Here is a 288,358-nt window from a genome sequence, read left to right on the forward strand (position 1 = left end):
CCCCTAGCAAACTACTTGGTACACATTTTGGGAGCTCACATTCAAAAAAATAAAGCTCTCTTTGGAAAATAAGAGAAAAAGCAAAGAAAAATCACTTATAATATTGCTTTACAATGTGACTACCCAAGTTTAGGTATAGTCCAAAATTTGGTATGAATTCTTTAGGCTCTATCTATCTATCTATCTATTCACTCCCCATATGTTTGCAATGACCAGGACTGGACCAGGCTGAAGCAGCCTGAGCACTTGGGCCATCTTCTGCTGTTTTCACAGGTACATTAGAAGGGAGCTGGACCAGAAGTGGAGCAGCCAGGACTCGAACCGGCGCCCATATGGGATGCCAGTGTCACAGGGTGGCACCCACTGCACCATGACATGGACCCCAGATCATTAATTTTAAATCTATATTCTTTTCTGCAACAAATACTGCTGGCAATAGTTTCCTTCTAACTACTGCTTTAGTTGCATCACATAAATTGTCATACATTGTAGTTTTAGTCTTATTTTTTAAAAATATTTTCTAATTTTCCTTGTAATTTCTTCATTGACCCATAACTTTAGAAGTATATTGTTTCATTTATAAATATTTAAAGCTTTCTTGCATATCATAATGAATCTGACTTACTTCTATCGTTATCAGAGAATATACCCTGAAAACGTTCCATCTTTTAAAACATATTGGCTTTTATTTTGTGGCCCAGCAAGTTTTATCTGGGTGACTATCCTGTATACACTTGAAGAGAATATATATATTTTGTGGTTGTTGAGTGCGATGTTCTATAAATGTCAATTAGAACAATGTGGCTGATAGTGCTGTTTATCTGTTCTGTGTTCTTGTTGATCTCTGTCTCAGTATCCAACACTTACTAAAAGGGGTTCAATTGAATTTTTCATTTCTCCCTTTACTTCTGAACTGCTATATTGTTGCCTTATACACTTCGAAGGTCAGTACTTAGTTGCATACATATTTAAGGTTGTTATGTCTTCCTAGTCAGTCAATCCTTTTATCATTATGAAATGTAATATTCTTTATTCTAAACTCTACTTTGTCTATTTGTATAGGGCCACTTCAACTTTTCTTGATTATTGTTTATGTACTGTATCCTTTCCTGCACTCTCACTTTAAAGTTGTCTGTTTCCTTATGTTTAAAATATGTCTTTTGGTGAGTTGCATATAATTGGGTATTGGTTTTTTGTTAATCAACTCTTACAGCTTCTTCCTTTTAATTTCAGTGTTAAACCATACAACTTTAATCATTAATCTTACTGAATATTTACTAACATATTAGTAATTACCTACTGTTGAGCCAACTGTTTTTTAAAAATTTCTTCTTTTGAGTTGATTAAATATTGCTTGCTATTTCATTTTAATTTCTCTGTTGATTTTCAGTTATGCCCCATATTAATTTTTTAGAGATTATAGTATGAATCCTTGACTTACCAGAGATATTACAGTAAATATCATGCCATTTTCACATAGAAAATAAGAACTTTGCAACAATAGTTTCACCAAGTCCCCTTTCTCATACTCTGGCTACAATCGTCATATGGCATTCTTGTGCTAATATTGTCATGCATTGCACACATATATATGTTATAAATCCCTCGGACTGTATCTTTTTTGCCTTAATTAGTTACATGTCTTTTAGTAGCAACAAGAAAGAAAAAGTCATTGCCCATCAATTAGCTTCGAATCTCTGGGCTCTCTCCTCTCCGCAGTCAAGTTTCCCTCAGGAGGCAGCTTCCTTTCGCCCCGATTTCCCCTTTCTTACATGGAATGGTGGTTAATGATCCATCCCCAGTTCCACTGGCCTGAAACCAGCTTTAACTCTCCTTCATTTTGATGGCTGTTTCTCCTGGTGGGGAATTTGGGTTTGATATTTTACCTTGCAGCACTTTATCTTCTGGGTTCCATCCTAATATCATTCCCTCTGTGGAATATCTTTCTCCTCTTGTTGTTTTCAAGTTTTTTTTTTTTAAGTTTTCAGCAATTTTATTATGATATGATTAGATGTGTTTCTTTTTTTCTCCTCTGTATTTAGTCTGCTTGAGATTTACTGAGCATTGTGGATCTGTAAATTTGTTGTAATCAAATTTGGGAAATACTCAGCTGTTATTTGATAAAATAGATCTTTCTGTACTCTGTTTTCACAGATTACGTTCTGTGTATTTCAATGCTTGATATTGTCCTATAGATTTCTTTTTTTAAGAAAATATTACTAGGGGGTTGGTGCTGTGGTGTAGTGGGTAAAGTTGCTGGCTGTGGCACCGGCATCACATATGGGCACTGGTTCAAGTCCTGGCTGCTCCACTTCTGATCCAGCTGCCTACTAAGGAGCCTGGGAAAGCAGCAGAAGATGGCCCAAGTGCCTGGGCCCTGCACCCACATGGGAGACCCAAAAGAAGCTCCCAGTTCCTGGCTTAGGATTGGCAAAGCTCCTGCCCTTGAGGCCGTTTGGGGAGTGAACCGGTGGATGGATGATCTCTGTCTCTCTCTCCATAACTCTGCCTTTCAAATAAATAAATCTTTAAGAATATATTATTTGAAAGAGAGAAAGAGAGTCAAAGAGAGAGACACAGAGATACAGCGATACAGAGAGATCTCACGTCTGCTGATTCATCCCTTTAATGCCTTCAAGAGCTGGGCCTAGGCCAGGCTGAAGGCAGAGGCTGGAAACTCAAGCCAGGTCTCCCACATGAGTGACAGGGGCTGAACTACTTCAGCCATCAGCTGTGGGTTGTGCATCAGCAAGAAGCTGGGATTAGGAGCAGAGGCAAGACTTGAATCCAGACCCTCTGATCTAGTACACGTGTACTAATCTTTTTTTTATGTCATCTCCAACTTTCTATTAAGCCCAGCCAATGAGTTTTTGACTTTAATAATTATGTTTCTTCATTTTGGATATTCCATGTACTTCCTTTCTTCCATCCTCTTATAATCTCTGAAGTTACCAACCTTTTCATTTATTATCTGTGTATTTTCTTTTATGACCTTGTACAGATGTCTAAGAACTTATCAGTTCTCTTTCCACTGTCCTAGCAGTTGGGATCAGTTTCTGTTGCCCGCTTTTTCTATTGACCATATGTCACAATTCCTGTTCTTCACCTGTAATACTCTGGTTGTATACCAGATATTGTGGAAGACGTGTTGTAGAACGTCTAATTTGTTGTCTGCACTCTAGATTACTGAATTTTGCTGCAGCAGGCAGTTAACTAGGCTAGATTCAAATATCATCCTCTGTCTTTCCAGAAGTGGATATCAGCACTTTTTTTTTTTTTTTTTGACAGGCAGAGTGGATAGTGAGAGAGAGAGACAGAGAGAAAGGTCTTCCTTTTTGCCGTTGGTTCACCCTCCAATGGCCGCTGCGGCCAGCGCATCTCGCTGATCCGAAGCCAGGAGCCAGGTGCTTCTCCTGGTCTTCCATGCGGGTGCAGGGCCCAAGCACTTGGGCCATCCTCCACTGCACTCCCGGGCCATAGCAGAGAGCTGGCCTGGAAGAGGGGCAACCGGGATAGAATCCGGCGCCCCAACTGGGACTAGAACCCGGTGTGCTGGCACCGCAAGGCGGAGGATTAGCTTGTTAAGCCACGGCGCTGGCCAATATCAGCACTTTTTAAACCATGGAATATGCTCCACATGTGGACAATTCAGAGATAATTAAAAATGTACAAAGGATTTGTTGGGTCTCCACCCCTTGCTGCATCCCCCTTTCCAGGATTTCCCTGCTTGACTTCCATCTGATTTGGAAGGTCTAGAATCTGATGTTTGACCCAAAAGCTCGTGTGGGTTGTGGCCGGCTGAGTGACAGCCTCCTGTATTTTGTAGATCCGGCTGGGTGTGCTGTGGAGATGCTATTGGTGAAAAGCAGTATACATGGGGTGGTGCCAGTTCGAGTCCTGGCTGCTCCACTTCTGATCCAGCTCTCTGCTGTGGCCTAGGAAAGCAGTAGAAGATAGCCCAAGTGCTTGGGTCCCCGCACCCACGTGGGAGACCCGGAAGAATTTCCTGGCTTCAGATCGGCTCAGCTCTGGCCGTTGTGGCCATCTGGGGAGTGAACCAGCGGATAGAAGACTTCTATCTCTCTCTCTCTCTCTCTGCCTCTGCCTTCTGTAACTGTAACTCTGCCTTTCAAATAAATGAATAAATCTTAAAAAAAAAAAAAAAAGAAAGAAAAGCAGTATACATGGGAATCTCATCAGCACTATTTTCTTCTCCCAAAGATTAGTTCCTCTCCAGTTTCCAGCTGCTTCTAATCACTTTCAGTGCCTTCAAGTGTTTTTTTTTTTTTTGTTGTTGTTGTTGTTAGTTTCACCAGCATTTACCATTCTCCCTGCAGAATGGCTGTCTATAACAAGCTACCCAACCACTACTGCAAGCAAATAACATGGGCTTTTTTTTTTTCTCTTGTCAATGGCCTGTTGCAACTCCTCCACTCTTTGTCTATGCTTCTTTCATATGCATCTCTTCTTGTGAACTGACAAACTGTCCCATTTCTACGCCTGCTGTGACCATGACCTATCTGAAACAGCTGATGACATATTTCTACTTCACACTTGAAACAAGGGGCAGTTCAAGAGAACATTTACAAATGGAACAGGGACAAATGTTTACACGGAGTTCAAGGTCACTTTCAGGTGCTATCCACCTACACAGCATTGTGTGAGCCTCTGGATTTTGAACTCAAAGCATCCTCACTGCTGGCTACACATAACCCAGCTAGCTCTGTTCCCAGACCAATTTACCTAGGCTATTTTTTCTACTGCAATGTTTTACTCATTGTTTTAGCCCAAACAGAATTTACTCACCACGGTGCATCAGAGCACAGACCACCTAGCAGGGAGTCAGGAGGCCAAGTTTTAACCCAGGCTCCTCCACATCAGAGTTTCTCCAACTTTAGAGCAGGCACAAGGAAAACATTTCCTGGCTAGGATGATGGAAGTGAAAATGCCTAGCGCAGTAGGTGGCACACAGGAAAGATCTCAACAAAATTGATTTTTTTAAGGTTTTTCTTGAATTTCAATGAATCCTAAAGTGGAGACCAGAGGTAAAAGATGCTTGGCTGCAGCCCCTGCAGATGGTACTGGGAGAAGTGAAGGGAGGGAGGGGGCATTTGCAGTCCTGCTCAGACATGTGGCCGAGCAAAGAAAGTGGGGCACTTGGGAGTGGCTGCCTGTGGCCACTAGGGTTGCTATTGTCCTCCTGAGCAATAAGAAGTAGTTATCAACCAACGTTTGCTCCTAAACTTCAAGCAGTCTGTTGTGCAGAAATACTGTGGAAGTGGAAAGCAAATACGCGCGAGCTGCTTAGCGCAACACAACCAGTTAAGGGAGGACTTGGGTTCGACCTCTGGCCCGTCCCACCCCCGATCCACAGCACTTTCATGCACACAGATGTACCTAAGTGAGAACGTGGTTTGCAAGAGGAGCTCGAGAAATGCCGACACCTGACTCTGAAGCCAGCTTTCTTTACAGGTACCTTCCGATGGGCCACGCCGCGACGGAACAGGGCGCTCCGGAGGGCAATCTTAGCCACGAGGCTGCTGGGCTTCTCTGCACCCAGGCTGTGTTGCCACAGGTGGGGCTGGTGCCCGGGGTGCTGGGCAGTAATTCCATAGACGCCCACAACCCAGTGCACCTGCCCTCCTTCCCACCTCCCCCAGCTGTCTGACCTCTACGGCTCTGAAGAAGGCTGTGTGGGACGGGGTAAGACAGAGTCGGGAAACAACTGGTGGTGGTGAGGTCAGAGTGGGCACAGAGCACCAAAGAGCACAGTGAACGTGGCAGCCTGGCGTGCACAGGTATCCTGCCCTGGGCTAGTCCACGTGCCATGGGGATTGGATGGGCTCCAAGATACCACCTATTCCTGTTGAGTGGAGATCAGATAGTGCTGCTTCATGGACCAGAAGGAGCCCACAAACACGTGCTTGCTCAGGTAAAGAAAAACAAGTTACGGGCCGGCAGTGGGGCGCAGCGGGTTAAGCTGCTGCTTGCCACACCAGCATCCCGTATCAGAGTTCTGATCCGAGTCCCAGCTGCTCTGCTTCTGATCCAGCTCCCTGCTAACGCACCTAGGTAAGCAGCAGAAGATGGCCCAAATGTTTGGACCTCTGCGACCCATGTCAGAGGCCTGGATGGAGTTTCAGGCTCCTGGCTTCAGTCTAACCCAGACCTGGCTATTGGAGTCACTTGGGGAGACCCCCAGCAGATAGAGGACCTTGTTCCCTGCCTCTCTCTCTCTCCCCATCAAATAAATAAATAAGTCTTTTTTACAAAGAAAAAAACAAGTTGGAGCCAGAGATCACGTTGAGAATTCTCCCAAACACTCAAAGTGGGTAATGACCGTGTCCCTGGGGTCTAATGACAGCCTGTACCTTAGGACACATTACATCTGAAATCTCTGAAGGACACACACACAGAGGCGCAAGACAAACCTGACCTTGCTGACCAAAATTGAAAATGAAAAACCCACAGATCAGGAAGGGAGTAATTCTCTCTCTTCTCTCTCCAGCAATATTCTCCATTGGGTTCCATTAAGCATGAGCTTCCCTGCTGCCACTAAAATATTATTTGATTTGCAAAATTTTAATTAGATCTAACTTTTGCAGAACACATCTAATGAGAACCCGGCTCTGCCAGTTGGATGTCAGTTTCATTTTTGCCCATGTATGCGGGCATCCATGTTAGCCAGGCACCATGCTGGGTGCAAGGAGGTAGAGGAGACTGAGACTCGGGCCTGAGCCCAGGAGGCCGAGGGCACCACTACCCGAAACGCGTAACACAGACGCACACACACGCACAGCGCTCCAAGGAGGCTCAGAACGGAGCCGTGAGTCCCCTGGTGGCGACGGTGAGCCTGTGAATCCTTCCTGGAAGAGGGGACCCCTGCGCAGGAGTCCCATGCCACCACGCCATCACAGCTACGCAAGAGCACATTCCATGCGTCAAACACTGAGTCAGGGTCTGCAGAACCACCAGGTGACAGGCAAGGGCCCTGCCCCCAGGGGCTTTCATCCCAGCCGGCGAGATAACAAGCATACAAGACAGCCCTGTGAAATATGCTGTGGCAGAGCCCAGAGGGCGGAGTGGCTGCCAGCCCATGGGAAGACCTGTCTGAAATCCAGCAGGTGGCGGGGGGGGGGGGGGTGTCCTGGGAAGGCACATTCAGGATGAGACTTGAACAGTGAGAAAAATCTCTTAGGGGACCCTCTGCTGGAAGCTCCAGAAAGGCGAAGGGGCGGGGCAACAGGAGAGGCTGCCCTTGTGTGGGGAAGGAGTTTCCACCCTGGAAGGGTTTTAGGATTAGAGAGAGGTGCAGGCCCTCGAACAAGCTCAGCCCTTCCCATGCCATCAGGGGCAGCTCTTGTGATCTGCCTCCCCTGAAAACCGTGACATTTTGTGGATTTTTCACAGTAGTTCATCGAAGCATATTTCTCTGCATTACCGAGTCTTTTGGCACCTATAATACTTTGAGCCTGACACAAGCACTTCCACTGCTGCCCCCACGCCCTTATCCCAGCCCTCTCCCTCCAGCACTGGCTCCCAGGGTAGGGATTGCAGGTCCAGGACTTGAAGCATCTCCCCTGCGCCCCTAACCCTGTGCCTGGTGTCTCGTCACATGGCTCTGCCTGGCCGTCTTTATGCCTCAGGGCTACAGAGCAGCAGGGATCCACAGCCTTCTCCAGAGATCGGTGACCACGGAGGGCTCAGAGCAAAGAGTGCGCACACAGACTCTCAGGAGCTTGGGCGCCAAGCCCTGCTCTGTGGCCGCACACATTCTGGCTGAAATGCCCCTGGTTCCCACCAGGGGGCAGCAGTCTTAAAGCAGGCTGGAAGAGCTCAAGGAAGGGCAGAGAACCACGCCACGTTCAAAGCCGACTTCGATGGCTTCCTGCAAAATAACTGGTGTTCTCCTGACGCTGGGCCGAGGAAGAAGTAACTATGATCCAGGAGCCTCTGTGGACGGGTCAGGTGCAGCAGCCCAGGCCTCACGGGAGGAGCCCCTGGCTGGGTTGGGGCACTTGGGGTCTCTGTCTAGCCTCCAGGGAGCCATCCCCCACCTCTGAGCCTCTTTGATAAAATGCCCCTAGATGCTTCCTAACTCCCCAGCTCAACACACTGGCACATAGTACACCTTGGTACACCTTGGTCGAATGAGGAGCCAGAGTTTTAAAAGGCAGCAGTGGTGAAGTGAAGCCCTCGGCCAAGGGCGGGGGGCAGCCGCACTCTGGGGGCTCCTTAAATCGCCCTTCACTAATCAGCCCTTGCCTTCCAGCCCCTGCCTTCTCAACTGGATTTATTCTACCGAATAAACTCTCCCTGCCATCAGAGGCTGCATCGGAGAGCCGCTCATTGTTCTTGAGCATCTTTGAATAATGTTTCAAGTCTGTTCAATGCACTGGAGGGAAAGTGGAATTTACAGAAGATGGATTCCACGCACAACAGAGCTATGCCTGGGACTGCTTGTGGTTTTAAACAATGGCTTCTTAAGTACTACCTCATCTTTGAGTGCAAAGGATGCACGTTTGCGCAGACACTTCAAGCTCTTGCTATGTTGGCAGATGACCCCTCGGCAGGGAGTTTCGCGCCCTCCTCCTGTCCCCGTTCCCTCTGCACGACGCCGTGGCACCATGAAGGCCCCTCCTGCAGTCTGCTCCCCGCCCAGCAGCTGCGGTTATTCCTCGGAGTCTCCTTCTTTCCACCCAGGCTGCTCCGTGTTGTTCCCATCTCTGTGTCTTTTCTGTGCCCATGTCCTCTCCATGTCCCCTACACACCAGGGTTCCCTGGATACCTTCCCTCTCCCAGGATGCACCTGCTGGACACTGTCCTCTCCATCTTTCCTCTCCAGCTCTCACTTCTTCCTCAGGCTCCATGTTCAATGTCCCAAGCTGCCCGCCCACTCAGCTCTCACACGCCCATGAACTTGCACTCTGTGGCTTGGGGCTGCTTCTCAGCTGTGCCATCGCCCCGTCTCCTGTCCGAATTGCACGCCCTCCTCTGGGGAGGCACCTCCCCACGTGCCCACCGCACCTCACACTGCCTGAGCAGGGGACGTGCGAGTGGAGCCACCATCCAGGTCTAGGGGTGGCAGGAGGTGACAAGAACCCTGCCTTCGTTTTCCATCTACCACTCAGTTGGAAGCAGGAAGCCAGTTTTAGATCCAGTTTCAGAATTAAGACATTAAAAAATGTTTTGCTCAGGAAAATGTCAGATATGCCTGGTGGCAGAGCACAGTCCCGCGTCACTTAATGGTAGCAGTACGCTCCGAGGAACGCTCAGCTCACAATCTGGTCCTTGTGCCAACGTCGTAGAGGGCCCTCACAGACGGTGACAACACAGGGCACCAGAATCCCAGGGGATCCCCCGCCACACAGATGAACCATCCGCACTGACCGAGCCGTCACTGTGCAGTGCGTGTCTGTCTGACGACCCCCAGGGAATCCTCCCCCGCTCCAGCAGCTCCTAACCACAGCCAGTCTTCTTTCCTGCTCTACTCCATGCAATGCCACTCTTGCACCTGGGTTACTCTGAAGCTAATTGAAACCAGGACCTTGGGTTTTTAGTGAATGGAAGGCCCAGGGCACATCCCTCTGTGGAGTCCAGCCTTCGGGTTGAGCTCTGTCTCTCCCTGCTCCTCTCTGTCTGGCAGCCCTTGGAGTGGGCTCTATAAGGGACCTCAGCCAGTGGCTGAACAGGACTCCAGAGCCTGCCTCTCCAGTGGGGCCAGGTTCCCATCTCCTCCTCACCCCACCTCTGCAAATCCTAAGTCGCCCTCCACTGGGAGGAGCTGGGGCAGCTGGCAAAGCTCCGCCCACCAAAGCACTCCCCAAAACAGGCTGCCTCCCCATCTGGGTGCCCAATCAGAGGACCCAGTGGAACAAGAAGCCACAGCATAGCAAAAGGCAGGAAGCCCCAATCTTGAGAGTTAAAGTTGCAAACACACAGAACACCCAGGGGTCTGCTGGAGGGGTCCAGCAGTGCAGTCTGGGGCAGCCACAAGAGCACCTGGCCACAGGTGCAGAGCGAGGGCGCCTTGCTGTGTCCCAGCCTGCAGCTGGGCTCGAGATGGGTGCCAGGCCAGAGACTGCAGGGAGCCGCGCATCTATGAAGGGTCTCCGTGTAGCCTCTCCTTGTAATCAGAAACACTGGCAAGGGCTCTGGGCCTAAGATGCAAATTTGCATATTGCTTTACATAAGTCAGCATATGGAGTTCGCTCACCCCTAACACCAAGAAAGGGAAATTGAATTCAATTAGATTAATTAGTGCAACTGATTGCAAATTGTTTTCCGACCTAATATTTAGGGTGCTGCGCACAGGAAATACCAAATAGATTTTGTAATTGGAGACAGGGGAAGATGGGAGCGAGGTGGGGGTGGGCAGTCCAACCAGGTTTCCTGGAGAGGAATCGGGGTGGGGGAGGCAGGGAGAGTGGAGGAGGGCACTCACACACTTCCATGAGACCTGTTAGTCTCTCTTCCCACAGCCTGTATCCCAGGTGATCCTGGGCAGAAGCTGATCTACCTGGAAGGTGACACAGCTTAGATTCAGGACCATTCTCTGGCCTGGGTCTCTTCCAAGGCTCCATATTCAATTTTGCAAGGCCAGTGTTGTGGCACAGCAAGTAAAGCCATTGCCTACAGCACCAGCATCCCATATGGGCACTGGTTCAGGTCCCGGCTGTTCCACTTCTGATCCAGCTCCCTGCTAATGTGCCTGGGAAAAAGTAGCAGAAGATGGCTCAAGCGCTGGGGCCCCCTACCACCCATGTGGGAAACCTGGATGAAGCTCCTGGCTCCTGGCTTTCGGCTGGCCCAGCCTTGGGTGTTGAAGCCACTTGGGGAGTGAACCAGCAGATGGAAGATCTCTTTCTCCCTCCCTCCCTCCCTCCCTCCCTCCCTCTCTCTCTCTCTCTTTCTCTCTGTCTCTCCCTCTCTCTATATATGACTCTGACTTTCAAATAAATATTTAAAAAAAATTAAAATTCTGAATTTTGCTTTGACAGTTTCTAATTATTTCTAAATGATTTCTAACTTCTGCCTAAGATTCTGGGCCTGTCGCTCCCATCACCCCCTCTTCACACTGACCCTCCTTCTTTCCTCCCCTGCCTTGTCTCTTGGAATTCAGGGTTGGAGAAAAGGGCTCAGGGGCTGAGAGGTCCGGGGGGCAGGTGCTGAGGGCAGCTCCGCCTTCATCAGCTCTGCCGGTCCCAGGAACACAGGCCTGGTCGCGTCCCAGCTGAGCAGCCCTGATGCCAGTCAGGCACACATTAGAAGCCTGGAGCTTAGATGCCATGGTCAGGAGTTCACAACTCTCGCTGATCACGGCTCTGCCCTGGGCCAGAGTCTCCCTGACAAGCTGTGAGTCCCAGCCCCACCCCCTGGCCCCTAGTGTCCTTTGCTGACCTAACATGACAGCCGTTCTTGTCCCAGCCTGGCCCTGGTTCTCCGCCCTTCCTGGGTGGCTCTTGTCCTGGAAGTCTCTGCAGACCCAGGACTGCAGAGGATGAGGGTGCTCCCAAGTTGGGCAGGGGGCCTAGGCCTCCAGCCCACTTCTCTCACCTGCTTTCTGGACTGCACGGGCTTTCTGCGGGGTGGCCCACAGCTGACGGCCCGGGGACTCCCGCTGGCTCTGCAGGATCCTGAAGACCCTCCTGGCCGACTCCGACTGGAAGCAGCCATTCGCTCTTCTGCCCCTTCACTCAGCAAGCACATGTCGGGCCTGGGCTGCTGTGAGATGATTCAGAGCTGGGCCCTCGGAGCCGAGGCAGGGAGCTCAGACAGGTCCAGCGACAACCGTCACCCAGACAGAATACAGCTCTCCAGAGAGGCCCACACAGGACCTGGGTGCTTCAGGGGAGACTTGGAGGACGAGGGGCCAGCTGGCCCCTTCCAGACAGGGGGAGAGGGCAGCAGGCAGGGAGGGGCCAGGGGCGAGAGCAGGAACACGGGGTAAGGGCGGTCCAAGGTCTCTGGTTTATTTTCATAAATTCCTCTCCTGCCCTGCCTTACTCCCAGGTGATGGGGAACAGGTCAGTGGACGACCACAGCTCGCTGGCCCCCAAGGTTGCTTCTGTCCACCCGGGCTGAGGCCTCTAGGCGGGTTGCAGGCTCCACCCCTAGACCTTGCTGGCACCTGGGGTTCCCCTCAACTTGGGCCTTGGGCTTTCTGAGCCTGCCTCCCTGGGCTCGCTCAGGCAAGGGCCTGCTCCACATCGTGATCAGCGCAGGCCTGACGTTGCTAAATGACCGCCTCTTTCTAATAAGCCCCATGCTGGGGGTGCAGCTGGAGACGCAATGATCGCTCTTCCCCGGCTTGCTCAAACCCTACTCAGGATTCTAAAAGACACATGAATCAGAGACGGCAGCCTGTAACAAAAGCTTTACCTCCAGCTGTTTCGCTCATTTTCTAAACAACAACAGAACGTTCCCTCCTTCTCCGCCCCCTCCCACGTATTCCTCCGTGTTTGAGATTCATTATCAGCCGAATGCATTGGTCTAAGCCTCCAGGCTAACATAACAACTTGAGAGAAGGAGGCCACAATGGCCAGAACCACAGGCAGCCACACTGGGTTTCAGGACCCACGGAAGCCACACAGGGTCTCAGATGGAGATCACGCAGGGTCTCAGGATCAACAGATGTCACCCTGAATCTCAGGACCCACGGAGGCCACGTGGGGTCTCAGGACCCACGGAGGCCACGCTGGGTCTCAGATGGAGATCACGCAGGGTCTCAGGATCAACAGATGTCACCCTGAATCTCAGGACCCACGGAGGCCACGCTGGGTCTCAGATGGAGATCACGCGGGGTCTCAGGATCAACAGATGTCACCCTGAGTCTCAGGACCCATGGAGGCCACGTGGGGTCTCAGGACCCACGGAGGCCACACTGGGTCTCAGATGGAGATCACGCGGGGTCTCAGGATCAACAGATGTCACCCTGAGTCTCAGGACCCATGGAGGCCACGTGGGGTCTCAGGACCCACGGAGGCCACACTGGGTCTCAGATGGAGACCACGCGGGGTCTCAGGATCACTCGTTTTTCCTTCTCCTTCACCTCACATGCAGCAGCTCCTGGTAACCTCCCCCCTGGAAAGGGGGTCCCAGGCTCCTCTCTGCCCAGCTGGACACAGTCCGCCTCCCATGCAGGCTCTGACTCTGCCCTCTTCCAGGGCCAATCCTGCGGCAGGAACCCCGGCCCCTCATGCTGCAGTAGCCCCCATCCCTCTCCTGCTGAGTAGCCGTGCTGCTGCCGTGTCCCATAGACTCGGTCCCACATCATCCACGCCTCTGTGAAGTCGCTGCCTCAGTCCCCACCTGATGCCTTGGTTACCCTCAGGTTCTTTTTATTCTTTAGATTGAGGTGATTTTCATATAAAATCGACCACTGTAAGGGGAATAATTTAGTGGCCCCTATGACATTCATCACATCATCCAGCCATTCATCTAGCTCATTCCCACGCAAGCCATCACTGCAAAAGGCAACTTCGTCCTTCCCATTTCCCCTCCTTCCCGCCCCTGGCACTCGCCCATCTGCTCTCTGTTCCGTGGATTTGCCTGCTCCAGGTATTTCCCATCAATGCAATCACACATTTTGTGAGCAGCTGCTTCTGCTCATCACAGGCTCCCTCTTTGCGTCTAAATAGTATTCCAGCATATGGACGTACCACAACTGTTCTCCTGTTCATCCATGGGTGGACGTGGGGGCCGCTTCCACTTTGGGATACTGTGAATTGCAATGCTGTGAATACGCATGTGCGTGGATTTAAGTTACTCTTTTCAATTCTTTTGTGTCTATTCCTGGAGTGGAATTACTGAGTCGAATGATAACCCAAAGCTTCACTTTCTGAGAAACCACCAACGTGTTTCCCACAGCAGCTGAACAATTCAACATGGCCACCAGCAACCTAAAGGGTTCTAATTCCTCGACATTGTAGCTCCCATTTTCTTTTTCAGCTAGAATTTGGCTTACCAATGTTCTGGTGAGTGGTATCTCACTACAGTTTTCACATGTGTCTTCTAGTGACTAAAGATGCTGAGCACCCTTCCATGTGCTTCTTAGCCATTAGCATAGCTTCTTTGCAGAAACATCTATTTCATTCTGCCTGTTTTAAAATTGGATTGTCTTTGTCACTGAGTTGTGAGAGTTCTTTATATATTCTGGATACTATCAGATAGATGATTTGCAAATATTTTCTCCCATTCTGCCTTTTCGCTTTCTTGACAGTGTCCTTTGCTGCAGGCAAGTTTTTCTAACTTTGTTAATTCCAATTCCTCTCTTTCTTTCTTGTTGCCCAAGCACGTGGTGTGTAAGGCACCTCCGCTGTAGGTCCAGCCTGGGCCATGCAGCCTGCTGGCTCCTCCTCCGATGCTGGCCCTGCTGCGCGTTTCTTGTGCTTCATGGCCTTTTGGTGTGGGACACCTCTCCACCCTGTGTCAGCCGCACGATGGCTCCGTGACTTGCCTGGATCCTTCTTGCCCTGGATCGGGAACCACTGGAAAGCACCTCCTCTCTTCATCCAGCTCCAGCCCTATCCCTGCTATATTTTAACCTAAGTTTTCTCTCTCCCAAGATTCAAGGTATCCTGCTACTGTACCAGGCCATTCCACGAGTATCTTATGGCAAAAACACAGGGTCATCCAGAAGTACAGGTACTGTGGACTTGGCCTTTGTAACTGGAGACCAAATCCTTGCTCTGCCACTGACCATGTGGGTGGCTGCAGGAAGCTGTTTACTGTGCCTCAGTTTCCTCATATGTGAAAGGGGGGTAATCATCGTATCTACTTAGCAGGGTTGAAATGGCAATGAAGTGCCGGCGCCGCGGCTCACTAGGCTAATCCTCCGCCTTGCGGCACCGGCACACCGGGTTCTAGTCCCGGTCGGGGCACCAATCCTGTCCCGGTTGCCCCTCTTCCAGGCCAGCTCTCTGCTGTGGCCAGGGAGTGCAGTGGAGGATGGCCCAAGTCCTTGAGCCCTGCACCCCATGGGAGACCAGGAGAAGCACCTGGCTCCTGCCATCGGATCAGCGCAGTGCACCGGCCGCAGCGCGCCTACCGCGGCAGCCACTGGAGGGTGAACCAACGGCAAAGGAAGACCTTTCTCTCTGTCTCTCTCTCACTGTCCACTCTGCCTGTCAAAAAATAAAAAAAATAAAAAAAAAAAAGAAATGGCAATGAAGTGAGTGAGCACGCAGAAAGGGTTAAGAAGAATGGACGATACATGGTAAAAGCTCCCTGAATGTTCTTACTAACAACGTCTAAAAATACCACCGACCCCTGGGAAGGGTGTTACAACCAAAACAAGTTTAGCGTGGATGAGCTCATTTTCCTAGGTCTAGGCTTGGAAGTAGGGGTGGTGATGGTGTTACACACTAGACAAATGGAGAGCAATAAACCTACTCTTGCTGATAGCTATCAGCAAGCAAATGGGCCCAAGAGAGGAGAGGAAGAGGAGGGATGCAGGGCCCAAAACCAACCGTGCTGGTTGCAAAGTCCTGTTGGTGCCTCCCAGGTTAGATAATACACAGCAAATTCAGTTGCATGATCCTTGTGACCCAATAAAAGAGACAGAACACAGGAATCTTATTTTGCTGAATTGTCCTGAGTTGTTTTTTTCACCCTTGGTTTGCATGCTGTTGGCTTCTGGGAGAGTGCTGCTGTCTCCTGATGTCATCACTTATAGGTTTGTGTCCTGGGGCCAGAATCCTGAAGACCCCCCCGAGTGGACTGCATAGAAGCCTATCCGGAGGATCCCTCCCTGTCCCTGTACCCCTCCCACCTTGGCCCCTGCCTCTGTCCATTTCAGAGTTGCAGATGATTCATTCCCAGGCGGGCGGCTGGCCACCAGGATTTATTGTCTGTCTGAATAGGCTCTGTGCAGCACGACCCAAATAAAGGGGAAAAATAGAGCTGTCTCAGCAAAATGCGCTGAATCAGAATTAACAAGAAAATCATGTAACTAATGATCAGAAATTAAAATGTACTCAGGAGCTGCGGTGTTTAACCGAACAGCAGGGCTGCAGGGTGTTACTGCGCAGGATAATGGAACTGGGAACAGTTCATCTTCCAATTGCCATGGGGACCAAGGGTAGACAGTTCACAAGCTGGACGAGGTGGGAGCTGGCCCCCCGGGCTTCTTTCTGCACCCCAGATCCTGCTGCTCTCATCAGAATGTCTTCCCTTTCCGTAGTACCTGAGGCTAACAATGCATGTCTCATTAGATTCTCCCCACAGGTGAAACAGCTCCACCCCACGTCTCTCCATTTTACACAGAAGAATACTAAGGGGCAGGGAGATTAAGAGCTACCGTGAATGGAACATTTACCATCTCTGGCCACTCTTCTTAACCCTTTCTGCATGTTAACCCACTTCCTTGCCATTTCAGCCCTACAAAGCAGATATGATAATTATCCCCCTTTTACAGGGGAAGAAACTGAGGCACGAAGAGGTTAAACCTAAGTGACAGAATGGGAATTGGGTCTCTAGTTCCCAAGTCCATCCAAAGTGGTAGCGTTTGATCTGAGATGCAGGTATCTGACTCATTGGAATTTCCACACAGTCGTCTTTGTAAATAATAATCTCCTGCATTTAATTTTTCTGTAAACCCAAATTTTGCTGCACTGTGGACTTACAGGGCCGTGCACAGCAACAAGCTGGCAAATATTGAAGACTGAAGTGCAGAAAATGGTTGCTTTCCATATTTTAAATGTTAAAAATAGCTTTCATTAGAACAAAAGTCAAATATTTTCTTGCTTGCCTAACTGTAAAAGCACTTAACAAGTTCTACAAAATAATTCAGATCTGGGGCTGCATCGAGCCATGAGTATTTTTAGTCTCATAGCAAACGTCTCAGAAAAGCATTGGAGAATCAAAAGCGAGGTGTGGAAGCAAAAGAGCTAGCAGCCCGGCCATGCCACCTCGCCTCTCAGCTGGCTCTCCCGGGCACCACATCATCAATATCACGACTGGCTACACTTCACCTACCAGAGTGACACCGCCAGCTAGGGAGGAGCCTGCCCGTCTCTGTGCAGAGGGGGAGACACAGGATGATTCGATTTGAGTTTCATTTGCAGATGTCTCCCTGGGAAGACAGAGAGAAGACGAGGGGGTGGCCCTCCCGGGGGGGGGGGGGCTGCATTCCTCACTTTCAGGGAAGCAGTGGGAATGAGTCGACAGGAGGAAAACGAAACCTGCCAGCAGACTGGGGGGGACCGGGAGGGCTTCCTTAGTCCTTGCTCATCTTGAGATCTTGCAAACACGCATTCTCCTCTGCACCTCATTCCCCACATCTCTAAAATGGGGATAAGCATGCCTCCCTGGGAGGGTTGTTGAAAAGCCTTAAATAATACATGAACATGAACATATATGCTATGCTTATCCTATCGTAGGGACGCAATGGTGAGATATCTGATTATTAGTAGGAATAGTAATAGCAGTAGCTTTATAGTAATAGCAGGAGGCATTTGGTAAGCAGTTCCTACATTTGCCTTGCCTTCCTCTATGAATATGCAACAATACTCTTCCACTAAAACCCGACTGAAATCCTATGTCACTGAAATCCCCCTGAGATGCCAGTCTGCGGCATTCGCTTCCCCCACACTGCTCCTTGTCGGCATCTCTCGCGGGACCGAATGTTGTACCACCTGACAGCATCTTTTCTGCTTATTGGACGGACCTAGGACACAGGCAGCACCAAGATGCTCCCAACAGAGTGGGGGTCAAATATCAAAACTTGAGAGCATGGTGGAAGGGGGTCCAGGTACGATAAGCCTTGCTAAGGGCAGGTAAGCCCCCCAAGTCGGACGGAGACAAGGAGCCAGTGTGAGGATGGGAAAGATCAGGCTGGGAGCACCATGAACAGCGACAAGTTCAAGGTCTGGGGTTTGACTCCACCCAGGCAGGGCAATAGGTTGGCAGAGGTCCAAATGGGCAGGTACTTGGCACAGGGAGCATGTGGCCTAGGATATTAGAGACCCAAATACAGGCACTAGGCACAGGAGGCCTAGGTAGGTCATCAGAATTAGTTAGAGGATTTCTTCAAATGCAGATTCCCAGGATCCAGCCACTGCATTTCTGGGAGGGAGAAGAGGTCATAGGGTCTCCTGCTCTGTGAGTGCATGTACTTGCTGGCGATGGCTGAAGAAGGCCCTGGGATAGCAGCGGCCTTGAAACTCTGAGACCCCCTGAGGACTGGCCATGAGGCAGGAGGTCTTCCAGGCACACCAACCAGAGGCTCCGGAAGTGAATGCAAGACAAGCAGCACGGCGTGAAGACACATTTTAAACAGAAAGGAAAGCAACACCTTTCTTCAGGCTCAAGAAACCAAGGTCAGCTTAGATTAAAAAAAAAAAAGAAAAGAAAACAAAAAAAACTCCCTGAAGCAAAAGACTCACGAGACCCCAGCTCTGTCCTTGGGATGTCCTGTATCAGATCTGCTCTCAGAGAGCCACAGAGAACATCAATGTCCTAGTGAGAGAGCCCAGCTCGTGTGAACTGTAAGGATTGGACATTTCCAGGTGAATTCCCCCCATACTGAAAGAGGAGCCAGAGCCTCAGACTAAGACTCCCTCCCCCACCTGCCCCCCCGAGACACTGGGCTGAGAGCAGCCCACTGTGAGGACGGCAGGGCCGAGGACTTCCATGTATCAAGTGGATTTATTTCTTCTCCTTCACCAAAACGTGCTTGCTGAAATGTGGTCACCTCAGCTCTCTCCCCCAGCCCTATGCCCAGAAAGCCAAACCTGGAGTAAATCTCCCAGGAGACCAAGAGACTCTTCTGGAGAGAAACTAGGGAGGCTGCACTGTTGGGATCCCCCAACCTAAAGGCCAGGTCACCTCTGATCGCCCTGTGGTTCAGCTCACCATTTGCATGTCCTGTCCAGCCGTGCACAATTTGCAGCTGTCTCAGAGTCTCACTCTTTTTTTTGACAGGCGGAGTTAGACAGTGAGAAAGAGACAGAGAGAAAGGTCTTCCTTTTCCGTTGGTTCACCCCCCAAATGGCCACCATGGCCGGTGCGCTGCTCCGATCCGAAGCCAGGAGCCAGGTGCCTCCTCCTGGTCTCCTATGCGGGTGCAGGGCCCAAGCACTAGGGCCATCCTCCACTGCACTCCCAGGCCACAGCAGAGAGCTGGACTGGAAGAGGAACAACCAGGACAGAATCCGGTGCCCCAACCGGGACTAGAACTCGGTGTGCCGGCGCTGCAGGCGGAGAATTATCCAAGTGAGCCGTGGCGCTGGCCTCAGAGTCTCACTCTTGAATAGATATTTGCAGCCATACACGACTGGAAATTTGAGGAAAGCTTTCAGCTCAAAAGAGAACAAAGCAGACAAATGAGAGAGAGAGAGAGAGAGAGAGAGAGAGAGAGAGAGAGAGAGAGAGAACCTATTGGAAAGGTTTGACACAGCAGTTCAGCTGCTTTTAGGAACACCTGCATCTCATGTATTAGAGTGCCTGAGTGTGAGTCCCAGCCCCGCTTCCAATTCCAGTTTCCTACTAATGGGCACCATAAGAGGTGGAAGTAGGTGATGGCCGACGTATTTGGGTGCCTGTAGGAGACCCATGTGGGAGAACAAGACAGAATTCCAATTGTTTGTCTATAGCCTCAGATGGCTTTCTTACTTGTACATAGGAGCCATTCACTGAGTGTTGATTTGAGCAAATATAGAAGGATTTGGAAAGATGCTTTACAATGGAAGCAAGGACGTCTGTGATTTCGGCACTCAGCATTCTAGACTTTTCTACCATTCCATCATTGAAATGCAGAATTCAAAGCAGTACAGTTGGGCTTCTGAAATTAGAAAGTTGATGGAGATGAGGCAGACATCATTAAACTTCTTCACACAGGCGTGGCTTGTTGTGTAAGGAAGAATTCCCAGCAGATTCAGGGACTGCATCTTCAAGTCATGCTCTCAAAATTGTTGCTTCCAATCTAGAATCTGCACTGCTTCCTGTGGGTGGAACACACACCAGAGTCCACCTCGCTGGTTGTTATTCTGAAGCTGTCTTCGGCTCATTGTCCCAAATCCACCTGTGCAGGGGAAGGTGGTCAGTGGCCGTCACTGTGCACTCTTGGCCCACTGCCTGACCATTCAGCTCTGCTCAGAGAAGTGGGTGACCCTGAGTGCAGTGGGGACCTCCCTGTTGACTGCTCCCTCCAGGTAGCTTCTGAATGCCCTAAGGTTCATGTTGCGCTTGTACTGTAAAGTCCCCAGGGCAGCAGCTCAGAAGCACCTGATTGTCCATTAGCAAAGGCTAAATGTGAGAGCTTTTCATCTGGCTTCATTATCCCACAGGAAGAATTCTTGGCAGTTAAAATGAACTACAGCCTCTCCCTCCCCAGGTCAGTGCCCACAGGTGCAGGCTGTAGACCTTGCCCAGTATCATGCAGAGACCTGCACCCCAGAGACATAGACTTGTGTCAGTCTGCACCATTGTCAGCCTCACACAGGCCTAGTGTGCACCTCTAATGCTGTGCAGGGCCCTGTGCTAGAAGCCCCTGGTGTGTTCCAGCTTAGTGTCAACCTGGGATGCCAAGGACCTTCCTCTACCATCTCTCTCCCAATCTCATCAGACAACAGGAGCTAAGGTTTCAGCTGAAGGGGAGTAGGGTGGGGAATGAGCTCAGGGCTTTGCCTTGAAGCTCAGTGCCAGCCTTGATGTGGCGAGATTGAGCACTATTAGAGACCAAGGTCACTATCCCCAGGCCAGTCCTTGCAGACATTGCCTTGAGACCTGCTTTGGAATCAGGTGTAGACCTCCACCCTGGTAGGACAGGTGAGTGCTTTGGCCTGCTCCATCCTTAGTCAAGTGCAAGCTTTGCACACACCCACAGGGCCCCATGGCTGCGAGACTCAGGTGCAACCCAGCTTAGTGTCAGTTTGGGTACAAGCAACTGCCTTCACCACTCTTCCCCCCCACCATGGGCAGACAGCAAGGAACAAGAGTCCAGCAACTGGGGAGCAGGACACCAAAGTATATGCAACTGTGTTTCTAAACGTGTAAAACTACCCTGGGCTGATATTAACAGGCCCTGTCCCCCAGCTAATGCCTGCAAACAGCACCTCTAGACCTGCCCTGGTCTCAAGTGGAGACCCACAGCCCCAGTCAAGCACCTAAGTAGCCAAAGTGATCTTGAACAAGAAGGAAGAAACTGGAGGCATCACAATACCTGATTTCAAGACACATTATAGAGCTATTGTCACCAAAACATGGTACAGACATAAAAAATATAAAAAATGGTACAGACCAGTGGGACAGAATAGAAATACAAGAAATTAATCCTTGCATCTACAGCCAACTTATTCTCAAAAAAGTTGCCAAAAACATACACTGGAGAGAAGGCAGTCTCTTCAATAAATGATGCTGGGAAAACTGGATATCCTTATGCAAGAGACAGACACAAGATCCTCCCCCAATCTCTTACTCCATATAAAAATTAACTCAAAATTGAGCAAAGATCTAAGTGTAAGAACTAAAAATATGAAAATACTAGAAGAAAACTTGGGCAAAATACTTCAAGATATCATCAGGATGAGTAAGGATTTTTTGGATGAGACTCCAAAAGCACAGACAACAAAAACAAAAAACTAGTGCATGGGATCATGTAAAACTAAGAGACTTCTTCATAGTAAAGGAAATAATCAACAGTGCAAAGAGACAACTGACGGAATGGGAGAAAATATTTGCAAACTATCCATCTGACAAAGGATTTATATCCAGAATATGCAAGGAATTAAACAAACTCAAAACAAAAATAACAACCAACTCACTTAAGAAATGGACAAAGGATCTTAATAAGCACTTCTTAGAAGAAATACACATGACCCACAGATACTTGAAAAAAAAAAACTGTTCAATGTCACTAACCTTCAGGGAACCTGTAAAGTTACATCACCTCAGTCCAGTTAGAGTGACAGCTATCAAAAAGACAAGACATCACAAATGCTGGCAAGGATATGGAGAAAAGGGAGACATCGTGCATGGATGGTGGGAATGCAGTTACAGCCATCATGGAGAACAGTACAGAGATTTCTCAGAAAACTCAGCATAGACCTACCACACAGGAAATGAAGTTACCTTAAGAAATGTGTGTACTCTCATCCTGTACAGTGTGTTCACTGAAACACACTCACAAGAGCCAAGATATGGGATCAACTGAAGTGTCCACAGATGGATGAGAACATAAAGAAAATGCAGCATGTGTACACACAATGGAATAATGGAATATTAGTCAGCAAGAAAAGGAATGAAATATTGACATATGCAACCACATTGGTGGAACTGGAGGGCATTGCGTTAAGTGAAATAAGCCACAGAAAGACAAATACCACCTGCTCTGTCTCATATGTGGAGGTTTAAACAAACAGCCCATCTGAACTTGGTGATTCCCAGAGGTTGGTAAGGGTGGGGAGAAAGGGGAGAGAAGGAGGTTGGATAATGGGCATCAAAACACAGTCGGGTGGCAGACACAGATTCTAGCATTCCCTAGCACAGTGGGGTGACTGTAGTTCTCAAGAATGTGTTATATACTGTACAAAGAACTGGGAGAGAAAACCTAGCAGGCTCCAAACAGGCAGCAAAGGAAATGGGGAAGAAAAAGGAGCGATGGCCTCTTTGTGCCATTCAATTTATAAGGACTTATTTTGGATGGAGAAATTCTTTTGGTCCAGCTGGTTAGACATGGGAGCATGTTCACAATCAGCTTAACGTGGAAAATCTGGTTCGGTCCCCTTGTGGTGGTTCATTGCCACAGGCACCCTTTGAGAGCCAGACCCTAGCAGGTACCATGTGGCTTCTATCCTTTGAGGAGTGCCCATGCACAGGTGGGTGGGAACAGAGGCAGAGGGAGTACAGGTAATGAGGGCTGAGACAGGCTATGCCAAGGGTGCTGTGGGGACACAGAAGGATGTGGAGACATAGGACACCAAGAGTACCTGGACAGGACCCCAAACCCTCTGCACCCCACCTGCTGAGGGCCAGAAAGCACTTCCTTGAGGAGAGCTCAGCCTCCCTTTAGTCCCTGTTCTTCTCCATCCTCAAAACAAATAGGTTCATCAAGAGAATGCCTCCTGATATTACAGCGAGGACTAAAGATAGCACATGGGGAGAAGCACCCAGGGGTCCCTGGCTCTGGAATTCTGCTCTCTCTCCCTATTGTCCTCTCAACCTCACACTCAGCCACCCTCTTGTCTACAACTCTCCCTTTTCTATGTCCCTATACTCACAAGACCCCATAATGACAGTGAGGCCACCAAACCCACCTGCCTTCCCTCTTCCCCTTGCTTCTCTTGAAAATGCAACCCTGTTCTCTCCTGTGCTTGTTGCCCTTGAAAGCAAGGACAGGTAGCCAGCTCCTGGCATCCTGCCTGCCATCTAACAGGTGCCTAGTAAATATTTATTGCTTGGCGATTTCCGTATCCATTTGGGGGGCTGAGTTGCCATGCACTTTGGGAGGCTCGACCACTGAGAAGAGGCACACTGCTCTGCTATTTATCACTTGGGCAACCTTGACCAGCTATTTAACTTCTCTGAGGCTCAAGTTCCTCATCTGGAAAATCACGGTGCTAATGTCTACCCCAGAGGAACGTTGTTTGAATTAAATGAAATAGTCAGCCGGGAGCCCAGTTGTACAGCTTGGCCCCATCAGAAACACTCACTGGATATTACCTCCATTCTCCCTTCCCTGCTAACCAATGGCCCATTGGTGGACCCATCTGAGGGGGGCCATAGCTAACCAGTAGCTAAAGATGTAGAACGACTTGATTTCTAAAGTCAGATTCAATTTCTAAGTTTTCAACCAAGGACTTGACTTTGCAGCATTTTGTCTCTTCTGAGAACATGAGATTTCACGTAAGAAGCCATGGAGCCTCGTGGTTATGAATCCAGAAGTCAGAAGAAAGGCTGCCTGCACTTGAATCTCACTTCCACTACAAGCTGTATGACTTGGGGCAAGTTGCTTCACCTTGACCCTCAGTGTGCTCACTTGTAAGATGGAGATAACAAGAGGAGTTGTTGGCATCTACTTCCTCTTTCCAGGAGAATTGGCTCAATTCTTTGCAGCTCTTACAACGTGCTGGTCATGGACTCTGTTACATGTAAGTGGTTGCTGTTCTGTTATTCCTCTCCTGTGTGTCCATCATGTTTAGTAATTACAAAGTTAGGCCTCTAATCAGATATACAAACGCATGGTGCTGTACAGGCATTCGCTCAGCGAGCCCAGGAGGGGCTCCGTGGCAGGAAGGCCATTCTCCCGCACACCCCAGCTTCTCTCCCTGTCTTCTCCTGAACCACCCACACTCACAACCACCACGCTCTGAACCTCTCCACTCTGACACAGTTCAGACTCTAACAGGCCCTGCCTTAGTCCCTGCTCCCCAGTCTTCCTCCTCTCACACTCCGGTCAGTACCACTCCTTTGCTCTAAATCCTGCAGTGGCTCACAACTCCTCATCCTATTACGTTCAGAATGCTCTACCTGGCATTCCTCTCCTGACCTTTGCCCTCATCCATGCCTCTGACATCGCAGCCTGGCCAGCCCGACAAAGCCTTGTCCCTTCAACTTCCGAGCCATTCCCCAAGCTAGACCCATGTAGGATAGGTCCCCGCCTTCATTTGTGTGAAACGTCACTCACAGGTCAAGTTCATCCCACATGGCCTCCTTCCTTCCTTGACCCTCAGATGCTTTCTAGGGACTCTTTGTTGACCCAGGGTTTTGTCTGAGCACCTCAGGGTTCTTCACACCCTCTCCCCTTGCTCAGGACAAGCGCCCTGTGAAGTGCTCAGCCAACCCAGGGCTCCTACCCCCAATTTGATAAGATAGATTAGACCCCAGGCCTTGGGCAGGTTACCCCACAGGGAAAGCAGGTGTACCCAAGCTGGACACAGTGCTCCAGCAGCATCCAGGGGTAGCTGGCAAGGTGCAAGGGGCAGAAAAAAAGAGGCAGAATTCAGGCACAAAAGCCAAACTCATGTGTCAGCCCAGAAATCTCCCACAGGGGGTAGGCAGCAGAGCTGGAGATACTGCTAGGGTGCCGGGGCAAGCAGGAGGGAGCCTAGGGGTGTGGGTCTGGTTCACCACGTGCCTCAGAGCCCCTTCCTCACTCATCTCCATTCTCTCCTGCGGCACCTCTCATGCCATGCATGCCTTCACTTCCCCATGGGGCTCAACATAAAGGAAGCAGAGGCCTCATTCGGAGAAACAGGTGGGGAAGGGACATGAAGGGTGTGGGGGAAGGCACCAGGTAGGGAAGAGACAGAGGAATGTGTGCCACCACAGGCCACTGCCACCAGGGGCCCAATTTGCTCACTAACCCCACTGCTCTCTACTGTTAACTCCCTCCTGGGACCTGAGCCTCATCCATGCCCCCATGTCCTGGGCAACCCCACACAAGAGCTGCAAGCCCCCATCTGACCTTTAAGGGCCCTCTCAGGATTGAGGGGTATATGCTGTGTCCCCCGAGACTCATATGGAGAAATCCTGCACCCCAATGTGAGGTCGTTTGAGACTGAGGGAGGGACACTCAGGAGTGTGATTGGCATCCTTCTAAAAGGCACCCTGTGTGCTCTGTTACCCTGGTCCTGCTGGGAGAGGACACAGGGAGAAGGTGGCCACCTGGGTCCTCACCAAGCCCAAACCTGTGGGTGCTTTGATCTTGGACTTCTCAGCCCTCCACAACTGTGAGATAAACATTCTTTAAGCCACCCAGTCTGTGGCATGTTTGTTACAGCATCCCAGACAGACTGGGACCAGAATCAGCCCTCAACACTCACAGGCCCTGGCCTCTGCCCTGAGACTTGAGGTTTAATCCCCACAGCAGATGAGGACGGCAAATGTTCTGGAGGACAGAACACACACCTGGCCTTGCTGCGAAGTTCACACAAATGATGCCATTTAATCTCACAATGAAATGATGAGGCAGACATGAGGGTTGGTTTCCCTTTACAGGGGAGAAAATCGAGTTTAGCGAGGTTAAGTAATTTGCCCCTAGTCACCCAGCTAAGAACCGAAGAGCCAGGACTTGTGCCTATATCATCAGCTGGCAGAGTCCATGGGACGGACTTCTGTGTTTCAGGGGAGCATGCTGGTCAGAGCCGGAGGGGAGGTCAGGCTCATGGGCAGGGGCAGGGCTTTCCTTTAGGTCAGGGTAGGAGAGCTGTGGATGCTACCAGATGAGGGGGAGGGGGTGGCAGAGGAGGCGGCATGACGGCAGAGGTGGTGGGTAGCCATGGAGGGACTCCTGGGAGAGAAAGAGGAGATCACTCCAAATGGCCTCAAACTCCTCCGCTGTTAGTAACGAGGTCTTCAAAAAGCTCATGGAAAATGCATATTGTGCAAAATTCTTCTGCATAAAAATAATCCTTTAATTCCATTTTCCCTGAATGCTTTGAAGTCCCCTTATTTTTTCAGTAAAAGGTAGGGGAGGGATTTGGGCCCTGGAGGAAAGGAAGAGTTGGTTTGCTGTGGGGACAGGCTCCAGTTATCTATTGAAGTTGCAGAGCAGGAATAAAGGGCCCCACTGAAGTCATCAATAAGAATAGATTCTGTCTCTCAGTTGACTCCTATTTAGCCCATGGCCACCACTCACCCACACTCATGGCAAAAGGCCCCTCCAGGACAGATGAAGGCAGGGACCCACTTCCTTCCTTTCCTCTGTCCCAGGGTCAAGTGTCGCCTCCCCGGCAGAGCAGCTTTGTCTTCCTGGGGAGGAAGGTACAGCACTTCTGCACCTCATCAGCTTGCCCTGCACAACACAGCACAGCCCTTCACCGTGGCATCGTGGTGGCCAGGTGGGCTGTGCTCTCAGAGGCTGGACTTTTCAGAGGACCATCCCCAGAGGCACTGCCCGCTCCATGCTGCGTCTGGACAGTGAGTTACTGCAGCCTCTTATCTTCAGCAGCAGGTGGAGGTGTCCTGGCTCCTGGGCTGCTCCTTCCTGCAGAGCAAAGCCAGGTAATATTTACTGGCTCAAATGAATAAGGTAACCAGGCCTGTCACAGCACAGAGGATGCGTCTCTCACCCGAGCCTTTTCCTTTCTTTCTTCATTATGTTTGTAATTTTGTTTTATTATTTCCCATTGGAAAGCTGTGAAATGAAAATGATGCAATCTACTGCTGTGAAATAATGTCGTGCTCGAGTCCTTTTCCAATAAGCCCTGAGGTTTGCACTGTGACGGCTTCATTAAATTAGTCGGCTCCATGGCAAATGGAAAAGCGCTCAGAGCTTTGGAGTTGGCTAATCCGAGTTGGGCTGCCAGAGAGCATTGGCCAGGAGGGAGCTCAGACGGTTGGCTCTGCAGGGGGTAGGGGGAAGAGGCTTCTATCTACCTTGAGGGACCTGCCAGAGGCTCTCCATCTGTGCAGTTGCCAGATCTCTCATAGAACACACACACCCCTTTACAGGGTCATCAGGCGCTGTCCATGGTGCTAACAGAATGGACGCATTGAGGCAAGATGGCAGCTCAGCATGTGGAAACGGGGGAAGCAAGGCACTTCCTCCCACCTTGGGTGAGCTACAGTGGTGGGTGGCTACAACTTGAACTCTGCTCCTGAAGTTACACTGCCGAGGGCAGCAGTATCAAGGTGAAACTGTCCTTGAAAGCCAGCAGCACCCGGGTCACCAGATGCTAGGGAACATGCCTGAGACTTCTGCAGAAGAGATACACGGGTCCACACCCTCTGTTCTATCACCACCCACCCCAGAGTTTATGAGAACAGATTCTGTCTTGCCAGGCTTCTCTGCAGTATTAAAGATTTCCATTACTGATAGCTCTTTCCAGTTAGCATTTTCAGTATTAAACTCTGTCATTATCATGTAAAATATGCATGATCCCTAAATCGATGTGTGTTGTAACGAGATTTTATTGTTATAAGTTTGTCTTCTCAGTCTTCCGTTTCTGCCTTAGCTGTCTTTTTAAAACTCTACTGTCTGATAACTAGCCAGGAGGTAATTAGGAAGTGGTACTATAGAATCACAGGCTTATTCTCACACTCATTCACAGAAATTTATTGAGTGTCTACAATAAGATACGGTCCAATGGCCAGTGGGAAAGACAGTGGTGACAGCTAATTACAGCACTAAGGAATTTTGTCTGAGCTAACAGAGGAAGCCCCTTCCCCTGCACATATATAAATATTGGATAAGGCAATTTGACATCAGGCCTATATTTGAAAGCAATGGGGGATGGTTTCCAAATTTCAAAGACAGGTGGGAATTCAAAGCTAGAGTAGGGAGAAAGAGATGAAGGGTGCATGAACAGTCCAGTTAAACTCCATGCACCACCAGCTGGGAAGCAGTGATGGCATGAAAACTACTAAAATTTGAGGTGGAAATAAGCAATTGGTGAAAGATCAAAATCTGAGCTTATGCCAAGAGTTGAGATGGTGGGTCCACAGTCTCATCTCTGTGTGAAAACCACCTACAGAGAGATCAATGTAGAAATTGGCTTGCAATCAATGCAATTCCAAAGAACCCTAGCAGAGCAAATGAAAACTGAAGGATGCCTCCACAACAGTGTATTGGAGAAACCCAGAGGAAAAATCTTCTACTCAAGTTGAACTCATGGGGAGAAATCACTAAGTATGTCAGGGAAAAAATGCCAAGAGAGTAAGTCTCAGACTGAACACAGCACTGGCCAAGCTCAGATTCACCCGGAAGCTCACACTCTTCCCCATTCTTCCAAAACTGTTTCACCTCCAACCCTAATCCAGACACCAGCTAGGCAGAGGCTCCTGCCTCACCCTTGATCCACACGGGATTGGGTCTAGGACACAGTCTTTCCCTCTCCCCACTGCAGACACCCGAACCCACAGGTGCTTGGGTTCCTTATATAAAACTGCACAGTAGGGGCCAGTGTGGTGCAGTGGGTTAAGCAGTAGCCTGCATTGCTGGCATCGCATATGAGGGCCAGTGTGAGTTCCAGTTGCTTCACTTCCAATCCAGTACCCTGTGAAGTATGTGGGAAGGCAGCAGATGATGGCCCAAGCACTTGTGTCCCTGGCCACCCATGTGGGAAACCTGAGTAGAATCCTATGTTCCTGGATTTGACCTGGTAGTGCCCAATTGTCATGGCCACTGGGGAGTGAATCAGTGGATGGAAGCACTCTCTCTCTCTGTTGCGTGTGTGAACATTGAACACACACACCACACCATTGAGATACTCAGAACTCTGTGTTATTTGCGCCAGCCAGGTGAGAGGATTCTGTCACTCTAGACCAACTCCTTACTTCGTGGTATGGTATGAGACTGTGTTAGGAAGAGATTTTCCAAGCATGATTTGAGGTCTGAATCTTGTGAGTCCTTAAGATCATCAGAATAGGTCTCTCTCTCTCTGTCTCTGTCTCTGTCTCTGTCTCAGTTCTCATAGGCTGGTGTCATGGGGCAAACTTTCACTTTCACTCACAGCTACCAATGACCGACTAAGTGAGCTATTCCAGGACACTAAAATTTGGCCCTCAAACTCAATGATCAGAGTTGACTGAGGACTCTAATTCAGTATCCACCAAAAGATCTGACAGTCAGCCGGGGCCTGGCCACACCAGTTCTGCCATGCAGGTGCAGATATCGGGACCCCTGGGACTACAATGGGTCACTGTCAGCTTTGTCTTGAGTTGGTGGAGGTTGGAATTGCTTCTAAGCTTGCTTTTCAATCACCAATTCCTCTCATCTCAGCTGCATCATCACCAGGATTGTGGATAGAGGTGGCCACGTGGGTACAGTGATCCTTATTTGCATCATCAGTTTTCCACCAAGGGGGCCTCAAGACATCTGCCGTAAGCTCACCTGAGAGCCACCCACCTCTTACTGGCAGACTCCCCTCCATGCTCCTCTTCGTTATTATCCCAAGCTCTTCTGGTCTCAGGAAGTTCAGTGGGAGAGTTGAGCATCAGCTTTCTGCCACATCAAAGGAGGTTGAGATAAGACCAGGGGTCAGGAGCAGAGGCCTTCATTCCTGTTTCCCATTCCCTTGGGTGTCTGAGCGAGCTCCCCTTGCTGGCCGTGACCTCATAGGGATAGTAAAATCTGCATATGTTGCTTCACCTTGGGCAAGAAATTATTCTCCCATCATCCATTCAGACAAACCTGGTGTGCCCAGCTCAGTGCTGGGGCTAAAGAAAGGCAAGAGACACCTTTCTTGTCCCAGGGAACTCAACTACAGAGGGTAACAAACAAACAGGTAAGGACGATACCAGGCTCCGCTTTCACTGATCACAGCACAGCACCTACTCCACCTGCTTAGGGGAAGAGTTTCTGGCAAAATCTCCTGTTCTCTTTCTTCTCTGCCAAGTTAGTTTGAACTCCGTGCACATAGAGCCCAAGGAGCCACCAGTATGTCTTCTACTGATGGCTTGACCTGGCCTTGTCTCCTTTTCCCAGTGCAGAGTGAAGTGAACCTGATAAAACAGCCAAGTCCCAGGTACCAGGAGCAAATCAACAAGCACACACAACCCCCAGCGGAGATTTTGGGTCTGTCTACACTTGGCTCTTTACTCCCTGAATTTACAGTGGTCAAGGGGTTTACACCAATGAGCTTGAACCTCTTCCTATCACTGAAGGACTTTCAGATGAGGGGACAGACACTTGCTTAGAATGCAGAAGTTACAATGGTCGGTGGATTCTAAGATGGCTCCCACTGAGCCCTGCCTCCTGGCGTGTCCTCTTTCACTCTCCCTCATATAAGCCTCTTCCAAGTCTGAGCTGGACCTGGTGACAGTTCCCGCCAAACAGAATCTGGCGGAAGTGCTGCCAAATGAGATTCAGTTATCAAAGAGTGGGGCTTTCATCCTGCTGATAGCGCTCGCCTTCTTGGCTTGCTCTGCTGGAGACACCACATGGCCAGGGCCTGAGGGCATCTCTGGCCAATTGCTCCTGCCAGCAGCACTGGCTGAGTGCGGAAGAGACCCACATCCCCGGCAGCACCTTGACTGGTCCTGGTAAGGTGCCCCGAGCAGAGGACCTAGCCAGGTCTGACCCACGGAGGCTGTGAGCTAGGAAACCCGTGTTGCTTAAAGCTGCCAAGTGTTGGCCTAATTCATTATGTAGCAATAGATATGGAAGAGAGTGAACTTACCTTGGTAGAGAATGTGTGGGCCTACCTGGGAACTTTTCCAGAACACGTGTGGTTTCTTCGAGGAGATGGGCAACCACCCTAACTAATTCCCAGAGCACATCCATAAATGGGGACTTGTTAGCCTAAGAAACGCACATGCTGACGGCCACAGGGCACAGGCCCATAAGGGCCCACTGAGGCCGTCTAGGGTTGCTTTAACCCAGGAGGGGCATTGGAACCAGCTGAGGAGCCCAGACCCTCCCTGGATCCTCTGTCTCAGGATCTCCACTGAGGAATCTGGAAAGAATTTCCCCAAGTGAGAAATGTCTTGTCTGTAAAAACCACTGATCTGGTCCCATGTTGACACAACAGGAAAAGGCGTACCACAGAACATACGAGTCTTCCCGAGCTCACCCAGCTAGGCTGTGGCAGCCACAACAAGGGCACACAGGTCACCCACCTCGCTGTCCTCAAGGCACTCCACCCCTACCCCCACCCCACCACAGTGGCAAAGCTGCTTAGCCCCCGGCCAGGGGCAGAACACACAGCCTCAGAGACACCCAGAGACAACTTCGAAAAGTAACTTTATTTGTTTTGAAAACAACCTCCAGCCAGTCCTTGCCTGGTAACAGGGAAGGCTTTCTCTCTTTTGGAAGAAAGGGAGCCATGAACACTTCCCATTGCATCCGTCTCCAGGGACCAGGCAGAGGAACACGGGGCCAGGAACTCCGTGCCCCTGGGAATGTGTGAGATCGTCTCGGAGCCCCACTGGCCTCCGAGCTCCTCCTCCATCCTCCCTGAGACGGCCGCACCTGTCTTGGGGGGCTCTGCCTCCGCCTCCCAGTCCAGGGCGTGGGCAGCAGTCAGGGGCTGCCTGCAGCCTGGTTTCCAGTTTGCTGTGGCCGGGGGAAAGTGCCAACCTCACAGGCCACGCTGGCCCCGGGTAAGGGAGCTCAAGAGCTCACTATGTCCCAGTGCTGGCTCATGAGTGACGACTCACACGGGTTGATGACAACCTCTGTGCCGGCCTCCGTGCTGTCCCCAAACATGTCCATGTCGAGGCAGAGGTGGGACGCCATGTGCTCAATGTGGGAGTTTGACCTGGTCCATTGCTGAGGAGAGAGAGAGGGGAGGGGATGAGCCAGGCGGGCCTGGGCTGGGGCCACACGGGGTCCTATCTGTAACGTCGGGAGTGGTGGCGCATCAGAAAGCTGGACAGCGACTCAAGTTCAAGGTCTCAGGAGGGAAAAAAGGGAACGAGGGTTGCAGCTAACTGCTCTGCCAGGGACTGCACTTGTTTAATCGGGTTAAAAAAAAAAACTTAAAAGTAAAATCAGTGCTTGCTAGGAAATCTTAGGCAGCAACGGCTTTGCAAGTCACGGGCCAGACAATGTGAAGTGAGACAGTCGCAGGTGCACGCAGGGAGGGGCCGTGCTCTGCAAGGTTATAGAGGGCAGGGGCAGGGGAGTGATGGCAGGCGGAGCCTCGAGCAATGTTTCCCATGCTTCATTTCACACGACAAGGACAGAGCAGACAGAGGTGCATGGAAAACCACCCCAACCACGTGCTGAGCCGTCTCAGTCCATCACTCTCAACAGCTACCCCACGCCTTAGGCATCACCAACTGCGTTTCAGAGGGGGAAGAAAGGGAAAGTCAGAGAGGTCCCGGAACCTGCCGTGGGGCACACAGCCAGTGGGTCACAAAACAGGCATCTGAGTCTCAGTCCCTGACCCCAGCACACAGTGGGCAGGACACCATGTGCGGCCAGCTCTGGGCTGCTGGAGAAACCGGGCACACAGGCATCTGAGCACAAGGAACCTGGGGCCACACTGCTGGTGGCTGCTCTCTCCTCCCTCTCCTGACCGTGAGGCCCTCTGTCTTCTGGTCCCTTCCTCCTCTAACGGCTTTTCGCTGTTCTTGCACCTGAGATGTGACCTACCACAGGTACTTGTGTCCCAAGCCCCGGGACCTACTGAGCACTCACCTGTTTCTCATCCCCATTCTTGCAAACAGCAAGGATCACGGGAGCGCCAGGGAACAGAGTGACGACCGACAGGCACAACTCCTCCTGGATGATCTGCTGTGTGTAGGTAAAGGCCCAGACCTGGGGAGAGAGTAGGGAGGTGAGATCCACAGCCTGGGATGGGGGGAACAGGCAGGTGCACCCTGGCTCCAGGAGCCCCCACCTGCAGGCTGCTGCACAGTCTAGGTGTGATGATCAGTGTGGCTTGGTGAAAAGCACTGGGGCCCTAGCAGGCATGGACCAGTAATACAGTCACCTTGGGAAATGCCACTCAAGTGCCCGAGACCCAGAGGTCATAGCCCACAGGGTGTGCCAGGCCCTGGTCACAGAGGTGGCTCCTGATCTGGGCTTTGGGAGGAGCCTCATCATCAGGCCAGCCAAGCACGTGGGCCCCAGCGTGTGTCTGTCCCCCATACTTGATGCTGCAAGCTGCTACCTGGCATCCCCTCCCCAGCTGTCTTCAGAGCATTCCCTCTTCTTTCAAACCAAATCAAAGTCAGAGTCATGAGAGCACGAGTGTGATGACAAGAGCAGGATGGAGGCAGGGTCCCGAGGGCAAAGACAGAGGAAGAGCGGGGTGAACGTGGCCATGAGAAAGCAAATGATTCCCAGAGTATGCTTGCCTTCCCCAGGCCCCTGATCTCCCACGGGGAGAGAAGCAGAGAAACCAGATGGAGGGGCCGAGCTCTGGTGACGGGAAAGGGGTGTCGGGAGAGTCCTCGCCAGCATGGGGGTGCAGGTGCATCGCCCCCATCCCCGGCCCCATTACCAGGGTTCCCAGCACAGCCTCTGCTCACCAGGCCTGAGTGCTCCTCACTTCTCAAGCCAGGGAATAGGCAGTGCCAGCGTAACGGCTGTTAACAACAAGCCACAGAGAGCCTTGTTCCCAGTTATAAAGTTGGGGACATCTGCCCTTGGCCTTCATTGGGGGCCAATGACAATTCCCACACTGAGGCCCCTGTCATAGGACCAAGAGTCCCCAGAACAAGACACAGGGTGCCTAGGCCCTGGGGTGCTGCCTTGACCTCCATGGTCAGCTGAGCGCTGTTCATGCCTCTCTGGTTCTTCCTCCCCTCCCACCCACTGGCTCAGGTCCTCTGCTGCCCTGACCACGTGGCTTACCCGAGCTGGCCTGGCCTGCTGGACAACAATTCCAGTCCGGGCCCTTCCTCTGCCCGGCTCCCTTGCGTGGGGCCACCAGCCCAATAGGAGTGCTGGCCCCTAAGGATGGCTCAAGCCCCAGGGTTTTCCTGTCCCTTTTCAAATGCTGGTGTTGGGGGAAGACCCAGAGCAGAAAAGTCTCCCTGGGGAGTGAGGAGACAGAGATGGATCAAGTCCGACCACCACTGAGTTCCTGCAGCCGGAAGAAGGGTCCGTGGACATTCTTTCCACTATTTTACTTCTACACCGGCCTTGTGAGCATCACTCCACACAGACCTTTCACCTTTCCAGGATAAGAGAGGAGAAGCCGTCCGCACCCCCAGGGCTGACGCAGTAACCATGACACTGTACTAACAGCTAACACCTGCCCTGACAGCTCTAGGCAGGTCAATGTGATCTTCTTACGAATCCCATCAAGCAGGAATCAGCATTACCTCCATTTTACAGACCATGACACCGAGGCTCAAAGAGGTTATTCAAGGTCATGTACCATCAGGTGGACCCACACCAACTCTCTCCAACAGTTCTGCTTCTGCTGGGGCTGGCAGGGTCCCCACTGCTTCCGGGGCTCCTTTCAGCAAGGGTAATCACAGGAGAAGATGTCTGGCCCTGAGGTTCCTCTTGAAGGTGGTAAATATTAAAACCATGCATCAGCTTGGCTGCGACAGGACAGGACAGGGCCACTGAGACAGTCTCCTTCATGGGCAGTTTGCAAAAGAAAAGGCATGCAAAGGCCACAGTCACCCCCACCTTACCCTTTGTCAGGATCTGGGGTGGGACAGGCCACTCTCTGGCCTGCCTGGGAATGTTACCAGATGTCACTCTCTGACATCTCTAGGAATTGGGCTATGAGTGTGAGTGGAGGCCCCCATACCAAGGGTTCCACACCACAGCACCCAACAGTGCTGGCTTCTGTGTGATCTCTGGAAACCCCAGCCTGCATAGCCAGGCTCAGTCACGCCCCTCTAAATGGTCCCCCTGGGGCCCAGGGATGTGTACTAGGGACTCAGTCTACCCAGGGAGTATAGAACCAGGGATGAGATTGGCGCGGGCCCTGAAGTGAGGCCCTAGCTATCTGGGTGTAATACAGAAGAGGGACTTGGCCCTGGCTGTGGCCCCATGGTACTCCTAGAGCTGAGAGGGGCAGGAGGAAAGGAAGGAAGAGAGGGGAAGGGGAGGGGGAGACAGAGTGAAAGGGAGTAGGGGAAGGGAGAATGGGGAGGGGGAGTTGGCCCAAGGCCAAGTCCAAGGACAAGCCTGGCAGAGACATTCTTCCAGGCCTATGGCATAAAAAGTGATGCCAAATGCAGGAAGACAACACAGTTCATCTTTCCCATGCCCTTACCTGACCACACAGCCTGCAGGGAACCATGCATGAGCATCGAGAAAGTAAGTTTGCCTTTGCCACAACACAGTGAGTTGTGTTTGCCGAGTTAAAAGCACGGCTTGAGAACAGTTTCTGAAAGCCCGTTTTGGCATTTCATCTTTTTTGTTAATATCCAAGGGGCCTCCAAAACTGGCGGTGGGGGATGGAAGGAATGCCACCTGGAAGGAGCGTCCGAGGCTTCCTGCCGTGTGGGGCTGGGGTTGGAGGGAGCCGTGCCTGGGCACAGCAAGGGGGCAGCCCTGGAGCTGAGTGGACCTTCCCGGCGTTTCCCAGAGAAGGCTGCTCTCTGGCCACATCTGCAGGGGAGAGGAGGGAGGGGGAGCAGCAGCAGACAGGGGCCGGCGGAGGGGGAGACAAACAGGCAGCGGTGTCCTAATCCTGCCCCCGTCAGAGCTCCCACAACAGCCCACGATGAAGAGATTCGGCGACTCAGAAATCAGGACCCGACAAGCGGATCTGGCCTGACCGGTGAATGCTGGACCCTCTGCTGACCACTCTACCTGGGGAACTGGCAACAGCACAGCCCATGACGGATGGTCCCCCCCCACCAAGTGACACCCACAGGGGTCCCTATGGAAGGTAACCCAGGGTCTGGCAGGGCAGAGGAAGGTCCCTGACGAGTATACCCAGGCAGGGCAGCCCCAAGGCCACCTGCACTAGGGGACGCCCTGGAGAGGGCCAGTGCTGCTGGAACAGGAGTGGCCTTCTCTCTCCAGCCACTGGCCATGTGGCTACAGCACTCAGCCTCGGGCTTCCTCTAGCCTTGGATGCAGAAGCAGAGAGGAAAGCCGCACTAAAGGGAACAGACGGAAAGAGGCAGGTGTGAGGATGAGTCAGGGGCCCAGGCAGGGCTGCTGGCCTTGGAATGGCCCGGGCCCCCTCCACTGATAAGCAGGAAGAAATCTCAGCTGGGCTGACTTCGCCTTCAGCCAGCCCATTACATCGGGGTGTGGGAGTGTGACTGGCACCTAGAAGGTGGGGCCGGGGAGGCTGCCAAGCAACCTATGACACACAGGATGGGCCCCACCATGAAGGACGGTCTGGTCCTAAATCCAACAGTGTTAGGCTGAGCAGCCCCAGCCGTGTCCCAGAGCTCCAGAGGCACTGGATGTGCACCTGAGCCCTGCCCTGGCATCTCTCGGGCTCGACCTGGGTAGAGTCCTGGTAAGCCCTGCTCTGTCCAGTGGCAGGGGGATGACAGACCGTTAGCCCAGAGCCTGGCTCTGGCTCAGACTGAAGCGCTCCGTGTACTTCTAGGACACGTGGCAAGGAGAAGCGGTTGGGCAGAGCGAGAGAAATGTCAGCCGTGGAGAGAAGTTGGGTGCTGTGTTTTCAGCAAGCTAGAGGCTATGTCATGTGCTGGTGCTGCCAGGTTTCAGGCTCAAAGATTCTTCTGTGTGGGGGAACAGTGAGTGAAGGTGACAAGGCAGCAGTGCTGGTCTTGTACTGGTTAGGGACTCTTGCAAGCACCGGGCCTGGTTCCAGGTGCCTCAAATCCACTGTCCACTTAATGCTCATGGCAACCCTGGAAGGTGGGTACTGTTCCACGGAAGCAGGGGGGTCCCAGGTCAATGGCAGCACTGGGCAATGCCAGGAGCAGACCCAGCAAGATGGGACTCTAGTTGAGAGCATGCAGGGCCAACAGCTGGCCCCAGAACTCTTCTGCTCATCCATGGAGCAAGCCACAGAGCTGTCTGGAGGGAACGAGCCTTGGTTCAACCAAACTATCTGCCTACCACCCTCTGATGTATCTATGTCATTGAAGATCAGCTTCAACCCTGACCACAACCCAGCTGCATCAAGTGGCCGTGCGGGTGCTGCCTCAGCAGCTGTGCAGATCCAAACCTCAGCCTCTCCCTGCTGGACGCCTCTGAGCAGAGGTGGCTGGGGGGGCCCCAAGGTTAGGACCTTCACTGCACTCACTTTAGGGGTCTTTATTTCTGGCTGCTCCTGTCCTTTCTTCTCACTCTGTGAGAGTTCAGTAACCTATGTTGGGATGGAAACCCCACACCCGCTACATTCTTTGTGGGTCATGCTATGGGGCTCTGGGGTGACAGTCAGGGTGGGTCTGAAACCCTGGCTCACTTGCTTATCAATGTTGGGAACTTGGGTAGGTGGCCCAAACATCTGCATCTCAGCTCCCCCAGGTGCAAAATAAAGATACTATGGGTGCCAACCTCACAGGGTCACCGACAGGAATAAATGGGCTGACACGCATGCGTGCCAAGACTGGGGCTCTGTTTAGCAAACACCAATGACTGAGGATGGGGACTGGGGGCAGCCACCTGGATGCGAGACAGTAGCCCTTCAGACCTTCCTTGGGCAAACCGCCTAGGAGTGTCCATTGTGAGGGTTCCATGCCCAGGCTGTGCTGAGAAGGCACAGGGAGGAAGGTGCTACCAGGCTGGCAGTCTGTCCCTCCGTGGACTCAGATCACACAGCCAGTGGAGGAGGCGCGGGTGAGAGTCCAGGGTTGGGGAAGAATTGTCATTGTCATTCCACCTTCCGGGGCCAGGCTGTTGCCTGCACTCCTGCCCCAGGAACCAGCAGCCTAAACCACTGGGGACACGGCATGGCGGAGGCACACAAGAAGATTCTTGTAGTCCGTGCTCTCCCTCCACACCCCTGCCTGTTCCTTATATCGGGTGGAACTAAATTGTTGCACCGGCCTTCCCTTGACCTCTCACAAATATTTTCCTAGAGAATCCAATAACGTGAAGAGCAAACTTGTTAACCTGGTGACTTCTTGGGCTTCACATGTGTACAAAAGGATGCTGCATTTCTCCCGGGTTTCACCCCGAGCATCAGTTTGCGGACATCGGTGTCAGAGCTGGGGAACGAAACAGCCCCCTTACAACAATGAACACAACAGTGCCCCAGGCTCACACCCACAGAGGGAGCGGTCAGCTGGAGGCAGGGCGCATGCTCTAGATCCTGTCTCCTGGGTCCAGCACCCTACAAGCCCCGTGCGGATGGTTATTTCTCCCGGGTCCAGCACCCTACGACCTCCGTGCAGATGGTCACTTCAGGACCTGTGTGGATCTCATCCCTAGACCATCTAGAGGGGCATGACTGCACTCGGATGGACTACTCTCCTGCCTGCCCCACCCTAGACCCTGACACAGGCGCTGCTTCTGGGAGCTGCCCACGCAGGACCCGGTCTCATCGGCTCTCTCCCGTCAAGGTGGAGCTGAGCTATGCCTCTAATATTCTCAACCTCAAAGGGAAATCTCGAGGACAGGGGTCTCCTCCCATGATTCCACCTAAGAGAGTCCCAGAACCAGCCAGCATCCTGCCAGTATCCATAACAGCAGAGTGTATCCAAGGCGGGCAGGCTTTCCAAACCTGTCTTCATCACTTACAGGTAAGTGAAACCTCTTTGAGCCTTGGTTTCACCACCTGTAAGATGGGCATGATAGTACTACCTGCCTCATGGGGCTCTGCTGTCACTTCCCCGATAGGACCTTCCAGACAGAACAGGGGCCGAGGGCTGCATGGTCATGTGTGTGTATATGGGGGGTGGATGTGACTCCCTTGGGCCCAGCCAGGAGGCAGATGGAACAGACAGGACACAGTGGGGAGGTGGTGAGTGGAGCAGGGTTAAGAGGAGAGACCTCTGTCATCACCTACTGTTAGCCAAAGCTGTGGGGAGGCAGGCAGACGTGGACGAAGGTGGAGGGGACACTGGAAGGGGGTGCACGAGGCAGTGCTGCAGGGGGCGTCCCCCCCACACAAGCTGACCCCAGGTGCCTGCAGGTCACAGCTGTGTGCTGCCCTTTCTCACAGGACAGGGAGTTCACCTGCGATGGTCATGACTGCCCTGTTGCAAATGAAGGCCTGGCCACCTTTCCCCAGGGCCAGAGCCCAGGAGGACCCTCCTCGGAGGCCGCTAGAGCCCGGGGCTCCTTCCTCCCACTTCCTCAGGCAGCCAAAGACAGCAAGAGCCTGAAAAGACCGTGCATCGCTGGGCACAGGCTACGCCGACTCCTGTCCCAGGGAAGTAGGGAGACAGCACGTGGCTGCTGGGATCCCCACGGGCACTGTTCACACACAGACTCAGAAAACAGGATGAGCGTCACCAACCACAACACTTCACAAAACGCAACTGGAGCCAGCTGCACCTGGGGCAAGATCCACACCGGGGCTACCTTCCCCTTTCCCTGGCCCACTCCCAGCTCCTCTCTGTCCTGCTGTAGCCCAGAGAGGATTCCTGGAGAGCCGCAGCGAGCCAGAGCCAGGCGGCCTGGATTATGGTGGTGGACGATGGGGAGCCATGGAAGGTTGGGAGCAGTGCTTTGGAGATCACATGCAAAACGGGCTGAGAGGCGGGGGCTGAGAGGCAGGGGCTGGAGCATGGGAGGATCAGCCGCTGCCACAGCCTAAGCCAACGGTACCCAACACGGAGGTCTTGGCCGCAGAGGGAGTGTTGGGAGACATCTTTGGTTGTACGAGGTGTGGGAGGAGAGGGCAGGTGCTCCAGGTGTCCATGGGCAGAGGCCACAGTGCTGCTGGACAGCCTACAAGGTGTGGGGCAGCCCCACGGCAAAGAAGCAGCTGGCCCCACACGCCCTCAGTGCCGAGACTGAGGGACATGGATCAGACAAGAGGCGAACACAGCCAGGGCCTGCGAACAGCTCTTTGGAGGACGGATGAGACGGGACTTGCAGAGATGGGAGCGCAAGCCTAGAGGAGGTGGTCATGTGGAGGGAACAGGTGGGCTGTTGGGGGGTGAGGGGTTGGCTGCTGTCCAACCGGCACCCGCAGCCATCTGTGCAGGTGAACCATGGAGAGTCTGCCTGAGAGTGTCCAGGTGGGCAACGCGGCTGCACACCAGGGACCACCCTGCTCTGTCAGGGAGGGAAGACTTCCCTGTTCCTCGTGTGTGAGACGATGCCATCTAGGGGTGCTCCAGCAGCACCCCAGAGGAAGCTCCGCCCAGGACTCAGCTGCCATCACTGGGTCACTCACTCATTTGCGCCTGCCTCAGGCCCGGTGAGGCCCACTCCTAGCCTTTCATCTCCAATCTGCACAGCTAGCAGAGAAGTGTTTGTTGAATGACTGACTGAGTTGTGGATGGATGAAGATACAAAGTTGATGAATCAATGAACAGAGGAGGGGCCAGCGTTGTGGCACAGCAGGTCAAGACGCAACCTCTAATGCCAGCATCCCATCTGGGTGCCGGTTCAAGTCCCAGCTGCTCCACTTCTAATCCAGCTCCCTGTTAATGTGCCTGGGAAGGCAACAGAAGATGGCCCAAGCACTTAGGCCCTGCCAGCCATGTGGGAGACCTGAATGGAGTTCCAGGCTCCTGGCTTCATCCTGGGCCAGCCCTGGCAGTTGTGGTCACCTGGGGAATGAACCAAAGGATAGTTCTCTGGTTCTCTCTGTCTCTGTATTTCTCCCTTCCTCCCTCTTTCCCTCTCTCCCTCCCTCCTTCCTTCTTCTCTCTGGCTCTCTGTAACTTTGCCTTTCAAATAAATCAAATAAATCTTAAAAAGAAAGAGAGATTATCAAAGCGGGAAGCATGGAGAAAGTCTCCAGGAGACCGTTCACAGGGAAAAGAACTGCAAACCGAGGACCTTGGCAAGCAGCCACCACAGGGGACGAGAGTGACGGAAAGAACCAGAATGCAGGGGAATGGGGGCCAGGGAGCCACGGGAGCCAGGAGGAGGTCACACGGACGGACGTGCTGTGGTGCGTTCAGCAGGCCAAGGCTCCAGAGGTGGAGGCGGGCTGTGAATTTGTCAGTGACCTTGGCAAGAGCAGTTCTGGCCTCAAACCAGAGAGCAAGTGGTGGGGGGTGGAGTGGGGGAGCTCCTGCGGGCGGGTCCAGGAGAGTCTTCTCAGAAGGGGTCACAATGGTCCTGTGGACTTGGGGGAAGCAGGAGAGGCCGAGGCGGAGCCAGGGGCCTCTGGGGGAGGGGGCATGGGGCGGCGCGATGACCCTGCCCTGAGCTGGGGCTGCAGATGTTGGTGGTCTGGTCGGCCCTGGGAGGCCCACAGGGCAGGCCTTCGGACCCCAGGGCAGTACTGCCCAGCGCAGGCGTCTCTTCCCTTGCACATCACGCTGGTGGGATGTGGCTGCGCTACCGGCCCTGCCTGACCCAGCCCACACTGTTACTGCCACCAAGGACAGCTCACTGCCCTGCTGCTGACTAAATGCACAGTTCTTACACCCCCCTTTTAGAGGAATTCTGAGAACACGGAAGCCTAGGCACAGGTGGGCTCCCTCCTGCTGACCTGGGGTCAAGGGGCACGTGAGGTCATATAGAGCAGGCGACACAGACCGACCAAGTAACGCAGCCATCTCCTCCCTGCGGGGCTCACGGCTACTGTACCTGGGCCTTGCTTTCCTCGCCTTTGAACTTGACACAGGGCCTCAGCTTCAAGTTTGGGCTCCCTTGGTTGTTCTGCTTCTGAGACGCCAAGCACTTGTGCCTCTGCCGGATGCTGCCCTTCAGGATGGAGGAATCCTTGGGGATCCTGGAGGGAAGGGGTGGGGCGGTGCTGTATGAATGGCAGGGCCCAGGGTCCACGGGGGTGGGCGGAGCCAGGGTCAGTGAGCTTATGCTTTTGAGCTGCAACCTGGGACTCAGACCTGGTGGCTGAGAAACTGCCACCAGCTACACGCCACCCGTCCTGTCCCGGCTTCAGTACAATCCATCCTGTCTGGCGTCGGGGATGAGGAGGCCTCCACAGACTGCCATGCAAAGCCCTCTCCCTGTGCCATGCTGTCCCTGTAGCCAGCAGAGGCTCCAGCAGGGGGCATACCTGAGCTCCGGGTAGACGTTCTCCAGGTACCACTTGAAGTCCTGGCATTGCAGGTTGGCCCTCAGCATCACTCTGCTCCGAATGCTGGGGGGCAGCGGGAGGGGGGGGGGTGAAGACAAACAAGGCTGTCAGAGGCCAGGGAGAGAGCACAAGGCACCACCCACGCCCACATGCCTCTTCCATGTCTCCAGCAGGTGCTGGGAAATCGGACCAGGAGAAGATTCCCATGGCTCCAGACAGAGCTACAGAAACCCTCAGTGGAACCTCACAGCACAGTAGCAAAGACATCAAGGGCTGAAAATGGACTTTGGGGGTGTTTTTAACTTTTCATTAAAAGCAAAGTGGTGAGAACACTTGCTGTGTGGTTAATAATTCACCATAGGGACTCTGGGTGGGCCTCCTCCCGGTCTCTCCGCAGCTGATAAACCACGGCCCAGGCCCCAGCCTCAGAGCACTCTTCTTTAGCCGGGCCGGGGGCCTGGGCGGGGTTTGTTCTGCAAAGATCACCCCCGGGACAGCTGGCGTGTGTCAGGCCGGGTGCCCTGGAAGGGAGGTGCTGCAAAACTTCCAGATGGTGGGACAGGCAATGGAACAAACCATCCCAGCCCCCCTGGGCCACAGAGGGGTCCGTGGGGGTTGTGTGACACCAGGGGGGGGGGTGCCCTTGCATGTTGGGAGCAGGGCGTTTCACATGGTAACAGTCACACTGGCATCTGGAAGGAGGGGCCCCCTCAATCTTGACAAACCAGGGGGCAGGTGGGGCAGGGGCACAGGGGAGCAAACAGATCAGCAGGAAATGAGAAGTTGTGCCTGCAGAGCTGCACTTGGAATCCCACAATAGATGTGGTGGGCAGGGGTAGGGGAGGTGGGAGAGGGCCGGGCAGAGTAGGGGCTCTGACTGTACAGACCCTCAAGGGTCCGGAGGCACAGCGATGGATGGGGCAGGGAGAAGAGAGGGAGCAGGAGGAGTCAAGGCTGGCATCCAGTTTCTGACCTGGGCAATGGGGTACAAGGCGGTGGGGAATGTGGGATAAGAAGCAGGGTTAGGAGCAGACTCCATGAGTTCTGTTTGGGACTCGTTGAGATGGAAGCTCCTGGAGGACAGGTCGGGGTGGTCAGCTGATTCCTGAACAGAAGTCCTGGAACTCAGAGGAAGAGGTCCAGCTTAGAAACGGAGATGTTTCTATGCCAGCAGCACAGAGGTGGCCACGAGTGCCGGGGAGGACATGTGGTGAGCAGAGGGCCTCTGACAGACCACCCTGCGAGGACTGGAAGAGGAGACGCAGCCCCCAGACAGGACCCCAAAGGCGGAGCCTGGCAGGGGCAGGAAAGCCAGGGGCAGGGGCTCAGCAGAAGGGAGCAGTGGGGGAGGCATCACCTCTCCATGCTCATGGGGACAGCCGGGGGTGTCAGGGAGTCACAGCTGGGCCAGGCTGGGGCAGCTGCTGCTCATGGAATGATGCAACACACAAGAGATGGGGGGGGGGGCACCTGGGGGACTACGTGCCCATGCTCCTCTGCACAAGACAATCACTGGGGTGAGGGTCTCTTACAAATTCTACAGCCCCGGCCACTGCCTGGAGCAGGTCAATGAGCCCCCTGGGGGAAGGGCGAGGACACTCCCCGAGAGGTTCTAGAAGCTGACCAGCCGGGGGACCTTCTCGCACCAGCGTCGCATCGCCTGGGAGCTTATTAGCAACACAGACCTCTGGAGTCAGAGTTTGCATTTTGACAGGATCCCCGGGAGAGCCGTGTGTACATTAAAGTTTGAGAAGCCCCGCGCCAGGAGGAGATGAATCCAGGCAGCAGGAACTCAATAAAATGCTGATTTATGAATGAGCACAGGATTGAATGGCGCATCTGGAGTACAGGTGGAGGGCTGGCCTGGCGCACAGCAAGCACAGCCTGTCCCGGCAGACCAGGGACCGAGAAGGATGGCGCAATGCAGTGGCGTAGCTCTGGGCAGGTTGGCGCCTGCTTCATCGGAAGGCTGGGGCTGGGGTGGACTGGGGTGGGCAGCAAGGCCAGGGGGTGCCCGAGGAGGCTGATGGCCACGGGGCACTGGAAGTGGCACTACCTGGTATTTCCAGTACTGGAGAGCAGCCTGCATGCAGGAGAGGAAGAGGTGCAAAGTCAGGTTTGTCCAGGGCTCAGAAGCCTTTGTGGGGAGAGGAGAGGGTGTTAATAGATGGACAAAGAGGCGGAGGATCTGGAGAGAGCTCTGCTTTCAAGCAAGAGAGTGGAATCCCAGCTGCAGAGGGACCAGCGGGATGGAAGGAGGGAAGGGGTTTGGGGTGGGCCTGGCCAGTGGGCCAGAGGATCTGACTGACAAGGGATGGGAGGCAAGGCCCTGAGTGGGGCTGCAGGGATGGGGTGGGCTTAGGCTCTCCAAGGTGAAATCATTTTGGTTCTAATTTAAGCCTCCCACACAGGGATGGCCTCAACCTATGACGCTTAAGCTGAAAAAAAATTTTTTTTAAATCTGCTCAACAGCCTCTGTGTCACAAGCAGTGAGCGACATTGGTATGACAAAAAGCCCCCCGAAGAAACATAAATGACCCTGCACCTGCAAACTAAACCTCCATTTTTTATTTTAACTCCAATCAGCTCTAGGGTAGGGAGTGCCAGGTCATCTAGTTTAGGAATCAAACAGGTATGTTTGAGCGTGCACCTGCCTCTTGTAAAATAGTGCAATCTGGGGCAAGGGCCTCCACCTGCAGACGTCTCAACCTCCTTATCAAACAGGGGGAATCGGTCCCACTTCTCCGAGTTGGAGGAGGAGGAATGAGGTGCCTTCTGCAAAGGTATCTCCTTCTCAGTAATCACTCCTCTCCCCATCTTCTTACCCCGGGAAGCCCAAGCAGAGCTGTCCCGGGGAGAACCACAGGAGGAGGGGGCTTGGGTGACTGAGAGCAGGGGAAGGGACCCCACCCTGAGGGACTCGGGCTGCCTCACTCACACCCCATCTTTCTGTACGAAGCTGGGAAGGTGAGTGCATTGGACACAGCACAGCTCAGCGCTCCTACTGAGCTGGTGGCCCCTGTTGCCAGAAGTTTCTACGAGAGTGGCAAGAAGCCCTGCACACAGAAGTGGGCTGGAGTGCTAAGGGGCTCAAAAGAAGAAGAGATGGCCATAGCTCAGGGCCAGCAGCTCAGACCCTCGGCCTACAGCCTGGGCGCCCTTCAGTCTCCCCGCCCCACTGAACCCCAGGACGGACACTCACTTGCCAAAGGGCCTCTCCAGGGCGAAGGGCCGGGCGGCGTAGTAGTACTGTTTGTAGTCATCCATCCACACTTCCGCCGTCCGCTTGGTGTTCCTGGGGGAGGCAGGCGAAGGAGCTGTTGGCAAGGAACCGTGGCCCTTCCAGCTCCCACACACACGACTGCTTTGGGCCAGTGACACCACTGCTCCCAGGATGCCGGGTGCAGCCAGGACCCACTCTGGCTTCCAGACGGGCTTTCTCCCCTGAGACACAGGATGCTTTGAGGAGTAAGAACAAACCTTTCCCCAGAAGGCACAGACCAGAGAAATCACGCCAGAAACTGGTGGCAGGAGAAAAGAGCCAGGCGAGGCGGGCACATCCCTTGGCTGCCAGCAACCCTGCGTGCAAGGCAGCGCCTGTGCGACCACCTGCTTTTCACCCCGCTGGGGTTCCTGCCCTGGCTTCTCAGGCGCTAAGGGTCCAGCTCTCCAGGTGGAAAATCAGCACACGCATGGTCTCCCCGCAGGCTGTGCAATTAGCTCAGCACAGGTGTACAGGATTAAGTAATCAAGCCATCTCTTTCAGACCTTTGGCCGGCTCTGAGTTGTTTTAATCAAGCATTGGCTCTGAGTCTGACCCCAAAGGTTAAAGAAAAGGAGCAGACACCAAGAATGTCATCCTTGAGCAGTCAGGGGTGCAGGGGTGCCGGGAATGGCCCCTGAGCAACGAGAAAAGGTACTGGAACACAAGCAGGGGGGTGTGGCCCCAGCAGCAGCAGCACCTGGGAGGCCCATGGACGTGAACTTGGGCTCTAACTACAAGGGGCTGCTCTTGCAGATTCTAGATCTGTTTTGGAGCAGGGGTGTTCCCTGGAGCTGTGTGGTGAGCCCTCCCAAGCAGCAGGGCTGAAATGACAGGGGCAGAGGCAGCCTGGTTTGTGGGCAGGGGAGGCAGCTAACAGGGCCTCACACTGGTCTCACCATCAGCAAACTGGATCCCGCTGAGCAGGCGCTGGGCCACGTCTCTCTACCCCCCAAAGGTCCATAAGCAGCAGTCTCCAAGATTACAAGTGTCTGGAGCCCCAGGCAGGCACGCGGCTCCAGCACAGCCACTGCCCCCAGCTTACCTTTACTTTCTGAAACCCGGGGAGCTAAGGCGGCCCTGCTTTGTTTCCCCACGGCTCCCTGCCCTGCTGATTTTCGGACCACACAGCAGAGGAAAAAGGCAGAGATGAGGGGCCAGGAGGAGGAGTGAGCTATCAGACAATGAGAGGATCAGGGAGAGGGAGAGGAGCTGCAGGGAAAGAAGACGCAAAGGAGAAAGGGACGGACATGAATGGTTTTGGAAGGAGAAGAGAAGGAGTGGAGAGAACTCAAGGGAAGGAGACGGGAGCGTAAAGGGGGGGGCAGGCAGTTGCACGCCCTTGGTCACTGAGTCCTGGCTATCTGGGGTGGCGACACGCTGTCCTGCAGGCAGGAGAGCAGACCAAGGCCCCAGCACCTGTCCTGGCCTGCATCCCTCTGGGGCACTGGGCACTTGGGTAAAAACGACCACTCCCTCCCGACTTTCACAGCTGCTGGAGCCTGGCCCTGCAGGATGGCGTCGACCAGGAACTCCATACACCCTTGGCCAGTGTGGAATCCCCTGAGGCTTCGGGGTAGGGGCCACTGATGAAGCCTTGGCCTTAGCCCTAATGCTGGATACGGCAGCCTGGACCCCCAGGCAGAGACCAGTGAGCAAAAGTGCAGCTCCAATGCATCCAGACATGTGGGCCACCTCACCGAGCACCACGGATGGCTGCGAGCCCCGGGCCATGGCCACCTTGCTGTGGTCCACGCAGGCCGAGCCCCTGGCGTGCACTTACTTTATGTACGTGTTGGTGTTTCCATTGGGGAACACGTACGGGTGCTTCTTCCGAAAGACATGCCCCACTCGGCTGCACGGGATGATCTCCAGGCTGCCCCTGCACATCCACACTCGGAAGGAGATTTCTGCAAGACAGCCACACCCCTCCTGTTACTTCCCACTCCTGCCCCACCTGCTTGGAGGCACCAGGCGCCAGGGAGCCCCTTGCTCCAGGCCTAGGGTGCACTGGCTGCACACACAGCCAAAATGTGGGTGCCAAGGCTGGATGGCCTCAGTGTCTCTGTAAGTAAAATGGGCCATTCCTAACACCTTGGAGGGTGGTGTAGGCAGGGGGTGGGGGCCAGGAGAGGCAGTGTCCTGGGATGATCTGGCCTGGAAAAGAGAAGCCTTGGGGGCAAGAAGAGAGTTGCTTGTGAACATGCTGAAAGTTCCAGCGTGGAAGATGGATTACACGCATTCCCTACAACCCCAGAGGGTTAGAACCAGGACGGATGAGAAAGGAATTTCATCTGACAGCAGAAGAGGACTTTCAAAATTGTCAGGGCCCAGATGCTGGTCCTAGACCATGCGACAGGCTAGAAAACTACACAGCAAGGATTCAACCATGGCCAGCCAAGGGGGATGGGGGAGAACTCACCGCCACTGTTCAGAACTGCCTGCACCTGGCGTTATTACAAAGCAGAATGACTTCAGACCATTTTCTTACTGCTTTTAAATTCTCTACAGATGATGTACCCCCCTCCTGACTGCACCAAGGTGCACACCCCTTCCCTGCCCTCTCCCTCCTGGGTGGATCACTGGTGGGAAAGGCAGCTTCCGACCTGTGGGTGTCCCTTCCTGGCCCATGCCTGTCAAGGCAAGTGCAAGCATGAAGACAGCTGGCGCATGCGAAGTCACAGGGGTGGTGGCCTCCGTGCAGGCATGTGGAGGCAGAGCAGGTGTCCACAGGCAGGTGAGGAGGACGTGGGTACTCTGGGGCCTCCTGGCACCAGGCTGCCCTGCACCCGCCAGTGCAGGGTCTCCCTCTCATCTGCTGTCCCTTCCACTTCCTGCTCTCCCTCCCCAAGCTCCAAGCCTGTGCCTAGGCTCGGCTTCTTCAGAGCGATCCTCAGCTGCTCTCACTCACCTGTCCTCAGCCACCCTTGCCCTTCCCCTCCACCCTTGCCCTCCCCCTCTGCCCCTTTCCCCGTCTCCCTGCAAAAGCTGCTCAGTTGCTGGCCTGGGCTCTTTCCCTCCCTCCCGCTCACTCCATCACTCCCATGCACCTGCTGCAGGTTTCCTTCAGAGTGGGGGCCTCAGGGACTAGAGCAGGAAGAGAGGACTTCTCACAGTGGCAGCAAAACGATGGCCAGAAGGGAAAGAAAAGACAGGGGCCTGGCTTTGGGCTCAGTAGGCCGGAGTCTGCAGTGACCTATTGGCTACAGCCCTGGAAACCGGCTTCAGCTCATTGAGGCTCGATGCCCCGTATGTCAAACACAGATCATAAAAATACGCCACAGGACTGCTGTCAGCACCAAACGCGATGGACTTTTGAGAAAGACGGTGCAAGCCCTAACTGGGGAGGGAATCCGAAGCGGGCATCGAGACACACTCTGCAGCCAGTGTACAACCATGGACCCCAGAGTGCAGCCCCCTCCTGTGCCCTGGTGACTTCTTAACAATCCACAGCTCCTTTCTTCCCATTGTCTGCTCTACCTCCAGAGACACTTGGAATCTGTGGATGTAACATTTGAGACTGACTCTCTGTAAGGTCCCTGGAGTGGAGGGAGTAGGCCTTCAGTCATGTGTTTGCATGAGTCACTGAGCGAGGAGTGGTTCAACCAACTCCCCCCCTACACACACACACACACACACCCACACTCCCCCAGCAGTGAGCACCTAGCACCCCTCCCCCCCAACACACATACTCCCAGCAGTGAGCACCTGGAGAGAGACCTGAGGGGAAGGACTTGGAAGAGAGCCCTCTCCAGGGACTGCAAGCAGGATCCATTCTCCCACTCAAAAGGGAGCACCCTCACCCCTCGACACCGGAGATGGAGGCCTTGCTTCCCAGATACAACATACATGCACACTGTGGCCAGCTTCCTTCCAAAGTCATGCCTGCCTTTCAGCTACAGTCTTTTCCTTTCCAGGTATTCAAAGGAGACAGCTTCACCTGCTCATTTGCAAGGCAAATTCCCCAGACCTGGGACTCCGCCCTCCTCTCTACCCACTGCAAGCCATTTCTGTCCCTGGGCTCCCCTGGCCCAGCCATTTGCTTCTGTTTGGGTCCCAGGACCTCTCACCTCCGCCACAATCACATCCCAGGACCTGATTTGCGCAGCGCTGTCCCCTGGCCCCAGCTCCCTTCGCCTTCCTTCTGCTCGCCGGACATCCATCTCCAGCTTCACCTCGAGGTTCTGCCTCTGTCCTCCTGCCACGGCTTCCTCTTTAGGCCCCAGAGTTCACTCCCTGCTGAGGACTCACCTCCACCCCAGCAGTCCAGCTCTCCCCAGACATCGTCCACTCCTTTCAGCCTCAACCCACTGCCCACGGTAGCCCTGCTGCCTCTCCTCCACGGAATCCATCCTTCCTACTCCTCAGTCTTCTGTCTGCTGCTTTAGTGCAGAACTTGAGACTACGGCCAGTTCCGCCAGCGTTAGGCATGGGTGGGAAGCACCCCTGCACTGACGCCCCGGGCCCGGCGTTGTTCAGTTCTAGCTCAGGTGTTAGCTTATTAATCCTCCTAACTGCCCTGCTCAGGGGTTACTGAGGTTCTCCCCCGCCCACCCCGGTAGCCAGCAGCTGGGAACCCCTGCCCATCTCTCCACCACAAAAGGCACGCTCTTGCTCTGACACCACCCGGCCTCAACAGCCAGCATCTCCCGCTGCCCAGTGCAGCTACAGATACCGATACAGACTTCAAGGCACTCACGGATGAACAAGAGTGACACACTCTGCCCAGCTGTCACATTTCCACCTTGTCAACTCACTCACCCCATCCTGAAAAACACCCATCTTAGTTCTCCTGCGGGCCACCTGCTGCAGCCCAAACACACCTGCGGCCTGGGAAGGATGACTTCGAGGGACCTTGCCTGGGCTCGGAGGCTGTGCAGAGCAGCCCAGATGAGGCCCAGAGCTGTGGGTGGCTTCGGCTTATTCTCCTCCATCTGGGGAAGGGACGACTTGTTGGCAGACTTGGCTGCTTCTAGGATGGGGCCATCTCCCTAACACTGAGCCCCTAAGCACAGACGGGGTGAGGCCAAATGAGAAAGTGTGGGGGCTAAGCTATCCCAGCAGGTGAGACACAGTTGTCCTGTACAAATGCTGCTCACATGTTGCAGGAGAAGGCAGCCAGCTCTGGTGGGGCAGAGGCCCCTGCATCATCTAGCTGATAGATACAACTGTCCTGTGACATGTATGAATCAGTGGTGGGTGGGGGTGGGTGGGGGTGGGTGGTCCTACCCTTCAGGGCTGAAATCCAAGGGCAGCAGGCTTGCGTTGCTTTCTGGAGGCTCTGAGGAAGAATCCGTTTTCAGGCTTTGGCAGAACTCGGTTCCTTGGGGTTACTGGACTGAGGCTCCCTCCTCTTTGCTGGCTGTTGGCCTGCGGCCTCTCAGCTGCCTCCATGCCGCTCCCTCCACCTCCAAACCAGCAAAGGCTCAGGCTTCACAACCTTCTGACTTCCCCTTCCTTCTGCCTCTGGCTGAGAAAGCTCGCTGGCTGTAAGGGCCTGCTTCACTGCGCTGGATGGGCCTGGCTGATTCTGGGTAGTCTTTTAACTTCAAATCACTGATGTGGCCGTGTCACATCTGCATAGTCCCTTCCGCCACACACACACACACACACACACACCAAGCCTGGCCTAGCCTGGTGCCCCAGACTGCACGCTGCGGGTGGTGGGTGGTTGTGATTTCCCTCTGAGCCCCACCTCATCTCTCTCCTTCCATCACTGTCTGTGCACCTGCTGTGCATTGGAAATCCCTCATGCTAAATTCAGGAATCCCATATTCTCCTTTCCTGTGTGTGCCAAGGCCTCCTTGCATACTCATATCCCCACCACCTACACACACACGCACGCACACGCACGCACATTTCTTACTGGGTAACAGAATCCTTCTCTCTCTAAAGACCAAAAGCTAAAACTGAGATGCAGTTCAAAGTAAGTAGCTAGATTACATGTATCCGGTGTTAGGTAAATTGGAGTTTAAGCATCCAATTTTAATGCAAATTAACTTCTGAAAAAAATAGTCTAAGAGAAGAGCCACATTTCTCTAAAGCCTGCTCACATGCTGAACTTTAGATGTAATTAGCACGACTATTGAGCTCATCTTAGAAATACTATAAGGAAATGATCTCACCAGGGTCAGGAGTGTGAGTGTGTGAGTGTGTGTATGTGTGTGCGTGTGTGTATGTGTGTGTGTGTGTGTCTATTAAGGCCTGGCATGGCTTTCACGTGACCACTGCAGCCAATCCATCAGCAGCTGCTTCTAACAAGTAAACAAGAAGGGGCAGGGTGAGGGCAGTGTGGGACTGAGCACTGGCGAGGTTGCCCTGACCATCAATCTTGTGTTTTTGTTTAAGAGACAGACAGGGAGAGAGGGGAGAAGAAAGAGGGGAGACAGAGGTCCTTTCACCCTATCTACTGGTTCGTTTTCCAAATATCCACCAAGGCTAGGGCTGGGCTAGTCTGGAGCCAAGAATCAGGAACTCAGTCTGGGTTTCCACATGGGTGGGAGGGACCCAACTACTTGAGTCATCACTTGCTGCCTCCCAGGGTCTGCATTAGCAGGAATTTGGGCCCGGGAGTGGAGAAGAACTGGAACAGGAGCCCAGGCACTTCGATCTAAGGTACAGGAATCCCATCTGGCCTCTCAGCCACTAGGGCAAGCACCTGTGTGTAAAAATACACACGTCTAGAACACTCAGAAATTGTACCTCTCAGGAAGGGAATGATGCCTCCACCTGCTGTTACTATTATTAATCTCAAGTTTAATGAGAACCCTTAAACGTGGTCCCATTTAACGCAATGACACCTGCTGTAAACAGAGCCTCACATAAGGTTGGTCCTCTGTACCCGTGGATTCTGCATCCTGGGAGTCAACCAAGTTTGCATGGAAATAATACCCCATTCACGTAGCGCTTAGAATGTATCATAAGTAATCTAGTGATGATTTAGAGGACACGGGAGGATGCAAATGCTACACCATCTCACATAAGAGACTGGAGCAGCTGCCGCGTTGCTCTGTGTGGGGGTCCTGGACCTGATCCTCTGTGCATATCAACAGCTGCCCTTCCCAGCCTGACTCCCCTTCCTGTTCAGTCTCTTGCTTTTGAAACAGGCGTTTGGTGAGCAGTTTCTCCTGTTCTGGGCCCCCAAGAAGAAGACACTGGCTGACTGCAGTGCCTCTAAGGAGCAGGAGGCAGGGCAGGCCAGCAGGCACCGGCAGGTTACAAATACAGAAGAGGGCTCAGTGCAATGTGGGATAAGGGGCACAGAGCAAGGGAGAGGCGGGCAGGTGGGAGACTGGAAGGCATCCTAGTCCCAGAGCTGCCCTTGCCCTGGGATCAGCACAGGGCATGGAAGTGGAGTGCGGCCCTGCTGAGGGTGGGCACATCTGGGAAGGGTGGCAGGCCCCGTCAGTACACCTGTACTGAAGGCTAGAGGACCCCAGGAAGGGGGGACCCAGCTGAGGACTGGGCCTCCTGCTTAGGACAGGAGGGGGGCACTGTGGACCCAGGCGGAGGGGGGGCGGTGTTTCAGAAGGGCCTCTTGGGCAGCAATGGCAGTGGGGGTGGCAGCCTTGATGGGGTAGACCACTTAGGAGGGAATTGGGGGGGATGGAGAGAAGGCAATGGGTGTGAGTGACAGCAAGGGGACATCTTCAGGACTTGGTGACGTAAGGGGCAGCGAGACTCCACTGTTGCACCCCAGGACCCGGATTCTGCACCAACAGGCAGCTTCCTCCACTGCCCAGCACTGCCTGTCCCTTGCAGTTGAAACGTCACTTACACTCCCCAGCCACACCCATGATCATCACACGGGCCTTCTTCACCTGCTCAGGAGCCCCGGGGTCCATTCCCACCCACAGAGGAGACGCTGTCCGTGGGACAGATGCATCCACCGTGGGAAAGCCACTGCGTCTTCTGGCATGAACAATGCTTAAGAAAAGCAAATTTGGAAACAGCTTTGTAAGGCTGTATTGTGGGAGGCTGGGATGGGAGAAAAGGGAGCGCTCCCTGGGAGAGCTGCCTACCGGGCTTCCTTGTGGTTTAAAACACTATGGGGGCCGGTGCCACGGCTCAATAGGTTAATCCTCCACCTGCAGCGCCGGCACACAGTCGGGGCGCCGGATTCTGTCCCGGTTGCCCCTCTTCCAGGCCAGCTCTCTGCTGTGGCCCAGGAGTGCAGTGGAGGATGGCCGAGGTCCTTGGGCCCTGCACCCGCATGGGAGACCAGGAGAAGCACCTGGCTCCTGGCTTTGGATCAGCACAGCGCGCTGGCCGCAGCGGCCATTGGAGGGTGAACCAACGGTAAAGGAAGACCTTTCTCTCTCTGTCTCTCTCTCTCTCACTATCCACTCTGCCTGTCCAAAAAAAAAAAAAAAAAAAAAAAAAACCCACTTTGGGTTGGACCATGAAATGTCCTTCCCGTCCCACCCCAGCACCCAGTCCCAGCTTTTCTGTTCAAATCAGCGCTTGTCCCAGCAAAGAACTTGCAAGCAGCCGAGGCAGGACGAATACTTGACGTGAGCAGCTGTGTGTAACCCCTGCTCTAAGGGAAAGCTACTGGTGGGCCGGGCCAGAGAGCTCCGTGGTTGCGGCTAACATGCTGCCTCGGCTCCAATGGGAACACTACGTGGAGGCACGAGCAGGCAGAATGAGCCCCAACTGACGGACGCTGCAGGGAGTCAGCCTTTAACTTAAAGACTTCCCTACAATTCCACAAAAATGCTCTCAACGGCTAAAGTTTAAAAATAAAAATAAGAATAAGTTTTAAAAATGGCTGTGTGTGTCAGTATTGCTGCAAACACAGTTTTGTCAAACTTTGTTTCGTCTTTGTCAAACCAATGGTTAAGAATGATATACTACCCTAGTTTTCTTGATCAGCGATTATTTTAAAATTTACGTATGAGTAAAATGCGCATCTTTTCATTTGATTATTATTTATAGCCCTTGCCTATATTCCTTTTTACTGGTTGAATTCTTTATTTAGTGGACCATTGAGCCTTTGACTATAATGTAAATTAAAAATATTATCTCGAAAACTAAAAAGAGAGAGACGGAAGGAGGGAGGGAAGCATCATTATATTCTTAGAATCTTGTCTATGAACCACATTCAATCTGTTCTCTGTATTATTTTATATCACATTAGCATGAAAATTGTGTTATAGTAACTAACACACATTTGCTGTGACCCTTAGAATCTAATGTATTAATACATTCCTTCAAAGTTTTTTTTTAAAAAATACACACACAAAAATACATTATCTCTCACACACACACAAGTTCTCAACAGGTGCATTGCTGAACTGTGAAATGGCGAGCGCGTTTATCTGGGCATGGACTGGATGACAGCTGTCCATCAAAAGTGCTGCACAGAGGATCCAGCAGCCGGCCCAGAGACAGCCTGGGACTCGCTACTGGCCAGGGGGTGCCGTGATCACCAGGGCATATGTGGGCTCCGCCCAGCAAGAGAACTCCTTGTCCCATGGAGACTGCAAAGGTTTATCTGGCTCTGGGTCTACCTGCGCTGGTGCAGGCAGACACAGGCTGGAACCCCACACCAAGGGCCTCCGTTACGTCCAGTGAGGCCCCCGGGGACGGGCTCCCGGGGCAGGAACTTGGTGTGATGAGTGGGTGCTGGGGTTTCTGTTTGGTTTGCTGAACTTCCAGTCTGGGCAGAACTTTTCTGATGAATTTCTCTACAAGGCCCACTTTGGGTGAACAGATGCTGTGGGTCAGGCCAGAAGCCATAAATTTCCAGGAAATAATTCTTAGTGATTGAGGAAGAAGCCATAAAGCATGCCAGAGACAGGGAGGGGAGGAAACGCTGGCAGTGCCAGTGCCCGGGACCGCAGCCCAGTGCCCAGAGGAGCCCTGAATGTCACTGTGTTGGCCCATCCAGGGTGCAGAGAGCCCATTCTGCACACGCTCCCCAGTGCCCAGGGAAGGGGAGGCCTTGGCACCACGGGACCTTCCCTCTTGCTCCACTGTGATCTATTCACTACAAAACGCGCTACTATGGGTCTCCCACATGGCAGGCGCTACATGTGCAAAGCTCTGAGGACAACCAAGGACAACATAGACCACGCTCTCTGCCCTGGTGCAGCCTACACTCTGGGGCTCTCTGAGGTCCCACTTGCCGACAGGAGACCAGGCCTGACCACGCCCAGCATGCAGGGTCAGGCTTTTACGTACTCACTTCAACGGACTCACATGGCAACCCCCAGGAGGAGGGTTACCATCCCAAAGTGACACTTTCCCACATAAAGGGGAGGAGGGTCACTTAGTGTCACCAGCTTTCCGATGCTGCTGTTTGACCTGTGGCTGCTGACCTCAGCCCTTTGCCATGGTGGCCAGACTCAGCCACCTGCTGGCCTGGCTGGGGCCCCTGGAAGCAGCCCCTCTGCCTCACTGGAAGAAAAGAGCAAGATCCGCCCAGGGTTTCCGCAGCAATTAACCCAGATTCTGCTCGCTACTCCAGGGCTCGCTGTGCTGCCTATGGCAGCCCAGGGATGCCAGCGAGGTTACAGCTGCCATGCACCTTCCCCTGCCTCAGTCTCTCTGCAGCCTCCTTCCAGACCCAAATCCCAAAATTCGATGCTCCTGGTTCAATCACACCTGCTCTAACCCCCCAGGTTTGAAGGTCCTCCTTGGTCTCCCTGGCTTCTGCACCTGCCCCAACCCCCTGCCCTGCCCCTAACAGTGTATCTGGGCACACTCCCCAGGGCCTCAGCCCCATGCAGCCCCATGCAGAAACTGCCTTGGCTAACCCCAGCAACAACTGCCACGGCTCGGGAGCCCCACCCAGGCCTCCCCCAAAGGAGTGACTCACTCACCCCCTCCCAGGCACCTGTGACTCTCCAGCAGCTCTCTATGGGGGCCAAGGACACAGGGGGCCCTTCCCTGGCCTGCAGGGCACATGAAGAGGTCTAGGTCAGGACGCACAAGACAGGAACTCACCGAAGTTCTCACCACCCCAGATGTCCATGTCCGTGTCGTACTTCCCCAGGTAATCGAACCAGGCTTTGTCGATCACGAAGAGCCCTCCAGCTATTACTGGGGTCCTTGTATTTGGAAGGAAGGGAGGGAAGGAGAGAAGGAGGGAGTGAGAGGAAGGGAGGGAGCGATGGATCCATTAGAGGAGGGAGACCACTCTGAAACCCCACTGCCCTGGAACCCAGACCTCAGGGTCATTTCCCTCCTGTTTCTGCCTCTCCCCTCTTCAGAGGGACCAGCACACTTTCTAGCAACTTAAGACAAGACCCTGCTCCAGGGTGTTTGCTTTGATTATAAACCTCACCTTGCAGATGGGCAAACTCACTCACCACCACACCTCCCATGGGGGCCGAGACTTGCTCAGAACCCGCTTGTTCTTGGGGCCTGCAGAGTCTCCCCAGCCCCCAGCCCCACAAGCCTCTGCCCTGGGTCCTGTCATAGGCCCTCTGGATCTCACTCTGACTTAAGGGAATTCAACAAAAATGATGGAGCATGCTCTCCACGGCAGGCACCAGAGACAAGGATGCCCTTGAACCATCTTGGGCATCTTGGGCATCCCTGAGTCCCAGAACAGAGACAGCTCGGGCCAGCGGCCTCTTTGCAGTTTCTCATCTTCCTTCCATTCCTCCCTCAGCCCCACCCCCACCCCCAGAGGAAAGATGCACTTTAGCTTGGAGATTCCCAAGGGGCCTGGGGTGTTCACCTCCCAGCTTGAGATAGGACATCTCCCCACTGAGGACCACTATGCTCTCTATGCTACACCAGGCCTCAGATGGGCCTGGACCCACAGCTCGCTGTCACATGCTATGGGTCACAGTGAGAGAATGGATGAGGACAAGGCCATCCAGAGCATGGCGGCCCAGGGTTCATGCCACAGTCATGTTCTCCCACAGAGGACAGCAGGTGTGCTTAATATATAGCAGTGGCCATGCCTGCGACAGCACCGGCAGTGTCCACTCAACCTTTCTGGGCTGAATCCTGCCAGCCACGACCCAGGGGCTCCTGGCCCCAAAGGACTGTCATTTCCCTCACCAGAGGCCCAAAGGGGACCCTCTTGGACGTCCAGCGTTAGCAGGAAGCACAAGAACATCCTGGCATGTTGTGATAACAGACAAGTTGGGTTGTCTACACCTCAGCTCAAGTCTCTACCAGGCCCCCAGCCCCTTAGACAAAAGTCTCCAAGAGGGCAGAAACCTCCTAAAATAAGAGCAGGAGTGGAGATGACCTAGCACAGGGCTCTGTTCCTCTCTGCCTGATCCGTGGAGCACCAAATGTGAGATGCATCCTGTGCCACGTGACGGCAGGGAGCATCAAGGGACGCACCTGCCCACCTCACCCGTGTTCCGGCCCCTCCTCCTTACCGAATGGGCTCAGTGGGGTCCAGGCGCCGCGCCTTCTGCTCTGGGGACAGCTGCTCCCAGTGGAAGTGGAGGCTCCAGTCAAACCCTGTAACACAGCATCCCGGTTGATTTGCTTTCTCAAAGTGCCCATAAAACTTGCTCCTTCTGCACCTTTTCTAGAACCAGATCCAGGGGAAGCTGGCTCCCCAGGGACTGCAGGTGACCCCTGGGCGGATAGCAGCAGGGAGCAGAAGTTCCCTTCTTCAGCTTCCTTCTCTTTCCCTGCTGCCTCCTTGCTGGGTGGCCTTTGAGAATGAGAGGCAAAGGGTGCGGGACCCCGACACAGCAGATGGACAATTATGGAGCGGCCCCTGGCCCTGAGCCCCAGGAAGGCATAAGCAGGAGGTCTGGGACAGGCCTCCAGTTTACCTACCTCTCCAAGGGGCCTGGGGGGTGGGGCAACACTGAGCCCTGAGCAGAGAGCTGTGGTCGATCTCCATGGGAGGATGGAGCCCAACGCTGAGGGGGCAGAAACAGTTGGCCCCACATAACCAGGGGAATCCTTGTTTGCATTACATTCTCAGGCCCTGGTGAGCCCAATCTAGAACTGGAGCTTCGAGAGCTGCCCTTGGGGGGGGGGTGCCCAACCCCTCACTCATATCCACTGGCAAGGGCCAAGCTGGAGTGAATTACGTAACAGGTGAGCGGTGTGACATGGGCATCTCCAGCAAAACAAGACATTTTGCAAAAGTTTAGATCTCTTCAGCCTGCAGGCGTGAGAACCTTAACTTGGCCCTTGGACTGATCACCACTGCAGCCTGGAGCTTGGGCCATGGATGATTCACATGCCCCAAACAGCAAACACAAGACGCCACTGCTGACCCATCCCCTTTATGAGGACTTCACCGACCTCACGACCTTTGAGTTAAATTAGCCAGGGGAGCCCTCCCACCTCCCTACCTCCTCCTAAACTTCGGTTGGTCTGGAGTTGGGGTTGGGGGGGGTGGTTCACAGCCACAGGTGTTTCCCATCACTCCCAAATGAGGCTCAGGTCCCAGAAAAGCCCAGAACCCTTTGGAGCCAAGCAGAGATCTGCCTAAGAACGGGCAGCTTTCTCCTTGTAATGGCAAATACGGCCCCAAGAAAACACAGGGCTGGAAGTTCCAGAAAAAGCACTCAGAGTTTTTCTCACTCCCCTCCCTCCCCAGTGACTAAGAGGGAGAGCAAGTGCTTCCTGGGAAGAAGAGGGGGTGTGAGCCCCACTCACCACCTCTGAGCTCCGAGGCCGACTCGATGTAGTTGAAGGTGTCCAGGTTGATGATGTCGATCACGGGGCACACCACCCGCGTGTAGTCCTGGAACAGAGCGGGCCCTGGCTCAGCTGGGATGTGGAGCCTGGAGGGAACCCAGGGAGCATGCCAGGGCCTCGTCCTGGTGGTGCAGAGATGGCCTCTGTGGCCCTGACCAGGCCCCTTCGTCTCTGGTTCTGAATGTCGTCACTGCTAACAGGGGGCACAGAGTGCTGGGACTTCTCGGGTTCCAGTGTCCCAGGTGCTAGTGGCCTGTCCTGGCCTGCTGGGGCTCAGCACCATGGCCATTCAACATCGGTGGGGTCACGGTGGCTGCAGGCGGGGGCTGCTGCACACCCAGGAAGGGGAATAGAGGAGAGGGGTCAGACACCAGTGGGGCTCCAGGAGGCCGAGGAGGCAGTCAGCTGGGATGGTGACCCCAGCCTGCAGGCCCGGAAGCACAGCCACACACCCACAGTGGGAACCTCTGAGAGCTTCCAGACCCACGGTTCCTGCCCAAGCTGACAAGGGGCAGCTCTGGAGAGCTCTAACATCAGCTGCCCGCTGTGGACAGATGCACCGGTACCTCCAGCCCAACATCCTTCCTCGCTTCCAACTTCGGATCCAACACGCCAATTGCCATCTCCTCGTGGATTTCACTCAGCCCTACACATGGTGGCTCCATCATCTTCTCCCCAAACACGCTCCTTCCCCTGAGTTCCTTATTTATCAGCTCACCACATGCCCCCCCCCCCCAATCCCCAGCATTAAATTCAGAAACTCCACCCTGCCCATCAAAGGGATCTGGCTCTGCTGGTTCCACCTCTAAGACGGCCCTTTCCAATCCATCCTGCCTCTCCTGGAGCACTGCAATGGATCCATCAAACCCACCCCATCCTCTTCTCTTTTCATCCGACATGGGGCTGCCACAGCTGTCTTTCCAACACCCCAAAATGGCCCTGCCACTCAGCTGCTAAAAACTCCAACTGCCTCTAAGAAAAGGAACAAATAAACCTGGCACAGCACCCCCAAACCTTCAGAAACAGGCTCGTTCCACACAGGAGTGAGAACATGCAGTCTCTGCTCCAGCAGAGCAGCCGTTCCCAGAGGCTGGGGTGGCAAGAGGGGAGGGAGGACAGAGCGAGGTTGGATAACGGGTCCCAGAATAGCTAGAACGGATGAATGCGTCCAGGCCTTCCACGGCTCACACAGTAGGCCGAACGCAGTCCCCAACACTCTATTATATGTTTCAAAACAGCTAGAAGAGAGGATTGCAAATGCACTCAACACAAAGACATGACAAATGCTTCAGATGATGGATGTGCTAATTGCCCCGACTTGATCATTATACATTGTATGCCTGTATTGAAAGATCACACAATACCCACCAATATGCACAATCGCCACGTGCCGATTAAAAAAGCCAGCCCAAATAGGCCTGTATGTACCTTTTCCAACACTTGCTGCTTCCTCCAGGCCACCCTGGCTAAATCAAAATCATCCAGGGAACATTCTCAAAACATGTAAACCAAAGTCACCAGTTCTTGGGGGCCAGCAAACAATTGCACATACCCCCGCCTTTTTTTTTTTTTTTCCCAAATTTCCCAACCCTGGGTGAGCACCTTGTTCTTGGCATATGATAGGGAAAATCTGGCTGCCCCTGGCAGTTACATGGGAACCAGAGAGTCTTGGAGAGCCCCGTGGGAGTCCAGCAGCCAGGCCGGATGGCTCTTCCGTCCTCGGCACCAGCCACCTGCCGGCCGCATGGGCAGGCACCTCAGCTTCTCCTTGAAGCCACTCCATTTCCTGCTTCAGTCTCTCTCCCTAAATGAGGCCGCCTTCTTCTTGTAAGCTCCATATTCACCGTGTGCTGGTTTTTAGTTCACAGACGTACTGTGGCCCTCAGCCTCCCACATGTGACTCATTCTGACAGTCACAGTGCCTCTGAAGACCAACCGAGCCGCGAGGAAAGCAATGCTCATTTCCAATGCATCGCTCCTGCCGCCGAGACGTCACAGATGCTTCATTCGCTGTCAGCCCTGCACCTGCCCAGCTGCCGCAGCTCCTCTGGGGGTCCTCCCGGGCTGCTGCCATGGTGTATCTGTGCGTAGATACACACTGCAGGCACACACACACACACACACAGGACTGTTCTCGTCCCTTGAATTATGATTTGTCCTCAGAAACTCTGAGGCCTCTTCTTCGGGGAGACTTGTGGTCTTTGCTTTGCCCTGTGTGCTGAGCCGGGGGCTCCTGTGGTGGCACCAGGTCCTTTGTAGACCCTTGCACAGCTGCTGGGAGGTAATCCGTAGGCCTTTGGAAGGCCTGAAAGTGTCCTTGCTTACGTGGGAGCCTTGGCCTTCGCCAGAGGGTCTATGCTAACAACGGCCATGTGGAGTCAACTCAACTTGACCTCTAGAGGGCCATGGAGACCATGAGGGTGGTCAGCCCGGTCCGTGCGACCAGCCTCCAATAACCACCAAGGCTTGGGCAAGCCTCCACGACTGGTGATACCACCGTGTGTTGCTACACACCCTTGCTACAAGCAAGTGCTATTCACACCACACCACTGGGAGAGAGAGAGAGGGAGAGGAAGAGAGAGAGAGAGAAGGAGAGACTGCAAACTGGCGCCCAGAACTCTCCCCAGGCTCCCTTCCCATTGCAGACTTACAGCTGCATCCTCCCTCTGTAATAACTGTAACCACGCCTGTAACAGCTGGGCCGCAGTCAGAGCTTCAGCAAATGACTGAACCTGGGGGTGGGCCCGGGGATGCAATCCCCTTTTGTTTCGGTTTTTTAAAAAATCTTTCCTCCATTTAAAAACTGAAATGCAAAATAACCTGCTGACCATTTACCTCGGTGCAGACTTCCCCAGAGAGCACCCACAGGCACTGCCCCCAGGGCTGTTGTCCTTCTGCTAGTCCTGTCACATCTGCCCAGCTGGGAGTCATGGACACCAGACAATCAGTGAGGGCCCTTTGGGGTTAAGTGCTGTGCGGCACCTTGACCTTGAAAGGGAGATACAGGAGAGTTTATGCATGAGCCATTGAAGCCAGGACAGGACCTCTCTGAGCCACCTGGGGGTTGGTTTCTGTTCCATTTTGTATCCCCCAGTCTCGCCCAGAGCCTGATGGGCAGCGGGCTTTAATCCGGCATTGGGTAAAATAGAACATCTGTTAACTCGCTCTGAGGATGCTGTGTTGACGTTGGCAGCAGACACGAGAGTCAACTGCGGCTGAACTGGAGACTCAGGCGCTGAGGGATGCCCAGAGGCCCCTGCCTGCAGGTGCTGAAGGACGCATCTTTACCACCAGCGCCACACTTGGGCTCAAGGAGCAGCAGGTGGCGCTCTGTTAGGGTCTCCTGCATACATGGGTGGCAGGGGCTCAGATACTTGGGCCATCTTCCTCTGCTGCTTCTCCCAGGTCATAAGCAGGGAGCCGGATGAGAAGTGGAGCTCTTGAACCAGAGCTCTGACAATGGCTTGCCAGTGTTGTTGTGGCTTAACCCCCTGTGCCACAGCGCTGGCCCCGGATCTGCCTTGTGAATGGGGCTCCTGTGAGGAATAAGGAGAGCAGGGACGTAGGTAGGTAGGCATTGAAGAATATGTAAGCTATTATTTTTACAAATTTACTAAAAGCTACAGGGATTGAGATTTCTAAACTCTTTTTCTTACTAGAGAAATATATAGATGCGGAAGGGAAAAAAGAGAAACCTATGTTGAAAATGGCAATGCTTGTTTCAAGTATCATCCTGTAACTGGAGGAAGAAAAGACAAATCAGGGAAGCTTTCAACGCGGGAAACACCAGCTGAGGACAGCTCATGACGGCTTGAGCCCAGCCTCTCTTATCTCTTGCTATTTTTGAAAATCCCCAATTCCAATTACAGCTTAACATTTCCATTTCCACTCACAAGATCACATCATGCCGGACTCAGAGACAAGACACGTACAAAGACATGCAGAAACACGGGCTGGCACGTGCTCACGGTCCCTACCCCGAGAGGCTTGTGTCCCTGAGTGACCGGCCCACATCAGCCCAAGAGCTGGGGTCTCCATACAGGCCTCTGCAGCCCCGGGGTAAGTCTGAATAATCTCTGTGCTACGGAGTCTCTGGCTCAGACAGTGGTGAGGACTGAGGAGCTAAGCGTGGGAGGCTGAGCTCTGTCTTGGGGCCAAACGACTCCCAGAAGAGGAACTCACACGGAGGAAGGCAGGCAGGTGTGGGCAGACTCGTACTGGGGCCGGAGGAGATGAAGGCTTCACCTCACCAGCAGGCCATGGATGCAGAAATGATAGCCTTTTTCAGGAGACTGAGATGGACATGGAGTGACTGGGAAGGAAGGGGCTTCGCAGGTTCATTAAGATTGTCTAAAGAGCCAGGCTCACTCAGCACACCTCCCAGGAATCAACTCTGTCTGTGTGTGTGTGTAGGGGGGTCCCCAACATGTTGAACATGAATTGCCATATGACCCGGCAACAACACTGCTTGATGCACACACCAAAGTTTGCGAAGCAGGTACTCAAACTGGAACTTGTACATGAATCTCTATAGCAGGGTTGTCACAATAGCAAAAAAAGGGAAACATGTAGGGACAACCTACATGTCCATCAATGGATGGATAGGTAAACCAAACGGGAACGTTATTTGGCCAAGAAAAGGAATACTAATACCTGCCGTGCTGTGGATGAAGCTAAAAAATATGCCAAGTGAAGGAAGCCGGGGTCAGAGGCCACATGTCAGACCATTTCTACAAAACACAGAGAAGAGGAAAATCTGTGTCGCAGGAGGAGATGAGCGGCTGCCAGTGAGGGAACAGGAAGGGGAATGAGAGACAGCTGCTAATGGGTATGGGGGCTCCTCTTGGGGAAAAGAACTGTTTCATGAGGAGACTGTGGTGAGGGTTAGGTAGCCCTGTGCACAGATTAAAGTCTTTGGATTGCCACCTCAGATGGCTCAAATAGCACACCGGGTTAAGTTCCTTTTATAGTACATGCATACACACAGAGTTAGTCTATGGGCTGGGGCTGCTGGGGCTGCTGGGGCTGAGTCCACTGCCCCAGTGGTTGCCCCCAGAGAGGCCTGGTGTGGTCATGGGTTCAGATCTGAGCTCTGGCTGCCCCCTGGCCTGGCAGCCCCAACGAACCTCAGCTCCATGGTGCCTGGCCAGCAACCTGGGGGCCTGGAGGTGGGGTGGGCACTGAACTGTGCCTGGGACAGTGGGAGAAGAGCTGCCTGTCCATCAGGGTACACAGCAACACACCTGCCATTGTGGGCCTGGGGCAAATTGCCCTGGAAACACAGCTCAGCAAATGTCTATGACAATGACGCAAGAAGACATTTTTTGCAAAGAGCAAAAGAGCCACAGTGGTAAGGCATGTGAATGGGGCACAGACGTGCTTCCCATGGCAGCATGCTGGCACTGTTTTCATCCCACTCCTCCGTGTTTTCCACCTTGTCTGCGATGGCCTTGCCTCCACGGCCAGGGACGACTTCGGTGACAGAGAAGACAGGGCCCAGCCTCCTCTGTCCCCTGCACCCCCACCAAAAGGTCTGCCATCACACCCATCTGTGACCCCAGCGAGCAGGGAGCACCTTGTCTCTTCCACGTAAGGTCCCGGTCATCAGAGACACTGCCTCCAATGCCACCGCCTTCTGCCCAGCTAAAGACTCTCGTTTCTCTCATCTGGCTTCTGATTCTGCCGCCTCCTCCATCTCCCGCTGCTGTCTGCCCCACCACCACCACCTCGGATTTCTGTTTAATCCAGGGAGGGTGGTGGCTGCATGGCTGCTGGCGCTGGGGCTCCCAGGACTGCTCAGCCGAGGCGTTCAGTGAATGCCTGAGAGTGAACGGTGGGGCAGGGAGGGAACCTGCTTTCCTCCCCTTTCCAGCTTTATCACCTTCCCATTGCAAATGGTTGCTTCTGGTTATTCACAAACACCGAGCACCTACTCTTTATCAGGCAGAGTGGCCACCTGTTAGGGGACATAGAGAACCAAACCCAGAGGGGAAAATGGGAGGCCAAGGGAGCAATTACCAATGGGAGTGATCCTAGCTGGCAGTGCAGTCAGGAAAGGCTTCCTGGAGCAGGGGAGATTTGGGAGATGCCCTAAAGAGGAGGGGGTTTGTGGAGAGGAGGGGTGGGGCATCAGGGGCAGGGAGGGCCTGGCAGGGCACGTGCAGGGGCAAGGGGCAGCCAGCTTTGTTAGAGTGTTGGGCTGGGGAGCCGGCTGGGGCTGTGGCCCTGAGCACCGTAGGAGGGCGCAACAGGAAGTTCCATTGGCAACGGGCACAGCCCTTCCACTGATGGTCTGCTCAGAAGTGTTTCTCCAGGCAACTCCCGGCCAGGACCGCCTTAGAGATGGGGGTTTCCTAAACAATGAAAAGTGAACGAGCCCCCTCTCCCCCACCTTGGGGAAAATGGTCACTGCCGGGCTCCCATGTCTCAGCCCCCATGTGAGCACCCTGCGAACACACCCAGCCTGGAAGGGGCTCCTGGCTGCCTCCCAAGCCGCTCACACACTGGGTTCTCTCGCGCTCCCGAGCTGTTATCATCACACAGCAAGGGAAGCTACCATGAAGAGTGAGCAGGAAAGAATAGCCCCAGCTCCGGGAAGATGCCGCGGTGGCGAGGCCTAACGAATATCAGACCGAGTTCTAGAATTCTCTGGAGACTGCTGTGAAATGGGCATGTTAGAAACACCTGACTCCTGCTTCCCAGACCGGCATAGGAGTCCCCAGCTCGGGAAGACTGGCGGGCAGGACAAGTGCTAGTCGCTGGCGCTGGCATCTGCAACCCACTGTCACCCTACAGATTGGCAAGGGAGCAGCTGCGGCATATACAGTGGTGGTGGGAAAGCTGAATGATTTGTTCCTTTCCAGGGGAGAAACCGTGACACGCAGAGAGGCGGTGTGCAGAATTCCAGAGTAACTTCAGGGTAAACAGAGGCTCGCGCTCTGGGTCTCTCAGCACCCACCCTGCCTGCTTAGCGTGGGGCTTTTGGGTGAGAGTCACATGTGGGTGGAAAACACAGGCACACGGGAACTGGGTAATGAAGCCTGGTTAATCCCACAGCCTCCTTCCTGTCAAAGGCACTCATGAGGATCCCCTCTCTGGAACCTTCTGCTGCCCGGTGGAAACACACCCGAGCAGCTCTTGCTTGTCACTTGCAGGCCTGCTGTGGGTGACAGCTGAGGTTCAACAGATACTTGCAGGTCCTGCTCCACCACTGACTGCCTGCTGACCTTGGGCAGGCCTTAGCACCTTAGCTCCTTCATCCACAAAATGGGCACAGCAATCTGTCCCACCCACCCCCTCCAAAGACCTGGGGGAGCATATGTCACATCAGGAGCATGAGAGGCTCAGAATAAAGTGGGGGCAGGAAATCCTGTTCTGCTCCTTGGCCTCACTCACCTCTTTGACCCTGTGCAACAGGGGCTGGAGCCAGTCCTTGTTCACCTCACAGTGGCTGTCCAGGAAAGTCAGGGTGGCGCCCTGGGCGATATCAGCACCCCGGATCCGGGACCGGACCAGACCTGCAGCCAGGGGCAGGTGACCAAGCAAGTTACAATGCAGCGAGGCCACCCAGCACCACCCCCTACCCCCTGCTGGCCCCAAGCCCCCGGACACCCACAGCCAGGCCCACCTTGCCGCTCGTTGTTGCGTAAGCATTTCACCTTGGGCAACTTGATGAGCTGGTTGCAGTCATCAGCTGTGAAGACAGGGGGTGACGGCTCAGTGCGCTGCGGGGACGTGACCGTGGCATGCTGCATGGTAGGAAGGCAGCCCTGCCCCAGCTCCCCATGTCCAACGACCAAGCCCAGGCCCTACACCAAGGTGTTCCTGGGCTGTGGACAGGGCTGACGGGTCCCTGCTGTCACCACACGGCGACCCCATCAGGCAGGATGGCCTCAACCAGGCCTCTTCAGCAGAACGGGACAGTACGCAGTGGGACTTGAATATTGTCTGAAACCATTCTGGGTGGGAAATCTTGGTTTGGTTACCTGGGGACATTTCTCCTTGGCTGTGGGCCATTAAAAGCATGAGACCAGAGTCCAGTTCCCTTGGGTGGGCTGGTGACCAGTGCTGGGAGGCCAGGAACAGATGAGATGGACTTTGGACTTTGTGAAGTGACCTGCCCAGGGTGTCTTCATTACACAGGCAGGTCAGCCTCTACCCTTCAGGGTGAGAGACCCCGGCTGGGCACTTGCCCTGTGTGTTGTGTCCCACAGCGTGCCTGTTGCTGCATCGCTTCTTGAGCTAGTCAGGACCTTGGGCCTGGCCTGGCCTCTATCTGGGCCTGCACTTTGGTTTCACTTTCTTTAGTCTGTCAACCTTCTCGGCTTGGCTTTGGACTCCTGAGAGGAACAGAAGAGACGCACGCAGGCTTCCTTGAGGCGTGCACTGTTCTAAGTGCTCCTGATGCATTAACACAGCTAATCCTCCCGTAAGTCATATAGATATTAGCATCTCCACCCGAGAGACAAGGATTTGCTCGGGGCACACAGCTAGGATGGAAGCCTTAAGTCTAGGATTTGAACCTTAGCAGACTGGCTCCTGAGGCTACACTCTAACCACTAGGCTTTTCTGCTTCTCCGGGAGTCCAGTTGCAGTCCCTGCTGCCTCGGTGCCAGGCTACCCAAGCACGGCTAATGTCTCCCCACCGCCCAGCCCTTCCTCGCTGGGGAAGGGAGAGTAGAGGATCGAGTCCCAGATCTCAGGGTCGGCTCTGACTACCTAGGGCCTCATGCATGAGCCACAAGTGTGGAGCAGCCCTCTGTGCCCAGCTCTCAGCAGCTGTGCTAGTGAGAATGGCCTCTGGTCTCCCAAGACTTTGTGCTGTCCCTGGTGGCTACCCTGTTTCTCCAGGTACAACACCCAGGGATGCGATTCCACCAGGACGTGGTTCCTGGCATGCAGCTGCACTCAGAGGCTCTCAGAGGAGGAAGTGGGACACCACCAACGCGACAGTGCTACTGTGAGTGCCGTGCCTTTCAGACTTAACACACGGGCCTCTGGACACCTCCCTGTGATTTCTATGGGGAAAGCGGATCTGAGGTCTGGATATGACTGGCACCCAGGTGCTTTGCCAGAACAACTAGGGGCACGTGAAGTAGGAAATGGTGATGAACAGTGGGTGTGAAGGTTGGGGGCTGCTCGCTGTGTCATGGCCAGGTAATAGGATGTCCCATGGGGGATTCCCCAAGACAAGGCCTGCCCAGGTCTCTCAGGGGAATGACAGAGAGGGCGCAGCAGCCTTAGTTCAGACTGGCAGAGGAACACAGCACGCAAACCACAAGTGTCTAGTGATGGGCATTGCCTCTGGGCTTGGGGTCCCAGCACTGACTCGTTGAAGGGCTGGTGTCTTTTCTCATGTCTAGGAATCAGGTTAAGGGACAGGGACACAAGGTATGCAGCCACACAGGAATGCACACATGTTCACACATATGATGTTTACATGCACACATGCATGTACAGACATGCGCACATACCCACAACATCCCCATGTGAATACACTGTCCTCCACATGCAAATACACATACACTCCCATGTGGACATGTGCTTGCACACACGTGCTTGCCCTCACAGACACTCACACCAACCCAAAACAAAAAAAAATCTACTCAAAGGCTCACAGCTGGAGGAGCCTCAAGTGTAAGGTCGTCCTCCTTCCTGAGGCCTAGCGTGATCGCTCAGGGTCCTCCACACCCAGGGGACCAGCAGAGTCCCCTCTGCCTGTTCCCCAGGGCCTCGGGAGCCAGTGGGAGATGTTACTCACGGTCACTGCTGAAGTCATCCACTAGAATGATCTCCTGGATCAGGTGCATCGGGGTGCGGTTCAATATGCTGCGAGAAGGAGAGAGGAGAGTCATCATGACTCCTCACGGCAAAATGCACAAATTAGCCCAAGGCTTAAATATACTTTGTTGCATCTGAGAAATGAAAAGTCACAGCCACCCAGGGGCTGGTGCAGTCACACTGCTGCTCTGTCTTGTGTGTCTGAGACGACGCCACCCTCCTCTGCTTAGCCACCTAGACAGAAGTCCAGGGGACACCTTCCACACCCCCTCCCTCTCCCAGAAACCCCGCATCTAATTAGCAAAAAGATGGGCTGGCTCTGTTAGACAATGTTGCTCCAAGCACTCTCGCCCCTTGTGCCTCCCACCCAGCTGAGCTGCTTCTTTCTGGTTCATGGCAGCAGCCCAGAGCAGGTCTAGCATCCGGACCTTTGCAGTCTGGCTCCCGAGTCCACGCCGTAAGCACCAGGCTCTTCTGTGTCGACCTGAGCCCAGGAGCATTCCCTCTGCCTCAGTGCCAGGCCACCCCTCAGCAGGGCCTGGGCCCAGGCTGTCTTCCTTGTGGCCTCCAGGCTTTGGTTTCTGATGCACAGATCTGAAGGTGTGACTCTCCTCACTAGTGCAGACGGACAAACGGCCACATGTCCCATGGCGGCTGCTCACTCTCTGTACCCCAAGTCAGCAGCATGCCACTGGGGGCTCCCACTGCCTCCCATGCCTGCCGCTGTTATCTGAGCCTTTTCTGCTACTGCTTGCCACGCCCACAAGGACCAGTTCCAATGGCCCTTCTCTCTTACAGCGTCCCGTCTACTTAGTGGCAATTGCTTCCTTCTCTGAGAGCCTCGGCACTTTTCCTCCTACACTTCTCTCACTTCCCGACTGGGTTGTCCCCTCCACATGGCAATGTCCAGGACTCAGCATTCCCTGGAGGGACACTGGGTGCACAGCTACTCTGCGCTCAGCAGCTACTTACTTCTAGCTCTGTAATCGCAGGCAAGTTCCTTTACTGCTTGGTGCAGCAATCTGTCCTCATCTAGAAAATGTGGATAACAGCATCACCCTCTTCCCGGGGCTGAGAGAATTAACGGAGGAAACGCACCCGAAGCATTCTGCACAGCACATGGCAGCGATTGCGATGATTCTGTGCATTACTGGTGACTTTTTTATATTGAACTTCACTGACCCCAGTGCCGTGGATCCCTGGCCGAGGGGCATGAGCTGGGGTTCAGGGTTAATTCAGGATCTCAGATCACACGTCTCATAAACAGCCCCCAAACTCAGGAGCTGCTCAGAAACATTTCCAGGCCACCCCAGCGGCCGTGGGACACCCAGAGTCCGGCCAGTGTGGGAGAGGAGGTTCAGAAGAGGTGCAGGTGGGAGCACGGGGGCACCCTTCTGAGCCCTGTGTCCTCCGAACCCTCTCTTTCCAAGCGGGTTGCAACTCTCCTGGAAGAGCACTTTGCCTGGAGCTACCTTTATTTAGGAAGCCTTAATTCTCACCATGGCAACTGGTATAAGGTGGAGGGAGGAACCCCAGCCAAGAGCCCGGAGCCACTGCCACTGCCTGTGGGGAGCTGGGGGACCAAGAGGGCACAGAGGCTGTAGCCTCCACCAGACAGAGGTGGGAGGAGATGACTCATGTGACTGTCCCAAAGAAAACAGCAAACCCAGGCACCAGCCCTCCAATCAGGGAGGGCGGGGGAGGAGGAGGCAGGAGAGAAGGAAAGCCTGCGGGAAGAATAACCTCTAATGAGGTTTGATTACGCCCGAGCTTCTGCATTCGATCCCCCCCAAATCCCCGCCGGCTCTTTGAAATTCAAGAGTTCTCTTCTGTGAACATCAAAAGGTAAATCGTGCGCAGCTCTGCGCTGGCTGAACTGAGAGATGATTAGCGAATAAAAAATGTCCAGGATTTAAAGCAGAAAGAAAGAAAGAAAGAAAAAAATCGTCAGCAGTAAGTGCTAATTAGACCATTTCCTGGTAACACCTGGCTTGTTTTTGCTCCTCTAATCAGAGCAATTGAGACGATGGCAGGGTCTCCTCGACAGTGGCTTGGGGCTGGGTGTGCTCTCTGGGCTGCCAGGGTGACCCAAGAAGATGGTGAGGCAAATGCCCCGCCCAGGGGGTCCTCCAGGGCCCTCCCTGTGCACACCCACCTCATTCCCACCACCTGAACCCCACTGCTCCAGCCCTTGTTTGCTCCCCTCCACCTGGGATCCAGCACTCGCTCCCCTGACACAGGAGGACCACACTCTGCCAGGAGTCATTTCACAACCGAGTCTCCTGCACATAGCCCACCTTCCCCGCCAGAGGGGCAGCCGCACCTGCCGGCAGAGCTGCCACCTTCTGCCTTCTCACTGTGGGGTCCGCATGGAGCCCCCGGGAGAGGCAGCAGGGCCCCGCCACGGAGGAGCCGTGGGATCCTGCGGGAGGCCCCACTCTGCTCCCAGCCTCCCTTTCCTTCTGTAATTACATTTTCCTCGTAAAGGCGGGCGATATTAATACTTGACCTACTTCACAGGCTTTTGTGTGGATGAAATGAGGAAATGTGTTTGAAATTGCTTTGTGAACTCCGCGGCGCTATAAGCAGGCCGGTTTTATCAACGCTCCATAAATACCTGCTGAATGAAGACCTGAGGCCACCTGACAGCTGAGCGTCGCTGCTCTGGAGTGCCACTGACTTGGGTTCAAGTGCGGCACCTGCGCAGCCGCCACGCCCTGGCTGGGAGAACCTTGGTGAGTATGCAACCTCCAGCACCACGGCTCCCTCGGCTGTGTGCAAGGAGCTCAGCACTGTGCCTGGCACACAGCAGCAGTGCCGTGGGCGTGGGTGTGGGCGTGGGCGTGGCTCGTATGCTGAAGTTAATAACAGCAACAGGCATGCGCTTCCAGCCCTGTGTCTCAGAGTGAGGCCCAGAGCTGGCAGCCTCAGTGCCACCTGAGCACCTGGCAGAGAACAAATTCCTACACCTGCTGCAGACTTACGGAGTTAGAATCCCTGGGGAAGGGGCTCAAGAAACCGTGTCCTAACAAACCCTCCGGGAGAGTCTGGTGCCTGCTCTCGCTGGAGAGCCAGTGTTTTAGACGATGCTGTCTGCTCTCGCTGGAGAGCCAGTGTCTTAGATGCCGCTGTTTGCCAGGGCTGAAGGCTCCTGGATACAGCTGAGGTCACCCGGACAGGTGCCCAGCGCTGAGGGAAGCCCCACAAGCAAGGCGACTGCCCTGGCTCCATGTACACAGCACTCACAGTAATGCCGGCCACCACGGGCCTGTCTTCAGGGCCCAAATTCATCAGGGTTTCGTTCTCCCTGTCCTTCCCTCCACCACCCACCCCATCAAGCCTTTGTCTGGCTTGGACGCCTCTACCCGAGCCTTCCCAGGCCTTCACTCCCTGGTTCCCTCAAGAGCTTCGGGGGCCAGAGAGGGGAGGGCACCTTCCATTGCCTGCTCAGCTCCCCCAGCATCTCTCCCTGACAAGAGCCTGGTGGCAAAGCAACCCACCGTTCAGGGAGTTTCTGAAGACAGGTGCCATAGAGACCCTGTCCTCCATGATAAAAAGACCTGAAGTGTGCCTCCCACCTTCCCCTCTCACTGGCTACTGATATGTTGTGGGGCAGGTTAGGGAGGGACTGGAGTTAGGGAGTCTTAAGGTATGGAAATTTCTAGAAGTTTCTTCCCTGCCTTCCTCCCCAGGTCACCTCCACCCAGCCTCCTGATGATGTCAGCACCTGCTTCTTGTTCACAGTTCCTGCGAGGCGGGACCCAAGGGCACTGGCTCTCTGGGCTAAGTGGTGTGGCCCTCCGTGGGTCTTAGGGTACCAGGGGCATGAGGGGCAAAGAGGCCTCAGGGACAGCCCTCCACCAGGCCAGTGGACAGAGGGGCTGTGGCTGGACCCCAGGGATGGAGGAGAACTCCAAGGCTATTCCCCCACACGCACTCCCCACCTGCCAGGTTCAGATGAAGTGAGAGAAGGCGTGTGTTCTGTGGGCCGTAAAACCATGGTAAGGGGGCGTCTTAGTGTTATTAAGTGCACTAGTACACTGTAAGTGTGCTCATTGCCCCTGTGTACAGAGATGGAGGAGCAGCAGGGAGAGAAGAAGTATGTCCGAGGCACCCCTAGGCTCAGTGTCGGGAGGCTTGCGGGTCTGGGAGCCCCCATATTATAGTTTCATGCCCCTAGAAGGCCCACCACACCCTTTAGCAAAAAGTCTACTGTGGCAAATGTTGACAGAACTTGAAAACACAAAAGGTATTCTTATCACTGTTTCTGTAGATGGGGCCAGTCACCTGCCCGAGGTCACACAGTTAGGAAGTGGCAGGGCAGGGACTGGACCCAGGGCCTTTGATTGCAAGAGCAGTGTCTGCTGTACCCTACGGCCTCACTCCACCAGCAGTGCAGACACAGAGATGGTGGCCATAACCAGTGCTTTCTCTGGACCAGGCACAGTTCGTGGTCCGTTAGCTAAATTAACCCCTAGCAAGCCTATCCCTAAGTTTGACTAGCATGCCCTTGACCTTGATTAAGAAACTGAGCCGTGGGCAGGCCCAGTAAGAGAGGAATCAGATCAAAGGCAGCCCAATGAAGAATGCATCTGGGGAAAATGCATCAAGGGCTACAGTGGGGATGTGCAGAGGGGGGCCCTGAGGGGGGCCCTGAGGAAGCCCCTGAAGGCTCAGTGTGTGCATGCATCTGCACGTGTGCTTGTGTGTGTGCATTTCTACATGTATGCATGTGTGTATGTGTGTGCCTGTATGCGTGGGTGCATGTGTACATACATGTGTGAATGTGCATGTGTGCATGTGTTATCTGTTTGTGTGTTGGGAGTGCAGGTGCCTGGCATCAGAGAACTTCTTAAAGGACCAGGAGAGGCCAGCCTCGAACGGGGGAGCCCGTCTCAGACCCAATTGGTGTCCTCACAGAAACACTGGGCGGACAAGTGCAGATGTGACCTGTGGGGCAGCACCTTACCACGGGGAAGACAGTCTGTGGGTTCTGTTGCTCCATCAATCCACCCTGCCCAAGCAGACGCTGATGGTGCCAGGGCTGAGGCCTGACACCTCAGAACCAGACACTGGCTATGCCGTGTGCCTGCTCAGCCCACAAACTCCGTCCTCCCCGCCCCGCCCTGCCCCAGAGGAGCCTCAGGTAGACCAAAACCTCTCCTTCTCCCTGCTCCCACACCAGACCCAAGCTGGCTCACAGACCAGCAAATCTCACGGTGACACCTGACAGCGACTTGGCACATTTTCTTGTCAAGGGTTGCTGCCTTGTTGGCAGCCCGTGGGGTGACCGCAGAGGCCAGGGCGGGGCCAGTGGCTGGTGGTGGGAGCCAGCATCAGTTGCCAAGGACATCTGGGTGGCATTCACAGCTGCCTGCTGGGACAGGCGGCAGCACCAGGCTGCCACCCATGGGTCAGGGCAGGTCCCCGTGTCGCTCAGAGCCATGCTCACCCTGCACAGTGTTCGAGCACCATTAGTGCTGGGTGGAGCTGAGGCTCCGGTGCCTTCCCTCAGGGAGGGCCTACTGCTGCACTGAATTCCTGGCACCTGGAACTTTCCACAGCCCAGGCCGTGCAGGGGTGGGAAGGCGGGGGCGGCAGGGTGGATGGTTTGATGGAAATGACGAGGGCTTTGGCCAGACTTGGGACACTGACTTTGGCCCTTGTTTAACTGACTTTCGCTCTGTGGTGCAGGAGGGCCTGGCAGATTGGGATGGGCACTTAACCAGGCTGTGAGTCACAGGGACACGAAGGGGCTGTGGTTCCTTCCCTGGCTCTGCTGGAGGGCATGGCTTTGTGCACCGTTGGCTCCAACACCTCCTCTGGGATGAAGATCCTGGCCTCGCCCTGCACAGGCTGCTGAGAGGGAGGGGCTCTAAGAACAGAGGCCAAGGGTCAGCATCCCGCTTCTCTACCACCAGCCATGGGGCTGCACGGTTTAATGTCTCCCAAGTCGGGGTTTCCCCAGCAATGGCCTTCCCCCTTCTGCAGCTGCACACAGGGCACACAAGCAGGCGGAGCTCTTGCTGGCTGCCCCCACTGCCCTCCACCACACAGATGTTGCCGGAGATGTGACGAGGGCCAGGAAGCTGGCATGGACGCAGGGAGAGGAAGAGGCACAGCATGGGTGGAGGGGAGACCAAACGACCAGGACCCACAGAGAGGCTGGGCTGAGCCCCTGCATCCTGGGGGCACTTCTGCTGGTGACAGGTGACTGTGTGAATCAAAAACTGCCATGCAGACCACAAGCCACACAGAGCAAGAATACGGCCCAGACCAGGCGCTGCGGCTGGGCAGGCTGGAGGCCAAATGGTAGTGAGCACCCTGGGCTGCTGCAGTCTCTATCACCATAGTCTGTGGCAGGTTCAGAGGAAGGTATCAGGCCTGAGTTGGAATCCTAGCATCATGCCGGCATGAGGTGGCTTCCCTATCGCCTGTGACAAGGAGCACACGGCCCTGGTTGCAGCTGAGCACCGTGGCAGAGGGCAAAGGCTCAGGGCCAGTCCTCTGTTCACACTCTGCACTTCCACAAGTTACTGCAAACACTGGCCCCTGTCTTCCTCCCTGTAAAACAGGGCCATAGCCTCTCTCGCAGGAATGCAAAGGGTGGCCGAGTGGACACACGTGTTGTGTTCCATGGTGCCCAGCACACAGCAAAAGTGCCTGTACGTTCTGATGGCCGGGCCTGGCGCCCGGTGAGCATACCCCACACTGAGCACTGGGCTCGGCCAGCGAGGACCCTGTCTTACCTGCGGACGGTCCTGAGAAGGGTGGAGCGGGCCTCGTTGTGAAAGGTGATGATGATGCTGGTGGGCGGGAGGTCCTTGCAATATACCAGCAGCGCGCATCTGCGGGAGGAGAGGCAGAAGGCCAGTGAGACCTCGGCAGGTGGAATGGCTCTAGAAGGTTGGCTCCACGGCCATCCTGGTGGCCCCCTGCATGGACAGATGCTTAGCACTGGGCAAGACTCGGGCCCCCCCCTCACTCCAAGAGGGGCTGGGAGCTCCATGAATAACTGAAGCTGAATTTTTCACCGCTTTGGGGGAACATGGGCTCGGAGGCACGTTAGGTTGATAAACAGACTGAATGTGGCATTTCTCACCTGAGTGCAAAGTGGCTTCTGGGAGCTACATAAACCCAGTGCCACGTCTTGGGCTGTGCCCCCTGGTCTGAGCCCTTCTAGCCCCTCTGCCCGTGCCACAGTCCCGGGGAAGCTCCCAGCCTGCAGGGGCCTCACCCTGAGTGCACTGACCCCCAGCCCCCGGCCACACAAACACACACACACACACATACACACAAAGACACGAGAATCCGAATGCCTCAGTGGAAGCAATCAAACCCCCGTCTTGAAAAACCATTCATTTTCAACGTGTCCAGGATCACTTTGCATGACAATTACATCTGGGGTAATTTCAATTTAATACCTCGCTGCAAGTGAAAATTGTAGCCTGCAGCCCCCAAATTACTATAATAATGGAAATGAACCCGCGGAGCGAGGCTGGCGCCACCAGGGGCGATCGCTGGGTAAATGCTTCCTCCTGTTCCTTGCTGTTCCGGGGCTTGTCCAATTACGCAGGGAGGGCAACATTAAAAGAGGAAGTAAATAACAGATGCTTGGGGGGACAGACATTGGCTCCCCCCTCCCATTTCGTTCCGGGCCTGGAGCTTTTCATTTGGGGTCCAGAGACCCAGCGTCCCCCTGGGAGAGTGGTTCAGAGCCATCACTGGATCCTCAGACAAGTGTGGGGCCCTCAGTCGGAGGCCGAAGCCCTGACATCCCTCCCGGGTAACCTGACCCCCGTTTCTAGGAGCAGACACTGCTGGCGCCTGGGACAGGAGCCAAGGAGAGGAGACGGCGGACAAGAGAAGTCCTGACCCGCAGGCCTGCCCGTCCTCAGCTCCAGCCACCTAGCCCGCCCTCCCCTCCCCTGTCCCTGTGGCCTGGGTCAGGTGGTCCTTCCCCAGCCTCAGGGTTGCTTCACCGGCCTCCCGCCCTTCCTGTTGCTGGTCCTGTCCTGCCCACCACAGAGCTCTGCCAGGTCTTCCTCGGACTTGAAGGCCTCCCTCCAGCGGTTCCTGATGCACGAAGTTCAAAGCCCCTGCCACAGCCGTTGCAACCTTTCACAACCAGTCTCACGTGCAGCCCCAACTCGGCCAGTGCTCACACCGTCCCCTCTGCTTGACCCGTGTCCTTCCTCCTTCTCCACTTGAGGAGCTCCTCTACAACCCTCAAAACCCAGAGCAAACGACCCCTCTGCCCAGAAGGTGCTGGTCTGCCCTTCGCGCTCTCTTTTCTAGCATGTCCCGTGACAGTGTCTCCCCACTTGACTGTGAGATCCTCTAAGGAAGGGCCCAAGGCTTTGTCCATCTCTGCATCCCTATGTCAGGATTTAACTGTAGCTGCTACCCCTTGAAAAGCAGTAAGAGAATCAGGAAATGCAATTCCAGGGCAGCCAAAGACATAGCCTGTCCTGGTTCCTGGGGGTATGGCAGCCACCCTCCCATGGACTCCCACGGATAGGTCCTCGTGTCTTCTCTCGTCCCCTCCCTCACGGATCAGAGCAGCCAGGCCCTAAACAGCACCCAGAGACCGCGGCTTCCAAGTGAAGTCACAAAAGTACCGGGGGCTCAGTCGGCCGCCATGCCGGGAAGCCACTCGTGTAGCACTTGAGTGGACAGACATCTTCGTGGAAAGGAACCGTGGCCACGGGCCCATGGCCAGCACCAGCTCCCCAGCCACAGAAATGAGCCAGCTCAGAAGCGGGTGTGCCAGCCCCAGCCAGGCCACAGCAGCCATCCAACGGCTGCTCAGCGAGGGACCCTAAGTCTGAACCTCCAGCCCCGGCAGCCCCCAGGCTCTGGCTTCCTGAGCCACAGTGACTCCTACTGTTGGGAGCTACTGTGTTCAATCGCGGGAGACCCGTCACACATTAGGTGACGATTCTACAAGGGAAATAAAAGTGCCATGAAACTGTCTCCGGGGAGAAGGGGCCTCAGGCTTGCTTCTCTCTGGACACAGCCAAGTTCAGAGCCGGGGCAGGGAGGACGGCAGGAGGTGGGCGGAAGGGGGACTTGGGGCCCTTGGTTGGCAGGTTTTCAGGGCTCCCGATGTCATGAGAATGGACATGGGGTGGCCTGAGAGAGAGGGAGGCAGTGGGAGGATTGTCCATGCCACAAAGAACGGTCTGGCTGTCAGGGAGCCCGTGGGTACCCACACGCCTCTTTCAGAGGAAGACACCAGGGAGCTCAGCAGAATGTCCTGGTCTCCTGCAGACAGGGCAGAAGGCCGTCCACGCACAGCCACACAGAAGGCACCCCTGCTAGGACTGGGATGCATCCAGGGGCTGGGCGCTAGCTTCTCCCAGCTGCCATGGGCCCTGGCCTCCTGGGCTCAGGTTCTGGGCACTGCCTTGGAGCTAACTTCCCTCCCCACCTTCCGGGAGGCAGTGGGACGACCCCAAAGCCCAGCTTTGCTGATGTAAGTTGTCCATAGACAAGGAGTTGTTTTCTGCTTACAGAGCTTTTCCGGTCTTGAAGGATGCCAGCCAGGGAGGCAGGTGTACGGACACACAATGACACAGCAGCACACGTGTGCACACACAGAGTTTAGCGGGGCCATAACTCTTCCCGGAGTGGTGCAAGAGGAGGAGGCAGGGCTGGAACTCCCAGGTGAGGTGGAGACAGGGACACAGAGGATGGGTACGGAAGTCCACAGGGCCTGGCCTGGGAGTTCTGGACACCTCTCATCAGGGTGAGACCTCGGGCAGGTCACTTGCGTGTCCAGGCTGCTGTGTGCTGGTCTGTGAAATGGGGGACAGAGCCCCTGGCTCTCCCGCTACCAGCTCCCAAGCGGTGGGATGGGCAGGCGGCATTCAGCCGGCCCGGGCAATTTGGACAGAATGTGGTCAGTGCCCATTTGCTGCTGGGGCTCAGCTCCATCACTGGGCCTCAGACTTGACTGTGTCCAGCCTTGTTTTCTCCCGGAAAAGCGAGCTAACAGAAGGGGAGCGTGCTTTCCCTAGATCATCACTACGTTAGGCAAGAGAAGCTGCTTGACCGACCGTATTAGGATTGTCCACATCGGTCCAAATCTGCAGAGGACTACCTGATGGGGGGAGCCTGGTCTGGCATGGGCTGGGAAGGGGTGTTTGGGGAGGAGTAGTTCATCCTTGCGCCACCAGGGGGCAAGGGGCAATGAGAGCCCGGGGGAGGGGAGAGGTCCCAGGATGCAGCAGCCTGAGGGAGGGGAAGCTGGGCTCTGATGCTGTGTGCCCTTAGGCATGTGGCTTACCTTCTCTGAGCCTTCCTCCCAAGCTTGTGACACCACAGATAATGCACACAGCGCACCCAGGGCTTAAACGGCAGCTGGAATCATTGGCATGACTGGAGAGCACTCGTCCCTAGAATCACAAGCTCCCAGTTTAGGGAAGGAAGGGACCTTGGAGACGAGCCTGTTCAACCCCCTGCGCTGGGCAGGCATGGGTTGTTTTGTTTTGCCTGGGGTCCCTGAGTCCCTCCAGCCCCCTAGGACTGGGCTGGGCAGGAAGCTGTGAGCTCCTCCAGTGTGTACAAGCCAGGGGAGGGGTAGGGGTGGGTGCCACCAACCTCACCAGCTCACAGGACTTCACAGGGCCTTCCTCCGCAGAGAGCCAGGACTGACCCCCTGTCTCCTTCATCTCTTTCAACAGCCCATGAGAACCCCTACTCCACAGATGAGGGTAACTGAGGCTCAGAATCGTGCTGAGTGGGATGAGGGGAACCTGGGTCCTGTGACTCCTAACCAGTGCTCGTACCTGTCATCCCCGCAGTGAATTCGCTGTGGCTTCAGGCACCCAGAACTCTGAACCCAGGGCAACAGTCACCTGCCCTCCAAGCCCCGGGAAAGGCCAATGGGCAGAGGGCCTGGGAAAAGTCCTTACCACCGGCTGCTGAGGCGTGTGGGCTCCGACAGTGGCTGTCTGTGGGAAGGAGACCCTGCAGGGGCACGAGGGCACCAGCCAGGGCTGCCCACATCGAGGGCTGGCACCAGTGGGCAGATGGGAAACCTCATTGATAATTTATTAAAAGTGCAGAGGTTTGACTGGTGGAGAGAGCCCGCAAGCAGCAGAGCATGGTGCAGGGGTGGGGATGTGATAGCCTCCAGGGGAGCAGCAGGGAGGGCAGGGCCTTGGCCACGTGGAGAATCAGCCTGGGGCAGGCCGGAGGCTGCTATCCCGGGGCTGCAGCGTTTCCTGTCTCTCCCTTTTCTTTTTTCAAAGACAGGCTCAACCTAGACTCTGGGTTTCTCCCAGGGAGAGTGGAGCTCACAGCTTGCTTCAGGACAATCAACCCCTCAGGGGTTCAGGGTCACTTCCAGGCCAGGGAGGTGTGCAGAGAGCAGCCGCCTCTTCCCTCCCCCCACAGGCAGCCTCCTGCCCAGCCCTAGGCCCTGAATGTGGACGGCGCAGGCACATCAGGAACCCGCTCAGTGGCAGGGCTGTCAGCTATCACAGGTCACAGGGATGGGTGCCATGCCTCCTACATCATCCCTCAGCACATCCGACACTGCAGCGGCCTGGAAAAGGGCAGGGCAGGGAGCATCACGGTGGCCCCCAGGTTTTCAAAGAGCTGTAGGGGCCTGATGGTCCCAGGGCTGGCTCGCTGGGGCCAGGGCCAGGGCCCTCCGAGTCACTCTGGGCACAAGGCATCCCCCTTGCAGCATGGAAGAAAAGATAGTGGTCGTAACTGCTGGATGTTCAGGGTTTTGCATTCTGTCGTCTAAAACTGGAAGGGAGAGATGCCCAGAGGAAAGCGCACTTGTTCGCAGGATGTTGGTGTAAAGGGGAGCCGCCCCAGCCCCTCCACTGCTGGCTGTGGCTCCCAGTCTTGAATGGCAGGGATGGGGAAAAGTCATGCAAATGTGCAGCCTGATGTAGCAGACATCAGACAGGCCTGGCATGGGACGCTGTGGGTATGTGGCAGTCACTCCCCTGCTACAAGCCTTAGTGGCCTGGTTTGTGGTGCTGACACTAGCCACCCCATGGAACGTGTTGCAGCTACTATCTATGGGACCCTCAGTGCCAGGTGCAGTACAGAGCACCCCCCCACACACACACATACACACACATATTTAAATTTTCATTTCATTTGAAAGACAGAAACAGAGAGAGATTATCCAATGGCTGGTTCACTCCCCAAATGCCTGCAACAGCTAGGCCGGGGCCAGGCTGAAGTCAGGGGCCCAGAGCTCAATCCTGGTCTCCCACATGGGTGGCAGGGGTGCTGGGTAGCTGAGCCACCCGCTGCTACCTCTGCACAGAAGCAGAGCAAGGGCGGGAACCAGGCACTCTGATGTGGAAGGTGGCATCTTAACCCCTGTGCCAAAGGCCTGCCCTGCACATCACCTATTGAATACTCAAAGTCACCCTGCGAGGTGGCTGCTATTTGATGGATCTATTAATGAGGACATTGAGGATGGAGGTGCAGAAAGGCTAAGTAGCTCACTCCAGCTAGCGAAGGGGATCTGAGCCCAGAGACGCTGGCTGCCAGAGTCCTTTCACATGCTGTCCCCATACCAGGCTCTTGCTCTGGTTCCTCCGGTCTCTCCTGCACCCTGGCACAGGGAGCGCACCCAGGTACCCACCCTCAAATTGCCACCCCTAGAAGCAGTTTCTGCTGAGTGTTCGAAACCAGTCCTCACAGTGACTGCCAGGGTGGGCGGGACAGGCTGCACTCTTGGGTGAACACAGGAGGAGGGGAGACTGCTGGCTGGGCTGCAGGGGCTCCCACATTGCTGTCCATTGAGCAAGAGAGAGTGGGTGCACCTGCAACCTCCAGCCCTGGCTGGTGGGGCCAGGTATCAGGAACCGCTGTTCCTGAACAGAAAGCTAAGCTGTGCTCCTTCCACTTCCTGCAGTTCCCATCCACACAGTGGAGGTCAGGCCCAGGCAGAGAAAGCAATGGGTTGTCTTCTCCCATGTTCCACTGCCTCAAACTCCATGGCCTCAAAGGCCAAGGGAAATACAGGCTTAAGACAGAAAGAGGGAGTGGGACCAACTTCCTGGAGAGAGCGCTCTGTCCCTAAGAGAGTGCAACATGTGGGTCCTGAGTGCAGGTGCACACCCTCCTCCATCCCTGTCACTCACTCTGCCATGCCCTGTAGCCCCAACGAGACTTCAGGAGCAATACTGTCATCTTCTCACCTCCCTTCCTCACCACCAGCACCACACAAAACTGACATGTGTGACAAAGAAAGGATGAGCGTGGAAAACTCTTTGCCCAGGGACTTTTACAGAACATTGGCTCTTTCGGGACAGGGGGCAGTGAATGTGCTACATACAGGCTTTTAGAACCATCAGTTTTGTTTTTGGAGATGAGATCATGAAATGCATCCCCAGGTCTGCTCGAGGTAAGGAAGCCTTCCCTCAGCTGGGAGGAAAAGAAAGATCGACAAACAAAATCGTGCAATGCCACAGCTGTGGCTGGCCCCTGGGTTCAAGATCAACTCTCCAGAAGAGAAAGACACAAGCAATATAAAATGCACAACAACTGTAAAATCAGACACTCCTTTTAATCTCATTTCATGGGAGACTCTGGCACACTGGAAGGCATGAAATTTTTATTTCATGTCAATTTCACTGTGATTTCACATGCAGATTAATTTGTCCATCCACATCAACACGCACTGCTCCCAGTTCTGGCCTCGACAGCCACCCTTGGTCGGTGTTTATAGAAACCCTGCATCTCACAAAAGACACTTAAAATAATGGTGAGATCTGCTATTCGATTATACTGCCACATTTTGAATTGTTGAACGTGGTATTAAATTCCAGTATCCTAGAGAGAGAAGGAGTGGGCTGGAGCAGAGAGGTGAAGTGGTTAGGAGCTTGGCCAGCTTGGTGGGCAGCTTCAGAGAGGGGCCCCACCCCTGCTCCCTGTATAATCTTCAGTGTGGGCTGGACCTGATGACCAGCATCTAAACAACAGAATCCAGCTAACGCAATGGGCTGTCACTTGTGCCTGGGCTACCAGATCCTGCGACTCCTGACCACTGGGCCTGCAGGCATTGGTGGAGCCGGCTGCCACACTGGAAAGCCTATGTATCAGGAGACTGAATCCTGTCTGCCAGGCACCACACGAGCAACCCCAGAGGTGGCTGCAGCCTCAGCTGATGCATTGAGAGCTGTCTGTGAGGGACCCCAAGGTGCAGGATCCACCTAAGCCACACCAGGACTCTCGACGACAGAGATCGTGAGATGATAAATGCTGTTTTCCCCTGGGGTGGCTCGCTCTATAACAACGGCAGATACCTTTGGCTGCTCCAAACTACACAGGTCCACCAGGGCTTCTCGTTCCTCTGGGTCAAAGGCAAGTCCCCTTGGATATTTGGTGGAAAAACCAAGTAACCGGCTCCCGATTCCTCCCATGCAGTGGCCCAGAGTCCCCCCTGGGACCCTTGTTCATGCACTGCTGGCCTTCCTTCCCCAACATGATGCTAGGCAAGGGGGTGCCAACATCCACAGGGACATTCTTCCGTAGTGCCTTCGGGGATGTCCCATTTGCTACAGGTGCAACTCCTTTAGGGGTTCTCGGCACGAAGCACAGTACACAGGGAACTGCTTGAGTGACGATTCTCTCACTTCTCCCAGGGATGGCACACACCCTTCCACGTGCATAGGACAGCAGTTCATGCACTGCACACAATGGATGCCTTGGCCTTTAGGGCATCATTCTCCTGCAGAAGCCCAGTTAAGAAAAGCTGTCGGGGCCAGCGCTGTGGTATAGTTGCCTAAGTCTCCACCTGCGGCACCGGCATCCCATGTGGGCACTGGCTCATATCCCCGCTGCTCCTCTTCCAATCTGGCTCTCTGCTATGGCCTAGGAAAGCAGTGGAAGAGGCCCAAGTGCTTGGGTTGCTGCACCCATGTGGGAGATCAGAAGAAGCTCCTGGCTTCCTATCAGCCCAGCTCTGGCCATTGCGGTCATTTGGGGGAGTGAACCAGCAGATGGAAGACCTTTCTCTCTGTCTCTCCCTCTGTCTATAACTGTACTTCTCCAATAAATAAAGAAAATCTTAAAACAAACAAACAGAAAGGCTGTCTTGGACTGTCACCCAGACAACCCTCCATTCCATAAGCACACAGCCATTTTGCCAGGGGACTTGGTCTCTGGTGAGCCTGTTTAGGGCAACATATGCATTCCCTTGTGCTGACACACTGCCTTATTCTTGACTGAGCCTCTCCATCAGGGTCTGTGGTCTTCTTGCTCCTTGGAGGGTCTTCCTGGATTTCTTAACCATCTGCTTCCAGCAGCACCAGTTTCTAGGAAAACCTCCACCTTGAGAATTCTAGGGTACTTCCTCTGTCTGATTAATTGCAGATTGCAGATGGGAATGACGGTCCCAGAAATCAGTTCGGCAGGTGCACTCTGGGCAATGTCAGAAAGCCCCACGAGGTCCTTCCTGAAAAACTGGGAGGCAGGGACTCTCTGGTATAAGAGGCTGTGTTGTCTGCACTTCCCTCTAGGCTCAGTCTCTGTCTCTGCTTTGAGGCACCAGCAGCTCAAAGTCCTTTCTCTCTTCTGCTCTAAGCCAATTCCTCACAGCTGCAATGCCAGATCGGAAGGGGCCCTAAGGATTACCTAGTAAAGAAATCCCTACCCTGTGAGTCCCTGGACAGCATTTCCAGGAGGAGTCCATTCGTGCTCCCTGAATGTAGTATTCCGGGGTCAAAGAAGTTTGGCAAATGAGAAATCTTAGATCAGCACTGGGTTACCTCTTATTGGTGATTCACCATTGCCCAGGAACATGAGAAAGTTCTGAGAGTTCCACCAGCCCACTGTTTGCCCAACTTCAACCTCAAAACCCGCCCCATCCCCACTCTTGTAATTTTCTCCTTTTTCCTATCACGCAATGCTTCACACGTAATAGGAATGCAAATGTTTTCTAGATAAAACCATGCATACTTTTATTGTAATATGCTTTGTTCATGAACTTTGTGAAGATTCCTAGCGGGCATGAATTTCAAAAAATGCTCACACCAAAATAAGTGTGTCTTTGAACTCCATTTCCATGACTGTTATGAAGCATCCTTGTATTTAGCAAAGCTGCCACATAATGCCCTACCAGGAGAGATCTTCTGGGATACTGTTTCAGAAGACACTGCCTCAAGCCTTCCTTCGAGGCCCAGACAGAAAACAGGCCTGCCCAAGGTCACACTCTAGTACAGTGCTAAGATCTCCCAAACCTGTTCAGCTTCCTTCAGGCACCCAGGCTTGGCAGGCCCCCACGACGCGGCACAGAGAGGCCCAGGCCCCCCAGTCCACAAGGGTTATCGGTCACCTCTGCCTTCAAGTGCTCTCTTCCCACCATCTTCCCCAGAAGCCTTCCCTCGAGGTCCCCATTACTTCTCTATGCTGCTGAACTCAACCTAATGGAAATGTTTTGATCTGTATCTCACTTGTCACTGACAGTCACACATGTCAGTAAGTGCTCGGTCCTCTGCCCTGGGCTTTGGTGAGGTGACCCTGGCTGGGCTGTCCTCTGTGTAGGCTATTTCCTCTTGGCTCTCCTTTGCCTTCCCACATCTTCAATTCTGTTGTTCCCCCCAAATTTCTCTCCTAGGCCTTTCTCTTCTCAGTGTTTCTTCTTTGGATTATCTCACTTTCTCCAAGAGCACAGTGCCCTATGGGTTTGCTAATGACTCCAGCCCTCATCCCCATGGATTTCTTCTCTTGGATGGGACATGAATAACTTCACCCACCCTCTGCCTCCCACAGCTCAGCCAAGCCTGCTGACCCTTCTGTATTCTCCACTGGCCATGAACCCTGGCCCAGGAGACTCTAATCCCTCCTCCCACTCCTTCACACCCAATCTAATTCAACCTGCTCCCGTCAGCAAGCCTTCCTTATCACTGCATCTGGCTGTTTCTTCCCATCCCGTGGTGCCTTTTCTAAATGACTGCAGCAACTTCCTAGCTGGCTTTATCCCTTTCCAATCTATTCTGCACGCTGCAGATAGGATGATCTTCCCAAAACTGCATCTTTTTTTTTTTTTTTAAAGACTTCTTTATCTGAAAGTCAGAGCAACCGGGGGAGGATGGAGATCTCCTACTGCTTCACGCCTCAGATGGCTGCAAGAGCCAGGGCTTGGTGAGGCTGAAGCCAGGAGCCAGGAACTTCATCTTGGTCTCCCACATGGGTGGCGGGGGGCCCAAGCATTTTGGGCTGTTCTCTGATGCCTTGTCAGGTGCATTAGCAGGAAGCTGGACTGGAAGCAGAGCAGCTAGGACTTGAACTAGCACTCTGCTATGGGATCCTAGTATCACAGAAACAGTGCAACCTGCTGTGCCACACCAGCCCATCTCCAAACTGCATCTCTAACACCTTCCGGTGTTGCCTAACTACCAGAGAGTCCAGCTGATGCTTCTCAGGTGGCTCACATGCTCAGTGGCCTGGGCTTAGTGATCCTCCTGACCCTGGCCTGCTGCTCTGCCAAAGCTCCAGTCACCTGCTGCCTGACCTGCTCGTTGTCCCCTCTGCACCTCTGTGAACTCATCGCTCTCCTGCTTGTCTCAAAGGCCCTTTCCTCTCTTTCAAGGCATGGCTATTTGACCCTCTTCCAATCTGGGCTTGGGAGTTGCTTCCTCTGGGAAGTACCCATTTCCTGAGGCTTTTCCAATGTGTCTCTCTAGGCTGTTGTGTTCACCCCATTACTATAATGAATAAGAATCATAGAATTAACTTTTCTGTCTCCTCCAGTGACTGCTGCTGCAAGGAAGGTGGGGACTTACTGGCAGCCCTTATGTTAGTACCTATGGTGACCATACAGAGCAGACGTACAGCAAGTATCTGAAAAGTGAGTGGATGGACAGAGTATGAGTGGAGGAAGAAGCTGGGAGGCATCCGTGGGAATCAAGGGCAGAGTAGAAAATGTCCTTTGCCAAGCTAGGGGTGACACCAGCACAGGAGAGCTGCACAGCAGTAAGCTGAGCCAGGGTCAAGGTCAAGAATGCAAAGAAGAGCAAACATACTTGTCAGCAAAACTAAGAAGAGACCGGAAGCAGGCAAAGTAGGGACACCGGGGCTCAGATGGACCTGTGAGAACATCTGCAATGGCATCTGGTGTCTTTGGACAGCTCTGAAGCTTCTTGTGTTGCACTGGAAACATTCAGCAGTGTTCAAAAGGCCGGGATGCTGTTCTTGTTCATCAAAATTCCAGGAGCGATAAATGAGGTTCCATCCCGTGAGAGGGGAGAGACTGAACCCTGTGACAGACCAGGACGGCGCCACGCTTCCCTCCGACAGGCCCTGTCTGGTCTGGTGGCCCCCGGCCACGTGCAGCTATTGAGCGCTGGATCTGTGTCTAGCCTGAATGCAGAAGCGCAGTGAATACAAAACGCGCGCAAGATTTCAGACTTCTTACGAAACGCTTCTTTGTTTTGACATTGATTAGATGTCGAGACGAAAATATTTGGATGTACTAGAGTAAATAAAATTTATTAGCAAAGTTCATTTCACTTGCTTTTTATTTTTTTTTAAAGTGACTCCTAGAAAATTTTAAATTCTATACAGGGCTCACATCTATTTCTCTTGGACATTTTGTCCTACATTGTTCCCAAACTTTAATTTGTAGAGAACCCAATTTAAGACGTCAACATGCGTGCCAGATAATTAGTCTCCAGATGATGACTCTTCTGGATGAGCAAAATAAAATGAAAACCTATGGAGACCATTATTAAGCTCACAACATTTTATTTTGGGGGAAGGAATGTATTTTTTTAAAAATCCCATTATGTGCCATCATCATTTCAAAAAAGAAAGCAGAAAAGGCCAGAATAATTAATAGCCATTTATATGTAAAATTCAGCATTAAAGAGATCTCCCTCATCATCTACCCCAGCTCCATGGAGCAGCCCTGCACTGGCATCTGGAAGCACAGTAAAAGTTTGCTCCACTAAGTTCGACGAGCCTGTGTTTGGTCGTTGTCAGCAGACAACATGAATTACCCAACACAGAAGTCAAGATGGTTCCTGTTCTGTGTTCTGGAACCAGCAGAGACACCTCTGTTCTTGGGGCTGCAAATGCCAACGGGTCAGGATGTTTTTCCACTCTCTGGCCCCAATTCCTCACCTGGGGCACCTGTGCTGCCTGTGCAGATGGGTGCAGTCTAGACCTGGAACACCCCTCTGCTGTGGAGAATGCCGACGCTGCCAGCTGCTTTTGGACCTCCTAGAAACGACCACTAATGTGCCATGTGCCAGACTCCCTTTGCTTTGCCAAGCATCTAATGTTGGTCTCCTATGTTGACCAGCTCCATCCAAGAGGGTGGGAGGCCGAGGCTCCGCAGAAAGCATGGGAAAGGAGCAGCTCCTATGCAGGGAGCACTCTGGAGGCTGCAAAGAGGCTCCTGTTGGGATGTTGCCAGGACCTGTGTCAGCTGGTCTGACAGCACGGGGATGGCAGGTGTGTGTGTGTGTACGTGTGTGTGCATGTGTACGTGTGCAAAGGGAGCATTCTCAATGAGCAAGTGCAGACTCTCCCCGAGACTGAAAAGTGTGGGGGAGAGCCAAGAACGAACTCTGCAATTGTTGGCTGAAAACGATTCTTCTGTGTCTGGCACCAGCACTCCTTTGTGTCTTATTTTAGCCCTGCTTGAATCACATTACACAACAGCAGTAACGGAGAATACTTATTGAATCCTCACTGTCTCAGGTAGTCTTCCCAGAGCTTTAAGTCTGCACAATAACTCTCGCAGGTCTGTGCTCCGGTTCCTCTTCTTCCATTGTAGTCGGCGGCGCCTGCACGGTCATAGTCAGTGAGCAGCCGACACGAAGCCTGACCGTCTGGCTCCTGGTTCTGTGCTTGCACCAGCCCCGGTTTGAATCATCTGGACACACTGCTCCTTCAGCATCATTTCTCCCCATCTTCTATCTTGAAGGCTATGTGCTGGAAGGTTCTGGAAAGTTCCGGAAAGCTGGAGAATCACAGGCCTGGGCTGCTCTTCATCTGCTGAGGAATGGCATTTCCTCTTGATAGTTCCTGGCACCTTTGCATTCAACTTCTCAGATTTTTCTGCTAAAGGCTAAGAGGAGAGTTATTCCCTCCTTTTATCTAAGGAGGGAGACTTCCTCGATCCACACAGCTGTAGGGAGACCTGCAGTCCAGTGTGTCCAGCGTTGAGTGCCCTCCACATACTGGACCTGGGAATGGGCTGCTCGGGTGCTCCGTGCCCAACACTTGTCTCCAGGAATGCACAATGGTGTGACTCATGGAGTGTCAGAGGAGAGAGGTAAACAGTCAAGGCTTTGCACCTGCCAGCACTTCCACACCCAGTCAGTCCTGCCTTCAAATCTGCCTCTCTCACCTTCTTTTGCTTTCACAAAATCTGACCCTTGCCCAGGGTCTGCCATGCTACAACAGCTTCCTGATGGTACTTCCTGCCTTCCAACAAACACATCCCCTTTCCAAGCTCTTCCCACCACACTGCTTTACCCAGACGCTCCCGAGGTGAGGCAGCCCACGTCATATTAACTCTGCAGGCTAGCCTGCCTCCTCACTGCCCTTCCAGGAGACCCCTGACCTGCGGCGCTCAGTCCATCGCCCTCCTTAGCCATGCCCTGTGTCATGACCTCCACACACCTCGCCACACTGCCGCCCTGCCTTCTGAGGTTGCCTAACTCGTAACTGCTGTGCGGGGCATGAGCTCCAGTCTCTCCCTGCACTACACATCCTGGGAGCCGCCTGGGGTTGTCGCTCCCCCTCGACACAGCTGTCCATCTTCCCAGCTCGCCTGCTGGTTTCTAGCATCCAGGGCCGCCTTCCTACTTCTTTCTATTCCTGTGGGCAAGTTACTCAGCCTGCTCGAGTCAATTTCCCCATCTGTAAAAGCAGGATAACAGGAAAGTTGCGAGCTTAACCGAGTGTACATATTTAAGGTGCCTACCACGGCAGGGGAATGGCATGATCAATACGTGTTTGCCGATTACAGTACCGATTTATGAGCCAACACGAGAAGTCTTTGTGGAGGGAAGGTGGTTTTAAATTTTCTGGGATTTGATTTCCTCCCTCTCTTCTGAGGATTCATTCCTGATGCTGCACTCCCAGACTCTGATGTTCTCAGTAGGTTGTTCAAGGATGAATCTGACGAGGTGCTCTTTGGTCCAGGGTCACTCAACTAAGGCTGATGAACAGAGTCTGGGACTCTGAGACTGAGCTCAGGAGGGAGACAGGACGGAAGCTGATGCTTGTAACCGGGGCGGCAGGTGCTGCTCGGAGCTGGTAGCATGTGCAGCAGGTGCCAACATCAGCCCTGGGGGCAGGACAGCTCCCAGGGAGCAGCCTTCCCACCCAGATTCCTGAAGGGTGGAAAAAGCACCCAGAGCAGAGCCAAGCAGCGGTGATGAGCAAACACAACCCTCCCGGCACAGTGGGGAACGAGCCCTGGCTGCCTGGGGGAGCGGTGGGAGGCCAGCAGGGGCTGTGAGCAGCAGCACGTGGACCGTGTCAGACTTGGGAAGCTCTCCATGGTGGAGGCGTGGGTATGGAGGTGGTATGGGCCAGAGCCAGACAGGAGGGCGTCCGGGCTGCTGCAGTCACTCGGAACAGAAGGGACAGCAGTGGGGCTTGGCAGCAAATGTGGGGAGGGGGAAGATTTCTAGGAAGCAGGCTCCACAAAATGGTGAGAGAGTAAAAGAAGGGAGGAGAGGGGAAGAGAGGGGAGGGGAGGGGAGAGAAAAGGAGGACTCCACGGGAGCTCAGCCTAAGGGTGGGACCTGGCCAAGGAAGCAGCAGATGAGAGCAAGAGGGGCCCCACTATCTTGAGGGAGGCTCAGTGACATCAGAGAGGAATAAATGGGGTGTCCCATGATGATTTGAGGACAGGGAAGGAGGGGAACAGATCCAGTGATTCCAGCTGCGGGGCTGTTGTGAGGGCCAGACAAGGTCAAAAGGTGGGAGCAGGGCAGCTATGATAAAGCTGCAATCATTGTAAGAGCCTCCTGGCACGGCCCCGGGAGGGTTGGACATAGAGATCTCAGCCTTGGCCAGTGCAGGGGCACCCACGCTGCTGAGCCATCCCAGCTCCTGGCAGAGCCCTGCCTCCATCACACACACACACACACACACGCACGCACGCACACACCCTCGGCTGGCTTTCCAGCTGCCTGGGACCTCACGCGGCTCCGCTGTGCCAACCCACTGTCTGTCACCACAGGGTCCCTTGCCACAGCTTCTCCCACCCACAGCTGTCATCTCCTCTCCTGCTCTTTTCATCTCCCGTCAAACACATCTTGTGCTTGCTGGCCCCCAGCCCTGCATCACTCCCTCGTGCTGGCCTTGGCCTCTATCCGCGGTATCTTTCAAGTACAAATCTCAGCAGACACAGCGTCGCGATTGCCTCATTGCTCATTTTGCTTTCCGGTTTTGACGTCCAGGCAAGTAGAACACTCAGTGCAGGGAGCCAAGGCGGAAGCTGGGAGCTAGCTAAGGGCCGTGCTGCTTCTCAGCTCAGCTACACGGCACCCTGGCTCACAGGTGGGGCATGGCCGCCGAGCCAGGACTTCCACCCTCATCCAGGTCACCCCCTTCTCCACCTCTGGACTTGTCCCACCCCTGCCCTGCCTTCTGGACCTGCTTTTGCCCATAGCCGTGGAGCAGCAGGGAGATCCTGGGGTTTGGAGTGACTGCTGGCCCTGATGCTGGTGCTCAATCGACCACTCCCAGCCACAGTGGACAAGCAGTCCACAGGTGTTCCCTAAAGCCTCGGATCTTGGTATGAATTATCTCACCCCACTCTGGGTACCATCATCGCTTCCATTTTACAGACGAAGAAGCTGAGTCTCGGCGAGTTGGAGTAACTACTCCAAGGACCAGCTAGTAAGAGGAAGAGCTATTTCATCTCAAAGCCCAGAGGGCTGGGAAACCTAGCCCTGCCACTCAGTCCACCAACTTACCTTGCTTGGGCTTCCTTCTCTGTTCAAATTGGCAATGACCCCACCACCCACAGGGCTATAGAGGACACAACAAGAAAGATGGGGAAAGCATTCTGTGACATTTTGTGTAAACACAAGGCATGAATGGTCTTAGGCTAAGGACCTACTGCACAGCTCATCCCTGTACTTGGGAATCGCCTCAGGTCCCCGGCCCCTGCCCTGAGCATTCTCACAATTTCCAAGCCAGTTCCACCAGCCCTGTTTTCTCTGGCATGAGAGAGGAATGTGCATGACATCGTGGGAGCCAGTGGTTCTTGGGAGGGCTGGGAGCAGATGGCTATGAAACATGACAGCGTCCTGGGTTTCAAAGGGAAGGCGTCTGCAAGGTCCACTTCACTATCCTAGGCAGGGCCCACTGGCTGCAGACAGGCTGCCGTGGGCATGAGGTGTCAACTCCAGGAGCAAGCAGCTCTGTGCCTGTGTTAGAGTCAGTTGGCCAGATCCCTGGGGCTTTCAGGTAAGTAGAGACATGTCACACAGGCCTGCACTTGTGTCTCGAGTTGGGAGGGGGCCAGGGACCTCCACCACGGAAGGCACGGGGGAGGGAAGAGAAGGCATGCGTGGGGCCATGATACAAAGGTCAGCTCTAATGGCTCTGCAGGGCCCTGGAGTCTCGTTACAGAGGGAAGTATGTGAGGATCTGGGGGCTGGAGAAGAGACTACAGAGGAGGGGATGGCATTTCTGCAAATAGCTCCCACCTGATTCCCCTCCACATCAGTGCCTGCAGTTCTCACGGGCAGAGGTCTTTTCAAACCGGCAGACAGTGCTGGACGTGACCCTAACCGTCTCTGACTTCCTGCTCTCATCCGACAGACTCCAGGGAACTCAAGAGATGGCAGGGCAGCAGCTGAGAAAGGGCCCAGATCTTCCCAAGCTCAGCCTGGTGATTTTTTTTCCCTCTTTTTTTTTTTTTTATTACAGAGCCTCAAAATGTTGGGCAGAATGCCAAAAAGCAAAGTCAAGGAAGATGCAGGTGGCCAAGGAGGGTCTAAGAAACCAGGCTCTGCAAAGGCCATAAACAGATGAAGAGAGAAAGAGCAAAATCAAGACCAAATTGGGCAATGCGATGGCCAAAGGTCCTCAAGTTCATTGATTTGCAGGAAGAGGTGCAATTACATCACAGTCATATATCACTGTTCAGCCTCCACAGGGGCCAGCAGGTGACTGACCATGAAGACAGAACAGCTGGAACTCTCACATGCTGCAGGCGGGACTGGAGTGGACAGTGCTATAACCACCTTGACTGCATCTCCCAGAGCAGCTCGGGACAGACCTTCCCGAAACATAGATACATCCACCAAAAGGCAAATATGAGATGAACCCTAAAAACTCTATTCATAGGAGCCCCCAAACTGGGAGAGTCCCAAATGAGCAATGAACAGAACAGATACAAGCAGACTCCAAAATGTTCATGGAAAAATGGAATTTTAGTGCAAACCACTTCAAAAATCCGTGCATAGTTTGGTTCCGTGACATATTTTCCATTAACTTTTAGAAGATCTCTTATGGACACACTGTAATATATTCATGCAAAGGAAAGTTATACAGAAATTAGAATAAGTAAACTATCTCACAAAATGTGGTTGAATTTCACACGCCTGATTTTAAGGGAAACCAGGCAAAGAGGACACAGTGTGTAATTTCATTTATATCAAATTCAGAAACAAGCAACATTAATCCATGGCATTTGAAGCCAGGACAGCAGTACTCATGAGGAGGTGTCAACTGTGTAGAGCCAAAGGTAGCTTCTGGAAAACTGATAGTGTACTTTTTAAGTATATATTCATCTACTTATTTGCTTGTTTTTATCTGAAAGACACACACACACACACACACATAGAGTGAGAGAGAGAGAGAGAAAGATCGAGCGAGAGCTATCTTCCATCTGCTAGTTCACTCTCCAAATGCCAGCAACAGCTGTGGCTGGGCCAGGCCAAAGACAGGAGCCCGGAGTTCAATCCTGGTCTCCATGGGTGGAAGGACCCCAGGCACGGGGGAGATCATCTGCTGCCTCCCAGGATGTGTGTTAGCAGGAAGCCAGGATCCGAAGTGGAGCCTGAACTCTAACCCAAGCGCTCTGCAGTGGATGCAGACATCCCAGGTGGCATCCTAACCCCTGTGCAAATGCTCAGCCCTTCTCTCCTAATCCAGATGTTTGATCTGTGAACCCTTCAAGCTGCGCACGCAGCAAGCATGTACTTCTCTGTATGTGTGTTACACTTCAATAAACTGCATTAAGAGAAGATAAAGAGATTTTTGTCTTGGGGCAGATTTTGGTCTTGTGGGAAGAATTCAAAAGCCACCAGACTCGGGGCCAAAGTTGTGGCATAGTGGGCTGAGCTGCTGCCTGCAGCATCAACATCCCATAGGGTGCCGGTTTGAGTCCTAGCTGCTCCATTTCTGATCCAGCTGCCTGCTAATGTGCCTGGGAAAGCAGTGGAAGATGGCCCAAGGGCTTGGGCCCCTACACCCATGTGGGAGACCTGGGAGAAGCACCTGGCTCCTGACTTCAGTCCAGCCCTTTTGGGGAGTGAACCAGTGGATGGAAGATCTCTCTCTCTCTCTCACTCTCTCTCTCTCTCTCTTTCTCTCCTCCTCCTCCCCTCCCTCTTCTCTCTCTCTGTAACTCTGCCTTTTGATATAAAATAAATAAATCTTAAAAAAAAAAGCTACCAGACTGGAGGAACTTAATACAGTCCATGAGTTAAGCAAGAGACACAGGCAAACTCAGTAATGCTGTCTTCTCCACCCCACACGTGTTTCCCCTGGCCTACAGAGAACCAGCCAGAATGCACAGTGAGAAGCCAGGGACTCCTCAGTCCCTATGTCCTTTAAAAGGGCATCCCTTAAACTGACTAAAAGTCAGAGGAGAGAACCGATACCGCACTCTGCTCGTTGTCACTGAGACCCTGTGCCTACGGGCCCAGGCTCCTGTGTAAGGCTGGCTTCAGGGAACGTGCCCCTCAGGCAGGGACCCACAGGGACAGATGTATCAGAGAACTTCAGAGAGGGCATTGGAAAAAGGAAAGATAGTCTTTAATTTGGTGCAAAAAACTACAAAATCCCCACATAGCTTTTCTCAAGACGCATTTCCCATGGGTGTTTTGAAGGCCTAAGGATGGGTGTTTCCTTCTGTTCCACCTTCAACTTGGAATGTCTGCCATCTGTGGATCACAAAATCCTAAGTGTGGTTCCCAACTGCAACCCAAATGCCATCGCCTCCAAAGAGCCTCCACCTCCCAGCGTGGTAAATTCCCTCTCCTGCACAGGCCAGCCTGAAGCTGTTCTATCTTCCTCACAGAACAGCTCCAACTTCTGAGCTTTGCTACGAGACTAGGACAGGAACAGCCACACCCAACCCAGGGACAGGCCAGGAGAAGGGCAGACAAGGGCAGACAGTCTGTGCATGGGATCCAGAGCTGAGCTGATGGCATGGGTGCAATCCACTCTGCAGCACTGGGAATCTGTCCAATGTCCATCTCACCCACTAGACCATGTCGGGTCCTGGGGAGTAGGGACTAATTCCTCTCTCAGAATCCAGCATGTGCTAAATGCACAATAGATGTGTTGAGTGAATGGGTGAGCAAGGGAATGAGCGAATGAGATGCACAGTGCAAGGTCAAGGTTGGTGGCGATTCACCAGCAAACAAGGCCTGAGCAGAGTAGCAAAGGCAGCGTGTCCAGGTGAATCCTCGGCGGCGGCAGCCACAGTTGTTGACAGGCTCCCGTTCGAAGGGGAATGAGAGACCTCCTCGAAACTCAAAGGAAGAGCCTGCAGCCTCAGTTTTCAAGGAGCCAGAGCACTAGAAATACCGAGGATCCTGGCCCACAGGCACCTGCTGGTCCAGCCCCCATGGCCTTTCTCCTCTTCTCACCTGGCAAAAACCCACCCATCCCAAGGCCTGGTAGATAGAACTACAGACTGCTGCCCAAGGGTCATGGACACAGTTCTACTGCACAGCCACTTCTAGGATGTTCTGAAACTCTCCCTGCTGCTCTCTTCCTCCCCCAGGGCCCCCTGAAATTCCAAGACACTCCAGAGCGAAGCACAGTCAGAGCCACTGTCAACACACTTACTCCCTGTGTTGAACAACGGTGCTCAGGAGAGACCTGGGTATACCGGATGGAGACAGCTTCATTGCCAAAGCTAAGTGTCCGTGATAGGTTTCTCTCTCCCCTCCCCTTGGCCTTGATGTGGAATTGCTAATGCTGTGCTGAGCTGGTGGAATAGCCTTGACTCCGAGGGAATATGAACATGTTTTTGTGCTTCGCCGTTCCAGCAGTAAAGATTTTTATCCTATTACTGCTAAGTGATGAGTACAAGGAGAGAAATGATGATGGTCTTTGGCAGCCATTCCAACCGAGTAAATATACAGAGGAAGAAAGGCGTGCAGAGACTGGGCCGCTGCCCCTTCATTTCCCAGGATGAAAAGGAGCAGAGGAAAAATGGCTTCCTGGTGAGATGTATCCAAGTGTGGAATTTTCCCTCCAGGCAGGCGATGGACGCCCCACTGTTCGAACCAGTTAGCACCGCACTGGACAAAGGCCGGGACAGTGTGCAAAGGGGGGCAATCAGAACCAGCCAGGCCAGGGGCAGGTGACCTAATGAGGCTCCCCCAGTCCTCATTCCTCGCTGCCCACAGCTCACGGGCTCAGTCCACCCAACCACCTGCTCCCCAGCAATCAAAGCAACCCCATAAGAGGTATTGCCAGGCAATAGCAAAAACATACACTGGCTTTATCAAAGTACCTCCCTCCCACCCCCAGCTTGAGGGCTAGGTTTTCATTTGATGGCCTCTGGTCTGCCAAAGGTTCCGTGTGCAACTTGGGTGATGGTGGATCCAGCTGCTGTCCCCAGAACGTGGTGTGGGATGACTGGGAAATGAGCTCCAGGACAGCTTCTCAGACCCGCCCTAGCTACAGGCCACCTTGGCCTCCCGCTGAAGGCATCATGGATGGCACACACCTCTCCACCCCTGATGCATGGAGCCTTGCGACCACACAGGACCTCGGCAGCAACCTGGAAAGGGAGGCGCTTGTGCGTGCTAACAGAGCTGTCGGCCACAGCGGGGTAAGTGGGACCCAGGATGCCCCACTGTTTTGTTGAACTAAGTAGGGATGGGGGCAGGTGCACACACACCTGTGTATGTATCTGGAAGCCCAGGCAAATGCACAGATCTACAGTTGTGTGGCCACTCATAGGACCATAGGGCTCCCAGCTTACCTAGTTCGACCCCATATTTTAGAGGTGAGGAGAAATGGGTAGGATGTGCCAGAGGTCACTGCTGGTCCCCCCCACCCCACTCCTCTCTTCTTGGCCTGTGCTGGGGACGAGGGACTGCACCCCAGCAGCAGACACAGACACACCTGAAAGCCCAAAGCAGCCGCCTTCAACCTCAAGATGCTGAAAATCTCATCAAGCAGCTCTAAGGGGGAGGGTGGGCCTGCCAGGGTTGGCAGTCCCACAGTGTGGCCATGCAGGCGTCCGCTGGAAGCAAAGAAACATACATAGCAAACCCAGCTGGGTGTAGCCTCACTCCCGCAGACCCGGCTCAGGCTATCCCCTGCTCCAGACTAACTGGACTGCCTCCCAAGGACTGTGGACTCCCTGGAGCAAAAACCAAGAGAGAAACAGTTCCCCTGTTCTATTCCACGTAGCAGGTTCTCCGCCTTCCTTAACCTCCTCTCGCCACACTGTGACACGCGTGGAAGGGGCTCCCATGGCCAGCCTCTTGGCGATTCTGTCGGCACAGCAGCCGCTGCTGGAAACTTCCACATCCTCTTCTGTCTCCCCACCCCACTGCCTCCCCCAGCCCATCACGTGGTGCCTTCAGATTCCTAAGCCGCTCACCCCAACACCCCCTCTCCGCGGCACTTGCTCTAATGCTCAGCTAATAGTCCTCTGTTTCAGACGCTGTCCAAACGCATCCTATAAATCAGAATCCAATTACCGTGGTAAGAAAATTGGAAGCAAATTTAATAAGCTCAGGCCCCTCCTACATGCTGTTCCCTCACTCTTCTCTTTCCAGTAATGAGAACTCTTTAAGGGAAAAAGCCCTTTTCCGTGAACTCTGAGTCTGTTTCTAAGTCCTCACACAAGTGCCCTGGGGACTGAATGGTGAGAGAAGGGGGCTTCTTTTAGCTCCTCTTTTTCTGCCTATAGGAAGGGCTGGCAATGGAGAGTGGCCAAGCATCTTCCCGGTCATACTCTCCCTTTCATTGGTTCAACCAACAGTTACTTCATTTGTGTCTCCCATCAAGCACTGCAGTAGGTGCTCAAATGCTACTCACCCTGGAGGGCAATGACATCCTAACGAGTAGGACCTAAGCTGCAAGGCATGATGGGAACACAAAGGTGACCCAGAGGGAACAAAGCCTATATACTCAGGTTGGGTGCCACAAAGGAGCCAGGAGTCCCGTGTGGGCCAGCGGCTTTGGGGTCAGGAGTGGCTTCTTGGTAGAAGTGACGCTGATAGCCAGAAAGATGGCAGGACACGGATCCTGTGATTAAAGCAACTGGGAGAAGAGGGAGGGAACTGGGGTGGGAATGGGAGGCCAAAGTCCCCACAGGACCTGAGATAGGAGCCATGTCAAAGGGACAGAGAGCAGGCTGCAGCATGTGGGCAGGAGTGTGGCCTTACCTCAGAGCCTTCAAGTCTCTACTCAAACCCTGAGCCTTTTGGATGGGACAACCCACGGATTTCATCTGGTCCACAAGAGCCAGCTGACCGCTGTGGTTGCCAAACTTGAGCCAGTGTCAGAACCCCGTGTTGTGCTTATAAGACCTGGACTGCTAGGCTCCATTCCCCAGAGTTTCTGAGGCTTTGGTTCTGCAGGAGACCCAGGAATCTGTGTTTCTGACAAGTTGTCCCCAGTGATGCTGAGGCCGCTGGGCTGCTCCTTTAGGAAGCTAGACTCTGAGCACCATTCTTTTAAGCTTTTGTGGTTCAAACCCTGATCCACAGACCAGTGGCATCTGCAGTGCCTAGGAGCTTATCAGAAATGCAGAATCTCAGGATCCATCCCAAACCTACTGAACTGGTTCATCACAAGACCCTCAGATACCCTGTTCACTTGCCTAGAAAGTGTGAGAAGCATTTACATAGAGCAGTGTCCTCAGCCCTAGTTGCTCATTCAATTTGCTTGAAGGGTTTGGCAAAGAGATGCTTCAGGGAGCAGGAGTGTGGGCACTGGAGATCCCCAAGTGATTCTTGTAAAAATCCTGGATTGACAACCACTAAGGCCAATGCTCCTAACACTCCACACTCAGAAGACTTTGATTCCACCTACTCCCATTTCTCTGGCCTTGAACCTGACCTTGACATTTCCCTCTATTGTTTGGATCACCACCTCACCAGGTCCAGCAAGCTTAGTGACCCTCCCCAGGACTGGGGACACCAGCGCCCCTTGCTCTGGGGCTTTGGCTGCATCTCCTGCCTGAGCGTCTTCAGTTTCCCAGCAGAACCCTGAATTTCCCTCCAGGCCCTGCAGCTTCACTTTGAACTTGACCTATGATAACAGCACAGCTGAAATGCTTTGAAAACTTACCACAGATTGGGTAAACATCCCCAAACTTGCGCAGATGTTTAAATCCCCAAGTTCTCTGTTAAAGGTTAATGGATTAACAACAGTGGATTGAGGGTGCAGACTCGGGCTTGCCCTCGGAAGGGAGTTCTTTTTTTTTTTCTTTTTTTTTCTTTTTTGACAGGCAGAGTGGACAGTGAGAGAGAGAGAGAGACAGAGAGAAAGGTCTTCCTTTGCCATTGGTTCACCTTCCAATGGCCGCCGCGGCTGGTGCGCTGCGGCCGGCGCACCGCGCTGATCCGATGGCAGGAGCCAGGTGTTCATTCTGGTCTCCCATGGGGTGCAGGGCCCAAGCACTTGGGCCATCCTCCACTGCCTTCCCGGGCCACAGCAGAGAGCTGGCCTGGAGGAGGGGCAACCGGGACAGAATCCGGCGCCCTGACCAGGACTAGAACCCGGTCTGCCGGAGCCGCAAGGCGGAGGATTAGCCTAGTGAGCCGCGGCGCCGGCCAGGAAGGGAGTTTTTAAGTGTGACTCCCACCTCTCTCTTCTTCCTGGTTCACCACGGCACCATTTCTCCATACCCACCCACACTGCCAGGCTCCAGCAAATGCACACCTATGTTCTGTTTGATCCTTACAGAAGCAGAATTAGGTAGGATCGTGGTTATTTTTCCAAAGAGAAAACTGAGCTCCAAAGAAGCTACTAAGCAGCACATCCAAGGCTGGACACAGGGCAGTCTGATCCGAGTCCATCTGCCTCTGCTGCACTCTGTTCATGACAAGGCTGGGCCCCGTCCTGCGGCCGCTGAAGGGGTTGATAAAGTCTGCTTACATTCTATTTTTTAGAATGTAGGTAAAAAGTAGGGCTGGGGTTACAGCAGTGGCCCTAACTGCATTTTTGTCCATTAGGGGACATCATGCAATGGCTAGGGACATTTTTGGTTGTCTCAACTTGGTGGAGGTGCTTTGGAAAATAGAGGCTGGAGACATGGCTAAGCATCCTACAATGCACTTGACACCTGCAACCAAAATTCTAGAATGTCGGTTGCTGCTGCTGATACTCCCAGAGCCACCAGAGGTCACTCAGTAGAGTAGCCTCAGCTGATCAGAGCAGAGGCAAGTGTCACAGTAGGATGAAGTTGGGATACAGCAGGGAGACTATGGGGCTTGGCTGGTGACCCCCAACATCGCAGCCATGGTCTCCCTGAGAAGCAAGGGCTGGAAGTGGGAGATTGTACAGGTCACCACCCAGTGGGACCCAGCTGATGAGCAAATGGCTTTGCTGGCAGTGTCTAGAGTTCTCATCACCGCAGGGGTGACACTGGCAAGGGCTCAGCACTCCACTCACAGTGCCAGACTGTGGGCTTTGTGTACTCTGGGTGCTCAACACCCTGAAGACAGCTGCTGGTCCCATGCAATTACCCCCATTCAATCCCTGGCCTGCCCTACTCCTGCTTGTTCAGCATAAGCTCCACTCCTTCTGAAATGCTCTGGGGAACACACTCCCAGCCCTGCAGGGCCAGGTGGGGACTTAGGCAGACACACTCTCCCTTTCTGTCTTCCCAAAGGGTGTCCACAGTCCCTCAAAATCCTCTCTTCCCTTCTTGCCGCAAGCAAGCAGATCACACTCCCCTAACAGAAGGTACCCACTGGGTCAGAAGCAGAGCTGGGACCTGGGCTCCTGGGGGGACAGGCTCAGTTCCTCATCCACTCCCAGCACACATGCCCAGCCCTTGCAAAACATTCGTTCCCGCCTCTCAGATCACAGAAGAGCAGGAGTGCCGGTGCCAGTGCCTGCTCAGGGCACTCCTTGGTGCCTCCTTCCTGCAGGTGGGGGCGGTCACAGGTGCCTCTCTGAGGGCTCCACCCAGAAGCACCAGCAACCTCCCTTTGACCCTCAGGAGGCCCTTGGCACCTGGACTCAGACCAGGGGAGGGACCACCTGTCCGAGACTCATGGGGCTGCTAAGCCTCCTGTTGCCTCGCTCTTCCTCACCCTCCTACATGTAGTTTCTGCCCAGGGAAATGCAATAGCCTAATATTTAAATGCAATTCTGTCGGTTGCCAAGGAGCAGGATAAGTGCTGAGGAATTAAAATAGGAATAACACAAGACTAAGACTTCAGGAAGCTTTGGGGTCAACAGAAAGGAGGGAGTGTGGCCCATGTCTGGAGTCCCCAGCTGCAGGGAGCAGCAGCAGCCGCTGCTAAGAAAATATTTCCTGGGTCCCTCCAGGGGAAGAAGCAAAATAGCCCCCAGTTCACCCTCCTTGATGGAAGGAGGGGAAATCAAGAAGGCAGCTCCATCAAGGATGCTGGTGATGACAGGCGGTCTGGGTCCCCACCTTGGGAGACACGCTGTAGAAGGCAAGGGCTCTGAGTTGTGCAAACCAGTTGGGGAAACTGTGCCCACTGGCCTGCCTTCCCACGGCACCGACTTAAGAACCCTGGTGTCATCAGCCTCATAATCATGAAAATTTGTAGTCCCCTACCCAGAAGCCCCCGTTTCTACAAAGCAAGTGCCCACAGGCTCAGACACAGAAAGCCCAGAAGCTAAGGTAGTGCCATGGCATCTCCATCAATCACTGCCCTTGAGCCCTCCTACCCCAGCACGTCTGCCGGCTGCCTGGGGCCTGTGCAAGGCCGATTTTCTACTGCAGACAGGAAACACTGCCACACCGGTCTTTGGCACCTTTGGGGTTTGGAGGAGCCAGGGTCCGGACTGACCTGCTTGTTCAGGCTTGTTCAGCAAGCACAAGGGAAGGGTTCACAGTGCGGTACAGTGTTGTCACAAGACCTCTTTTTGCTGGCAAATACTCTCATGAGATGTGGCCTGCCCAAGGGGGTGGCAGGACAGAGGTGGAGCAAATAGGTCCCTGGGCAGGCAGATAAGCAGTGGAAGCAATGGTGAGGGAAGAGGCCCCCTGGGCTTCTCCCCTGACAAAATGCACATGGGCTGTGACAGGAAGCCTCTCTCCTGGAGTCACAGGAGACCACCAGCCTGACTTCCCTGAGGTCTGTCCATCCAGCCCTCCCTACTTGGAAGGTCAGGGCCAGCCATGGGGAACTGCTGGAGGAAAACAGGTCTTTGTGACGTGAGGTCACAGCAAGGTGTCATCCAGGCTGACCCCAGGGAAGGGGGCAGGTGCAGGTGCAGGAGGCCTCTTGGGTGGGATGGGAGGAGGGACAACTGTCACATCACAATCCCTTTGTGTCCAACTGGCACCGAGCGGCTGGCCCGCCCCAGTTCTTGGCACAAGGCACAGAGCCTGCCTCTAAATCAAGCCGATCTTGGTGATAGGGGTGGTGGGGAGAAGGAGGTACCTGTTATGGCGAGTGTCCGGGACAACGCGGTTGCTGGGGATCCGCTCGCTCTCCCGCTGGTTGAAAGCATGCAGCTTATAGGGGTCGTCACCAACACGCCACTTTTTGGCATTCAGGTACCGCCGCTCATCAAACTGGTCCCACAGGTCATCCCAGTCACCATCTGAAGGCTGTGAGACATGAATGGGAAGTCTGTGAGAACGGCTCCCTGCCCTCCGGGAGCCCGCTCCATCTACCAGCCCCCAGCTGCACAGACGAGTCTGGAGCAGCGAGGGACAGAGGCTGGATGTTAATAAACACCATCAGCAACAGTAACACAGAGACAGGCAACAATGTCGACTGGCAACCCTGACAGTGCCACGGACCAGGTGTGACTCCAGGGCCTCAGGCCATCCTCAGAGCAATGCTACAAGGAGTGCTCCCGCTCCCACCATGCAGACCAGAAAACGGCCTCAATAGGCAAGTGTCTGGCCCACAATCCCACAAGGAGGAAGCAGCAGGGTTTGGACTTGAATGCTTGCTCGCCAACCCCAGATGCCACCTCTTGGAACTCCTGTCTTAAAACGCTGGCCCGGTGGCTGGCACAGCAGGGACGCAAGGACTGTAATTTTCCTCACCTGTTGTGGGAAGGGCAGTGGCCAGGAGCAGGATGGCCGTTGGCAACAGTGCACCTGCTGCCCTTGTCCTTTCTTCCTCCTACCCAAGAACCTGCAACCATTATTAAGGAACATCACCAGGGGGCAGCCATTGTGGAGCAGCGGGTAAAGCCACTGCATGCAGTCCTTGCATTTCATCTGGGCATTGGTTTATGTCCAGGCTGCTCCTCTTCTGGGCCAGCTCCCTGCTAACGCGCCTGGAAAAGCAGCAGAAGATGACCCAAGTGCTTGGGCCCCTGTACCTACATGGAAGACCTGGAGGAAGCTTCTGGCTCCTGGCTTCGGACTGGCCCAGCCTGGCCACTGCAGCCATTTAGGGAGAAAAACAACAGATGGAAAATCTCTCTCTCTCCACCTCTCTCAGTAGCCCTAACTTTCAGATAAATACATAAATCTTTTTTTAAAAAATAGCATCACTGGGGAGCCAGCAGAACCTGGGACCCCCCTCCCCCTGCACACAGAGACAGTGCTTGAGGATGTATAAGGTCATTTCTGTCTCCCTGCTCTTGTTTCAACCTCACCAAACCCCTCTGCACTGCACAGGGCAGAAAGCGTTCCAGAAAGGACAGTGGCTTATCTGAGGCCACAGCTAGAAGGAGGCAGAGCCCAAAGCAGAGCTGGAAATCTCGGGCTGCCTCCCCTGCTAGAACCCAGACTGTGCTGCCTGCCCAGCCCACAGCTGTCCTGCAGCCAACAGCGGTGCTCTGTGCGGCCAGTGGGAGGTCTGGGCTCACAGCCTGGGCAAGCTGGACACTTACTTCCGGCAGCCACTGCCCAGTGGGTGTTAGCAACTCTTCCTCCTAGGGGAAACCTAATCTGTGTGCAAAACAGCTCAGACCTTTCAGGTCCATCTAAGACACTGCATCTCAAGAAAGAATTTGCTGATGGGGTCCTGACCTGGGACTTGAGGTTTGGTGTCCTGGAGCCGGCACTGTCACCGAGAATGGGATGCTCATTCACGTCACTGACCCCGACTGTCTCAAGTGTCTCCAGCTAGCTGGGTAAGAGGACAGCCGAGAGCTGTCCACCCCATCACACCACTGCCAAGCAGGATGCACCTTCTGTATCTGGGAGGCTCAGGGCAGGTACAGCAGTTGGTGGTACAGGAGCTCAGGCCACGTGGCAGCAAAGAGTGGCCAAGCAGCTGACATGCTCATCTCAGGCACGGCGGCGATCTTATCCAGTAATTGATCTCTCTCTCTCTCTCTCTTTCTCTTTCTCTCCCTCTCTGTTATCTCCTTTTGAAATAGCATTCTCCTGCTAATAGCACAAAATGAAGCTTTGGGAAACAGTGATTTTTATCCAATAATTGATTTTATTAATGCTGTTGATATTGCTGCTGCTACAGATCGTGCTAGGGGGAATTAGGGTGGGGGCGTGAAACCACCAGCCTGTGCCGTGCCGTGTCGCAACCTGACAGCTGTCATCGCGAGTGCAACATCACCCCAGGGCGGCCCTGGCATCCCGGCCTTGAGGGAGGGGTCGGGGAACTGTCTCCCACTGGCTCCTTTCCAATCCAGTCTATTGCCGTTCTCTAAGTAAGTTGTGAGCCACACTGAGCCCCTCCTGAGTGCTGCAGGAGAGATGTGGAGACTGAAGACCCTGCCCCCTAGGGCCTGTAACGGAGCAGAGGGATCGGCGTGGGGAGGTGAGTTCCATCACACAGGCTCGACGACAGAGTTGTGACAGCACAGGAGAGAGAGGGAAAAAGGGGACCACTGCATGGAGGAGGAGTCAAATGAGTTGATCTTGAAGGATGAGAAGGGGGTAGGGGGACAAGAGTGCAGTGGATAGCCAGAGAAAATGCAGTAATTAATCAAGGCTCTCTGGATACATGGGATGAATGGGATGTCTGTGCATGTGTAAGTTTATATAGGAAGAAATTCATTATAAGGAAGTGCTCACGTGGTGACAAAGGCTGACAGATGCCCAGATCCCAAGAGCTCGTGATCATGATGGAGACCCAGAAGAGCTGATGATTCAGTCTAAGTTCGAAGGCAGAAAAGAACCAATGTCCCAGCTCAAAGACAGCCAGGCAGCGGTTCCCTCGTAGCTTTATGTCTCAGTCAGACCTTGATGGGATCTGGGTGGACCCACCTACGTGAGAGAGGGCAACCCTCAACACAGATCACTGAGCTCCCTGGACTCGAATGTAAACCCAGAAACATCTACACACACACACACACTGCATAACACTTGACCAAATGAATGTTGGTGCACTCCACAACACAGTCGAGTTGATGTGTGAAATTAGCCATTACAGTTAGAGAGGCCCGCAGAGAAGAGTCTATCCAGGGAATGACTAGCTCAGGAATCGGGAGCCAAAAGGTGGATGGCTAAGAAAACACAAGTGAAAGAAAACTCTGGAATGCAGCCGGGTCTGTACGATGCAGGTCCCAGGCACAGCATCTCTGGCCACACAGGTAGGTAGGAGCAGGGGGAAGAGAATTGCCACCGAGAGAGCAGTGGGGGAAGTAACCTCAATAATCCACAGCTTGCGGCCCTCAGACAGACCAAGGCGCAGCCTGTGCTGGGAGCTGGGTTTTCTACAATGATGTACAACTGTCTGGCATAATGTGAAGGTGTGTTTACAATAACAGGTGTGCTTCCCCTTGCACGCATCCTGCCATGCAGGGGAAAATCTCAGATAGGCGAGGGGCTTGTCCTAGGCCTCCAGCCCATAAGTAATGAAACCATGCTGCTTTAATTCCCCCAATGCCACAGACAGAACCAGCAAGAAGCTCTCCTCTGCTGGGAGTCAGTGGACAGAGAAAGGGCTCCCTCCCCCAGAAGACCCACAGAGCACCCACGCCAGGTCAGGGAAGGGGACAAGGAGCACACCCTGTTATCACAGAACCGGCCAGGACCTCCCAGGGCTTCCAGCGGGCCACTGGCCTCATCTGGTTTTTCCAGTTGGAATCAAGAATAGGCTTCAGAGCTCCCCAATTCTTGAGTCTGCATCTAGCCTCTGAGGCCGTGGGTGGGTGGGAGGTGGAGGCTGTCTGTCCTGGCCATGCAGCTGCAAGACACTGGCCTCTCCCCACGATGCTGCACAGGGTTAGGGTAGGACCTTGGCCCTGTGCTTTGGAGCCTCTGCTTCCTGGATTACACGAATGTCCAGGCAGGCTTCCGGACACCACCCTCACCTTCACACCTCTCCCTTTGGGAAATGAGAGTGAACACCCGGGCCCCCCAAAGGCTCCACCCCCAAACTGTGCTCGCTCCTGAGCGGCCTCACCTTGGCCCCTGGCCCCTCAGGCAAGGCCCAGCTCCACTTTCTGACCACAGCTGATTCGGGAGACAGGGACCATGTTTCAAAATGCAAGGTGGATGCCACCCACAGAAACCCCAAGACGTAATCTTTTAAACAGAAAACGTCTCGTGAAGTCTGCCAACACCCTGGCCAAGATTGTAGCTTAAATAATTTGGCATCAAAAAAAAAAAAAAAAAAAAAACTAAAGCTCAACAGCACATCCCTTAAGTTGCTTCACTTCTTTCCTTCCACCCCGCTGCCAGGAGAAATCGCAAATCCCTTTCTAGGCCCAGCATCGCCCGTTCTCATTTCAAGCTGGGGATTTGGCTCTGAAGTCACACCGTCCACCTCCCTTCAGTGAGCCTTGGGAGCTGCCTCCACTTGCCACTCCCGGTTTTGTCCCCCTCCCTCCCTTCTCCCCCCCCCAGCTTTGTTCTATGACTACTCTCTTATGGTCCTAATTCCCTTCTTTTTCACCTTTAGCAGTTTTTTTTTGTTTGTTTGTTTTTACAGGCAGAGTGGATAGTGAGAGAGAGACAGAGAGAAAGGTCTTCCTTTTTCCATTGGTTCACCCTCCAATGGCCGTTGTGGCCAGCGCATCGTGCTGATCCGAAGCCAGGAGCCAGGTGCTTCTCCTGGTCTCCCATGCGGGTGCAGGGCCCAAGGACTTGGGCCATCCTCCACTGCCTTCCCAGGCCATAGCAGAGAGCTTGCCTGGAAGAGGGGCAACCGGGATAGAATCAGGTGCCCCAATTGGGACTAGAACCTGGTGTGCCAGCGCCGCAAGGTGGAGGATTAGCCTGTTAAGCCACGGCGCCGGCCCTCTTTTTCACCTTTAGAACAGAAAGCTTGCTCTCTCTTGGCAAAGCTTCTACCCTACCCTGTCTCATCGTTAATAGAACTCCCCCAACTCACCCATAACAAAACGGCCAACACCAAGGGGAGAGGGGTGCATCTCACATATCTACACGGGAATCTCCAAAATAACAGACACTAGCAGCACCACTCTGAGTACCAGGCTCAGTGCCACACAGCTCCTATGAAAATGAAGCAGCGGGGAGAGGCTGGCACAGACATCAGCACAGGGCAGAACTTTCGCCGTACCCAGAGCACTACTGTGAGGCTCGTAAGCGCTTACAGGGTTTCCTTTTTTTTGGCTCCTCCCCAAAGCAGGTGAGGCTCATCTAGTTGGTTGGAGCTGCACCTGTCTTACTGGTGGGCGGGACCCTGTGGGGAAGGCCACGGTTTGCACGGTCCGCTGCTTTTCCCCTGCCCAGGTGGAGCAGGGTGTCCCACTTCATTTGTGCCTGCATAGGAGGCACCTGTCAGGTGTGGCTTCTGGAAGCAAGCCTCCCATCTCAGGCAGGTGGCTATCTGGCCAAGGGGATTTGGGGTTGCTCCACCCTTGCCCACTAGAGGCACCTCTGAGTGTGCTGGCCCTCAATCTGGATTGAAAGTGGGGAACTTCAGCCTCAGGCAATCCAACTTTCTCCAGCTCTGCTTTTACCAAAAATCCTTGCCTTAGGGGTTAGAGGACACCTGTGTGTCACCTACAGTAATGAAATGAATTCAATTCATATGTGTTTTCCATTTGCCTGCTGCCTCTCCTTTATGTCCCTGTACTGGTCAGGGTTCTCCAGGGACAACAGAACCAATGGGGCATGTGTGTGTACACAGGTGGGCGGGACAGAGGAGTTGATTGACTAGGGAACTGGTTCATGCATCTGTGGAGGTGCAAGTCCAGTATCCACAGGGTGGGCTCCAAGTTGGAGACCCTAGAAGACGTGCGATCCAGGTCCAAATGCACTCTCTGCCTGGGCCCCTGCCACCCACGCAGGAGACCCAGCCCTGGTTGTTGTGACTATCTGGGGAGTGAACAAGCAAATGGAATCTCTATCTCTATCTCTGCCTCTGTCTCTGTCTCCCTCTCTCTCTGTAACTCTGCCTTTCAAATAAATCAACCTTTAAAAAGCATGTGTGTACACACACACACGCATACAGAAAAGTATCAGCTCATGCCTATACCTTTCTATTGTCCAGCCAACTCTGGGGTGACCTTATTTTTCCAAGGACCAGCCAAGAGAGGAGGTAGGGACATCACCCCTTGTGACTCTACTACTGCTAATAGAAGTGCTACCTTCAGGAATGGGCTGAGAAAAAAAACCTGTCTTGGTAGCAGACCTGCCCACCATGTGCAGGACAAGCTCAAAGAGAGACAGACTGGCTGTTGGCCGCCTGGGCTCATGACAAAGGAAAGAACTGGAAGTTCCTTTTCCCTCACCCAGGGACAGCACATCAATTATGGATTATTAGATAAGATCTTCATTTTAATATTTCCTCCATGTATTATCACCCCTTCCTCGCACTGGGATTCTGTCTTGGGAGTTATTTAACTGATGTGCAGAAATCTAAATTTAATTTATTATGATCTAACTCACTTTAGAAGCCAAATTACCCTGCACTGGAGAAGGATCAAGTCAATATCCCACTTGGCTTTCTATTTATCTTCGGCAGGGTTTTCTCTCCTTCTCTTTAGTATTCATTTTATCTCGGGTGCTGGTAATAAATTTAAATTTTCCTCCGAATTAGGCAATTGCTCCTCCAATGTTGTAGTTTAATGGTGAGTATTAATTATAGGAGAGTCGCCTCTTAAAGGGTTTGATAGATAGAATGGACATATAATAGAGGAGGAAAGGGCCATTTCTCAGACCGAATGAGATAGCATATAATTCAGCAGAGATAAGTTTACTCACCCCTTCACCAGCCAGGTGCCTAGAAGATGGATCTATTGGGAGCTGCTCCCAGTGGTGTGTGTCTTGGAGTTCTGGAGGGCTGCCAACCAGGACACCCAGCCCAGGCAATTGTCTAATGCTGGCCCCTTTTCCATGTGCTCTGGTCTCCTTAATCTCTGACAACGAGAGACACCACTGTCTACTCTCCCGTTCCCATACTGTCCCCGTTATGCAACCACCACTCCCACCCCAGTTATACACCACAGGCAAATACAGCTTGGGAAGTAGCTTCCAAAGCAAGAAAACTTCCAATAATTATTATAATTGCCTGAAAATTCCAACTGTGAAATATAATATGATTAGCTGAATGGACAGAAGCCCAGTTTTTGTTTCTGAAACAGGCAAGAATAAAAAAAAAAAAAAAACTTGCACAATTTGGACCTTATATGGAGATTAATTTGTGTGCTAATTAGCATGAGAGGGAGGTGCCAGTGAAACGGAAGTCAGCATAACTGGGGACGAGGCCCGGCTCTCGGGCACAGGCCAGGATGCCTGAGCACTTTCCTATCAGCACCCTGTAAATCCTGCCACGAAGACCTAAGTCAGAGCTCCTTTATGGAGTCTGGAATCTGGAGTCACTCGCCATTGGCTAGAGGACAGTCCCCAGTTGCTGGTGCCCATGAGAGGGCTGGCCCTGTCCACCTCACTTATGTCTGCACCACCCTCTCTGTGTGTTCCAAGACTGCGGCAGCAACCACGGCTCGGGACACAAGAAGCCTCTGTCTCTTCCAGCTCTGGCCCTCAGAGAGCAGAAGGTCATGGCAGAGGAAGCCAGATACCCACATGGGGCCCAGGAGGAAAAGGCTGTGGTAGACCAGATGGCAGTGTGGGAGGGCGGCTGATGCTGGAAGAGAGTGTGCACCAGGTGCAGGAACCAGTGTGCAGGAGATACCAAGGGGAGGGGCCAGACAAAGGAGGGAAAGAGCCAGGAGTATCTCAGGAACAGAGGCCCCGACTGGACAGAGGTGGGCACTGAAACATGCTGTCCATGTGCAGGTCACCTCAGCAGCCTCAGGTCTGCAAGGGGGGTGCTCCTGCAGCCACTTCCAGAGCCAGGGGTATGTGTGTGGCTGGGCGGGGAGATGGGGGTTCAAATTCTCCCAGGATGGCCAACCGATAGGACCGAGTGAACTCTGGCAAGACAGAGCTGGGGCCTCAATGCGAGAGATGCACTCCTCTGAAAACTACTTCTCAAAGGAAAAACAATAAAAGAAAATATTTGGGTTTTGCAGTGAGAGAAGCACTCTCCGTCCAGAAGTCAAGAGTACGCTCCCTTCCTTAGCTTGCTGTCCAGGGCCAGGAAACATCTAAGACATCATCACAAAGCTCTTTAGCAGCAAGCAATAGCTAGGAGGCAAAGCAATTTTCAAGGGGTCCTACCGAGCCACCCGTATCTAGCAGGGGTCACAGATGAGCAGGGCTAGGGTCACAGAGAACAGAAACATGAGCGAGAGCAGTCGCCCGGGAGGGACCGCACCACACCTGCCTGTGTGCGACACAAAACACGTCCATGAGACTGCTCGGGGGCTGCAGGCCATCGCACAGTGACCCCTGGGACAGGAAGGGAATAAAAGGGAAAGAGCAAAGAAAGCCAAAGGAGAGAAAAACCAACGAATGGAAAAGTGAGCACGGTAAGCCCCGTGCTCTGGAGACCTCTGTCCTCCACCCAGCGGCCCCTTGTTCATTTCAGCCTGATTTCTCCAGGACACTCGTGCAGCCGCCACAGTGTGTGGTGGGGCGAAGGTGATGCACGCAGGCAGGCAGCTGAGCCCCAGGGGGACCTGGCCTGGCTTTCCTGCAGCATGGCTCTGCTCAGCGCATCCTTCAACCTCCGTTTCTTCCTCTGTCCCAAGGGCAGTGCTAATCTCGCCCTCACCCAGTGTCTCACCCAGAATCAGATCTCAGAAATGAGATAAGACATGAAAAATTGCCCGCAAAACATGATGCATATGTAACACACGATGATCCTCAACGTGGCTTGGCTGTCCTCACTGTGGTTGTTTTGGGGGACTGCGTGCTGGCCGAGGCAAGCTGCAATTTATAGCAGGACAATGTATGCTGGGCTGCTTCTTCCTGCCTTCCCTGGGGCACCCACGGTCCGCAGGGCGTCTGACCTCACTGTCCAGCCGCAGGAAGTGGCCATCATCCACATCCGTGCCAGTGCTTCCTGGACCCCGTAGGTCTTTCCTACCCCAATGCTCCCTCTCAAGTGTGGGCGTGAGTACTGCATCCTGGACCCCGTAGGTCTTTCCTACCCCAATGTTCCCTCTCAAGTGTGGGCATGAGCACAGCCATGCAAACAGTAAGATAAGAACAGGACTTAAAGAAGAGCAATGCACAGGTTACTATCAGCTTCAAGGGCTACAAATGAAGCTGTCTGCTAATTCCCTCTTGATGCAGGTGGAGGTGGGGCTGCGCTGGCACAGGAGCTATGCTGGATGATCCAACGGAGAGACTCGGGCAGGATCAGGAGCTAGAACTTGCCTAAGATTCCAAGACTCCCAGGGAGCCAGAGGAACCTGGACTCAACACTACCTGTGGACTTCTGAACCCGTCTCCTCCTCCTCCTCTGGACTTATGGGTCCCAAGGGGTCGCCTCCCAGGGCTGGCATGCCCAGTCCAAATGCTGACATCACAAGGAATGTGCTCAGCCAGGTTTTCAGCCTCCTCCAATCTCCCCTAGGTTTTCTCAGGTGACAACGACCTTGGGAAGAACAGAGGCGAGAAGCCGCCGTGGGAAAACTTGCAAAGATTGCAGATTCTCACACCATACACACGATCGCCCCCCACAGCACCAACAGCAAGAAACTGGTAATTCTGCAGTATTTCCTGCTTGCAAGCCCTAGCCTAGAAATGCCCTCCTTCAACCCTGAGCAAAGCTGAGGCAGCTGCTATCACTGGTCCCGCTTTGCTAAACAACTAAAATGACCGGGCCAAGATCACCTCGCAAGTAAACGGAGGTGCTGGGATTACCCCAAGCAGGAGGACTCCAGGCACTGCCTTGGCCTGGACCTGCCCTGGCAGGTGACCACCCACAGGGTGGCATGCCAGCCCAGCCCCTGCCTAGAGACAAAGGGAGGAGGAGTGGGGAGGCAGGCACGGAATGGAAACTTAGTTCTGTGCTCCCTGCCAAGATTATCCCTGAAACACCTCCCCCCCACAACCCCCTTGCCAAAAAGGTGCTAACCTGGAACTGGCTCGAGAGAGTTTCAGAGTCAAGTGCCCAGGAAGCACTGCCACTCGTCTCCCAAAGGCGACATTAGCTAGGAGCCTCCAGCTCTCACCTGAGCAGAATTCGTTCCTCTGGCTCTGCGCCTCCCCAGATACTGCGTACAGCAAGGGCCCAGAGCTTAGCGCATTTTCTGTCTGCTCTGTAAATAAGGTGACATCCAGATACCCTCCGGCTCTCTCAAAACTAGGTCAGCCGCTGAATGTGTAGGTGTGGGTTTGCAACGAGTGACTTTGAAAGGACTCCATCTCCTGGGACTCCAGGGGGCTGCTGGCTGGAAGGGGCTATTTTTATATTAAAAGTGGCCAGGAGTTCCCAGATGTCCGTGCCTGCTGAATACGGAAGGGGGCAGGGGGAGTGACACATGCCTCAGCCAAGGGCAGACTTGGTGCTGCAGGTGATCGCAAGTGATAACGGCAATGGCCTGAAACACTGCGAAAGCCCATGAACCTGTCCTAGACACTGGCCACCTCCCATGCAGCAGGGCCTCGCCCGGGGCCCCTTCAGGCCACTGTCCAAGAGGGATTAATGACAAACTTGCTTCTGTAAACAACAGCTGCAGGGCCACTTCCCTCCCCTTGCGAAGTACCAATAATTGCTCCCTGACATTCCCCATTTATCAGAGCCCCCTTCCGCCGGTCCCCACTGAGCATCCGAGGGGTGCTAAGTGGGAGAGTGACAGTTACAACATCTCCCCGCCCCGTTCAACTCCTTTTCCTCCACAGTGGCCTTCTCTTTGCTGTTGCAGAATTAGGCGTACTCTTGCTTTAATCAAATCCGGGGCTTTGTGGGACCCAGATTTGCAATGCAGATGCATGGAGAAGAGATTAATCACTTCGCCTGAGCTGTTTGGGTTTATGTTTTACTTTATAAAAGTACTCACTACAACATTCCTTTCAGTAATCCATTTCCTTAGTGCATTAAAATTAGATTCTAGAGACCAAGATGTTTCAGCCTGGGAACAGCTCTCCCAGGGCAACTTTCTGGGAAATGAGGTGAAAGCCTCCGAAAGCCCTGGCACACACCACCCCTCTTAGGCCCTCTGCTCACCTGGGTCCCCACACTGGACTCCCAGGAGCTAGGACCCAAAGTCCTGTGGCCCACAACCTCTGGGTGGGACATTTCCCTCCTGCAGCGCTGTTAGGCTGTGAGAGCGACCAGGAATCCTAGGCTCCATCTCTTCTTCCCCAGAGGAAGAAGTCAATGGCAACACAATGCCCACAGCCCTCTGGCTGTTTTCAGTATCATTGGTTCCCTTCCATTTCCCAGGGACCAGCTTCCCTCCAAGGCATCTCCTTGTTCTTCACTGAGTGGCTCCACGCTGGGCCCCTCCTCCAGGCAGTCCCCGGCCCTATCTAAGTACCTCTGCCAGCACTTCATAAGCAGTAAGGTTTTCCAGGCAGAAAAGACAGCTACATGTTCTAGCCTGCCTTGGAAACAGGGGCTGGGAACACAGGCAGCCGACTGGAGGTGCGAGGAAAAAGTAGGTCATTAGTGGTAAAGACTACAATTTTCGAGTGGTTGTTAATGCTCTGTTTATATGGATTTCTTCAAATGTGACATTTTAATGGCATCATAATTGTGTGATTACAGTGCAGTCGACGCTGCTCAGGGAGGGAGAGCGACAGGGACGCCAGCCACCTGCTGGGGGAGGCAGTTCCCTGCACGAGTGGCCGAGGGGACCATTTTGGCACCAGCTCGGGCCAGGATACCTGTGCAGTGTGAGAATGGCTTGGCAGAGGGCCTTCGGCTCAACAGGGGCCATCAGTTCCCCAGAAAGCTGCACCTGACCTAGCCCTGGGACAAAATCCATGCCTTAGGCTGCAGGAGGGGAGGCGACGGCAGTCACACCAATAACAGCTGTGCTGTCACTCACTTCATTCCCTCCCTTCATGGGTGCCTGTGCATGCGTGTGTGTGCATTTGTGCATTTATTCCTTATTTCTGAGTTCTCACTGTAGTCTGAAGGCCCCAGATATTTACAAAGAAGAGAACAAATGCTGAAGGGGGAGGGTGACCCAGGATCTTCTATTATTAGGGACCTCTAGGGCCAGCACTGAGCCATGATTTGGCCTCTCGGCAACACCAGCCCCTGGCGCTCTCATCTCCTCCTCTGCTGGGCTTCTCCTCTTATTCTGGCACCTTCTCTGTCCCCTTTGCTGGCTCCTCCCCTCCCAGGGCTTCTGAAAGCTGGACTTGCTCCTGGAACTAACCCTGGCCCCTCCTCCAATCTTGTCCCCAGTCAGCCAGGGGTGACGTCTTCTACGACTGTGGCTGTAAAACCTTCTAAAGGTGGAGGGATCCAAGCCTGTTTTTCTAGTCCAGATCTCTGTTCTGTGCTCTTGGATCTCTATTAATGCCTGCTTGACAGGCCTACGTGTGTATAACATACGCACCTCACCTCAACGGGTTCCCCGTGGAATTTTGCCCGTCACAAGCTCACCTGCTCCACGCTTTCCAACCAGCCACACAGCTGTTCACACCAGGAATCAGTCACCCTTGGCGCTGCCTCTGCCTTCACTCTCAACTCCTTCACCTTCACCCTGATCAACTGAGCCCTATACACACCGAACCCATCGCCACATCCTGCTGATTCCACCTCTAAAATGCCTCCATCTGACTGCTCCCCTCTTCCATCTCTGTGACCACACCCGACCACCACAGACTTGACTCCAGAAGGCTGCGAGAGGCCTCAGCCACACCTGTACTCTTGCCTCTCTAATTCATTTCCAAAGCTACTTCTTAAAATTGACAGATGAGACCCTCTCTCCAATTCTGGTTCCAAAGCCCATCAGGGGCTCCCACTGCACTCAGAATGATGTCCTTGCTCCATGCTGTGGCCCCAGGGCCCTGCCTGCCCCAGACCTACCAAGTCCTCAGCCCCTCTCCACCCTCCTAGGTCCCTCTGCTCTGGCCATACCAGCCTCTCTTCTGTGTGTAAAACAGGACAAGCTCTGTGCCATCTCGGGCCTCCAGGCCTGCTGGGCTCTCTGCCTCATCCGACCTGCTCCTACTCATCTGTCAGGTATCACACTTGGCACTGTGTCTTTAAGAAGGTCTTCCCGTGAATGATCCAGGCTGACTCCAGTCCCTCCTTTTGTGTACCTTCCCCAGAGGACTGGGAAGTCACAGCCCATGCAAGAACTTCCCCAGCTAGGCATGGCCTCCCTGAGAGCAGTGACCACATCTGCCTCACCCACTGCCGTTAAGGTCGGCACCATTCCTGGCACCTGGCAGCCCCCAAATGTCTGTTGACAAAGTGGCCCAATAGACATTAATGTCTTTTGAAGAGTCCCAAGATTTGGATACAATCATGCCAACATTGTGTACAAGCACAGAGGCTAGGAGGGGATAAGTTTAAATACCTAAACATGGCAGGACAGGGGAGCAAGACTATCCACCTACAAAGAACTTGCGATGGTCCTGGCTCTCCAGCAAGGGGCTGGTCCCTTGGGGAGAGAGGATTAGAGGGAGGCAAGTCCTCTCCTGGGCCTACAGGGATGGAGCAGGCTAAGACAGCAGAGCACAAAGGGAGGAGGGTGGGAGAGGGACAGTGGGGGGCCTACAGGGCTGGGGCTGAGTCTCTCTTTAAGTTGCTGCCTCTGTGACCATGGGCAGATGATGTAACCTCTCTCTCTCAATCGATAAAGCCTCAGTTGTCTAGTTTGTAAAACTGCGAGACTGGTTTGCAGATCTAATGGATTCATATGAGGACAGCATTGAACACTGTATCACACATGCCGTTCCTTACAACTTAATTTGTTAACAAAGCAAAGGCACCCAGGAGTGTGTACAGGGCAGGCAGGTGAGCTCCCTGGGGAGGCAGTGAGGCGTCCCAGGAGGGGCAGCAGATCTGACTCCCAGACCTAGCCCTCGCTACTCAGCTTCCTTGGCTGAGTCACTCTTGCTAATGGGGTCCCTGAATATTTTCCCTACATATCCTGAATTCTAAGCAGTTTCGAGGCTATATGACCCCTTCTTCCAATGTGATAGAAGCCATGGTCCTTTTCCTAAAAGAAACATATGTGCAGACACAGACACAAAATTCTAGCTACAGTGTCAAGGACCTAGGACCACCAAGAAGCCATGGCAGGGGGCGGGGGTGGGTGGCACCTGGCAGTCACATTCAGCATAGAGGAGAGGGCACCTCTCTGAGAGAGGGCATATCCACCTGGCAGCAAAGAAATCAACGCCATCCTCCCCACTCCCCATAGAGGGGTGAAGCTGGTTCCCAGACTCTGCCAGCCTCCGCCTATGCCATGCTGAACACAGTAATGAGGCATGCTGTGTACAGGGACTCCATAATTGGTCCCAGCTCTGTTTTCTTCTTAAAAACCAACAACCTTGAGATGTGTTCTCTGGATGGGCTGTCCCAGGCCTGGCTGCCACCTGGGCACCCCTAGAACACTGCCAGGGGCCCATGCCCAGGAAGAAACCGGGAGCTCCTTGGCTGCTACCTGAAGCCGCAGGCATTTGAGATGGGGCAGGAGGGGAAGAGGGTGGTGGACATCAGCCTACGCAGGAGCCTCCCTGCTCCCTGGTGCCCCAGCTCCCAGGACAGAAGACGGTCCCCTTGTCCTCTTCACAGGGTTGATCAACAGATACATGCTAGGGCCTCGTGTCCATAGCCCTGTATTTAATTTTGTGTTTTGCTGCTGGAGTAACCTTTCTAAGATGTCATTGGATCTCATCCAAAAATAGAGGCCAAGTTCCTTCCCAGGACCTGCAAGTCCTCCCCTGGACTTTTGGCCTTACCCCAGTTCCCACACACCAGTTTCCTCAAATGAAACTGTCACCACCATCACTAGAGGCGAGCCAGGCAACTCTGGTCCATACAATCACCAGGGTCCCCCCTCCCCTCTATGTCACGACACTTATCATAACTGCCTGTTGGGAGGCCATCTTCCCCAAACTGCACATGGGAAGTGGGAGCGTGGGCTTTTGCTCTGAATCCAGGGCGCTGGGCAGAGGCTGGGCATCTTCATGAAGGGCGCTCACAGCCTCAGGCCAGCTCTCCCTCTCCATGCTCCCCCCAGCCAAGAAAGTCAGGCAGACACCGAATGTCCAGCCCTCGAATTAAGCCTTGAGGAGGAAACGAGGAGGCTCAGGCAAAAACATGAGCATGGCATGAAAACCACAAAAACACCACCACACACAGAAATCAAACGAAAACCACGGTCTGAAAGCAAACAGCCAGAGGAACAGCAGAAACACCCGAGACAGGCTGATTCATGGGGCAGGGTAACCTAAGAACGTGAACTTCATCAAACAAGAGCTGAAGAGGAGATGACAGAGCGACGAAACAAAGAATTGCAAAGCTGAGAACCACACGGAACATTTATAGAGCCAATAGCTCAATGTAGAGAACTCCCAGAAGCAGAGCGCACAGAGCAGGAAGCCTAACTACTGATACCAACCCGGCTCTGCCACTCACAAGCAGAGGGACCTTGGGCAAGTCACGTGACTGAAGAAGAGAAAGACTGAAGGCATTAGAGCAACGAGAGGAGGCAGCAGTGTCCAGAAACAGCAAAGGTGACCCCACATCTGGCAAACGGCGACCCTGAAGTAGACAAACAGATGGAACAAAGTGGTATTCAGCTTACAAAATGAATGAGCAAGAACTGAAATCTGTCGGTCCAAAGAGCAAGCCACCTGCCGTGGAAAATGGATACAAAGCTATTGACGGGAGGGCAGCTCCTGATGTATGAACTGAACGTCAAAATTTGAGAAAGAACTCATCAAGCACCAGGGCAGAACTAACAAGTTGCAAGGGCCAAAGCCTGGCAGGCCTCAATGTCCCCCACGGCAACCTTCAGCGTTCGAGGACAAGGACGTAGTCCCCACCGGGGCTCAACCCAAGGGTGACCTGAGAGCATCCTCTCCCGCTGACTTCTGTTCAAACACAGATGGTGAGAGACGGGCGTTCCTACCACCCAAAGCCCAGGGGTTCCAGCACCTGTGAGCCCATTCTGAAGCAATGGGCCAGCTGACAACATCCAACCAAGGAAGAGACGGTTCAGACTGGAACACCAGGAATGGAGAATAAGAACCAGTGCAGCATTCAATCTACTTAATCATGGGAATAAAACTAAACAGCTCTGGGAGTACTCATGAAACATTATGAAAACATTATGCAGTCTGACAACCTAAAAATAATGGTTTTCAGCTTCGATCCCTCTAAGTGTTCATGAAAGCTACTAAGGAGTGAACGTGGATAAGCCTCTTTTCACAATACCCGGCCTCTGAAACCAGCCTACCACTTACTATTTATATGATCTGGAATATGCTACTTAACCTACAGAAGCCTCAGTCCCCACACCTGTAAAATGGGGAGAATCATGCCTTTCCCACAGGGTTTAAGGATTAAATGAAAACACGGCGTGTAAAAAGCAGCGACTTGCACACAGTGACTGTGAAGGTGAAGGTGGCCAAAGGCAAGGCTGAAAATGAAAGCGGAAGTGAGCACCTCCCCATCCCCACGGCCCAGAAAAGGCAAAGGGAGGAACATGGGCTCCGGGCCTGGGTCTGGGTGCTGGTGGGAGACTCTGGGCTTCCCGAAGGGCCCTATCCCAACGACGTTCTAGGTCCGAGCACGGGGAAGCCTTTCCCACAGGGAGGCGTCGGGCCCCAGTTTCCAACCAGGCAGAGACAGCTGCAGATTGAATGCCAGGCAGACAGGATGGGGGTGGGCACCTTTCCCTGAAGGCCGGATGCAGGGTCTCTGTAGGCCCCTCCTGAGAAATGCAGCATGCTGGGACCCAGCACGTGGCCGGGAGGCTGTGTTCTAGGCCCATCTCAGACCCCTTAGCCTACCCTGGGGCAAGTCACTTTCTCTCTGTGTCCCTTTCCTCATCAGCAAAGTCCGGCGAGCCAAGGCGATCTCTGAGGCCCCGCCCACCCTGCCTTGTCTGCAGGGTTCAGAGTTCTAACCTGGCTGTGCCTCAACTCAGGTCTCTGCCGCCATCATTAATTCAGCAAGCACAGCAAAGCAAAGGAGAAAGGGGATGGGGATATGAGCTAGAAGTGGGAGTTAGCAGGTGAGGGGATGCGAGAAGGAGGCAGAGAAGGGAAAAAGCTACGGCAGAGCCAACCCATTCTTCAGCCTTGAAGGGACCTCAGTGCTCCCATTGACCAAGACCTGAGCGTCAGCTGTCTCCCACCTGCGCTGGCCACCTCGACTCAATGCCTGGTCGGAGCACTGCACGACAAAGGCCACACCACCTTCTAAAAAGGGCCCAGGCAAGGCTGAGTCTGTCCGTCCTGAAAGCAGTGAGCCAAGATACTTATCAATTAGCAAGGAGGGGTGGGGAAAGCCATGATTTTATAACAGTAGAGACGTGTGGCAGGCACTACCCTGCACAAGAGACCATGGTTAACATCACCAGTGATAAAGCACCTCTCTCTTGCATAGCCCCTGAAATGATGGCGAGAAAGGCTCAACAGCCCATCTGTAGAATTTTCACCAAAAACACATAACTTCAAAGGAACCAGGAGAAAACATCCGACAAATCCAATTGAGAGAAATTCTACAGAACTGACGGGCCCTTCAAAGAGTCCAGGCTGTGAAAGACATGGAAAGATGGGAAAATAGTCACAGATGGGAAGAGGCCATGGCCACATACTGTGGCACCATGGACTAGGGATCCGCCCACCACAGAAGCTGCCTAGACCCGGTGCAGGTGGAGGGGCTGGGGGATCCAGAACAGGCAGTGCAGAAGGCAGCTGATGAGACTTGGCCACCACCTCAGCCACCAGCCCAGCAGCAGGAGTTGGTTCTACCAGCCCTCCTCTCCCAACACACCAGGGCCATCATCACAAAATACCGGCTACCAGGGGGCTCCAACAACAGAAATTGGTTTTCTCCCAGTCCTGGAGGCTGGAAGTCCAACATCAGTGCATCAGCAGGGCTGGTTTCCACTGAGGCCACTGTCCTGGGCTCACTGTGTCCTCACGTGCCCTCTTCTCCCTGTGCAAGCCCCTGCTGCCTCTCTCTGTGTTCCTTACCCCTTCTCCTTGTAAGGACACCAATCAGATCCAGCCATGTTGCTATGTACAGCCACACTAGGGGTTAGAGCTTCAATATGGATGGGGGGGTGGAGGCGGTTACAACTCCGTCCTCAACACGTTGTCTTACAGATGTTTGCAGAAACTCCACATCTGGCTGGAGAACAGACTGTTCGGGGGTGGGGGGGGTGCACCATGGATGCTGTTGCTGCCCCGCAGACCCCTCCCACTGAAGCTGACACCCACCCCTCAGCTGCTGGGAGTGTGGGCTGCTGACCTCTCCCAGGGCCTCTTCCATGGACACCTGTACTGCTCTGGCCTGCACCTGCCTCTCCTGGGAGGTGACAGCCTCAAACCTAGGGGTTGCCCAGGGCCAACGGCTGAGCAATCTCTGCTGTAGCCCTCTCCTTGGGATCTGCCCTAAGCTGATCTCCAGCCAAGGCCACATCCTTGCACAGAGTCTTCCTCTGCCCTGTCATTGCTTCCTTCTGTGCAGTTCTCCCAGGAAGACTCTCCTTAAATCGCGCTCACAGGGCCCTGCAACTATGGACTCTGACCTGAGACACACAGCACTACCTGTCGATCTTGGCACAGTGCCTGGCCTACACTAGCTGCTGGTCACGACAACGGGCCGGGCTCTGTGCTGCGTGCGCTACACTCAGCATCCTCTGGATCCTCAGAGCAGCCCTGCGATGTGAATCCCATGACTGGAGCGAGTTGTGACAGCCTTCTAATTTGAACCCCAGACTGTCTGGCCCCACGCTCACTCTGTTAATGAACCAGTTCCATCCCCACATGTTCTCAAGGGCTCCTGAGACTCTGATCGCCCTCCCTGCCCATGCTCTCAGCGGATATGACCTGGCCCGGAAGGTCTGCTGCAGTGACCATGGCTGCCCAGCCCTGCCTACCATCTCCCTTCACCCGACTCAGGGCACACGCTGCCGAGCAACCCCAGCAATCTGGATTCTCCTAACTCCTCTACTCCCTCAACGATGGTAGCATTTCCAGTAAATAATGCATGTTACAGAGTATCCATTTGTATAAATATTTAAATTTCCTACGGAGAAATTCCAAGATTTTATTTTTATCTACAGGGGTCTTAGTGCCGGTACGCCAGGTACTATTCCAAGATTTACAGGCAGTGCTGTGTGTCTCACGGCTAAAGACTGGAATCTTCTGTCCCAGGTATTGAGCCAGAGGCGAGCAAGAGAGGACAGAGCCAACCACCCTCTCTGTGCCCTTGGAGGGGCACATCTGGCCCACCCTGACCAAACCTCACAGTCCACAGAGAGCAAAAGGCCTGCCCGGTCCTTCCCCTCTCACCCACGGTGCCACCAGCGTGGCTGCTCAGGGCACAATGGGACGGCTGTGGAAGAGGGCACTTGATGAAATTAAAAGGCAACCAATTTAAAAGAGATTAAGCAGGGAAAAGGGGATTTAATGATCAGCTTTTGCCACTGTGAACTAACTGAACCCACTGGCATGGAGACTAATGGCTTAATATGTTGTTCAACAAGGGGGAGCCGTCTGCGTGAGTAACAAGAGCACCCGCAGTGACAACGGCAGAGGGAGAATTACCCTCGCTGCAGGCCTGCGGCCTCGGGGGTACCCCCCACACACAGCACCCGACCCAGGTCAGGGTCCACGCTCAACCGCCTCCCAGCCCCAGGAGGGGCCATGTCCACGAGAGGAAAGGGATGTGAGAGGAAGAACACGTTGCAGGCAGGCAGATGCTAAACAAACAGAGATGGATAAACGACCATCTATGAGTCACTCCTGCTCAAGAGTCCAGAACGGGTGGGCACCTTTCTTCCCCCTCTTTTCTGTAAAGACATTTGACAAATGACATCTGGAGCAATGGGGGCTTCTGCAGGAGACAGACGACAGTGAGTCAGTAGGGTGAGGCTTTAGGCAGAGTAGCTAAGTGGCTGCTTGGGATGCACCTGCCCCATGTCGGTGTGCCTGGGATCTGTGGCTCGAGCACTTGGGTTCCCAACACCCACTGGGGACACCCAGATGGAGTTCCAGGCTCCCAGCTTCAGCGTGGTCCAGCCCCAGCTGGTGCAGGTGATTAGGAAATTGAGAACCAGAAGATGGACGAGATCTCTCTCTTTTTCTCTATCTCTCAGCCTTTCAAATAATAAAATACATTTTTAATAGAAGAAGGGAGCCAGCAAGGAAATTGGTGCATATCTGGGAGATGTGAGTGTACAATTCCGCGGATGGTGACGATAAAAAGGCTCAAGCACTTTTACTCGGCACACAGGCCTCATCCTCAGGAGCTCTCGGTGTGGCCTGCAGGCCCTGCAGCCTTCTGCTTAGCCCAGCCCTGCGGGGCACAGAGAGACTTCCCCATGAGCGGATGAGCGACCCCAAGTCCCCCCAGGAAAGCCGGAAGCAGAGTCAGGCTTCTCTCGGCAGCACGTGGAATGCTTTATGGGACATCATTTCCCAACATCCCCAGAACAACTCCAAGAACTTGGAGAGATTACGTACATCTCCATGGCTTCCAATGTGGGCATCCCAAACCACCACCCTGCCTCCTAGCAGTGGGGACAGATGCCCCGGGGCCAGGGACCCGCTGAGGGAGGCCAGAGCCACCAGGCCTTCGCTAAGCCCTGGGCTGAAACTCCACCCCAACGTGACAAAGTAGAGACTTGGCTTACACTCCAGCTGGGGCTGCAGGTGTGCTGGTACCAGAGTTCTTCTGAATGGGTTTTGCTGGAACCTTCCCTTGGAAAGACCCCTTCCTCTGGAACGGCTGAGCATCTGACATCAGCCTCCCTCATCTGTCAGGGGACCTGGGTCACTCCTGCATTCTCTGAGAAGCTCCCTGTGCCCTGGAGTGCCTGTGTTAGGCAGGAGGACCCAGTGGGGGGTTGGGGAGGGGGGTCCACCACTTCCCACACAGCCCAGGCCTGCTCTCAAGGAGCCTGCAGGCCACAAGGAAAGGTCACGGGGTCCTGCCGGGGCCAGCCCAGAGGACACAGGAGTTTCTTGCAGAGGCCGGGTAGCCCCCTTTCCCAGGTGAGCCTGGAGCCTCCTGAGAATGGCAGCTGGGAGCACGGCGTTCCAGTCCCAGCGATCTTTCTAAAGAAGCAGGGGGTCCTGAGCAGCCCCGGAGCCCCCTAACAAAACACTCAGACATGAAACCAGGGTTGGGCGTGGTGGAACTTCCAGGTGGCCCGTGAGATCACACGAGGATGGTCTTGTCGCCCCAGGGAAGCTGCTTCATTCGGTACACTTTGGCTTTCATGCCGGTCGTCCTGCTCTTTAGGAAGGGGGTGCTTGTGCCACCGGAGAGCAGTCTACCTCCCCTCTGTCCTAGTCCACCTCTCAGATCCCGCACATCCTCGCAGTGAGCACCTCAGACGGGGCGGTCCCCACCTGCTATGGTGGAATCCAGCCGGCTCACCCCTGCTCTCGGTGAGCCGGCCCCAGCCGCTCTCGGGCGAATACAGCGTGCGGGAGAAATCGGCTTTCCAGCAGCTTGCACATTTCTGAAAAGCCAATTACATGCTTATTACTCCTCTCCAGGCATGAAACCCACATTGCACGTGGCCAGCCCCCATCCCCAGCACACGCTGCCTTATCTCGGCCGTGCGGTCTCTTCCACCAGCCGCTGCTGTCAGAAATGTAGAGCCAGGCTCTTAATCACCTGCCGATGGGCCTGGAGGGAAGGCAGCAGCGCAAATGGCCAGCCTACAGCCAAGAGGGGACTCACGCACGAGCTGGAAAAGCCAAGCAGTGCTGCACAGATGGGCCATTTTGGAGGTGAGGAAGGGACACTCCGAGGGTCACATGGACCTGGGGTCACCAAGGGCAGAGAGGAGGTCTGGGGTCTTCCCCCTCACACCTGTGGGCTACATCCAGCTGGCCACCTGTCCTTATGCATCAACTGCATGAAAACACTGCCACACCCACTGGCTCACACACTGTATAGGCTACGTTCTCACTACACGAGCAGAGCTGCCGAGACCATCTGGCCCGAGCTGCCTAAAACATCGACCGTCAGGACTTTCAGAGGATATGTTTGCTGACCCTGGTGTGACAGATAGAGCACTGGAGCTGCAGGCTGCCAGGCCGCAGATGGGAAGTGAACGTGTTCCCCAGCCCATCTCAGCGGGGTGGCCTTGGGTAGGTGCCCTTACTTTTCCAGAAATCAGTGTTCGTCATCTGTAGAGTGAGGGTCCGGTGTGTGTCTGGCCTGTTGCCGTGATCTGTAACAGTGAGATGAGTTGTAAGTGCAGCAAAGGCCTCAGTAAGGACACAGACAGAAGGGTCAGCCTTTCTGCCCTGGGGTCTGGAAGACATCTTTGCACCGAGCGAGGACAAGCTCAGCCACACTGCAGGTGATTCACAAACATGGCGATGAACGCTCCAGTGAGGGACAGAGAGGGGAGCACAGGAGGGAGGCAGGAAGAGCTGGCCGTTGCCACCGACTTCATCTTCCAGGGGGAATACTGGTAGGTAAGTGAAGCAAAGCTGCTTCCGTTTTAGGCATGGCAATACCATAGCCCAGATGTAGCCATGAAGCTGCCAACGAGTCCCCTCAATCAATCGTAGATCAATAGATTGTAGATCAGTAGATGGTAGACTAGCGGGTCCCATCTCAATACCTGGCACGGGGATCAGCCTTCCCTTGTGCTGGGTATTATGGACTCTGGTCTAATACTCAGTTCTGCATTCCCTGCTCCTGCAAGTTGTGGAATGAGGGCTTTTTTATTTTTTCAACACCATATCTTCCCCAGAGTCAGAACAGTAACGCACATAGGACTCCAGCTGCCACCTAATGCTTCCACAAAAGGGCGGACTTCCCACAGAGCAAACGCACATGTAGGGGCTAAGGCAGTGCTTCAGGGCTCCAAGACGGCAGGGTGGAGTGCAATGCCACTGTGAGGAGCACAGAGCTTCCCGGGGGGAAGAAGAGGGACAAGCAGAGCCAATGAGGATCTTTGGGGCCCCCTTAGACAATTCTAAATTTGAAAAATATGCAACATGGAAGCACAGACTTAGGAGCATACCGACATGGATGGAGGCTCTCTGTAGCCTTTCTGATAACAAAAATTCTAGGTAAGTTCACGAGAGCTGAATTCATTCTCCCACTCCCTGTCCATGGGTGACCCTGCTCTGCTATTACCACTGGTGGGCAGAGAACTCAGGACTGATGGTCAGTGCTCAGGAGGGCCCAAGCAAAGGGGGCAGCAGTCAAGAGGGGCTCCTCCAGGAGGTCTGCTGTGGGGCTGCTATGCAGGGTAGGGCAGGGCAGGGCGGGGCAAGGCAGGGCAGCATTCGAGAGAAGCCCTGAGGAGCAGGTAACCACAGAGATGTGGGAGAATGTCTTGCAAGTTAGCTAATGGTCTGACCGACAGAGCTAGAGAGAAAACATCAAGGCCTATCTGAAGGAATGATGAATATTTACATTTTGCCTGGAGTAAAGGCTCTCATGCTAATAAGACCAGAGCACAGACATCTGGAGTACCGATTTGCCTGTCTGGAGGTCGGTCCCTCTTGCCTCTGCACAGAATTCTTTCCTAGAGAGGTGTATGTCTTCTTTCTCATCCACCTTCCAGTTCCCCCTCTGTCGGATCACTCCCATTACCCCAGACCCAGTCTACTTCCCGTCTCTGAAACACTCTCCCCTGTCCCCAGACGTCTCTGACGATCATTCCCTCCCCATCCTGCCGTCGGAGAAGCAGCAGCCTGTTTCCACTCTCTCCCCCTTTCCTTGCTCTGCCCCAATCCCCTGGGATCTTACTCCGCTGACTCCACTGGCACCATTCTCCAGGCGGCCCTGATGCCACGTGAAGATGGCCCCTGAGGTTCCTGTGCCCATCACTGATCAGAAGTGGGGGCTGATCCAACACTCCCAATGGGACGTCGTCCTCCCTCTGCCTCCAAATGCCAGGGGACCATGGACCAGCCTTTTCCGATCTGCACTTCAGTTCCCTCCCGGGCCTGGCTCATCTCCGGGGTTTCTTCCATGCCGTCACAGGGGTCATCTCCAACATGCTCACACACAGAGAGAGCCTGCACACACATGTATATGAATGCGTGCTTGGGGACATAAGGGGCGCAGCTAGGATTCGAACCCAGGACCCAGCACTCCAAGTCTGGAGTCTCTTCTTCCCCCATCTTCTCGGGGCTGCCTGCTCTTTGAGGGTAACTCAAGGTAACCCATGTGTACATCTCACACCTCAACCAGCACTTGACACGGCACACACACCCACAAGGATGAAAAAGACCAACATTCTATGAAACGAAGTTTCACTTCTTACAGTGCTTTCTCCCACACCTTTAAAAGGTACAATTCACTAATGCTGCAATCCACCTGCCTGGCACTGCATCCAGGCCTGCTGAAAGACAGGATATACAGGCTGTCATCAGGGCACTAAACAGTGCCCTGGCCTCAGTAGTAGCTTCTCCTACCTTGAGAAGCCAAGGGGCCTGTTGGAGACAAAACCTTGCACCTCCAGGGTCTTAGATCCCAGTGAAGAAGACTAAGACACCAGCCAATCTCGACAACTTTCAGAAGAGCCCTGGTATGTAGAGACCAGCGGCTTCATATCACTTGCCCTACGCACTCCTTGTGGGCTTGGTATGCAGAACCCACCAACCCATCATTTGTGTTTCCATCTGTCACCACATTTCATGGCCACACCCTACACAGTAGAAATCTAACTCAATCCACAGTCACTACAGTGCACTCATGGTGTGCTGTGTGTGTGCACACATGTGCACGTGGGCCTGCACAGTGGGGGTTGGGAGAGAGGCGGGGCTACAGGGCAGCAGCATCCTCATCAGGTAATGGTTGGCTTAGTCCATGTTGATGAGCATACACAGTGAGGTGCATGGTGCACATGACTCCTAAACCCCAACCCTACATTGAATGCTGAATGTTCTTGATAAAAACTCTTCAGCCTTCGGCATGGAATGGTTCTCCCCTTCTCCCTGCTCCTCAGGGCCAGAAGCCAGACCTCCTCACCCACAAGGCCTCCTGGGTGTGAGAGTAACTGACCTCTCTGAGAGGAGGTTATTACCCCTTCCCTTTATCAGCCAGCATCAACCTTGCCAAGGGCTCCCTGGGCATTCCTACATCTCCATTTTCTAAGATGCTAAGGACCCTCCACCCCTGGGGCCCCACAGGCTGCAGCTGCTACCTGGCCTAGATCTTCCTCCTCCACCCCTGGGGCCCCACAAGCTTCAGCTGCTACCTGGCCCAGGTCTCCCTGTTCCACCCCTGGGACCACATAGGCTGCAGCTGCTACCTGGCCCAGGTCTCCCCTCTCTCCTCCCCCACCCCTAAGTTTGCACGGAGCTAGCTCCTCAACAAGAAGAAGCCCCCAGTTCCGCCCTGCTGGGAAGATGGCATGGACGCTCAGGGCTTCCAAGCAAGTGCCCTCAGCCAGGCCTCGCTGGCAGGGCCCTCTCCATCCCACGGGACCGCGGCTGTCTGCCCTTCTCCACCACACGCTCCCCCACATAATAGTCTGTGTCAGAAGCACCGCGCCTTTATTATAAATATGCAAAGCTTGGGAGGCAGCAGGCCAGGGGGGATAAAACACCGGGGATTATTTATGACCCTCCGACTCCCACGCTGGGGCTTTATTTGCTTAATGAATGGCTGGGGCCAGCCATCAGCCCAGGGATTTATTTGTCACTGGGAGCAGAAGACACTAGGATGTGGAGATGTAAAAATGACAAATTCTCCAACTCAGCCGAGCTGCTATTTCATTGCCACATATCTCGTGGGGAAGGGAAGGTGAGGAGGGGGGAGGGCCGGTGCACATGCTAAGCTACAACAGAGGGGGTAGCTCCAAGTAGAAGGATAGGGCCCGTTAAGAACCCACAACCACAGAATGCACTCTTTCCAGAATGCAAGGCCAGGGATGAGGGCTCTTAGTAGCAGGCGTTTTTCCAAAGCCATCGCCCACCCTGAGCCACAGTTGATGAAAATGTCCCATTTAACACTCGACAAACAATCTCACAAGTCTGGGAAGAAGGGGGGAGGGGAGGAACAGGAGGCTTGGGTTGGAGTTTCTGCTGAACAATTCACCAGCTGTGTAATCCCAAGCAGGTGGCTCCATGCCTCCTGAGCCATTTTGTGAAAGCAAGGGTTAGATAAGCTCCATGGCCCTTATTCAAGGTTGAGGGGTACAAAGAACCCAAGGCAGGAATGGCCAGCCTGCCCATTCCCACGGTTCCTGCCGCTCCCAGGTTCACTGTCACAGACAACACTGGAGCACCTGTGCAGCCAGCATCATCTCCAGCCTCCACTCCCAGCCCCCTCACACTGACTGCCTTCCCCACCACCATCCGACCACCTGGTGCCCCCCAGATCCAACCTCACGTGAGATACAGTGCCCTCTAATGTCCTCTCCATGAAGCCTCCTAGACAGCGAGTGGCACTTGTCTATTTGAGTCTTTCTCTACTTCACATCCTTTGGTAACAGAACCCTTGAGTCTTAGCTGGGCACCGCCACCCAGCACATGACTGTACTTCTCCACTGCCTTGCATGCGGATAGAACCACCTAGCTAACAGGTGAGTGGCTGTTCTGCGTCCAACACACAGGTCACAACCTTGAAGCTGGACACTGAGCTCCACCCCTCCTTCCCCGTCTCCTGGGATGCTGATGGCCGACCTCAAGCATGTAGACAAGGTCACCTCTCTAAGGCATGGAGGAACAGCAATCCCCGATTCTCTGTATGGCTTCACATTGCACAGTGCCACTCACCCTGGACCACATTTGGAGAAGTGGCAGCTTCTATCTGGGTTGAATCGCTATAAACTCTGATACCTTTGTTACAGCGGCTTAACCTATGTCCTAACCAATTTGCCTGCTACTGTTCTTTGGGAAAAGCAAGGCCTTCTCTGCTCTGTGCACATGGTCTCTAGGATAGCATTTGCATATTGTAAGAAATGTTTGCTTGTTGCTTTTACATCTTCAAGACTGCGGGAAGCTAGACAACAGAGCTTGTGTCTTCTTCACTCTGATATCCCTACAGCCTAAAGATAACATATGTAATAGACATGCACACTCTAGTAAGTGAATGAATAAATTCCCGAACACACTCTTCCATGTCATCCTCAGGAGTCCCCACTGTGGCAGGACTGGATCAGGAATCTCCTTTGCCTGAAACAGCCTGACCAGTTTGAGTTTACACAACAACACAAGAGAGAGCAGTGGAGCCTCCAGTACTTAACTGACGTGTGAGGATGGAGCCAATAAGCTTTGTGGGAGCTGCTGCCATTCCTTATGTCAAAAGTACAGGCTGCCATGCAGTCTGTCCCCTCCCCTCATCTCCCAGAACCCAGGCACTAGGCTGAGCATCAGGGATGGATAGAAGAGAAAATCAAAGGATCTGCATCCAAAACCACTCTAGGTATGGTAAACAGAAGGAATTTAATAGAGGTACTTAGAGGTTTATAGAATTGTTGAAAAGGGGGCTAGCACTGTGGCACAGCAGGTAAAGCTACTGCCTGCAGTGCTGGCATCCCATATGGGTGCCAGTTCGAGTCCCAATTGTTCCATTTCTGATCCAGCTCTCTGCTATGGCCTGCGAAAGCAGTAGAAGATGGCCCTAGTCCTTGGGCCCCCACACCTGAGTGGGAAGTCCCGGAAGAAACTCCCAGATCCTGGCTTCGGATCAGCCCAGCTCCAGCCATTGGGGTCATTTGGGAAGTGAACCAGCAAATGGGAGACCTCTCTCTCTCTCTCCACCTCTGCCGCTGCCTCTCTGTGACTCTGCCTTTCAAATAAGTAAATAAATAGATCTTTAAAAGGCTAAAGGGACAAACGTTATGAAAGTCACTACTAGAGTTCAGGAAGTCAGAAACTACAGGAATTGCAAGAGGTTGTCACCAATGGTCTCAGACGCCTGCAGCACAGATGTGGGGACACTTCTGTCGCCGCTCACAGGATACCCAGGAACACCAGTGAAACCTCCTGTCCATACCTATTGAAGCCCGTGGGCCTTGCACAGAGCTGCAGGGGCAGCCATGGCTTCCACTTCCCCTGCTTGCCAGACCCCAGGCACAGGCTGCTCCCTGGTGGATCCTTAACAGCAAGGGATTCTGAGAAATGCTTGCAGGCTTCCAGCCCCTGCAGTACGGGGGAGAGTCGGGCAGGACCGAGATGGTGCTGAGCACCAGGAATCAGTCCCTGCCAAGACCTGGACTGAGGTAGCATTTAAGGTGCAGGTCATGGGCAACCCCTTCTCCGCAGGTGCCCATTTGTGCTTTGGAATCACTGGAGACTGAAGGATCCTGACAACCCCACTTTGAGGCCAGAAAGCCACTAATACTTCAGCACCATGAGAAAGCACATGTCTACACATGTGAGCATTCACACACACACACACACACACACACACACACACCCTACACCAGCTAGCCCCAACTGTACAATTCTGATATGAGAATGGAGTTTCTCGGTGCTTAGATAATTTTTATTTTATTTATTGATTTTTAGAGAGAGAGAGATCCCAGCCAGATGCCCAATGCAGGGCTGGGCCGGGACTGAAGCGGAAGTCAGGAGCTGGGAACTCAAACCAGGTCTCCCCGTGTGGGTGGCAGTAGCCCGGTCACTCGAGCTGTCACAGCTGTCTCTCAGGATCTGCATTAGCAAGGAGGAGTCAGGAGGCCGAGCCGAGACCCGTACCCCAGCACCCCAATGTGGGATGCCCATGTCTTAATGAACATCTGAATCTCCAGTTAAGCATCTGTCCTATGTGCCCAGAGAATTTAACGCCGTACTGTAAGTTTTCTCCTCTACACTGCAGACACCATGAGCTCACTTAAGGCTGGGTCTCTGCACGGCCGTAGGGATCTCGTCAGCTGAGCCTGGCATATAGGCAGCCCCAGGGACTGAAGAGCAAGCCTCATTTCCCTCTGCCTTAACATGGCTTCTAGTGGGTGCTGAAAAACCTGAGTTATGAAAGCACATGAATTAGGTGCATTTTAGAGGTCCCTGAACCATCATTTTCAGACAATCACTATTAGATAGGAATCTAACATCACAGATTGGGCCAGTAGGAAGCGAGACTCAGTACAGTGGTTAAAGCAGTCTGGGTCTAGTTGACCTTTGTATTAGCCAGCAAACTCTTTGACCCTGTTAGCTCAGGATCTATCTCACCACCATAAGTAGGAGGGGGAGAAACGAAGGGCCTTGAAGGCTTCACCTAAGCCTTCAAAAGAGCTACCCCGCCCTGAGAATTGGAATGTGGCTCCAATGCAGGGGCTTGGCTCAGCATTCTGACTTCGAGGGAGAGGGAGATGTTGGGGCAAGGAGGGAGGAGGGCACAGAGGCTTGCACTTCCTCCTCCATGGGTGGAAGGATGGACACACACGGCCTGGACACATGCCTCTCTCTATTAAATGTCTCCCTGGGTTGCCCCTCAGGCACTCAGCTGAGCTACGCCCTGCTCCCTCCTGCTGCCCCTCTGGGACTCCTTGTGGCTGCCACATTGACCTGCAGGGACCTTCCTTCATGTGGAGAGAGGCCTATTTGTCCTGATAGAAAGGCAATGATGAACCTACCATGGGGTGTTGAGAGGAATTCCCTGGGGCGGACTCTCCTGGGGACAGAAGGAGTGCTTGAGGCCTATGGTGATGAGACCAGCTCTCAGAGGTGGAGGACCACTGGGGATTCCGGGCCAAAGTGCTATCCTGCAAACAAGTGATTTTTCTCAGAAAGCCCTCTGTGGCCACAGTGCCTGGGGAACCAGAGTGGGGGCTGGTTGAACACTCAGTCGCTCAAGATACCTCCCAGGCATGGCCTTCTCAGAATGCCCATCCCCACCTGAGCCCAAGGTTGGGAAGGAGAACGATAAGGGGGGCTGGGGGATGGGGCAGGAGGAATCTGTGGCCCAAGCTGGGGACTCCAACTGTGGCTGAACCACAACAGAAGGCAGTGCGACTTTGACTTTCATTTCCAGGCTGCAAGAAACAGATGAAGAAACAGGGTAGGCAGCCTCCACTTCTGCCGCTTTTACTTTCCCATCCAAGGTTAGCCATTCTAAGCATCCTGAGGCTGAGACATGACTGAAGCAGCCCAGAGGATGTGCGCACAAGCAAGTGCACCAGTGCCTCTGTACCCTTCCTGCAGGGGGCGCTGCTGAGAACATTCCCTCGTACCCGTCCCCCCCCCCCCCCCCTTCTCTGCCCAGGAAGCCTTCCTCAGGACAGCTGGTGGCACCGGCCTGTGATCAAAGCCGACCTGGCAGAGGGGCTACGAAGAGGGGAAGATGTGTCATGCCCTTGGGAGAAACAGTGGAACTATGGGTAAGGAGCTGGGAAGGCTGTGTCTCCTTGCCCTGAGCCTGGGGAACGCCCAGATCAGTCAGCTCCCAAGAAATGTCTGAGCTGGGAGGGAGCCAGACTCATACCCCAGCACTAGCTCAGAGCCATGCTGTGACCCTTGAACGCTCTAGGGATGGGAGACAGATGGGGCTACTCTGCACGCACCATGCCAGGAAGGGGAGACAGCCGTCAAAGAACCAGGTCTCCCAAATGAGGTCAGCGGGCTCCAGCTGGCCACTGCTCCGAATGCCCTTAAAGCTTTGCAGTACCTTTAATTGGCCAAATGTCTCCCTCCCACCTCCCTGTCTGTGTGCTGTGGTTCATCCTGGTGAGACCCAAAGCAGCAAACTCAAGGACAAGATGTCTTCACCTCTCCTCCCTGGTGACTTTCCACTTGGTCCTAGCACATCTACCCACAGCAGGACCAAAGCAGAGTTTCTATTTCAAAGTAAGGAACCATGGGCTCTCAACGCAAGACCCTGAAACTTGTCCTGTCTGCCTTCCAGGGTCAACCGCCGGGCAGTCGACACTGTTGCCTGTTTTCACCTCCTCGTGGTTCCCCAGCTCGGTTCTCATGAGGCTATTTTTGCTTCCTTCGCTTTCAAAGCAAACGGCTGCAGGTTTTTTCATAGACACCTCCTCAACCTCAGACGTTCTGTCTTCTTTCACATCTCGGCGCTGTTGGTGACCTGCAGCTCCATGAACTCCCTGTCCTGGTTCCTTCCTGCCCTGCCCACCTCTGTCCCTTACCATTCTGATTACCTGATTATCTGAGTCCTTGCCCATGGCACCCCCAGGCCCTCTGCAGTCTCCTCTGCTCTCCCTGAGATCGGCAGATGACGCCCAAATGTTGGTTCTGGCACTGCTTTGACTCCAGAAATCCATCCCACATTTCCAAATGCTACCCAACATCTCCACTTGGATGTTGGCACCATGGAAAACACACATCAGAAACCGACCTCATTATCACAAGAGCGTGGGTTTGAGACTGCACAGCTGGCATTTATGCCTTTTTAATACACGATTCCAGTGAAATCATAGCAAAATCCTGCAACGTCGGCCAGGCAAGCACTGCTACTCTCACTCCATTGGTGAGGGAACTTAGGGCTCAGGGGAACTGCCTAAGAGCAAAGAGCAGTAAATCATGGAGCCAGGACTAAACTGTTTTCTCCTTTCCTAGTTCTCAGACCAAGATCCAACCATCAGCTCCCGGAACACATGCTTTCTTTTCTCATCCCTTAGAGACCGATCCTGACCGGCTACTGACACCACGCTGCTCTGGGCTCTGTCCCTAGCTGCCTGGATTCTCAGAGTGACCTCTGACTTCATTCTTTAGCCACGTATTATGTATCTGGAACACGGCCACCAAAGCAAGCCTTTAAAACACTTGTTGTATTTGGTTATTCCTCCAGGAGGAAGTTTCAGCACCTGCTCCTAGCCCATATTTGAAGCAGAATGCAGCCCAGCACAGAGCCCTGGCAGAACGGTGCCGCTCACTCTCCCTTGCAGCTTTGCCGCCGGTCCTCGTGCGCTGCTTGTGGTCATTCCCATCACTGACTTTGGACCTCTTCCAGTCTTTTGATTGGCTTTTATTTTGTGCTTGATTTCCTTCTGCTGGAGTCTTTCTTAATTTCCTTCTTTCTATTTTTTGAGGTTTATTTTGCTTGTCATCTTCTAATTTCTTAGGTGGAAATTTAGATTATTAAGATCTGTCTTTTTGGACTAATGCACACAGAGCCATAAATTTCCATTAAGCAACACTTTAGCTGCATCTCGTAAGTTTTGGTATGTGGTGTTTTCATTTTTATTCATCTCCAAGTACTTATTCCCCTGTGATTTCTTCTTTAACTCATTAGTCAGGTGTGTGTTCTTTAATTTCTACATATTTGTGTATTTCCCAAAAATCCTTTGTTACTGATTTCTAATTTCACTCCATTGTGGTTGAAGAATCTACTCAGTATTATTTCCATTTTCTTAAATGTGTTAAGATTGTACAGTGGCTTGATATTTGGCCTATCCTGGAGAATGCTCCATGTGCACTTAAGAAGACCTGCATTCTTGGTTTTGCCCTTGGTTTCTATATGCACTTGTCAGGTAGGCTGTTCTATAAGGCATCTACTAGGCCTCATTAGTTTATAGAGTTGTTCACTCTTCCATTTCCTTGTTCATTTTCTACCTAGTTCTGTACAGTATTGAACGTGGGGTATTAAGGTCAGTTTCCTGGGACCAGTGCTGTGGTATAGTGGGTAAAGCCGCCACCTGGGATGCTGGCATCCTACATGGGGTCCAGTTTGTGTCCCAGCTGCTCCACTTCAGATCCAGCTAATGGCCTGGGAAAAGCAGCAGAGGATGGCCCAAGTGTTTGGGCTCTTTACCCCCAATATGGGAGACGAAGAAGCTCCTGGCTTCTGTCTAACCCAGCCCTGACTGTTGCAGTCATTTGGGGAATGAACCAGTGGATGGAAGTTCTCTTTCTCTGTCTCTCCCTCTCTCTTTGTAACTCTTTCAAATAAATAAATCTTTTTTTAAAAGATTTTATTTATTTATTTGAGTGGTAGAGTTACAGACAGTGAGAGGGAGAGACAGAGAGAAAGGTCTTCCTTCCATTGGTTCACTCCCCAAATGGCCACAATGGCTGGAGCTGGGCCAATCCAAAGCCAGGAGCCAGGAGCTTCTTCCTGGTCTCTCATGCAGGTGCAGGGGCCCAAGCATTTGGGCCATCTTCTATTGCTTTCCCAGGCCATAGTAAAGAGCTGGATTGGAAGTGAAGCAGCCAGGACTAGAACTGGCGCCCAAATGGGATGCCGGGCCACAGGCGGAGGATTAACCTACTGCGCCATGATGTTGGCCCCTCAAATAAATAAACCTTTAAAATCAGTATCTATTACTATTGAATTGTCTGGCTTTTTCCCCTGTGATTTTTCTCAGTTTTTTGGCTTCACATATTCTGTTGCTATGTTATACTTGTTGTGTCTTCCTGGAAGACTGGCCTTTTAACCATTATAAAATTTTACTCTTTAGATCTAATCAAAATTTTGAATTAAAATCTATTTTGTTTCATATTAGTATAACTCTCTTTTAGTATGTACATGTTATACATTGAAGCAAACTTTTCTCCCAATCCATTTGTGTTTTGATCTAAAGTATGCCTCTTGTAGAGAGCATAGAGTTAGATCTTATTTTTTAAATCCATTTTGCCAGGCTCTGATTCTTTATTGGTTATTTAGTCCATTTACATTTATTCAATTAGTGGTGAGGTAGGGTTTATGTCTTCTCTTTTGCTCTTGGTTTCTATATGCTTTATGGTTTCTATATGCTCTTCTCATTACTGACTTCTGCTAAATTAATGTTTTCTGGTGTACCGTTTTTATTCCTTTGTTGTTATTTTTGAGTTACTGTTTTAGTAGTTTTGCTGAATATTACAATTAATGTCTTAATTCCTAACATTCTAGTCTGGATTAATATCAGCTTTCTTTCTATAGTATACAAAAACTGTACCCTAATATGTCTCTGTTCTCTTCCCCCTACTTGGTGTAGGGAATTGATACACAAATTATATTTTAATGCATTTAAAACTTATCAACACAATTTTATAACTTTTGCTTTACATAAATCAGACAGCAAAAGAACAAAATTACAAACAAAAATATATTTATATTATCTTTTATGCTTTTTACTGCTTCACATGGATTTGAATTACTGGCTAGTGTTCTTTCATTCCTACTTACAAAATTCTCTTTAGTATCTCTTGGAGGGCAGGTCTTCTAAAACAATTTCTTTGAGTTCTCATATATCTGAGGACATTTTTGAAGGACAGTTTTTATTAAATATAAAATTCTTAGTTAACAATCCTTTTCCTTCCACACTTTGAATATAATATAATATAATACTACTCCTGGTCTCCAAAGTTTCCAACGAGAAGACAGAGATTAATCTTGTTGAGAATCTCTTGTATGTGAGATAGCTCTCTTTTTTAAGGATTTATTTATTTATTTGAAAGGCAGCATTACAGAGAATGGGAGAGTCAGAAAAGTAGAGAGATCTTCCACCCACTGGTTCACTTCCCAAATTGCTTTAATGGCCATGGATGGGCAGGCTGAAGCCAGGAGCCTGGAACTCCAGCCGGGTCTCCCACCTAGGTAGCAGGGCCCAACCACTTATGTCATCTTCCACTGCTTTCCCAGGTGCATTTTCAGGGAGCTGGATCAGAAGTGGAGCAGCTGGGACTCGAACCTGTACTCATACGGGACACCAGTGTCCCAGGTGGTGGCTTAACCTGCTGTGCCACAAAGCCAGTCCCTGTGATAAAATCTCTTGCTGTTTGCAAGATTCTCTTTGTCTCTGCCTTTAGACCGTCTGACCACGATGTGTCTAGGTGCAGTGCTCTGAGTTTATCCTGCTTAGTGTCCGTTGGGCTTCTTGAGTGTGTAGGTTATTGTTTTGCATACATTTAGGAGTGTTCGGATAGTTTTCCTTCTTCAACCTCTTTCTCCTCTTCTTAGGCTCCCATTACGCCTCTGCTGGTTCACGTTATGGAATCCACAGGTTTCTGCTGTGTCTTCTTTGACTCATTGCTTTATTCATCATGTTCCTGAGACTGAACAATTTCAGTTGACCTATTTTTGAATCTCAAACCTGGACTTCTTCATGAACAATCTCTATTGACTCCATTTTTTTTTCCTTTTACCACCTGTGGGACTTCAAAATATTCACAGAAAATGGAACTAAAAGTTTATATGGTATGAAATATTTTTTAAATCCATGCATACATTGGATTTTCAAAAAATTCACAGAAAGTGTATATTATTGAAAAATCACACATAGATTTCAAAAAGTTTTTCTCTAAGATAAATTCATCTTTGAATTCCAATTTTCCACAAACAAGCTAAAATACCCTTAGGACACATTTTACTGTACATTTGCATTTCTCATGAGCTTTTTTGTTGCTGTTGCAAACTGAATATTTGATTTATTTTATTTATTTGAAAAGCAGAGGGAGGGAGGGAGGGAGATTGTCCATTTATTTGTTCACTACCTAAACAGTAAGAGTGGCCAGGGCTGGTCCAGGTTGAAATCAGGAACCAGGAACTCCATCCAGGTCTGCCATGTGAGTGACAGGGGCCCAAGTACTTGGCTACCCTCCACTGCCTCCCCAGGTGCACTAGCAGGAGCTGGATTGGAAGCAGAGCAGCCAGGACTGCAATAGGCACTCCTATGGGATGCTGGTGGCACTGTAAGCAGCAGTTTAACCCACAGCATCACCACACTGGCCCCAGTGAACATTGTAAATAATACAGTACGGAACTAGTCCGCCAAGGTGACGGACATCTGAATACACTCTGCTATTTGTGATGACAGCAGTCTCTGCGTGGACTCCCCCCGCCCCCAGACTGCTTCTCCCCAGCTGCTAGGACCTGTGACAGCAAAGCTCAATGCCGCACGTCCTGAGCTCTCTCGGTCTGCAGCGAGCCACACACGAGTACCACTGAGGGACATACGCCCTCATCCTACACAGTAAAGGACTCGCCCAAGCTCTCACAGCCAGAAAAGACTCCTCCAGGACATGAATCCCCCTTCCACTTCCCAATCCCCACACATACTCCTCTACATCACACAACCTCCTGTGGCCCCTCAGCAACCACCCACAGTCCCGTATCCTCACAGGGAGCGCAACACGCTCTTCCTCACATGTCCCCTAACCACGGACAGACCCTCAGGCTCACTTTCCTACACCTGTCATCTGTAGAGGGGAAGCGAGGAGCTGGCACTCTGGCACAGGGTGTAAAACTGCCACCTGCGATGCCAGCATCCCATATGGGCGCCAGTTCGAGTCCCGGGCTGCTCCACTTCCAAACCAGCTCTCTGCTAATCTGCCTCGGAAAGCAGTGGGAAATACTGCCCAAGTACCTGGGCTCCTGTCACCCATGTGGAGACCCAGAAGAAGCTCCTGGCTTCCGCCTGACCCAGCTTTGGTCATTGTAGCCATTTGAGGAGAAAATCAGCAGACAGACTATCTCTCTCTCTCCCCACTCTCCCCCTTCCTCCCTCCCTCCCTCCCTCCCTCTCTCTCTCTCTCTCTCTCTGTGTGTGTGTGTGTAACTCTGCCTTTCAAATAAATAAGTAAAATCTTTAAAAAGAGGAGGAAATGGAGGGATCCCCTTAGACTCTTTTCTCATGTATCTCAACATGATTCCTGAAACATAGGAGAGCAACTTCAAAGATCAGGTTACAGATATGAAAAATTTAAATATAAACATGTTAATTTCACAGTGATTACTTTTGTATCTGTTAAATGACACGGTCCATGCATGGCACTGGTGATTCAACAAAGAATGTGGAGTCCCTGTGCCCAGCTGTAGTTCAGTAGGAGCAGGCAATGACCAAGGCCATCAACAGTCCCCTGAGTATCAGAGCCCACTAGCCCAGCCTGGCTATGCCCTTCTATCACTGAGGTTATGATCTTGAGTAGATGTTTACTTCAGGCTTTGTTCTGCTTAGGCTATGGTGCAGCAGTGGTTATCAGCAATGTCTGGCCACATTCAGATGTTATGAACAGGTAATAAAATGCAGTAAAAGGAGGGGCCGATGTCTGTGGCCACAGCTTCTATGTGCATGTGCACAAACAGCCTGCACAAGAGGTCATCGGTGTAGCAGGTAAAGTCACCACCTGCAGTGCCAGTACCCCATATGGGCACTGGTTCGAGTCCCAGCTGCTCTACTTCTGATCCAGCTCCCTGCTATGGATTGAGAAAGCAGTAGAAGGTGGCCCAAGTCTTTGGGCCCCTGCACCTGTGTGGGAGACCTGGAGGAAGCTCCTGGCTCCTGGCTTCAGATCAGCTCAGCTTGGGCCATGTGGCCACTTGGGGAGTGAACCAGCAGATGGAAGACACACTCTCTCTCTTTCTCTCTGCCTCTCTGTAACTCTGCCTTTCAAATAAATAAATAAATCTTTAAAAAAAAAAAAAAGAAAAGGTCATCAAGAGGCACAAGCTACAAGAAGCAGAGAGCTGATGCAATGCTCTTAGGAATTTTGTAAAAGATGCTTTGCTCCATATCCATTGTATACATACTCATATGAGAAGTTTATTTTAGAATTGAGTAATAGAACAAGTTTTGATTCCCTTGAGAAGTGGGTTGAAGAGTTATAAAGCAGGGCCAGTGTCTGGCACAGCAGCTTAAGTCTCCACCGGGACGCCTACATCCTGTATCCAGATGTATGGTTCAAGCCCCGGGCTCTCCACTTCTGATCGAGTTTCTTGCTAAGGTACAGCCTGGGAGGCAGCAGATGATGGCTCAGGTACTTGAATCTCTGCCACCCACACGGGAGACTTGGATGGCATTCTGGGCTCCTGGCTTTGGTCTGGCCCAGTCCTGGCTGTTGTGGGCATTTGGGGAGTGAACCTTTGGGTGGAAAATCTCTCCATCTTCTCTGCTTTTGAAATAAATGAAACTAAGTAAATGAAAATTCAGGCAAAAGTTATGAGAGTACACGTCCCTTTCCCTTTTGACTACCAGGAAAGCTGAGGACCAAATGTGAAACTTAACTATAACAATCATAACTATTGGAAGTTTGGGTTTTTCCCCTCCTGGTCTTGAATATCAATTTCTATATTTACTTGGTCCTACATTTATTTTTCTATCACTATACTGTCATGAATTTATGACAAGCACTTTGTCGTGTCAGATAGCAATGTTTTGATGTCTTTGATTTGGTAATACTTCCTGGTCTCACCTTGAGATCCTTGTGTCTCCTTGCCTCAGAAATGAGGACCCACAGTAACAGCAATGGTGACAAGCCTCACTTCCTCATCACCAGTTTGTACCAGCAGGGGTAAGAAGCCCCAGTTCTGTCTGCAGAGGTCTCTCTAATGTGGCTAAAAGCAGTAGAGCCTGAACCCTCAGAAGACAGCCTCAACCAGGCCTGTAGGGGCAGTGACCAACTCAGGGAGGGGAGAGGTTTGGAGAATGCTCCCTGAGACGGAGGAGGGGCTCAGGAGGTACTGCAAGAGGCAGAGGCTGGGGCTCTTCTCACAGTGCTCTGAGACTATGGGGCCATCTAAGAGGAGACCCCATGCTCCCAGCCTGAGCTCTCAAGCTCTGCTAACTCGGGAACAGGAGAGCCACTGCATAGGGACCACACGGGCTAGGAGGTGACCAAACCAAAGAGCACTTCCCTAGCTCTTCCCAGTGGGTGAGAAGCCTGCAGCTCTGGTACAATACCTGGGAGTGGGGGTGGGGGAATGGAGGGGGATGCTCTCTCCAAAGACAGATTGAATTTCCTGCCGGCTCAGCAGGTAGAAGCTTGGCACCGATTAAATTTGATTTAGAGAAAAAAAGAAATGCGACATTCCTTGTGCCCACTGTTGTGGCCTGAAATTCATGCCTGCCTTGTGGGATATAAATAAATGAATGAATAAATAAGCAAAGCAGAGGCCGAAGTGGCGGGGATGAATTCCCAGTGTGCTGCGCATCCACCAGCAGGGTCCTGGCAGCTTGAACACTCAAGGCTACAGGAGAAGGCAGTATGAGCACAGTGCACGTTGTCTGTAGGGACTCTCTGGAAAGGGGTGAGGGGAGAAAGCCCAAGGCTGTGCCACACCTCACAAGGCTTCTGCTTCGGCATCGCATGCATCAGCAACAGAACATTAATAAGAAGGCAGCCAAACAGTCGCCCAGCGTATTTCAACTAAGCACTCACTACGCATACTATAAAGCAAAAAGATAAAGCTGAGGAATAAGATAGCACCCCGCAGGCAAGAAACAAGACAGGGTGGTGAGGAGGACATGGGGGGGGGGGGGCGAAGATGCCGCAGGATGTCTTGCATCTTGCATTCTAGCACGTATGGAATGAAAGGATTTGGACAAGTGCGTGACAGTCCATTTTCTGTTGCTGTAACAGAACACCTGAGCCAGGGAAGAAACCTATGTCAGCTCACAGTTGTGAAGGCTGAGAAACCCAAGGGCTTGGTGCTGACCACTGCTCAGCTTCCAGGGAGGGCCTTGTGCTGATTCAACTCAGAAGCTGGAACAACAAGCAGACCTAATCAGGTTCCATAAGAGCGAGATGTCACTACCAGGAGAATTAACCCAGCTCCTTGAGAAAGGCATTAACATCACTTTAAACCTGATTACCCCCTCCAAGGCCCCATTTCCCAATACCACACCTTTGAGGAATTTGGGTTCCAACACAAGAACTTGCAGAGGACATTCTGCAACCAGAGAGAGCAACGAGCTATGGAAGAGGTGATTTCTGCCTAAAGAAACAGAAGGCGTCCAAAAGGATGGGGTGGTTGGGCTGGTGTTTGGAAGCGAGAGAGGACTTGAGCAGAAGGAGGTGATCTCAGGGCCACTGCACAGCAGAAGGGATGCAGGTGTGGGTTTCCACCTGCTCACGCTCATGGCAGTTAGGGGTAAGGTTTCATCAGGGATGCGCCTCCTAGGGTGAGAGGATGAATGCATAAGTGGTGGTGAGGAGCCCAGAGATGTGTGCACTGGTCACAGGCAGGGTGATGCACACCACACTCAAGCGTTGAGACTGGGAGCAGGGTGATAAGGAGAAAAGAGATCTTTGGGCAGAGCCGGGTCATGGGAAGAGTGATGTTTTCCAAGGCTTCCTCGAATCACTCATTGTGGGATGAGACCTCAGAGAAGACGGATAAAGTAATTACAGGGAGAAAAATGACCTCCACTCCAATGTCCTGGACAGGAACTGTATCAGAGGCAGAGAGTCACAGAACAAATGTGGGAGAGGCGACAGAGTTCACTGATAGGAAATAGAAAGGGGCGGAGGGAGGAGGAAGAGGACAGAGATCGCAATTCTGAAGTTGCAGGCCAGGGTGAAGCAGGAAGTAGACAAGAGGATTTAGTGGGCAGAGGATGCAGCGAGCCTGAGGTCCCCGCGGGCCACTGGACAAAATGCGTCTCGGGTCCCCCGTGCACAGACATGTATGATCTAAGTGCGCACTCTGCTTTAAACGTTAAAACCCAATCCTTCAAAACAGGTAAATTAATGGCAACCCATCAGCATCCAACAAAAGGATCCGTCACCTTACAAAAGGATTAATAAGAGGGTACTTGAAATCGTTAGCTCCCTTGGTGAATATAAAATAGGCTTTAATATTTTTTAAAAGGTGACTTACACCTCTCTTCTCAAAAACTCATCTATTGTGTTAAGTAAAGCATAGCTATGTATGAATTTGGAATGAACTGGGAGACTTGAGCCAGGTAAAATTAATCAAGGTAGATGTCATGAAGGAGGCGATGAATCTTAAACAGAATATTGAAGGGTGGTATCTGAATGGGTAAAGAAAAAATATTAAAGGCTTAAAACAGTGTGGGGTCTGTGGTCTCAGTGGGACGAGTTGTCTCCCTCTCTTCTTCCAGCGCAGGCATAGAACCAGTGCAACTGGGTAGGAGGCAGGGAATCCAGCTCTACCCACAGCCTGCCCATCTCGGTTGAGATGGACCTGTCAGTTGAGATGAAAATCCTTGGGGTACCCTTTACTCCCTTCCTCTTTTCCATATTCCGTATCCAGTCCATCAAGAAAGCTCACTGACCCCTGCCTCTAAACAGCTCATGTATCTGCCTCTCCTCACCACATCCGTTGCTGCTACTGCCTTAATCCAGGCCTGAGTTATTTTAATAGGTGCCTGATAGGTCTCCTTGCTTACCTCTGCCATCTGTTTACAAGACACCAGCTAGAATGGCCCCCTTTAAGACAAGTAGATCACGCCATCCCTCTCCAGAAAACCCTCTGATGGTTTCTCATTTCTTTCTGAACCTAAGCCAAAGTATATTTATACAAGACACTACTGGAGAGGGCCCTGATGGTCTGCCTCACCTCCTCTCCCACTTCTCCTCTCTATCCCCATCCCAGTCTACTCCACTGCAGCTACACCTGCCTCTGGCTATTCTTCAGGCACTCAAAGCACCCCTCCTTGGAGCCTTTCCTCCAGCTCTTTATTCTGCCTTCAGTACAGTTCCCCAGACATCTACAAGACCAAGTCCCTTGCCTCCTTCAAGTCTTTGCTCCGATCTCACTTTCTCATTCTCACCTCACATAACGCTAATGGGGCAACCTGCCACCTGCCCCTTCCCAACCCCCGTTCTGACTCATTTTCTTTTTTTACACAGCATTCACTTCCTTCTCACTTACTTTATCAATTATGCTTGCAGTTTACTGGCTCTCTTCCCCAGCTGAAATAAAAGATAGTAGGATGGGTTCCACAATAGATGTGGGAATGAGTCAATGAATGTAGCCCAAACCAAGTGAAAAACACTGGTGTTCCACCAGCATACAAAGATATTAGATCACAACATCCCAATGGTGTAACTACTGTTCAGCTTATATAAACACACAGGAGGGGAAATCACAACCCAACAACTCCAGCCAAAAATATTGCCCAGCAGACAGGAGGCAAAGCACCCAGCCCCTGCAGGAGCTATGGTCTGGGGTCTTCCACATTACCAGGAGGAGATGGATCAGGTGATTGTGTGTGTGTGCTTTTCCATATATTACCATGTTTACACGCCATATATATGTAACAGAACACCTGAACCTAAACACACACACACTGAAAGCCTACTAAGTACTAGGTCCTGTGCATATAAAGATGTGCTCCTTCCCCACAGTCCAGAAAAACTGATCTGCAACCACAGAATCGTAACACAATACGACAGCAGCTGTCCCTACAAGGCACAGTGCAACCAAGACACAGCGGCAATGAAGTCAGTGTGGGAGGGTGGTGGAGGACAAAGAGTCACAAGGAAATGGCCCTGTCTTGCCAGCGCCGCGGCTCAATAGGCTAATCCTCCACCTGCGGCGCCGGCACACTGGGTTCTAGTCCTGGTCGGGGCGCCGGATTCTGTCCCGGTTGCCCCTCTTCCAGGCCAGCTCTCTGCTGTGGCCCGGGAGTGCAGTGGAGGATGGCCCAAGTCCTTGGGCCCTGCACCCCATGGGAGACCAGGAGTAGCACCTGGCTCCTGGCTTCGGATCAGCGCGGTGCGTCAGCAGCAGCGCGCCAGCCACTGGAGGGTGAACCAACGGCAAAAGGAAGACCTTTCTCTGTCTCTCTCTCTCTCACTGTCCACTCTGCCTGTCAAAAAAAAAAAAAAAAAAGGAAATGGCTCTGTCTGGTTATCGGGTGCCTCCCTGATAACCAGGGAAACCAGCACTAGAGGACCCACTCTGTATGCTTCTGCCAAGTTTGCTGACCGCCAACTTCCTGCACAAGTAATTGATAACAATAGGGCAAAAGACTAGCAACTTATTATTAGACTCTTTAATCATCTGAAGATCATTTTTTCCCTTGAATTGTTTCTTTATGTTCCCATTAGTAAACCTTTTAAAGCCACAAGTGGTTGTGAAAAGACAGGCTTTTTGTCCTGACATAGAGTTCCGGGAAATGTTTGGAAGGACTCGGCAGTAAAATAACATGCTGCTCATTTCATCCAGCTGCTGTGCTTACAAACTCAAACCACTGCCCTCTTAAAACAAACACACTGGACAGAGCTTTCTCTTCCCTGAAAACCCAAGAGTTCACATTCAAAGCCAGCAACGTTTCCTCTTACACTGGCGATAAGCATCATTTCTAACAATGCCATCATCTTCATGGAGACATTGATGCATTAAGTGTTCTTCTGTGCCTAGGGTGTAATTCAGAGCAAGATAAACAGATGGGCAATCTCTCCACTCCAGGTACTTGTACTTCAGTGCTCCATATTAGCCATGCACAAACCAGAAATGATGATTCTAGAAACTGCAGACGGGCCACACCCCATGCAAGAGCACTTGGGTAAGTCAGAAGGACAAGGCATCAGATCTGTCACTGGAAATTCAGGTCAGATATGCTCACAGGAAGGCTTTGAGAAGTCTTCATGTGGGGCTTCCAGATGGAAGACAGAGAGGCAGATGCAGGAGCCACACGTATGCTCAAAAGAGGCACGATGGTGTTGTCCAGGGACAGCGTCAGCTACAAGGTACAAGCAAGGATGGGACTTCCGGAGGGTCCGAGCAGCAACCAGGATCTGGGGTGTTCAGGAGGATGAGGAAATTGGCTCAAACCTTGCCCTCTCAAGGCTTAGCCCTGGAGGCCCTGGTGTCCCTACATCAAGGGGCCAGCTGCGGTTTAACAGCACGAATGTGCCAAGCCGAGCTCAGACACGCTAACAGCAGATACACTGCTCTCCACACCCCACACACCTAGCCACACAGGGGCGCTCACATCCCATTAACCAAGGCCAAACATCTTCCCTTCTTTTCTTGGACGAAGGCAAGGATGGACCCAAGGAGGAGCCTCTGTGATCCCGCTCCCACTGTGATAAGAGGCTTCTACCTGGCCATGTCTCTCTTTTCCCTGGGGTTATCAGGGGCTCACACAGGATCCTTAGAGATGGGCTTGTCTGCTCTTCTGTCCCTACCCCTCTTTCCCCATGGCTCTCGCTCCATAGGATCACCCTTTTGTCGTTGCTGCCCATGCCACTCTTATCCTTTGTAGAACAAAGAGAACAATAATTACAACAAAACAAAGACGATACCAAAGTTTTATTGAGCAAGTTAACTTGTGAAGTCACTGGGCTAATGGTGTTTCATGGATTGTCACACTTAATCCAATCAGATTCCAGTGAGGTAGGTGCTACCATTAACCATATTTTATCCATGAAAAAGAAAAAAAAAATGAGAGTGAATTTGAAATAGTTTCCAAGTGACAGGAGTGTTTGGTCTAAGCACACTGACTCTGCAGCCCGTTTTCTCAGTGCCGTGACACTGATGCATGTCTAGGCATACAATACTACATAGGGCATGGGTTGCAACAGTGCTGTATCATAGTTGATGAGTGAGGAGGGGAACATGTGACAGCTGTCCAGCTTCTGAACAACACTCCAGAGTACACATGGACTTTGGTCCATGTGCAGGAGCTATCTGGGACCTCCAGACTTCATTTTCCTCTAATCAAATCTAACTGTGTCCTCTGCTTCTCTATGCCACCACCCTTCTTCCCTGTCCTGCTCACTCACTCCTTTACGTCACCCATTTCAAGCCCACGGACCTCTCTTTTCACGATATTTTCACATCCATCAGCTCATTTGGTCTTTGAAATGTTTCTACAAGGGAGCCGAGACAGAAACCAAAATCCCTGTTACAAAAGGGAGAAAGTAAGCCACCAAGAAGTTGAGCCCCTCGCCTGGACTCAGATGCCAGCAAGTGGCCTGGCTACAAAAGGAACGAGCAGTTTCTGTTTCCTCATGTGGAGATCGGTCTCACAGTGTGGACCACCTTTCCAGGGATGCTGAAGAACACAGGTGGCACCACGCCAGCGATGGGCTGGGACAATGTGCACACCTCCAGGGAAGCAGAGCAGGGCTGACCGCAGAAGACCGGGCTGGGGAGCTGCTGAGATGGGGGCCAGGAGGCCTCACCATGCAGCCCTTTGCACTTGCCGATCAGACCCAGTGAGGCAAGATGGAAGCAAAGTGGTAAACCCTGACATGAGATCAGCAAGCCGGTCATGTGGCACGCCTTTCTGTGCAGCGTCACTCCCTGGAGAGGTCCTCACTCATCCCCAGCCCAAGACACAGCCCTATCCTCCTCACACTGGTCCCTGCCTTACTACTTTACTGTAGGACAAGGCACCCTGGCACCCTGGATTCCCCACCACAGCCCCTGGCTGGGCTCTGAAGAGCTTCAGAATCATGTCTTCCTGAGGACTCTGTACTCTGAGGTCTGACGGACAGTACAGGTATCATCATGTCCTACCTCCATGCAACTAAAAATGGGGACCAGGGCACGCCCAAGGTGCTCCCTACTCTCCCAACTCCAGCTGTGTGCCAAGATGATCCAAGAGAGCTTATCCTTTTCTGTCTCTCTTTTTTTAAATTAAGTTATTTATTTGAAAGGCAGAGTTACAGAGAGGCAGAGGTGGAGAGAGAGAGAGGTCTTCCATCCATTGGTTCATTCCCCCAAATGACCGCAACAGCCATAGCTGGGCTAATATGAAGCCAAGAGCCAGGAGCCAGGAGCTTCTTCTGGGTCTCCCATGTGGGTGCAGGGGCCCAAGGAGTTCCACTGCTTTCCCAGGCATATTAGCAGGGAGCTGGATCGGAAGTGGAGCAGCCGGGACTCAAACCAGCGCCCATATGGGATGCCGGTGCTGCAGGCTGGAACTTTAACCTGCTGTGCCACAGCACCAGCTTCCCAAGAGAACTTTTTCAAAATGCAGATACCTGGGCCATACCCCAGATGAACTGACTTACAAACTCTGCAAGCAGGCCCTGGAATCTGCATGTCCACCTGCTCTGCTGACAAGCCCCCTGCCCTCAGGGAGACAAGGCTGTGTTGGAGTCTTTTTCTTAGCCAGGATCAGAAAGAGGACAGCACTGCCAGAGCCAGGGCGTGCTGCCAAAGCTGCCCCCCACCTTCATCTCCAGGCCCATTTTCAGTGCCAGTACCCATCATCTCTGGGAAATGCTGACTCACAGCCATGCGCCAGCCCCTGGGGGGCTCCAGCTTAGGTGGATTTAGAACATTTTAATCCAGAGCACACTCAAGAGCCAGCTCCAAGCTCCCTGGAAGAAATGCTCCAGACAGGAGGGCCATGACACCAGCTGTCCCAGACCCAGAGGTGGCTGTGCACAGCCAGGGACAACTTCATCATGACCAACCAGGGGCCCACGTGGATGTATCGCCCACATCATGAGGGGGTGGATGGCAGGAAGCCCACTTTGGTCTTTTATCTTGTTTTCTGTCAGAAATCTTACGCTGGGGTCCTGCTGGCCCTATGGCTTTGAGCGAAGGGACTTACCAATGCGCCTTTTCTAACCTCTTCTTTCCATGAGGACCCTGACAGAGGAGGCTGGCAAATGGAACACAGAGATCTCTACTGCTTTGTTTTCTGATGCCGTAATGGGAACTCAACTGCAAACCCCAACTTGAAGGCCAAAGACTACAGGAGACCGCTACCTGGAGGTTAAAATAGAGAGCGCCAGAGACGCCCAGGCCCCAGGACAGTCCCCAACCCCATGCCTGCCTCACCTGCCTCACCTTCTAACAGTCAGGTCTCAGGGCCTTGCCCAAAGCTTGACCTGCTCATCCCACCAGCAGCCCTTCACTGCCAAGAGGCCTCCACCTCCCACCCTGTGGCACAGTGAGCTAAGCTGTCACCTGCAATGCTGCCATCCCATGTGGGAGCACTAGTTTGAGTTCCAACTGCTCCACTGCCGATCCAGCTCCCTGCTAATGCACCTGGGAAGGCAGTGGAGAATGGTCCAAGTGCTTGGGCCCCTGCTACCTATGGAGACCTGGATGGGAGTGAACTAGCAAATACAAGATTGATTGATCCATCTATCTATATCTACCTATCTCTTACTCTTCCCCCACCCAAATAAAGAAATAAATCTTACAAAAGAGTTGGCTCCCCAGGCCGCAGACCTACCTCCTTCCTCCCTTTCCTTTGTTCCTCCAATCCCTAGAGCCAAACCCCTTTTAAGAAGAAAAAAGAAATTTCCTTTCCTTTCCTTGCCAATCCTTCCAGTTCCCATAGTGTCCACAGGCCCAGGTACTTCTTAATGGTGCAATGCATATGTCCCCTTGCTTGCTTTGCAGTTCCTGTTTGCTCTGTTCTGGCTGTCTCCCACTTCAGGTCACCTGTCTTGGATCCCCTCTGCAAGGTGAGGGCTGTGCCTTCCTTCAGCTTGTGGTATGGCATCACAGGCAAACTTGCACTTATTAAATGCTCAGAGCGGGAATGACCGTTGCTCAAGACTACCCAGAATGCTGACCTGAGGCTCCTCACCAATCACTAAAGTCCAGTCAAGGGCTCCTGAAGCTCCAAGCAGGAGCTGAGTTGGCTTGGCACCTTGGTTGCTGGGTTACCAGGGGACAGGCAGGTGCACAGCTGTGGGGCCAGAGTGCTGTGGAACCACTTGGGCAGCATACTCTCCAGCCCTGGAGCAAGGAGAACCTCAGAACTCAGGATGTGTGAGAGGCTGAGGGGAGAAGGGGAGACTGAGGCAGAGAAGAGGGAGAGAATCCCAGGACAGAGCAGCAAGGAGCAAAGCAGACAGTGTCCTCCTTAGAGGGACTTAGAGTCACAGCCGGAGCTAGAAGGAGGAGACCAGGCGCCAGGCCTGGGGTCTACAAAATCCACTTTCTTCATTGGGGATGTGCTTCGACTGCCTATAGTGGTTCCCTTCTGAGTCCACATCAAACTTTGCTACAATGCACAGCTCATCAATGGCAGCAAAACCATTGACAACAGTCTTTAATGCCTTGGTTTAAATAATAAACATTTTTTTCTTTCACTCTTCTGTGAAATGAACCGTGTAAGGGAGCAAGGTATGGGAAGGTGTGGGACCCAGAGGTGGGGGAGGTGCAGCCAGAGGCGCAGGAGGCAGGTGCAGCGGCCCACAACATAGCCGTTAGTCTGTTCCCAGACCCTCCGGCCACAGCAGCAGTCCTGTCTCACTGTCTCTGGGCCATGAATTAAGCACCAGCCTTCTCCATGACAGGCCATGTTGACAGCTCACTGGACCTCCAACAGGGAGGAGACATCACAGACCCAGGATGTGGTCCATGGCCCTGAGGTGGAAACCCCCAAAGACTACAGGTTGAAAGAGGCAGGCAGAGGATAAAAAGGCCAAGGGGAGAATTATTTGGGAATGAGAGTTGCAGGAGGACATTAAGAGGACAGAGCTAAGCAGGAACCCAGAAAGGTCCCTAGTGAGTGCGAGGCTGAGGGCAGCCCCACCCCAAGAAGCAGATCCCTTCTGGAATGTTCTAGAGACAGGCCAGCATTACAAGTCCTTAAGCAGGAACCATCCAAGCTCTGGGGCCTTTCCCTAAACCTGAAGAGTCAGCAAGCAGTCGGCGTGTTACTTTTCTTAACTAATGCCTTTCCATTTCCTGTCGGGTAAACAACTCGATTCCATTAGATGCTGTAAAATATTTACCAGGCGGCAGCTGCCTCCTTCCCAGCATGCAGAGGGGCTGGGCTTCCGAGCAAAGATCAGCAGCCCTCACCAGGAGTGCCCGGTCAGTGACTGTTCAACCGATGGGCGGCTTAGGGAGGGCAAGGAGGGCCAGAGAACACAGGAGGCAAGGGAGTGGGCGCAGGCGGCAGAGAGATGGAGTGTGCCTGGAGAGCCCAGGAGCAGCTGAAGGGGACGTGGGAGCCTGGAACAGAAACGTGGCCCTGGTGGGCAAAGGAGTCAAGTCCGGACAAAGCCTGGAGCCTGGTTCACAGGGACGCACCTGTGTCAGTTCCTCACCCGTGACCAGTGCCACAGAGATGGAAGGCGACACTGCCAGGGGCCTTGAGGCCTCTCTGTATCACCTTAGCAACTTCTCTGTACGTCTAAAGTTGTCCTAAACTAAGAAGCTCACTCTTTTATTTTTTAAATCTTTATTTATTTATTTGAAAGACAAACAATATAGAGAGAGGGAGAGGCAGAGAGAGACAGAGAGAGGGAGAGAGAGAGAGAGACAGACAGACAGACAGAGAGAGGGAGAGAGAGAGATGCTTCATCTGCTAGTGCACTCCCCAAATAGCCACAACAGCCAGGGCTGGGCCAGGCTGAAGCCAGGGACCTGGAACTCTATCCGGATCTCCCACATAGGTGGCAGGGGACCAACATCTTGGGCCACCTTCCGCTGCCTTTCCAGGTACATGAGCCGGAAGCTGCATCAGAAAGAGAGCAGCTGGGACCTGAACCAGTGTTCTGATACAGGATACTAGCATTGCAAGCAGCAGCTTAACATGCTGCACCCCAACACTGGCTCCAAAAAGCTTAGTTTTTAAGTGAACAAGCAACTTTCTGGAGGAGAGGAGCTGGGGGCAGCCCAGAGCCCAAAGGGACCCTCCCTGCATCGGACCTGTCCCCAGAGGGAGCGAGCAGGCCACCGGGGAGAGGGGAAGAGGGCATCACTCCCACAGGGGTGCCAGGACATGGACAGGGCAGGGGCAAGGAGAGGCCACACAACCTTCATGACAGCGCCTTTGGGAGAGAAAGGGGAAGAGGTGAGGGAATGATGAGGACACGCTGGGTCAGGGGCGGGGCAAGGGAGACCCTTGGACCTGTCCAAGCCTCACGAGACTTCTGTCTCGGAACACACACGGTCACACTCTCCCATGGCTATCTGCTACTCCAAGACCACAGCAGTTCCTAGCTGTCAGGGAGGAGCGGATTGTGTACACGCAAGGTGTGATGGCGAATTTAATGTGTCAGCTTGGCCAGGCTTCCGTGCTCAGTTGTCTGGGTGAATGCCCGTCCAGACAGTGCTGGGAAGGTCTCTTTTAGAACGACTTAGTGTTTAAATGAGATCCGTAGATTTCTGAGTCAAGCATGTGACCTTCCGGGGCGGGGGGGGGGGGGGGGGGTCGTTGTCCAATCAGCTGAAGGCCTTAAGAGCAAAGACTGAGGTTCTCAGAGGAACAACTTTGCCCCACACCTGCCATATAGGAACCTGCAAGTTTCCAGCCTGCCGGGTCTACTCTGAGATTTTCAAACTCACAGCTGCCATGTCAGCCTTGACCTGAACTTCCAGCCTGCCTGCCTGCTCTCAGAACTCCCAGCCCCCATGGCTATAGGGGCCAAAGCCTTAAAAACAAATCTCTCTGGCTCTCCTACTTGTTCTGCTTCTCGGAAGAACCCTGGCTGATGCAGAGGTTGAGAAAATCAGGGGTCGGAGGGCCCCTTCTGCCTGGGCCTCACTGTTGCCATGGCCTCTGAGGGTTTAGGCACGGGGACGCTGTCCACCAGTGCTGTCACCGCTTCAGCGCTCAGTCGCTGAAATAGAGACTTCATACGGATTGTCTTCAGAGCATGGCTTTCCCTGTAGCTGAAAGTGACAGTAAGTGACAAAGATTTCAGAACCGCCTTCATGAACATTTGCCTCACCGCTTCTCATTTCAACCCCCAAATCACAACCTGTCACCCAACTCCCCACCCCCGTCCCAGGCCCTGAGCCAACAGACTTGCCTTAGGGACGAGCACGGCTGTGCCACCTGCCAGGGGAGCCGCATGGAACACAACCACCAAACCAGAACAGGCTGCCAGCCCTGTCCTCCACACCCTCGGTGTCCAAGAAGGGACTCTGCATCCCTGACACTGTCCAGGGCCTGTGGGCTCTAAGCTGGCCCAGGAGGTGGGCAACCTCAGCTGCACACACACACACACACAGTGGTGCTCTGTGCTGTGCCCCCATGAGTAGAGGCCCTTCACCAAGGGGAAGCATTCGTGTCCCTTCCAAGGACTGGATGAATGACAACTCAGGGTTCATGTTCCAGGTATCACTGGAGGACACTGGGGCATGAGGAGCTGGGCACTAGCCAGTGGCTGATGCCACCTGTACTCTGGACTTCATCTCCGGGCTAAGGGTTAGCCAAGAGCAGAGCTTGCTTTCAGTGGAGGCCCTGGTCCCTGGCAGACGTCAGGGGCTTCCTTCTCTTGCTTGGCCAAGACACTCCCTCCTCCCACTGCGCACCAGCCCTGCCACCCCAGCTCCTGCCCCAGCGTCTCAGAGGAGGCAGACTAGAAGCACCAGCCTCCATAAGCCTCCATAGCAGAGGATGGGACACGAAGTAGATGTTTTAAAAGTTGGGGCCTGTTTGGGAGCTTCTGCCTTTTGCCTCCAAATTAGGGTTGCCAGATTTAGCAAAGAAAAATATACGGCACCCAATTAAATTTGAATTTCAGATCAACTACAAAGGATTTCATGCAATATTTGGGACATGTAATAAAAAAAAATCATTGGTTGTTTCTCTGGGTGTCTTGTCTGGGCCCTGGCATCCCCACTTCAACGGAGGCGAGCTTGGAGGGCTCCAGAGGTGGGCCCTGCTACTCGCCAGCCTCAGGGCACCCAGTCCCAGGTTCCCAGAGCTGGAACCACTCACTCAGCCCAGGCCAACCCGAAATGGAGGCAGGAAGGGTTTACCCTGCTCCAGACCCACACCAAGGCAGAGCCCCTGGGCTCCCACCTGGCCCTCATTGGCCCCCAGGCCCTGGTCTTGCATTCCTCTCCTTGCACCTGTTCTGGGATCCACTAAGAACCCCTTTGAGGCCCGGGGGCCTGCCTGATAATCCCAGGCCCTCTGCCTGTTCTTACTGTCAGTGCCTACCCCTGCTCCCAGCATAATGGCCTCAGTACCGTTGGGCCCGGCACCCTGACTGCCCTGGTATCTGGTCACTGCGTCTTGGGTACCACCTGCCTCTCAGGTGGATCTGTGACTCTTGGTGACCACAGCCCTGAGCCCTGCACGCGGTGCATGTACGATGCAGCTGGGTGTGCCCTCCCAGGCGGGGACACTGCTCAAACCTGTCCTTCCCCCACCCTCCCTGCCCTGCTTTCCTGTCCTGCCTGTCACCAACTCTGACAGCCATGGGTCAGATCTTAGCCAAGTCTGGTTCCTGAGTGAGACCACCCTTCCAAACGAGGCCCACAAAAATGCCACTAGGGACCACGATGGCACACCAGAAGTCCCATCACTTCCCGGGAGGCATCTGGACACCTGCGGCCTGCCCTTTCCCTGCTGAGAAGGCACATTCTGCTTCCATTTCCAGCCTTCCCCGTGGACACTGCTGCTTCCCAGTAGCTCAAAGTCCAAAAGCAATTACGCTCTGATTAGACGGGCTTCTTAACAGCCCCGGCACCTCTGCTTTCCACAAGAGACACACCAGGCAATTAAAGATTTGCCAAGAACTACTACTTCTCTTCTCATGCCGGTCCTTAGAGCCCAGAGTTTACGGAACTAACAAATCCAATCACAGCCTGGGAGACCCTGCAGCCTTCTCTGACCCGTCCCTGACCCTCCTTTGAGCTCCGTCATTGTTTGGTAAGAACCACACCACCGTGTAGTCGTGCAAAGCCCACGACAAGTGCAGGCCAGCACCATTCATTCATTCCTCATTCACTCACTCTTCCACCCACTGAATTAGCTGCAGGCCTCCTCCAGGCCGGGTGTGGCTCAGCGAGGCCCACCACGTATTAACTCTGGAAGCCGGCGACAGCCCAACAGTGCCCCTGCCTGCCAGGAGCTCAGTATTCTGGGAGAGAGACAAACTGTTCCAAAGAAGTGTAAAGAATGCTTCCGCCGCCCAAGGTGAGCTGCCTGCTCCACAACCATCCTGATACTCCTGAATGGCTTGGGATGAGACTGAAGTCACATTTGCATCCGGGGACCCACAGTGGCCATTTTGTCAACAGCACCACAGACAACCCGGGCATGGCTGGCTCCTCGTTCCAGTGTCATCTTGAACGCTCCTTCCTCTGAGACGCTCTCCCGGACGGCCCAATCTGAAGCGGCCCTGTCACTCCGTGACCCATCATCCTATTTTACTGTCGTTTCAGCATCTATCAATGCCAGCCCTTCCTTGTCTGTTCTTCTGTCCTCTGCGTCAGGCAGATTCTTATTCGTCTCCCCCAGCACACATTCCGGCCCCCAGCTCGGTGTCTGCTCCACCCACAAGTGAATGGGCAGGTGGAGCCACCACCTGCGGCTCCCACCTCCCCCACCTTTGAACATCACCACAGGGCACGGCCAGCTGCTTTCCATGCAACCCGAAGCCTAGAGCCTTCACTTGCATGCCACCCTCCATAAAGCCGCACAGCCTCATGCTGGAATGATACCAATTCAGCACTACTGGTTCCCGTGCTGATGGAAAAACTCCAATCAGTAAATACAGTTTGGTTATTAAAAGTGAGAAAACAGAAGCATCAGGACATCAGAGCTATTTACTTAGTGGATGAATGTCTTTCAAGACGGGACACTGTGGAACAAAACATGTAGCGTGAAGGAATTCCCATAGGAGACGCAAGGCTAAGCGACTGGGAATATGTACCCACTTTCTGGGAGGCTAGACTGAGGTTCGAGGCCAGACAGAGCGACAAACAGGCAACCCGAGCCAGAGTGTAACGTAGCCCACTGAATTGTCTCAGCAGGGGAAGATGAGACCAAGCCATGCAAATATTGCTCATAAAAGCAATCACACTCCGGAAAGGGAGTGATTGAAATGAGAGCTGAAATTATTATTCGCAGCACAGATACTGTGTATCTTCAGGCTCGCTGCTATCAAACGGATCATCTATATAACACTGGCAACCTAATGAAAATTGGAGACGTGGCAACCTACCAGCAAGGCACCGGCACGCTGCTTTATACTCAGTCTAATATTTTATATTTTATATATATAAGTGACAAGAGGTGCTGACCTTTGAATAGCCCTTAGACTGAATGAAAGGCACCGAAGGAAACCCGAGGCTTGTCATTTTCACTTAATCAAATGGTTGGTGTTGGAAATGCCAAACTTCAGGGTCACATAGGACAGCCCAGGTCAGCTGCAGGAGGCCAAAGGGGCCATGGGGCAGGCATCTGATTGCTGAGCCCTGGAGTGTCCCATGTTCCTGCAGTCATCCAAGCATGGGGCTGGGGCCTCCCAGGAGAAGAAGAGGGCTGTGAGCAGGCTCCCTGCAAAGCTGGCCAACCGGCCAGCACCTGGCATGGAGCACGAGAGCGGCCCCACAGAGGGGATGGAACAGCAGGTCTGTTGTATGCCCTGCCTCCCAGAAGAGCAGAGACAGACCCTCCTCATGGGTGACTCACTGCTTTGTCTTATGAGAAGCAGGCCCGATGCAGAGGGCAGCAGGAGCCACGGGCCCAGCCTGAATACAAGATTCCTAGGCACCCTGGGTGGGAGCGAGAAGAGACCTGGACCATGTGAAAGGCAATGGCTCTCCTTGCTCACGTCCTTTCAGTCCAGCAGGAGCATGGTTTGGTTTCAAAATGAGATGATGCGCTATTGAAAAGCCAGCTACGGTTCTGAATGCTGGGTCCGGCTGAAAGCCCCAGGGGCACAGGTGATCTGGAGCAGGCGTGCTGCTTCTCAAACTTCAGTGTACCCTCAAGTCACCAAAGAAGCTCATAAAATGCAGACTCCCAGGCCCTGCTCCCCAAATCCCAGCCTAGCCGATCAGAGGGTCTCTGTATTACTAAGCTTGCCACATGGTCACTACACAGTCTTACACTGCCATAGGCTTAGCACTGGTTTCCGTGTGTTAGAGGCACGGGCAGGCAATCTTAGGGTGGGTGTTCCTGCTCAGCCTCCTCCTGGTGGCTATAGCTCCTAGCAGGGCCTGGGCCAGGCCCCCAAGGTGGCTTCCTGTTCCAAGAGCACCATTCCCTGCCCTGCCCCACCTGGTTCCTGCTGTGCTTGGTCCCTAGGGGGTTCCCTTACCTATACATCTTTTTTTTTTTTTAAATTTATTTGAAAGTCAGAGTGGCAGAGAAAGACAGATAAAGAGATCTTCCATGTGCTGGTTCACTCCCCAAGTGGCTGCAATGGTCAGGGCTGGGCCAGGTCAAAGCCAGGAGCCAGAAGTTTCATCCAGGTCTCCCACGTGGGTGGCCCAAGCACTTGGGCCATCTTCTGCTTTTCCAGGCACATTTGCAGGGAGCTGGATCAGAAGCAGAGCTGGAACCGGTGCTCTCGGATATGGGATGCTGGTGTTATAGGTGGTGGCTTACCCCGTCGTACCACTATGCCCAGCCCCTGCCTGCAGATCTTCAAAAATTCCCCCTCACAGCGCAGGTGTTTTGTTCAGTGTTTGAAGTGCTGGTTGGGACACCTGCATCCCATACGGCAGTCCCTGGGCTCAAGCCCTGGTTCCACTCCTGATCCCAGCTTCCTCTAAGGCAGGAAGTGATGGCTCAAATACTTGAGTCCCGGCCACCCAAATGGGGACTCAGATTGCATTCTGGACTCCTGGCTTCAGGCTGGCTCAACCCTGGCTGTGACGGGCATTTGGCGGGTAAACCAGCAGATAAAAGATCTCGATCTCAATCTCTCTCTCTCTCTCTCTCTCTCTCTCTCTCTCTCTCCTTCCCTCCCTCCCTCCCTCCCCCCTTTCATATAAATAAATAAATATATTTTTAAAAGCCCCTCACACAATCCTGTCCACCTTGTCCACTGCACGAGCCAGCTGTGTCATGCCAGGGTCTGTACTTACACAACTGCTGTCTAGGTGTGTGACCTCTGTGGGCCTCTGGCTGTGAAAGTAAGCCTCACAGGGTGCTCGGTAGAGGGTGCAGCAGGGCCCCGGCCCAGGGGACCCTCAGGGAGTCAGCGTGGCAGCGCAGACCTGCAGGCTGGCCGTGGTCTGAGGGCAGCTCACACACTGCAGCTTATTCTGGATGGGCAGACCTGGTAGGTGTCCCGAGCAGGAAGGCCATGGGCACTCCAGGAGAGGCCTGCGGCTGGTACAGAGGCCCCAGGCCCTGCCCTCTGCCAGTGGCCATGCCCCAGGAGAAAGGAGCTCAGGCTGGGCCAGGGGGAGCAGAGGGGAGTCGGGGGGACATGGGGAAGTCCAGCCCGCTACTAACTCCCCATTCCCACACAAGGTCCCGTTTGCTCTCCCCAGCAGTAAGATGCGGGCTTTAGGACGCTGCCTATGGTTTTGGATGAGACCATGTTCAGAGATACAAACAGACTTGTCCGAAGTCAGACACCTACAACATTACCCAATTCAGGTCTAGTTCTCAAGTTTTCTAATCAATGCCTTCACTTCTTTCCTAACAGAACAGATGCCGGCACCCTGCTAAATCTTTAAAACAAATTAACAGAGGGGTCGGCACGATGGTGTAGCAGGTTAAGCCACCTTCAGAAGATGGCCCAAGTGCTTGGGCTCCTGCACCCACGTGGGAGACCCAGATGAAGCTCCTGGCTCCTGGCTTCGTCCTGGCCCAGCCCTGGCCATGGCAGCCATTTGGGGAGTGAAGCAGAGGATAGAAGACCTCTCTCTCTCTCTCTCTCTCTCTCCCTCCCTCCCTCCCTCCCTCTCAGTCTGTAATTTTGACTTTCAGATAAATAAATAAATAAACCTTTGGGGACACATCTTCATAACCTTGGTTTTAAACAGGAAAGCAAGGTAGCCCAGCACCTGTGTGCTCTTTACCCCTCCAGCATTTACAAAAAAGAGCAATGTTCAGTTCTCCTTGGATTGAAAATAGACATCACAGCCCATTTCTAGTCTGAATACAGTCTAATGCTCCATGTAGACACCCTTAAATGTTATTTATCCTGGATAAATACTATTACAGATTCAATTTAATCAATGATTTATTGATAACGTCTGCTGGGGCCGGTGCTGTGGCAAAGCTGGTAAAGCTGCTGCCTGCAACGCCAGCATCCCATGTGGGCACCAGTTTGAGTACCAGCTGCTCCACTTTTGATCCAGCTCCTTACTAATGGCCTAGCAAATGCAGCAGAGGATGGCCCAAGTGCTTGGGCCCCTGTTACCCATGTGGGAGACCTGGAAGAAGCTCTTGGCTCCTGGCTTTGGCTTGGCCCAATCCTGGCTGTTGCATCCATGTAAGGAGTTGAACCAGCAGGCAGATCACACTCAGTCTCTCTCTCTCCCTCTCCCTCTCCCTCTCTCCCTCTCTAACTCTATCAAATAAATAAATCTTAAAAAAGAAGAGATAATGTCTGCTATTATCTGAATGTCTGTACAACCTCCCAAAATTCATATGAAGAAATGCTAAAGTCCACAGTGATGGTATCAGGAGGTGTGGCCTTCGGGAGGTGATCAGGTTACATGACAGAGGCCTGAGGCCCCTAAGAGACCAGCCAGGGGGACAAGGCAGGAAGGTTTTGCTAAAGAGCCAGACAGGGTACCTCACCAGACACCAGCTCTGCCTGGATCTTCACTTTCCAGTCTCCAGAGGCATGAGAAAGAAACGTCTTCATGTCTAAGTTACACTGCTTACGGCACTTTGCTAGAACAGTCTGGAAGGGCTCTGACAAGGCTGAGCCGTCTCTCCCGGACCCTTCCTGCAGGAATTCCCAACTCTCCCTGGGTGCTCAGAGCTGACACCGTTCCGAGCCCTCCCCTCCCCAGCCCTGAGAAGCTTCATGGTCATCGATTCCTAGGGGCACCCGGGAGGAAAGCAGACATCAGGCACTGAACTTCATGAGTGAGGAGACCAGAGGCTGAAGGGCCTAACGGCTGGCCCCAGGGTGAGGAAGAAACTGCTTTCCAGCCAGGATAGAAACTAAAGAGGTCAGGGTTTTGTCTGCCAGGCTGGGCAGACCCTACCCCAACTCTCAGCTTTCCAGATAGCCTTCCTCTGCCCTCTGGGAACAGGTCACTCCAGCGTCCCCTTTGCCAGCAATCCACATGACACCCCCGGGGCTCCCGCCAGCTCACCGCCCAGGGCCTCCTCCAGAGGCAGCCCTGCTCAGCTTCCACAGGGCCAGCCGACACGGGCCCCACGGGTGAAAGGCTTTCAGTGGAGAAAAGGGACTGAGTCCACACTCCAGGGCTGTAACAGAGGAAAGCAAATGCATTCTATGTAAATTGAACCAGCCTCCACAGAGCACAGGGAATCTGTTCATAAACCATTTGCTGACCATTAACTACAGTCCTGCTATTAAATGCTGTTAATAGCAGCACCTCAGCACTCAGCCTCGCCAGGCTCGCTGCACTCCTAATGGGTGAGTGGCTGTCAACGTGGCAGCCAGGGCCCAGCCACAGCACAGGCGGGGTGACGTGCTTAAATCAAACAGCTCTGCCAATCAGTTCCGGTGCTTGGGGCCCAGTGGGTCACCTATCTCCTAGGGAATCTGGTGGGGGCAGTGCTTGGAGACAGCCAATCCTGCCGAACCACCGGCCCTGTTTGGCCTTGCCAGTCCTCCCTTCCCCAGGGCCAGCAGGGTGATGGGCTTCTGCTGGCACAGGACTCACGGGGGCTGCTTTGGGAACTGTAGACATTCTTCCCAGGGGGCTGGAAAGAGAAGCAGACTTCTTTGGGCTCTTCCTTCCACATTTCTTCTGGATTTTTCTTCCCCATTCTCCTGTGTCGATCAAGCAGTCTCTGATTGCTCCTCCTCATCCACATCCATGCAGCCAGCCACACCCACATACCAGGCCTCTGTTTTGAGCTCCAGACTCCCTGGCAGATGTCCAATTTGGGGTCCCATAGACCCTACAAGCATCTACATCACTGCATCTACAACCTCACCTCTAACCTACACCCAACACGCTTCCTCCACTGTACCCCAGTCTCAACAGTAAGCTCCTTTCCCCACCATGTTTCTCAAACTAGAAACATAGCCTCTTCCATAATTTCTCTTCCTCAACCATCACATCCAGTGATGGGTTTATTCATTCTATTTCAAAAAATCCCCAGCATCCACACCTCTCTCTCCCAGAGAGAGAGAGAAAGATAGAGAGAACCCCCATCCATAGTCCACTCCCTAAATGCCACCAAGTACTTGAGCTATCATGAGCCCCCTCCCAGATGCACATCAGCAGGAAGCTGGAATCAGAAACAGAGCAAGGATGCCAACCCCAGCACGCTAACATGGGGTGTGAGTGTCTCGACCAGCATCTAAACTGCTGTGTCCAACACCTGTCTTACCTCTCCCATTTGAAATGAAATCTCTCATCTTGGTATAGGCTCCCATCATTACTCCTGGGAAGGTTGAGTCCCCATTTCTCCCCACTCCAACATTCATTCTCTATAGGACCAGCAGGGTCATGTTCTTAAAACAAGGCAGTGACCATATGTGTCCCCTTCTGGAAACAAACTCTTCGTCCAGGAGTGGCCTTTCCCACTTGGGCCCCAAACTCTCTGGACATATCACCCCAGTTAATTTCCCCTATAAACCTGATATTCCATGTACCCCAGTCGACTGTTCAACCTTAAGAAAATAGGCAGGGGCTGGCATTGTGACATAGCAGGTTAAGTTGCCACCTGCAAGGCCAGCATCCCATATAGATGCTGGTTCTAGTCTCAGTTGCTCCACTTCTGATCCAGCTCCCTGCTAATGCTCCTGCAAAAGCAGTGGAAGATGGCCCAAGTTCTTGAGCCCATTCACCCATACGGGAGACCTAGATGAAATTTTTGGCTCCTGCCTTTGGTCTGGTTCAGCTTCAGCCATTGCAACTATTTGAGGAGTGAGTCAGCAGATGAAAGCTCTCTCTTTCTCTCTCTCTCTGCCAAATAAATAAATAAATATATTTAAAAAAATGAAACAGGCGCAGTAATGTCTGCAAGTGTCTGTCCATGCTATTCTATGCTGTCTAGAATGTTCTTCCTTCATTCCTATCCTTTAAGACTGGTTTCCTGCCCTTTACAAAGTCAAGTCCTCATAGCCTAAGCTATACCTGCCTCTTTTCTGAGTACTCCTCACTGTACCTTTTGAACCTGTCTTCTGCCCCCAGAAGACAATGCTGTGATGAGTGGTCCCTGAAGACAGGGTCACAGCTTACATGCACCCATCCCCCAGCATTTGAATACAGCACCTCAAACAAATGACTTCAGTAAGTTCTTAAAAATGCATTGAATTCCTGCCTGGTGGTACAAGAAGATTTTGCCTGGATGGAATAGGATTGAGAAGGCAACGCCACAGGAGGGAACTTCCAAAACACAGATTTCATTCTCATTCCCTCCCTGGCAGGCAGGCTCCCCTTACGGATGGCAAGAGAGGAGGAAGATGGCAAGTTCCAGGGCAGGCTCCACGTGGACTCAGAATGGATGTCAGGTGCCGACTGCAGGTAGTGGCTCTCTCCCCCGGAAAAAAAAACACTTGTGGTTGATGGGAATGAAGATTGAAACTCTACTGGATGCAATCTGCTGTTATGCGCCTACTGTGTGCAAGCACCAGATCAAATGTAATGGAAGGAATCTGCCCATTCGGCTAGGGCTGGCTCCCTGGAGAGCCTTGTCATGGGGACACAACAGAGAGGAGAATCGTGTAAGATGGGAAATTTCCAGAACACTGGATCCAGATAACAACCTCTGGGGTCCATTACTCCAGGGCTTTCCATTCCAAACTTACCCAAGAAGCCTGGATGCTGTGCCAATGCCCAGAGGGGATTGAAGGATAGGGTCTCTGTACTTTGACCCTATGGTGAACCCTGCCCCCCAAGTCACAGGAGCTCAATGTTTATCTGATGTACTTCTAGCAACTAAGCTGAAGTATAAGGATTCCCCTGGGGGAAGAGGTTTGAAAATTAACATCTATTCTAATCCCCTCGGTGTATTCAATTAGCCTTTGGAATAGGAGAAAGTGAATGTTTACATGTCAAAATCTATGGCACAAAGGATGCTGATTTCTGGTGACAGGCAGAACTGAGGGATCCTGTGGAGATATAACCACACTCGGAGTCTTCTTTTTTTTAAGATTTTTTATTTATTTGACAGGTAGAGTTACAGACAGTGAGAGAAAGAGAGACGGAAAGGTCTTCCTTACATTGGTTCACCCCCAAAATGGCCTCCGTGGCCAGCACTGTGCTGATCCGAAGCCAGGAGCCAGGCACTTCCTCCTGGTCTCCCATGCAGGTGCAGGGGCCCAAGCACTTGGGCCATCCTCCACTGCCCTCCCGGGCCACAGCAGAGAGCTGGACCAGAAGAGGAGAACCGGGACTAGAACCAGTGCCCATATGGGATGCCGGTGCCGCAGGTGGAGGATTAGCCAAGTGAGCCACGGCACCGGGCCCACACTTGGAGTCTTAAACCAGCCAGAGCTCATGTGTCCAATACAGGACCCACTAGTGCAGCTCAGAAATGGCTCTGCTCTCAACATATGTGGTATGGGAAGGTAAGGGAGACCGGGGGAAAAGCACTGAATGTATTTTTAAGACTACAGAGCCAGGTCCTCTCCTGGGGATAGCTTCCCCTTTGTGTGTATCGATCTCCAGAATAAACGGGGGTGAGAAGGGAGAGAGTGGTGAAAAACCGTTAGTGCACTCAAAGTGATTTGTCTCCTCCTTGGCTGCAGGCTGATCAAGCGCTCACACGTGCAGGCTGGCTGAGCTTCTCGTGGGGAGATGCGGAGTGGGGGAGACAGGGGACGGCCAGGAGCAAGCCCCAGCCTGAGCGCTCCCTCCCAGAGAAGCCTGAAGACCTCCTGACGCTGAGTTCCCACAGAATACATGGTCCACGCTCCTCCTTGGCCTTGGTGGTCTGTTTGTCTATTTTAGCTACACGCAGATGCTTTGGGTCCTCAGAGTCTCCAGAGCAGAGAAGAGGTTTGAGGATCCATGCCTTCCCTTCCTCCAGGAAAGATGGGAAAAGCCTTGGTGTGGGTCAACACAAACTCCTCCCCACTGTGTGCACTTGGGCAAGTCATCGACGGTCCCTGAGCTCCATGTTCTACCTAACGTGGAGAAGATGCTTCTCAGGACAGTGGTAAGAATTAAGGCGAATTTGGTGCCATAGGGAAAACCCACAGCTCCCTGCCTGGCAGCTATGAGCAGACAAGGCTCAGGAGCCAGCAGCACAGTGACGGAGCAGGACTGGGAGGAAGGCCCTGGGGTGAGCCAAGGCTGCCAACACCTCCCAGCCCCATCACCATGACAATGGTCCCTCAGGTCTGGGATGCACATACACTGCTCACCATGGCTCACCATACCCTACTCAAAGAATCATGTGTGAGTTGATACCCAAGTGGTACCAGTGAGCTGCACAGGTTGGGGAAGACCACAACACTCTGCTACAAACGCCCACTGCATGTCCAGGGGGCACAAAAGGCAGGCAGCAGGCAGGAGGCAGACCTGGGTTTGCGTTCCAGCTTCAACACTAGCATGCCCTAGAATTTACTAAACGGACCCCACAGGCCATTGCAACATTGAGCCAACAGGAAGGACAAGAGCATGGGCCTCCAAGTCAGGATGCAAACCCCTGTGTGACCTACAACAAGTGGCTCCAGTTCTCTGAGTTCTACCAGAGGGATGTTGCTCAGAGGACAGGTGAGATAAGAGGCAGAGTGGCCAGCCCGGGGCAGGGTGCACGCATGGCAGAGCCCAGGAGCCTGCTTCCTTTTCTACCACATGGAGGCTCCCTCCTGCACATGCCCACTGGGGGACACTCTGCATCAGCTCAGCCATGGGGAGCCAGGGTGCCATCCTAGAGGGAGATGGAGGAAGGGTATGCTAGCTAGAAAGCACCCAGGAGCCTGTCTGAAGCCACTGGCAAGGGGCTGGGTTTTGGGGTGCGGGCCTCATTGGCTTGTGAGAGAGAAACCAGGGGCTTCTCTGTGCTCCTGGGTGGAGCAAGCAGGAGCGGGGCATGCAGGAGAGCTGTTCGTGAGAGCTCCCGCGTGCAGAAATGCTGACGGAGTCTGTCACTACTGGATCACCCTCCGTCCCAGTGGAATGAAAACCCACTGCAAATATTGGCTTCTGTGCAGAGCCGGCGCAGTGGTGTGGGGCCGTGGCAGCCGGCTCGCCCACCGCCTGTCCCCGTGGTGTCACATGGCGCCTGCCTGTCAGTCCAGGCCGCTGTCCAGGAACCAAAAAGGAGAAATTTGATCACAGCCAGCAGCTGCCTGGGCTGCGGAAGAGCCAATTCCCACACACCTGCCCACCTCACCGGCTTCACCTGTGTCCTGCCCAGCCCCTCCCCCACCTGCCAGGTGCTCTTTCTCTTACCCCCAACAGTCCTGGAACCTACATTCCCTCCGTGACCTTACTGCCTGCTGTCACCTCTGCTGGTCCCTGGCCCTCTCACTCACCAGGCCTCCCTGGCCTCTGTCTCCTCATTTGTCACACAGGAGAGTCCCCTCAGTGCAAAAGTTTCGTACTGAGCAGCGGGAGAGTGGCAGGACCCTCTGGCTTTCCAATCACACCGTGAGGGCAGAGGCCCTCCCTGACACCCCACAGACACGCCTGGGAAGCCAGCAGCATCGGGCAAAGGTGGAGACGTGGGGATCAGTGGGAAACTGGGCTGTCTTCCCCACATCCCCAGGACCCACGGACAACAAGCTTCACTGGGAGATGACTCCTCGGAGCCGGGCTGGGGACAGGCAGACCCCACGCTGGCTCAGGAAAGTAAGCATGCAGGTGACTCAACATGCTGGGAAACTGGGCAGAGTCTCCAGTCTGCACCCAGGTTGCTATCCAGTCTGAGACAGGGGTTCCTGGAACATAGGAGAAAGTGAGCTGGCTTGTGTCTATTTATGTGGGTGCACATGGGGCTCTGTCTTCAGGGCCCTTAGCTCACGTAAGCTTATTAAGGCTTCATGACCGCTGCAGGCCTCTCCTCATCTCTCAGACAAGGACCAAGGCCCACAGGTGCTCGGTGGCTTGTTCAATGTCACCCAGTGGCAGAGGCAAATGAGGCCGTCTGACCATGCACAGAAGTGGCTGCAGCCATGATCCATGGCCCAGGGCAGAGGCAGGCAGGAAGGCCGTGGGTGCAGCCTCACAATTCTGGAATCAGCATCTCCTCCCTGCGTGTCCTGACTCTCTGCTCCCCCTCCAAAATGCAGCTCAGGAGCCTCCACTCTCCCCTGCCTCAAGACAGATCCTTATCTCGGCCCCTAAGCCTTGCCCAGCAAGGACCTCCCAGTGCACTCCAGACAGGACCCTGGGACCTGGCCCAGCAGGTGCCACGTCTGGTTGCTTCTGAGGAAAGAGGAAGCCATGCCAAGAGAAAGGTCTATGCCTAAGGGCAAACTCACAAAAGGCTCGGAGAGAAGACAGAGGTAATTTTTCTGAACAGAGTGGTCTTGGGAACAGCAGGACCTCCACGTGCTGAAGATGAAGCAGGGTCATTTACAACGAAGTGAAACACCCCAGGTGTCCAACAGCTGGTGACAGGGTAACCAACATCATGGAAGTCGGTTTGCCAATAGGAAGGATGGATGGCTGATGCATGCTACAACAAGGGTGAACCTTCAACTCATTATGCCGAGTGAAGGAAGCCAGACACAGCAGGGGGGCATACGGTGCGGTTATTTATAGGAAATACCCAGAACAGGCAAATTTATGGAGACATCCATAGTAGATTAGTGGTTGCCTGGAGCTGGGGGGAGGCAGGCACCAGGAGAAGGGCTAATGGGTGTGGGGTTTCTTCAGGGGTGACAAAGCTTCCAAGATTAGATTATGGTGACAGATGCACAACCCCGTGAGTACACTGAAACCACTGATCTGAACATTTTATATACTTACTTAATTTTTCTTCTCTTTGAAAGGCAGAGAGAGAGAGAGAGAGAGAGAGAGAGAAGGAATCTTCCCTCTACTGGTTCACTTTCCAAATGCCCACAACAGTCAGGGCTGAGCCAGGCTAAAGCCAGGGCCCAGGAACTCCAGCCAAGTCTCCCATGGGTTGACAGGGATCCAGGAATTGGAGCCATCACCTGCTGCCTCCCAGGATGCATATTAGCAGGAAGCTGATCAGACGCATAGTGGTAGGGACTCAAACCAGGCACTCCCACATACAAGTCATATCTCAATAAAGCTATTTAAAAGGAAATAAGATCTTGCCATCACCACCTTCATATTCCTTTTTTTTTTCTTTTTGGAAATACACGTGGAGAAAGTCACTATTTCAGAAATAGCATTACAATCCGCATTGAAATTTACCTCAAGGCCACACAAGGAAGGTGGCAGCATCCGTGTTTGTCAAGGTGTGCTTGCTACAGACACGTTGGACTGCCTGAACCTGCCCTCCGACCATCACACTCATCATGTACTGCATCCCACTTACATACTGGGCTCTTCGCTTATATTTCCCACCCCCCACCCCCATTTGCTTATTTCCTTGAAAGGCAAAGAGATGGAGAAAGATCTTCCATCTGCTGGTTCACTCCCTAAAGGCCCACAGCAATCAAGGCTGGGCCTGGCAGACGCCAAAGCCAGGAACTCAACCCGGGTCTCCCTCATGGATGGCTGAGACTCAACCACTTGAGCCATCACCTGCTGCCTCCCTCAGAGTGCATGAGCAGGAAGCTGGAATTGGAAGCAAAGCCGAGACTCAAATCCAGGCACTCTGAAAGACAACAGCTGTGGGTGTTCCAAGGAGCATCTTAACTCCTGGGCCAAACGCCTGCCCCATCTCCTCATTTTACCGATGGGGAAGGGAGTCTATGAGAAGTTAAATACCTGGCCTGGGGACCAGCAGCCGGTGGGTCTGAACCCAGGCGGGCCACCTCCAGAGCCTTCCCTCTTATCACTGAACCTGGCAGAGCTCACTTGAGGCCACCCAGGTTTTCACACCCCTCTCTGGAACACCAGGACCCCTCTGCCTGCAGACCCGGCGCACAGCGGGGAAAGCTGCACCTGCCACAGGAAGATGTCTTTTTCTTCCCGAGTGGCCTTGGCCATCGATGAGATGGATTTCCTTTTAAATGACTGTCCACTGCTGTGTGTGATAGCTCCTTGGTTTTATCTAATCCTGCTCAGTTCCTGTTACTGCTGTCATTTGTCTCCCCCACCCAGATGGGGTGACGGACTGTCTCGCTCAGTGAGAAGCAGGCACCTTGACAGGAGGCAGAGAAATGCATTGAGGCTGGCTCATGCCAGGGTGACAAGAAGGAACACGGTTTCATCCACTAGCGGCAAAGCCATCATCTTCCTTCTGTCCATTGATACCACCTCTCTGTGCCTCCCTGGAGCATCCGCCAAGTTCCTCTGGGTGCAAGGAGACAAAGCAGAAAGCCATCATCTGAGAGAACTCCCAGGAACCCTCGCCACCCTGCGGCAGGACACACAGTCGAATCCAATGGCCAAGGCCTTCCTCTCGGACTCACCAGCGGCTGCTCCGCCATCCACTCAGCCACCAAGGACCTGTCACAGAGCCACCAAGGACCCAGCTCTCTTGCAGCTTCTTGGAAGGAGCCCATAAACAGACCCATGGCACCAGTTCAGATGTTGTAGAAGGGACCCTGAGGTTGCAGTGTTCCTTCTGGAAGGAACTTGGAAATGGCAACAGCACCCAAGCCTCACCCAGGTGCCCTCCTCCCACCCCGTCTTCAGAAACAGAGCCACCGACAAAGCCCCAGGAGAGCCCCAGTCCTGAGGGCCCTCTTCTCCCACCTGCTCCTCTTACACTGAACTCAGACAAGCTTGCAGTTGGGCTCCGACAGCCTTGTGACTCATCCACTTCAAACCAGCCTGAAGGCTGCTCCGCTGTGGCTTCCTGGTGTGCTGGCGGGGAGGCAGCTGACAGCTGTGAGCCAGGGCAGCCAACGGGAGCCAGGGCACACTGTGAGTCACACCTCCTTGCTCTAATTTGAAATCCTACTTTCTGAGGTCTCAGGTGTTTGGGTTTCTTCCCCGGGTGCATTCGAATTCCAGTCTGTAGGCAAATGTCCAAATCATTGAGACGGTAGCACAGCCCGAGATCCTTTGTCCAGTTGCACAACTGCAAACCTGGAAGTCTGTGGAAGGGATGCAGAGGCCCGTCCTCGGGCACGCACGTATGCCCTGCTCATGGGAGTGGGAAGGGTCATGGGTCTTCCCTAGCACAAAGGTATCTGGGCCTCCTTGGACTTGGACAAAATGAAAGTAGAACCAAAGTCCACCAAGGATGTGCCAATCCAGAGTCTGAGTTCTTAGGGCCGGCACTGTGGAGTGGCAGGTAAATCTGCTGCCTGCAGAGCCGGCATCCCATATGGGCACTGGTTCGAGTCCCAGCTCCTCCACTTCCAATCCAGCTCCCTGATAATGTGCCTTGGAAAGCAGCATAAGACAGCCCAAGTGTTTGAACCCCTGCACCCTTGTGGGAGACCTGGGGAAGCTCCTGGCTCCTGACTCAGCCTGGCCCAGCCCTGGCAGTTGCAGCATCTAGGGAGTGAACCAGCAGATGGAAGATTTTTCTCTTTCTCTAGTCTCTGCCTCTCTTGCTTTCTCTCCTTTTCTGTAACTCTGCCTTTCAAATAAATTTAAAAATCCATTTAAAAAAAAAACAGTGTGTTCTCCCTGGCCTTGACCTTTTCAATTGTTTCATGAGCAAAGTCCCAAGGACGCTGGCACATCCAGAGGACAAATGGAGAGCCAGTGGCTTTGAGGAGAGCGACTGGGATGTGATGTCAAGGGTGGGCAGAGAGGTTCATTCAGAAGCTGGTGTCAAATGACATCATCTTCAGTTCAGTCCTCCCCACTCCTTCCTCTGCCCACCCAGGCAGGAAGGGGGTCCACACAGCCCAACCTACAGGAGGCCCGAGCCTGCCTCTCCTGTTTTACTGCATTGTCAGGCTCACCAGGCCACAGGAATCTGCCCCACACAGCTTCCAGCTGCTTCCGGCCCCTCCTCCTTGTCTGCCTTGCTCCCTCCTTGCTTCCTGTCTGAATTCTGAGCACTCTCTGCTCCTTCAGACCCTGCAGTGAGTTTCCTGGCTCTGGGCAAGACAGACTACAGGATTTATGGCACCCTGTGCAAAGTGAAAAGGCAAGCTCCCTGTTGAAGCATCACTGGGCATTGCAAGAGGTGACAGCAGGGCCTGAAACCAAGAGCAGGGCCCTGTGCATCAGTGTGGCCGCACCTGGGAGGCTGCAGGTGCAGACTGCACAGCCACTGGGAGTCGGTGCCCAAGGGGCATGGAGGCTACAGTGCAGGGACCACCCATGCATGGGAGAGAGGGGAGGGGGCAGGGAGGGGCCAGGAAGGGAAATGTGACAGAGCCCCATGGAAGGACACAGAGAGCCCGGGCAGACAGGAGCATGTCAGGATGGAAGAGCAAAGGTATAGTCTCAGCATCTGCTGTGGAGCACAAGAGGGGACACAGAGGTCTGGGGCAAGGCTCAGGCGGGAAGGGGCAAGTTCCCCTCTGGCTCCTCCCTCCACCGGGTTTGGCTCTCGCACCCACAGAAACACACACAGAGAGGTCAAGTTCGTTCACCCTACTGCTCCCTCCCTTTTTGCTCTTTTGTGTGCCTTTCCATGCTTCCTTCTCGGGACTCCTGGCCTCTCTGCTCCCTGTGCTCCTCTGCCCTCCTCCTAGCCTTCTCTCATGCTCTTTCCTTCTCAAACTTCTCGAAGTTAGGCAAACCTAACTTTGGTTTGCCTGGGAGACGCTGCCTTGCTGTTTCTCCCTTCCTGCACTTACAGCCTCACAAGCTGAGACGTGCACAAACGGGAACTGCAGGAGTACATCTGGGCCCACCTCACCTCACGTCTATACACCTGCTGTGTGCGTCTCTGCAGCAGGCCCCCTATGCTCAGCAGGGAGGAGGGATATGCCTACTAGGACACCCTGCAGAGAGGGGCCCCACTAGGGGGCCAGGCTACCAGCCGCCTGACCCTGTGCTTCTGCTGTGACCTCAAAGGATCTCTGTTTACCTGAGTCTTCTTTCAGCCCTACATTGAGGGCTTTGGCTCTCAAACAGCTGAGTGTCAGGTACACCAATGGAGATGCTTATAAGGGGAAAAAATGTTTAAGAGAAATACCAGGAGCCACATGGCACGGGCAATCTTTGGAGGCAAAACTCTGTCCCCAGTTGCTTGAGTGACGGCAGCAGGTTTTAAGGGCCTCTGATCTGGAATCAAACAGTGCAGGCTCCGACAGTAACTGGCTGTACGATCTTGGGCAAGATAGGCAGCCACTGCGTGCTCCGAGGTCCTGGGCTACAAAGCGGGACTATTAATAGGACTCACTCCATGGGGTTCTTAGCAGGTCTGCCTAACAGAAATAACTTGGCCTAGGGCCTGGCGGAGTCCATGCGTTCACAATACGTTAGTTATAAACCCAAGACTGAAATGCATATAAACGTATCTGGCATGCTGACTGCATGCAGGGATCGTTCTAAGACACAGTGCCCATTAGAACAACTCTGCAGGATGTCTCCTGGGGAGACGTCTCTGAGCTCCGGGGCAGAGTGGACTCTAGAGTGTACATGGCCCTGTGCAAACTGAAAATGCAAGCCCCTCGCTCAGAAGTCATTCAGTGTTTCAAGAGGCTGTGGCACGGCAGGAACTAAGAGCCAGGCCCTGTGCAGATCCAGGGCCTACAGGGGACACGGCAGCAGCACCAGGGGAGGAGGCAGGGGAAGGCGCCTCTGAGCAGTGAAGGAAGAACCGAGCCATGCAGCTTCCGGCTGGCAAACACCTGCAAATCCGAGACAACTCATGCTCTGAGTTCAAGGACAAACCGAGGCCAGCAGGGCTGGGGTGGACGGAGCAAAGGACAGTAGGAGGAGCTGAGGTCAGGAGGGAGGGAGGCGCCAGCCAGTGTGTGGTCTTAGAGGCGCTGGGGAAGATTGTGCCTTCTGTTCTAAGGTGACAAAAAGCCACTGGAGGGTTGGGGGATTGTGTGCTGTGGTTTGATCCGACTCATATCACAACACCTCATCAGCTCCTATATAGGCCAGAGGACCACAGGGAGACCAGTTAGAGACCTGTCCCCGTCTTTGGATTTTATATCACTACCAGGTGCCTGTGAACTCGGGACCTGGAAGAGGTCAATGTGTATAAAGAATGACCCACAGGGTGCAGGGCAGGTAGGTAACAGGGCTGGAGGTCCCTGCAAAGGGCGACGCAAGCCAAGAGATCTGTAGCTGACGGTACCAAGCCGACTGTCAGCCTGCAGGGTCAGCCCTGACGCAGTTCTGGCTGTGTGACCTTGGATACATCACTTGACCTCCAAGCCTTAGCTTCCAAATCTATAAAATAGAGCTAACAAGGGGGAAGTCACTATGAACACGAGTGCTGGTATCTTTGCAGCATCCCCCAAGGCTGCTCCCATGCAAAGACGGTTCGCACAGCTTGGAGCTCCCTGCCATCAGAAGCTGCTCCTAAAAGGTTTGTGGGCACTGGGGATGCTGGAGGGTAGGAGTAGTGGTGATAGGCATAACCACTGGATTCCTTTTGGAGAACCCATGTTTAGACAGAGAAGGAGCTCAGAGAAAGCCTTAGCCAGACCGGGAGACAATTCAACACGATTTCTGGGCCCAGCAGACCCCAGGGGTTTCCTGTCTGACAGGGAGTGTGTGCCACAGCTACATAGCACAGTGCTTCCGAGAAACAGAGAGGGCAGTCCACGCTGGCCCGTGCCCAAGCCCAGAGTGACAGCATGTTTACAAGAGCTATTAGGGGCTGCTGCTTCTCATACACTTTCAGGATGATTTACTCCACCAGGACTGGCAGGCTGCTCCTTTGCCTTTCACTGTTGAATTGATTATTGAATCACAAATATTCCATTTGAATAACATGATTTCACTTCAAGGCAGGCAGGAAGTTCAGAGCTCTGGGTAAGGAGAGCCCTCCCCTGCCCCGCTAGCTTCTGCCACTCGGGCAGGTTCTACAGGCACATTCTTGGGTTACACAGAGAAATCTCTCTGAAGCAGCCTGCAAACAACTCCTAGTACCAAGAGAGCTGCAAACACAGATCTTCTTCTGAGTGCTGGGCAAGGACACAGTGCCTCACGCTCATGTCAATACACGACTCTGAATGAATGAATGAATGAATGAACCCACCAATGCACCTGCTTGGCCGGAGCCATCTTAACTCAAACAGACTCAGCTCTGGAATCCATCGTGTACAAAGGAGAGCTGGAAGAACTGGAGCAGAGAGTTGAGTGTGGGGAGGCAGGAGCCTGATGCTGCTGCCCACAGACAGACAGAGCCCTGGTCGGGGCTCCCTGCAATTACTGAGTGCTCACTGCGGCTCAGTCCTGTGCGGGAAGGAAGGGAACACTTTCCTCTACCCTCTAAGGCCTGAGTAGCTAAGTCTGTGAAGTAAACAGACAGTAGACAGATTAGCAGGAGGAAAAAATACACGAGTGGATTATGTGCACAGGCGCATCCCGGGTTAGAAAAGCAAAGATGCACAAATCCAGTGAGATCCAGAACATTAATACCCTCTTCTGGTGAGAGCAGGGGAGATGCACTTGGTGGAGAGGGAGTGACTTGGTGGTAGCACGAGTGGGCTTGCAGAAGGAGAGGGGTATTCTGGGACAAAGTCTGTCTGGGTGCAGTGTCAGCCTCCAGTGTTCTGTCCTGTGATTTTGTTCATCTCTCCTGGCTGATGATGTGGGCACTGGGGATGCTGGGGGGTGGGGGTAGTGGTGATAGGCATAACCACTGGGTTGCTTTTGGAGAACCCATGTTTAGACAGAGAAGGAGCTCAGAGAGAGCCTTAGCCAGAACATCCACTATTAAAGTAATCAGCGTGCAAAAGCATCAGGCTTTGGAGTAGCACCTCCCAAACTCCTTCAGTGCAGAGCAACCCCTCCACCAAGCCTCCGAGGCCTATTTTCTTAAGCATATTTTCTATATGAGAAAAACAGACTCGGAGAAGCTCAAAGATTGCTCCGAAGCATGCAACTCCCAAGGGAAAGGCCAGGCGGCAAAGCCACACTCCGTGCACAGCCCTGCACTCCACAGCCAACTCTGCTTCTGTGAATGACCTGTCTCCACTTCTCCTCCTAAGCCGCCATCCTCCGGAGAGCCCCTTCCTGCAAGAGGCCCAGGAATCAACAACAGGAGCAGAGGAGATGACCTCTGTAGGATGAGGTCCCCAACTTCACTACGGGATGAACACTAAACATGGCTGCAAACACAACAGGAGGACTACACGGGGATGTGTGTATCATACACACATACACAGCTTCCAAAAACTTTACCATCTATTTGGGAAAAGAGGAAAATATGCATGATGCAATAATACTGTCTTACTGAGATGGTGAAAACATATAGATAGGGAACTACGTAATTTGTTACCCAAAGAGGCAACACCTGCTCTGGGACAGGTGTGAATGAACTCTAGCAAAGATTAACAGGACGCATGGTCACCGTGGCCAATCACGAGCCCCAAGGTTATGTGTACTCAGCTTTCAAGTGTCCGATGTCAGGACAGACAGCAGAGGCTCTGGGGAGAGATCACGGAGCACTGTTGCCACTTGAATCTGTACAGGGTGAGCAGCCCCGATTGGAAACTTGAGATCAGAAATGCTCCGAAATCCAGAACATTCTGAGCACTGACGTGATGTCACAGTGACAAATCTCACACCACAAAACACTGCTTCACGTGCACAGTTATGGAAGCTGTTGCACAAAATTCCTTTGGTTCACGTGCATAAGGTATATATGAAGTGTAAATGAGTTCTGTGTTCAGATTTGGGTCTGATCCCCAAACCTCACAATGTATAAGCAAATATTCTAAAAGCTGAGAAGGCCAGAAATGCAAAAACTGCATATGGAAAACTCAAGCTGAGCGGTCACAGCCCTAATAATGACTGCAGCTTCTGTGCATCAGATACCACAGAAAACGTGCAAAGCTGTTCCAAACGTCATCTCACTGGAGCTCTCAATGCTATCAGGTGGGCATTATTAGACCCATTGTACAGATGAGTAAAACAGGTACCAAGAGTTTAGGCTAAGTGACAAGCTCAAGGCCACAAAAAGCTGTCTCCCTGTTCAAGCTCTGCCCTTCGCTCTCCTTCAGTTATCTCCAGGATTATTCTCTCTTCTCTCTAAATATGTCTTTCCCCCTCTCTATTCCCACTACAAACCTCCAAAGATGCTAACCTTGTCTGGTAAGAGTTCCCTTGCAAGGCAAATGAAAACCCATGTTGCCAAATGAGATTTAAAATAAGACTGAAACAGTTATGCCATCAAGAATGAGTTTGAAAGTACCCACAAAATCCCCGTTCCGAGTGCCCAGAATTCTTCACTTTCTTTATCAGCCTGGAACTAAACTGCCTTGTCCCTGAGTTCCCCCAAAATACATACCTTTCTCACTCAGTTCGTCACTTCTGCATTTTGTGCCCTGATTAGCAAAGCAGTTGCGTCTCTTCTGTTTTTCTATCAGACCCCATACCAGGGTACTTCAAACAGTTCATGGAAAAATGAAATTAAAAGATAACTTCATTCTGATGCCAAAAACGTTGAAATTTATGCACAACACATTCTCCATGAACTCTATGAAGACCCCTTGTATAACTTCTCTGGTGCAGTCCAGGTGAACAGGCTCTCTTGGGCCAGCCAAGACACCTGCTCCCAACTGCACCAGGCTGGCTCCACGGGGTGACGTGTCCAGGGTTGTAAATGGAGGTGAGGAGCCCAATCCCACGGAAGCAGACACCACAGCAGGCCCTGGGGCTGGAACAGCTTGAAGAAAACAGCTCAAGGTGGGAGTCAAGGCCACTGCCATTTGCCAGAGGTGAAAATGCAGGAGGAAAATGAAGGAGGCAGCGGTGGCATGGAGGAGAGGCTGGCACCAGGGGAGACGGGGCTGGAGAACAGCCCAGGACCAATTAGGCCTGCTAGTCTGCAGGGGCAGCAGCTGAAGTCACTGGGCTCAGCGCCGACAGCGAGAGTTCAGCTCATTAGGAGGAGAAAGAGGGAATGGCAACAGTCCTCCTGGGCCACTTTCAGAGTCAAAGCAAGGCTTTGAAAACGTCAGGCAGGCTTGGTAACCTGAGACCATCATAAGTTCACCTGGTCAGGCCACCCCATCCTCATCAGCCCTTCCCCTTAATAAAGGAACACAGGGGGGCCGGTGTCACGGCTCACTTGGTTAATCCTCAGCCTGCGGCACCAGCATCCCATATGGGCACCGGGTTCTAGTCCCGGTTGCTCTTCTTCCAGTCCAGCTCTCTGCTGTGGCCTGGGAGGGCAGTGGAGGATGACCCAAGTGTTTGGGCCCCTGAACCCGCATGGGAGACCAGGAAGAAGCACCTGGCTCCTGACTTCGGATCGGTGCAGTGCTGGCCGTGGTGTCCATTTGGGGAGTGAACCAACGGAAGGAAGACCTTTCTCTCTGTCTCTCTCTTTCACTGTCTATGACTCTACCTGTCAAATAAAAAAAATAATAAAGGAACACATCTTGATAAGAAAACCTCACCATCTGAAAGGTTACCAGAAATTTGCATCCCTAGTTAACACCCAGTAAGTGGCTCTAGAATAGACTGAATCTCTCACCAAAGCCATCCTGGGTGGAGTCCGCCCACTAAGGGTTCCTCTTCCCCACCTGCCAGACCCCAGTCTATCAGTCCCACTCACATCACACTGAGCCAGGCTGACGGATGCCGTCCCAAGCCTAGCCCCATGAGAGTGCAGGACACAGGAGACTCCTGGGTCCTGGGGTTGGACAGCCCTCTCAGGACACAGCAGGGAAGATGCTCAGAAGCTGGACAGTGCTGTGAGACCCCAGGCTGGAAAGCAGACAAGCAGCCAGCATCAGGGACCCGTACCTGCAGGTGAGACAGAGGCGAGGGGCAGACCTGGGGCCGGCAGCTCCCAGGCACTGGGGGGCAGGGCCAAGCAAGGGCTACAAAGTCAGGGCCCTCGGAGAGCCCCTCGGATGTGCCTCATCTCAGGCACTGCCATTCCATGGCTTTGGGGGAAGGGCAGGGAGTTACAACAGGGGAGAAGAATGGGGTTCAGAGTGGAATGGGTGGGCCCAGAGGCCAGCTGTGGACTATCTACAATTCTAGAAAACATAAAGAAATAAGCCATGATATTTGGGTCAGGTGACCACACCTTTGGGATGCTAGCTTGTCTGAACCAAGTGCCAGAGCCCAGGTTCAATGTCGGAATGAAGGAATACCAAGAGATTCTCCTCCATCTAAGAGGCTATGCATCTGGGGATAAAGGCTTTGGGGTGAGGCTCCCGTGGGCCAGTAAAGTGGTCATGGAGGGGCCCCCAGCATCAAACTGGTCCCCTATTCTGTGCATTGAGGAATTCATATCTCTCAGCCCACATCGCAGCTACTCCCTCTGGTGGTCACCCCAGAGACCGGGCACCCCTGGTGCTCCCAGGGAAGACCTGCGCTGGTCTCCAGCAGCCCTGGGTTTGGCCTAGACACGTGTCAGGATACCCACTCAAAGGAACACAGCGACTCAAGATAACACAGTGCATGGGCATAATCAGAGTGGACTTTTTAACTTATTTTTTTTAATGGAACAGGATACGTAAAACAAAATACGCAGTGAAAACATTAACTCGAGTCTGTCTGGTCACTTGAGAAGTGGACTGTATTCCTCCACACTTAAGGATCAACATGGGAAAACGAAGAAAATGCTTTGTCTTGAAGACCGGGGAGAACAGATAACCAGGTCTCCTGTGTTTTATGTTTGAATTTCAAGTGGACAATGAATTTTTTTTTAGTATAAGTATGTCCCAAAAGGCACAGGGGATATACTTATACTACAAAGATACTATTCAAATGTAACTGGCTTCCCTGCTAAAGAACCATGCTGAGTCTAACGTAGCTCCATAACGGTCCCACCAAGGCGAGCTGCAGATGAACCATGGTTAGCTGCTTATAACTGGAGAACAGTTTCAAGAGCTGATTATTTCGTAGAGAGGAAGATAAAGTGGAGAAATTACCCAAATCCAGGAATGATTTACTGCAGAAACACCCAGTTCTGGGGGTCCCAGAGGATGGAGTTTGGGTTTCTCATCCCAAGCTTTGGGACGTATGCAAGTCACTTGATTTTTGCATTAAAGATGCATTCTTTCCTATCATTATGATTCTATTCAGTTAGAATTACACAAAGAAGGTGGAACAATTGAATTTATGTCCAAGTCCTAGGGGAAAAAAATAACTAGAGAGCACCTGTTTCTGCTTGAAAGATGCAGGTCCTCGATTTTTTTTTTTTTTTTTTTTTTGGCAGATAATACAGGGGGGTACTTCAAAATGTTGTGGAAAATGGAATGAAAAATAAAATTTATTTTATTGCAAACATTTTGGAATCGATGCGTAATTGTTTCATACTATGAATTTCCCATGAAACTGCTTTAAAGATTTATTTATTTGAGAGGCAGAGTTGCAGAGAGAGAGTGAGAGAGAGAGAGAAAGATCTTCCATCTGCTGGGTCACTCCTCAAATGGCTGTAACAGCCAGATCAGATGGGCCGATCCAAAGCCAGGAGCTTCTTCCAGGTCTCCCACATGGGGGCAGGGACTCGAGCACGTCAGTCATCTTCTACTACCTTCTCAAGTACATTAGTGTAGAGCTGGATCAGAAGAGGAGCAGCCGGGAGATACCAGCACCGCAGCCAGGGGCTTAACCTACTACACCACAGTGCCGGCCCTCCCATGAAATTTTTTGAAAGCCCCCTGTGCACGATGATGTTCTAAGAGATGAAATCATATGGATGAAGCCAGAAGCAGGCTCAGGAAAACCAGCGAGAAATCCACAAACTCAAACGCATGCTTTGGGCCTCTCGAGATACAAGAGGTCCTGCCCAGGGATGCTCGGGTTGATCTGGTGGGAGAGAAGCCTGGCTTCCCATAACTTAGTTGTAGCTAAGGCTAGATCAGATTCTAAAGGTTTTGTTGTGAAAATACTCTCTGAAAATAAAATCCCAGCACGGAGAATTTGTCTCTGATATGGTAAAGTGCAATTAATCACAGAAGATGCTGATAAGGCTTCATGAAGGTCACATCAATAGCTGGCAGGAAGTCAAGTACAAGGATTCGCAACAATGATGAAGACAAAGATCAAGTTTGCAATTACAGCTATTTCTTCTCCACACACAGCAAGAGTGTTTTCCAGGCAAGAGTAATTTGGTCTAAACTTAAAACTCACTGGGGAACCGTAAAAGTAGTTTCTACTTCCTGCAAGAGTAGAGAAGCTTGTCTTCCTTTTCTAACATGTAAATAAGCAGAGAAGAAAGGTAAAGACTGGGTTAATTCTCAAATAGAATCTTGACAAGTGTTTTGGGTTGGATCTGCCTGGAACAGTTTAATTTATCTCAGCAAAAACACATTTTTACATTTACAGCAAAAAATAGTTAAACATTCAAAAAGTGCACATGCTTATTTTGTTGGGAAAATTATACACATTTGTTTGATTAGCTTTGGTAAATAAAATAACCAAGTCATCACTCAAGACTCAGACGTGGCTGCAAAAACTGATTCAATGAAATGTCAAAATAAATCACCGCTTAAAAATGCATGGTATGTAACTTCTAAAAATGAAAACCACATCTATCTCTGTCAGAGTTGTGAAGGCTGTGCATTAAAATTATATCAAAAATGAATGCATTTTTGAAGAGAAAGTATTGATTTAATCGACTCTTCCTGACTAGTGATTCAAATCATGATCTGAATCGATTTGGTTTTAATCAAGCCCACCCTACCCAAAACTCATTTACACGTTGCCTTTGGACTGCAAGACAGTTTTCTCAGTGGGCTGTTTGTCTTCCTCGTTATAGGATGCTCAGTCTGATGTGGAGAGCCAGGTCCCCAGTGTCACATCCACAGGGTAGAAAGCAAAAGCTCCTACAAACTTAGACCACTTGCAGTAACCCCTGTCAGGCCAACGACGATTAACAAGAGGCTGAGCTAAGGTCCCAGGGAAGCCAGGACCTGGGATCAGGTGCTGTACTAGACGGTCAGGAGACTGCCAACCAGCTGGGCAGCAGAGAAGAGAAGCTTCCCACTGACGGATAAAGCCCAACAAAGGGAGCACTAGGCCCCGGGCAGCAGGCAGGGGGTCAGAGCAGCCTCTTGGGATTCAGAGAGCTGAGCCTCACTGGAAGGAGTTCAAGGGCAACCCTCCAGGCTCTGGCAGAATTCTGAGCTGGAAGGGGTCAGCAACAAGGCTGGCCTCAATCGCCAGGGGCTGTGACAGTCAGCAGGTCTCAGTCATAGGAGTGGATGAAAGTCAAGGACCGGGATGAGACAGATCGGTTTCTGGAACCAAAGAATTAGCGTAGAACCAACAGGAGGCTGACCTGAGGCTGAAAACACGAGTTAAGAGTTCAGAGAAATAAGAGAGTACTTAAAAAGTACTCAGAAAAGCACAAATCAAAAGCTAAGTCTATTTTGATGCAAACAATTGAATTCCCTGCATAGGGTTGTGTGTGTGTGTGTGTGTGTTTCATACATTTTTCCCCATGTAGACCCCCTGTAGAATCATTTGAGGGCTGATCAAGTGAATTAAGGTAACCTCTAAATCTCAGCTTCCTAAAGGGTCGCAGCTGTCTCACAGGGATTTTAAGTGGGTGGCATAAGCTTTGGCATACAGAAAGTGTTCAATATTAGCTATTGGTGATGAGGAGGGAGGGAGGAGAGGAAGCGGAAGGAGAAGAATTAATGATCACGACACCCCCTGCTAGGGTAACCAATTGTGCAGTCTCCCCAGGATGGAAAGGTTTCCCATGCTATGAGATACTCAGTGCTACAACCACAAAGATCCAGGATGACTGGCTGTTCTGTCCCTACCTTGTTCCCACAAAGCATGATCACAAAGCATGGGGTGGGAAGAACCTTCAGGGATTTAAACGCCTTTCCCTCTGGGGATCAGACACAGGGAGGGGCTGAATGTCAAGAACCACATCTCCTTGTGGGTAAAGCTGATTTTTCTCATACAAGCATCATGGTCTGGCTTTACCCTTCAAGGCACCTGGGGAAGAGAAGGCAGGGAATCAATAATCATTAACAAGCTGCCTGGTCTAATCATTTCCTCCCGTCAGTTCCAGTTAAGGACAACAAAGCAGAGTGGGTGCTGTGGGGTACAGGGTAAAGTTGCCGTCTGCAGTGCTGGCATCCCATAGAGGCTGAATCTTGGCTGCTCCACTTCTGATCCAGCTCCCTGCTGATGTGCCTGGGAAGGCAGCAGAGGACAGCCCAAGTGCTGCACCCATGTGGGAGACCTGGATGAAGCTCCTGGCTTTGGCCTAACCCAGCCCTGGCTATTGCGGCCATTTGGGGAGTGAACCAGTGGATGTCAGAGATCTATCTCTTTGCCTCTGCTTCTCTCTCTCTCTCTCTCTCTCTCTGTAACTTTGCCTTTCAAATAAATATTTCCTAAAAATAAAAAGAATAAAAATTTAAAAAATAGTTACAGTTAAAAAAATAACAAAAAGACAACAGAACAAGGGCTCAGGGAAAGGTGGTGTGGAAGCAGAGTGTGCCCTTTCTGGGATTCTGAGTTCCAACCAATGTCCCAGGACTTCAGCCAGTACTCCACTGTCCGATTCCACCAACATCACACCTCAGCAAGCCGGGAGGTGGGGCTGGGTTGAACCTACCACCCCCTGGCCGTGTCTCCACGGGCAGGCCTGGGTGCCTGTCTAGGCATTGCCATCACAGAGCCATGGCTCAGTGGGCAGGCCCTGCTCCCCTGGAGCCCAGGGTAACAATTGCACAGCTGGAGGTTGCAAACAGCAGACTAGATGATGCCTTTGCAAAGATTTACCAAGCACCTGCTTGGAAGGGCACATTCTAGTTAACGAAACAGATAAAATCCAAGAGAACAAACAAAAGAATGACCAGTTATAGTAAATGGTAAAAACCTAAGACTGACATGGACAATGAGGCAGCCTGGGGAATGTAGCCCCCTTAGAGAGAATGGTCCAGGAGACTTCTCTGGGGTGGAGACATTTGGCCATATGACCTGGAAGACAATAAGGGACCTGTCATGGGAAGGGGGTGGGAAGGGAGAAGAGGGCAAAAAGCCTCCCAGGCCGAAGAAGCCATGTTCACAAAGGCTGGGAGGCAGGTGCCAGGGTGGTCTGTGCAAGGATGCTGAAGGCTGAGGATGAAGACACACAGGGAACAGACCACAGAGGGGGAGACAGCTATTCCCTCTGAATGCATCTCATTTGCAGAGCATGCGTGACATCCAAATGACCCAGCTGAATGTTAGAGGAGGCTAAAATCCAGAGTAACGGTTATAGACATGCACACTTAGGAGTCACCAGTAGAGAGGAGATTTCTCAGACTGTGAAAGCAGGGGCATCTGGAGGCAGGAGAGCAGAGAAGAGGATCTCTGCACCAAGTCCTCAGAAACACGGCTCCTGGGGCATTCTGCTAGAGCGGCCCAAAGACAGAACTGCTGGGACAGAAGCCAATGGAGTGAGGAGAAAAGAGATGGGGGGAGAATCTGGGGGCATGATGTGTAGGAAACCCCTTCTAGAAGTCTGGCTGCCCCAAGAAAGAAAAAAAAAAAAAAAGGGAGGGCTGAAGATGGAAATACACAGGTTATAGTTCAGCACATGCTCACTCTCTCCCTCAACTCCGCAGGGAGAGTGTATTTCCCACCCACTGAAGGTGAGCTGGGCTGGGTGACTTGCTTTGGTTCATGGAATGGTTCTGCCTTTCTTTACGAGAAGAACACATCTTGGGTAGCTTCTGGATGAAGCAGGATAAGTGATAAATGGTCCACGGCCAGAACATAACCCACAACCTGGAGACCAGCTTAGATCTGTGGCACCCCAGCCAGTTCTCATGCATGTGAGCAAAAACCAAACGCTTGGGGCAGGCATTTGGTAAAGCAGTTAAGACATCACTTAGGACACCCACATCCCATATCCGAGTGCCTGGGTTGGAGCCCCAGCTCTGTCTGCAATTTCAGATTCTGGTAATGTGCATCCTGGGAGACAACAAGTAATGGCTCAAGTACATGGGTCCCTATCATCCATGTAGGTGAGTTCCTGGCTTCTGGCCCATGCCTGACTGTTGCTGACATTTGAGGATCAAACTAGTGAACAGAAGATATTCTCTGTCTCTCTCTCTCTCTCTCTTTCTCTCTCTCTCTCTCTCCCTCCCTCCCTCCCTCCCCCCTCCTCCCTCTCTGCCTTTCAAACAAAATAAACAAGCGGTTGTTTTATGCCATTGAGATGCTGTGGTTATTATGCAGCATTACTGGGATTAGTGACTGATACAAGGAGAAATGCATAGTCAGGATTATTTTCAGGACAGGTGATACTAGAGAGTGATGTGCTGAAATCAACAAGGAATTTGACACCTGGGACAGATGAGGTAGCTTTGGAAGGACCACAGCCCTGAGAAGAGCAAGAGAAAATAAAATTCCAAGGACAAGGACAGGGTTGACTTTAGATCAGAGGGCAGGTGTGACCTTCTTCCTGATCCCAAGGAAAAGGCAGGTGGAGATGCAGAAGGTTTAAAGGTTTGATAGGGGAAAGAACAGAGCTCAGGTGAGGACTCAGATTTCTCAAAGAAGAAGCAAGACAGCTCATCAATGAAGAGTGTGTCTCAGTACGGTGGGGAGCTAACTCGCTGCCTGCTGCTTGCCTTCCCTTAAGTGTATAATTTTCTCTGTTGATTTAAACTCTAGGCTCCCCCTCTCCCTGAAAGTCTCTGCTAACTTCCTAACCTACCAAGACCTCCTTTTCCCATAGCATTTATCATCTCTTCCCCGGTGCAACACCTGCTTAGCACTTAACCACTGTCTAACCCAGGACTGAAGTATCCTGTCCCTTCTCTGGGCCTTAGCTTGATGAGACACGGGGGGCTGGTCCTCGGCTTCTTTTGATTGCCCCACTATACCAGTGGCAGTAATGGTCACACTGGGGAGGCTTAACAATCACTTGTTAACTGGCTTAAGAAGAAAATAGATTTTTCTGCCACTATTCCTCTTATAGAATAGGTGACCTGGGCCAAAACAAACCTTGCTGGACCAGCTGTTACGAGTTAGCACCAGAACTGCTGCTTTGGGAGAAAGACATGCTTTCTGGTTTGAGATAATTTTCCTCTCCTCACTCCTTACACCGACTCTGCTGAACCCTGATCAATTTTTCTTTTCTTAAGTGCTTCAAAAATTCTTTCATCCACCCTGTCTTGGACACACTGACATCTTCCCTGGCAAAGCACAGGATTATTTTCCAGATGTTCTTTTATGCTATTGCTCAAAGAGTTTTCTGTTTTATTTTTAATGAAACAAAAAGTGCCCGGACTGACAGGTTATGCTGGGGAGCCTGTATTTCATGCAACGGATCCCAGAAATAACAAGCAGACTGCACGCTCGCTCCATCCCCACTACACAGATCTTATTTATGTCTATGAGAATGCAGCAGATGCATGCTCCCAAGGGCCTTGCTAGCTGGCGTCAGGGTGGCTGGCTGGACCATGGAGACTCAGGGTGACCATTTCAGAAGATCCTGTGCCACCGTCTTCAATACCCACTAAAGTTCTACGTAGAAGAAACAGAACTGGTCCAGAGACCCTGTTGCCTGGCAACAGGGCAGTCCCAGGTAAACTAGTGAGGTAGGTGAAGGCAGCTGCTACGTCAACCCCTCAAGCACTCTGACCCCGTCTCCCAAGTTCCCATCATTTCCAGACACCAAAACCATCAAGCTAGCCCACCCCCTCTTCTCCTCTGATGGAGCAAAACGTCCCTCGAGAAGTCCCCAGACACAGCCAGGCTGGGAAAGGTCCCCACTTCCGAGCTGCCGGGAGCATTCTACTCTGCCCTCCAGCCAAGCACAGCGACAACAGGCATTCCCTCCAGTGGACTCTGAGCTGCCTGGGACTGTGGCTGGATCTGGTTTACCTGCACTTCCTAGTGGGTCAGGCACAAGCAGATGCCCCGGAAGTGATGTGTTAGACTCCAGAGCATAGGCAGGCAGAGTGTTTGACCCAGCTGGGATGAGCCCCAACTCTACCTGGGCTTGGGAGCTTGGGGCAGTCCCTTCATCTTTCAGGGACTTTGTCTTCATCTGGGATGAGAATATCAATACACTTATGAGCCATGTGCTGTGAGGCTGGGCTTGTTTAAATTTAAGTTTTAAAACTTGGTAAGTGTTTTACAAGGGTGCATCAGTGCCAATTCATACGTAACGTTTAAGGGCTGTAGGGCCTCTCCCAAAAGTATTTTTCACACTTTAAACAGATCCTCAGACCTACCCCTTCCCTCTGCCATGGAGGCCAATGTCGTCCTCCTCCAACCATAGAGGTGATTCAGGCACAGGCAAAAGAATTATGCTTGTTTTGACTGTGGAAGGTGCTCAGGGCTGTCACTATAGAAGACTGACCAGGAGCTCAGCAAACTATGGCTTCAGCCCAAATCATAATCACCACCCATGTGGGTAGACAGGTAAGCTAGGAATGAGATTTCCATTTGTAAATGGCTGGGGAAAAAAATCAAAAGAAGAATATTTTACAACACATGAAAATTATAAGCTATTCAAATGACAGTCTCCATGAATAAAGTTTTATTGGAACACAGCCATGCTCTGTTACTTATACACGCTGGTTGCATTTCGTGCTAAACCAGCAGAACGGAGTAATTGTGAGAGACCACATTGGCTATAAAGCCAAAAATATTTACTAAATGGTTCTTGCATGAAAAAGTGTGACAATCTCTGATACAGACCCTCTCTCTCTACCTGTCCCGGGGGAAAAAAAATCTGGTCTGAGTCAGGATTTGATACTGGGAGTCCTATGAGAGGGGGCCTTTGTCCATGCAGGATGCTGTTACAAACTATCACAGACTGGGAGGCTTAGAAAGAGCAGCAATGTGTTCCCTGTGTGCTGGAGGAAGGGCAGTCCAAGGCGCAAGCACCAAAACACTGGGCGTCTGGTGAGGGCCCACTTCCAGGTTCATGTCTTCTCACTGCAGCCTCACATGGCAGAAGGGGTGAGGGGCTCTCTGGGCTCTCTCTTAGAAGGGCACAAATCCCACTCATGAGTGCTCTTTCTCATGACCTAACCTCCTAAACTCCCACTTCACCGTGCTGTCCCACTGGGTGTCAGGGTTCCAGCAGATTGAAAGGGGGGGCACACAACCATTCCATCTACAGCAAACAGATGCAGACAAAATGCAACATGTTCAGGAAGGAAACCGGCAGTGTACCAGGGCTCAGACACCTGTCACAGGAAGAACAGCCAGAGAAAGAATTCAAAGGGTTGTTACCCTTTCAGTGAGGCATTAAGCCTCGTTACTCTAATGTAAGTTTTAAATATGGTATCTCAGAAACTAAATCGACAGAAAGAAGGGAGAAGGGAGGAGTATGGAGGGTAGGAGGGAGACAGACATGGGGAGGGAGGCAGAAGGGAGGGAAGGAGGAAGGGGCTATCATCATGTTCTTAGCATTGTATCTACAAAGCACACTAAAGCTGCTAAAAACTAATTAAAAATAAAATAAAAAATTTTAAAAACAAAACAAACAAAAGCACTCAGAGGGTGCCTTCGGTTATCCAATGGGCTGTCGGGTGAAGGAGGGTCAGGGTCCTTCTCTCCGGCTGCAAGAGCTAAGGAAAGACTGAAGACCCACCTCAACTCAAGAGAAGACAGCAGCACGGCCAAGCGAGCTCTCAGGGCTGAGTTCCCTGCTGCTACACATGCCCAAAGGGGCCAACGAACAACACTATAAACACCCAATGCAGTGATCAGTGGCCAGGTGACTATCTGGTCAGTGTCATGGGTGCCTTCGAAAAGACTACTCTTCATGCAGAGGCCTCCTTGACCACAGCACAGACATCCACAGTGGGTAGGGTCCCGTTGGCCATGATTCAACCACAGGTTATTGGGCCAGTAATGGTTCCTGTCTGACACTGGGTCCAGTGAGGTCCCTTGTCTAAGAGAGGGTCAGGGTGAGAATAAGGGAGAGAACAAGGGTGCTCCATGTGTGGCTGGGAGTGTATTTAATCTCTTTTCTTTTTCAAAAATTTTTATTTGAAAGGCAGAGTGACAGAGACGGAGGAAGAGAAATCTTACATACACTGGTTCACTCCCCAGATGGCCTCAATGGCTGGGGCTGGGCCAAGCTGAAGACATGAGCCAGGAACTCTAACTAGGTCTTCCATGTGGGTGGCAGGGGCCCAAGTACTTGGACCATCTTCTGTTGCTTCCCTAGGCAGGGAGCTGGATCAGAAGTGGAGTAGCCAGGACTCCAACCAGCACTCAGGATGCTAGCGGCAACTCAACTGGGTGTAGAGCAATACAAGCCTTGGAGTGTGACATTTCTTCCCACCGTTGGGCTACAGAGCAGAGAAGGCTGATCTCCTTGGAAGGAACAAAACAGACATGTGCAGACAAGGAGATGCACTAGACGGAGAAAGTTCTTCCTGGGCTCCCAACAGCCTTGCATTCAGTCCCTGCCTCCAAGGCCTTGGTGAGGCCAGGGCACCATGACCACACTTCTGAGTTACTCTGAAATAATCCTGACTTAGAGGTGCTCATTTGAGACGGACGCTCCTACCTCCAGTGCCGAGAACTTGAGCAATGCTGTCCAAAGGGCAACCTGCAGTGGAGGCCACAGCCTCTAGAGGCAGTGTCTGGGGCGCCTGGGGCTGCCTGTGCTGGCCAGTGACCACGTGGTAGGTCAGTTAGCACATGCCAAGTCTGTTTCTCTCCTCTTTAGGAAGAGAATAATGAAAACCCATCACCCTGTGCTGTAGTGAAGAATAATGAATAGCACTGTTAACAAATGACAAGTGCTACATTTCTTATTATTATCTATCATGTATACATCACTTTATTTCTGTAGCATCCAGCAGGTGTGGAATGCAAATAAACTCAGAGACACCTCTGCAGACTTCCAGCCGCCTATGAAGACAAACACTCGTAACACAGAACAGCATAGCTGCCAGGTTCTTCCAAGGCCTAGAATCACTGCCTTGAGCAGGATTTGAGGGGCCCATCTCGAGCAGGCTGATGGGTTGGAAAGCCTTTGGATGCAGGTCATTCACATTTGTTCCAGTGCAATAAGATCTACCCCAGCTGCAGGCTTTGACCTGGCCCCATGTGACAGCCACAGCTGTACTGATGATCAGAGAGTCACAGACACTGGATGAGAGTAATATGTGGCCAGATGCTCTCCATCACTCTCTGCTCTGGCAGTAGGATGGCCCTTGGCCTCCCTCGATCCATTCATTCCACACGCCAGACTGCACTATTTGCCAGATGTCTCTCAGCTTCTTCTTTGCACTCCTCATTTTGCATATGGAGAATTAAAATGCATCATTAAATAATTTTCCCAAAGAAAGGGAGGTTGATCTTGTGATTGGAAGGTAGAGGCCGTTTCTGGTCCAGCAGTTTTATTCCTACAGAGACTCACTGTAGGGGAAAGACCAGATGGAGGAAAGGGAATAGAGTAGGTAGCCTGGGCTCTGACACCCCCCCCCCTTTGCTGCCCCTATGATACTAGGACCCAAGCGCATCATCTCCCCTCTTTAACCACAGTGACTCACCCATCCAATGAGCAGACTGGACCAGGAGCCAGGTCAGAGCCACAAGGTAAGAGCATCAAGATCAAAGTGAGTCAGGAAAAGTCTAGGAGTTGACACCAAAGAAGCACCAGACAAGTGTCAAGTCTGCAGTGCAATCAAGGAATGGTTGGTATTCTAGGTGTCACTAAGAGAGCAAATAATGAGCTGAGGGAAAGAGCTACTGTTAGGGGTGGAGCATGAGTTGGCACCCCGTACTCATGCAGATATTTAAGCTCTGAAGGGCTAGGTAATGGTTAATGGATTAACATTGGATTACAGGTGAGGGTTTGATCCAATGATGGTGTCTCAGAAGTGGGTCTAGTCATTGGGGGCTTGCCCCCAGAAGGTAGTTCTCACAGGAAAGTTGGTTATATAAGCTTAGCGTGTTCCCTCTCTCTCTCTCTCTCTCCCTCTCTCTCTCTCTCTCTCTGCTTCTTAGTTCATCATGTGGTCCAGACTTATGGAGCTCCCTGATTTCTACCTTCTTCCTTCCTAGGGAGCTCCCATCAGGTCTCTGTTGTGACGAAAACTGACTGATGCTATCAAAAAACAGAGTTGATTTGGAGAAGCAACAACAGAAGTGGAAAAATTAAGAAAGATGGCAAAAATCCAGAGAAAACAACATAGAGATGAGCCCACCTTGGCACAGATTTGCTGTGGGATATCAGCTCTCAGGGTCTATGGATTTCAACCGTCTTCCAGTCATGCTAATAATTGTGCATCAGCCCTTACCACAGAACAACTACAAACCATGAATCTCACACAGCACAGGTTCTGCATTAAGGCACTCATTTCTGACCTAGTACTAACTGGGACACGGAGCAAATCGGCCCCAGAAGACAGCATATACCAAAGTCTCCCATTCTGTGTCTTTAAAAGTGATCTCTGCCTTGACTCCCTACCTCTTCCTCCTCCTGGAATGTCCTGCATCCTGCAACATTCCTCAGGACAAGTAATGATTATAGCAGGCCACTGAGAAAGATATTTGAGGGCTCTTGGCCTTCCATGGGGAGAGGGCTGTGGGCTGGCTAAAAAAGGACCATGTGTTTCCAAGACCAAATATTTCATATCCTAATCTCTCCCAGACTATCTCCCAGAACAGTCACTGAACATACTCATCACATCAATGTCTTTCCTTGGAAGAAAAACAAAAAAAAAAGTTCCCAGAGGAGCTGTGAGACTCGTGGTTTAGGACAAATCCATCTGCCTAGTATTGCCATACGTAAAATGGGGAAAACGGTATCTGTATTCGTTTCCTATCATAGCTACAACAATGATCACAAACTCAGGATCTTAACACAATGCAGATCTGTTACGGCACAGTTCTGTAGGTCACAAGTCCAATCTGAGCCTCACAATGCTAAAATCAAGGAAAGCGTTCGTTCCTTCTGGAAGCTCCAACACAGAGACTGCTCCCTTCACTTCTCCAGCCTCTAGAAAGTCCCCGCATTCCTTGGCTCCTGGCCTCTTTCTTCCACTATCAAAGCCAGCACCAACGGAGGGCACCCTTCTAGCTTCATCTTCTACTTCTAAGGGCTCCTGTTGGTTACACTGGATTCATCTGAGAAATCCAGAATAAGCTGCTGAGAGCCAGATGATTAGCAACTTGATTTTCTATTGCCATGTAACCTGACATCTTCACAACTTACAGAAATTGGGATGTGGACATCTGCTGAGGGGAGCATCATTCTGCCTGTCAAAGTGCCTGCCTCAGCATGGCTGGGAAAGAGTCTCCTCTACTAATTAAACCATACATCCTTGGCCAAGTCTCTTGTTACTTTGGTTTCCTACTCTGAAATCAAGGGCTATTGTCTAGTAAGATCTTTAAATCTATAACTTTGTGGGGATAAAACAGAGACATAGAAACATCAGCTTCTGTTGTATGCGATTCAAGCTCCAAAGCACTCATTCCTACATTGTCTTCTTGAAGTCTCACAATCAACCTTGAAAGATACAAAGAAAAGATCTACCATTTAACTCCACTTTATAGAACTGTAACCCAGGCCGGCGCCATGGCTTCACAGGCTAATCTTCTGCCTTGCGGTGCCGGCACACCAGGTTCTAGTCCCCCGGCTGGGGCATCGGTTCTGTCCTGGTTGCCCCTCTTCCAGGCCAGCTCTCTGCTATGGCCTGGGAAGGCAGTGGAGGATGGCCCAAGTCCTTGGGCCCTGCACCCCATGGGAGACCAGGAGAAGCACCTGGCTCCTGGCTTCGCCGACCGCAGCAGCCATTGGAGGGTGAACCAACGGCAAAAAGGAAGACCTTTCTCTCTGTCTCTCTCTCTCTCTCACTACCCACTCTGCCTGTCAAAAAAAAAAAAAAAAAAAAAACTGTAACCCAAAAATAAAAACTAAAACAATTTGTCCTGGATCACATGACAGCCTTGAATCTAAATTAAGAGTCCCATGATAAAACATGCCCTACCTTAAAAACCTCTTAGGCCAGCGCTGCAGCTCACTAGGCTAATCCCCTGCCTGCGGCATGGGTACCCCAGGTTCTAGTACCCGGTTGGGACATCGGTTCTGTCCCAGTTGCTCCTCTTCCAGTCCAGCTCTCTGCTGTGGCCTGGGAAGGCAGTGGAGGATGGCCCAAGTGCTTGGGCCCTACACCCGCATGGGAGACCAGGAGGAAGCACCTGGCTCCTGGCTTTGCATCAGCGCAGCGCGCCGGCCATGGCGGCCATTTGGGGGGGTGAATCAACAGAAGGAAGACCTTTCACTTTGTCTCTCTCTCTCGCTGTCTAACTCTGCCTGTCTAAAAAAAAATAAACAAAAAAACCTTCTCTTAATATCACAGAACTGTACACACAGGGGAATTTAAAGACCACACACCACCAACACTCAGCCAAATCGCTCATCCCTGAAGATAAGTCAGGATGCTGGCTCCCTCACTTTGGATTCTTGCCCTCTGTCTGGTTGTGTCCCATTGAAAGTATCTTCCTAATATTGTATTCCTCCTTCCTTGCTGTGAGACTATCACCATCAGCACAGTCCTGGTGCTAAGCCAAGGAGAAACATGAGCCTGCAGCCAGAGACAGCAGGGGAGTCTCCTGTACTCTGTGCGGTGCCAGCTGGTCCCAAGCTCTCCTGCTTGAATGAGACACAACAACCAATCACTGTCATGGAAGTTTATTCTCATCCTTCTGAGTCAAATCCAGGGGAAGAGACAATATTTTCTAGGAAACAGGAAGAAGAAGATGCGTAGAAAAGATTATTTGAAAGTCTTTGAGGTGCGGTGGACATCTGTCCACCTTTTGACCCTGATGTCCATCCTCATATAGCGACCAAACTGAACGAGATACTTCTCAAGAGTTTTGTGGACTACAAGAAAATAAATCCGGGGTTCTGATACAAAGAGGGAGCAAGGGTGTCATCGGAACTTGCAGGTACATTGGCCAATTCTTCTATTGTTTAAACCCGTTTGGAGCAGGTGTCTTGCTGTTTACACCCAACATGTTGCTATCTTCATCTCCTGACATAGGTGGCCTCCACTCCTCTGAAGCTGAGCCTCCCTAGGACTGCATTGCCCTTAGAGTAATCTGCACTGACTGGGCCAAGACCTTGGCATCACGGGAAATGAAAGATGGGAAAACCCAGAGCTGGTTCTCAGAACCCCAGCTTGTGGTTCTAGATCAACGCTAGCAAGCCGGGTCCCTTCCACTTGTCTGTCAGGTTTCCTCACAGGTGACATGAGAGAGTGTCACAAGTTCATCTCCGTGATCTCTTCCACCTCCAGCATTTTCTATCTTATGCTGCATCTGATCACAGCCTCTCGGGGTTACATTATAATTGGAAACTGAGTGATCTCAAGTTGATATCAATCACACCGTACGCCTCAATTAAAAAGCTGCAAAACAAGCAGCCAACACTTGATCCAGATCCACACCATATCCTCTGGGGAGAGGCAAGTTGCACACTCAGCAAATGCACTACATTCTGCAAACAAACACTCCAGTGCCTCATAAAAGTTAGCGATTCGAGATGAGGCTGATTGCACCTGAGAAATTCGCAGTGGACTCTCAGGAGCTCTGCTTTTCTCCTTCATGGCTTATTAGCAGGGGGAAGGAGCAGGCAAATTACATCTGACTGGGGTAGAAATGTTTACACACTTTATAAAGATGAGGGCAAGAGGGTGTGCACCATCTTGTCATGTAAATGTATATAAATATATCAATGGATATTCAGAACCCTGTAAGGATGATAATCCCTTTTAAAAATAAATACACCACATGACTTTAAACTAAAGCATACGACAAAAAGTTTCCCCTCTACCCTTGCTCACCTCCAGTTCACATCACCATCCCTAAAGGAAAACCACTGTTAGTTTATTGTATATTGCTCTTAAATTTCTTATGCACATAAATGGAAATACAAATACTTACTCTAATTCTATCACCTTCCACACCTCCACCCATCATGGATATACAATGTTAGTAAAACACACACTTTAAAGAACATTTATTTATTTATAAGGTAGTATTATAAAGAGAGATGGAGAGACAGAGAAAGAGAGAAATCTTCTATCCACAGGTTCACTCCCCAAATAATCACAATAGCCAGGCTAGGCCAGGCCAGGTCAGAAGCCAGGAACCTGAAATTCCATCTCAGTGTCCCATATGGGTGGCAGTGGCACAAATTTATCTTCTGTTGCTTTCCCAGGTGCATTAGCTGGGAACTGGATTGGAAGTGGAGAAGCTGGGACTTGATGGGATTCTGGTTCAACCCACTGCACCACGACGCCAGTTGCTGCATTTACTTTTATTTTTTTCATTTGTCAATCTGACAGATAAAACACCCTGTTTCTGTGTACTTTGGATTTTTAAAAGTAAGAGTCATTACATCATTTTACAACTTCAGAACTACTCTCTTTCTGTGGATTTCCTGGTTATACCCTCTGCTGGTATTTTTCCATTGGATGGAAATTCTTTTTCTTATTGACTTTTTGAAGGTTTTCACCTATTAAGACGATTAGTCTGCTGTCATCTGTCTTTTCAGTTTTGCTACATAGATTCTTCTTGTCACTCATGACTTCCCCCTATTTTTACATAGGCAAATATACCAGATGTGTATTTAATGGCTTGGTTAGAAAGGCCTCCTCCATTTTCCTTTGTGCACTTTCATAGTTTTGGGTTTACACTGCAGCTTCATTTTCATTTTAAATTTTATTCTGGTATATATAGGGTAGGAGGTAGGGATCTAATATTTTCCCCCGCAGGGCTACCAGTAATTCCAAGAGCATAGATTTAATCTTTTCACATGATTTCAGATGCTGCCTTTACCAAACACTAAGCAATCACAGGTATCTGTGTCTATGGACTATCCACTCTGGTCCCACTATCTGTGTGTGTTCCTACTGCACACATAAATGAGGCACTATAATAAGTTCCATCATCTAGTAGGACCAGTTTCTTCACATTTTTTTTCCAAAACTTTCCTGTTTTTTTTCTTTTATCTTTTTTTTTTTTTTTTTTTTTTTTTGACAGGTAGAGTTATAGACAGTGAGAGAGAGAAACAGAGAGAAAAGTCCTCCCTCTGCTGGTTCACTCCCCAAATGGCCGCCACGGCTGGCGCTATGCCGATCCAAAGCCAGGAGCCAGGTGCTTCCTACTGGTCTCCCATGCAGGTGCAGGGCCCAAACACTTGGGCCATCCTCCACTGCACTCCCGGGCCACAGCAGATCTGGAACAGAAGAAGAGCAACTGCGACTAGAACCGGCACCCACATAGGATGCCGGCGCCACAAGCGGAGGATTAACCAAATAAGCCATGGTGCCAGCCCCCTCTTCTTTTATCTTAAACTTGCATAGCTTTTTTTTTTTTCCCTAAAAGACCTACTGGTACTTTTATTTAGATTGTATTAAATTTATCAATAAAGAGATTGATGACCAATGGTTTTCCCACCCATGATCATGATATATCTTTGCACCCACTCTTGGCTCTTTACATGGTATTTTTTAATACTCACGGAAATCCTGTGTACTGTCACCAACTTTATTACTAGCTGCTTTGCATTTGTTGTTGTTATTGTAGCTGACAGCTCTCCCTCATATAGCACCGTCCACTGGAGGGCTACGTAGATGAGAGGTATCAGTTTCTTACTCTGTGGGGTTGCTTTACTGTTTGAAAGCTCTTCAGCGAATTTCTTGTTTCCCAGCCATGCAACCACAGCACCTGCAGATGGCAGCCATTATCTTCTCCTCACTTCTCTCTCCTATTGTTTTCCCCTATCTAATTGCATTGGGAAGTATCACCAATACAAAGATAGCAAGTAGAACTAACAGTGTGGATCCTTGTTCTTTAGTGAGAAGTCCCATGGTTAAGCATGAAGCTGGCTTTCAGCCCAAGATAGACATAATTTAGCAGGCTAAAGTAAGTTCTGGGGCCAGCGTTGTAGTGTACCTCTGCCTGCAACGCCAGCATCCCTTATGGGTGCAGATTCATGTCCCAGCTATTCCACTCCTGATCCAGCTCCTTGTTTATGCGCCTTGGAAAGCAGCAGGAGAAGACCCAAGTGCTTAAGTCCCTGCACTCACGTGGGAGACCCAGATGAAGTTCTTAGATTTTGGCTCCTGGCTCCAGCCTGACCCAGCCCTAGCTGTGGCCATTTGGGAAATGGATCAGCAGATGGCAGGTCGGTCTCTCTCTCTCTCTCTCTCTCTCTCATTCTGTATGTGTGTGTGTGTCTGTAACTCTGCCTTTCAAATACATAATCTTAAAAAGAGAGAAAGCTCCATAACCTGATGCTAGTTATTCCTTTTTCCTTGAGTGTGATGTGTAATGGAGCTTTTTCAGTATCTATCACCCCCTCCCACGTGCACCAATGTGGAACCACATCCATACCAGCCTTCCAGTGTTCTGCTGAAATTGTTTTTGATAACTTGTGATTTTTAATTGCCATTGATCAGCAACAGCAGGCTTTGTTTTTCTACTTGTGGCTACTTTGTCAGATTTTAGGAAATCTTTTCTTTTCCCGCATTCTAGGATATACTGGAATCTTGTATTACTTGAGGTTTGGCAGAGCTTTCCTTGTAAAACCATCTGGGAACAGGCATTCATCCCAGTGGTTAAGCTGCCATTGTGATGCCCACATGTCATTTCAGTGTCTGGGTTCTGAGTCCTGGTTCCACTCCCAGTCCCAGCTTCCTACTAATGTGCACCCGGGAGACAATGTGTGATGGCTCAGGGTTCAGATCACCCACACGGGAGACTCAGACTGAGCTGCAGGCTTCAGCCTGGCCTACCCCTGGCTGTTGTGGGCATTGTGGGGTGAACCAGCAAATGGGAGCATATTCTCTCTCTCTCTCTCTCTCTCTCTCTCTCTCTCTGCCTTTCAAATAATATAATAAACTAAAAATTATTTTAACTATTTGAACTGGTGGTTTTTTTTTTCCTTTGGAGCCAGGAATACCTGTTCAAAAAATTATTTTTTGATTTTCCACCTTGGAAATTTTGGATTCTCTTCTAGGATCATTTGAACAAGTTTTATCTTCTTGAAAAATCATTCATTTCATCTGGTTTTTGAATGTATTTGCATAGAATTGAGTGAAGTAGTCTCATGATTCCTTTAATTTCTTATATATGACCTTGTTCCTCACATGCCATTTCTTATTTTATATATCTGCACTTGTTCCCCCATTTTGATTATGTTACTTACTTTATCTATTCATTGCTTATTTTCATCAAAAAATTTTTTGAAATTTATTTCAACTGTTTTTTTTCTCTGACTCATTAATTTCTATTTTATTCTGTTTCTTCCTTGTGCCTTCCCTCTGCTACATCCTGTTTTATTCTATTAGAATGCCTTGACTTAGTGATTAATTCATGTTTTAGCATTCCTTCATGTAAATATTTAAAGCCAGTCATTTTCCTCTGAGCACTGCTTTAGTTATATCACATCTGTTCTGGTATTTAGTGCTTTCATTAATTGTTGTTTTCTAGAAAATCTACCATTTCAGGTTTTATTTTCCTCTTCGAGCCACACATTGATGATTTTTGTTTTGTTTTGACTTTCAGTCAAATAGTCTTTGGGTTTTCTGACATAGTATTAATTTCTAGTTTCATTGCACTGTAATCAGAGGCTGTTGCTTGCATTATGTTTTCTCTCTTCTGGGATTTATTCAAGCTATCTTTGTTGCCTAATAGATGGTCAATATTTGTGGATGTTTCATGGGCTCTGGAAAGAGATCTCTTCTTTGTCTAGTCTACAGAGTTTGATATTTACCAATCACATCTCCTTTATTGATTATGCTTAATTAGGTTCTCAGTATTGACTTTTATTTTTGCTCTGTTATCTGGAGACAGGGGCATGTAAATTAAAGTGATTTGTTACTGGCATATTCTTGTCTACTTCTCGCATGTCCTGAATGTCTGTGCAGTACTGCTGCTATGGTTTTGTTTCGCTGTTAAATGTACCCTGTAGCATGATGGAGTGCCTTTCTTTGTCTTATTTAAGACATTTTAAGTTGAATTCCACTGTGTCGGATGCAAGCTCATGAGCACTACTCTTTATGGCTGTATTTATGTTTTATTAATCTTTTTACGCATTCCTTTCCTCATCCTTGTATTTCCAACCTTGCTGTATCACTTTCCTTTAGGGGCAGCTCTATAAACAACATAGAATTGGGTTTTGATTTGTGAGCCAATCCGAAAATCTTTGTAAAAGGTAAGTGAAACTCATTTATATTTAGCAGTATGACAAATAGCCTTGTTCCTGGCTCTCGTCTAATGTCTTCTGGGTTTTAGGGCATTATTTTTAGTCTTCCTATGATTATTCTTCCCATGTGGTTCTTCTGGGAAGGTTTATGTTTTCATTCTGTTGACTACATTCATAGCTACATGTTACATAGCAATGTTGACCTTAACTCTCACCTGGAAATCTTTATGCGTGGCTTATTAATTCTATTGTAAAAGCAGAGAGAAAACTGGTGTATATTCTTTTCCTCGCTTTTCCCCCTAAAGAGTCAGAATGCAGGCGTAAAGGGAGAGAGCAGGGGCCAGAGAGACACAAACATCCCTGGGTGCCAGTTACAAAAGTGCACAGAGACATCAAGGCAACAGCAGTTGCGTGCAGGGAGGGAGACCACAGGCACTCTGCACAGCCTGTGGCCACCGTGGACGCTGGCTCTCCTACTGTCTCTCTCATACCACCCGATAGAAGTCAGTAACATCTAAGTGTTTACCATTTATTGTTCCATGTAATTATGCTTCTATGACTTTGTTTGTCGGCCCTCATTTATGGCCTTTGACTCCCTGTGGTTACAGAGCAGGCATTCCGAGAACTTCCTATTTGGCCCCAGCCCCTGGTGGCATTTGTTGGTGGTGCCATTGCCTCATCATCTGGGCATGGAACATTTGCATTCTCCTCTGTCACACTAAACCTCCTGTTTGTCTTCGTCTTACTTTGAGCTTAGTTTTACAGCTGAAAACATTCAGCGCTCCCCCTCCCTTTCCTCTTTGTTGGTTGAAGTTCATCCTCCACTGCTTGCTCAGGAAGGGCTCGCGGGAACAATACTCCCTGACTTACTGCGTGCTCAAAATTGCCTTTATAGTTAAAACATGGGCGAGATGGACGTACATCAGCAGCTCACACTTTCCTTCCTTCCTTATCTTATCAGTGTTGTTTCGCTGTCTTCTGGGGCACTGAACATTGCTGCAGAGCAAACCGAGGCCAAGCTGGCATTTTTCTCCTCGTAACTGACTTGATTTCCTTGCCTGGGTTCCCAATGGATTCTTTCTTCCCTTTTATGTATTGTTCTTTTTCACCATCCTTTTGTGAATCTCAAGCCTAAAGAAAAGTTGCAAGAACAGTACACACTCCTATACCCCTCCACACAGTTTCCTTACGTTGTGATGTTTTATGGTATTTTTGAAGACGAACACAGATACTGAATTTTCCTTTGCATGATGCCCATCACCTCTAAATACACCAGTGCACACTTCCCAACAAGGACCTTTCTGTTGTATATTCACCATGCAACCCTCCCGGTCACAAACTCAACACTGATCCAGCACCGACCTGACCCACACCAGAAAGTCTCCAACTATCCCAGCAACGCCTCTCTTCCTGCTGCTGTTCTGGATGCTCAGGCACCAACATACACTGCAGTGAGCTGTCGTGTGCCATCGGCCCCTCCAGCCTGGAACAGACCCTCACTCTCTCTCTCTGATTCCCACACCTTTCAAAGTCTCAGAGTGCAGGTCTTTTGCTCTGTAGGGCCATCATGTTTCCTCGTGACAAGACACGAGCTATGCACACTTGGCAGGAACACGACAGAAACAAGGCTGTGTCCTCCACGCATCAGCCTGTCCTAGCATCAGTGATCATCTGGTTAAGCTGGGGTCTGTCCAGTTTTGCTGCCAACAGGTCACCATGTTGCCACTGTATTTCATGACAACTTTGTGGGAAGCTGTTCTAATATCATGCCCCTGTGCTCCCCCTTGTGAAACCTCCACCCACAAGACGGCATCCATTGGAAAACCCTGCCCACATCTCTTACCACTTCAGAGGTTGCCAAGCGGTGAAGATATATTTCCACCACTCCTAAAATACTTCTCAGTTGGCACCACACCATCAGGAAGCTCCTGCTTCCCCCTCACTTATTGACTTCCTTATCTGCATATATGTGTGTGTGTGTGTGTGAGTGTGTGTGGTGTAATACATATATTATATATATTTTATATACATTCAGTCATTCAAAACAGTATAGATTCATGGATTCATATTTTATTTAGTAAGTTAGAATCTAATACTCATTATTTCTTTATATAAATAATACTTATTATTTCTTTGATCAAATTACCCTCAATTTGGCCAATGCAAATGCCTTTAAACTGACCCCTATGTCCTTTTGACACATCCCCACCTTTTCTTGAGCATTTTATAACTCTGTGACTTAAACAAGGTATTCATGCTCATTTTACACCTCTTCTGCTCTTCTCCTTAAACCGGTCATTTCTCAAGGCTCCCTGGTACTTTGGGTTTAAAACAGTATTTAGACACCAGGATTTCAGCACTCAGCATACACTCACCTCCACTAGGGCTCACTCATCCCCTGTCATCTACCTACACACCCATCCTTCTAACCTACTTCCTGGAGAAGCAGAGGGAGGGGAAGGAGGAGGATGTGGTTAAAATGGTTGACAGACTGGTTACAGAGGGCAAATTAGGTAATTTATTGTAGCAAAGAAATAAATAGAGGATAGTAGGAACTATGCTTTTCATGGAGTAATCACGGATTATTTCCTACACTTAATATCTAAAACTTTTCAAGGCCACACTTGTACCTTGGTGTTAACTGTTCTAGGTAATTTTCTTAACACCCAAATTCATGCTGTATTAACATTTACATTTAAGTCCTCTTTTATATCACAAACACTTTCCTAAGGCTTATTTTAAGTATTTATTTTATTTCATTATTTTGTGTTTCCCTTCAGGGGCTGAAACTGTGCCTATGTTGGCTGTTGCCTGCCTGTCTTCTATATCTCTCATTTTCTCTCTAATATTCATTAGTCCTTCCATTATGTCAACTGCATTTATTCACCTTTCTCATTTCTATCATTGTTGCTCTGCATTGAATTTTCCACTGTGTCAATTTTTCCTTGAGATCTTCCCACTTCATCTTCATTTCTGAGACAGATTTGCTTTTTTCCTCCTATTTTCTCCTTGAGTTCTGCCAGCTCACATTTTAACACCTCTCACCATCTTGTCATCCCTTCCAGAATTCGTGTTTCTGCTTTGTGGTCTGTCTTCATAGAAACGATTGCTTCACTGAGTTCTTTAAATTCATTGTGAGATCCTTGATTATAATTTTCATCTGTTCCCTAAGAACACTTTCCTGGGAATGTCCTTTATCTGGGGGTAATTTTTATGGCTCTTATTGGCATTTTTTTCTCTAATACATTTGCATCTATTCTCCTGATAGTCTCAGCTTCTTTTTCTGCTGTGTATTATGTGAAGTGGCTTTCTTAGACCACCATTTTGCAGGAAGGAGGAGGGACTGGATACACTTTCCTCATTTTCTGAAGATTTCTTTATATGGGAAGGCCAACGAGTAGAAGGAGCCACAGGAAGACTTCTAGGGTGCTGAAAATGTTCTACACCTTCATCTGGATGGTGGTTAGAGAGTAAACATCTGTAAAAGCTTACCAAACTATGTGTATGCTATACTTCAACAAACATGTTTGGGAAGGAAGAAGGGGAGGAGAGAGGATGGGTGGAGAGAAGGAGGGGTTGGGAGAAGGGACACCCTTTGTATGCTGCCACAGACATTACTTCCTATAGACAGGGCCCTTCTGGCTGCCCTTCAAACGAACAACACTTGGCTGCTCTAATCAAAGCAGTTTCAGGAGGAAACTTCCTTCAGTTCTGCTCACCCCAGCTCCTGTGCACTGCTAACAAATAAGGGATGCAGCCCTGGCTCTTCAGGATGTTACCCCCACCTCCACCCACACCTCCAGGATGTGCATGTGCTGGTGCTCTCTGACCTCAGCCGCCCCTACACCCTCTAGCCCCTCTCTTAAACATTTGCACTCCCTATTCATGGGCTTTCCCAAACCCAGCTGATCAGGAAGCCCCTCGCACGTATTTTAGATTCTAAGACACTAGATCTCTCCTCTAATTTCCCTACAAATGACATTGGGGAGATTTGCTATTATTCTCCTTGTTCATGCAACAGTGACCAGGAGGAGAGAGCAAAAGAGATGTCTCACACCAGCAGCCACATTGCACTGTTGGTTCTGTTTGCCTGTTCTACTGTCACCTCTGGAGCCCAGCTCTCCATGAACAGAATGGAGAATGGCTGTCCATTTCACTAGGTCCTTGTGAACATCATCAAAGGCTGGTAGGGGAGGAGCAGGAAGGAGCCACCAAGAAGCATTGGTGCTGTCCGTGGTGCTGATCACTTTACCTCTCCTATTTCTCCCTCAGCTTGTCCCTAGGGTTCTTCCATAGACCACAAGCCAGGAAACAGCTGCTTCTTTAGGACTAGGATCTTATCCCCCCACACTCCAGACTCTCACCACCTCCTCAACAACACACATACTCACACTCAAAGACACAGCAGATTCTTCAAAATACCAATTTGCTAGCTGCCCTGTCTCATTTCTCTTGCTGGCTGCAAAAGTAGCAGTAGGAACATGCCACTGCTTGGCACCATCTGCCTGGCTGTGAGCAAACACAGTTTCCCTCAGCCAGGCAGTGTGATTCAGGAAATACCAAGCCCAGACTCCTGCCTCTGACCCCATGTGAACCCTAAAGTTTCTGGCTGAAGTTGGACCACATCAAATCAACACAGCCCCAGGACTCCGCCATCACTACATCAGTCCAAAACATCACCCCTACTAATAGAGTGGCAGATGGGAACATAAATTCTTCAAAAGCAATTCGCTTGCCAAGGACTAAGGAACATATGAATGAAGCGTGAACAGTAAGTTTATCCAAGTTTGGGAGGCTGGACACGTCACCTGCTCAACCACACAGATGGCCTCTAGAAGACCTACCCCCATTTTCCATCAGGCTCGAAACATTTCTGTCTGACTTTGAGGCAAACAAAAAGGATTATTCTCTCTTTCCTAAGCTACCTCTTCAAGGAAGGCCTGGAATGACACAAGCAAAATACAAGAAAGGCAACAACACTAGTAGGAGCATTGGGCACTCAGTTTTTCCAAAAGAACAAGGATAAAAACAACTCTTTGATAGCACAGTCCTTTGAAATCACATGTCCCTTTTCAGAAGCTGCTGCAGCATGGCAATAGTGTCCCTGGGGAATGTAGACTCTATAAGTGTCAATCATTTGTATGCTCTTGTAATGGCTGTCATGGCTGGAGGATCCAGCAGGCATCCAGTCTTCCTGCTGGCAGCTCCCTGCATCCTACCATGCTTTGTAATTTACAGAGGCAACCACAGTGCAGCAGACAGACTGCCAAGAGCTTGGACTAGGAACCAAGAGGCCAGGTTCTAGAGAAGTTCTGCTATTAACCAGCCAAGTACTCTTGAGAAAGCAACTTCTCAGCATCAACTATGGAGACAGCAAGTGGATCTGATAAACTCAGAAGCTCCCAACCTCCACAAGTGAGAATGCTGGCTTACCCACCTGAGCCCAGCTGTTATCTCATTCCCAGATTCCATACACCTAACAGCATAACAGAAGGCTTTGCACTTGGTGAATCAGCTGCTGCTTCGCCCAGGCCTGGAACGCAACTGTTACAGTGGCAAAATGCAGTCATTACTTCAAAACCAACAGCAATGGCAAATGGCAGCAAAAATAAAATTCAGCAAATTCTCACTGCAGCACAAGGCCAGCAGATGAAAGAATAGAGGAAGTGACTGCCTCTGTAACATTTCTCTAAATTGCCCACCTTTCGCCTCTCCACCAGAAACAGATAACAGAAGGAAGCCACCCATTGAGTCGGAAAATGCATCACTCCTTGTTCTCAGATGAATTCAGGCTGCTAATAGTGCTGAGACTTTTAGAAAACCAAAGACAAGAGCCTCCAGCTTAAAAAAGGAGGCTGTCAGAATGTGAAATGATGCTCCTTTTCTTTCCTGAGAGTCTAAACCGGCTTGGCTCAAATTATTGTCTAATTATGGTGCAGTGAAAATGAAATACACATAAACACACATCCACTGAGGTACACACACAGACACTGGCCCCTCCATCCTACGGCAGTGCGGACAGATTGTAATGGACGCGATGTGGTACAATCATTAAACGTCTCTCCAGCTTATTTGCTTGCAGTGTGTCTCAATAATGTGTTATGAGGTGTGTTTGTAATTGGCTACTGCTGATAGTGGTCCTTGAAGGGGAAATGGAGTGTGTCTAAATGCAGACAAAGCTACTTAGCGCGCCAGGACAAGATAAGATGCCCCTCACAAGGTCCAAATGGGATACTCAGGGCTTCTTCTACCCATGGCTTAGGAGAGAGAAAAAGGAATAATCTGTCTCAATTTTCTCAGCTCTAGAAACAATATTTATAAAATAGAAGGTGATTTCAGAGCTCATTTATTTTCCTGGTTCACAGTCCCCACTCTCTGCTGACATCATTTTCTAACCAATTTTATTTCCAACAATCGCAGGAACAGCCTCAATTCTACTTGAAATCGTTAAAAACAAATCCATTCTTTCCTTGTCTTGAGCTCCATCTTTCAAAAACTGGTTTAATTTCGGCACTGCCTCTCTTTGAAACATTATGCCAGGCTCTGAATCGCCACGCCTCATCCTTCCCTCTCCCTTTTTTGCTTCCTACATTCCTCCATTCATTGTGACAGCAGGAGGCACACACAGGCTCATTCCCAGCCCAAGTGCAAGGCACCCTATTCACTGAGCAATCAAGTCAAAGAGGTCCTGGAAGGGACTTGTCTTCCAACAGCAGGCACCTTAGAAAGGGAAGAGGCCCAGGATTTTCAAAGTCACAGGAAGTGGGTGGGCATTTGGCTCAGCAGTTCCAACTCCTCTTGGCATGCCCGCACCCCATATCAGAGTGCCCCGAGTGGCAGTCCCACCTCCATTTCCAATCCAGCTTCCTGCGAATGTGCACTCTGAAAGGCAGCAGGTGCTGACTCAAGTCCTTGAGTCTCTGCCACCTTCATGGGAGACTCAGATTGAGCTCCCAGCTACTGCAGGTATTTGGAGAGTGACCTAGCAAGTGGCTCACTCTGTCTCTCTGTCTCTCACTGCCTTTCACATAAAGTGAAAATGGGTTTAAAAAAAAAAAGAGGGGGATCACATAGAGAATAAACCATCTCTCTTATCCAGAAAGCTATGTCCGGTGAGCCACACAAAGCACGCCACAGATACCAAGCAAGATGCTGGCTTCCAGGAAGATGGTGGGCCCATCCTGCCACCGGGGCCACCTAGAGTCCTGGCGAGTGGGTAGCAGACCACAGCTAAGGTGTTGGCGGCCCCTTGTTGTGTCCTTTCCCTGACCTCTCAGTGGCACAGCCACAGGAAGAACTGAGATCCGCAAAGCATGCCTGGTTCTTCCAGGAGCCAGGCTATCCCTGTGGCAACTTCCACATTGGTTTCTAAGTGCTCATAAAAACATCTGCTCCAAAATTGGGGGAATTAATGTCGAGCTGATTGGTCTGTTCCTCTGAGCTGGAGAAACGGACTCTGGGAAACTATGAGTCTCCACATAGCTACTAGATTCATGTGGAAAAAAAAATTCTTAAAAGATTTTCAAGGATATCTCTCACCCTGAGTCTGGTGGTTAAGGAGGAAGGCGGGCACTTGAACCACATCCCTAAGTCCCTGAATGATTGGGGGTCTAACGTGTGGTCTTCCCTGGCTTGAGTATGCCATTTCTAACATCCAGCTAGAAAAACTGCTCCGCACCCCTAAGGCTTCAGAAGGCACTGGAGACAACTCAAAGACAGCACGCTGGATTGAAGCAACAACAGCAGACGTGGTCTCTTTGCTTCTGCTCTGAAGCCCCCAGGTACCACCCAGCATGTGGGGACAGGGAATGCCACCAGGCGGAGCTTCCCAGGGTGCAGCCTGCAAGCCAGCATGCAACAAGGATGAAGGATTCTTCACAAGCAAGGCCCAAGGACATCAGGACTGGGACCTCCCCAGGAAGCTGCCCCACGGGAATACCCAAGTCTGCAGAGCTCACAATTTACTCCCATCCTGCTGAGCATGGCACAGGACACACAGTGGATGTTTGCTAAACACTAGTAAAATTTAATCTGTTCACTGAAGTGACAGCAGAAAAGCCAAAACACAGGAACAGGAAGGACTCACTATTCCCCAGGCTGGCTTGCTAGGGACCCCTTTCTTCTAAGCCCTGTGTGGCAGCCTCAAGTTGCAACCCATCACACCAAAAATAAGTAATAATAAACACTACCACAACCCATACAGAAAGTCAGCCCTGAACTCAGCCCTCTGGGGAATCCTCGCCGTGACTATGGTCTGATGCGTATCCCACGGGCTTTTCCTCTTTCAAAAAGAAATGAGATGATGCAGGTAAATAGACATTTACATCACACTTTTCATTTCAAGTCTCTCATGTTAGTTATTTTCTTCTACGCAAGATGAATTTCAACTTAATCTTAGCCTGCATTGACTACTTCTATGTTGCTTCTCTCTCGTTTTTATTTGCCTTTTGATTTTTTAAAATCAAATAGGTCAGCACCTGTTTCATCACCAACAAAACACTCTCACAAAAAAAAGCCATCGCCACCAATGACCAAGCCAGATGCCTTCTCCTCCACTACTCTGGAGATTTGCCTTTTCTCTTTCTTGGTATCCAGAGAGGACCCTCTCATATCTGAGCACCAACTCCCCTTTCAGTCAACTGTGCAACAAAAGACTGGCCTCCAGAAGGCCAGCAGTCACTGTCCTGCCCTCTCGCTCCTGCCCATGTGACAAAAGTGCCCCACCAACACACACACACACAAATACAAGCACATACATACCCCAGAGGGCAATAAGCCCAGGTCAAGGGCACAGGAGAGACTGCTGTCGCTTTGACCTAAGTGCCTGACCTCAGCACTGTATGAGCAAGTCCTGGACACAACTTGTGCTTCTCAACAGTGCTGTCACATCTGAATCAAGCCTCCTGAAAGCTCGTACGAAGGTCCATGCACTTTTACCTCATGGAAAAACTGTGCAAAGTACCACTTAACACAGAGTACTGGGTGAAGGTTGTAGTAGAGGGATGGGGCAGAACACAAAGCACACTGCTTATTAGGGAATAGGTTCTCACATTATTTAAGTTTTTATTTTTATTTATTTGAAAGGCAGAGAGAGAGAGAGAGAGATGGATTTTCTATGTGCTAGTTCCCTCCCCAAATGCCTATAGCAGCTGAAGTTGGGCCAGGCTGAAGCCAAGAACTCCATCTGGGTCTCCCACATGGGTGCTAGGGACCCCAGCAGGTGAGCCACCATCTGCTGCTTCCTAGGGTGTGCATCAGTAAGAGGCTGGGCAGGAAGCAGAGGCAAGACTCAAACTCTTATATGGGATGCAGGCATCCCAAGCAGCAGCTTAGCTCTCCCAACCCAAGGTGCTTAATTTTTGAAAAAAGATGAGAATCTTTTGACTTATTCCTCATTAATTTATCATTGCTTCATGTCATGGTCGTCAAAGAAGAAGGTCAATATTAATAGTCTACATGGCGTTCCATCTTAGCCAACTATTCCCCAGCAGATCAAAGTCTACGTGGCACCCTGTGACCAGCACAGCATCCCCTCTATGGGGCAAGACCCTGTATTATTCTTATTGGCCTTGATTTTACTTAAAACTTTCTCCTTCTTCATGCATCTCCAAATTTTTCTCTTTTATCCTTTTGCTGGTCATGGAATGCATTAGCATGTGCCTCTAGAATTCCTACTCTTTGAAGAATTAAAGCTAAATGTGTCCAAATGACCCCATAAGGAAATAACTCCAGCATGGATGAATTAGGCCATCACATGGTGTCAGAGTACACAGTTACTGCAAAGTTACAGAAACATTTCCCAAAGAATAAGAGTCCTTTCAAAACTAAACTGCAACCCCCCTCACCCTCTCTTAGAACATGGCAAGATATAAACATAAACGCAAAGGCTTGTTTTCTATCATAGAAGTTAACCACCTTACAAAAAAACCTTTAATTTGAAAAGAATGTTTGCTTGAAAGTTTCTGAAAATTCACTGTTGAAATCTGAGATATCAATGAAGCAATTCTGGACAGTGGTGGCCTGACTGTGGACAACTGGAGCACTTACACTCTCTTGCTCACTCTCTCTCTCTCTCTCTTTCTCTCTCTGAGCTTGAACCCAATGGCCAGTTTCTCTCCTGAGTCTGGGAGCCACTGATGCCAACATGCAATCACGGTGTGAGGGCCGTGGACCTCAGGTTCCACAGGGCTGGATGGAGCCACCTACTGCAGGATTGACAGAGAGCCTGAGAACAGCAGCAGAGGACAGATGCAGGAACAGGATCCGAGGTCCCTGAATTCTGGGGACAGCTTGGCCCAGAGTGGGAAAGACCCTTGGAAGGAGGAACAGCTGCAATTGGCATGAGTGTCCCAAGTGACATCCTGTCTGTGTGGCCCAGAGGAAGGGCTTGGAAGCTGAACAGCTCTGTCCACCCAGACTAGAGCTAGGGTGGCTCAAGGGGTTCATTCTGGGGCACAGAGGTCGGACACCCTCCAAAACAGTACCTCTCTCCAAAGTCCGGGAGCCGAATCTGCAACACCATCCCCACTCTGCTGACCTCACCTGAAGAAAGCCCAACAGCTGGTCCTAAGCCTCGCTGAAGAGACAAAGGGGAAAGTCAGCCACAGAGCAGAGCGGAAGTCAGAAAGATGGGTGAACAAAACACTCAGCAGGAGGAGCTGTTGATGAAACAAGAGCTGCAAAAGGAGGCCAAGGACAACTCCAACAAACAATAATAACAGCACTTAATGACCTTCAATTACAGCACAAAGAAGGCTTTCTGGCACTAAAAAGTTGTGATTTTCAAACTAAAAAGCTCAGCAGATGAGTTGATGAAAAGGATGGTTGCTGTAGAGACCTAAATTAGTGGCTAAGAAGATCGAGCAGAAACATAAAGAAATGAAAACCAGGGGCAAAAAGATACTCAGTCAACAGATTCCAGAGACCCCACTTGTGAATAACAGTAACCTCAGAAGGAGACAAAGGAACTGAAGACAGAAGAGAATTAAACAAATGGGAGTAGGAAGCATCCCTGAGTTGAAGAAAGATCTGAGTTTGCAAAATGAACTGCGCTCTGTCCAGGAGCCACAGGGAAGGACACACACTCAGGTGTGTGCCTGGGTGCCCAGGATAAGCAGAAAGTCTCACAAGTACCAAAAGGAAAGGACAGGTAACTGACAAAGGAAAGAAGTTAGACTTCATGCTCACCTGCCATTGGCAAAACCGGAATCCAGAAGACAATGGGAAAAACACCCACTGGCTAGCATACATCCAAGTCAGACATTATCCACTCATCTGACTTAGAGGATACTTGTGGATATGCAAGTGTCCACATACCTAATGGCAATAACCCCATCTAAGAAAAATACTTTGAGCAAAAAAGGGATGAATTCAAAGAGAAATCTTGAGATAGGCGAGATGAAAAGAGGAAAGCAGTGGCAGGATGGATCTGGAACTCGCATAGTTACACCTACACAGAAAGTATTGAAGTGGCTGGTAACAGGTAATGTATCTGACAAACAAGAGGCATTCCAGAAAGAAAAACTTAGCACTTAGCTCTAGACCTGTTCAACTGTCTCGGCAAAACCTAGGTGGTAAATGCCAAGTGAATAGAAGCCCAGTAATGTCTACCTGCTTCCTGGTAAGAAGGCATAGGGAAGGAAAAGCACCCTAAAAAGGCTAATTCATCAAGATGAGCACAGACGAGCAACTAAAGCATGGTGGGCGGGAGGGGGGGGGTCATCGTTGATATCTTGTCTGCATAAAAACATGTATCTGAATGTCTTGAAAAGGAAGGTAATAGTCAGGATAGATGGGGTACAAAGATGTCCATGTCAACAAAGCAAAGACAGCAGGTGTAGCAGAGTTGCGAGTGGTCCCGAGCCTGCCTCCTACACCACATTACCTAGCTGCCATTCACAGCTCTGGCTCCCGACTCCAGCATTTCTGCTGGTGCAGATTCTGGGAGGCAGTGGAGATGGCTCAAATAACTGGGTTATTGTCATCACACAAGAGACTCGGATTGAATTTCCAGCTCTCGGATTTGGCCTATCCCAGTCCAGGCATCCATCTGAACCAGTGGATAAGACCTCTCTCTCTCTCTCCCTCTCTCTCTCTCTCTCCTGTTATTTTTATTTTAATAAAAAATTAAAATAGAAAAGTTGAAATATCAATTGGAAAACCAGTGAAGATAATACAATTGGAAAAAGTTAAAATAAATGAAATAGTAAATACTCAATTATATGTTATTAAATTCAATTATATCAGCTGAACATTCCTATTAAAATACAAATTTACCAGGCTGGAATGAAAAATAAAGATAGGCGTTCAGATCTGCATGGAGCTATAAACAATTTATAATATTTTATGTCATAAAAAAAAATTGAAAACAGGCAAATGCAATGAAAACAACATCAATATCAGATAAGGTGAAATTAAGGCACAACTCATTATAATGCAAATTATTCATTTCTAAGACCCAACTGAAATAGCACTATCATATAGTGATGACAGGAGACATCAATTAAAATTAGTGGATGATATCAAAGTTGAACAGACCTAGGAGACCAAGACAAGATGTAAACAACGACAATGACAGATAGAATCCAGAATATGTATCTAATATGTATATAGAAAGAGAACTTTATAACCATCAAATAAAGACATTCAGGAACTTTTCCCATATGTTCAGAAAATACTTCAATAGCTGATTATATGATTAGCCATTAATTAATATCCAAGGGGCCAGCATTGTGATACAAGGGATGTTAGCATCCCATATCAGAGCAGCAGTGCAAGTTCCGGCTGCTTCTCTTCTGATCCAGCACCCTGGGAATGGCCCTGGGAAGGCAGTAGAGGAGGGTCCAAGTTCTTGGGTTCCTGCCACCCCTGTGGGACACCAGGGTGGGGTTCCTAAAGGCTGTCTTCAGCCTGGCCCAGCCCTGCCTGTAGTGGCCATTTGGGGAGTGGTCAACAGCTGGAAGATCTCTCTCTGTCTCTGTCCCTCTGCTCTTCAAATAAATAAATAAAAACTTTTCTTAAAAGTTAATAAATTCGAAAAGTAGGGATTTAATAAGCCATATTCTCTTTTTATAATTCAACAAAAAATTAAAATAAATAAAAGTTAAACGTATAAAAAAATTCAAAAACTTTGGAAATTAAGAAATACACTCCTGGGTAGCTCTTCAAACAGAAAATCGAAACTAAAAATATAAACCATCTAGTGAGAATTGAAAAAGCAGACTTACCAAAATCTATGGTACAGAGCAAATGTGGCATGTATGAGCGATGTATATGTTATATACATACTATGTATATGTTATATGTTAATGGCTAAAAAGAGAAGAGCATTCAAAAACAAAGAGAATTACGAGCAAATCCATTAAAGCTCATTAATACAAGAAAAGAAACGAGAATCCAGCAGGCAGGAACATAGATCCTTCGCAAACACCTACACGACATAGAAGCCCTCCTCCCAAGGCGGCTGCACACCGGTCCAATGCGCCTGATTAGAAACACGAGTGGGGTGCGCCCACAGGCGTCAGGTAGAGAATTAAAAGAGAAACGGCAAAATGGCTCCCACCCAACCTGACCCAGGACGCACTAGAAAACGCAGGAGGCCGGTTGCTGTGGAGCAGGCTGGGAGCAGACAGATGGCGGCGTCGTCTCCAGGTGCCTGGTCAACGGGGAAGCATCCCTCCCGTCAGAACAGACCAGAGCCCCTTCGGTCATCTGGCCCCGCGACCTTCGTCTCCTCACCTGCGTTAACCTGACCAGAAGACTATGACTGCGGATGCCTGGGAAGTTTTCACGCTCTGGCCTGGAAGCAGAACCCAAGGGTCTCGCGCCATTTTGCTGGACAGTAGCTACAGAGCGCCACCTACCGCAGGAGAGCGGGAAGTGCAATCCTGCTGCATGCCCAAAGGAGAGATTACAAGTTGGTACACCATGGCAGAGGTCAGGACGGAGCTAAGAGGATGACCACGGAAGAACTCACAGGACCAGATACCTCCACAGCTTTGTTTTATGTGGCCACTAAAGAAAACATAGGTCAAAATTATTTAAACTATTCCTACATGTTAAAAAAAAAAAAAGAACATGCCTTAATTCATTTTATGGAGGCAGTATGCTATTAAATCTAAATGCAAAGCACACACACAAAAAAAGCCCTGTAAACCAATCTAACTCATGAAGTTATATGTTAAAATTCCAACTGAATGTCCACAAATTAAATCCGGCAGCATATATACAAATAAATTACAATCAAATAGAGTTTATTCCAGGAATGCAAGGATGGTTCAAGGCAAAGAAATCAAAATAAATCAGCATGTCAATAAGAGAAAGATTACAGGATTCAATCAAAAGTTGATTAAAAATTCAGAATAAAAACTTGCAAGGAAACCAGAACGAAGGGAAACTACTAAAATACGATAAAGAATATTTAACAAAAATGAACAGCAAGCAGTGAACACTGAAGCCGTGTGCATGTAGACCTGCATCAACATCAGGAAAGCCTACACTCTCATGCATTTCATTCTGAATGTCTTAATGGATGCCATAAAATAACAAAATCAAGATAAATGTTCAGAAAAGAACGATAAATTTAACTCACTCTCACAATATTAGTTTATACCTATTAAGTGCAGTAGACTAATCAAGAAGAGTAAGAAGAAAATTCTGATAAAAAGCATGATATTGCCACAGTGAGAGACAAACTGGTCAGGAGAACAGAGTAGAGGTCCCGGAACTGGAAGCTGATGCTCATGGGACAATAATATGACAAAAATGGCATTTCGGTTTGTGGGGAAGTGATAGGTTATTTAATTAGTGATGTTGACAAAAATGACATCCACTTGGAAAGAAACAGAGTTGAACCCTTGTGGCAGTAAAAAGAGGAACAGCCCATGGGAGCACGGGCAGAGGGTCTGAACAGACATGTCACAGGAGGGCAGGTCTTCAAGGGCAAGCAACCTATGAGGACTCGTTCATCCTCCCTGGCAGTCAGAAAAACATGAATTTAAAACCAACCCCCACTCGACGCCTTCAAGATAAGCGAGATGCACATGCCAACGTTCACAACAAGGAAGATGATGAGGAAAGCATTCCCTTGTACTTTGCTGGTGGAAATATGGATTAGTGCATGGTTTTATAGAGCAATCTTAAAACACTCATTAACAAAAATCGCAAACCTCTTTTGGCTTGGAATTTGCATTCCTCCATGTCCATACCGTAAGATCAAAAGCTCCAAGTAGATACTTATTGCACTGTTAAAAGGGACAAGGGATGAGAGACAAGTTGGATACCCATCAAAAGGAAATGGTTGGGGCCAGCACCATGGCATAGTGGGCCAACCCTCTGCCTGCAGTGCTAGCCTCCCATATGAGCGCTGGTTCTAATCCTGGCTGCTCCTCTTTGGGCCCCTGCACCCACATGGGAGACCTAGAAGAAGCTCCTGGCTCCTGGCTTCGGTGCAGCTCCAGCAGGTGTGGCCATTTGGGGAGTGAACCAGTGGATGGAAGACCTTTCTGTCTCTCCCTCTCACTGCCTGTAACTCTACATCTCAAATAAATAAATAAAATCTTTTAAAAAAAGGAATGGTTGATTCAAACAAGTCCTGCACACACTAGGATATTATATAGCCATTATAAAAATAACAAGCTGGCTGACTTGGGGCATTTCTAGCAAAGTATAGCACATAGAGCACGATCAGTCTTTCGTTGTCCTGTTTAAAATTGACCAAAGCAGATCTGTGACAATACATTTTTAAAAAAATTTTTATTTATTGATTTGCAAGTCAGAGTTACAGAAAGGAAGAGTGACAGACAGAGAGATCTTCCACCTACCTGCTGGTTCACCCCCAAATGGCCACAAAGGCCGGGACTGAGTCAGGCCAAAGTCAGGCACCAGAAGCTTCTTCCAGGTCTCCCATGTAGGTACAGGGGCCCAAGAACTTGGGCTGTTATCCGCTGCTTTCCCAGGTGCATTAGCAGGCAGCGGGATCAGAAGTGGAGTGGCCAAGACACTGACCAGCGCCCATATGGGATGCTGGTGTCACAGGCAGCAGCTTTACCAGCTAAGCCGCAGCACCAACCTCCAACAACACATGTTTACACACTGCTTACACAGTACACTAGAACTATGAGGAAGTTCACATGTCCAGCTTGTCATGTTTCTTAGCCAAAAGGGGATGAAGGTGAGGTTAGTTAGTAGAGGGAGTCAAAGCGAGGTTATGCAAATAAGCTGCACTGAGAGATGCAGCACACACACACAATATCACATTTATGTAAATCATACTCTTTGATGTTCCAGTGCTCTAAGTGTATTTCCATACATATCTTGTTTTCAGCAAAATAGGATCCTACTGCGGGCACGCTTTTGAGTTTGACCTTTTCTTGATTTATTTAGTCAACCATGAGTGCGTCTACTTAGACAGATAAGATGACTTCCTCATGGGGATCTTCTCTGACTGCATCCACACGAATTGAAGATGAAAATAGAAAACAAACAAAAAAACAAAAAGCCCAAATCAGCCTAGTTAAGAAATATAAAAGTCACACAGCAGCCCACATTGGGGCCACACTGGGGAGAGGGCGTGCAAACCAAGTTCACGGTCCACCGAATTCTCCTTTACGAGTAGTCGGCATCCCCTGAGCAGCTACAACCCTTAAACCCAGAACACTGTATGGAACAAAGTCCCCAGGGAGCAGAAGCGAGGGATTCCAACTGGGGAAATCTGTTTACTTTCAGATACATTTCCTTTTTAGAACAAAAATAAGCAAACGGCTTTCTTTTCAAACTGTTGCGCAGTCTGGCTCTGCTCTTGGTCGTCTCCCTTAAACCACAGGTGGTTGTCCCTGCTGAGTCCCGCCGCCTCGGCCCTGCCTGCACCCACACACCCTTCCCCACACCTCCTCCGGAAGGGCCCTCCTGTCCTACAGGAAGCCCCCCATGGGGTGAGGTCCTGTCCTACACAGCGTTGGCTGTGCCCCTCCACCCCCACCCCGCAACCGCCTGGTTTGGAGGATGAAGGCGGTATGGGTTCCTTTCTGTTCCCACTGCATTTCACCTGCCCACTCCCAGCCCAGCCCTGCCCCCCCCCAACTCCTAACTTCAGCAGATAACCAGGTCCCCAAGCTTCCTCACCTCCAGGGAGGTGATATTCCCAAGCCTACAGCAGGGATACCAGGAAATGGTCCATCTGCTATCTTTTGCCAAAAGCCAGCGCTTGCCGAGAGTATAAATGGCCCAAGCAGTGAAGAGAAAGAGAACAAGAAAAGGAGGAGAATGGGAGGCAGGCAGTCCTGAGACTGAGTGATGGACGTGCGGTGGCCCCAGAGAGGCCTCCCGGGAGCCTATGAGTTGGCGACAGCTGGGTCAGCGACAGCACAGCTGTGACTGTGATGCCTGCAAGACTACAGGTTTTTCCCACATTACCTGGAATGGGTGAAGCCTCCCGCATCCTTGTGAAGCCACAAGCAGAGGAGAAATGCCCACGCCGATGGGAGAACAGGAACTGGGAATCAAATTTAACACAAAGAAAGCAAGAAACATGGCACCGGCTGTAGACTGCGGGGAATGAGGGATGAGGGATGCCTCCCGCCAGCACTGTGGGAGCGGGGGCATCGCCTGGCACAGGGCTCCTCACACACTCACTGCAGCCACAGCAGTGGGGTGCCTCGGGAAGATGCAGGTGTTCAATCAGCAGGTCTGGGACGGCCTGAGATTCTGCACTCCCTGCAAGCTTGCAGGTGGCACCAGCACCCCTGGCCTGTGACCTGCCCTTTGAGAAGCAAAGCTCTATAGGTCAGGGTTTAGCAAAGTTGGTCTATACAAAGGGACAAACAGTGAAAGCTTCAGTTGTGCGGGCCGTCGGGTCTCCATCAGGATTCTTCAATTCTGCCGTAGCAGAGCGAAAGCAGCCAAGACCATTTGCAAAGGAACGGGTGTGACTGTGCTCCCCTGAAACTATTTATCGACACTAAGACTAGAATGTTTTGTCATTTTCATGTGTCGTGAAATACTGTTTTTCTCTGAGTGCTCCTCTTCCTAACCAATTACACATACACAAACTATTCCTAGCCAGTGGTTGAAGCGAGGGCTGGGCCGAGCCCGGAGGCTGCGCTCTGGTCTGGGCGTGCAGGACAGGACACAGCCCACACAGGTGTCACTGGCTGCGCAGGAACAGTGGGCTGCTCAGCCTGTGCTGCATCCTGAAGAAGGTTTTCCTATCCTGTTAGCCTTCCACCAGCGACATGCTCTTCAAACAGCAGACGCTTTGGGGACAAGTGGATCCCCAGCAAATGCTTCTTCAGAAACCACGAAAATGACTTGAAAAGACCGTCCTAAATCCTTCTCCTCCTAATAAGAGGCCCTGTGGAATAGCAGGCTCCTATTTTCATGAAACAGCTTTAAGGAGGAGATTAAACTTCAGCCCAAGTTTCCTGAGCTAACAGGAGAGTGACGTGATCGGGAAGAAATTCAAGCTTGCAGAACCGCTCCTGGGAAAGGCAAAGGTCGCCATCTCCAACTTTACCCCCAACACACACACACACCAGGTGTCTCCAGGGCACTTCTTTCCGGCCCCTCGGCCTCATGTTCCACTTGGACTCCAAAGAGGAAAAAGGTCTCTGTCCATCTGGCAATCCCTCCCACTATTAAACGGCCATCCCCAGTGACGTGGTTCTTTCTGGTAATCACTGCAACGCGTCTTCCAGTCCAAGGGCACGGAGCTCTAGAGACAGAAGTGGCCAAGTGGGCAGCAAAGAGCCACGGTTCCATGCTCCATTGCTCCCTCAGAATCTGTCCTGGGCGGTGGGGGCAAAACGCCAGCTCCAGCAAATCCACATGGCCCCTGCACCTTGTTCAGGACACACAGCAGTGCCCTGGATGAGTTTTCCAGATGAACAAATTTGCTCCAGGGACCTGGTGCAGGTCAGCTGGCACACTCTATCTCCCCACATTTGACGGGCACTCCAAGAGGAAGATTCCTTCCAGGAGCTCACCTATCTTTCTCGCTTGCCAAAGAGCCCAACAGCACCTCAGCCTGGACCCAGCATCCTAAGGCTTGTCCTAGGAGCTATGTTGACCTGACCAAGTGCTGGACTTTTGGAAACCTTAAATTCACTTACTGGCAAAATGAGGATAATCAATAATCATCCAGGGAAAACACTCAAAAGAGAAAAATTAAGCCATGGGCATGGCTCAGACACTATTCACAGAGGTACACAGTCCAGCTAAATCTCAGCCTGCCCACGTCGGGGGGTGGTTGTGAAGAAGGATGTAACACAGGGAGAGCCCCTCGCATCTTTCCTACAAGTCAGCCACGTGGTCCCCTCCCCTGGAAACCTCTGCTTTCTGCGTGGACTCCTGGCATTTAATGGAGGCCACCAACAAGTTGCTCCCTTAGCACTCACGCACTGTGTGCCAAGATCACAATCAGAGCTGCTCCTCACTCCTGCTGGGCCTGATTTCTCTCTCCAGACATCCTGGAGAGCTCCCAGGGGCCCCTCCAAATAAGGCTGCCCACAGAACCCAGAACCACCACGGGCAGGAAAGCAGCTGGCGCATCACGCTGCTGCGGACACACAGTCAGCCTACGTGGAGGAGGGGGAGGGGGATGCAGGCACCGGAAGTGCCCAAATGCCCATTCCCATCCTCCTTGGACCCAGGATGACCAGGAACACGTCTCAAAAGGCCACAGGCCAACCCACTGGGTCAGTTCTTTGGCAATGAACTCCAGCACCAGGTTGACAGGAACAGCCTGCGACCTCAGCCCCTCCCTAAGACTCTGTGCGGGCTGGAGAGAGCTGCACCCAGCCTTCCCATAGCCCTTTCGTCTCCCCTGCGTGGACAGCCTACACCTGACACTCTGCACGTGTCAGCCCTCTCAGACCCCTTCTGAGAACAGAAAGAAACAAGAAGATTCCATTTCAGCTCAATAAACAAATACGCATCTCCTGGTGGCAGAGAACGTGAGGTCTCGGCACAGAAAAGGAAGGAAGGAAATTGTACATTCCAAAAAGGGATAAATGTGAAAAGGGGAAACCATCATAAATGTAGCTGATTTGCAGTTAATAGCAGGTATTTGTTTGGGGCGCTAATAATCTAATTAGCAGTCAATCCAATGCATCCCCTGTTATCAGCTGATCCATAATTACTGCTCCACGCTGAGTATTTTCCCGGCTCCTGATAGTTTTCAACTCCTCAGCACAAACAACCACATAATCGGTGTTATTATGCTAGATACAGGACGATTCCTCTCTCTTGGGGGTGATGCTGGGGAATTTTTAGCCATAGACTACAGTGACTAATTCCTCACTGTCCTGTCTTTAATTAGGCTGAGGGATTCCTAAAAACACCTTCACACACCCTGGGGCTAGCGCTGTGGGGCAGGGGGCTAAGCCACTCCCTGCAGCACCAGCATTCCATCCGGGCACCTGTTCCAGTCAAATCCTGGCTGCTCCACTTCCCATTCGGCTCCCTGCTAAGCGCCTGGGAAAGCAGCCCAGGATGGACCAAGCGCTTGGGCCCCTGAGCCCACATGGGAGAACTGGAAGAAGCTTCCAGATTTAACCTGGCGCAGCCCTACAGCCCTGGTGGTTGTGGCCTCTGGGAGAATGAACCAGCAGATAGAAAACCAATCTCTCTCTTGCTCTCCCCTTCCCTCTGTGTGTAACTCTGCCTTTCAAATAAACTCATTTCTATACATATGAAAACCCCTTCAGACCCTCAAGAAGGGTGTGCCCCTTGCGGGGTGTCCTCTTTTTTAAGAGTAGCAGAGACACTGCCAGCCGTCTGTAACAGGACACTGTTCACAAGGGCATGGCAGAGTTGGGAAAGCCCAATATATTTCTCCTTGAAAATGCTGTAAAGTCTCCCCCTTGAATATTGCTTTAAAATGCCTCATCCTGGAGGAGACAGCTACTGATACAAAACTACTGCACTGAACAGTTTCTGATCTAAACAAGATGTATATAATTCTGGGAAACAGAACAAACAAAGCCTCAGAAGCCGGTTGCTAAGGGGAGAACACATTCCAAGTTCTCACTTTCAGAGACCACAGCCAATGTGACTGAGGAGGGAGGAGGCTTGGGGTGAGCATGGTGAAGTGGGGAGAAGGGGGGTGCTCTGCGATTTGGAACCTACACCTCTGCTCTCTCATGAGCCAAGTGCCCTCGGGGAAGTCATTTAACTTCCCAAGCCTGGTGATCCTCGCCTGAAAAACAAAGCTAACACTGCAGGCCCCGCAGGGCTGTCAGGAAGAAGGGGTGATGGGCACGGAAAGCAGCTGGCGTCTACTGGGGGCTCAGACTTGCTTCTCTGGAATGCAGAGACCCTTGGTTTTGTACGAGGCAGTAGCCGACGCCACGTGATTCCATTCTCTGCGCTTCGGCCTCTACCTCTTACCTACAAACATCGATTTCAGCCTGGATGTCCGATGAGCAACTACATCAGCCAAAGACCCACTTGCGTTTTCCCGAATGCTCTCCTCTTGCACTCTCCCCAGGGAGCCCCTGTCTTCCTACGATCTGCCAACGAAAGGGCTAATGCCCAGCAACATAGCTGGCTGGCTGACTGCTGCCTGCACCACACTGCTTGTTAAATGTCTCCTGGCTATAAAAGGGAGTAAGATTTGGGAAATTGCAAAGTCAGACCGAGGCCTTTCTCCAAAGACTCTCTTATTCAGGAAACAGAAACCAGTGGCTATAAAGAGAATGGCGATGAGCAGGCTCAGCTCCTCAATGAGGTGCTAAAAGATCAACTCACACTCCTGCCACACACTGGGTTCAGATTTTTCTGCCTGAACTTTTTATTGACGTAGAATATGCCAAGAGAAGAATACATACCCAGGGCACTTCGCAGGGTGAATACACCTGTGTAATGAGCACCAGCTCCCCTTGCAACCTGCCAGTCACTAGCCCCCACCACGAGTGACCACAGAGCTAGGAGTTGTAGCACCGCGGGTTACTTCTCTCTATTCTCAGACTTTTATGGATGAGATTTCTCAGCCCTCCGGCCAAATGTGACCTGTCATCTGCCTTAGCCCACCCTGAAAAACCTGAGTGGATCTTACACTTCTAAATACTTGAGAAAAATAATTCCAGGGCCGGCGCCGTGGCTCAATAGGCTAATCCTCCACCTGCGGCGTCGGCACACCGGGTTCTAGTCCCGGTCGGGGCTCCATATTCTGTCCTGGTCGCTCCTCTTCCTGTCCAGCTCTCTGCTGTGGCCCGGGAGTGCAGTGGAGGATGGCCCAAGTCCTTGGGCCCTGCACCCGCATGGGAGACCAGGAGAAGCACCTGGCTCCTGGCTTCGAATCAGCACAGTGCGCCGGCCGCAGCGGCCATTGGGGATGAACAATGGAAAAGGAAGACCTTTCTCTCTGTCTCTCTCACTGTCCACTCTGCCTGTCAAAAAAAAAAAAAAAAAAAAAAGAAAAGAAAAGAAAAATAATTCCAGAAGAAGAAGACTACTCCATGGAATGTGCAAAATATACAAAATCGATGGTGTGGTGGCCCTAGATAAAGTTTTATGGGAACACAGTCCCAGATGCTGGCTTGCATATTGTTTTTCACACTTCAGCTGCACAGTCTGGCTACAGCAGAGGCCACACAACCTAAAACAATGAAAGTATTTGTTACCTGACCGTTTACCAAAAGAATAAAAACAAAAAGCTTGCCAACTCCAGTTCAAGTACGAGATGTTTACTGAAATACACACGTGTTTCTGTTGGGTCTGTGTCTAGCTGGGATGCTGCAGGGTCACGGGAACACACATCTATTCAGCTTCAGTAAACACTGCCAAGACGTTTTCCAGAAAATACTCTGTTTTAAGGGGAAAGCTACAACCTGGAGCAGAACTCATAATCTCAGGTTTAAGAGAGGCAGATAAACCTACAGAGAGTGCATCAGATCCAGAACTGAGCAAATAACAAGTAAACCATCAGGACCTCCAGGTAGAGCGGGCGCCTGTGAGCTCCCTTAGTTAACATTTATCCACATCCTTACCCCCACGCACAGTCTTCGAATGCAGCACCCTTCAAGGCTGTCATGTTCAGAAGAAACAGACAAGAACAAAAAAGTCACACTCCTGCTCAGGACCCCGGTGTACCACACCAACTTTATCATTGAGACCATGCAACAACAGCATCGCCAGGCACCCTTGGGTGGCTTACCCGAACTGCAGACACAATACCTGGAAAGACATTAGCAGCCACCCGACTTCATGCTTTCCTAAGTATGAACATATCTGGGAGACAACCATATCACACACCAACCCCTAAACCAGCCGTCGTGTGGGCAGAACCAGTTCCCAGGTAGGATCAAGCAGCCATCCCAGGGCCTTCCAGGCTAACTGCAAGAGACACACAAGGAAGGTGCCCTTTTCATTAGCGACAGCGGGAGGAGCTAACAAGATGCTGGGCATCTCCTAAAGCCACTTCCTTGAAGCCCTGCCTCCCGCACCTGCTATGTGTTTGGTTCTTTAAAAACGATGTTTTTCCTCTCGAGAGGGAATGACTTCTCATTATGGAAGAACCGCCCTCATCACAACATGGTTTCTGTCTAACTTCCACAATCCTGGGGACCTCGGACTTGGAGCAGCCTCACAAATGACAGCACTGGCCCACGAGGGAGGCAGCCGGGAAATGAGGGCTTGGGGCATCAGAGCAGACCCCATACTCCACGTGGGGACTCGGAGGGGAATGACACAGAGGGGCCTCTCTCCACTTCTCACGCCACCAAGTCTATAACGTCAGCCCCGGCATCTCCCCACACAGGAAGGGCTGAAGGCGGGCTGACCCTGGCTCTCCTGGAGGACAGTCCGAAGTCCTCCTTTCCCTCCTTGTCCCCTGCTCCTAAGGGAGGTTCTGCACTCCCCTCCCTCCACTCCCTTGCACAGGTAGAAAAGCAATGCTGGTGTTTACTCACAGGCAGGGCTACAATCCTCAACAAGAGCACTAGCTTCTGTCCACAAGAAAGCACGCATATGACATACACCTGTGTATTTAATGTTCCCCAGGCCGAGGAATCTAACCAGAAGTGGAGCATGGCCGTGCTAGAAACAGCAGGTGCTTCACAAAGATTGAGCTCCAGCCCACTGGCCGGTTCAGTGGCCTTGCCAAAGTCTCCTCCCCTTTAAACCTCTGATCCATTGTATTTCAGTAAAGGAGAAATAACATCCACCCCATGCTTGCAATACGGGTCAAATATGGCATTTGTGAATAGATGCTTTGTAAGCTGTAAACGCCACACCAAGTGGTAGAGGGAAAGAAGCCGCCCCTTGTCCTCCTGGTCCTGATTTGCCTTCTAATGAGGGAAGCCGTCCAGCAGTGCCCCCTCCGATGAAGACTGCCTGCCACCATGCAGACCTCAGTCAACTCAGCACCCAGCTGGCAGCTGTCAATTGGTCATCTATTAATAGCCAATTATCTGGGTGTCTTAATTAATCCATTGCGCCACATGACTCTGATCTCCCCAAGATCCTCCCCCCTCCAAAAAAAAAATGGGCCTGAAATACAGCACAAGCTAATTTTTCAGTAGCCATCAAGGAATTTGGCATCCGTAGGCTTGAGTGTTGCAGCTGTGAGTGATGGGTGCATAAATATTGATTGCACCAGTCTCTATGGCTGGGGGGGTGAGGGAGGGACATGAATGATTCGAGTGCTCTCAGAGGAATAAGAAAGGCTGCATAAATCTTTAGCCCAGAACACTGGGGAAGAAAACCCTAACTTTGAAACCTTCGTGAGGACAGGGACAAGGGACAGGCAGCTCTTTTGCAAAGAGCTTGTCAACATGAAGTGGTCACACCAGCTCTCCAGAGGCTTCCTGCTCCCTTGGGTCCCGGAATGAGATACAAATTGGGTTTCAGCTCCAGATCCTTAGGAAGAAGGCAGCTGGGTGCGTGGTCTCTTCATCCGGGCATATCTCACTCCCATGGCGGGAACATGTGAATGTGTCCTGTTGGCCTGCACTCGCAGTGAAAGATCTCTGTAGCACTTATGGTGGAGAAGTTAATTGTTTTTTTTAATCTTGTCTCCAGGAAATGGCATGCAGGAGAGGCCCTGTGCTTGATGTCAACCTTGTGCAGGAGGCCCCTTACTCCATGCCTTAGGGGCTCATGCTGATAAAAAGTGCCCAAGCAACACGCTCAGAGTGCCCGGACAGCAACTTTCTGACTTGACAAAGAACTGCCTTTGTGTCCAGAGCATCATCCTGTGTCTCCAGCAACTAGCAAAGCAGGCTGCTCTTGACCTTGGAGCCTGCAGGGACCTGCTGGGCTCCTGCAGAGCAGAGGACAGGCCACTGGCTGCTGCGGGCCCCCAGACTTCTCCCTAGGGCTCCTGACCCGGGATCCTGCAGCTCTTTGCTCATCAATCCATTAGCTATCCAAGAGGCTCGAATAAAAGAGGGGGGGGAGGAAGAATGGGGAGAAGGGAGAAGGCAGAACAGCAGGCGAGGACTCCCCAGAGGGCGCGGACTGTCTCACCCCACAGAGACCTCTTCCTCCCTGTCCCCCAGCAGTCTCCCAGTGCTCAGCACTCCTGTGAGGGCAGCAGCTGCCCCAAAAGTCAAATCAGGTCCTTGTCCCTGAAATACCAAAATATCCGAGCCTGCAAACTCCCAGAGCTTCTGCAGAACTCCCCCAGGGTACAAGAGTGTGCGTGTGTTTCTGTGCAAATGCGTGCGGGGGTGCACATGTGGGTTTGTGTGTGCATGCATGTGTGTGTGCACGTGTGCAAGGGCGTGCATCTGTAAGTGTGTGTTTCCTTTCTTCACATTTAAGGCCTCAGAGACTCACTTATTTTTCGGTTAATCTAGCGTTTCTGGTAGAATAATGAAGAGATAAGTAACAGACGCAGAGTAATGGAGGCAGAATTACCGAGAGCCGTACCGTCTTCCTCGGAGATGCTCTAAGCCAACCCGGAACAGCTGAAGCTGCAGGCTGGCAGGTGGGAGACAGGCCCTGCAGCTCCCATTGCACAGAAGGCTGTGGCAGGAGAACAGGGGTCCCAGTCAGACCCAGATAGAAAGGCATCCCCGGGCTGCAGTGCTTGTAAGAAATGCTCCAGGAAAACATGCTGGGAGCTACAAGGAGAGGACCCGACTCTATGACCTGACTCCAGGCACAGCGAGCATCCCTGAGGGCCGTGCAAGGATGCTTGCCACCTAGCTTGGGGCAAGTCCAGCCAGTGGGAAGAGCCCACAGCCAGCTGCGGAGGGCACAGGGCATGGCCAGACCCACTGCCCCAGACAGATGGCGGCACTGTCACTCAGGCTCTCGGGGCTGGGGTGCACAAAAGCCACCGCAAGGTTCAGGTTCCCCAGTGAGAGAGGTGCTAGGGCTGCATCCCAGCTTTCAATGCAAATTATTCTCCAAAAATGTGCCAAGGATGCTGAGATGCTCCGGAAAGGCCACAAAACCACAAACACCAGCAATCAAACAAGGGCACGTGCCTTCAAAACTGGCTCTGGGAGCCTGAGCAGACACCTTGGGAAACTGGGGGAGAGGCGATGTGGATGTGGGGTGCAGGCCAAGGAGGAGAATCAAAACCAGGAACACTGGGCTGGGCACAACTCCTGTGCTCCGGCATCAGACGCCAGTGGCTGCTTCTGCCCCGAATGACCTTTGATGAGTGGAAGTTGGCACTGTTAACACTACCAACAGACAAACAGCCCTGGAAAGGGCCAGGCTCTGGGCAGACCAGTGAGGCCGGGCCAGGGGCACCTGTGCCTCTTTCCTTCCTCTTCTGGTCCTCCATCTTCCTGGATTTGAGCAGCGGTTTCTAAGATTTGTTTCCGAAAACCCCAGGCCACGTACAGGAATAAGAAGGAAGGAGAAAGGGCTGACTCCAGGCAAATTCCCCAGAACTGAGACCCCAGCTGCACCTGCTAGGGAAGCACTCACGAGCTGGGCCATGGGCAGTCCCGTCATCCACTGGGTATTGAGCACCACAGGCCAGATTCTGTGTAAGTCCTCGGGCCTCGAGCCAAGCCAGGGTGGGCCAAAAATGACCCAGGATAAATTTCCTACCAGCCTGCTGGGTTAGGAGCTCAGTATCAAAATTTTTAAAACTCTGTTGAGGGGTCGGTGCTATGGCACAATGGGTTAAGCTGTGGCCTGCAGTGCCGGCATCCCTTATGGGTGTCAGTTCATGTCCCAGCTACTCCACTTCTGATCCAGCTCCCTATTAATGTGCCTGGGAAAGCAGTGGAAGATTACCCAAGAGCTTGGGCCCCTGCACCTATGTAGGAGACCTAGAAGAAGCTCCTGGCTCCTGGCTTCAGCTTAGCCCAGCCCCAGCCATTGCAGTCATTTAAGGAGTGAACAAGTGGATGAAAGATATGAAGATATCTCCCCTAACCTCTTGCCCCATAACTCTGCCTTTCAAATAAGAAAATCTAAAAAACAAACAAAAAACGTTGCTGATATCTAGAAAGCGAAGACGTGCAATTTCTTGAATATCTGAGATTTCCACCTGCAGCTTCCATACGTCTTTGCCCCTCCCAGGAACTGCTGCAGGAGCAAAGCAACACTCTGGGCCCCCAGGTACCACCACCCACAATGTCTGCTCCATGGAATGGCCTTAGAGTGAAAACCAGCACAGCGCCTGGCACCGGCCAGCAGATGGAAGGATGAGCATGCATCTGGTAATGGGCTGCTTCCAGTTGTGCAGGGATCAAAAGTCCCTGGATGGAGGGAACCCAGTATGCACACGCCGAGCATCCGTAGATTAACGGTCGCTCTCGAAAACTCCTGACTATTTTAAATGGGAGAAATTATCTACTAAATGGGGAACAAAATAGCAGTGTTATATACTTTGGTGGTATGCAAATCTTACAGAAAGACAAGTTATTTACTAATCGTGTTTGCTAGATTCCTGGTACTGGCACATTTATATGGGCCTGAGGCACTTTGTATTCAAAGCCTTTCCATTTCCAATCCTTTCGCCCAAAATTACCCTCAGGCCTAAATTTCTTTTGCTTTTACTAAGCTCTGAGCCCCTGGATTAAATTTGGTTTCTTGGAAATAAGACAAATATGCTGTTGCTTTAAAAAAATCTATAACTAATTGTATAATTCTGCCAATGATAAACAACTGATTGGGGAGAAAGGAAGCGACAACATTTTTTAGGGCCTTTTTTAGTAGTGTTTACCATTAAAACACAGTTTGAATTACAACATCAAATGCATAACATGATTTTCAATTAGAAACTAGAGTTTTGCTGAATAATTTGTGGGGAGGGGGACAAGTGAAAGAACCAAATCAATACTAAAAAGTCAAATTTAAAGAAATCTTTACTTGAGCTATTAATAGAATCAACCCTTCTTGAAACTAAGGGGGAAAAAAATCCGGTGGAATTTGCAAGACCTGGAATGCAAAGGCCTTCCCTCTCACACCTGGATTGCGACCCAGCAGGCACGGGTTCCATTGGATCAGGCCCGCTTTGGAGATGCCCACAGAATTGCAACCCCTGCAGTAAAGCCAAGATGGAGGTTCTGCAAGCCTTCCAAGTGCCGGCCACAGGCAGTCAGGTTTGGGAACCACTGTGATCCTTCGGGCATGCCCTGCAAATATCCTACACTCCTCAGTCCCAGCGAACAAAACTATTCTGGCGCTAAGAAGGAATCCCTCCGCCTCTCTCCTCAGATACACGCACACTAAGGCACAGAGCAGCATTCAGCTACCGTACACAAAGGCAGTCACCAAAACACGCAACACCAGTAGGCAGATATGGGTGACAGACACGAAGGAGGAAACGCTAACAAAAACAAGGGCACCTCAGCACGAGAGGCGTTAAGAGCTTCAAGTCCATGGACTTCATGGTTATGGAAGGAGTCGGGAAAAGGAAATCGAAATGACTAAGTGTGACGACAAGAGCAAGTGGCCCGCCCTGGCTCCAGGCCCCTGACATGAGACCACCGCCCCAGCCTCCAGAATCACTCACAAGCTCACAGTCCCACCCCTGTGCCCCCTGCTCCAGCCAAAGGCGCGGCCACCGCACTCAGACCTCACACAGAGCCTGGCACACAGCTGCCCATGCCCAGAGGGATGAGCTGCACGGACAGAAGCAGCAGGAAGGAATGGCTCTCCTGTCCAGATCCCAGGTGTAGAGCGAGAATAAGTAAGCTTAAGGTAATGAGGTTCAATGCAAAACAGAGAAAGTTCATGTCCCTGCAGCACCATTAACTGCTTCACAAGGAGCAGAACCACCCAGGGGAAGGGAAATGCTCTCCCCGTCCGTGGGCCAGGATGCCGTGAGTGGGGACACTGATCAGGTGCCGTAGAGCCTGACCTCACCCGCTCCCTGCTCAACACCACCCGGCTTGACCTGCACGCCCCTCCCAGCCCCATCCCTGCAGCCTGCCCATGCTGTGTGCTCCGGCTGTGCCAAACTCACACAACGTGCTGTGTCATTCCTCTGAGCCCACAGCTAACCTCTACCCGGGAGGCCCCTGACCCATCAAACCTGTTCCTGCTACCTCCTCCTCCCCCTACTCCCCAGGAAGCACCCCAGCTCCCACCACACCCAGGGCACTGAACCATCTTGGTCCACAGCTGAGCAAATCCTCTTCCCCCCAAGACAGCAAGCTCTGCAGCCCTGGCACCATAGCACCTGGTACACAGAAGGTGCTAAATAAGTGCTGGCTGCAATCAACTGAACCTTGGTGATATTCCAAAACACAAGTGCCAGAGGACCGAGAAGAGGATCTTGAGAGACGACTTGATGCGGTGGACAGATCCCGAGTTGCAGAGGTCTGGGTGACCTGTGTCCTAGTCTGTGAACCAAGGAACCCATGTGGCCATGAGGAAGAAAGCGCCTACTGGGCGCCGGCATGTGGCGGGCCCTCTGTGCTGCACTGACTGGCGACCACACACACACACACACACACACGTGCGCGTGCGCGTGTGCGCACAGGCACCCACGTGTTTGTCGTGGGCCCCTCCAGGGCCTTGTCCCAGCCCCTCGAGAACCTCTCTGGAACACTATCCATTGTCCAACAGGCCAGCAAGTAACACCCCCCCCCCCCCAACAGGCCTCCTTCTGTGCCCCCCGCAAAGTCGGTTCCAGGAGGCGGCAGAGGAGCGGGGTTCTGAGTGAGAAATCAAGGGTGACCTGCAGGGGGCAGTTTCTGGTTGCGGCAGATGAACCAGGGGGCAGGACTCCAAAAAGCCACTTGGATTCCCAGTTCCCCAACTACCCACCAGGGCCAAGGCGTCTCTCTGGACGGGCTCCTAACTGGTGTTCCGGGAACATTCAACTTCCAGTGCAGCTTGAGGGGTCGGCGACAGACCCCCTGGGCCGAGGCGCGGGGGGCTGCTTGGCACTCGCCGGCGCCACGCACGGCGCTCGCGGCGCCCCTCCCACCCCACTCCCCGCCTCTGGAGCTCCGGCCTGCCCTGGTCCGGCCTGGCAGCTGCGGGAAGGAGGTCACGGCCGCCAGACTTCGCTCTCGCGCGCGCGGGCACCTGCACCGGCCCGCCGGGCCACCCGCCCCAACCGCCGGCGACTCTCTGGCGGCGTCCGCGCACCGCCAGCCCCCGGGAGGCTCGCCCGCAGCACCCCTTCCGCCCCGGGACCCCCAGCGCGCCGCTCAAGTTGGGAGTCCCGCTCCGCCCGCACCCACCGCCCACCCCAACGGCCACTCCGGCTCGCGGCGGACCCGCAGACGCCCCCGAGCTTCCTACAGCCCAGGCTCGCCGCCTCCGCGCCTGCTACCTGCTCGCAGCACCCGGACCCCCGCCCTGGCGTCCTGGAAGCCCGCACACCCGGCGCGCACGCTGCACGCCCTGCCCGCTAAGCCACTGCCCCGCGCCCGGCGCGTAGCCAAACCGCGTACCCTGGGGGTCTGCACTTCAGTTCCCGGAGGTGCCTCCAACTTCCTCTGGGTGACCCAGAACAGCAGCACGGTGATCCAGAACACCCCGAAGATCGGCAGCGCCAGGCGGCGAGTCAGGCGCCGCATGGTCCCCTTGGCCGGCTCCTCTCCGCCGCGCTGCGTCCCTGGGGCACCCCCAGGCGGTCAGGGGCGGCGGGGCAGGAGTCCGGCAGAGCGCCCCGCGCTGGGGGAGCGCTGGCGACCGCAACTGGCGGAGAGCGGCGGGATCCCGCAAGGCGCCCTCCCCCGCCCTCTTCGGAGAAAGACGAGCCGGTGCGGGGGGCTCGGGGCGGCCCCGAGACGCGGCAGGAGAGGGCCGGGGGCCAGCCGAGCCGGGCACCCTCTCCAGCCAGCCGGAGGAGCCCGGCGGCCGCCGAGATGCACCGCACGCAGCCGCCGCCGAGAGGGAAACGGACTCGAGCAGCGGGGAGGGCGGGATCCGAGGCTGTGCCCGGCACCCCGGGAGCTGCACGAGGGAGGAGGGAGCGAGGGGGAGGGCGGGCCCGACAGACACACCGACTCGGAGGGAGCCGGGCGGCGGCGAGCCGGGCTCTGCGAGGGGGCGCTACTGCCGCCCGCCGACCGCCGCGCCGAGCCCCGGGCGCAGCTCCCCGGCCGTCCCGCGTTGGGGCGAGCAGGGCACGGCGCACCCGGGATGGCCGCTTACCCCCTGCAGCCCGCCGGCACTCAGGCGGGCGCGGCTCTGCCTGGGGGCACTTTTCTCACCCAGAGCGGGGGTGCTGCACGTGGGGCGCACACCCGGCTCCCGCCCTCTTCCCGGAGCCAGGCTGGGACGGTGGGGCGCTGGCAGGGCTGCTGCCCGAGTCAGGTTCCAGCCAACTCTCCAGGGCGTTTTTCTGTCTGCCTGCAGGTGCCTGGCAACTTTTTCTGCTTACTGGGTGGCCGAGTTGGTCTACATTTAACTTCAGAGCTGTCCTTTAAGAAATTAAGGCGCCGTCATCTCCCTTAAGGGGACCCCTCTCCCTGGAAGCATCAGAACACTGTGCTTCCCGGAAAGGAGGTCCAAAGGTGAGCCAGCCACAGAGGGCTCTTGGAGAGCGACCCTGGGCAGAGGGCGGACCCGGTACAGAGGGCTGGTCTCCAAAGGCCCCTTTCTCCAAATGCCTCTGGGAACTACACCCTCCTCCCACTTGCTGATGAAAAACACCTGGGGCTCAAGGCAACACCGACTGGAATCCAGTTGCCACAGGGGCTAAGCAAGGCTGGCATACTGGCACTTTCCCTGGACTAGGGCCTCCCGACACAGCCCTGCCACTTTGGCTCTATGCATCTTGGGTGAGTGGTTCGCCTTCCCTAAGCCTTAGATGCCTCTTCTGATAACCCCGCCTCTGACTGGTGAGCAGATGTTTCGAAACTTGAATGTCATCTGAGCACTCAAAGGGACTGGGGGGAGGGGGCGAGAGGACGTAGTACTAGGGCTCCGTCTAGGGGCCTGTGGCCACTGGGGCTGTGTCCTTTAGTTAGGGGAACGTTTTGACTGTCAGTCTTGGGTGGCGGAGAGGGATGCAGCCCCTCCTGTAGCCACTGTCCTCCGTGCCTCTGCTTACAGAGCTCAATTATAGGGGACACAGGTTTAAATTGCGGCTCCAGAGGTCCTCCCCCAATAAGATGGAGCCCCACCACCACCCCCTACCTGGGCCCCAGGTACTCAGAGGCCTTCCAGCCACAACCCAAAAGCGTTCTTAATGTTTTCAGTCTACTTATTTGAGAGGGAGACTGTAAGCTCCCATTCACCCATTCACTCCCCCAAATGCCAGCAATGGCTAGGGCAGTGCCCAGGCCAAAGTCAGGGGCCAGCAATGCAATCCTGGCCTCCCACATGGGTGGCAGGGAGCCAATCACTTGAGCCATTATTGCCGTGTTGCAGGATCTGCACTATCAGGAAATGGGAGGTGGGTACTGAACCCCAGCACAGTGATATTGGAGGCAGGCATCTTAACCAGAGTCAACCCCTAGAATAAGTGCCCTTCCCTTCAGAGTCCCTGACCAGGCTAGGGATAAGAAGTTCTTGCTTGGGAACAGAAGCAGAATCAAACAACCTGGAAAAGCTGAGCACTCTCTCCAGCCTAACTCAAGACAGCTCTCCGATCACACAGCACCCCGGGGAGGGTCCAACCTTTGCCTTTCTTAAAACCCTATTTACTGAAGGCTCAGGGCAAGCTCCCCAGCCACAAGTTTGGGCAGGCAAAGGTTCAGGGAGCTCAGGATCACGGGAGAGGGGCAGGCAAGCAGCAAGAGGACCCACCACTGCAGCCTCCGCAGCTCCCCGGAGCCTCACCTTGGACCTGCAAAGTATCTGCAGCAGACTCTGCAGGGGACCCCCAGGCAAGCTGCCGAGCTGCTGTCGGCTCCAGGCAGGAGCTGCAGCACCAGAGTCTACTGCTCAGCGCTTTGTGACGCTGCTACTGAGGAACAGATGGCAGACAGTTACACAACACTACCGCCAAGCCTCTGGGATGGTGCAGCACCACACTGCCTGCTGCCGAGGTGCCGAGGTGCCTTGTTCTGACTGCCGGGCCTATGGGCCAAGCAAGGCCCTGGGGTGAAGCCGCTCTAGGCAGGGCCTGGGGACTTCTTCCCAGGTGCTTGTGTCATGAATCATTGGTCTGTCCCTCACTCCGTGGGGGAAGAGGCACTGCTGGGTCTATGGAAGCCGTTCGGGGTCTCCAGGAGTGCCAAGTGTCATGACCTGACCCAGGCACAGGTTGTGTTAGTTTGGGTTGCCAAACCAGAAATGTCATGAACATTGAAATCAGTTCCAGGTAGGAATGCAAACATCCGGAAGCCAGATGAGTCTCCACGCAGAGCCCAGCTGTGTCAGTCTCTCCGGGGACCCAGTGTGTCCAGAGTACCCACACCAGGCCCGGAAGGACACTGAACACTTTCATAACCAGCTTACGCAGCACAGCACAGCTGACCTCAGGGAAGGATTAGCCCTCACTGGCCATTAATCCAAGTTGATTTTTTCTCATCACAGCCTCTACAGGGAAGAAAAGCCCCTAGCAAAAGATTCAACGTGGTAGGAAACGATGAAAATTAGTGCACCCTGAACTAGGGCCATGCTGGTGCCCAGAAATGGATCTGCCTCCACAGTCTTGGGACAAGCTCCTCATTTCTCTGGGCCTCAGTTTCCCCACCTGACACTGTCCAGTTCCCACAAAGTCCCTCCCAGCTCACCAGGTAGGGTTCTAACCTTCCTTGTCCCTGGATTAAAACACATTTTTTTGTCACTCCTGACATTGGCAAGCTCAGTGTAAGCTGTGTTCTGTCTTCACTGCCGAAGACATTAGGGAGCAAATTGGGTACTGGAGCAGATGTGAGTCATTCATGTTCATATAAAAACTATGGAATAAAACCCATTATGGCCCCAGAAAGCTGCGTAAAGCAGCATATGGAGCAAATGTGCGCTGGAACAGGAGGAAGTCACAAAGTCCGATGCATATGCTCTCGGGCGGCGTTTGCTGTGGGCTCCTCCGCTAGCTTTGTGTCCTTGTGTCCTTCCTGCTCAGCTCACTACAGAGCCCGTTGCCTTTGTTCCTTTCAGATGAGATGCCCCAAGTCTCTCCTCTCTGCCCACTGTGTGCTATCAGGGGGAGTGTGTACGTACATCTTGCCATCTTCACGCTTATGTCGTCTTGTCACAACCAATGGGATGCTCTCTGTGCCAGCACAGTGCCATTTCCCCCATGGTTGCTGGGCAGCCTTCTCCGGGGGTCTGTACTCCATCTGGGCCATGGAGGATGATATGCAGTTGCAGGGCAGCTTGCAAGCACAGTGAGGAGAGGGGATGTGTGCATGCCGCTGCAGCTCTGGCAGGATGTCCCAGCTGCCAAAAGCACAGCGGTGAGGATCCAGAGATGCCTGGCTTCCTTCCACAGTCACGCAGACCCAAGTCTTTGGGCCGAGTCCTGCAGTTGGCTCCATGCAAGTTCTCCCACTGTAAATAATGCATTGGCCCCCTTTCCCTCTGTGTTTCTCCATTGCCATGGTAGATGCACATCATGGGGCTCCTGCTAGGCCTTTTTATAAAGTGAGTAATGGGGTAGTTTAGGCCAACTGGTAAATGGGAGTAGGCTATGACCAACATTTACTCCCCTTTCTGCCACCTCGGAGCATCTGTGTCAAAAGAACAAAGCAGGTCGGCTCTTCTCATCTTTCATGAGTACATTGGTGGCTTTATCTAAGGGACCTGACAGTCACCTTTCTGGATCTTTCTCTATCCATTACACAACTCCTTTCACCCCCCTACCATCCTTAATCACCCCCCCCAACCTTTTTTTCTTATATTACACTGTATAATTTGCCTCCTTGAAAGGGATTTATATCTTTGCATTTCAAAAGCCTGCTTCTTTCATTATTTTGAAATGCTCCCAAACTTTCTTTGTTCCTCACCCAACTGCCAAACTTGCTACTGCTATAATGATATGTCTTTGCTGCTGGTAGAAACTGTTTGATCTTCAGTGATGGTGTCCTGTGGTGACTGGAGACATGGCTCCCTCTCCCCCACCGCCATAGAAAATGCAAAGTTCTAGCATGAAAGAGTGACCCAATTAGTTCAACAAAATGTGGAGAAGACTCTTTAACCTGGATTATCTGACAGAGGAGGGCCCAGGCAGAAGAAATAGAGAGATTCCAAGAGAGCCGTCTCTTCCTGAGTCCCACATTTCAGATGGCCACATGTGACAGCCACCCGCGTCATCTCTGATAGTCAACGGCAGTCCTTCTGGGTAGGCTTAAACCTGCAGCCACCAGTGAAAGGCAGAAGGAAGCAGGGAGTTCAAATCCTGGGAGGAACTGAACTCCGCTGGAGCCTCTCCAATCTGGCTGGAACTCCCAACAGTGAGCAGAGCCAGGCACACCCCAGGAGTGGGCACAGGACAAATCTAAGATAATGTGCCAATGGCACATTTTGGAATCAAGTCACTAGTGGCTGTTGCCTATTGGGCCAGGTGATTCCATGTCACAGACCACTTGTGACAATCCCAGTGTATACTTATTTTCCTGGAATAATTAATACTGTCCTCTTTCACTTGGAAGAAATTCCCATTTTAGAAAATAAATTAGAAGGCTCCTCTAAACAGAAAGACTTCTGGTGATGTTTCTAGGAGGAAGATTGCTTTTCTTAGATGACCAAAAGCATGAGTCTTTGCTTTTTTGTGGGTGTGCTGAGTCTAGGATCCCCTAAAGATTCCCATGAGACGCTATTCTGAGCAAACCATACTTGAGACATTTATTCAAAGAAGAGACGATGTGAATAGATCGAGCTGGCTTTAAATAGGGAGGTGACTGGGTTGTTCACACCAGTCAATGGCCTGATCCTTTCCATCCAAATGAGTATGTTTAATCCACAGGCAGCTAGCTTGGCCATCCCAGAGTGGCCACTTCCCAGGACACACAGTACCTGCAGAGGGCAAGGGGTTTCCTGCCTTCAGACTCTAAGCACCCTTCCAACCACCGCTTCCTTTCCCGCTGGTCCCCACAAGGACCATGTCCGTAGTGTGAATGAGTGAAATGGGGTGGAGTCAGGAAGAGAACCACGCAAGCACAATAGTCACAAGGGAACCAACATGCAACCTGCATGCCAAAGACATGGTAAGGGAATGTGATGTCCACAGAGAACCAGCAAGGAGCCTGCTCCAACTGACCAGTGCCAATGCAGATCAAGTGCTTCCAGAATTTTCCAGCTTCTCAAGAGAAGCTGAGGTCCAGATGACGGTGTGAAATCTCCCGGACTTGAACTGTGGTTAACTAGTTCGATCACCTCCCCATAAAAAGATTGGGTAGGCTAAGAGAGACAGAGCTGCAGTCTGGATCCAGCCAGCTGCGGCCCGTTTACAACATATCGCAGCCACACATGAGGTTTTCCTGTGCACTATCTCCTGACTTGGGAACAGATGTCCCCAGCTAGCACAGAAAGGAAGGAGGACCAGGAGAAGCCATGGGGATCATCTGATTCCATGCTCCCCCTTTTGTAATTGAGGAAAGTGGAGCCCAGAGAAACTGCCAGACGTGCTTACAGCAAAAACAAGCTCATTGGTAACGCCTGGGTTATAACATGTCAACACCATGCCCCTTGTGCTCCCAAGTGATATCCCTCCCTGCATCTCACAGGCCAAGGGAAACAAGGAGCAGAGACATTGCTAGGGGGCCACTTAGCCACAGAAGTTTCCAGGTAATCAGCAAAAACAATCAACAAGCACTTTGTGAGCACAGACGCTGGGCAATTTGCTGTGTGGAATACAAACAAAGGCCTGCTCCCAGCTCTCACAGAAAGTATAAGCCAGTGAAATGAACAAAGGCACAAGTGTTGAAAGATCTGGCCTCGCCTCTTGGGTTTCCACTGAGTGATGTCCTGAGCTGTGGCTTGAAGCACTTCAGTCACCTGAGAAATGGCTACATTGCAACAGGGGAGTCATTTTTATAGCCATACTCTGCACCTGTCTTCCATTTCCCTCCCTAAGTGCTGTACAAATATTAATTAAACATAGATTATTTGAAAAGTGCTTTTAGCATTTGAACTCAACGGGGCTGCATCAAAAGCTGATATTAGTATCATCCCCCAGTTGGCAGAATGCTGTCTTGTAAAAGAAAAACTCACTCCCTTTTGCAGTTTGCTCCATGCAGACGATTTATTTTGCCCATCCGCTGGCTATCTCACCTTTGGTGTCATCATTTTCATGAGACAAGTGAAAATAATATTTCTCTTGTGCTCCAAAGAGCCAAATCCCTTTTGTGGGCTTGATCCAAAGAAGGCCAGTTTGAGCAATAACAGAAAGCAGCCTGCTGTCCAGTCCAAGCACAAACCCTATAGGAGAAAAATGACACATTCCCCCCATCTCTCTCTCGCGCTCTCTCGCTCTCTCACTCTCTCGCGCTCTCTCTCTCTCTCCGGGGGGGGAACCAGCTTTTACTTATGAGGTAGAAGATTTTCAATTTATAAAGGCTTCCTATTTCTTTTGATGGGCAGGATTACTGCATTCCTGAAAGGTGAGCTCCTCCTGAATAAGACAGAATTGGGGATGCAGATTCGCAAGTGATGAGTGACAAGCATCCCTCCCCATGGCTGGGCCCTGGCTGCCCCAGGGATTTGCAAGCAGCGCAGATCAAAGAGTTAAAAGCCATTACCCAGAGAGACGGGAAAGTTCCTCTCAGCGATTTCTTCCCCATCACTGCTCTCAGGGCCTGAATTCCAAATTGATTTCCTTAATAACTATTAAAGATCTTTTTAATTAAACCAGGCATCCTCTTCCTTGGCAAACTTTTCTCGATGACATCTCTGGTTAATTAAAGGTTTCAGCCGCAAAGACGTATTACATAAGAACAAGGGAGGCTGCCTCATGGTGCGCCAGGGAAGGATCCTGCTCATTCCCGCTGCAGAACCCGGGGTTCGGCCTCCAACAGCAGCTCTCTCCCTTCCCGTTACAGCGAGAGAGGCCTCAGAAAGCGAGCGCGTCATGAAGTCGGTTTGGGAAGGAAGGGGGTTCATTGTGCTGTTTCCCCGAGGTCCAATTGCTTCTTTCACGCTACCTGGTAAATGTTCATTAAGTATTGCTCATTAAAAACATCAACCATTTTGATCACAGTTCACTGATGCTGACAAAACACTTTCACCTTTTCATCCAATTCTGGAGGTACTTGGTACATTTGGTTAGCAGAGAGCAATGAATAAGTCTTTTTCACCCACAAGCAAAAAGTAGCCACCTCTGCAATAGAATGAACCAGGTTCCCACAAGAATGCAAAAATTAATATTTTACATATAAAGTACATATATATGTATATATATATTTGTGTGTGTGTTACATGCACACACACACATGGGATCTTCAAAAAGTTCAGGGAAAATACATATTATGGAAAACAATTATGCATAATTTTCAAAAATAGTTTATACCCAAAAAAGGTAATCTATCTTTTCATTCCATTTTCCCATGAATTTTCTGAAGTAACCCTTGTGTTTTGTGGAGTGAATTGCTCTACTCTGTTGACCTCCTTTCTCTTGGTTCATTTTCTCCACCAAGGCCCCGATGCTCAGGTGGTAGAACAGGGTAAGGTACACAGAATGTCAGGAAGGAACAGTTTCTTTGTGCCGAGTTCAATACCCACAGCTCTTAAGACAGGGATCAAACCCATGGCGTTGGGTTTGTTATCCTAGTCTACAACAAGGGGTCTCAAACATGTGAGAATTCCCTGTGATTGTTACAAAGCGCATGCCCCTGCCTCGTGCTAAGTCCGCTGAAATGTAGGGGTGATGTCTCTGAAGTTAGCCACCCACTGTAATCAGTGACCCTGGTCCAGTCAGGGCCACCAGGAGGCCTGCCTGGATATGAGAAGGACAGCCCACCGTTTCAATATTTTGGTCCGAAGGAGAACTCAGACAGGCAAAACAGACCTGTGGGAAACAGAACCGCACCGGTACTGCTGAAGAGTGAAGCTCTGGCTCTGATGAGACACACCAAGGAGCAGAGTAAGAAGATTCAATCTTCCTCTGGAACTGCAGCCAGGAGCACAGACACCCCCCATCACAGTCCAAAGTAGAAAGAGTAGAAAGAGACCACACACAGATTGTCACTGATCAGTTGCTCACAGATTGACATCATTGGGGCTCAGACCATTAAAATCAGAATCAGGCCGGCGCCGTGGCTTAACAGGCTAATCCTCCGCCTTGCGGCGCCGGCACACCGGGTTCTAGTCCCGGTCGGGGCGCCGGATTCTATCCCGGTTGCCCCTCTTCCAGGCCAGCTCTCTGCAATGGCCCAGGAAGGCAGTGGAGGATGGCCCAAGTGCTTGGGCCCTGCACCCGCATGGGAGACCAGGAGAAGCACCTGGCTCCTGGCTTCGGATCAGCGAGATGCACCGGCCGCAGAGGCCATTGGAGGGTGAACCAATGGCAAAAAAGGAAGACCTTTCTCTGTCTCTCTCTCTCTCTCACTATCCACTCTGCCTGTCGGAAAAAAAAAAAAATCAGAATCATTCCGGAGGACTTATTTTACTGTCAGTTTTATTACAAGATTTTCAAACAAGTATGGAATACCTAGGACAAGGCCATATTCCATGGCCAACATGTAATATACCTAACACCTACATTCAAAAGCTCTTAAGCTTTTACTGTGAGTGTGCACATGTATGTGTAATTGCTGAATCATTGCAAAGTAAGTTACAGACATCATGATATGTAACATCTAAATAATAGTCCCTAATAACCCAGAAATTCTTCAGCATGCATTCCCCAAAATTAATGTCATCCTTCAACATAACCATAACCCCGTAACTGAGTTAAAAGATCATAAAACACCCAATCATAATCAAGTTTCTAGGGAATTTAGACAGACAAAACAAAACAAAAGCAAAGCTTCCCAAGCCAGAGTCCCCAAAACCATGATTCAGTTCAGTGATGATCATGCTTTGAAAAATATAACTGCAGATGACTCACTCAGAATATTCCTCTTTCCAATAGCCAAAAGAAAGTTCACTTTTTGGTAGTTGAAAATCACTTGGCCATTGCATGGCATTTAGCAATATTTCTTCTGATGCTCTTGGTGAGTCCACCTTAAGATAGACAAGAAGGCATGAGGAAAATAGGGCCAAGAATTACCCAGGTCCTCTAGGAAGGGAACGGTTACAGCTTAGCCCCTACTCCAGGGTGATGGGAGGAGCACAGGGCCAGGCTGGGTGCCAGACACCAGGACCATGATTTTCTCTCTGCTTCTAACTCTGTCCCCGTGATTTGGGACATTGGACCAAACTCTCTAACTTCAATGTCTTCTTCAATGAAATGAAGAACTAAATCATTGGTCTCTAAGATCCTCTCCATCTGAAACTTTCATTTGTTCAATGCATTTTGGACTCCTTTCCTAAAACTATTCACCTCCACTTGGCTCTACAGCAAACTCTCACCAGGAAGATGCCCACTATTAGAATGTTGCTCAGAAAGAGATGAATTTGACAAAAAGTGCTCCCACTTGCTGTGGCTGAGTGTGGCCAGGATGCTGGGCATCAGCCTCTAACACTCACTTCCTGAAGGCACAACATGTTCGAGAGATGGAGCAGGGGCCCACACCTCATCTTCCTCACTCCTTTAAAAGCAACTGCCAAAGCCTAATAGCACATTCCTGGAAGAGCCAGCGACTTCTACAGAGAGGAGAATGCAATTAGGAGTCTGCATTTCAACCCCCAGTGACCTCCACTTCCCCATCCTTTCTCACTGAACGTGGGTTTTGTGGTTCCTTAACCCCCACCAGGTTCATGGACATTCCCTAGGCTGGTTCGGAGCAGGAGACAGACAGGTGAGGACCAGAGCTATTTAAAATTCTTTACTTGAGGAGGCTTTAATTTTATATGTATTGTGTGAATTTTTTACACCCAGACTATTTCATGCCTTGCTTGCGTAATTAAAAATAAATAATTAAAATCCTCGACAACTGATGGGATTTTTCTTTTAAGACACTCAAAGAAAAAGCAATCTTCAGGGTGCAGCAAATGGCCCTAAGTCTCACTGCTCTGTGTGTGTATGTGTGTGTGCGTGCCTATGAGAGAGACAGAGACAGAGAGACAGAGAGAGAGAGAGAGTTGAGAGCTGCAAGGTGTATGGGATCCCATTTACAAGAATTAAATGGAGGGGCCAGCACTGTGCCGTAGTGGGTAAAGCTGCCTTCTGCCATGCTGGCATCCCACATGGGCTCTGGTTCAAGAGCAGCCTGCTCTACTTCCGATCCAGCTCTCTGCTATGGCCTGGGAAAGCAGTGGAGGATGGTCCAAGTCCTTGGGCCCCTGCACTCACATGGGAGACCTGGAGGACACTCTTGGCTCCTGGCTTCAGACTGGACCAGCTCCGGTCATTGCAGCCATTTGGGAAGTGAGCAAGTGGATAGAAGACCTCTCTCTCTCTCTCTCTCTCTCTCTCTCTCTCTCTCTCTCTCTCTCTCTCTCTCTCCTTCTGTAACTCTCTCACAAATCAAAAAAAAAAATTTAAAAAAAGCTCTATGAAAAATTCAATGTTCTATTCAAATGTGTTTTCTATTAAAAATAATTAAATGGAATGTTGATTGCTGTTAATACAACAACAATAACAAGATTTACACCCTTTGATATACAGCAGGTGCACATTAGGGGGCAGGAGAAAAACAGGCTGAACCTAAGCCAGTGTGGAAGATGGGACAAAAACACATGAAGAATCAACTCCCCTAATTCTCTCCTCCTCCCTCTTCCCCTGCCCCTCCTCTCTCTCCTCTGGCCACTGGTGGCCTTTTGCAGGATGTCATCTCTCCCTGCCAGACTTGTCCAGCTGGGAGGCACCTCCCACCAGAGGTGTCCTGCCCTAACAAGGGGGCTCACTGAGCAGGTTCCTTCTGCAAAAGTTCTCTCCCCTCATTAGGAAGCTAATCAGGCTGACTTTGTCCTTTGGGAATGGAATTCACCAGCAGTCAGGGTAACAAGCCAGAGGTCACAGAGCCCAGCAGTCTCACAGAGGGGAGCTAAAACCCAGAGCTTTCTCCCTGTGGAGGTGGCACCTGCCCTAGGGATGCGTCCTCAGGGAGAGTCAGTCTCCAAGGTGACCCTGGAGATCAGCTGGCCCCCAGGGGTGTCTTGGGAGATCTGGCTGCAGTGATAGCCCCTACTCAGAACCAACCAGTGATCACTGGCCATCAAAAAGATGGAGCTTGCAAACCTCGGGACTGAATACAAGGCATTCAAAACACTGATGGCACAAAAAGGAAAGCGAAGCCCAGGCGTTGCGGTGAGCAGGTTCAGCTGCCACTTGCGATGCTTTCAGTGTTTCAGAGTGCCTGACTGCATCCTCAGCTCTGCTTCTGATTCAGCTTCCCACCAATGCATTCTGGGAAGCAGCACGTGGCTCAAGTATTTGGGCCTCTGCCACCCACATGGGAGACCCTGCTGGAGTTCCTTGCTCCTGGCTTCGGCCTGGCCCAGCTCTGGGCATTGCAGGCATTTGGGAGGTGAGTCAGCAGATGCTTGCCTCTTTCTCACTCTTACTCTGTCACTGCCTTTCAAGGAGATAAGAACAAATAAACCTTGGGGAAAAAAAAAGAGGCAGGCAAGAGCTATGCAAGGCCATGAAGGGAACCAGTGGGTGTGGGGTCTGCTCAGAGTGGTGGTTTCAGCCCATGGGTGCTGAAGCCAGGGGCCTGGGTTCTCAGCCCAGCTCTGCCATCAGCTGCAAGGCTCTGTCATGCTACTGAACCTTTCTCTCTCCCAGTTTCCCTAGCTTGGAGTTGGTCAGAGAGACCGCAGGTGCTAGTCTGGGATTTGCTACTTAATAATTGCACAACTTGGACATGTTCTGTAGCCTTTCTGAGCCTCAATTTCATTATCTGGGGGGAAAACGGCACAAGAATAGCTCCTTGCAGGGCTGCTGTCAGAATGGAGGACAAGGTTTGGAAATCATGCGGTACAGCAAGGCATCGATACACAGCTCACCCACTGCTGCTGCTCGTGCTGTATGGCAATGATGAAGCTGTCACCTGGAGGGCAGGCAGTGTGCTCTGTCCCTCTATATCACCACGTGGTGACATGTTGGGCATACTGGACATACTCAACACCACATTTATTCAATGGACATTTTTGAAGTGAGTGGCTTTGTGAGAAGGTATAGGAAGAGGTGGGTGTTGGAAGTAGAGCACCAACTCTGCCTCTCCCTGGATACGTCAGAGCTGGCAACTCTGGTGGGCAGGTGGCTTCTGTTTGCCTACATCTGAACCACCAGGGAACCCCACCCCACCCCACCCCATCATGAGGGATGGAAACAATCTCTCTCAAAATGTCACCAGCTGCCTCCCCAGCCTCCCTGTAGCTAGAGCCCAGACCTGCACTCTGCCAGTCAAGCCCCCGGACCGAATTTTGACCCGGAAGCCAGTGAGACAAGAGAGGAGTGATGGAGAGCAGTTGGAATGGTGACAATAATTAGAAAGGTCTCATTCCTGGGGCAAAAAGGGGTGTGGTGCTGGCAGCAAAGGCTGGAGCTGCCGAGCTGAGCCCCCTGCAGAGACAGCAGCAGTGAGGGCAGCGGGGCGCTCATCACAGCAGTTCTGCATGCTGAGCCCTGCTTTCCTGGGGGCTCCCCCTGATCCTTTCAGTTTTCTGTTGTTGCTTTATCAGCCAGACCAGGCTTTGGTTGCTTGTACCGCAGCATTTTCCTGACCTAGCAGATGGGGTTCATGCTCTGTGGCTAGGAGGAGATCCTGTGTGTCAAGTGTCTGGCGCCACGGTGCTTGGAGAGTATTACTTCCCTCAAACACCAGTTGTGCCATAGTCATAATATCAAGCTTAAATTCCTTGTTGACGTTTAAGTGGGAGTTCTGGGGAACCACAGCTTATACAGGGAGATCCTAGTTGATGGATTGGTTTTTAGCTGGACTGGGATCAGAAGGCCAGAAACAAATCATGCCCCAGGTTGACGTGTGGGACCGTTCAGCAGTATCCACCTCTCTCTGTGTAACACTGACTTTCAAATAAATAAATAAATCTTTTTTTAAAAAAAGTCACAACTTAATCCCCCAGATGAAATGGAATGGCCTTACTACAAGAAATGCTCTTTCAGTGCTTTCAAGAATATAACGACTGGGGCCTGTGTTGTGGCAAAGTGGGTAAAGCTGCTGCCTGTGACGTCAGCATCCCGTATGGGCACCGGTTCACATCCCAGCTGTTCCACTTCCACTCCAGCTCCCTGGTAATGCACCTGGGAAAGCAGCGGAAGATGGCCCAAGTGCTTGGGCCCCTGTCACCCATACAGAACACCACGATGTAACTCCTGGCTTTGGCCTGGCCCCGTACTGGCCATTGCAGACATCTTGGGGAGTGAACCAGCAGATGGAAGATCTCTCCCTCTCTCTCTGTAACTCTGACTTTCAAAAATAAATAAATAAATAAATAAATAAATAAATAAATAAATCTTTTCTTTAAAAAAAAGAGTATAATTCTTGGGGCAGTCATTTGGCCCAGCCTAGCAGTTATGACAACACTTGGAATGCATGAATCCCATGTGGGTTCATATCAGCTCCCCTTCTATTTCCAACTTCCCGCTAAAGAACAACCTGGAAAGCAGAAAGTGATGGCGCTTAAGTAGGTGAGTTCTTCCACCTATGTGGGAGACCTGGATGGAGTTCCTGGATACTGGCATCAGCCTGGCCCAGCCCTGGGTGTTGTGGGCATTTGAGAAGTGAAACAGCAGGTGGAAGAACTCTCTTTCTGTGTGCCTTTCCATCTTTCAAATACATAACCTCTAAAATAAATGTTAAAAGAGAATGTAATTCCTTCTGATTTCAAACCATACCAATGCTGGGATAAGAAACAGTTGTGGAGTTACTGTCTCTGGCTTGGCTTTTGCTCCCAAACTGGTTTTTGCCCTATTGTTAAGGTGCCTGCACTTAAAGGACATTGCCATCAGGTGGCGATAAAGAACTACAAGAGCTGGCTAGGGAGCTGTGGCTAAAATTCCAGATGGCTCCTAACTGCTATAGCCTCACCCCGTGGGTTTAGAAAAGAAATCCATTAGCTACAAGGAAAAAAATTCCCTAACACTGAGCTCTGCAGAAAGGGGTGGTTCATTAGCTAGCAGGTGCCACAGTCCTCTCCAGCAGGAAGATGGCCAGGTGGCCGAGAGTCCCACCTTGCCTTTCTCTAGGACCTTGGTGCTCACCCTCTCTCAGCAGCCTCCTTCAGTCTTACCCCTAGGTAGCCCCAGAAATTGCCCCTGTGTTCTACCCTCCTGTCGCCAGTGGCTAAGATAGCTGCCTTTCACTGCCATAAGTCTCTATGACCGTAGTAGCTTTATTTCCTTCACAATACTTAGAAGCGTACTTTTTAAAAGTTCATCAGGAAAAATGCAGTAAAAAGATACATTTAGCTTGGTGAGAAAACCACTGAAGTCTATGCATAATTTTTTTTAATAATATGCATTTCCATGAACATTTTGAAGACTCCTTATATGTGTGGATTTCATTTTTTTTTTTTTGCCAAAATAAACTTATCTTTTAATTCTGTTTTCCATGAACTTTTTTTGATGATTTATTTATTAATTTGAAAGGCAGAGTTACAGAAAGAGAGGGAGAGAAAGAGAGATCCTTCACCTGCTGGTTTACTCCCCAAATGGCAGCAATAGCCAGGGTTGGGCCAAGCTGAAGTCAGGAGCTAGAAGCTTCTTCTGAGTCTCCCACGTGGGTGGCAGAAGCCCAAGCACTTGGGCCATTCAGTGGGAGCTGGATCAGCAGCAGAACAGCCAGGACTCAAAGCAGCGCTACTCTGGGATGCCAGTGGCTCAGCCTGCTGCCCCACAGCACTAGCACCTGGCATGAACCGTTTGAAGTTCTCTCCTGTCTGCTTACTTTCTGTCTTCCTTTGTCTCACTAGAATGTACACTCCATGAGGAAGAGGACTTTGTTTTATTCCTGTCATATCTGAGGACATGGCTCACATGAAGTCTTCAATATAAGAATGAATGAATATGGGGCTAGCACTGTAGTGTAGCAGGTAGAGCTGCAGCCTACAGTGCTGGCATCCCATATGGGCTCCAGTTCAAGTCCTGGCTGCTCCTCTTCCAATCCAGCTCTCTGCTATGGCCTGGGAAAGCAGCAGAATATGGCCCAAGTCCTTGGGCCCCTGCAACCACATGGGAGACCAGGAAGAAACTCCTGGCTTCGGATCAGCCCAGCTTTGGCCATTGCAGCCATTTGGGGAGTGAACCAGCAGATATAAGACACCCCCCACCCCATCTCTCTCTTTCTCTCTCTGCCTCTACTTCTCTGGAACCCTGCCTTTCAAATAATAAATAACTCTTTTAAAAAAAGAGTGAATGAATGGAATGAGTGAATTTTGTCTTGTGCTTCTGGGTACTCTTGGGAGAAAATGACCACCTAACATCCGAACTCTACGGCTGCTTCCCCCACCCCATTCAAACTCCCAATGCCAACTGATCGGGTTTCTTACTGTAAATTCTTGAAGACAGTCCAGCCTACAAATAAGCTCCCTCCAAGTCTACCAAGTAGCTTTGGTTCAGGAAAAAAACTCAAAACACAAAAAGGCAGTCAGGACTATGGGAAGAGAAGACTGACATCCCAAAGTGAAAGCCGCCGTGTACCTCGCGACATGTCCCATGAACAAGCCATGGAGAACTTAGACAACCACTCGTGTTTTGTTATTGTGCATGCACAATTAAACACACACACAAATTCACAAAATACACCTGTGTCTGTCTTTCTTCAAGCATTCCCAACTGTCTCTCTAAGAGTCCTTCTAGGTAGAACTTTTCAGGAGCCCTTACTGGAAGACAAGGCTCCACATGGACCCTGAACCCCCTACTCACCAACTGAGGGTGGCCCTGGCAGATCCTCAGTGCTCTGGTTTCCTTCGCCCCTAAGAAAACACTCCAATGTGTTGCTTCTGATCATCCGCTTGGTTGCGAGAGGGATTATTTTTATCCATAACTTCCCTTACACAAGTTCTGTCCTTTTCCAGTTAGCTTTCAAAGGTGACAAAGTCTCTACTGCACTATGAAACTCTGCTTCTCTTTGACCTGTCCCTCAACAAAAAGAAAACTATTCCAACCAGTGGACTCTCCTGTTTAGCGAGGCTTGGATGCAATCACGGCTGCATTAATTAGCTAACAGACTCTTGGTCTGGTTGCCCTGGCAATGCCCACCAAAGCGTCAGAACCCTTCCAACAGAGCAGCACATCGAGCAGGCTATTAGCTGTTTTCTTCACACATATAAGTCAAATGCACAGAGCACTTGCTACAAAAAGGGATGCTCAGTACCCACCTGCTGGCTTGCTGGCAATACCGAGGCTGATGAGGTGGGTGCTACATCCACAGCAGTGAACATCTAAGGGTTTTTACAGCCAGTATCTGAGACACCGTCCGAGGAGAATAGCTGCCAGAATAATTTTACAAGAGCCTCTGCAGCACCAACTTCTTTGAAATAACCTAGAAAAACAGGGAAGGAGACTGCAAACCTTTTGCTAGGCCAGCCTGCCCTTGAGGGCAGGGGAGAGGGCCAAGCAGACCAGGTCTTTCCCTGTGGGTCATCTCCATTACCATCTCCCAAGGACATAAAGAAGACTGCACACTGGACCTCAGTCTTGGAGGTCCCCCCAGAGCAATGCTCCTCCACTGCAGGCTGTTCGGCTGACTCATGGTTGGCCAGATGTCCGATCAGGAGAACCTTCCTCACTTGCGCGTGACAGAGAATGCCAACCACATACATAAACACAAGAACTCTCAGCTTAGTTGCAAAACAGCAGGAAGCTTCTGCCTTGCTTCTTCCAAGGCTGTGTTCCTGGCTCCATTCTCAGGCAGAGTTGGGCCCTCCCAGGTATATCCCAAATCCAAGTTGGAACTGTTAGTCCCTTACATACTGAGTCACTGATTGCATCTCAAATTCGTTTGGATGTAGGGAACAGAGGGAGTCAGGCTTACACTAACCCCCTCAAAGGAGAGATTATTGAAGAGATACAGCTCTCAGCTACCTGACCCAGCGAAGGCTCTTGGAAACAGAATTCAAGAAATTGGAAAGCACAGAGCCGAAGCAGCTCCGCCCTGTGATGCAAACAGTCCTGCTTCCCTCCCTCTCTGACCTGTGCCAGCCTCTCCTCTGCAGCCCTGCTTCCTCACCTGTGTGCCGTGCTCCTGTAATTCCAGCTCTGGCCCCAGCTCAGCTTCTGACGAATAACTCCCTTAGTCCCTCTTTATTGCAATTCCAGATTTCAAGACAGGGATGAGCTGATTGGCTGAGCTCTGTTCAGGCACTTGCTGTGGACCAAACAGTTGTGGGAGAAGGGAAGGGCACAGATGCAATGACTGCCTTGGGCAACCTCCTCCTCCAGCTGTGCTGCAGGCGATGATGGAGAAGGAGGCTGGGGGAGGAGAAGGGGGTCCGCTGGGGGGTCTGCTGGGGGGTCTGCTGGGGGCAGGCAGGACTGTGATCGCTGTGATAAGAATCTTCTGAGCCTTCCTGGGCTCTGCAGTTTCTGGGCAGCTGCCTTTCACCCAACACATTTTGTTCTTCCGCATTTTCTGTACAATTTTAAGCATCTTTTTCCTGAATGTGTCCTTTATTTTTCCCTCTCCCCACTCCAGCCAAGTCCACTCTTGCTTTATATTCCCAGATCTCAGGACTGGATGACAGTTACATGATCTCAGGCCATCTTGCCACCCCCTCCACTTGCCTAATCATAGCCATCACCTTCTTGTTTAATGAAAAACATTTGTCTCTAAAACTCACGTTGACACAGGATTCTAGCCATCTGTCTAGCAAAGTCTAGCCCATAAGTCATGTAGGCAGCCAAATCCACTTTCGTCAAGAATTTTGAGGATGTAATAAAGAGAGTCATATCGCAATTAATCAATGTAGTCCCTGAGTTGAAGTTAACTCACAAGCCAGTTTTCACAAAAATTTCAAGTCTGATTTATTAACTGGAGCCCAACTGCCTAATTCTGATCCCAAGGACTTAATGAAACCAGGTGCTTTCCGAGTGAGTTCAAAACAAAAGTCTCAACTGGAAGCCAAAACCGCATACTCCTCATCCATGAATTTATTCTTTCATCCATTCACTAACTGTACACCGAGTACTTGGTCTGTGTTGACTCTTATCAGGGAAGGTGAAAGGAGACACTGGCTGGATGTAAGTAGACAAGACTCTGCTCTCATGGAGACAAACATGAATCAAATCCTGATGCAACTGATATGGCACGGCAAAGCAAGATATGGGAAATGAGCGGTTGGAGGAGACCGTGTACCTAAAGAAGTTATATAGAATGGAAGGGTTCAAGAAGTGACCCTCCCGAGGAAGTGAGATTTGCAATCTAAGCTGAAAACAACTAGGCCAGTGAGCTAGGACAGGAAATCACTCCAAGCACAGGCAAAGGCCCAGAGCTGGAGAGAGGAGCCATGGCATATGCAAAGGACTGCAAGTAGACCTACGTGAGAGGCCACAACACGAGTCTGGGGAGGCAGGGGAGATTGTCAGACCCAACAGAGCTCTGGAGGTCCTGTTGAAAAATCTGGGCTTTACCCCACCAGCACAGGGAAACAACGCTGTTGAGGGATGTTAAGTGGCAGTGTGAGCAAGTATGGGTTACCGAGGGACAAGGTATCAGGAAAGATGATGGAGCTGACACTGCAGCAATTGTGGCTGAGATGGGAGAAAGGGGGGACATATGAGCTATCAGGGGAAGAGCATGAAGAGCTTAGGAGCCACTGAGAGCTGACAGCACCCACCCTGTGTGAGCATGCAGGGAGCTGGCAGGAAGAAGGTGGGGACTGCCAGCACCTACCCTGCAGCCCCACTGCCACAGGCCCACAGGTACCACCCAAACCACACTCCTCTCATGCACCTGACACCATCACGCCTCTGAGATCTCAGAAAAGGGCACGGAAATGGGCAGTCCTCAAGCCCCACCCAAAACACCTCCCTCTCTGAATATCCAACTAAGCCATGGCCCAGACACCAAGCCCTGGGCCTCCAGATGGTGTAGAAGGACAGCCCCACACCCAGGCCCTCGCAGCACTCTTGCTGGGGCGGCCAGTGTGTATTTTCCCTTCGCCTGTGAATAAACCTTGCTTCTCTGCTAATCTTTTCTTTACCTTTTTTTTTGTCTCATTTTATTTTGTCTCATAAAAATACCACACAATTACAGTCTGGAGGCTGAGAAGTCCAATGTCAAGAGGCCATATGCCTGCATCCTATCATGGCAGAGGTCGTTACATGGTGAGAGAGCAAGCGATGGAACTCATAGCTTGAAGCTCTTTTAAAATTGGGGTTAACTCACCAACCCAAATGCCCATCAACAGTAGACTGGATAAAGAAATTATGGGACATGTACTCCATAGGATACTATGCAGCAGTAAGAAACAACGAAACCCGGTCATTTGCAACAAGATGGAGCAATCGGGAAAACATCATGCTGAGTGAATTAAGCCAGTCCCAAAGAGAAAAATATCATTTGTTTTCCCTGATCGGTGACAACTAACTGAGCACCAAAGGGGAAACCTGTTAAGTGAAATGGACACTATAAGAAACAATGAACTGATCAGCTCGTGTCCTGACTTTAGATGTACAATGTAATACTTTATCCTTTTTAGTATTTGTTGTTGTTGTTGTTGTTCTAGTACTAGTGGTTGAACTCTGTAATTAACACACAATTATTCTTAGGTGTTTAAATTTTAACTGAAAAGTGATCCCTGTTAAATTTAAGAGTGGAAAAAGAGAGGGAGGAGATGTACAATTTGGAAGATGCTCAATCTGACTTGCCGCAAATGGTGGAGTTAGAAATGTGCCAGGGGATTCCAACACAATCCCATCAAGGTGGCATGTACCAATGCCATTGCACTAGTCCAAGTGATCAATTTCAGCTCACAATTGATGGCTCTGATAGGTCTAAGAGTCAAAGGGATCACACAAACAAGACAAGTGTCTGCTAACACTAACTGATAGAATCAAAAAGGGAGAGAAAGATCCAACATGGGAAGTGGGATACACAGCAGACTCGTAGAATGGCAGATGTCCTAAGCAACTAAACTGATCTTCTGTATATAAAGAGAATTGAAAATGAATCTTTATGTGAATGGAAGGGGAAAGGGAGCGGGAGGGGGGAGGGTTGTGGGTGGGAGGGAAGTTATGGGAGGGGGGAAGCCATTGTAACCCATAAGCTGTACTTTGGAAATTTATATTCATTAAATAAAAGTTTAAAAAAAAATTGGGGTTAACTCACTCTTTTTTTTTAACTTTTATTTAATAAATATGAATTTCCAAAGTACAGCTTATGGATTACAGTGGCTTCCCACACCCCATAACTTCCCTCCCATCTCCCGCTCCCTCTCCCATTCCATTCATATCAAGATTCATTTTCAATTCTCTTTATATACAGAAGATCAATTTAGTATATATTAAGTAAAGATTTCAACAGTTTGCACCCACACAGAAACACAAAGTGTAAAGTACTGTTTGAGCACTAGTTATAGCATTAATTCACATTGTACAACACATTAAGGACAGAGATCCTACATGGGGAGTAAGTGCACAGTGACTCCTGTTGTTGGCTTAACAAATAGACACTCTTGTTTATGGCATCAGTAATCACCCTAGGCTCTTGTCATGAGTTGCCAAGGCTATGGAAGCCTTTTGAGCTTGCCAACTCTGCTCTTATTTAGACAAGGTCATAGTCAAAGTGGAAGTTCTCTCCCCCCTTCAGAGAAAGGTACCTCCTTCTTGGTTGGATGTCCCGTTCTTTCCACTGGGATCTCACTCGCAGAGATCTTTCATTTAGGTTTTTTTTTTTTTTTTTTTTTTTTTTTTTTTTTTTTTTTTTTCGGAGTGTCTTGGCTTTCCATGCCTAAAATACTCTCATGGGCTCTTCAGTGAGATCCGAATGCCTTAAGGGCTGATTCTGAGTGCTGTTTAGGACATCTGCCATTCTATGAGTCTGCTGTGTATCACTCTTCCCACTTTGGATTTTTCTAATTCTATCAGTTAGTATTAGCAGATACTAGTCTTGTTTATGTGATCCCTTTGACTCTTAATCCTATCATTATGATCAATTGTGAACTGAAACTGATCACTTTGACTAGTGAGATGGCATTGGTACATCTTTACCTTTTTTTTTTTTTTTTTTGAAAATCCGAGTTACAGAGAGAGAGAGAGAGAGAGAGAGAGAATCTTCTATATATATATATGAGAGAGAGAGAGAGAATCTTCTATCTGCTGGTTTACTCCCCAGAAGGCCACATTGGTTTACTGGGTCAGGCTGAAGCCAGAAGCTAGACAGCTTCATCGGGGATCTCCCATGTGGGTGGCAGGGGCCCAAGCACTTATTTCATCTTCTGCTGCCTTTTCCAGGCTGTTAGCAGGGAGCTGGATTGGAGCTAGAGCAGCCAGGACTCGAACCAGCACCCATATGGGATGCCGGGATTGCAGGAGGCAGCTTAGCATGCTCCGCCACAGTGCCAGCCCCCACTACCTTGACCTATGGTTCTTTCTTGAATTCTTTCTCACATGGAGAAAAGAACCTGGACCACGCCTAGCCAGAGGCCACCCCCACAACAAAACTGCCTTGTATGACACGGAAAAACTGGTTGAAGAGAAAGACAACATGAGCTCCGGCTGAGGAAGTCTTCCCGGACAACATGGCATTTGAGCTGCGGCTCCCAAAGAGACGGTTAGATTTGGACATGCGGGGATGTGGGGAGAACAGGAGCTTTGGATGCCCCCTAGGGATGGGTTTCAAGGTTGAGCTGATGGGTACGGCATGAGTGTACTTCAAGCACAGCCTCTAATGCCCAGCGAGTCAGCAAACTTGAAGAAATAAATCAGACCACATTGAGTACTCATTTGACATTGGTTGCCGTGTGCTGGGTGTCTCCTCTGTGCCAGGCATAAACACGGGTTCTTACTACGCAGGAGCTGCCCCAGAAATGCTGACAGCCCATCTTCATGGCCCATGAACAGCCTCTAAATGTCTGGAAAACCCCAGCACCAATGTCACCTGGGCGGCTTGCTCTAAGTGCAGACTGCCAGGCTTCCGACAGGATCAAATGCAGCTGTCCAGGCTAATGCCCCAGGCTCCCTTGGAAAAGAACTCAGCAGGGGGTGCAGATGCCCCTCAAGTAGGGGCAGAGAAAGGGAGAGCACATTCAATAGGTGATGAGCATCTTACATACTAATTCACAGCCCCTCCCCCCCCCCAACTCCAAGGCACTACCTTGTTTGTATTATCACCTCTACTTGACTAATAAGAAAATCCAGACCCAGTGAGATGAAGAGATTTTCCTAATGAGGCAGGTATGTGTGGCATAAAGCTCTGGTTTCCAAGGTGAGATCTCCATCATAAAAGGAAAATTTGAAAATTTGTATACATTTTTGAAAGGCAGAGAAAGAGAGGGAGGGAGAGGGAGGGAGGGAAAGAGAGTGAGAGGGAGTGCGAGAGAGAGAGAAAGTGTTTCTTTATTATTATTATTATTATTATTTTTGACAGGCAGAGTGGACAGTGAGAGAGAGAGAGACAGAAAGAAAGGTCTTCCTTTGCCGTTGGTTTACCATCCAATGGCCGCCGCGGTAGCGCGCTGTGGCCGGTGCACCGTGCTGATCCAAAGACAGGAGCCAGGTGCTTATCCTGGTCTCCCATGGGGTGCAGGGCCCAAGCACTTGGGCCATCCTCCACTGCACTCCCAGGCCACAGCAGAGAGCTGGCCTGGAAGAGGGGCAACCAGGACAGAATCCGGTGCCCCGACCGGGACTAGAACCCGGTGTGCCGGTGCCGCAGGCAGAGGATTAGCCTATTGAGCCACAGCGCCGGCCGAGAAAGTGTTTCTGTCCACTGATTTGCTCCTCTAGATGCCCTGAAAGGCTGGGAGGCTGAAGCCGGGATACTAGATTCAATCCAGGTCTCCCATGTGAGTGGCAGGAACCCAGCCGATTTACCACTGCCTCCTAGGATCTGTGTTAGCAGGAAGCTGGCTGGAGTCAGGAGCTGGAGCTAGGAATCAAGCCCAGGTACTCCAACCTGTGGGATGACAATGTCCTAACTAGACACTTAACTGCTGGGCTAAATGCCTGCCCTGAAAGAAAGGTCTAAAGTCTAACCTGGCAACCCAAAAGCGAGGGTACACCACACCTTTAGATCACCAAGGGAAGACATTGGGCTCTTTGATGAAGACCCGCAGTGATTTTTCCCAACACGAATTAGCAGGTAGAGGTCCTGCGAGCATCTCTAGAGCAGGCAAGAAGGAAGGGCAAGAAGGCCCAGAGGCACAACGGACCTCCAAGACTAGTCAGCTGAGCCAGGCGGGACCAAAGTCAGCAGAAGGGCCACGGGGAACAGCACATGCCCCCACCCGGCCAAGTCTAAGATTGCAGGCAACACCGCCCTCTTTGCAGCAACACTCAGCTGGAATCCAGTGGGCTAGGAGCCTAGACCTGTCAAAGCCAGTTCTAACATAGAGAAACAGCAAGAGAAATTGTCAACACCCCTCTTCCCCTATTCCGCTGCTATTTCAATATCAACTCCTAGGTCAGGCACACCCTGGTCTATCTGCATTGCAGGCCGTGCCCAGCACAGCAGATATGAGCCCAGAGGCCCAGTTTGCAATTAAACCCTTGGCAATTTATGAGGAGAGAATTGCTGGGCAGAATAAATAGGTACCAGGCCTGGAGCAGATGAGCGAGGAGGTTTAATTCCGTTGTGCAGGGGAAGGTTGGCAAGCATGTCCCAACTGGAACAGATTATTGCAGTGGAGGTAAAATATTTCATAGGATATTTTCAGAGGGAGATGCATGCACAGGAAACCATTCCAAACACTTTTTTCAAAATTATCTTCGCAGTAACAAGCTAGGTAGGAGCATGTGGGTAATTGATGCATATGCATGAGAACATAATTAAGAACTAGAAGACCTGGAAGATTTTCAAGCTATCTATGGCAATTACAAACCATGAAAAAATACCCTTCCTTGGGGTGTCGGGCATCTCTCCTCATTAGGGTGGCTGGAACTCACCAAGCTCTGTGCAGAAATGGAACAAATAAAGGGTGAGTTGTTATAAACTAATAATCACTCCTGGCTTTGTGCTCTTTCAGGAGTCTTCCACGTATTATCATACTTGATCCCTATGTATCAGCTTCCTACTGCTGCTGGAACAAATTACTACAAATTTTGAGGCTTAGGATAATACAACCATTTTCTTTCTCTTACAGCTCCTGATGTCAGAGGTCCAAAATTAGTCTGACAGGGTTAAGTCAAAGTGTTAGCACCACTGGTTCCTTCCGAAGGCTCCAGGGAGAACCTGTTTCTTGTCTCTTTCCACTTGCAGTCCTTGGCTCTTGGCTCCTTCCTCCATCCTCAAGGTCAATTGCAAAACACCTTGAAGTCTCTTCTTCTGGCATCACACTGCCTTCCTCCCTCTTTACACTACCCTGTGGCTGCCTCAGGCCCACACAGACAATCCAGGAGAATCATCCCACCTCAGCATCCTTCCCTTCATCACATCAGCAAAGTCCCTTTTGCCAGGTAGGGTGACATATGCACGGGCTCCAGGAATTAGGACAAGAACCTCTTAGGGGACATCGTTCATCCTGCCACGCTACAGAAACCCTACAAAGTAAATGCAAAAGTCCCATTTTGCAGATGAAGAAATTGAGATACAGAAAGTTTCTTGACTCGCCTTTTTCAGGGAATTTAGTGCAGTATTTATTGTATGCCCTCCAAGTGGCAGGAACTATAGAAAACAGAGCAGGGGAGGAAAGTCTATCTTGAGGAGCCCACAGCCTACTGGGGAAAGTCAACAGTTATTTAAAAATTCACATGGGTACAAATATATTTGTGTTACAAAGGAAATGAACACCGTTTTGGAAAGAAAAGTAACAGTGGTGTCATCACTTGGATTAGAGAGGAAGAAGGTAAGGGTGAGCTGCTTTGAAACAGCAGTGCTTACACCAACCTGAAGATGTGTAGGGACAGTCAACAAAGGCGGAACAGCCTTTGGTGCTGAAGGCACCACACATCAGATACCCTCAGGTGGGGAGGGACGCACACCAGCAAGACGCCCAGGGTGCCTGGAGTACAGTGAGTCATGGCACCTCCTTGTGGATGGAAGACATAAGCCCACCTTGAAGTTTGGTTACCCCTCCTCAGAGCAATGTGCTGGTTTTAACTTCTGGGAAATCTGTGGTCTCCTTGACTACACTCTGACTCATGCAGAGCACATACTGAGTCCAGTCAGCTCTGTTTACCCAATTTTGCACAGCTCTTGACACAGAGATGCCCCTCCCCCAAGATACTCATTGAATAAATGTGTGTGCAGACCCCCCCCCTTTCATAAAACTGCTGGTGCTCACCAAGCATGATGAGGCCACAAGGTGACTGGCAATCCAACTCCGCTGTGCAGAAAGGCATCATGCTTCAGCTCTCCAGAGCTGAGCTGATCTTTCTCACAAGTCTCAGCTGCACCCTCCATCTGTCAGGCAGTGAGGGAGAAAGACTGTGTTTTGTTCATCCCATTCAAACGTGAGTTCATCTATCAGCAGTCCCTGTACGTATCTCAGGACTCCTTGGACTTCTGTCTGTCAGGTGTCTTGGCTTTTCCCACCAAAGTAACAGCCAATGGAGTGGACAGGGTTTCTTGGCAGGTGTTCCAGCAGCTCTCCCGTGCCCTTGCCCAAAAGAACTGTGCATTCTTCTATGTTGGACTGAAAGCTGGTGGGAGACAAGGACTATATCCTATCAGGTACTATGGACACACAGAAGGAACGCAATACATTTCCCAGGTTATTTCCTCTGTTGTCAATATTATTATTAATTAGAACTGACAGGAGCAGACCATATCCCAGGTGAGTCTGTACCTGTGATGAACTAATAAACATGAGGCTGGCATTGTGCTACAAAGGGTTAAGCCTCTGCTTGTGATCTCAGATCCTACATGGGAGCACCAGTTCAAGTCTCAGCTGCTCTTCTCCCAATCTAGCTCCCTGCTAATGCACTTGGGAAGGCAGGTGATGATGGCCCAAATACTTGGGTCCCTGCCACCCACATGGGAGACTGGGATTGAGTTCTTGGATCCTGGCTTTGGCCTGGCCCAGCCCCAGCCATTTGAGGGAATGAACCAGTGGATGGCAGATCTCTCTCTTGTTCCCTTTCTATCTGAAACTCTGCCTTTCAAATAAAATATTCAAGCCTTTTTATAAGAACTAATAAAAAATATCAAATAGCTAGTGATATACTTCTTCTTGACTCACTTTCTTTATCTATAAAATATGGCAACCAACTTCTGTCTTATTCTACTGAGAACTATTTCTATTGGTCTCAGTTTACAAAACCAACGTGACACACACATTCAGGGGAGGGGGCCCAAGATGAAAGATCCTGTTCGGTCAGTGTGACCACTCTTCCCCCCTTCCACCACCCCACTGATCTGAGTCATTCTCTCCACAAGGAGTGTGGCTTCACCATCAACCCCACCCTACAGAGCCATGTCCCAATTACTCCCAAAAACGGCAACAACTTCCACTGTCTTCTTATCCTGCCCCCGTTGCCAGCAGTGTCTCTCAAACATCTTGGTTTTGTTCCCTTAGGTGATCCAAGTTAACCTCTCCCTGCCCCAGCTGCCTGATCGAACTCACTATTGTTAGCAGACAACCTAGCGACCCCCCGGAGAACAGGCTGGGGGTAGTTGTTGAACTCACAGTTGCTTTCAGGCTAGAGGGCCTTCTCCCTGTTCCCTGACAGGTCACACCACACCAACTCCCTCCCAGGCCTCTGCTCTTCCCACCCTCTCCTCTCCAGGAATCTTCCCACCTTCCTCAAGCCATCTCTCCAGGAAGCTATGCCAGAATCCCTCAGGCTGCCCCATTGTCTTCCTTGCTGAACACTCACCACACTGGGTCTAAACGGAACCAACCAACAGCTTTAGGGCTTAATCAGTTCTCATTTGTTCCATGTGACTTGTTTTCTCACCCAGCTGTAAAAGCCCCCAGGACTGCGTCCTGGATGCCCTGGAGGACTTCCTGCAGAGGAACTGGAGGGAGCTTAATCCCTACTCTGTGGCTGCAGGTTCTGCCGCCCCTCCTGTCCCAGGACCTGCTGCTAACTCCACCAACAGGCCTCTCCACGTCAGGGCCCAAGGGCCCTTCTAGACATGGGGGCGGGGCAGTGGGGGAACTCCTGCGCAGTTGGAAGCTTCTCTAAACAGAAGAAGTGGTGGGAAAGCTGATTTGCCCATAAGTAAATAACTGTTGTAATTATGGAAGATTATTCTCAACAGACCAGCAGAGGGAAACCCATTTGCATAAAAGACACGACTATTTATGGAAATGTTTGTGATTTTTCTACCCAAACAGATGAAGACCCTAAATCAGTATGTGTAAGGTAGCACCAGGAAACTAAATGCTCACTCAGTCCTTCACCCTCTTCTCCACGCTCAGGGCAGATTCAACACCTTCCAACCCACTTTTAAGGCAGGAGAGCCCTAGGGAAAGTGCAAGTCCAAGAGAGACATGGAAGTGGAAGCGTCCAAAGTCATTGGCATTTTCTGACATGCCCTGAACCCAGTGACTGACTGGAGCCCATGCTGGAGACGGTAGGATGAGTGAGATCTGACAAAGGGAAGTTGTCGAGTAAGTTCTAAAACTCTTATCCGTGCACACATCAGAAATCTCTGAAATAGTGTTTAATGAGAGCATGGGTTTTCCGTGTCCTGGTCCCAGAATTTCAGTGCTGAATTAAGATGCCTCCCTATAGGCCCAAAGAACAACCTGCTCTAAACATAAGCAGCACGAACTCATCTGTAAACGTGAGGAATGTGACATGCCGCAAAAGCGCAACGTGTTCGAACGGAGCAGGCGATGTGTGGGACCTCGGAGCTACATACTTAGAATCTTCCCAGGAGGTGCCAGTGTGGTGGAGCAGCAGGTTAAGCCACCGCCACCTGCAATGTTGGCATTCCATGTAATCACCAGTTCCATTTTTACAGCTCCACTTCCAATCCAGCTCTGTGCTAATGCACCTGGAAAAGCAGTGGAAGATGGCCCAAGTCCCTGAGCCCCTTCACTCACGTGGGAGTCCTTGATGGAGTTCCAGGCTTATGGTTTCAGGCTTCCTCAGCTCCGGCTATTGCCACCATATGGAGTGTGAACCAGTGGATGGAAGATCTCTCTTTCCTTCTCCCTCTCTCTCTCAAACTCTGCCTTTCTAACAAATGAAATAAATCTTAGGGGCTGATGTTGTTGCATAGTGGGTTCAGCTGCCACCTGCAATGCTGGCATCCCATATGGGCACCAGTTAGAGTACTGGCTGCTCCACTTCTGATCCAGCTTCTTGCTAATGGTGTGGGAAAGCAGCAACAGATGGCCCAACTGCTTGGGCCCCTGCACCCATGTAGGAGACCCGGATGAAGCTCCTGGCTTCATCCTTCCTAGGTCTAGCCTAGGGAGTGAACCAGCGGATGAAGATCCCTGTCTCTCCCTCTGACTCTGTAACTCTTTCAATAAATGAATCTAAATAAACAAATAAACCTTCCAAAGGGACTCTGATTCAGGACACTGCTGGACAGTTAGAAGGTATTCTGGTATCCTACACCACGTAAATTACCCAAACCCATTGAGCCAACTCCTTCAAACAAAGACGTCCTTAGAAGACCACTTTGTTTAGAAATGAGTTTGTAAACTGAGAGCTCTCACAAGAGACTAAGCCGCTTAGAAATGAAATTTCTTAAATATGGGATTTTAAGAGGCAAATTCACACTTTTAGGTAAAGACTTGGAGTTTAAGGCTTTGTTTTTTCTAAAGATTATCTCCCCAATGCCTGTTAACAGTATTTGTTTGCTTGTCTTAAAAAAAAAATTCTTTGTAAAGGGTAGAAAAATGTTTCAGTTTCAAAATCCCACATTTAAGCTCAAAAGATTGACTCTGCATAAACCCCCTACATGCTATCTATTGTTTTTGGCTTAAAGGCTATTTATATTCACTCCCTTGGGTTCCTAGCAACATTGAAGTCAGCGCTATTAGTTACAAACACCAACACACATGAGCTCCAGGGAAGGGCAGGTTGCAGAGGGCTCTTTGATCAGATCTAATGGGGACTCCCACTCCGATAGGGATTGCCTGTCTGAAAGGAAATCTTCCCAGGAGTGAACTGTGCTATGGAGTGACTGTGAGAAAGTCACTGGGAAGCCCACTCAGAAGCAATGACTAAAGGGCCATTAGCATAGAATGATCTATGCACCTGGCCAGTGTGGCCTGCCATGAAACACAATGTGTTAAAGCGAAGAAGATGATGCCATGACAAGGCATGACAGGTAGAGGGGCAGAAGCAACTAACAAGCAGCCAGGGTGGGATCCTATAGTGCAGAGCCCAGTGCTGTCCAGGGGAACACAAGGAGTTCCCACCTTGCTGCACAAACCTTTAATCACTGGGAAGACGGGTCCTGCAGTCTCACTCCAGGGCCTGTCTCACTCCAGGGCTCTAAGACTGCATTCACAAGGGGTTGAATTCCCAGGAGCCACCGTGAAGATGTGAATGGGACTGGCGGGGACTTCATTTCCAGCGATTGGTCCTCTGGGTGCCCTGACCTGAGCATTTCTCACCAGCTGAGCCCTGAGCAGGGACGCCCCCAGCATGGCACAGTCCATCCGAGGCAAGGCTGACACGAGCCTGCTTCTCAGCCCCATCCTCATCCCCGTCTGAATAAGGCTCAGGTCATTTGTGGATGTCCAACATGCATTATTTGTCTAAAAAGCAGCATTTAATTACTTTCAATTGATGATGTATGAAGTTACAAAGGTTAAGAGGCAGGATTCTGGCCGGTGCCACGGCTCACTAGGCTAATCCTCCGCCTTGCGGCACCGGCACACTGGGTTCTAGTCCCAGTCGGGGCACTGATCCTGTCCCGGTTGCCCCTCTTCCAGGCCAGCTCTCTGCTGTGGCCAGGGAGTGCAGTGGAGGATGGCCCAAGTGCTTGGGCCCTGTACCCGCATTGGAGACCAGGATAAGTACCTGGCTCCTGCCATCAGATCAGCGCGGTGCGCCGGCCGCAGCGCGCCTACCGCGGCGGCCATTGGAGGGTGAACCAACGGCAAAAAGGAAGACCTTTCTCTCTGTCTCCCTCTACTGTCCACTCTGCCTGTCAAAAAATTAAAAAAAAAAAAAAAAAGAGGCAGGATTCTGATCATATCCAAGAAATGACTGGAAATTAGTAGAGACCTTTCCGGTTGGGCAGGATGAGGCATCAGGCCAGGAATTGGACTTGGGCTGTGGCAAGGTGAGTGCCAGAAGCTAGAGCCACCAGATCACCAGGGTCTTGATCTATTCTAAGATTGAGTTTCCTCCCCCAGTGGGGAGACTTATCTGACTTAGGACTAACCTACCGGGCTTCACTCTGCTGTCCTCCCTCCTGGGGGTGAGCAGGTACAGAAAAACCTGTCGCCCTGCTCTCTCTAGGGGCAGTGCTCCTTCCCCTACCCTGGGCCAGGGCCACAGGCTGACTGGCACATCAGTAGCAATCTCAGGAGCCCACTCAGTTAACACCCTCATGCTACATCCTCCAACCTGGTCTCCAGCAGAAACAAAAATGACATCTGGACTCTGGTTTTCTTTCTCCACATAGTATGCACTTGGACATGGCCGAGGCAGCCTGTCTACTTGGAGGCCCACCAGGTTTGGTGGGAAGCTCACAGGGTCTGAAGTTGAGAGCTCCAGCTCCGAATTGTGACTGAATCACTTGTAGTCCGGGAGCTTCGGGAAGTCCAGCATCTCAGCAGTTGGCTTGTGGATCCTTGGAGATTCAGCAAACTTTCTGGGGGACTACAGGGCCAGAGCTATGTGAACAGTAGTTCTGAGATGTCCTGTTCCTTCCTCGTAGCATTGACAAGTACACTGGAGGTGTAAAAGCAGTGTTGAGTGCACTGGCCCAATCTATGAGCCTTCTTCGGGTTTTTCCCTGCCACACACTTGCAGTGTAAAACGAGGAAAAGTCAACTTCCCTTTAGAATGTCTTCAATGAAGCAGTACAACTGCTTAGCATCTACTCAGTGTCAACCCTTGAGTATGTGTCTTTTCGCTATGCAGTGTGAGGAAGTTCCACATGAAGAGAGCACTTGAGTCACAGTGCCTCTGCTGAGACACCTTCTGCTACAGAGCTTTGCTTGGCATCCTAGAGGCAGATTTCCGACACATTCCATAGCTGTGTTTCTCCCAACACAGTCTAGATCAGCTCTGGGAGAGAAAAGGGGCTCTTCCCTGGTGGCTCCATCTCAGCCCCGGGCACAGTGGATGCCCTTGGTACATCTGCTGTTGCACTGTTTGGCTCTCCTTATGAGTTTGACCACCTAGTCATTCATTCAACCAATCCTATGCTCTGTCTATATTAAACTGCCTTATTCAATTCTCTGTATGGTTTCCTTGCCACTGCCCAGAGGATTTGGTCTTGTATGGTATGATTCTGAGTGGAGAATTTTTTGCCTAGTTCACAGTATGTTCCATTCGTTTCTTGCTGCACCTGTTCTCTCTCACAAGATGGATGGAATCCAATGACCGTGTGGCTGAGCAGGAGGAAGCCTGCCTCTGTGTCTCTTCCTCTTTCTCCATTCCTCTCCATCCCCCACAGTCTCCTTCTGAGAATGAGTGGCTGGGGCAGGACAGATGGCCCTGCCCGCCACACTCAACCTGGGCCCTGCCTGGGTCTCTGATGGCCTGAGCTGGGATGTGCAGCCATGAGGGTGGAGACTGGCGGCAGACTGGACAGCTGTCTCTAAGGCATCAGAGGAGAAGGCCCGGAAAGAGTGAGCCACAAGGACTCTCATGTGCTGTGGACTTGGGGGAAGATCTCCTACGTGCTCTGAACTTCTTCATGTTCTACTTCCACCAACACCTCCTGTGTAGGCTACCCTAGCAAGTCTCCAAAACACCCCACATCCTGTCATTACAATCACCTACAGTCACTCCGACTGTCTGATGCCCCTCCCTCCCTGGATCTGTCATTAGCTTTCAGAAACAGCACCAGGCCCCCCAGAACCTGACCAAGACTCCCCATATCGATCTGAGTACCCCAGTTACTCCTCACATCTCCTCTGGGCTCATGTTCTTGTACTTTCCCTCAGTCGCACTGCTATGCCATCCCCCTAAAGACAGGCACTGAATGTTAAGCTCTGTGTGCTGGGATCTAGTCTAAATCCCACAAGCCCATTTTAAAACAAAGAAGTACATAAAGAATAAAATGAAATGCCATAAAATAAAGACCTGCCTGTCTTACCTGTGCCCGGGATGGTTCAGTGGATGTCTGCTGCTCCTGGAGCTGGGGCCGGTGATTTTACGCACAAAGACGCCAGGGCACAAAGTGTTTAGGAGACTTGCTAAGTGCCACAGCTGGTAAGTGACCGCGGCTGGCTCTGACAATGGCCTCCTGTGGGTGACATGTGGCGGGGCCACAGGATGCTGATGGGGAGAGTGCTCGTGGAGCAAGGTCAGGCCAGCGAGGAGGGCCCGAGACTGGCAGGTGGCTGCTGAACCGGCTTCACTCTGTGCCCTCCGGATTGGGAGGGAGCCTCAGGGTCCTGGGAAACCGTCCACAGCATGCTACCTAAAGCATTGCTCGGTTTTCTGTCTGGAAACTGGTCCACTCTGATGAGGGCTGGTGGGGAGGGGGCTGAGAGCCTCACTAAAGGAGCAGCAGGACCCTCTCTCCCACCTTTGCCTCCACACATCTGACACGGCACCCACATCTCTGCAGCAAGCCAGACTGCCACGGTAGCCTCCAGGCCCACCTAGGTACCAAACAGAGGGGCTCACAGACTCGAGGAAGAGACTCAGATCACACAGCTGATAGCATTGATGCAAAGCCCACAGTGAGAACAAGGGGAGAGCGATGCAGCCAGGGAACTCAGGCTGCTGTGCAGGAGGACTGCAGGGGCTTCACACAGAAAACCAGGTTACCCGCTGCCCCCGTGCTCTGTCCCTCGGCCCTATCAGCCCCACCTGCTGCAGGGGTGGCAACAAGCACCGGAGTCCAGGTTCGCGCAACAGACCTCAAAGACGGAAGTTGCCTGGGGCCTAAGCGCACCCGTGTTTCCTCAGAGAGGCACGGGGCCAGTCCGGCTCGCCACAGCTGCAGCTCACTAAGCAATCTGCTAAAAGCCGTGGCTGTTTATCTGCATTCGAACAGCTCCAATGGGACCATAATGACTGAACGTGGAGTGCCCTCTGGGTCACGTGCACGGTTGGTGCATGCTGAATACTTGGTGCTTTGCAAGCCTCATGTATATTTAGTGGGGGTCATGAATATTCAGTGCCCACTCAGCTCCTTCATCCCCTCCTATCTGTGTTCACACACACGTGCCTCACTCGCTTTATCTGGGGCTAACATTTGCCTCTGCACTGCATTTTATCTATACCTGTATTTGTTTATCCAGAGCAGAATCCAATAGTTTCGATGCAGCCAACGCACCCTATGCCAGGTCTGTCCACCAAAAGTTACCCCCACTCTGAGCCCCAGCTGACAACTGGCCAAAGCCGTCCACTCATGCCCAATCCTGTTACTTCTCTGCCACCACGCTGGGAGGCAGGCCGGCGTTAACACTGCCACTCAGAAGTGAATCAGCCGAGACTCAGGTTAAACGGCTTACTCCAGGCTACAGCCACACACGTAGTTAATAGCAGAGGGGACCCAAGCCAGGGTCCAGTCTGTGCGTGTCCTCTCTCTGCAGCACACCCTGGATCCTTCTCACTCCTTGAGGGCCCCAGCTCCCACAGCAGGACTTGCTGAATCCAGAGACCGACTTTGTGAATAACAGGATTCACCTGAAGGAGCTTTGAACACAGCGACCACTCACCCAGGTGCCGGGGGCATAAGGTAAGGGGCTGGGTGCTTGGCGGGTCCCTAAAGAGACGTATCTCAAGCTATGCTTGGCTTTCTCAGGAACAAACACAGTACATTAAGCAGAGCACAGTACAACAGCTGAAAACCAGAAAACAGAGGGAACACAAGAAAACAAGAGTTCCCAGGGGCTGTGGTTGGCCTCGGGGTCCGAGAAGAGGCCCTGTGTGGGAACCGCGCGCCATCTAGCGGCAGCGGTAGCACTGGCAAGACGCAGATGGGGAAAGGAAGGTGCCCTCCCCCAGAGAAACAGGTGGAGTTCAGAGCTGTTGAGGACACTGCCCGATGCCCACGAGCTCGCCTGTCGCATCTCACCTGGCCCTCGTGAGAGCCCCGTGAGGGCGGTATCGTTCATTTCATCGACGAGGTTTCATGGACGGCCCCTGCACACCAGAAGGGCTTGGCCCCCGGGGAGCCGTCTCCTCCCAGACATGCTGCATGTCCAGCCCTGCCTTCCCACTCCTGGTGTCAGGTGGGCTCAATTGTCCGGCAGTTTCTGGAACAACGGCTTCAGAGACCCAAGTTGCTTGGTCTATGATCCACAAAACCCTGAGCTGACAACCTGGGGCTCCGATGTCTACACCGCCTGCTTCTGAGAGGAGCAGTAAGCAGAGGGCAGGGTCCTCGCCTGGTGGACCCAAGAGGGGCTTTAACACAAGGCTGTCGCTTTCCCAGGGTCCCTGCAGCCCAGTTGCTGCACTGCAGGCTGGGGCAGCCCTCCTCAGGCCACGTCCACAAACGGGGCTTGCTAGGTTCCCAGAGAGGGTGTGGAGGAAGCAGAGGAAAATAAGAGTCTGCGTGAGCATGTTCTTTAAAAGCAAAAAAAAAAAAAAAAAAAAAAGAAAGAAAAAGTCATAACAACATCCTTGTACTGCCCAAGGAGGAAAAACAGGAGCTTCGTTTGTGGAGTGCCTACAGCTTGCTGGCCCTACCCCGCCTTTACTGTAAACCAGGTTGGTAGGCACTAGGGGCTCTGTGTTACAAATGAGTAAACCAAGGCCAATGTCACACAGCTACAACAGCCTTTCCCAGGATCTCCTTGCTGCCATTCCTGTTGGATTTGCCGCCTCTCTGTCCTCAGGATGCTGGAGAAGAGCTGGACACTCAGAAGACCCACAGCATCCTCTGCCCAGCGCTCCCTGGAGCTGGGACACTCGGCCTGCTTCTCCACAGAGCCGGCAGAGTGGGCCGCGACCAGCTCCCTGACCTACGACACTCTTATTTTTCATTGCAGATGCCTATATTTCACTGAGGAGACCTCAGAGGGAGAACCCTGCAGGCTAAAATAATTTCTGTAGCCCAGCATGACAATGGCAGGAAAGCCGAGTTACCTGCAATAAGAAGCTGACTGCCCTGCTCCGGGCCCCATCTGGAATGTAGGAGGGTCTCACTGGGTGACTGAACTTTTATACAAAACATGAATAGAGGAAACAAGAATAAAGAGACAGTGGATGGTTTGGTCCTGACTTACACTGTTACTCTTCCCTCCCCAGGGTCATTTCCACCCTGAGGCTGTGAGGCTGAGAACAGAGCTCACCTGGGTGTCTTCTGCTGGTTTGGCTGCACTTGTGTGCAAGCCCACCTTCCGGACTCCCTGACCTGGGTTCCCATTCCCCCTGGGCTACGCTGCAGGTCCACATGATTCCTTCACCTGCTCTCGGTCATGGTCAACTTCTGACCTCAGACTTCGTGGAAGCACTGATGTCCACCTCCTGATCATCAGCTCGACTTTTTCCCTCACCCTTGTCCAGGCTGTCCTGCCCCGGCTCTCTGCCTGCCCCGGTGCCTTGCAGTGATGGGAGAGGGGATTTGGAGGTGCAGAGGTGGTTCTGCCCCCCTAATCTCAGCTTCGGGGTGTCATCAGCACAACACTGAGTCGCCTCAATGACACAGGAACTCAGGGGGCGGGACTGACGCTGAGGGCAGCTCAGAGCTCTGAGAAGCCAGGAAGGGTGGGCCTCACCGGATGTAACTGGTTTGGAAATGGATTCATCGGAGCGAACACAACCAGCACACTGTCCTCTCAGTGTCAAGAACAGCACAGGGGTATCATCTAGCAGAGCAGCTCCCAAACTGCCTCCGTGGGCCAAGGCAACAACCACTTTATTAAAGCAAACAGTGACAGTCGCAGACTCTAAAGACAAAGACACTAATAAATGGACATAAAAATGTTTAAAGGACATAAATCCACGATCATTTATAAAACCGGCAATATCTCATGTATCTGGCACTTTATGGCAAATCAGTCTACATTTTACCATGTGTAATAAGTGAAGATCTTTTCCATGGGAGAAAACCTGTTTTCCTCCTTAGACCCTGCTACGTCTCCTTTAGTTCTGCCATCAAAAGATGCCTCCTCCCTTGGCCTGCTGTGAACTCGGGAACCAGATACCACATTTGTTAGCATTGTTTATAAATTATGAGCAAATCGAATGGGAGAGAATGGCTCTGCAGCCCTACACAGTGAGCAGAACGCACTGTGGGCTTCTGGAAATGGCCTTGGCTCTGATTTTGCACCAGGGTTCTGGGTTGGTGAGGACGCCACAGAAGTGGAACAGTTCAGACATGCTGATGGCCTCCACGGATTAAATCTAAAATTTAGTGTGGATTTGTTGTTCTTCTTTGAAGTAGGTACACAAAGAAGCTCTGGTCTGACTTGGAATGGGACTGATAGTCCATAAGGTCTTTCAAATATACGGCTCCTCCTCACCTCAAATCCAGTCATCTGAAGCTGTTATCAGCAGAAGAAAACCGAGCCACCTCCAATACCAGAGCCAGGCCACTGACCCTGCCAATTCTCATATTTTCTGTGTTCTGGGAAGCTCATTCTATCCTTAGCCACAGTGCCCAACAGTTGAAATTTGGCTTTTATCTCTAGCAATTGATGGAGGCAGGCACAGATGCCTAAGGATAGACCTTCCCCTCTTGAGTCCTTGGTAATAGTCTTCTGACTATTCTCTCACTTGTGATGACACTGGGCAGCCCCGGGGCAGGGCTGGTACAGAGGCTGGGTGCACCAGCTCTGCCGTCAGACTGTTGCATCAGTCTGTGCCTGTGCAAGGTTAAAGTCGCAGGAAGGGCAGTCGGCTCTTACAAGGCCAAGGCCATCTTTACTGCACACGCCCCCCCCCCACCCCGTCCCCACCCCGCTGCCTTCCTATGGCTGCAGAAGAGAAATCTTCCCAGCTGAGAAGCCAATACCTGGCACCATGATTCTGCAGAACAGTAAATGGAGTGACCCTTGGGTCACATGATCCTCCCGGAGGGCACACAACGCCCCAAACTTCTCAAGAGTACAGTGGCATCATCAGCCACTGGACACACTGGCAAAGAAAATCCTGGTCAGTTCTGATCCACCTTTGCCTCGAGTCCTCCTCCCCCTTCCTCCTGGGGCGCCGTGGAGCCAGGACATTAATGGATGGTTCAGCCAGGGGGACCACACCACCTGGTAGTAAGTATAAATCAACCTGAAATATAATCAACCTTGAGTTCTCAGGGTGCCTATGAATGATGACAGCCAAGAAGCAGGCTCATTCTCTATTCAATTCTCAATGAGTTTATGTCCCCATGAATTCAATTTGGCATGCTCACGCCAGCTCTGTGCAGGTATGCAAACTGACTGGGTAGCGGGAATCCATTAGTGCACATTCTATGTGCTTACATTAATGGACTGGTTGGTCTGAAAGCTTTATGTGGAGGTGATGAATGTCCCCTCTGGGGGAACCACACCCAAGGCCAACACATAGAAGAGCTGATCCTGCTGCTGCTGTTGATGATGATGAGATTGCCAACAGGGTCAGGGTGACATTCCAACAAGATGGCTGCCATTCCCTGCAGCTCCTGGGTAACCCTGCTGATCTCCTCCCCACTGACCCAGAGACAGTCAGAGCTGGAGGGGAGCTGAGGGACACCTGTCCCAGCCCACTCATCTCAGATAGGAAGCAGCTAAGGCCCAGAGAGTCAAGGTGATTTGCCTGAAGTCCAGCAACTAACCACAAGGAGTGCCGTGGCTTCAGCCTGGGCTTCAGACCCCAGGCCAGCTCTCTTTCCGTGACTGCACGTCGCTTTGCTGGTGCCTGCTTAGACTGTGGGCTAAGTTTGGAGCCTACCAGTATGGAGGCTGGGATCCAAAGGTGACACCTCGGCCACCAGGTATGAGGCTAAGCTAAGATGGGATCAGAAGATTCTAACTACTGTCCCACAGCTGAATCCCACCTTCTTCTCAAATTTTGAGTGACTGGAAGGACTCACATGCTGAGGGTCCCTGTATCTTGGCAAGCTAGTCCAAAAAAAAAGGAAATTTAAAGTCACAGAAGACATCTCAGCACTCGCTGGGTCCTTTCTGAGCAGCTCAGAGAGAATATTACAGAAAACAAATAAAAAAACAGGTGCTCCATCTCTGGACTCCAGCATCCTCACAGCACCACATGCAGCACATCCGGGGGATCAATAAGTCGGTGTGGTTTGAATGATCGGAGAAGGTAACGTGTGTCTGTCACACATGCATTTGTCTTCCAGACAAATCACCTCATTCAATCAACAAACATTTGCCAAGCACCTACTGTGCACAAAGCACTGTACAGCTTTGGGAAGAAGCCACAGACATGAGGCTGATGTGTGGTTGGGGGAGGCTATGGTAGCCCTGCAGGGAGGTTCATTTCTGGCCTGTAAGTCCTGCCTCACCTCCTAAGACTCAGCTTGAGCCAGATTTGCTCCCATCCTCTGTCCTCTAGCCAGGACCACACATACTGCTCCATTGAGTCTTGGCCTTTCCAATCTACCGGCATGGTTTCCTTGTCTTTGGGGTTTCAAATTCCATGCCGCCTCTTCCAGGAGGGATTTTGTGGAACACCCTAGCGGCCCAGGTCCCCTGTTATTGCCTGTGCTGTAGTTCACTGCTGGATCCCTGCTTCACCTGTCCCTGTGCCCATGCTATATTCTGTGTGCTGCCTAGATGAGAGGGGAGGAGCCCACCTCCCCCGTGTGGGAACTGGGCTTGGTCATGGATTTGCTTTGAGCACTGGATGTGCTATTCAGAGCCTGGGCCTCAGGGTTTTGCAGGCAGGAACACAGCTGTTTTTGTGTATATATTGGGAACATTATGAATTATGAAGCAGTTCCTCCCATACAGCCCCTTACCTTAACCACATCCGTGCTGAAAACAAGAGGGAGCCCAGTTTTGGCCTCATGTAACCACATGTGGCCACATTTAGTGTTATATGAGAGCTGCCTCACACCATGGCCTCCAGAACCAAGAAGAGTAGGTTTAGGGGGATGCAGCCAAGCTCATGGGCACAAGGCCAGCGTGCCCCTGGCTTCTCTGGCCCAATCCTGCTGGACTGGCAGCTGCCCTCCCTTGCGCTGGAGCGAGGGACAGGTGGGGGACCATGGGGCGCTCAGAGGAAGCGCTGGCCCTCCCTGCTCCCCACCCACTCCCCCTCCACATTCTCTGCCTACAGTGGCGAGAAGACGAGCTGACAATGTCCATCTGGAGGCTGGGACTCCTGCAGAGGCTGGCATCGCCTGGCAGATGCTCATTATGTCGAGCAGAATCCTTGCGTTGAGCACGGGCTCCCACTGTGGGGCTGGGTGTCTTGCACCAGGTCCCCTCCTGCCCCAGCTTGGACCACCACTGCAAGGATCTTCTTATCACGGAGGTTACTGCACTCCAAGCAGAGGCGTCTGCCCCGTGGTTGAGAACATTGGCTTTAGAGTCTGGCAGTCCTTGTTTTAAGCCCCAAGCAACTCACACAACTTTGAGCTTCAATTTCTTCCTCTGCAATGTGGAGATTGTAACAGGGTGTTGCTGAAGATTGAATGAGAGACTGGATGCACCAACCCTCAATAAATCTTCACTGTAACCAGAGAACTGTTTTTGTTTTTTGCAGATGCAACTCCTTAGACCTCTATGCTTGGGGCATGGCATTGTGATTTAGAGTCACTTCAGAACATAATGTAGCTCCCACCCCCCTCACCTGGGGATTGTGTCCCTGGCCACCTGCTCAGCGGCACCAGCTCTCCCGTACCTACCTTCCTGCCTCCCGGCAGCCCACGGCCGCCCTCAGTTCACATGCCTTTCTGCTGGTTCCCTCCCCAATGGCCACACTGGCTGGGGCTGTGCAAGTCACAGTCCAGAGCCTGGAACTCCATCTGGGTCTCCCACGTGGGTGGCAGGGACCCAAGGACTTGGGCCATCTTCTGCTGCATTCCCAAGCTCATTAGCAGGGTGCTGGGTGGGAAGAGGAGCAGCTGGGGTGCTGGCATTGCAGAAAGCAGTTTAACCCACTGTGCCACAAAACAGCCCCTTGTTACTGCCTTGCTTACGGAAAGCCTCCTGCAGAGAACAAAACCAAAGGCTATGGAAGCCAGGCACGTGCAAGCACCATCAGAGCGCCTCCAGGCAGCCCAGCATCCACACTGCAGAGCCTGCTGAGGGTGGCTGGGCCCCACTGGCAGCACCTGCTGCTGGGATAAGAATACACAGAGCTCCTGTGGCTTCCCAGAAAGGGAGAGGTCTTCTCATGGAGTATAGGCTATCTGGCTGCAAGTAAATGGGCTCCATTTGAGCATGTGATCCCCACTTCCAATGCACCCCACTTTATGATTCAAGAGACAAGTGGGAGAACTGTGCTAAGTACAGAGAGGAAAGAACCCACTTAGGAAGACAGTAGGTACCGAGCGTGCTAGGGAGTTTGGACTTTCTTTGAAGCCATTGGGGAGTCTTGGAAAGCATTTTGTAGGGAAGTGACATGATCAGGCGTGTGTTTAAGAAATTTGGGAGACCACTGCGACGGGCTTTCTGGGATTGGGAGAGATGAGGAGGAGGAAGGACTTGCTGAAGGGAGGTAGAGGAGGTTTGGCAGGAGGCCAGCTGTGAAGGGCTGAAGGGGAGAAAACAGTCTTCCTTGAGGGTAGCTCTGCAGAATCACCATTTCTCTCCCATCCTCCACAGGGAAGTGGCGAAGGTTTGCTTACCCGAGAGAGCACCAGCTGCTCCACAGGTCCCCAAACCCCTGGCCTCTCACAGCCCAGACACAGCCTTCAGTGATAGCAGGTGAAGATAAGAGCTAAGGGGGAGGGTTCCACCCACAACCAGTGGACGGCTCCGCTGAACTTCCGAATGAGCCAGCAAGTCTTCCTTGAACTTACTGGGAAAATACACAATGAGTCAGAACACAGCAGCCCTGGGAGAGGAGCTGATGATGGAGGGGGTGATGGTGATGATGACGGTTACTGCTTAGTGAAGCACAGTATATTGACATGGCCACTGTGATGTGACTTCAATTTTTAAAAAAACAGCTTTTTCTCATTGTTAAAACCTTGTGATGGTAGGAGTCAGGCACAGCGTGACAAAGATTGCCTCTTTGACAAGTTAAAAGCTTAATTGCTGCCCTTGTAAACTATGTCTGAAGACCCCTGGTATCAGACAGATTGGGTCAGAATACCACCACATGTCATCTCGTTTGAGCCCTCGCATGCTCCTAACACTGAGTTACAAACCTTTCACCTCCTGCCACTTCATTTACACCTAGAAGGTAAGGCAAGCGCTAGCTCCCCCATGTTCTATGATGAAATGAACACTCAAGTCCAAGTTCATCCAATACCATGCACTTAACCGTCATCCCGTGCTCTCTGAGCTTCCACAATGCCCACTTTGCATTTTTACAACCTCCCTCAGACTGCCCACTCTGTGTGCCTCTCTGTAGCTTGATCAAGCTTGGATTAAACTGTCCACCTAGAAAAGCTGCCCATTTGCCAGAAAAATCACAGGGCTGAGAACCAGGAGGGGAGCTGAGTTCACGGCATGTTGTGTAGCTGCCCTGAGCTCTGGTTTCCCGATCTGTAAATGTGCAGCCACCACTCCTGTTAGCAAGTGGAAAACACAGTGTTAGCAAGTGACACTCTTGTAATGGTCCCTTTGAGCCTGGGGAAGAGTTGCTGACCATGACACTGCCACCGCCTCACCCTGGCTCTCAGGAAATCAGATCACTGCGTGTGACATTGATCCTGATTGTGTTTTTTCTGCTGTGTCCTAAGTGCTTTACCTGTGACATCCACCCGCATTCCTGCACCAGTCCCAAAGAGCAGGTTTCAACGATCTCTCCCTGCTTCAGATGGGAACGTGGAGGCCCAATGGGGTTGAGTGACCTGCCCAAGATCACACAGCTAGTCAGGACTGGGGCCAGGATTCAAACCCAGATGGCCTGGCTCCAGAGCCACACTCCCAACTGGTGGCACACATATCCGAAAGGATCTATGTAGGAGGGCTAGCATCCCGGGGCAGGGACCAAGACAAAGGCAGGGCTGTGTGCTTGGCAGATCTGGAAGAAAGCAGGAGTCTGCATGGACAACTGGCCAGGAAGGCAGCCCATTTCCTGCACAGGGGAAGCAGTGGCACCCAGGGCCAGAGGTTCTAGTGAGTACTCTGAATGTGGGTTTACAGAGGGCCCTTGGGCGATTCATACACCCACAGAGCCTGCTGAAACCCCGAGGAGCACACAGCCCATCCGCAGTGGGCTGAGTTACCGGAGGCCACACACTCAGGGAGGGCCAGGATTCCCCAGGCTGAGAGCGAGCTGAGAGGCCCACGGTTCAAGCTGCTACCCACCCCGGTGGCTCTGCCTTTGGGTTTCTTGACAGGGATCTGTCAGTTAGCTGGGGTTCACTCTTTCACATGGATGGAGCGGAGACGCCTCTTAGGTCCAAAGGGACTCCTGCAGAATTCACCCCGTGGCCTCGTTCTGCCTCAAGAGAAGCACAAGGCAGCCCGTGCCCCTTCTCCGACTTCTCCCCTCCTGCCTAGACATCCAAACGCTTTTCTGGCATTTTACATCAGATGTACAGACATCAATGTAGGGACACAGGGGATATGAAGAAGCAAGATAGCAAGACGCCTCCAAAAGAATAAGAAAATCCTCCAGAATTAGATCCCGAACTAAAGGAAATCTATGAAGTGACAAATATGGGGTTCAAAATAATGACTGTAAGGAAACTCAATGAGGCGCACGAGAATAGACAGATTAAAGAAATAAGGAAATCAATGAGTGATATGAATGAAAACATTACTAAGGAGACAGAACTCATTAAGAAGAACTTAACAGAAATTTTGGAGATGAAATCTTCAATCAGTAAAATAAAAAATATGACTGATGGCAGAATAGACCAAGTGGAGGAAAGAATTTCTGACCTTGATGACAAGAATTTTGATAAAAATAAAGAGAAAAGAATTTAAAAGAATGGAGAAAGTGTATGTGAAATATGGGATACCATTAAATGACCAAACATTTGTATTACAGGCATTCCTGGAGAAAAGAGATAAGGCTTTGAGAACCTGCTAAATGAAATAATAGCTGAAAATTTCCCATGTCTTACAAAAGACATGGCCAATCAGACACAAGAAGCTCAAAGAACCCCAAGCAGACTCAACCTAAAAAGACCTTCTCCAAGGCATATTGTCATAAAATTGTCAAAACCCAAAGAGAGCATCCTAAAGACAATAAAAATGTCAAGTTACACACAAAGGAAAACCAACTAAATTAACATTGGACTTCTCAGTGGAAATCCTACGTGTCAGAAGAGAGTGGGATGACATTTTCAAAGTCTTCAGAGAAAAACACTTCTAAACAAGAATATTATATTCACTGAAGCCTTCCTTTAAAAGAAATGGAGAAATAAATTATTTTCCAGGTAAGGAACTTGTGTGACCAATTAAAAAACAACAACAGCAACAGTGGTTTGTGATGCTCCTGAACACATTTCACCTGTTTAGTTTGGGCACAGCTTGAGAACATTCCAGATTTCAATTCTACTATCAATGACTGAAGTGATTCTTCCAACTTGTGCCATTTGTGCCACTTTCAGATCTAATAAGTCAACCTCCTATGTCTCATTTCAAACCACTGATAAAGACTGAGTGAGGGGAAGGAACCAAGGGCAGTACCTAGGGACTGTCACATCTAACATACACCGGTCACCAGCCCTCCATAATTTTACTTTTACAGTTTCAGTTAACCTGTGGTCAACTGTAGTTTGAAAATAGGTAAGTGGAAAGTTCTAGAAATAAACATAGGTTTTAAACAGCTCACGTTACAGTGCACTGTTATAACTGTTCTATTGCATCACGAGCTGTTGTGATTCTCTGACATAGGTACCCAACTATAGGAAAACCTAACACTACCTGTGGTTTCTGTTCTCCACTGAGGTTCCTGGAATGCATCCCCTGTAGACAAAGGGAACTTATTGGAGACTCACTTATAGCATAGAATCATCCCTCTGGTTTTATATTTATATGATGTTTGGGGATGGTGACAAAACTTGTGAATACAGCTAATATTACTGTTTTCCAAGCCACATTTCATCGCTTACATGGGAGACTTCACCAAATATTCTGCCAAAATCTGTGGTGGTCTCTGATCTGATCAATCCAGAAATCCTCTCATAGGAATAAACAAGAACAATCTGTTGATTCTCTGGAAAACCATTTTGCATACTATGATCAATGCATTTTAAAAATGTTAAGTGGCCTGGCGCTGTGGTGTAGCTGGTAAAGCTGCTGCCTGCAGTGCCAGCATCCCACTGGGCACGAGTACAAGTTCCAGCTGCTCCACTTCTGATCCAGCTCTCTACTATGGCCTGGGAAAGCAGCAGAAGATGGCCCAAGTCCTTGGGCCCCTGTACCCACACAGGAGACCTAGAAGAAGCTCCTGGCTCCTGGCTTCAGATTGGTGCGGCTCTGACTGTTGCAGCCATCCGGGGAGTGAACCAGTGGATAGAAGACCTCTCTCTCTCTGCCTCTCTGTAACTCTGCCTTTCAAAAAAAAATCTTAAATGTGCATAAGCCAATTCCCTACATAATTCCCCTAGAATTTTGCTGGGAAAAGTGTAAGGGGCATTTTATGTTCCATAATGTGTAGAATTTCCCTTCTAGTTCTTTTAATGATTACTAAATTTGCTTTTGTGAAAACATCTGGAAATTACTTCAAACCCTAAGTCATACAATTTGGGCTTGAAACTGGTTTCATGTACAGGAGAAGCAATCCTGTCTCAGACAGCAAATACTCTTTTAATTGTTCTGCTTTTTTCACCTTGAAGCTCCTTCTCCTCCCTGGATAAATCAGCTTGTTTCCTCCTTGTTCTGCTAACTCCAAACACATGCATCAGGTATTTTTGATGTGACCATAGGTCTTCTTTGAACATATCTCGGCCTTCATATGGAAGCATCAATGTGACCCATTTGCAGTAATAGGGAGCTTGCTGTCTCCTTCTAGATTTTTGTAGATTGATTGGTTTAAGTGTGAGTTTACCACAGAGCTCCTTGGGTAGACTAGTAAATACTTCATATTTATATCCCAGGTTGAGGAAACAGGTCCAGTTCCCCCACATGCAATTGATATGCCAAAAAAGAAGTAGTCAGCAAGTCCTCTGGGACAAGCAAACTGGCAGAAGTCTTCATTTCTCTGCCATGTATTGCTGTATAACCAACTAAGCAATATATATGCATATTTTTCCCCAAATGATAGATTCTGCTACTTTGTCAGCACACACAACTCACCCTGGAATCTAACACAGCTACTCGGTGAGACCAGCACTCAGCACCCAAGGGAAAGGAAAACGGAGCCAGGGATGTGACCAGCTCCTGTGGTTAAGCATCTTCTGAAGTTGACGTGCCTTAATTTCTGGGCACTGAAGCAAAAGCAGAATGGCAACAGAGCATCATCACCACCAAAGGGTCAGGAGACAGCCAGAGGGGCCGTGGTCTTGGGGACGTCCTTTCCGGCATGTGCTCAATATGGCTCATGTGCCATCTCTGAGCAGAAAAAAGTGACACTTTGTGCACAAGGAATGTGATTTGACATGTCACCCAATCTGTTAGTTTACCATGAACTTGGCAATGCTTTCTAAGCAGGGGCCTGGTGCAGAGCACCCCAGCAGTGCAGGACAATTAAGGAGGTGATAGGGAGCAGTGATTCTCACACTGGGTTCTGGATGGTGCTACCACAAACAATTTGGTTTGAACTTTCTTTTTAATCAGATATCGTTGGGGCCAGCAGTTGGCCAAGCAGATGAGACACTGTGTGGGATGCCCATATTCCACATGAGTGCCTGGGTTTGAATCCCGACTCTGTTCCCAATCCCGGAATCCTGGTAACACTCAGCCTGGGGGCTGCAGATGATGCCTCAGGTATCTGCGTCCCCGCCACCCATGTAGGAGACCCACATTGAGTTCCTGGTTCCTGGCTTTGACCTGACCCAGCTCCAGACCTTATAAGGACTTGAGCAAACTGGCGAATAAGATTCTCTCTCTCTCTCTCTCTCTCTCTCTCTGCATTTCAAATGAATGAATGAATAAAATTTTAATGTCATCAGTCAAAACTCCGTATTTTAATTGGAATTTACCTTTACCCAAAGTACCTTTGTTAACATTTGACTTTAAAACATATCAATGTGGGACCAGCGCTGTGGTATAGTGGGTGAAGCTGCCGCCTGCAGTGCTGGCATCCCATATGGGCGCCCGTTCGAGTCCCAGTTGCTCCACTACTGAGCCAGCTCTCTGCTATGGCCTGGGAAAGCAGTAGAAGATAGACCAAGTTCTTAGGCCCCTGTACCCACGTGGGAGACCCAGAAGAAGCTTCTGGCTCCTGGCTTTGGATTGTCCCAGCTCCAGCCATTGAGGCCATCTGGGGAGTGAACCAGCAGATGAAGGACCTTTCTCTCTCTGCCTCAACCTCTCTGTAACTCTGCCTTTCAAATAAATAAATAAATAAGTCTTTTAAAACATATATCAATGAAATACAAGCATTATACATTTAAATTTACAAAATTGATAAATACAATGGACGTTCAACAAGTTCATAGAAAATGTATATTATGAAAAAAACTATCCATGGATTTAAAAAAATTTTGTACCATAATAAACTTATTTTTAATTCTATTTTCCTTTTGAAACACTGTTGGATTCAGAATATATCATTTCCACCTGTTTTATGTGCATGGGGACTCTGCAGACGTCAGCTGATAAAAGAACAGCAGCATAAAATGCTTAGAACTGGAAAAGCCTTTATGAACGTGTAGGTAACATTCTGATGTATTCTCTCTGGCTATATCCAGCTAAATGCCAGCTGGAGAAGGCAGGTAAGTCGTGAATTTAGACCAAGAGTGTCACTACCAGGACGAGCTCGTGTGTCCCACTGTAATGACATCGCTCAAACGTCGGTCCCCAGAATCCGTGCCTGCTTCTTGCCTGAGCCCTCTGTGTCTTACAGGGTAGGGACAGGGACCTCCAGAGCCCCTCACTAGCCCCACGGCTGGCCGCCTGCTGGGCCCAGGCCCGGGGTGTGGCTCCACCCACTGCCCCCCACAGCCTTCTTACCATCACAACCCTCCTTCAGGCCACCTTTCCCTCGGGGCTTCCATCAGGCCCCAACCCTCAGCTCTCAGTGCTGTCATTGTCACGTTTCCCCCTCTCCTCTTCCCAACACTGACTCTCAACTCAGCTACGTTCCATTTTCTCAGGGATTAAAGGTCAAAGTTGCTTCTCTTGCAACTCATCAGTGCAGCCTCCACAAACATATTCATTTTAAGGGGCTTTCTGGAGACAACCACTGTACACACGTGTCTCAAAACTTGAGGACTTTAAGGCAGTTTGGGGTGTGGGAGCCTTAAACCAGTTCGTGCACAGCATCAAGCACATACAGCCCACCCTTCCTAAAACTACGAGCTCCACTTTGTTGTCTGTCCTGCCAGCCCTCCTGCTGGCCCCAGTCAACCCTGCCCTTCACTTTGGTCTACAATCTCCTATGGGAGATGACACACAGAGAGACGGCATCATTCATCCATGTGGACTCTCGTGCCAACACTAATGTCTCCTGGCCCCCACGCCTCTGAGTGTGGCCTTCCGTTGTCGTAGATGGTCCAGCACAGCAGTCACAGCATACTGCAGTTCTCCAACTCTCTCTGAGAAATGGTCAAAAGACACAGCAGCGGAGAGAGGCAGAAGCAGACACAGGTGTCACTTATGCCCCTGAGGCTTTGCACCCTCAGTGATGAGGCTCTGCGCAGAGGGCAGTTCTCTACCCTTTCTTGCTGCAGGACCAGCAGGCCACGGGTGCTCCTGTGGCACAGCAGTGTGTGCGGAAGGCTTGGCACAGAGCAGGAGCTGCACGGGTCTCTGTGCCTCCTTCCCAACCCCACAACAAGGGGAGAGAAGCCCACCATTCTGCTTTGAAAATAGCCCCATCCAGACAGAATTCTGACCACTCACCTTCCAGATGACAACTCTGGAATCATTGCCAATTTCACTGGGAGAGAAAAAGAAATCCAGAGTTTCTCCCTGGGAATCATCTTGGGAAAATTTTTTTCCCACTGTTCTCCCTCCTCTGAAAGCCTACCTGCCACGTTCTTTAGCTGAGGTGCCACGTGGGCCTGCCCACTTGTCTTTGGGCACTTTGCTAGAAACCAAGGCCAAGGCAGCCTCTGATTGGCCAGATTCAGTACACCACAATGGAAGATAGGAGGGGCAAGGAGAAAGGGACATGCCCCAGGGTCGCCTTGGTAGGAATAGGAACTGAATAACCATGTATCAAGTGATTGAACAACACAGTGAAAACAACACAGGTGCAAACTGGTGTGAGGAAGGTCCCAGTGGCTACAGTCTCCAGTTGACAGGTGAGGGGTCTGAGGCTCAGACAGGTTATCTGGCCAAAGCCGCCCAGCTGCTCCATGTCCCGGCTGAGGCTGAGAGCCAGGGCAGCCAAGCTCTAGTGCCCACATTCGTACGCTTCAGGGTTGATTGTGACATGAGTTATGATTGCAGATACAACGGACCAGCGCCCCCTCCCTGTCCACATCATAGCAGATACATCCAGATAAACTGGACAGTTCATGCCAACTCCATGAAAATAGCTTCAACAAGAGGAGAGAGACCCAGAAGTGAGCTCAGAAGCTTGAATCCGGTCTGACATCGCGTGGGCATGCGCTTTTTTCTCTTTCTCTCTCTCCCCCTCTCTTTCTCTTCTTCCTTCCCTCTGACCCCTCCTCCTTTATTTCTCCATCTCCCTCTATTTTTCTCTCTTGCTTTCTCTTCCCTTTATTCTCACACAGGGCTACATAGAGGGGAGATCCAAACCAGGGTCCTCTGGCTGATGAAACCATTACCCAGTCACATAAAGACACAGTTAGAAAATTCTACTCAGGCTTAGGGAAACCAAATGCATCTCCTAAGGACGCATGTTTTCTTTTTCAGACAATGAAAACTAGAGATTCCTCCTGGTGCCCTCTTTGCCTTGGCTGCTAGGCATCTCACAGCTAAATTTCACAGTCAGCTGTAGCTGTCCTAGGTTTCACTTTCTTGGTAGGATCAACTACCTACCTGGACCTCACCCGCTTATGACTTTTTTTCCTCTCTTATTAATTTTATAAATGTTTTTCAGTTTTCTTTTGCTTACACCTCTTATTATAGATTGACCCAAATTCCCTTTGGCATGATCTAAAAATCTTTTTTTCTTTTGAATAGGCAAGTTCAGGGGTACCCAGTATTTGTGCACGAGGGGAAAACAAACAAACATGACCCGCTCCAGTCATCTCCTCATAAAGGTCCTTTTACTTGATTCAGTCCAACTAAGGAAATTGGGTTTTTCGTTCCTATTTTCTATGGGAAACAAAATTACAGCTGCCACCGTCAGCAGCTGGGATACCCTGGCCTTTTTCCCAGACTGCTCCGGGCTGCTGCTGCAGCTGCAACACGCAGTTGGCCCTGTCCCTCTGCCCGTGCTCCTGGCCCATCTCCTGAGATTCCGAACCTTCTCCCGCAGAGGTGGGCCCCGCCGTCTCCTGACGCCCCATATGTTTTAGGTCTATTTTATGACAAGCTGCGTAACTCAGGAAAGGTGAGCTCTCTCATCCTCTGGTTGCCTTCAGCATGAGCCCTGGGTATTTACCTCGGGGGTTAATAAATTCTAAAATCCATCGGTTCTGCACCAGCCTCAGAGGCCTCCCTACAGATCCATGGGCTCCTTCGATAAAAAGAACAGTGGATGCTCGTGACCTGCACCCACAGCAGCTGGCAGTACCGGCAGATACACTCACAGCTCCTTACTCAAGGCTGCCGCCGACTCACCCAACCTCACAGCAGTGCTTTCTTGCGGGACCAAGTGTGGGACAGTACGCTCTGAGAGGTAGGGAGTCTGCTTTCACAAGCCCAGGCCCCAGGCGCAGTTGATGGGTAGACTACCTGAGGATCCCCACGGCCACCCCAAGACCCGCCGCCTGTCGTTGCTGGTGGAATCCACACTGGGAATGCCGCTGAAAGGTGCGGGAGGGAACACCTGGCTGCTCGGGCGGGACAAGGTCAATGCTGATTGGACCAACAACATGCCAGGCACAATGGAGAGCATGACCACAGGATCTTGTGTTCTACCTCCGTAAATATCACGGTCCCTGGGGCAAAGATGAAGAAACCCATGGCCAAGGGTGAGGAGGTGACGTGTGCCCAAGGACAGAGCCAAGATGCGAATGCAGGGCTGTGGAAGGGGAGATGCTGTGGGGAGGACAGGAATCAGGAAGAACTGATAACAGGTAGAGACACCCACGTCAGCCTCCTGCCTGCACCCTCAGGGGCCCGCCTGCCCCGAAGACGGAGGCAGAGTGGCTTCTGGGGCAGATACACCAGCGCGCTCCTCAGGCCTCCACAGGCCAGCAGAATGCAGCAGGCAGAGAACAGGCCCTGGCCTCCTAGCACCATGCCAGCCAGGGCCAGGAGGAGGTGCAGGTAAGACTGTGAAAACAGCTCTTACAAATATGCTGCATAGTCTCACGGAGACAGAGAAATAGGGACAGACTGAGGGAAGAAATGGAAAATAGTCGTGTAAGAAAATTCTAGAATTGAAAAAGACATGTCAAATGAAAAAAAAACTGCCTGGCATTAACAGCAGGTTAGATACTGTGGATTAAAAATCCATTTTATTTCATCTTCACCACACTTTTGGCTCACAGAAATTAAGAAGCTTGCTGACTATCATACCACCAGGAAATAACTATCATTTCATCACCTCAATCACTAACAGTACTTGTTCTCCTATGACACAAAACACCACCAACAATAATACAATTTTACATTTCTGTAACAGTCTAAAATTTAAAGATTTTTTTGGAAGAACATTTTTCCACATAGATTCAGTTCCTCTGACAACAGTTTAGAAACATATAAAACATATAATGCAACACATTTTATCAGGAGGAACATTCAGCTTGTCTTTCTGACCCTTTATCTTCTTACCTATAAAAAGGATTAAGTGGGGGCTGGCACCATGGCTCACTTAGTTAATCCTCCGCCTGCGGCGCCGGCATCCCGTATGAGCGCCAGTTCTAGTCCTGGCTGCTCCTCTTCCAGTCCAGCTCTCTGCTGTGGCCCGGGAATGCAGTGGAGGATGGCCTAAGTGCTTGGGCCCCTGCACCGGCATAAGAGACCAGGAGGAAGCACCTGGCTCCTGGCTTCAGATCAGTGTTGCGGACATTTGGGAAGTGAACCAATGGAAGGAAGACCTTTCTCTCGGTCTCTTTCTCTCGCTGTCTGTAACTCTACTTGTCAAATAAATAAATAAAAATCTTTCAAAAAAATGATTAAGGGAAAGGTGGGCTTTCGGCAGAGTGGTTGAGACCCCTGAATTGCACATCAGAATGCCTGAGTTCAAGTTCTGGCTCCACTCCCAATGCCAGCTTCCTGCTGATGTGCACCCTGGGAGGCAGCAGGTGATGGTTCAAATAAGTTGGGCCCCTGCCACCCAGTGAGAGACCCAGATTGAGTTCCTGGCTCCTGACTTCAGCCTGTCCCAATCCTGGCTGGTGCAGAAATTTGAGAGAAGAACAAAGAGATAGGAGATCTTTCCCTGTCTCTGTCTCTCTCCCCACTTCAAATAAATTAAATATTTTTAAATTTAATAATTAAATAATAATGTATATATGGACAGTAGTATGAGGGTACCTCTTAATGTTTATGGAAATGGAATTAAAGTTCACCTTGGTACAACCTTTTGGAAATCCATGTACATGAGGAGTCTTCAAAAAGTTCACAGAAAACATGTACTATGAAAAAAGTGTGTGTATTGAAAACTTATCTTTTCATTGCGTCCTCACTAAACGTTTTGAAGGACCCTCCCAGATGCTGCAGTTTTGAAGGACCCTCCCAGATGCAACAGTTTTGAAGAACCCTCCCAGATGCTGCAGTGTTCAGGCAGAGTACAGCACTGCCAGTCCTCTCAGTGGCCTGAGAAAGGACTTGACCTTGACCTCTTAGCCTCCCCCTTCTGCTAAAGCCCCACAGTCAGTTCAGCCCCTGGAACCCACAGCTCTTTGGGGCCGCCTTTACACTGACAACCTAAATGTAGGCATCTGGTTAGAATCTAACCAGAGGGTCACAGGCCACTGAATGTAACCAGGGTACAGGCACCAACCCAGCTGTGCCTGCCTTCGACCAGTAATGTAACCAGGGTGCAGGCACCAACCCAGCTGTGCCTGCCTTCGACCAGTAAGTCCGAGGATGCACAGAACCCTGCCGGAGAAAGAGCGCTGTGCTAGGACACCAAAGACCATGGCTGAGTCATGCTACGCGGCCCTAGGCAGTTCACTCAATCTCAGCATTTGTTTCTCCGTGGGTAAGGTGAGGCTAAAACTAGATACCTTGTATTAGCATTGTTGAGGGGATCAAAGGAGATCATAAAAATTCAAAGGGTTTAGTCTAGTGCTGGCAAACAAGCCCTGGGCAAACATGAGCTCTGATTATCATACTGAGCGAGGGAGAAAGCAGTCAACATACCACCAGGAGCCTTATCAATGTGAGGGGTGGAGCCCTACAGGCCACAAGCTTCTGATCCCACCAGGGAGCCCCCTTCGGCAGCCTTCACTTGCCCCACTCTCCCCTCTTCCCTATGCCCAGATGGTCCCAGAGGTCACCTTTCACACTAGTTTCCCTCCCCCTCTATCCCCAAGGAGTTCCACAGCAAATATTCAGGGCCAGATTTGCAGGCCAGCTGCACAAATTGGGAAACAGTTAGGTAGCTGGGCTGAGTGTAAGCCCCCAGCTGTCTGTGTAAGACTCAAGCCTGCAACTGAACACTTGCAATGGAAAATCAGAGACCTGCAGAGGGTGGTGGTTAAATGAGCAAGGGCCTCTGCTGCTTTGTACTTACCAACTGTGAGAATAGAGCTGATTACCTAACCTCTCTGCACCTGCCAGCACACATGCACAGTCTACAAACACCTGCATGGCCCTACTGAGGACTTCCCGCACACCAGATACGCCTGGTCCCAGGGCCATCCTCTCAGCTGACGGGAATGACATGCTCAGGAGGACGGTGAAGGAGCAGAGCGGAAGCTGGGCAATGTTAGCTGGAATCCAAACTTGACCCCAACGAGCGAGCTGCATCCCTGGACCAGCTTTTAGCTTCCTGAATTCTCCATACTCAAGAATTTGGAGGGGGCTGTTACTGTGGCACAGCAGGTTAATGCCCTGGCCTGAAGCGCCAGCATCCAATAAGGGCGCAAGTTCGAGTCCCGGCTGCTCCTCTTCTGATCCAGCTCTCTGCTATGGGCTGGGAAAGCAGTACAAAATGGCCCAAGTCCTTGGGCCCCTGCACCCACGTGGGAGACTGGGAACAAGCTCCTGGCTCCTGGCTTCGGACTGGCGCAGGTCTGGCCGTCATGGCCAATTGGGGAGTGAACCATTGGATGGAAGATCTCTCTCTCTCTCTTTCTCTCTCTTTCTCTCTGTCTCCTCTCTCTCTGTGTAACTCTGACGTTCAAATAAATAAATCTTTTTTTTTTAATTTGGACCCAAACACAATCCTTTTTCTCCCCTCTATTCAGCATCTGAGACTGATTCATGTCCTTCCTGGAAAGCTTCCTCCCTTCAGGATCTTATTTCCCTGTCTATGGGATGCATTCCTCTATACTTGCGCCTTTCCTGATGGCCAAGAGTTGTTTGCATTTACTCTAAAAACAAAAGCTGCATTGATGATTGATCCACCAGGACCCTATTCTGGAGAGTCTAATGACTGGTGTTCCAAGTAAGACTCACTGTGGGCAGTGAGCATTTTCCCAAAACAAACTATTTATTTATTTATTTAACTGTTTGAAGACTAGTTTTACCATTAATTCTCACAGTACAACACATTAGGGACAGAGGTCCTTCATGGGAGCAAGCAAAACAAACTTCAGACCTGAAAACTGGTGCCGAGGACCGTCCAGGGGCCCAGGCGAGGGGACACACTCTTAGCCGGCCAGCTGTTATAACATTCCCAGTGAAGGACAGAGCACTTGAGTCAAGCTGGAGGGTAGGATTTGCCACCGAGCAACCATGGGTGGCCTACTCCCTCCCCAGCCAGGAACCTCTGGATTCCCCACTTTATCATCCCCTGTGCCTTGGCTGGGCCAGGCTGACAGGTGGCCTGGTGTGTGTCTCAGGTCTGTGCACACCGACCTATCAGTCCCTGTGCTCCCAGAGCATCAGAACTGGAGGGGGATGCAGGACAGCAGCTGGGGCCCACCGGAAAACTGTGTGGGGAACCTACCCTTCACCTGTTGCCGCAAGTGGCTGTGTCGCGCAGAGATTGGGGAGTAGAGAAAACACTCCTGTTTTCCCCTTAGATATCTCAGACCTGAAGAACAAGAACCCTGAGCCCTGGCAGGAGGGTTGCTTTGCTGCTGTTCATGCGTGTGTATTGTTTGGAAGCCCCTTCTGGGGCGCTTCCTGGGACTCCTTCCACAGCGGGAGCAGGCTGCTGATGGAGCTCAGAGTGGGAGGGAAGCTGCTGGCTTTGCCCCACAGAGCCTCACAGTCCTTCCACCTGTGTGGGAACGATGACCCTGGAAACATGGCGGCGGCAGGTGCAGCCCTTCCTGGGTGCCCCCTGCTGCTCCTGGCATGGAGAGCAGACAGTTTTCTCCCTTCCTGAGAGAGATGGAGAGAGTGTGAGAGGAGAAATGAGCCAGGGAGAAAGAGACTGAGGCAGTGGGCTCAGTTCTTGTCCCAGAGAACAGGGGGTCTTGAGCAGCTGCTCCAGGGCTGGGGGGTCCTGGTGGGAGATCTCGGATCCCACTGCAGAGGCTGAAACAAAGAAGGGACTGGGCAGCTCCAGGCACGCTTCTGGGTCCTGACTGCACCGAAGTCACAGGGCACTCGGAGCTTGCAGGACAGCAGCGGGAAGGGGGGCAGGAAGGTGAAGTGGGCCCCTTGGTTCTCGTGCCTGCCAGGGGAGCAGGCAGCAGTGGTGGCCTGGCTGTCCCCCACACCGGGGGGGCCCACACCGTCCCTCCAGCCCCAGTGTCCGCCCTCTCTTCCTTGTAACACCTCCTTGTACATTCTCTTCAAATGATTAAGCGATCAACATGGATTCCTTCCTTAAAGACTGTTTGACAATTTACATCAAAAACAAAACCTCACACACACATTGTGGCAAACACAGCTGCCTATACCTATTCATTCTCCCTTCTCCTTATCTTTATGGCAGTCCCTCTGTGGGTGTCCACTGCACACAGCGCTCTCAACAGGTGCACAATGACAGGTAAAATCTTACATACCATTTTGGGGGCAGCAGGTCCCTTGTCTGAAGCCCATGAGCTTCCCATTGGGAGCTCTGCAAGCCATCCAGGCCCCACCAACCCCAGTGCTCTTGCATGCCCTCAGATCTCCAGCACTTACTTTTGTGCACCTGTGATTTGTTAGGCCAAGGATTCTACGGCTTCTGTTCTTATCCATTTAGAATTAAAAATAACAGAGTCAGAAGAGGCCTTAGCAATCATCTAGTTCACCATTTTTCAAAAACGCAGCAGAATTCCTTCTTTAAATGAAATCCTAGAGAAACTCAAGGGCAGAGGCTTGTGTTTGCAGGCTGGATCAGCATGCATCTTTTCTTCCTTTATGGCTTTGAAAAACCACCCATCAATTCTAGCCCCCCTCATATTTCAGGTGTTAAAACTGAATCCCACCTATCCACTTATTGACCAAAAATTTTTATTAGAAGCTTACTATCCACTAGGCTAGAGCTAGGTAAGAGAAGTCCCTGACACCATAGTTCTTACAGATTACTTGAAGGTGGAGCTGGGGTAGGGATAACCCACAGAAAGATATTGTCAATCGCTGGTTCACTCCCCAAAGCACCACAATGGTTGGAGCCAGACCATTCCCAAGACAAGAGCCAGAAGCTTCTTCTAGGTCTCCCACATGGGTGCAGGGGCCCAAGCACTTGGGTCATCCTCTGCTACTTTCCCAAGCACATTAGCAGGGAGCTGGATGGGAAATGGAGCAGCCAGGACTTGAACTAGCACCCATATAGGATGCTGGCATTGCAGATGGCAGCTTTACCCGCTATGCCACAGAGCCAGTACCCACAGCAAGACTTTATCAGAGCCATATCCAGAACCCTGAGTCCCATAACGGTGCTCAGCCCTCAACGCCAGCAACTGCCTCTCGCACTAAGTGCAGTGCTTGCAGCAGAATGCATGTGCACTCTAAGCAGCCTGCAAATGTGTCTGTGACATGTGGAGTCCTCCCTCATAGCTGCAGGAGTGAGCGGGGGTCCTCTCCATGTATCAAGCCCTTGCCCATCTTCCAACATCCAAATTGAGCCCTTCCCCTAGGAACTCTTCCTGGAGTGTCTGGCTATTCTTATTTGTCACAGTTGCATGCATGCATCCAGGGAAGACCCAGCACTTCTCATCCAGTTCACAGAGACTCCAAAGCTGTTACTCAGGTCTTAGGTATTCCCCTGAGTTTTTCTTCCTAATATGGAAGAGTAGGCAAAGCTTCCTCCAGCCTAAACCCAGTTTCTTCCCAACAGGTTTCTTCTACTCCATGTACACTTGTAAACTAACCTGAAGCCACACAAAGGCAAGGTCTTATGTCACTGTCCCTGCAGCCTGAATAATATCAGTCCTTTACTGCTTGTATGGAGGGTCTCATGGTGTCAGAACCGACCCAGACTCATGTGCTCCCAAGTCTGGAAACGTCATCTCACGACAAGCTTGGTGTTTCATGGGCTCAGAGGACAAAATGCCTGTCACAGGATACACTCAGGTCTCCAGATTTTCAGAATGTGGCCACACTTGGACAAAAACCTTGTATTTAAGTAAGTATGCCTAAGTCAGCTTAATGAGCATCCAGGCCCAAATGTGGGTGGAGCGTAATCCTTGCAAGTCACAGGCTGTGGATGAAACTAGCTCCCTTCCAGATTGACCTCTGCAAAGAGCCAGAGAGGTTACAGTTACATCGGAAATTCATTTTCACTACTGTAGGTGCTCAGTGTTAGAGCAAGCCCACAAAATCAGGCTATGCCAATGGTTAAGGAAAACTCCTGGGACACAAGGTATATCAGACGTGCAGTAAAGGCATCCTCTCTGGGCCCAAGACTTCTGCCATGGCCCTCCAGGTCAGGACCCACTCATTCTTGCCTTTGGGTGAACAGTCACAGTCTTTACTGTTCCTATCTTGGCTATGCTGACTTCAACCATAAACACTGGGATTCAGAAGAGTGTTATGTTGGTGTAGGATATTCCTGGGCCCAGGTACCCTAAGTTCCTCAACCCACTGGAGGCCTGTGAACACCAGGGAGCAGCGCCAGGTGAGACAGCCAAGGCCACACTCAGCCAGCAGGACGCACTCCAGCCCCCAACCCCTGAGGTCAGGGGTTTCCCAGCCTCCTGATAATCCTCAGCCCAGTTAACATGCTAGTGTTTGTTGTAAAGGTAAATAGAGCCATGCTAAAAATCAGAAAGCAAAAGACAAATGATTGCTATTCATAGAAGATATACAAGAAAAGAAAGAAGATATAAAAGAAAAGTATATAGGAAAGTACCCAAGGACATTGAACACAAGGTAACCACACTGCACAAAAATTCAAGGGTGTTCTTTTACAATAGCAACAAGTATCTAGAAAATGTCTACCCTTAATAGCAACCCGTGTTACTGGTATCAGTAACTTGGTTCCATTAACCAAGGTCTAGGAGTCGGTTAGTGATTCCATGGGCAAAAATACGATTTCAGACACAAGTGTCACAGAGACATATACAGTCATCAAGGAAGCTGTGTAGAGACCATGACCCAGTTTCTTAAACATATACATACACCCCACATAACTTCTGGGAAGGCAATGCATATAAATAAGGACACTGTCTCCAAATAACGTGACTGCCCCAGACTTTTATTTGTCTTCATTGTACTTTTCTACATTTTCTGGACTCCACAATTAGCACATACTACTTTCATCATGAGAAAAATAATGTGCCTAACTTAGAAAAACAAGTTAGCTGCTACCTGGGGCCAGCGTGGGCAACTGACGGGGAAGGAGCAGAGGGAAATTTTCAGGGTGATGGACGTGGTCTACACAGATTGTGGTGGTGCACACACAGGCATATATGTATATTAAAACTCAGTAAGCTGGGGCCATCATTGCGGTATAGCAGGTTAAGCCAGTACCTGCAATGCCAACATGCCATATCTGAGCACCAGTTCAAGTCCAGTTGCTCTGTTTCCAATCCAGCTCCCAGAAAATGGGCCTGGGAGGATTAACCAAGTGAGCCACGGCGCCAGCCCCTCAAACTAAATCTTTAAAAGACAATGCAGCCGGCGCCAGCTCAATAGGCTAATCCTCCGCCTGCGGCGCTGGCACACCAGGTTCTAGTCCTGGTCGGGGCGCCGGATTCTGTCCCGGTTGCCCCTCTTCCAGGCCAGCTCTCTGCTGTGGCCCAGGAGTGCAGTGGAGGATGGCCCAAGTCCTTGGGCCCTGCACCCGCATAGGAGACCAGGATAAGCACCTGGCTCCTGGCTTCAGATTAGCGCGGTGCGCCAGCCGCAGCGCACCAGCCGCGGCGGCCATTGGAGGGTGAGACAATGGCAAAAGGAAGACCTTTCTCTCTGTCTCTCTCTCTCACTGTCCACTCTGCCTGTCAAAAATAAATAAAAAATAAATAAAAATAAATTTAAAAAAGACAATGCAGAAAAATCAATGGATCAATTTGACTTGTGTCCTAATGACATCATTGCTCCAGATTTTTGCCTTGATTTGGAAGAGTAACACCTGTCACACTACTGGCTCTCATTAGTGAGCTCCATTTTAAAGCTGGAAAAACAGAGACTTTAAGAAATAGAAATTAATGTCTTAGGAATCTCAACAGAGTACACAATTAGGAACTACTTCCCAGGGGGTTGTTTCCTTGTCTCGAGTTGCTGCCCTGAGGTTCTGTTCATTCAGATGTTGGCTGAACACCTACTGTGTTCTAAATACTGTGCCCTGACCTGGACACACACACCTGGCTCTTTGACCTCGGAGAGCTGAGTCAGGTCTCCAGAAAGGAGGCAAAGGAAATTGGTGCATGTCCTCACTCGCAGCTGCCATGGACCCGTGGGACCTTCCAGAGAGTGATGGACTCCAGGGCACTCTGGCAGAGTGGCATCACCCCCCTAGGCTCCTTGCACAATGGCTCTGTCTGCATGATGGAAAGCATCTGATGGACAAAATGACAAATCCCATGACAGTTGGAACAACAGCACGAGACTGCCTATGGGCCCTGACTGGGCCCTTGGTGTAATTGGCAGTGGACACTAGTCATGAAGTATGATCACGAAGTGTGAAGTTTGGAATCAGAAAACCCAGGAAGGAGCTGGTGCGCCACCTTTCCCCCCAGCCTCTGACTGTGAGCAGATGCCTCACCCTGTCTCAGCTGGGGTC

General features: G+C 51.4%; 1 protein-coding gene across 1 annotated transcript; it reads right to left on the reverse strand.

Annotated features, from left to right (window-relative positions):
• Positions 1–31,651: 31,651 nt before the first annotated feature.
• On the reverse strand, positions 31,652–228,350 carry GALNT14 (polypeptide N-acetylgalactosaminyltransferase 14). The gene is made up of 15 exons (XM_062210174.1): positions 228,225–228,350; positions 102,897–103,066; positions 75,831–75,929; positions 69,062–69,129; positions 66,929–66,994; positions 66,697–66,818; positions 59,260–59,347; positions 58,014–58,098; positions 56,617–56,720; positions 47,450–47,576; positions 45,607–45,699; positions 42,384–42,467; positions 41,951–42,095; positions 33,026–33,145; positions 31,652–32,152 (listed from the first exon to the last, which is right to left on the reverse strand). Exons 1-15 carry the CDS (start codon positions 228,348–228,350, stop codon positions 31,994–31,996), a joined length of 1,656 nt encoding a protein of 551 aa, XP_062066158.1. The 3' UTR covers positions 31,652–31,993.
• Between the last annotated feature and the right edge of the window lie 60,008 nt (positions 228,351–288,358).

Source organism: Lepus europaeus, chromosome 13 (genome assembly GCF_033115175.1).
Source record: "Lepus europaeus isolate LE1 chromosome 13, mLepTim1.pri, whole genome shotgun sequence".
Lineage (NCBI taxonomy): Eukaryota > Metazoa > Chordata > Mammalia > Lagomorpha > Leporidae > Lepus > Lepus europaeus.

Bases quoted from the DNA above. Each gene is read 5' to 3' on its own strand.
- GALNT14 (XM_062210174.1), bottom strand. From the start codon at position 228,350: ATGCGGCGCCTGACTCGCCGCCTGGCGCTGCCGATCTTCGGGGTGTTC. The intron at 103,067-228,224 runs GTACGCGGTTTG...CATGTCTCACAG, and splicing joins CTGAAGTGCAGACCCCCAGG to CCTTCAGATGGTGACTGGGA. The intron at 75,930-102,896 runs GTACCTCCTTCT...CTCCTCCCGCAG, and splicing joins CCGGACACTCGCCATAACAG to ATGCGCGCTGCTGGTATATT.